Source organism: Falco cherrug, chromosome 2 (assembly GCF_023634085.1).
Source record: "Falco cherrug isolate bFalChe1 chromosome 2, bFalChe1.pri, whole genome shotgun sequence".
NCBI lineage: Eukaryota > Metazoa > Chordata > Aves > Falconiformes > Falconidae > Falco > Falco cherrug.
The window spans coordinates 75,536,031-75,803,900 of NC_073698.1; the positions used below are offsets into that span (position 1 = coordinate 75,536,031).

The 267,870-nt window shown below is 39.7% G+C and overlaps 5 protein-coding genes across 24 annotated transcripts; 2 read left to right on the top strand and 3 right to left on the bottom strand.

The window, feature by feature from the left end:
• The first annotated feature begins 1,936 nt into the window (after positions 1-1,936).
• SON (SON DNA and RNA binding protein) lies at positions 1,937-43,417 on the top strand. Of its 8 annotated transcripts, XM_055701348.1 has the most exons (12): positions 1,958-2,274; positions 3,894-4,060; positions 6,489-17,309; positions 18,803-18,963; positions 21,212-21,352; positions 23,199-23,387; positions 27,663-27,773; positions 28,182-28,298; positions 35,594-35,741; positions 39,957-40,025; positions 40,115-40,230; positions 40,750-43,417. In XM_055701348.1, the coding sequence occupies exons 1-12, from the start codon at positions 2,162-2,164 to the stop codon at positions 40,906-40,908; spliced, it is 12,312 nt and encodes a 4,103-aa protein (XP_055557323.1). In that variant the 5' UTR covers positions 1,958-2,161; the 3' UTR covers positions 40,909-43,417. The 8 variants fall into 8 exon arrangements, 5 of the variants coding, with proteins under 5 accessions (XP_055557327.1, XP_055557324.1, XP_055557325.1 ...); XR_008730777.1 differs by lacking the exon at positions 40,750-43,417 and having other exon boundaries at positions 1,951-2,274; positions 38,547-40,025; positions 40,115-40,196; XR_008730778.1 differs by lacking the exons at positions 35,594-35,741; positions 39,957-40,025; positions 40,115-40,230; positions 40,750-43,417 and adding exons at positions 33,906-34,026; positions 34,789-34,868 and having other exon boundaries at positions 1,948-2,274.
• Positions 43,418-46,020: 2,603 nt separating this feature from the next.
• DONSON (DNA replication fork stabilization factor DONSON) lies at positions 46,021-52,243 on the bottom strand. Its single transcript, XM_055702622.1, has 10 exons — positions 51,819-52,243; positions 51,517-51,597; positions 50,151-50,354; positions 49,639-49,817; positions 48,941-49,119; positions 48,711-48,834; positions 48,486-48,590; positions 47,553-47,751; positions 46,661-46,876; positions 46,021-46,381 (listed from the first exon to the last, which is right to left on the bottom strand). The coding sequence occupies exons 1-10, from the start codon at positions 52,092-52,094 to the stop codon at positions 46,244-46,246; spliced, it is 1,701 nt and encodes a 566-aa protein (XP_055558597.1). The 5' UTR covers positions 52,095-52,243; the 3' UTR covers positions 46,021-46,243.
• A 2,184-nt stretch (positions 52,244-54,427) lies between these two features.
• On the bottom strand, positions 54,428-76,617 carry CRYZL1 (crystallin zeta like 1). 8 transcript variants are annotated; one of them, XM_055702624.1, is made up of 15 exons: positions 76,555-76,617; positions 75,505-75,582; positions 75,084-75,155; positions 72,125-72,202; positions 71,541-71,614; positions 70,859-70,905; positions 66,791-66,859; positions 64,653-64,786; positions 63,726-63,837; positions 59,955-59,978; positions 58,733-58,831; positions 57,849-57,970; positions 57,283-57,388; positions 55,543-55,588; positions 54,428-54,857 (listed from the first exon to the last, which is right to left on the bottom strand). In XM_055702624.1, the coding sequence occupies exons 3-15, from the start codon at positions 75,147-75,149 to the stop codon at positions 54,758-54,760; spliced, it is 1,077 nt and encodes a 358-aa protein (XP_055558599.1). In that variant the 5' UTR covers positions 75,150-75,155; positions 75,505-75,582; positions 76,555-76,617; the 3' UTR covers positions 54,428-54,757. The 8 variants fall into 8 exon arrangements, with proteins under 8 accessions (XP_055558599.1, XP_055558604.1, XP_055558606.1 ...); XM_055702629.1 differs by lacking the exon at positions 76,555-76,617 and adding an exon at positions 76,242-76,315 and having other exon boundaries at positions 59,955-59,975; XM_055702631.1 differs by lacking the exon at positions 76,555-76,617 and adding an exon at positions 76,242-76,315 and having other exon boundaries at positions 55,543-55,589; positions 57,280-57,388.
• Positions 76,601-213,210, top strand: ITSN1 (intersectin 1). Of its 6 annotated transcripts, none has more exons than XM_055702617.1 (39): positions 76,601-76,696; positions 108,326-108,385; positions 113,063-113,155; positions 115,007-115,070; positions 122,647-122,807; positions 124,860-125,039; positions 125,677-125,770; positions 128,530-128,630; positions 129,256-129,319; positions 131,265-131,402; positions 132,357-132,472; positions 135,930-136,192; positions 137,217-137,366; positions 137,542-137,682; positions 143,523-143,610; positions 143,785-143,924; positions 153,464-153,588; positions 157,640-157,869; positions 159,245-159,366; positions 166,303-166,547; positions 168,181-168,340; positions 169,187-169,392; positions 170,096-170,178; positions 172,327-172,493; positions 179,245-179,290; positions 184,045-184,166; positions 186,274-186,391; positions 190,394-190,585; positions 200,316-200,437; positions 201,230-201,336; positions 202,702-202,885; positions 203,339-203,437; positions 204,280-204,447; positions 206,097-206,309; positions 206,846-206,967; positions 209,105-209,187; positions 209,287-209,370; positions 209,812-209,985; positions 210,948-213,210. In XM_055702617.1, the coding sequence occupies exons 2-39, from the start codon at positions 108,358-108,360 to the stop codon at positions 211,094-211,096; spliced, it is 5,142 nt and encodes a 1,713-aa protein (XP_055558592.1). In that variant the 5' UTR covers positions 76,601-76,696; positions 108,326-108,357; the 3' UTR covers positions 211,097-213,210. The 6 variants fall into 6 exon arrangements, with proteins under 6 accessions (XP_055558592.1, XP_055558591.1, XP_055558594.1 ...); XM_055702616.1 differs by lacking the exon at positions 76,601-76,696 and adding an exon at positions 76,905-77,085; XM_055702618.1 differs by lacking the exon at positions 76,601-76,696 and adding an exon at positions 76,928-77,051.
• An 8,277-nt stretch (positions 213,211-221,487) lies between these two features.
• Positions 221,488-224,901, bottom strand: ATP5PO (ATP synthase peripheral stalk subunit OSCP). Its single transcript, XM_055702632.1, has 7 exons — positions 224,772-224,901; positions 224,587-224,637; positions 224,330-224,440; positions 223,861-223,990; positions 223,632-223,744; positions 221,952-222,038; positions 221,488-221,666 (listed from the first exon to the last, which is right to left on the bottom strand). Exons 1-7 carry the CDS (start codon positions 224,799-224,801, stop codon positions 221,553-221,555), a joined length of 636 nt encoding a protein of 211 aa, XP_055558607.1. The 5' UTR covers positions 224,802-224,901; the 3' UTR covers positions 221,488-221,552.
• Positions 224,902-267,870: the final 42,969 nt, after the last annotated feature.

The window sequence follows — 267,870 nt, forward strand, 5'->3', positions numbered from 1 at the left end:
GTTCTGTTTCTGTGCCCTCCCAGGGGGAAATGCTTTTATGGATCTTTAAGTACTGGGTAGAAGCAACTCCTTAGTTTGTACCATATCGCACTTTCTACTTTATGAAACCAAAGAGTACTGGGCAACATGTAGTTCAATTTGGCATTACAGTTGTGCAACAATACTGTTAATAAAACCAGATTTGATCCATGGTTTTGTTATACACACACCACCCCCACCACCCCCAAGAGCTATAATGTGAAAACCTCACTGTTCTTCATAAATTAGCTTATGAAATACAGGCTTAATAATATTGTTTCCATATTTAAGCACACCATTGACTCTTGCTTTAAGAGGGAACAGTCGTGAATATTTACGATTGCAGCAGAACTGCTATTACTAAAGTCCCATAATACTATGTTTACAAATTGAACACTAAATGTATTGGCAACAATCACTGGTCTTGGCAAGGTCAAAGTAAAAGACGTCATTGAATTAATCTGAAAACTATGTAACACCTAACTGAATAAAAATAGTTTGACTAAAGGGGTTTTTATACAGCAAGCAGAGATGGGAAGGGAGAGCAAGAATAGTTATTCTCCTGTCACAGTGGGGCTGTGGATCCTCATTTGTATGAGTGGTGACTTTTGTAGTTACTGTTTTGTGTTCCTTTTTTAAAGACCGGGAGGGAAATATGCAGCACACGCTAAAATCCCTCTCTGGCTTTTTTTGTAGCTTTCCTCATGGATTTCCTTGCATAGATGGAGACCTACACTGGCAGGGATATCTGTGTAGTTAAGTTACTTTGAATGAATTAACTGCAGTTGAAAAGGGTCTCTTTCCTAAGGGTGGGCAGTTTCGTGGTGTGGGTTCCCTGTGGCCCGCATCAAACCTGTGTTCCTAACTGGAACACCTTTTCTGTCTGAAGCCCCTAACACAGGCCAAGTTACACGAGTCAAACCTGCTGTTCTTTTGGTTACAGCTGGTTTTTTTTTTTGTTTGTTTGTTTTTGAAGGGGTGAGTTACCATTATACCGTGCTGAAAGCCTTTGCAGCTTTGTTGTTACACCCAGGCCCCTACTAGCAAACTTATGCCTATGTAGATTATCACTACTTGTTTCTGGGTAAAAGCATGCCTGGTCTAGACAAGGCTGTTTGCATCAGGGGAACCTCAATATGTCTGAAATTGTTGAAGTGAAACGTTTTCATTCTTTGGCTCACTGAACACCAGAAATTACATACAGTATTCTACTAGTAAGATCTAAAATATATCAGTGTTGGCATGGCATGAAAGGTACAGGTTATTTGTGAAAGGGCCTCTTAAATATAACCACTTTCTATTTTAAATGTAATGAATTCACTGTGGTACAAAAGTAAGCAAATTGATCCAAGTATCAGATCCATTATTTTTGCAAAGTTAGTATTTAAGGCAGACTACCTCCCAGCAATACGCAATAAAGACCCATGCTGCTTTTGAAGGGTCTTGAAATTGGTTATTAAACCACACTGAATTTGAGGCTGATGTTGCAGGTTATACCTAGTTTCTGAGGTATTTAAAATTTATTACATGTCAACTCCCCCGCAAGTTACTGCTTCATGACACCAGAAGAAACTGGGGGTGGGGGTGGGCAGAGTCTTCCAGCTGTAGGGTTACCCAGTTTTACAGGACTGAAGGTGGAAAGTCGCATTTGCACATGTATACACCCCCTGAGAATCGGTTTTGGGGCAGCATGAAGGGGATCCCCAGGGTGTCTGCAGCCAGGACAAACTGATTTTAGCGCGTCCCAGCTAAAACACCCGAGAGAAGGCACGGCTTTGCAAGTGGGCTGAGGCCGGGGCCGGCTTTCACTCAGGTGTCATTTATTTATTCACGGCAGCGGCGGCGTTTTCCTCCTCTTCCTTTGTTCCTTTAACTTTCCCCCATCTCGCGGGGCGCCCGCCTGCGCCGCCCGGCCCCGCAGACAGCCCCCGGAGCACATGTGCGTGTCACAGCCGGGCTGCCTGCTCGCACGGCGGAGGGGGAGGGCGCCTTTCGCATGGAGCCGCTCGGCAGCTGAGGGCAGCGCAGCGCCGGGCCTGTGATGCAGCACTCGTGTGCGGGCAGGCCCCCCTGCTAGGCGCTGCCTGCGCTCGGCACACGGGGCGGCGGAGACGCGGGGCTTGGCCCCGCTCCATGGAGACCAATGGCATCGCTCCCACCCACCCCCAGCGGCCCCGAGCCCGCCGCCACGCACAGCCGCACGCTTCAGCCCACCATGGCCCCGCCGCCGCCGCCGCCGCTCCCGCCCGCTGCGAGGTGAGTGCTGGCCGCCGAGCTTCTCCGCGGAGGCCCGGGCGGCTCCGGGCCCTGCTGGCCGCCGGAGACGGCCGCGGTCGCGGCGAGGGAAGCGGGGGGGAAGGGTGCGTGTGTGTGCGTGTGGGGGGCACGGGACGGGCGCAGGGCCCGGCGGCCACCGGCCACCATGGTGCCCTCCACCGACTCCCCCTTCCTGGCCTGGCCTCCCCTCCCCGCGCTCCCGGGGGCTCAGGCGCAGCCCTTCGGCGTACGGGGCGCGAGAGGGGCCGATAATGGCGGGGGGGTTGGGGGTGGGGGCAAAACGGCAGTTAACGTTTGTAACGGGGGGGAGGGGGCGGCGGGGGGTGGGGGGCAGGGCAGCCAGCCGGGGCTTTGCCGGTCGGAGGGGGTGGGGGTGGGGAGGCGCGCGGCCGCCTGCTTGTGGGCGCGCGGCCGGTGGGGTGGGGGTGAGTGCAACAACATGGCGGCGCGGCGCGCTCCTGCGGGGGGAGGGGGGACGGCGAACCTCTCCGAGACACGAGACGTGCCCCCGCCCCCCCCGCCGGAAGCAGCCGAGGCTGGCGGTCCGTAGCTCTTGCTGGGCGCTAGAGCGGCCGTCCGGAGGCCCGGGTTGCCCCCTCCCCCCTCCGCTACGTCACCCGTTAGAGGGCGGCCAATCGCGAGAGGGCTTATAGCGCGGACGTCAGCAGCGGCCCTCGGCCTCTAGTTGCGGCGGTGCCTTGTGGGATATTGGAGGCCTCGCGTCTCGGCAGGAAGGAAAGCGGAGCGCGGGGGGGGGGAGCAGTGCGGCAGGGCTGTCATGGCGACTAATATCGAGCAGATCTTTCGGTCCTTTGCGGTTAGCAGATACCGGGAGATCCAGGAAGAGCAGCAGCACGGCGGGTAACGAGCCTACCCGGGGAGCCGACGCAGTCGCGGCGCGGCCTAGCGCGGGGGGAGAGGAGGGGTGTGCTGGAGGAGGGAGGGGAAGTGCGCGGGCCCCGCCTCAGGACGGAGGGAGACGGGCCGGGGCCTAGGGCTCTTGCGGATCGTTCGGGCGTCAACATGGCGGAGCCCGGGGGCTCGCGCCCTGGCGAGCGCCTTGAGGGAAAATACGGCAGGGGGGTGGGTGGGGGTGGAGTGCGGGGGAGGGGAGGGCGACGGACGCACGCGTCGTCTCCTGGCGAACGAGCACCCGTTTTCACTCATGGGTTTTCTGTGTTGGTATCTTGTGCTGGGGCAAGAGGAGAACGGGTGAGCGTCTCCGCGATTTGTCTTTTTGATCTTACCAGTTTTAAGCTGGCCTAGTTTTTCGCAGCCTTATCTCGGAAAGCAGACAAAACTTATTGGAGAAGAGTGAGTGATGGGTGCTTATTTTGTGAGGGGAGCCTATAAAAGTTCTTGCATAAAGCATGGGGACTGGCACATTCAAGAACCTGTTTTCCTCCTTTGTGCCTCATAGTTCTGTTGTGAATAAGTGAAAGTTAATCAAAAGATAGATGTTTCACTGAAAGCATGGCTTGTTCAGGAGGCTAAAATAATGTTTTGAAGGGTTGAGTATAATAAATGCTTATGAATTTAAAAAAAGGTCAAAAAAGGCTCAAAATTGCTTGTATTATGTTGATATTTTTTTTGGTTAGTGGAAAGGTAGAAGGCCAGCCCAATGGTGACACAGTCCCAGCTGAGCAAGCCAACCCTTCAGATGACACTGTTGCTGGTGCTGGGAGTCGTCAGAATGATCAGATAGTGCAGAAAATAGAGGAAGTGCTCTCTGGAGCCCTTGATACAGAGCTGCAGTGCAAATCAGGTAAATGAAAATACATTTGGCAAATATGTTCTTGTTTAAGAAGGTTGTCATAGTGCTTAAAACTGAATCAGTTTTACAGAGATGGGAAAGTACTTCTCAGTACTGCTCCTCTCACCAAGCTTCATCTGACAAGTTGTATGTTTATTGTAATGTTTAAGGTTTTTTTTTGTCTATTGTGATTTACAACCATAGATGGACAGAGAAATACATAATGTAAAAATTTAAGCTAGTTATTGTATGAAAGCATTACTTAGTGTGCAAAATAGTTAATTTTTCTTTCCATTACAATACTGCTAAAACATATAAATAATAGCTATCTATATATAAAATCGTGCTTTATTTTGTATATACTTACTTCAGGGTCTCAGTGAGCAGTTCTTACAGCTGTTACTGGTGGATAGAAGCATTATTTTTTGTGTTGTCTTGGATTGGTTTGCAAGATGGTTTCCAAAAGTCACTTACTAGAATTCAGAACTGTATGATTTACTGCTCTGTCAGAGTAAGATATATTGTTGTTTTAAAATGAATAATGCACTTATCTTTAAAATGTAGATACTCAAATTGCAGTCTTCCAAAGGTTAAGAAATTTTTATGTAGCCATCTCATAACTTCAATAAATTACTGGATTAATTATGCCAAAAGTTGCATATGAGTATGACTTCTCATGGAACTAGTCTTTTCTGTAAAATTTCTGAAGTGGGACAGTTAGTGAGATGAAGGTGTAATTCCTGTATTTTTCTAATTTTTTGGAGTTGAAACATCTGTGTGCTTGGTAAGTATAGTTCCAGAGTGATTTATTTTTGTTTGTTTTATTTTTTTCTTCAAGAATCAGTGTAGGAAACTATTTCAGAGATTGTTTGCAAGGTTTTGGAATTGCTTTTTCTTTTTTATGCACAGCAGCTTCTTTACATTGAGCATTTTCAACAGTCTTTCATTTATCTGCAGCACTTTGGGCTGGAATCTGGGGCGTGGGGGTGTTGGGTGGGTGTTTTGGTTGGGTTTTGGGGTTTTTTTTAGTTGTATTTTTCTGGTGTGGAAGAATGAGGCAAGCTAACGTAATAAGTAAGACCTATTAACCTGGAAGTTAATAAACTTAACCTATGATAAATGTTCTCACTGTTTATATCTGGAAAGGAGTTAGTGTAGCTGTTGATCAACAGATATTATCTGAAAATGCTGTCATTTGACTCTGCTTTATTGTACTTTTTAATTGCATTCACAACAGTGTTGGTGGAAACACTTTTTTCTTTGTTTATTCAGTAAAAATGTGTGTGTTTAAACCCCCCTTAAGGTACTTGTTTATGAACTTCTAAGTCACGTTCATTTAATAGTATTGCAATTAACTAACATTTTTTTGATCGTTTTGCATTGTTCACTTGAAAGAGTATGCTTTGTAATTGTGGCCAGATTATAATTGGAGAATCCTTATTGCTGCACTGGCCAGTATAAATATAGTCGTTGGAGGTAACATGCAAGTGGATTTGAATACATAGCTCGTCTTTGACAGAATTTAGGACAAGTTGCCTTATAGAAGTGCCTTTCTCATGAAAAGATAGCGCTAGTTCTAGAGAAGGGTAAGAACCTAATACAGGTTAAATTCAAGGGTAAATGAGGTATAGAATTAAAAGAAGGTGATCACTGCAGTCCCCTTGAGAACCTTCACTCTCCTTCAGAACCTCAGTGTTCCTCTTTTCTTGACCCCTCAGTGATTGCTTGTCCTTGCAGTCACCTGAATTTATTAGTTAGTTTCCTGTTTGAAGCAAAAGCTCTATTAGGTACTTTTTTGTGGCAGCTGCAGTCCAGTCTGAGCAGCTGGTTGCCTGTAGTGCCTCAAAACTTGTTTGGGATTGGGAAAGTAGATGCTGTTTCCCTAAATTTGTTTGAAGAACTTGGTGAGGAACTTAATCAGTAAATATGCTTAGATAATGTCAACACAGTAGTAGTATTGGGCTCGTTCACAAGTTAAAGCATAGCAGGGGATAATGGGTTAGCCACTTTTTTATACAGTAAGCATACCACTGCTTAGGTAATTAGTCTGGAAAATGGGAGTTCTTGTTTCACTTCCATGTGCAGCTTGGTGTGGTTTAAAAGCGCATTTCCAGCCTCTTGGAAGAGTGCACTGCCCAGTTGAATGTAGGTAGAAGTATATCCAACTACTTCTTGGAAAGAGTCTTGTTCCCACTGGAGCTGACCAAGATGATTTGGTTAACTTTTTGAAAGCAGAATTAGAGTTTTTTTTACTTAGTGACCCCTGAGGGGGGAGAGTAAGAGGGCTGAGAGGGGAGTGTATGCTATTTGTGTATGGTAGTGAAGAAGGCATGGGTTTCAAGTTTAAATTTTTTGTCCCTGTGTATTTGGTAACTAGCCTAAAATAATTTGTAAAATGTAGCCTTAATAACGTTTACAAGGAAAATATCATTTTTTCTAGATGTAGACAAAAATACTGTGAAAAATAGTACTCAGTCTACAAAAAGAAGCTCTACTGGTGAAGATGAAATTCCAAGGAAAAAATCAAAGAAGAACAAGAAACACAAAAGTAAGAAGAAGAAGAAAAAGAAGAAGAAAAGGAAGAAAGAGAAGAAGCATAAAAAGCAGCCAAAGGAGTCAAAGTTGAGTACGCGTCATGGAGAACATGCAGACTTGCAGCCTGCTTCCCACTTGATGCCAGAGAAACCGAGCTCCACATTGAGTGTACAGCATGGAGGATTTGGAGATGTGAATCTGGCTGTCCACGTGCAGCCAGAACTGTGCTTAAAAGCAAATGAGGAGCTTGATAGACAAGCTTTAGGACTTGTTTCTCATTCAAGAACTGATTCTCAGCAATCTACAGAAAATCTTGGAAGTGAGGGGACTTTGTGTGCAACAAATCCTCCATTTAATTTAGAAGGCAGTCAATCTGATATCCAAGAAAATGCTAGTATAACTCAAATTTGCACTAGAGAAGAACAAATTAAACAGTCTCATGAAAATATTTATCCTACAGCTGTTGATGTGAGTGAAAAGGGTGTTCTTGTTGATACTGGAAATGATACTTTTTCTAGCATCCCATCTGGAGTTGCCAATAGATCTGAAATTCAGAAAGATTCAGCAGCAACTCTAGCTTCAGAGGTAATAGAAGCACTGAAAGATTCAGAAGTTACTTTGAAATCTAAAGACATTGGGGAATTAAAAGCTTTGGATACAGCTCTTGGGTCTGAGACCAGGGAGGTGTTGAAGTATCATGAAGCATCTCTACAATCTGTGGCACAGGAGGGAGCAAAAGAGGTAGAAGCAACTTCAGAATCTGTGTCTTTGGCAAGGGATGTGGCAGCAATTCCTAAAACTGCTAATCAGGCAGATCTGAATACTGTGAAGGTAGCTCACATGCCTATAGCCATGGAAGAAGTGAAAATTCCAGAAGCAATGGAAAAATCTCTGCATGTGGGAAATGTGGAAAGATCTTTGGAGTTAGGGGATGTGAGCAGACCTTTGGAGCCAGCCCTGAAGCCCTCAGTTATATCTGGTAATGTGAGAGTGATGCAGTGCAGCCCCATGGAGGGTTCAGGTGTCTTGAAGGCAGATGTATCTTTGCAGCATTCTTTTAAAATACCTGCAGCAAGTGCTGTGACCCAGGTGGAAATAAGAAGTACTGAAGTACCCCTGGGATCAGGAGCTGTTACAAAAGTGAAGGATATTGAACCAGCTAGAAGCTCTACACATATGGAAAACGTGAAAGCTTTGGAGGAAGCTCTGCAACCAACCGCTGTAGGAAAGCCCAAAGCTTTGGAAACAATCATAGAACCTGTGGGTGTTACAGCAAAAGATGTCAAAGCAGCTCAAGGAGGTCTGCAAGCTGAAGTAGTCAAAGGTGTAGAAGGTACCACTGATGCTGCAACAGTGCCGAGTGCACCAGCAATGTTCCTACAACATAAAGTCTTGATAGAAACAAGGAGTGTGGACAGAACCCAGGAACCTGCACTTCTGGCAGAATTGACAGGTGTTAATGTAGTTGCAGATGCGAAAGGTTTAAAAGCTACTTCAGAACCTGTAGCAGTTGTGCAGACCTTTGTTCCCCAAACAACTCCAGAAATCCAGATGGTAGAGGGTTTTAAAGGTCTACAAGCAACCACAGAAGTTGCAGCACTATCAGGAGTAAAAGATCAAGAAACAAATCGAGCTACTCTGCAACTGGAGAGTACTAATGCATCAAAAATTTCAGAACCTACTCTCAAGCCTGTAGCTGTAACAGAGGCAAAAGATTCAGAAGGTACTTCATTACTTAGACAACCAGAGGAGATAAGAGAATCAAAGTCTGAGACTCAATCAAATGTGAGAGGTTTGGAAGCAACTTCCCTTTCTTTGCAGAAAGATGGTGTGAAAAGTCCAGGAGGAGTCCTAAGACCAATGGTCGTGGTGGAAGCAAAAACTTTGAAAACAGCCTCACTGTCTTGGCAAATGGAAGGTGTGAAAGCTTCAGAAGGAGCTGCGCATTGTGGGACTGTGGCCAGAGCAGCACTAGATTCAACAGTAGTGTCTAAAGGTTCAGAAATAAATCTAGAAGCAGGTTCGGATACCGGTCTCCTAGCGATGAAAGTCGGATCTGTGAGACCAGTGAAAAGTTTGGAAACAACTACAGGACCTGTGGCAGATATAGAAAGGAAAGATTCAGAAGCAGACCGTGACAGGGCTGGGACAGAGATGGAGACATCTGCATCACACCTCTACACCAAAGTTGTGAGAGACTTAGGAGATCCAGCATCTGTAGGTAGGGCAAATGTACAAGCTTTGGAAACAGTCTTGCAGCCTGGAACCTTTGCAGTGGCAAAGGGATTAGGAGAAAATGTGTGTTTTGAAGCCAAAATGGGTAGCAGAGTCTTGGAAGCAAGTCCAGGACTTCTTGCCTCAGAAGAAAGGTCAGAAAGAACTCCTGATTCTGTGGTTGCATGTGTAAGCATGGAACCAGTTATAGAGTCTGAGGCATTAGCGGGGAGGATGCATTTGAAAACCACAGCACAGAGAGAACCAAAACATGCAGAAACAGTTGCAGAACCTCTTGGTGCAAACAAAACAAAGAGTTCCATCATTTCGCAGTCCCAGGTCATGATGCATACAAGAACCTTACAGACTGACGGTGTAGGGGAGATAAAAGATACTGAAGTAGCTACCAGTTCTGCCAGTGTAGAAGCGAGAGGCTTAGACAACTTGTCAGAAGTTGAGGCAGTTGCAGAGATAAAAGATGTGGAAGCGAGATCAGAAACTTCACACTTAACACAGATGAAAAATTTGGAAATGGTTGTGGGATCTGAAACAAGGACGCTAACGCAAGGCTTGGGAAGGATGTTGGCATCTGACGTGGTTAGAGAAGTGGGACATTCTGAAGTTCCTGCAGAAGATCCAAACAAATCAAAGGCAAGGAGCAAAGAAGCAATACTAGAACCTGTGCAAACTTCAGAAACAAGTTCAAAATCTGACCAGGAACAAATAGTAGGTCATTCAGAAGCAGTATTAGAGCCTTTGTCCAGAGTGGAAGAAAAAACTATGGCATCAGAGATAGTGACAGAAGTGAGAAATCTGATTTCAACAGATCCGAGAACTCAGGGACCTACTGTAGAATATATAATTGCAACAAGGAGGACAAGCACAAAAAGAAATGAGCCCTCGCTTATCAATGTAAAAGATTTGGAGGATGCTTCAGAAATGGAGAAAGCAATGGAAGCAAAATATTTGGAGCCAGCATCAGAAGTTAGAGAAGCGAGGTTGTTGGAACATATGAAAGAGTCTGCAACAGTAGAAGTGAGAGATTCTGAAACAGTTGAAGAGCCTGAGGTACGCATGGATATCCAAGGTTTGGAAACTTCCCAGAAGACTGAAAGTGTAGGGATGATGAATGTTTTAGAAGATGCTTCAGAAGCTGTTCCAGAATCTTTGCGCCCTGAAAGGGAAGAACATCTGCAGGCAGTTCTAGAGGCAAAAACTGCTGCAGAATGGAAGAGTACAGAAGGGGCTCCAGAGATCTTGAGTGCTGCTGAAATGAAATTCTCTGAAGCAATTCCAAAACCAGGGGATGTGAAAGATTTGGAAACAACACAGCAACATGAAGTTGCAGCAGAAGTACAATATGCAGAAGGGGTGCAGGGTCAACAAATTGAGGATGTGAGAGTTCCAGGTCAAGCTCAGGAATGGGAGATGCTGCTTGAGAAGAAAGATACAGAGCAAACTGAAGCCAAAGTAATAGCAGAAACAGTTTTCAGTTCTTCACATACAGCAGATGAAAAAGATTCAGCAGCGGCTTCTGAGTGTGAAATAATCGGGGACACAAACCAGTTGGAAGCAGCTCCGGCTGATGTGCCAGAAACAAAAGATTTGAAAATAGTTCCTCTTCCTGAGACTGTTGTAGAGCTGAAAGATGCGGAAGCAGCTGTGGGGTTGGAGGCAGAGGCAAAAGATTTGGAAGCAGCTCCAGTACCCGAGACTGTTACAGAAGGAGTTCCAGTACTTGTGGCAGAGGCAGGCCAGTCAGAAGTCATTCCACAGGCTGAGGCTGTCAAAGAAGCAACTCCAGAACAGGAGTCAGAGAAAAGAGATTCAGAAACATCTGATGTGCAGCCTGATGTGGCAGCACGAATGAGGGAGACTCTGATGAGACTTGAGAAAGTTATTGAGAAAAGTAGCCATAGAAGCAGTGATAAAAAACATGATGCAAAGAAACAAAAAAGGAGTCGCTCCAAGTCTCAGTCCAGGTCTAGGAAGCGGAAGAAAAAATCCAGGTCACGTTCTACTTCCAGGCGTTTGACATCTAAAAGAGCACGTTCTAGGAGCAGAAACTATTCAGTTTCCAGAAAAAAGCATTCCAAATCTAGGTCCCGATCTGTGGAGAAGAGAGAGAGAAGAGTGTCTTCCCGGAGGTCCAGGCGCAGACGTTCCAGGTCATCTGACCGTTACAGGTCTAAATCCAGATCAGCAGAAAAAAGGGGGAGCAGATTGTCCTCTGGGAGGTCCAGACGTAGACGTTCCAGGTCATCTGACCACTACAGGTCTAAATCCAGATCAGTGGAAAAGCGACTGTCTTCCCGAAGGTCCAGACGTAGACGTTCCAGGTCTTCTGATCGCTACAGGTCTAAGTCCAGGTCAGTGGAAAAGCGACTTTCCTCTCGAAGGTCTGGGCGCAGACGTTCCAGGTCTTCTGACCGCTACAGATCTAAGTCCAGGTCAGTGGAAAAGCGACTGTCTTCCCGAAGGTCTGGGCGCAGACGTTCCAGGTCTTCTGACCGCTACAGATCTAAGTCCAGGTCAGTGGAAAAGCGACTGTCTTCCCGAAGGTCTGGGCGCAGACGTTCCAGGTCTTCTGACCGCTACAGATCTAAGTCCAGGTCAGTGGAAAAGCGACTGTCCTCCCGAAGGTCTGGGCGCAGACGTTCCAGGTCTTCTGACCGCTACAGATCTAAGTCCAGGTCAGTGGAAAAGAGGGGGAGCAGGTTGTCCTCCTGGAGATCCCGCCGCAGACGTTCCAGGTCCTCTGACCGTTCTAAATCTAGATCCAGGTCTTCAGAAAAGAGAGGAGGCAAAGAATACTCATGGAGGTTCAGACATAGAGGGTCTGGTTCCTCTGATCGTTCAAAATCTAGGTCAAGATCTGTTGAGAAGAGAGGTCGGAAGGCATCTCTACGGAGGTCTAAACGTCAGCGCTCAAAGTCTTCTGACCGTTACAAGTCTAGGTCCAGATCAGTAGAAAAAAGAGATCGAAAGCAGTCATCACGGAAGTCTAAACGTCAGCGCTCAAAGTCCTCTGACCGTTACAAGTCTAGATCCAAATCAGTGGAAAAAAAGAAGGAGTCCTCACGAAAATCTAAGCGTCGCCGCTCAAAATCTTCTGACCGTTACAAGTCAAGGTCTAGGTCTGTTGAAAAAAAACGCAAGGAGTCTTCAAAAAAATCCAAACGGAAACGTTCCAAGTCGTCTGATAGTATTAAGTCAAGATCCAAATCCACAGAAAAAAGAGAGAGTAAGTTATCCTCAGTAAAGGGCAGTAGCAAGCATATGGAGTCTTCTGAACTTCAGGAGTCAACCATATGTCTTGAAAAAGAAGTTCCTGAACCTTCTTTGGCCAGTGAAGGAAGCTCTTCAAAATCCTCTAATGGTCCCACGTCTATAGCTTTGTCTGCTGAAGGAATAAATGGTCCAGAGCTGCCTCCAGCATCTGAAAGTGGGTTTTCCAAAACTTCTGACAGTCTTGAGGAAAGCTCCTCATCTATTGAAAAAACAACAGGTCTGCAGTCTTCTGTGATGTCTGAATTTGATAGCTCCAAAACCGCAGGTGACCAGGAACTGAGATCCACATCTGTGGGAAAAGCACAGGTTTCAGAGCTTTCTGTGACATCTGAAAACGGATCAGCTGAAAAAGCAGTGGCTCTGGAGTCTTCAACGCTACCTGAAGTTACATACTCCACATCTGAGTCAAGATGCTCATCTGTTGAAAAAAGGGGAGATCCAGAAACTTCTTTGGTAACAGAATTTCAGCTCTCTGCATCCCATGAAGAGTCGAGATCTACTTCCCTCAAAGAAATAGAGGGTCCACAGCCTCTTCTGACACTTGAAAGTGGATGCTCTGCATCTTCTGATGATTACAAGACAACCTCCTCATCCCCTGGAAAAATGGAGGTTCAGGGGTCTTCTCTGATGTCTGAAAATACACCCTCTGACTTGGCAGATGGTCATGAGTTGAGACATATCCCGGTTGAAAAAACAGAGCTTCAGAATTTTTTGCACGTACCTGGAAGTGAATCTTCCAATTTAGCTGACAGCCCTGAGTCAAGGTCACTATCTTTTGAAACACCAGAGGCTCAAAAATCTTTTCTAGCACCTGAAGTTACATGCTCTATGTTCCCTGATGTCTGTGAGTCAGCCTCCTTGGCTGTTGAAAAGGGCCAGATGCAGGAGCCTTGTCTGGCTTCTGACAGCGGATGCTTCAAGTCTCCTGATGGACATGAATCAGGATCCACCTTTGCTGCACAAGTAGAAGAGCTTCCATTGATGTCTGAAGGTGGGTCCTTTAAATCAGCTGATGGAAATGAACAAAGATCTTTATCTGTTGAAAAAGTCAAGGCCCTGGATGTTTCCCTGACGTCTGAATACGGTCCTGTTACAATCTCGGGTGGTGTCATTTCAGCAGCATGTTTTGAAAAAAGGCAGGAAGTTGTACTGACAACTGTAGAACAAAGCTTTAAGTCTTCTGAAGTTCATGAGTCCAGAACACCTGTTGACAAAGACTTGGATGGTCCAGCACTTTCACAAGTACTTGAAATTGACTGCTCTGAATCTTCTGAAATGCATGAATCAAGATACTTGCCTGCTGCAAAAATGGAGGGTACAGGATCTTTTTTGATGTCTAAAAGTGGAATTCCTGTGTGCCATGATGGCCATAAATCAAAACACAATTACTTTGAGAAAACAGAAGGTGCAGAACTGTTGCTGGCGCCTGAACTTAGGCATTCTGTCTTCCCTGAAGGCTATGAAGTGGCATCCACTGCAGTTGAAAAAATGGAGATCCAGAAGCTGCCTCTCCCACTGGAAAGTGGGTTCTCCAACTCTGCTGATGTTTGTGAATCAGTAAGCACATCTGAAAAACTTAAGGCCCCAGTGACTTCTCTGACATCTGAAGGTGGGCTTTTCCTGTTGCCTGATAGTCATGAATTGAGAGGTGTCCCTGCTGAAAAAGCAGAGGTGGAAAAATCATCTGAACTGAAATGCGTTGCATCCCCTGATGGCCACAAGTTGAGATCTGCCTATGATGAAGAAATACAGGTGCAGGAGCCACCTCTGATACTGGAAACCAGAGGTTCTGTTTCTTCTGATGGTCATGAGTTGACACCCACCCCTTTTGAAAAAGCTGAGGTAGAGGAGCCTTGTCAAGTGTCTGAAAATGAATACATAATAGGGCTTGATGGCCCAGAATTGACTTCAACCCCTGCTGAAAAAACGGAGATGAGACATCTTTATCGGATATCTGAAGAAAGATGTTCGGTGTCCGTTGAGAGCCAGGAGTTGCAGTCACCCTCTGTTGATAAGGTAGAAGTGCAAGAGCCTGATCTGGCATCTGAAAATGAATATGCTGTACCTTGGGAGGGCCAGCATTTGACATCTAGCTCTCCTGAAAAGGCAGAGGTGCAGGAGGCTTGTGTGGTACCTGACAATGAATATGCTGTGTCTTCTGAAGATCATGATTTGCCATCTTCCCTTGCTGAAAGAACAGAGGTGCAGGAGTGTTCTCTGCTATCTGAAAATGAATATGCTGTATCTCCTGAGGCCCAGGAGGTGATAGCCAGCCCTGCTGAAAAGGAAGTGCAGGAACCTCCTCTGATGTCTGACAGTGAATATGTCGTCTTTGATGAAGGCCAAGGATTACAATCTACTCTTGCTGAAAAAGCAGTGGTGCAGGAGCCTTTACTAATATCAGACAGCCAACATGATGTGTCCCCTGAAGGGCAGGTGTTGCTTTCTGTTCTTACTGAAAAAACAGAGGTGCAGGAGTGTTCTTTGTTGTCTGAAAATGAGTATGATGTGTCCCCAGAAGGCCGTGATTTGAGATCCAGTCCTGTTGAAAAAGAAGAAATAGAGGAACCTTCTGAAACATCTGAAAGTGAAAGTTCAATGTCCACTGATAGCCAGGAGTTGCAGTCTGCTGTTACTGGAAAAACAGAGGTGCAGGAGTTGTCTTTGATGTCTGAAGGTGAATGTGCCATGTCCCCTGAAGGTCAGGAGCTGCAGTCTAGCCCTGCTGAAAAAGTAGAAGCTAAGGAACCTTCTCTGACATCTGAAAATGAACATGTCCTGTCCCCTGAAGAGTATGAATCAAGATTGACTCATGCTGAGAAAACAGAGGATATGGATTCTTCTTTGACATCTGAAAATGACCATGTTTTTTCTTTTGAGAGCCAGGAGGTAAGATTCACCTCTGTACAAAACACAGATGGACGAGAGCTTTCTCCAGCACCTGAAAATGAACTTGCAGCATCCCCTGATGGCCAGGATTTGAGATTCTCCACTGATGGAAGAGTAGGTAGTGTCGAACCGTTGGTGCTAAATGATGGCGCTTCCATGTCCCCTGATGACAGTGACTTGAAATCCATCCCTGTTGAAAAAATGGATGATGCAATGCCTTCTTTAATGCCTGAAAGTAGGTGTTCTATGTCCCCTGATGGCTACAGTGTGAAATCTGGCCCTGGTGAAGAAACAGGGGATCTCGAGCCCTCTTTGATACCTGAACGTAGACATTCCACATCCTCGTATCAGGAAGGTCATGAGCCAAATTCTCCCATGGAGGAAGAGGGTCTAGAGTGCTGTTTGACTTCTGAACATAGAAGATCTGTGTCCCCTGAGGGCCATGACCAGAAATCTACAGTAGATGAAGAGATCGATGATCTGGAACCCTCTTTGACATCGGAACATAGGCGCTCCACATCCCCTGATGAACATGAGTCAAGATCTAGCATTGGTGAAGAAGCAGAGTATCTGGAGCAGCCTTTGACATCAGAACGTAGATGTTCTGTGTCTTCTGATGAACATGAGTCAAGATCTACTACTGGTGAAGAGGTAGAGGATGCAGAACCGTCCTTGACAGCTGAACGAAGAGACTCCACATCTTCTGATGAGCATGAGTCGAGGTCTACCGCTGGTGAAGATATAGAAGATGGGGAGCCCTCTTTGACAGCTGAACGCAGACACTCCACGTCCTCTGATGACCGTGAGTCAAGGTCTACAACCGGTGAAGAAATAGATGATTTGGAACCCTCTTTGACAGCTGAACATAGACGCTCTGTGTCTCCTGATGGTTGCGAGTCAAGGTCAACCACTGGTGAAGAAGCAGAGGACCAGGAGCCCTCCTTGACAGCTGAACGTAGACACTCCACATCCTCTGATGACCGTGAGTCAAGGTCTACTACTGGTGAAGATGTGGAGGATATGGAACCCTCCTTGACAGCTGAACGAAGAGATTCCACGTCATCAGATGAGCATGAGTCAAGGTCTACCACCGGTGAAGAAGTAGAGGATATGGAACCCTCTTTGACAGCTGAACACAGACGTTCCACATCCCCTGATGGGCGTGAATCGAGGTCTACAACTGGTGAAGAAGTAGATGATGTGGAGCCCTCCTTGACAGCTGAACGAAGAGACTCCACATCATCAGATGAGCATGAGTCAAGGTCTACCACTGGTGAAGAGGGTGAGGATATGGAGCCCTCTTTGGCAGATGAAGATAAACAGGATTCCATGCCTCTTGAGAGGCTGGAGGAACAGGACTCTTCCTTTATACCTGAAAGTAGGCATTCTGAGTCTTCTGATGGTGAAAAATCTAGGTCCAGATCTGTTGATAAAATATCTGACAAAGAGTCTTCACGAAGATCTATAAGTAGACACTCAAAATCTCCTACTCGCCAAAAGAGCCGATCCACATCCGTTGAAAAAACGGCAGACAAAGAATCTTCACGGAGGTCTAGACGTAGACGGTCCAGATCTACAGCTCACCAGAAGAGTAGATCAACATCTGTTGAAAAAATGGCAGACAAAGAATCTTCACGGAGGTCTAGGCGTAGACGCTCCAGGTCCACTGTTCGCCAAAGGAGTCGATCGACTTCTGTTGAAAAAGCAGCAGACAAAGAGTCTTCACGGAGGTCTAGACGAAGACGCTCCAGGTCCGCTGCTCGCCAAAGGAGTCGATCCAAATCTGTTGATAAAACAGCAGACAAAGAATCTTCACGGAGATCTAGAAGCAGACGCTCCAGGTCTTCTCAGCGTAGATCCCAGAGATATGATACAGAGTCTCGCTCTAGACGGAATCGCTCCAGATCAGTAACACGGAGAAGAGCATCAAGATCAAAATCTAATCGTCGCTCTCGATCTAGTTCGTTGTCGCGTTCAAGGCACAGAAGGAGAAGTAGGTCAAGGTCAGCATCAAGAAGGCGGCGTTCTTTATCAAGAGACAGGCGTAAGAGATCTCAGAGAAACAGATCAAGATCTACTGACAGAAGAAGAAAAAGATCAGATTCAAGAGATCGTAGAATATCACTCAGGTTACGGAGCAGGAGTCGAACACCTATTCGTCAAAGGCGATCAAGGTCAAGGGGAAGAAGACGGAGCTCTAGTAGGTCACCAATTCGACTACGGCGATCAAGATCTTCAGGGAGAAGAAGATACAGCAGATCACCTGATCGTCGTAGGTCAAGGTCATCAGAACGATTTTCAAGCAGGTCGCCTAAACGTCTTACAGACTTGGGTAAGTGATAATTTTATTTTCAGTAGTTCCATGGTTAGGTGATACTGTGTTTGTTTATATAGTCTTATTTTAACATGTCTCAATAGTGTTCATAAGGAATTTCTTAGAAGTTGTGTGCATTACTTTTAGTAGAAGTAATGACTTCCACTAGGAGCTTTTATGTTGGAGCTAAATCAGTGCTTATCATTTAGGTGGTGTATTTAGAGGAGGTCGTATCTTGGTTTTGGAGCTTTTATACAAAAGTAGTATGGTGCAGTGTTGATGAACCCTGTCCATTGTAATAGTTGGTAAAGACCAAATACTCTGTAAGAAACTTTAAGAATTTCTAGTTTTCCTGAGAATGAGGGCATGAAAGAACATTTGAAAGTAAGTGCCAGCTGGAGAGTTCTTAGAGCTGTTGTCAGCTGTAATGCTTTTTATTCGTTATTCTGTCTTGCCTGTTCCCCACAGTAAGAACTTAATGGGAAGGAGACTGGTTCATGAAATACTCCTGGACCTAGCTGCTAGGAAAATAAAAGATCCTAGTGAACTGTATCTTGCCTCTGTGAGTGGAGAAAGAGAGGCCTGGTAGTTTTTTTAGTTAGTAAGTTAACATAAGGAGAAATAAGGTTCTAATTTTGAGTGACAAGCTCTTGTGCAGTGTGTGAGGAAGTGTCTTTTTGTGGACCTTGCATTCTGACCTTTTTAGTCTTGTCTCGTAAAGTTACCATGGAATCGCCTCTACCAGAGAAGTATTTTTGTAGAGACCATGAGAATTGATGAGCATCCTTAAATCTGCCTTCATGCTTTGATTATGCAGCAAGTGTGTATTTATACACTTACTGCTTAAGAAGTAAAGGAATGTTGGCCTTACAGGATTTTTGTAAAGCTGTATGCTTACAGAGATAGTAGTAACTAATTATTTGCAGACTGGCAGATCAGTTAATATGTAGTTTATTTTCATTCCCTGTTTCTGTGCTTTTTTCCTTAGTAAGGCAATACTGTTTTAGGAACAGTGTTGTATGTAACTGCATTTTATGCGAATGCACATTTTGTTCAGTGCTTATGTTTTTCTCTTGGTTGGTTGTAAGTAGCTTTCAGGCTATGTACTGGGGGACTTGAGGGGAACTTCCTCAAGAGCTTTGAATGCTTTTCAGAGATGGCTAGGAGTTAGACTTTGGAATTTGTGTTGAAATGACTCGGTATTTCCAAAAGTGGAATGAATTGGTGAAGTAAAATGGGCATCAGAACTTCTGGGATTTGGAGGGTTTCGAGTGCTGTAATTTGGAGTCCCCGTACTTTGTGTTAAATTTGCAATTTCACTCATCTGTTGGGTAGACCAAATTTTAGAAAGTCCAGAGCAATGAAGTACAGTTCTAGTTATTTTCACAGAATAGAAAAAATGGGTAAAATATTGTTTTCTTTTAGTAATTTGTTTAGTCTGCCAGAAATGCATATTTATTATTAAAACAAGAATCTGTAAAAATAATGATTTTTCTTAAAAAACTTTTTAGACAAGGCCCAGCTACTTGAAATAGCCAAAGCTAATGCAGCCGCCATGTGTGCTAAGTCTGGTGTTCCCTTGCCACCGAGCCTGATGCCTTTGTTATCTCAAAAGAAAGATGACAAAGCCAATCAAAAGTCATCAAGAGATACACTGAAGGAGCTCACTGAGGTAAGTGAGAGCAATAGTATAAAGTCTGAAAATAAGCCAGTTGGTCTTTTGTGACTTCTAGGCCAGCTGTCATTCTGTGTTCTTGGTTCATGTCTAAGCTGGCTTGTGGTTTGAGCCCTTACTCTCTGCAATGTTTTAAGTCATGAAAACAGGCTTTTTAATTCAATGGAAGTGCATGAAATCCATTTATTTTTCTTTTTTTTGTTTGTTTTGATTCTGTTCTAATTTTGTACGAATTGGTAGTTCTCCTTGCAGCCCTGTTAATAAAACCCAAAGCTTTCTTGTCACATTTTCGGTTTTGTTGTTGTTAGTTACTTATATACTTAGTTTAGTTAGTGAATTTCACATTGTTGAATGTTACCTCTGCGTTAAAAATCTAGTGCCCACTTGATATAGTTCTGTATATTTTAATACATACTCCCAAGGTACTTTCAGAGGATTATTGTTGCAATTCTGTTGCATTGCAATTCAAGTCTACAAATGGGATGTTTTTTGTTCTGATTTTGGGGAAAAAATTGCGAGTTGTCCTTTTGCTGCAGTAATGTCACCTTGTTCAATTTGCTGATTTCTCTCTAAGTTCCACCCCCACACCCCCCCCTGAAACTAGAGAAAATGTGGAATGGATTAAAAAAAAAGTGCTTTGGGGATTTTTTAATTTTTTTTTTTAAATTGCATCATTAGCGTCACAGTTCTGAAATACCTGTTTATGGCAGTAACATCCTGAAATTAAGCAATGTCAGAATGCTGAAAAGTAATCCTGTAGTTGTGTGTGGGCTAGTGGAAGCAGCAGTACTTGTTAGTGAAAAAGCTGAGATTGTGCAGATACACTGTGCAGACATCTTAAATGGGTTTTTATGTAACCTGACCAAGATCCAGTGTAGCTAGTGCTAATCTGGAAGCCCGAAATCTGCCCCTTTGCTGCCCTTTCTAACTGTGAGAATCTGTTGGATGATGTTCCTGTTCTGTTGAATTAAAATTGGCTACAGAAGCAGCCCAGGCCATAGCGATATGGTAGTGTGCCCCAGTGGAGAACCCTTGCAGAGCCTGTTCAGCTTCTTGCAAAACTGGCTGTATTGTCTTTGCTCTCTGCAGTGTAGCCTGCAAACTGGACAAACTGCTTCCAATTATTTGGGAGCCAGCTAATAAGTATAGATAATACATCTTGTTGAGTAGCTCTCGAAACAGTGCAGCCTTTTCCTGTTGCCTAAAGAATGTGCTTGAGTCACTTTTTAAAGGTGTCAGAGTGTCTTGGTTTTTAGTGATGGAGCTACCTGTTTGCTCCTTACATGCCAAGTCAGGTCATCAAACAGATGTGATTTACAATGCTATGAACTGGAACAAGAACCACATCAGGTGATGGCACTTATGCTAGTATTATTTCCTCAAATAATATGTCCTCAGATGTCTTGTAAGTGTACTTTTCATGAATGGGGACATAATAGAAGCATGATACTAGACTATATTATTCTCAAATGTGTTTTGGACTGACAAGTTATAGTTGCTACTGATAAACAGTCAGTGCAGATAACCATGATTAGTAAAGCATTTTTTCATCATAAAATTCTAGCCTCTCTAGAACGTGTGTTTTGTTTTGTTTTTTCCCTGGAGATTCTCTTTCCATTTGACTAGAGTATCCCCCATAGCACCTATATGTTTTATATTCAGCTTCTGTTGAATACAAAATGGGGGGTGTCTTGTGTACCTGGCCAACATCAAAAATATTTCAGAAGAAATTTGCAATCTTTTGGAGCCATTGCTTCTGACTAGGTCCCTGCACTACCAGTGCACTTAAAATTAGTGACTATTAATTGTTAGATTTTCCTGTGCAGTACTTTAGTGAGTTAGATTGACGTTTCTGTGAGATTGCAATATGCTAGTTACGTTTGATACCAAATAGCCAGTGAGTTCCTGCTCTGGAACATTTGCAGCCTTAGACACACATTCTGCAATGAGCACTGTGTGGCAGGTTTTGCAGCATGCTGCTGAAATCCTGGGTCTCTGAAATTATTCACTGCATGAGTGCCTAGCAAACCTAGGTAGGTCTAGGTAGGTGATTGATAATGTGTGTAAAATGTCAGAAGTACATACATTGATGACATTGCTGAAAGATTTTCGTAGTTTATACATCCTGCTTTAGAAAAGAAAAAATGTAAAAATGTGGTTTTTGTACGTTTTGGTTCAAAGTCCCAAGTTTTTTCATGGCCATCATGTTCTGTTGTGTGCCCCCCCCCCTTTTTTTTTTTTTTAGAAATGTAAGAAGATTGCTCAAAGCACAGATGATGTGATAGTTAACAAACCTCATGTTTCTGATGAAGAGGAGGAAGAACGTCCTTTCTACAATCATCCTTTTAAGCTCAGTGAACCCAAACCTATTTTTTTCAATTTAAGTGTGAGTACTTTAATTTTCAGTATTTTAAATTGTGACAATTTTTAAATAATGCAAGTAATTTTACAGAATTTAAACAGGGATTGATAATCTTGGTGGAATTGCACTGGGATGTTATTAAAAGTGCTCTTGCTGCAATAAGAAGCTCACCTGCAGTCTATGAAATTGTGGTAGTTCCCATAATTGGATTGAAACTTAATTTTATTAATGTCTGTACAGCTTTTAGAGCTTCAGTAACATAAAGAGGATCACATTTTCATTTCAAAAATAACAGTATGAATTTGCAAACAACATTGGAATTGGAAAATGCTTTTGGAATGGCACTGTTTTTCTTTTAAAGCACAAACAAAATACCCCCAGCAAAATTCTAAAATAATTTTGAGGTGTTCTGAATAAGATGATGGCATCAGCTTTGTGCAGACTCCAAGTCTTGTATGTTTGCTTCTTCAGTAGATATTAAGTGCTTGCTAAAGAAAAAAAAAATTGTTAGTTTTGAGATTAACCAATAGAGAAGTAAATGCTGTGTTAAGAATGAGGATCAGTGATGTTGCCTTTTACTAAGAGGATCTAAATGTCCCATTAAACCCCCTCCTTGGGGGACTCTTTTTTTTTCACTCTGTCAGAGCTGGTGTTAACACTTTCTGTTGTGAGCATGTTGGGAGGAATAAAATGAGGGAGTGTTCCTTTAAATGCGTCTGGGTTTCATATGCTTTCAGGTGTGGATTAGAATTTGTCTAGGTTTTCTGTTTGTGGGTTTTTTTGGGGGGTAGCTTTTGGGTTGTTTTTTGTTTTGTAGTTTGGTGGTGGTTTTTTACAGTATCCTGGGATTTCTTTGTGCTCATGAAAGTGCTCTGATTTTGCAGGGTATGAAGTGCTATAGAAGTACTAATATGCTAAGTGAAAATATATAGTGTTTATATTTTTATGGAAAAATATATATAGGTTGTGGCACACACAAAATTAGCAGTAATACATATTTATATAAGATGTAAGGTAGAAGTAGATCTACATTCTATGTTGTACTGTTAGAAAGTGGTAAGAATGAAAATCAGGAGACCCTGGGAGTCTTAAAGGCTCTGAAGAGGAATGTTCTTTAGTGGTTGTGGGCTGCTCTGCCTGTTCTCCACAGCTTTGACTCTTCTAGTATCATTCTTAGCATTCTTCCTGGATTCTAGTCTTACTACTATTCCCATCCATGTTCCTTTGATAGTAGAAGCTTGCCTAACATTGTGAGCTGTCTTGGCTTCGTTTATGTCTTGGAAGAGGTACCTGTTGGAGATTTCTGCACTCTTAATATTTAGTAATGCTGTTCCAAGGAAAACAAGCTCATAGACTTAATCTACTTTGAGATTCATGCTGCTATTTAAAATAATCAAAACCTAGAAAACAAAATGTTGAAAACTTTTTTCTCTATGCATAGTAATATAGAGCTTTTTGTCATGATGTGGATATCACAGCTGATGTTTTTTATTGCCCAGGATTTTTGTTTTGGAGCTTTCCATAGAAAAACAGATGTGTGACAGATTAAGATTGTTCTCTTTATGATGGGGTGGAGGGAAAGCAAGCAGGTTAATTACAAGAGTGAAGTTTTGCATATTTTTGGCTGCTGAAGCTGATTTAAGTGATTTTTTTAGCTTCTAGGTGTTTCACCTTCTGTTATACTGCAGTTTGTTGCTCACTTGGGTGTTTTTAGCACTGTGCTAAAATTATTTGTGATAAGCTTTTGGTTTGATGTTAGTAAGAAGGATAACTTAAATGTAATACTGAGTGTATGCAATAAATTGTTTCTGAAAGACATGTAAGTATTTTTTTTCTTCAAGTTTTAACCCTATAATTTTATTTCTTTAAGACTCCCAGCATAAAACCAGCACCACCACCACAACCAAAAAATCAGGTCAGCCTGTCAAAGGAATTTCCTGTTTCATCTGGGTCTCAACATAGGAAGAAGGAAGCAGATAGTGTCTATGGAGAATGGGTTCCAGTTGAAAAAGGCAAAGAAGATAGCAAGGATGATGTTTTCCCCAAACCATCCATCGAGGTAAGGAAGGGAAGGAAAGCATATCATATAAGAAAACCAAAACCGTTATCTGATCAGTCTGGTATCAAACTGCAGTCTGTGGGGAAAAAAAAAAAAAAAAAGCTTAAATAGATAATATCTAACACTTTAATAAGCTACTTATCTGAACCTCTGGGGTCTTCAAGTTTCATTGCCATGCTCACATGGGCCACGATGAAAGCAATGTACACCCATACTTTTGTCAACTAGTGTCGTCTTTGTCTCAATAGAATTTAAACTGTAGCTTGAAGATGAAAAGCAAATTTCTTGTCCAGTTTCCTGCAGAGGTTAATACCCTAAGTTGAGACTTTCATAATAATGCCTTTAATAATAATGGAAATCATCCTACCAATCTTAGAGCAATAACATCAAATTGAAATGTAATACATTAAAAACAGATATGATTGTAGTTTCTGAAACTGCTATTTCATCTGGTTGTATCTACAGAATTTTTAGCTTTACAGTCACATTTTCTCACGTAGTTGTCTTCCGTGTGGCCTTCCAAAGGAAAAAAAATTAACTGTATGTATAATAAAATGGGAAGGGGGAAAGAAAAAAGCAAGCAACTGTTTTTCCCCTTGAAATGTCTTCAAAAGGATATTTTCGGGGGGGGGGGGGGTTGTAATTACGTAAATTAAGTATTTAAGACAGATGTTAATTTTTTTCAAGTTGTTGTTACCTTACTCTTACCTGAAGGCTTGTTCTCATACCTTTCAAAGCAACTAAACAAAAAACCCTTGGCATCAATTTCTGATGAAACAATCTTTTCACTTGGTGAGTTTTGTCTTTCAAGAACTTTCTGAGATTGTGCAGTTCATTTCCTGAAACACAGAAGGTACTTTCTTCTGGGTCTTCTACAGCACCAAAAGCACAGTGAATATGACTTACTCAACAGACATTTTCTTGGTATACCTCAGTTTGACAGTCAGGCACCCAGTTCATTGTTCTCTCAGTGTAGATGGTAACTGCTGTTTGGTCTTTGTCATGAACCACTAATAAGACAAACATTTGAAAATGTTTGTGCAAAATGTCATTCCCAGCTACTAGTGTATATGTAAAAAGTCCAGAGCATAGAAACATTGTATACTAACATCTGGCCATGTTTTTGCCAGGTGGTAAAAAGTCTTGTCCTTCAAATAATTAATGATAATGCTCATAGTTCATGCAGGCTCTGTAGATGTCTGCATCCAGGTTGCCAATGACACTAGACTTGTGTTTTCACAAATTGGGTTACCTAAGCGCTAATGGTTTGTGTACTGATTTTGTAGAAGAGGCCTTAAAGATGGATATTGGAGTAAATATATTTAACAACTTTCCTTTTTGTCACATGTATCATTATAAATGCTTGTAACAATGTTGTCTGTTTTTATATTTTGTAAATAAATATTTTTATTTGCATTTACCTTAACTTGGTTTGTGTTAAGGGTGATTTCAAGGGTTGTTAGCTGACAGCAGAGCATACCATCCCCTTGGGTTTAGCAATCCTTAATTTTGAAATAAGAAATACTCTTGTAGTAGCAGGATCCCTGTATGTTTCTCCACGGAGTCTGAAAGGCAACAGAGTGCTTCTCTGCTTGTTTTTTTCAAATGGTTATGAGGACTCTTTGTGGATGAAATGGCTTCCTTTGAGCAAAAGAAGTCAGATAAGCTCCCTTGCTGTTGCAGTAGGGTAGAGGGGGAGTGTGCTTGGATCCTCAGGAAGTTTGACATACAATTTGCCTCCATTCATTGTTACTAACTTTGAAATCTGATTGTGACAACTCTGATGCAAGTCTATATTGGCATTAAAAAATACATAATTAGTTTTATTGTTACGTTTTTATTCAAGTCACAGAATTAGCTATGGGAATAAGCAGTCTGAAATGGCCCAGCTAATACATTAGAGATTGTTTTAATAAAACATTATGCTCTTGATACAGTTGTTTGGGGTAGTAGGAGATAGAGGAAAAAGTCTTGAGTAATCTCAAGTATCAGCATGTCTCTAGAAGGCAGAGAAACCTATGAGAAAGAAGCTGTATTTGAAAGTTTGAGTACAGAGTTGAAGTATTGTATTTAAGTTTGGAGTATACACACATGACTGTTTTGCAGAGAAGCCGCCGTGGTCTAAAAATGTGGTAAATGCATTTGGTGTATCAGTGGATCTACCCAGTATGGTCAAAAATGCCTGCTTTCTATTGTTAGTCTCTTCTTGCTTCAATTTTGTGATTTGTGTCTGTGGGGAAATGTTACTAGAAGTCAGGATCGGAAAGGCAGAACTCTTACGGAGAATAGCATGCTGAACTTGGAACTGTTTTACTTGACTTTATAATAACAACTTTTCATACTTCAAGCAGAGATTTTTTTTTTTTTCAAGATCCAAAGCTGCCATCGAGTGTCTTGACATAATACAAAGCCACGATGGTCTCCAAAATGGTGACTGACTATGTGGGGAAAGTGTATGGGAATTCTAACTAACCAGGGTATCTACTAATAGGCCCCAGTCCGGTAAAGCACTAAAGTACACATGTATGTTTAAGTATGTGAGTGGTCCCAATGTGGTTTCAGTGGACTACTTGCATGCCTATGTGTATTGCTGGATTGAAGCTTTTGGTGAGTAGAATAACTTTTATTTATCTCCTGAACCAGTTTTACAAACAAACAGTTAAAATAATTCTTTAATATGTAAGGGAAGCTTAGTAACTCAAGAAAGTATGTATTTTAAACAGGCATTCTTTTACGTATGTGACCATCGCTTTAGGTGATTGTTAGAAAGCCTTTTACTTCTTCTTGTGCCTTGTTTATGATTGTGTTTTTGTCAGCTGGGACAATAAATAAACACTGAACCTCTGTTTCACAGACATACAGGACTTCCTGGATTTTAAGTCTGTCTTGGTCAGTGCCAGATGTTTCAGCAATGATCCTCCTAACAGAAATAATTTTTCTCCTGAACAGTAAAAATACTAAAAAATCCCCCATCTTACGTGAAGATTTAATAGAGCACAAAACCAATTACTCTGTTTCATGCAGTTGCAGATATTCAAGTCTGTCCCTTACTGTTTTCCAGTATTTTCTAAAATCTTGACCTGGTTTTCGATACAGAGGTATTGCGGATTAACTGTATTTTTCTGTTTAGCAGTCAATTTTAAATTCTTTTCAGTTTTTTCTGCTGCCTCTGTAGTATAATGTGAGAGGCTAAGGTTATGAGGTAGCGACTAACAAAAGGTAGAAGTCTTTCGTAAAACAAAAACAGTGAAATGATGAACTTTATGTCTATATGCCGCCTGCTGTTTTGATTATTTGGTTTCTTCCCTACCTCAAACAGTTCCAGCCCTTTGTCTCCTTAACATGCTTATCTCCAAAGAAATGTCACTTGTTTCTGAGCACTGTTCTTTTTGTCCTTTCAAAATAGAATGATCCGTAAAATGTGTATCTTCTGAAGAACAAGGCACAAGTAATTTTACAGAATACCTCTATACTAGCCATAATTTATTACATCTTTATACCCCCAAATGTTTTGGATTTCTCTTTTGATTGCTGTGCACACAGAGTAGAGGTTTGCATGGAGCTTCTTGATTTGCTCTGTATTTTTTTACACAAGTGATTCTGATTAGTATGTGCGAGAGAGTTTCAAATCTCTTTTTCTTTAAACTTCATTATACTTTAGCAGCACAGATCTAAATAATCCTTACCAAATCAGTCAAATTTTTGAGTGTGGTTTTACCTCAGGCTGAAGATTCAGGATTTGAAACACTAAAGCCAAGATCGTGGCATACGTCTGATTCTTGCTGTAATTTTTTTGTACATACAACTTTGAAGCTCAAGTGTGACTTAATGGTAGAGTGCTCATGTGAACAGCTCTCTGAAGGCATTTTTTTTTTTAATAACTAAATTACATTTAATTCTGTTGGTTAATAAGATTCTGTTGGACAATAATGTGCTTCTCTATTTAAGTATTACACACCAGAACTTTTGGTGCCCAAAGCAGTTCTTTGAAAATAATTTTTCTGATATTTTGTCTGTACAGGTGATGCTAAATTATCAGGGTGTTATAATTTAATTTCAGATGTTGTATTTGTTTAGGAAAGCCTATATTGTATATACTTAACAAATAGTCCCAGGATTTTTTTCAGTGTTACCTAATTGTATATCAAACTAACCATTTGATGTGTAAAATAACTTTGTAGCATTTGTAGCATTTATTCTACAACAGCATTTTCCAGATCAAATGAATGTTATTGTGGTCTGATGTATTTTTAAAAATAATCTTTTTCTTCCTAGGGTGTGGACATAACTACAGCTATGAATGATCGAGCCGTGGCTCAGAAAAGGCTTAATGAAAACACATTTGATTTAGAGGCCATGTGCATGTTAAATCGTGCACAGGAACAGGTATGTTGAAAATTTTCATCAGCATTTTGATGAACTTAAGCAAAGTAAATATTTACCATTCATACCAGCTGATTTTTCTTAAGGTATTTTAAGTACAGGTTTTTGGAAGCCCAGTTTATAGGCACTTGTTGAAGAATTCTACCTTTCAGTTTGCACTTCATAACAGTGATTTTGAGGATAAGCAAACCATGAACCATAAACTTGCTAGACTTTCTGCTCAGGCTTTAGGGTTAACTTACAAAGATGCTCTGCTTTCTGGAGCATCTGCTTATAAATGAGTGTTAATGAACACAGCACTAAACATCAGTGGGGCATCGTCATGAAAATTATTGAGAAGCAACAGAGAATTGCAAAGGAAAAATACGGAAAATTTCTATTTTGGTCTTACATTCGATTTTTATTTTGTAGATTGACGCCTGGGCTCAATCAAACTCCATACCTGGCCAGTTCACAGGAAGTACTGGAGCACAGATACTGTCCTCAGATGAGCTGACCAACAGTGGTCCCCAAGCATGGATTAGAAAGGTAGAAGTTACGCAGACATACTTGTCTAACTGTCACATTTTAAATAGCAGTGGAAGTATCGGAAAATGCAAAAAATGTGCCTTAAAAACCTATGGTAATGCATGTGTCAAGTACAACAGGTTGAGTTAAATCATTGTCTTTGATCAATTTAGATACTTGCTCCTGCTGTGTCCATTTTGTTGTGCATTAAGGTGTTGCTCATGGCAGAGTACTTCAATAAGGTGTGCGTCTGGTATTTGAGTCAGATTGGTTCATATATACTGTTACCTTACACTGAAATGGCATTCATGATTCTGGTATGGTTGCAGTGGTAGGTCCATCACTACTTTTATGGTATTGGAACAGATCAGGCAAGGTTTGATCCTGATGTTGTTGAAGTCAGTGATGTTTTGGCATCAACTTCAGTGAACCAAGTCCTGAACTGCCATTTTGTTTGACTTGGTTCTACCTGATCGCTACTTTGCCTCTATTTGTATCACCAGGGTTTTCTGGGAGCCAAAGATTTGGAGTATTGAACCAGGAGTTGCAGTTGGGTTAATAAGTTTAATGTCATCCTACAGTGAAGTAGTTACCTCTTACTCCAGGGTAATACTGGCTTATTTTTGGGGTGTGGTGCGTCATACATACATGCGTTTTATAAGTTTAATAATTCATGATTCATCTTTGAAAATGAATACTGAACTGGTTCTCTTCAAGAAGTAGAACTGAGGAATTCAAGCAATATCCACCTTTCAGACAAAAAGAATAATTAATTATGTTGGTCAGTCTTAACTAGTAATATAGTTGAGTATATGCTGTATCTGCTTATCCTTCCAGAACATAGCGTTAAGACAACCCTCGAAACTGGTAGGTTAGATTTGAGGCTTAGGGTAGAATTTTCCATAAAACTTGGTGTAAACTGAACACAGAAGTCTGGAATTACAACATCCTAAAAATAGAAATATTTTTGCCAAGATTCACTAACTTGTTTTTCCACTTTATATAGCCAGGCAATACAGAGAGCCAGGCAACACAGACATCCAAGTTACTTGCTAGATGGGAATCTTTTGAGCTCTGCTCAGTATTAATACAAAGCATACATGATAAAGTCTTATTTTAACAATTATTAATTTCTGAGATGGTAACAGGATGTTGGCTTTTGATGATTGCAATGATCGTCCCTGGCAGAGGAACTTAGAAATACAAAGCACTCGGCAGGGATGTATTGGTGAGAAAAGGAGAGCTTTTCTACCACGAGGCTTGTGAAAGGGATCAGCAAGCCTACGAGGGTTCTCCCTTCCTTGAGTGAGTTCCCAAGGCAGTGGAAAGGGAGCATCTGTGATTATCTCTTTCCCAAGCCTCTTCACCTCACTTTCATTCTTTGAGGTTCTGTGGTGTTTTTCTGTGCCTTACAGTAACGGGAGTGTCCACTAACAAAAAATAAGTGGAGAAGACAAGTGTGTTTTCCTCGGTCTTTCAACGTCATTCTTTGATCTACTTTAAAAAACAAACAAAACAAAAAAAAAAAATCAACAAAATGCTTTGTATGGGGAAAATGAGAGAAGAGTCTGGTCTTTGGGTTGTGGACATGACTACTGTGAGGAGCAGAAGCATATTGGAACGTTTTGTTGAATCTAGAAATAAGAGTGAGCCAGCAGAAGGAAGCACTTCTGTCCTTCCCATAGCTGTAAAAACGCAGAGGTTTGCAGTAGTAGGCATCCTCCCTAGCAAGCATCATGTGGTTTGTCAGAAAGGAGGCTGCTACTGGAAACAAGAAGAGTTGTTGGGTGAAGAAGATGAGGACACAGTCCTCTTTTTCCTGCTCTGGCATTCCTCAGCTTGACTTCTTTTGCTCTTTCCAGGTTCCATATTTGCACACACATTCCATCAAACTCATGAAATGACAAGTAGTGATAGTCATGCGCCCTCTACAAAATGCATTAGGGGCTACACAAGACTCAACCTGGCTTTTTTAGGATGGTGGGGTCTGTGAAAGCCTTCACAAAACCTAGGTTTGATGAACTTAATGAGTCACTTACTGTGGTTAGAGAGTAATTTCACAGAAAAAAAAGTGAAGTAGGGATAATGGGTTATGAATGCATGTTATCTTTCTCAGTGATACGAATGCAAACTAACCATGAAATGCAAAGCACAGGTTGTATTCTACTTAGGCACTTGAAGTTGTATAACTTCGTTCCTGTTAATTACACAGTGTAGCACTGAAGTCGGATTCGTACCCCCTTTTTTGTCCTAGGAAAATGCATTTTAATGTTTTTTAAAAAAAAATTTTTTTCTTTTTTTTTTTTTTTAATTTTTCATTTGCTAGTAGGGCTGTGGAGTTTCTTGGGCTGTCTTGTATGTGTAAATTAGCGCAGTTTTCTGACTGAAGGTATTTGCCATTAAGGCATTGTGTGTCGGCAATTACCTTAAGTGATTCCCATAAGAGGACTTTTGGTCAAGCACTGTTTAGCAGAAACAGAGCCCGTGTCAGCTAGTTATTTGTGTATCATTAAACAAAGAATTAGAACATGTGCAGACATTGTGATTGGCACAAAACTGGATAGATGTAACAAAAGAGTGCTGTCAGGAGAGGAGGACAACTGAAGTACTTGAGGAACCTGTTTGATAAGCGCTGTCTTCACTTTGCATTTCTTGGATTTCAGCTCTTTTTTTGTACTTTAAAAATTACTCTGGAGAGGTAATATGTACTCAAACCAAAATATGCCTGCAGTTTCAGTTTTATCTCAATGTAATTTTTGAGGGATTTAGTTACTGAAGTGGTTAATGTGGCATTCTTGAATGATCGGCATACCAATTAGAAGTATGGTTTATTTTTCTAAGTAATGTGCTTATTCTTAATGTTTATGCCTAGGGTTCTGAGCAGTATTTATAAAGGCATAATAATGCTGTTAGGTTTCCTGTATCATTAAAACAGACTTATGAACAGTATTATCTTTTTCTTTTGAAAAGTGGTTTCTGTTTCAGTTTATCATCATTGGTGTAATCAGTTCACAAATACTACTTACTTACTCTGGAGGTTGCTTCTTTTGTTTCTTTCCTTGTTTCTTACAAATACACTATGCCGCTGAATAAACGTCAGATCAGAGGAAGTGGTCAATTTTATTTTTTTTTTCTCAAGCAAATTCTGTTGAGGTCTACTTACTCAGACTTTCCCAGACTCACCACTTCTTTTCTGGATTTATCAGCCTAGTTCTATAGCCTAAACTTGCTCTCCAAAACAAGGTTTCTGCAACATTTTATGTGCACAGGGTAATGCCTCAGGATCAGTTTCATTTAGTTGTGCTAAAGCACGACACAGTTGTGCCATGTATGGCACATTAGAATGCTCTGCTTTGTGTAGTAGGTTCTGAGGAGTTAAAGCGTTCCTTCCGTTATTCACAGCCATAGCAGATGAGTAAAACGCATGCTAATAATGGAGGTAAAACTAAGTCTTGTGGTTGCCACTTGGAGAAGGACTGCTGACCTTCTGACAAGGCCACTTGTATTTTCACTGCCTTATACAACACAATGAGCTTTTCTTGGAAATGAAGGCCACATGGCAAGGCAAATCAACTTGATGTGATCTTGGACTGGCTCCCTGTTCAGTACTCAAAATGTTTTTTCCTCCAGCTATCCTCAGTTTAATTTCTGCTGATTGTATGTACAAGCTGTGAACAGAAGCTCTTGAAGCTGATGGTGAGCGTAGGTTTTGTGAGGCATTTGATGGGATTCTTCAGAAAGGTATTCTTCCTCTTATATGGGGGAAGGAATGTGGCTGCTGCTTAAAGTGCCAGTTTATTTTATGGAAAATTCAGTTACTTTGCAGTTTTGCCAAGATAGATGCTTGTTCCTGGTACTTGACTTGGAGAAATTCTTTGGAGTTAGTCTTAAAGTAATCTTTAAGACAGCCCATTCTGCTTTAGCTGAAACTGTCCACCTAGTGCCTTTAAGGCTTTGTTGTCTTTTGCTTAATGAATTATTGCTCAAAAGAAATAAACCTTCCTTCTGACAGAACTTAAGTTTTAGAGCCATGTCAGCATTGTGAGAAGGAATGGGTATTTTCTTTTCAGAGAGCAGAAACTGATGATGTATTTCAAGATCTCTTACATAATTATGGCTTTAATGTTTTGGATGTTGCGGGTGCTGTTAGATTGTTAAGTTTGGGGAAAGGACAGCATACAGCATTGAAGACTGCTGTTGCAGTTAATAGCTGTGAGTGTCCAACTTGTGTTCCAGAAAAAAACCCTGTAAAATAATCTTTGAGGTGTGATTTATTTTTTTTTTTTTTTTAATTACGATTTGCTTGTTTGAACCGTTAAATGCTAATTCAGGCATTCATGTCCTCCCAGATTTGCTGCCCTCACATATGTCTAAAAGAGGAATGGTCTTAATTAAAGTTCATTTAAAACCCTCTTAAGCGATTGGTTTTACTCTGTAGCCTTCTTGTTAAAGAATAAGTGTTGACACAAGAGTGTGGCTTACTTAGTTGTGTCCATCTGCTGGCAGAATGGAAGTGTGCTTTATTTGGCAGACCTTTCATGGATTTTAGAGATCAAAAGATGAGAAAAATTGTATTAAATTCTCATGCAGGCTTACTCAAATTGAGATCAATGAATGAAAGAAAACAATTGTTTTGTGAATAATTAGTTGATTCTGGCAACAGTAACCAAATAACTTAGAAACCTGGGGGTTTATTGTATTACATACTTTTCAATTTTATATCCTCCTTATGGGCCAGATCTGCAAGGGTACATAGCTTGTAAGTAGTTCTGTAAGACTTGGCCTTTTATGATTTTTAAAACTGAAAAGAAACGTATGTCTTCCCTGCTCTTGGTAACGTTTCTACTATTTCTATGTTTTCAAATGGAATTACAAATACAGCACTAGTTCTTACCCATACTGTAGTAAGTCATGGGCTGAGTGAAGTATGTCATTAAATTATAAAAAAGTAGTTAGACAATATAATAGTACATGTGACATTAGAATTTATATTCAGTTTATTATTTAAAAAGACCCCAAACAACCAAAAAACCAAAACCAGGATGGAAAGATGAACTTTTTCCCCTGCGGCTGGTCTTCTCTGCTTCTTCAGTAAACTGAATCGAAGTAGGCTTCTCCTGGCTCCTTTCATGTTGGTACCAGAGTTACTTCAGTTAGCCTTTTAGTGTGATGCACAAGTACAGCTTTTCTGTAAAGAAACAAAACTTACATATCTAATTCCTTGTTGTCTTGGTTCTGCTGTATGTGTTTGAGAGTCAGCATAGTGTAAAAAATTCACACTAAAGTTACCAGATAGGATTCTGAATTCACACATTAGAAGAGGTGTTTTTAGTAAAGTGCACTTCGGAATGTAGAACTCTATTTACAGTATTTGGAATTTGTTCAGGCTCTGGTAATCCCTATACAGGAGCTCAGGGCTTTGATTTTTAACTACAAATAGTAGTATTTTGGTTCCATTCTTCCTACACCAATCCTAACCCCACATCAGTGCATTTCCAGGTGTGGTGAGAAGGCTGTGTAACATTAAAACGACCTCATCAAGAAATTGCACTCTTGTCATTTGTGAACTGAATACACACTGGTGATAATGAAACAGATGTTTATTTTGAAAATTCTATCATTGCAAAGCAGGTACAAAAGAGGAATCGGAACCCAGGGTGACATTGACTGGGGTTTGTATCATTCTCGGCATGGTTGCCCTTTTCTAATGAGAGGTTCCTGGAAAAGAGAGGGGAGGATGAAAATGGAAGTAAGTAAAAGTCATTTTAGGTGTATAGCTCGAGGCAGTTCGTATCAAAGAAACTGATTATCTCTGTGTACACACACACTGCATGGTCTGCACCAGTCAGAAAAAAAGTTGAACTGGAGAGGTGCACTTAGCCTCTACTCTTCCATCAGACCACTTTGTTACTAAGTGCAGCATCCAGTTGCATGATTGATAGGTATTTACTGTTTAATAGATAAATATTTGGAGGAGTCCTACCACAATCTTCAACAACTACTTTTTTTTTTTAGAATTTTTAGAATTTTTTAACACCACGTATGGTGGGGATTACACACATGCACCATAGTGTGTGTCAGTTGCCAATTTGAAATCCCCTTAAAAATACATTATCCTTAGTCTCTGCAAAAGTAAGACTTCTGGTTTTGTTTACGTACAAATCAAAACCAAGGACCTCAGTCCTTTGTCCAAATCTGGGAAATGCTTACTTTTGCAACCACAACTCAAACTAAAGGAGGAAAAAAACAACACTGTTCTATTAATTTGCTTTGATAGTAAGTAAAATTTTCACAAAACTACTAGGCATTGTATCATCTAACCTACTATGCAAAATAACTGATGGACTTATCAGTGCCAGTGTGTAAACTTGTATATTTTAAGGCAAGCAATTTTTTGCTGTGATGGAAATGATTGACTTACTTATTGGGTCAGTGGGGGGGGCAGAAGAGAGATGATAGTTCACAGAATAACCTGTGAACTTTCACCCCTCTATATGGAAACTTGTTTCAGGGTCAAATCCTTGTAGCTGCCTTCTTGCCACGGTCAATGCCAGCCCTACTATTCACAACACTGCGGCCATCGAGGCCTAGGTACGTAAACATTTAAGGAGTTTTTAAAGTTCTTTACATCAAAACAGATTTTTAAAATTTCTGTTTATAAGCTTTCACCATTTAACAACTATTATGTTAATGATGATTTGAAAGAATGTGAAGACTGCTGCTGCTAAACTGTGTGGCTAAGCGCCTTTTTTTCCTTTTTTTAAAAAAAAGAGAAACCTGTATGTTTCATGTGGATTTTCAGAGTAGAACTTGAATGTGCAACTGCTGTGTAATAAAATGGGGAAGGTTTTTTTAATATTTAAAATATGCCTAAACACTATGTGAATGTCATTGCTAAATGTGCTTGTATTTTGTTCAACAACTAGGTACACTTGGCACACGTGTTGCCAGTTAAACAGTTAACACTGCCTCCTTTCACAAGATGAGAAGAGATGCATTGGAACCAAAGTAGCGTGTTTAAAAATGGACGGTTATCATTTTATTAAATACATATGTCTGAAACGGTCACTTGCCACTTTTGGATTGCATTAGAATTTTCTTAAGTTGTTCTTTTTTGAAAACATTGATTTGTCTCGTGTGTCTGCGTGAATTCTGGTTTATACAAAATGTTAATGTATATAAAGCTAAGGTGTATTTTTTTTTTTTAATTGAATCTGTGAAAGGTTGTTAGAAACATTTTTTTGGAAGCTCCCACTTATTTTTTACAATCCCAGTGCTAACTTTAGGACTTGTTTTACTTTTCTTTTTCTGGATAGGATCAGTTCTTAAGAGCAGCCCCTGTAACTGGAGGAATGGGAGCTCAACTGATGAGAAAAATGGGCTGGCGAGAAGGAGAAGGGCTTGGGAAAAACAAAGAAGGCAGCGTTGAGCCGATAATGGTTGATTTTAAGACAGATCGAAAAGGTAAGCCCTTCCTTAAATGTCTTATGGCAGTATAAACTTACCATGTGTGTTTTGGAGGTAGGCAAAATAACTTTGAAATAGTAAGCTTTTTGTGGGTACAGCTTCACTGTAAAAGTTAACAGAATGATGCAGATGATTTTGGTACTAGTTTTTTCAAGCCCTGGATTATATATATAGGCTTTGTCCTTACACCTGTGAACTCTTCCAGACATTCTGTGCCTTTCCTAACTTTCACTTTCCATTTTCAAAAGTGCTTCTCAGTGGTTCTTTAATTAGAGATGTAGTTTAGTTGGATGTATGGAGAATGCACAGACAGGGAAGTGAATTGTGGAAAAGTTGCCATGGTTGTTCTGGAGAAAGTGGCTGAAGCCAGGAGTGGGGCAGTATAGGAGACTGAGTGGTTCAGTCGGTTCTCAACTGGGGTGAAGGACAGAGGTGAGAGCTAGAGCTGAGTTCCTGCTGCCTTTCAGCTGAAGTCCTGACATGAACAGGCTGGCATATCGATGGTTTTAGGTCTTAGAAATGGATTGTTTCCTTTTTTGTCCATCTGATCTCATTGCTGTTCCATCTCCTAGTTTGATCCTGCTGCAGGCAAGCACCTCTGCTCAGCTACAGTGATGTTTCTCTGATTGTTTCCAAAGATTGCTTTAGCAGTTCCCTCCTCTTTTGTTTTTGTTGTGGGTTTGTTGGTTTTTTTCTTTTTTGTATAGTCCATGGCCACAGATGGAGAACTGTTGCACTTGTCTGACTTGATTCAAAAGAACTGTCCTTTTAATTACAGGCAGTGTGCTGCTGCTTAAGCTGGGGCAGCATGGTTTGTATGATTGGCCATCTTGCCAGCATATGTAGCAAGAGTTCTGTTTTCAGAGTGAATGTTTACGAACATTTTCTATCTGAAATACCTATACAAGTTCTAACCATTTTAAATACAAGATGTAGAATTTCAGCAGTCAAGATTTATAATTTAATTGTTCTATTATGCATGTTACCAAAATCAACACTGTTTGCAGGAAAACAAATTCTTACTATTGTCCTCCTAAATATTTTTATAAAACTGGGAATTTATTACTATATTAAATAGGTCACATCTAATATCAGTGCATGAAAATACTTTGAATTATGAGTCTGTGTTAGCTTTTTTCAGTGCTCGTAATTGAGCTCAGAAGAAAACAATGCATGTAAATGCACATGTTCTGAAGTTCATTTGCAGAGATACTGTTGGATTTGAAGGAATCTTTAGCTGTCAAAATGGCTAGATCTTAACACAGAGGTGTAGTTCAGTACTGCTCTGGTGACCAAGCTAGTGGTGAAAGTATAATTTAAACATTTCAATATTAAATGCGAAGAGGTAGAAAATGAGAAAACAAGCCTAGGTTATGAAAATACTCATGGCTTTCTAAATTCTGAAGACCTCCTAGCATGTATAAATGGAGAAGTGCAACAGTCTCAGAGTACAGAACACAATAATACAGACGACTTTGTTTTATATGAACAATGACCAAATTTGCTTTTCAGCTGTTTTTCTTCTGTGTGCAACCTTTCTGTTTAAAGAAAGGAGAGGGAACAAAAAAAAAAAAAGATACTTCATGACAGAATGATTGCCAAGAAAACTTTTGAAAAACATTTTGTTCCTGTTATTTAGTTACTGTGATCTTTGTAGATGTTGTCTTGTAAAGTTCTCACTGCTGGTAAGAGTTCCTTCATTTTAGCTTGATTAATATTAGTCAGAGGGAAGAAATGGAAAACAGTCAATTTCAGTATTGTTTTCTCCAGCAGGATTTTTGTGGTGAGGAGGGAAGAGTTAGCTCTGTTCATTATGTTGCTTGCTTCTTGTCACATCATAGGAAAGAGACCATGTTGCTACACAACCTGTGATTGTTTTGAACATTAAAAACATTTTGGTGATACACACCTGTGTCACAGCTCAGCTTTCCAGTTCTAGAAGTGTGCCCTGGGATTCTCATGTGGTTTCTGATATAAATTTCCTTAACGTCTGCAGAATTTGATACTGAAGTTTCAAGCGTCAAGCCCTAAGGCCTGAGACAGGATCCAGTCCTCAATTTGCTAGGCATTCTGTAACAGAGTTTTCTCTTTCTGCTTCAGAATGCTCGGTCTTCAATAACAATTGAAAATGTTAGATGGAGTTAAAGGATGCCTCCCCTGGCATGTGACAGATTTATCTGAAAATACTGATAACCCTAGTGATGGCCAGGCTTTGCATAATTTCAATAGTTCTCAAATATTACTATCGTATATGCAACCATATCCCATAATTTCCACAAATAATATAGAGGGGTTCTGTGTTGACAAAGAATAATCTTTCATGTTGAGCCAACCAAGTCTATAATATAGGGAGACAGCTTGCATTATGAAGAGGCAGCATGCATGTTTCACGCGTTACAAAGAAGCAACTGAATAGTGACCGTACACGTATGATGGGTAGCTGAAAAGGTTATTCAAACATTAGTGTTTTTTGATACTTAAATATATAAAAAGTCAGTTCTATTTTTTTAAAGTTCTGTGTAGAGGTTTAAGGAAAATGCAGAAATTTATACAAGGAGTCTGTTATTAAGACAGACTGTAAGGAGTATCTGCTATGAAGTAACTGTTACTAAGTCTGTTACTAAGTATTGTTTTGTAAGGGTTTTACACACGTTTTTAGAACTTATCCCCCAAATAAAATACTGTTTCTAGATACAGGAGCCGGCAGTTTGCTGAGGAGTTACTCAACAGGCTGCACTAAGAGGTGAACCGCAAGGTTGTCTGCCTTTGCCATAGCTTTCCCTTAGACTCTGTTTTTTCCAGATGCTGAGTGAGACCTGTAGTTCTCTCACAGGCAGCACTGAAAACAAACCCTCCTTGACCTTTGCTGTCAGCCAGTAAATTGTTGGTTGTCCGTGTTCAAAGAATCTTGGTCCGTCAGCAAAGCTTGTCAGAGTCCATTGCAGCTTTTTTGAAAATACCCTTTTGAGGTACCAGGTACCAGGTGTGGAAGACAAGTGTCAGCAACTTAGAGTGAGTGGGACACAGTATTAATGTGAAGAATGACATGAGAGCTTTTTCTTTGGTGGAAGTCTTGTGTTTATTTTGGATATAAGATTCTGTAAGGAAAAAACCAACAACTTTGTTTCAATGATTGTTGTCTGTGAGGGTTTCATACCACTTGAAAAGTCCCTAATTAGGAGCTGCGTGAATATTAGGATGAAAATCCGGTAAGGAGGGGAGGATTTTCTTGTAAAGCAAAACAAATCAAAATGCCAACCAAAGATGAAGGAACAGGAAGAAACTGGAAAAATTGCAGTATCTCCCTGTCTTTATTCACACCAGGAACAGAAACAAATTGAGGTAAGAAACAAAAGTAATATTGAAGGATTGAAGTCCAAGAAACTCTGAAAAAACGGACAGGTATTTTGTTCGTGTGTATTTAAGATGAAGGCAAAATGAATGGAGAGAAAATTGAGTTGCTTCCTACGCATGGCATGGTTACTGGCATGTGATACGTTTTTGGCAATTACTACATTTTATTTCTTACTCTTGTAAGATTTTAAGAAGAAAAATGTCCAGCTTCCATGTTTCACAGTGACTTCCACTGGAACTTGTGCTCTTTGTACTGACTTGAGGCCCAGTCGGATGCTTTGCTTCTGCTTTGTATTCAGATGTGATTGAGATTACGGTAATTGGGCTGTGAACTTGTACATAAAGGATAAGTATATGAATACCATTAAGTAAAAAGGGAATGTTACAAGAACACTGTATCAGTCGTATCGCAAAAGAACATACTAGGTACGCTTTTTACTGTTCAATGGACATAATGTAAATGCTTAGCATGTTAGAGGCAAACTGTTAAGGTAGTGGATGAATTTTGGGTTGCACAGAACAAATACTGCGAGAGAATTTTTTTTAGGTGTATCTCTTTGTTCAGTGTTTCTCCAAAGAGGGCACTGAAAACTGGGTGTTTCCTGACTTGCATAAGGTCAATTAAAGTTTTCTACTACCTGGTTTGTTAAGAGTCTGACTAGAGCAGTTGAGAAGAATGTTGTGTAGTACGGAGGGGGAAGAAATGCTGGATGAAAGGGAGGTTTGAAAGACTTCTGAAAAGATAGTTGTATGGTGTCTCCAGGTTTCATCTCCACTGATACATGTTAGTGCTTTAGTGATGAGAATACAGAAATCAGGTGTGAATCGTAAATGTAAACTGTATTGTGTTTTGTTTAGGGCTTGTTGCTGTGGGAGAGAAGGCACAAAAGAGATCTGGACATTACGTTGTGATGAAGGATCTTTCAGGTAAGATTCTTACTCATCTAAAATTAAACTCATTTAAAATGACCACTTTGATAGTGGCATTGAAATTTCAAATACATTTTATCTTTAAGGTAAACACCCAGTTTCTGCATTGATGGAGATCTGTAACAAAAGAAGATGGTCACCACCTGAATTTGTGTTGGTGGATGATAGTGGGCCTGATCATCGCAAACATTTTATCTTTAAGGTACGTTTTGAGTTTCCTCGTTTGCTGTTGGCTTCCAAATTTGTGTTTGTATACAAACATGTGAGCCGTCTCGGGGGCGGCTGAGGACTGCTAAGCACTGTCTCGATGCTAAGTCCTGTTTCTGTGCAGGCCAAATCAGTGCTCTCGAGCACATTAACCTGAAAATCTGTCAAGAAACACACCATTTCACTTCTTAATAAAATGATTAACCGATGTGGTGTCATATTCTTGCAGGTGTGATGTTAAGTCTTACTGTTGCAAAGGTAATGAGCAAAATGTAGTTGTTCTTTGTCCTTCAGTTTTATCTTAAGATGCGGGCTTTTTTTTTCACATAGTATCTTGTATTAGCAGTTACTTTTTGGAAACAATTCTGCTTCCAAACCAGGTGTGGATTTTGTCTACCGCTAAAGAGGAATTGCGTAGAGAATGTGCTTAAAGGAGCTGTGCAGGGCTGGCTCAGAACAGAAGTGGAGAGGCACTTGCTGACACTTTCTTCTTTCCTCCCTCTTTCCCAAACAGGTGAGAGTCAATGGAAATGAATATAGGCCTACTTTTGCCAGCCTTAATAAGAAGCATGCTAAAGCCACAGCAGCAACTGCGGCTCTCCAAGCGATGGGACTTGTACCAAAGGAAAGCATGGTTAATACCACCATGTTTAGGAGTGCCTCACACCGCTAGATATTGTTTTTTATATTGACATTATTTCAGATAATTTTACTCTGCACAAAAAATGGTATTTGCCCTTTCATGTTGTAAATACATTGGCAATTCCCACGTTGTAAAAACTGTACAGACACCTTCAGGTTTTTCTTTTGTACCATCAAAATGTATTTAAATCATACTTAGTTTTTGGTATGTTTATATTGTTTACATTAGTGATGTAATTATTTCTTAAATGACTAAATCAGACGACAGACTCTGGAGGCATCAGTAATCTAAACCCTTGTTTTAAAACTCATGCAATTTCTCTTCAATACGGAATGTTAACACTTTCATACTGTTTTGTACTATGCTGCAGTTTTCCCTGGTCTCGGTAAAGCTACTCGTGCGCTTTTGCCTACAGCTGGTAAAAGGTCGTGCGGCTTACCTTAGTCTAGTCGAGGCTGGCGTGTACTGCTGGACAGATACCGGGCCAGTACTGTGACCCCTGCGAGAGCGTGCGGCGCTAGCCCTGTTGTACAGCGTTAACGCTGCGGCTTCTCTTTGAATTTTGCTCGGGGGTTTAACTTGGCGGTGCACTGCAACTGGCCATACAGCCCATACTCTAGGACCTTCGTTATTAGGCAAAAAGACTTGCTTTCAAAGGGATGGCAGAAAGTCCAGCAATGGAACCGATAAGACTTGCAATGTAAAGGTGACTCTCCCTGCATGTTCTAAGAAGGGGGATGATGGAGTTGTCTATTCCAAACAAATTAACACACTGCCTGATGTTGATTGTATGAATTTGTGGTTAATGTGAATTTTAAACTCTAACAGATCTACAACTGGATTTGGGGGGGAGGGAGGGGGTAGAATGACGCTTAAATTGTTGTACCCAACTTGGTCAATAAAGCAGCACAAGTTCATAATCTTAATCACTGGTCAGTAAGCAGTAATTAAAATGTATGCCAAAACAACTTTTTGAAGAGACGCACAGTATAAAAGTACGCTTTATGAAGATCACCAGCAGCTGTTAGGGTTGCAGAATCAGTTTTAGTCATTCTTGGTTGCTTTGGACGATTACCAAATTAACTCCTTGGGCTTAAATTTTGTGTAATGGTACTCTGCCTTCAAGGAGACGGCCTGATCCAGAGTTTTGGCAGTTTGACAAGGGGGAGGATGTCGAGAGCTTTTCCTTCCTTTCCCCCTTCCCTTTTTTTCTTTTTAATTTAAGAAGTATTAGTACTTTAGCTATGTGCACTTTGAATTGGAAAAGGCATTGTACACCTCTTGCCAGATTTGTCTGAGTTACGAGTGTGTTGCCAGGATTTACGGATTCTAGTAGTTCAGGTGCTTATTTCAGAAGTCTTTTTGAGGTCTCCTGTATCACCTACTGACCAGAGCTTCATCTGGGACAGGAACAAAACAGTTTGTCCACAGTCAGGCTGTGCTCAGGCCTAAAGCCAATGATCTTTGCAAGGGTGGTAGGAACATGGAGGTGAAGAACGACTAGTACCTCTTCTTCCACAAAGGTGACTTGTGTGTATTTTGTCAACTGTTACGAACAAGGTGTCTTGTCTTTACCCTGAAGGGACGAGGATCGATGTCTCATGTTGTGTACAGCAGAGAAATGGTATTTGGTTCTCCACACACGCTTCCAAGGAACAAAGCCCCTTACTAGTCTGTCAAAGTGCTCTAGAAATGCTTAAGTTAATCTCAATTTTCATGGAGATAGTTGTCTTGAATTAAACTTTTTTCCCTTTGGCTTCTCGCCTTCAGTCTCTGACTAAATATTTGAAGATCTCCTTGCCTTGCTTGCCGAACTAGTTGGAAGGTGTGTCTAAAAAGCCAAAAGTAAATAGGGTACAGTGATGGGAAGATCTGCTCTGGGGAGAACTGGGGTCATAGCTGAAGTCTGGCTTTTTGATGTACAACTCAAAGTAATTAACTCGGGATGTGGGAGCAGCTCCCAGTTACCCTCGTGCTTAAATGTCTGGTTTGATAGAGCTGCAACACCAGAGATGTTGATCATTCTTTTTAGTCTGTGGCGTCCATGTCAGCGCTGGTCTCATGGCTGTACAATATCAAATCTGGGAACATGCAATCTCTTGTACTTGTTGTTTTGTTCTTTTTTTCTTGGTCTGTATTCCCCATGTATAATGTAAAGATACATGTTATCTCACAGCAGCAAGGAGCAGATATGAATTCAGTCCCATTGAAGACTCCATTTAAAAAATAACTATTTAGGAAAGTTCTGGATTTCATGCCTTAAAGATGTGGTACTGTATGTGGATTTAATCTTTGGTCTTAAGGAAGACTTGTAAAAAAAAAAAAAATAATTAAGGTCTGTAATGCCCTAATTATGACAGTTCTTGATTTTGAGGTTTCTGTTTTAGTTTCATTCCTTGTTGTTTAGAATGATACATGAATCTAAAGCTAGTGCAGCAATGTGTTTCTGTTAAATATGTAAATTTGAATTGGTTTGAGTGTCCTTTGCATGCAGGAATAGATAAGTAGTGATATATTAAAAAGAACAACTAGGAAACACTCTCTTGGAACCTGGTTATTTATGCAGCACTTCAGCTGTCTTAAAGGTGAATAGTCTGTGACTCCCGCTGATGGAAGGTGTGATCTGTTTGGCCGTTTGATTTCCTTTTGCTGCAGAATTATTTTCCTAGAAGTAATCTTGAAAGTGCTTCTGACTTCCCTGTCATGCAGGGGAGGAGCGTTTTGAAACAGGTGCCTGAGAACTTGCAGCCAGCTTCCACCAGAACTATTTTTTTGGCAGTCTTCTAAGTTGTAGGTTTTTCATAGTTAGGACTGGAGGAGCAGGAAGGGGAAGTTCTTCTGTCTTGGAAAATTTGAAATTGCTTCTTGAAGTGCAAAAACCTCTATGAAGTCCCAGTCGGCCCAAACAAATCATAGTTGTGATGAATACTCAGCCATTCAGACAGGTTTAAATAAAACTTAATGCTCTAAGAGCATCTGGAATAATGGTAATATCTACTGCAAATGTAGGTGGAAGAGCAGCAGGCTGGCTAGTGCGGTGCTGTAGCTTTTAGAGGGAAAGTTCACCCACGGGAGCCAAGTATGCTTCAAGGGGAGCACTGAATCCCAGAGCCGTTAGCAGCTGCAGTACGCTGCTGAAATCACAGGTAAAGCTGTGACTTAAACCCAGCGCGCACAGTTTACAGTGCAAGGAGCTGCTACAGCTCAGGTGATGGTGCAGAGCATCTGGTAAAGAACTTGGTGGCGCATTTCTGAAATTACAGTTCTAGACTACAAGAATGTAACTGCAATTCAAATTTGTTTTTTAATGACTGCAAGCTATTCCTTGGTGTTAGTGTCCCTCCGGCACTCTCGCAGGCTAGATGTGAAAATACAAACTGGAAGTGAAATTAATAGAAAAAAGTATTTCCTAGAAACGGGCTTGAGTTCCCAGACCAAAATGGTTATTAACTTGATTAAAATTGCTTTCCTGTTGCTTTCAGTTCACCTGTCCCATGTGCTAACACGCTATGAGCAGGCCTGTTCCTCAGGCGTGCACCTGGGAGGTGGTGCCCGTTTCAGAACCGGGGTGGTGGGCTCCGGGGCTCCAGGGTGGGAGGGTGGGGGGGGCTCACACCTACAACAGCCAGGGAAGCTGCGCTCTGTTCAGTGCAGCAGAACGTGGTTGCTTTGGGAACTGCTCGTGGTGACCCGTAGCGCTGGGCTAACAGTTCGTTTACAGCAGACTGCAGAACCCAGCAGCAGAGGCTGTGACTGACGGAGGCAGACAAGCCAGATAAAAAAGGCATCAAGTTGATGGCTATTGCTTGTAAAAAGTGACTGGAAAGGAGCGTTAACACACCAGCCACTTCAGAAACCTGGTCTTCTGGTGTTCCTCATGATGCCCTTAGCACTGGATTTTCACTCTTGGTGTCTGATACTAATCAAAGGGGAAAAGTTGAGTAATTTCCTTTTTGATTAGTTAGAAGTGTAAAGATTTAATGGATTGCACTACCCTGAACTCCACTGGAAACAAAAGTATTTGACATTATCAAAGTACTTAATATTCTAAGGTACCTTTTTCCATCAAAAGAGAGGGGCTTTCCTTGAGCTTTTCTAGATGTCCTGTTCAGTGTACCACAAGGCGGACAGTGTCATGGTAGTTACTGTCAAGTAAGAGATACTAACATGAAGTATTCCAGTGTAATTGTATACACACTGTATTCTTGGGGTAGGATACTTCAAGTGGTGTCCATACAAAGTAACTGGGAGGCCATGCCTCAATCCACAGTAACTTCTTCACCTGCCCACATTTTAAAGTTTACCAGTTGTTTCTTCAAGACCTGGCTCTCATCTCCTACTGTTTCAGAATCACAGGTGGATTCTGAGAGGGCAGGCAAACGGCCCTGTAGTAACGGTGACCGTGTGGTGTGAACACTGCTTTGTTTCTGTGCAAAATACTGGCCAAACTGAGAATCTTGCTGGAGTACACCAGTGTGACAGTATTCTACATGTTGCTCTTCAGATGCAGCGTTTGCTGCTGCAGGAGTCTGATCCCCTAAAAGGCAGTGTACACACCTCCAAAAGAACAGCTTTGACTACTCAACCTGAAGTGAAACAGACTCGATTAAACCTGTCAATAGGCTTCGCTATTGCTGTGAACACGCAGCGTTGGATGAGCAGACCCCGCTGCCTCTCACATTCCACATCTCCAATCACCTGGTGCAACTATTCTATTTTTCCCAGCTTGGTCTGATTCAGGTCATAGTTTGTACCAATAGCTTTTTGAAAGTTCGGCTCATTTTAGTGTTTGGTATGGGAATGCTAGACAGCTATGCCAAGCTGTTCCGAGGAATCTTAACCTTTTAGTCTGACTTGGCTGCAGCCAGAACTCTGCTTGTGTCCAGCTGACTTTCATCTATCTTTGTGGAGGTCAGAGCCAACTAAACCAAGAGGTGCAACATACCAAGCTGCAGCTATCAAGCTTCTCGCAAGGTGCTGGAAGCAGTTTTGAAAGGGGATGGGTGGAATTCTTGGAGAAACCAATGTAGTTACGAGTTACTGCACAGAGCAGCAGCAGGAATTTTGTACTTCAGAATCAAATTTGCATGTGTGTGAGAAATACAACCTTCTGGACCCAAGTCAGACCAATAAAACAGGTAATTGTGTTTTATCAAGTTTTATTTGAAAAAGGCTTTCTAAAATACAAAAGGAGATTTCCAAGGCCTTTTCCTCCAAAAGTCCTTTGAAGTGTTTTTTGACAGGTGGCATGCAATAGTTGTTGTCTGTGATGTGCAATCCCCCCAGTACCGCGTAGGTGCTGCCCCTGTAGTACAGTGCCTGCACACTAGAGAGTAGTGTTTTCCATTAAATGGAACGAGCATACCTAGGACTTCCAGGTGTAAGCATAATCCTTCATTTCCAAAGACCGGATGGAAGACTTCCCCAGTGTTGGACACTGCCTCAGTTGATCCAAAGTCTTAGGATGCAGTCCATACATAGGAAGATCTTTGTATGCGGTTTCCTGCAGAAATTCACATGAAGAGAGACGGGGAATAGGTATTTCTGTTTGAAGTGCCTCTAGTTCTTAACGCTCATTTGTGTACCTCTGGGGAATTCCTGGATAGATAGTTTTCTGATTTTTCCATTTCCAAGGGAATGACAAGCCATGAGGACTGCCAGGCAGGATCACAGTAACTGGGTGTAAACCCATTAAGGGAAAGTTTTGTGCCACTCAGTGTCCTATGGTCTGTAATAAGATACTCTTCCTAACAGGGGAGACTGCTGCTGCTAGTTCCCTTACCTTATTTAAGGCGGGGCTTGCGCTGTCAAGATTTGTGTTAAACACCGCAGTTGGCTCGTGTGTGTATAGCACAGCTGAGAACGCTCCCCTCTGTGCGGACCCAAGCAGCATGGTCAATGCATGCAGGGAATGAGGCATGACAGGGCCTACAACCTCCAAACTGAACCGGTCCTCGTACACCAAGTGAACTCTGGCTTTGGCATTTATACTTCTAGCCTGAAGACAAGATGACATAGGATTACATTTTGACACACGATGTCAACCCCTAATTCTCACGTACTTTAACACTGCAGTGCCACATCCCATTAAAAATTCAAAATACTTTTCAACATTGTCAACTTACTGGTCAATACATGGTTATTTTGATGGGTTTACCGACTTTGGAACAACTCTAAAATGTACTGACTGCCATACACAGGAATGCTGGGCAGTACTAAGAAAGTTAACTGCAGAAGAACAGTACAAACAACTACTCTGGTGGAAGACTGCCGCGCTACCTGTATTAACAGCATACCCTTGAGCATCCACCACCTCCTTACAGTAACAGCTGGCAAGCCACAGTTCCAAGGTTCCCTCATTGCAAGTAGCTGTGATGGTTTGAGACCCCGTATGATCTCAGGAGAGTCTCTTAAGAACCATTTTAGTATCTGGGAAGTCTGTTTAACCTCTTACGTCTCAGGGTGTGAAGGATGGAAGTACTGGGATTTCAGTTTAGCAGCACAGATTTATGTGGATAGAGATGAGTTGCAGTCAAAACGCTAACTCAGGCTATAGCAACAAAAATGACTCTGCAGTACCCAAGGGAAACTATACCAAGTCAGTGTCTAAATCTACGGGCTGAAGAAACAACTTTCTTTTCCTTATGAGAAAATGGGAGACGGTTGTTACTTACTTTGAGTGTTTGCATTGTACCACCTCGGAAAGCGACAGGGGACAGCAAAGTTGGTGGAAGCCCTGTTTGTGGACCCGCAACAGCCACGAGGCTCTTACAGTTTATCAAGAAGTTCAGCAAGGTGAATGTGTTTGTTCCTTTGACTAATGCAAGGGATTCGGGTTTGTGATCCATCTGCACCTCGTGCTTCTCCTTATGCCTGTATTGACTGGAGTCAAAGGACAACCATGAGGGAAGTGAAAACCATCAATGCATCACAGGAACAACTGGAGCAGTGCAAATCCACAAATCACCCCCTTGCCACTGCCCTGACCAATCAAGTCATTTAAACAAACAAAACCAAATAAACCCTCCAAGCTTTACACTGATCCACATTATTTCTTCAGCTGTTAAGCAGCATCTTAAACCTGACTTCTGATCTCATTATTAAAAACTTCAGGTACTCCAAGTGCAAATGAAAGCACAGGAAGACAGAGTTAATCGGTCCCTCTGAAACATACAGGATCTCAGCAACAGCTGTTCTGGTCTACAGCTGCATCCTCACTGTGCCACACTACTACTTAGTGTGAGCCTAGCCTACATGAACATACACCCTTTTCTTTAAACATATAAAAAAAGTCTAGTGAGTCTTTCCAGTGAGCCTACATGTGAAGTGACACAATCAATTTGTGAGCTAACGGATCTTACAGAATTACATTAACAATTCACAATGGCTTTTCCTTCAAGAAGAGAAGCATCTAGAAATACTTGTCATAAAGAAACCCCAAAAGACATGCAGAGTCTCTTAATACACAGCAGTATGAGGATTATTACTTGGAAGTAAGTTCCCAAAAGCTTTTATAAAACTCCTATATAAAACTATCTATACTGCAAAATGGTAACATCTGCATGGTTTTCCAGTGTCATACATCTTGTCATGCAAAGAAAGGATACAGCTTAATGGAAATAGCATCTGGTTTTTTAACCTTGTCTTGGACTCCCATCTCCTCAAGCCAAGAGAAACTTTCATCATCATCATCATCGCTTGGAGCTGGTTGTCTGGGAAACACAGAATCAGTAATAAGAAGGCAATACTGCATAGGAAGGTTTTCCAAATGGAACATACAGGAGTCTGTAGATGCCCTTGAATTCTAGCATTGTAGAAGACTTATTACATACTCTCCATCTTCCATGCTGTTACCCACTTCAAGGCTGTTGGCAACTTCTGTTTCCAAGTTCACTTCAGAGTTTTTCTGTTTCCTGGTTCTATGTTCTTCTACCAAAGGTAAAGAAAACTCAATGCCTTGAACAAAGGAGGAAAGAAAGCAATGGTTGGTTTTTTAACACCATTGTAAAGCTAATGCACTTTATCAGCTATTCAAATCATAGCTAGACTGGTTTCACCTCACCTTCATTTCTCATGGCTTCTCTTAAACCTCTAGTTGTGGGAGAAATTACAGCTGTGATAACATCACTTCCTGCAAGACCGGCTGCACGGAACAGGACAGTGAACTGGTAGGTACATACATAGAAGTAGGGACACAGTTTGGCTTTGAGCAGATTGTACAGAGAAGTAAAGCTGACAGACCTGCAAATTAGAAAAACACAACTCTATTGACACATCAGACTGGACTTGGCTGGGTGTTAGTGATGCACACTGAATGATTAGCCAGATTTTCACACATGCTCAAGATTTAGGAAGCTGCACTCCTCTGAAATGCAGCCTGTTTGTCAGTGCTGTGCTCTTCCACCATACTTGCTTTGTAAGCACGTGGTTCGAAAGGCATCCTGTTTGCCAATGCTATGCCTTTCCAGTGTTACTTGCTGTCCAGCATGTGGTTTTACACGAAGCAAAGACAATCTGCTGACAGGATTTATAGAATTCTACCCAAAACTAGAATTGGAGACAAGCATTTAACACAAGAAGGTTGCTTCAATCTTGCATTTCCTTAACCTGGTCCTCAAAATAATGAGGATTCTAGCTGAGGAAAAAAACCACCCAAAATCATGTAAAAAGTTTTCTCATAAAACTGCAAAGAGCTTGTGCATTAATAAAATCCCATTGTCTTAATCTTGCTAAAGACGCTAGTTGTTTGCTTCCACTTACCAGTCACTCATCAGCACTTGTTGCAAGGTTTCATCCTGTGACCAAGGACTAGCCTTTCCAACTATTTTTCTATCTGCTCCAATCCGAGGGAACAGCTGCAGCCATGGCAGTGAAGGGTGAAGCCAGTAAACGAGGCTTTGCTGGAAAGCACAACGCAGTTCTGTTGACAGTTTTGGTTCCTAGAAGTCAAAAAAGTATTTTATGAGGACAGTAATGCTTTACTTAAGGCAGCATTGCAAGAGACAGATTAAAAAAATACTAAGTATTAAACACCACTGCTGCCCCCCTGCCCCCAACAGCTAAAGTTGAATGGCCACTTACTTATCACTGTCTGCCATTTCAGGTACAAACCACAGATGGAATTAGGTTAGTAGTCTAAATGAGCCTTATTCTTAATGCAAGACCAAAATAAAAAAAGAATCAATCCTTCACTGCCAGCATGTTTAAGGAAAGGCGCAAAGGTACATTTTCCTTTCTGAAGGCGAGCTTACAGCTACCCTCCAACACATTACCTGCACACTCTGTGGTAAGTTTATTTCTGTAGCTCTACAATGCTGAGCAAATCCTTGAGCCTCCTCTTGTGCTTTTAAATGTTCTGCCCATGTAAAAGGGTGGGAAGACACAAACAGAAGTCGTGTTTTAATACTCCAGTCTGCAGGAAATTCATGTCTTGGTGCAGAGGGAATTTCAGGTACAGCAACAGGTAAATGAAGGTCCTTACAAAACAGAAACAGCACGAGTTAATTCATAGAAAATTAAAAAAAAACCCAACAAAACCAAACCACCAAAACCACCTATGTCGCTACTTATTTATATTTTAGCATGGTTAGCTTTCCTCCCGTATTAATTTAATATGACTTTTGTGGCAGGCAGACCAGATACTGGACTACCACTACTACATATAATGTCTTGAGTTTAGCAGCCTGTAAAAAGACAAGATAAATCTGCTGTCTCCTGCACATTTCTGGCCAGTTCAGTGCAACAGCAAAAATGTCAGTTTTGGATCATAATGCTCATTCGGATCCTAAGGAAGTACTTGCATAAGAGGCATGCTTAAAAAAATAGCTGTGGCAGGGAGATTCCAAGTTACATGAAGTTTGACTGTTCATAGGCTAACCAAAGTCACAGTTTATACTCAACTGATTATTTTAATCAGTAATGGATTCCAACAGAAATATGGCATTATATTGCTTCCAAAACCACAATGAGGGTTTTTGTTCACGGCTGTCTTTCCAGAAGTCATAAACTAAGAATGGGTAAAAGGATGAATGATTAAAAAAACCCGAAAACTCAGCCTGAAGTTTATGAAGACAAGAATTTTCATGCCAAAACAGTTATTTCCTGTCATCCTCTCATGGTGATTGTGATGTCAGGCGTTTCCTAGAGGATGCAAAACAACCCACTGAGGAGCTCTAGGACAGTTTGTTCTCTTTGAGAGATCATTTTTCTATTTTGCTACGTTAGTTTGAACTTAAGTTTCTGAACCTATAACGTTAGATGTTGCCTGCTTGAAACCCTCTTGCAAGGACTGGCCTTCAGGTATTCCCTCTTCCCAGTGTGTCTGGTGAAGTTGTTTGTTCCCCTTCTGTAGCTGAATAAGACTGCAGGAGATTTATTACTTTGAAGAACGTCCTTATCTCAACAAAACATAAAAACTAAGAAAGAAGAATTATAGTAAACATGGTAATAAAACTGGCAGAAGACAACAACCTTTGTCAATTAGAACTACAACAGCAGTAAAGTCAGGCAGAAGGCTGTCACTCAGTAAACGTTAAGGCAATTTAAGAAATTTTCCTGATTATACAGAGATGTGTCATCAAATATTAAGTGTTTTTTTGTGTGAACTGAGAACGGCTAAAAAAGTTTTCAGCAGCTCACACGGGTTAGGGCGAGGATGTCCATTGTTTCCGAGGGCTCTGCTCTCCTGGGGGGCTCAACTTCACCCACGGGCTCTAAAAGCTGAACAGGAACAGGAGTGTGAGATACAGTGCAAAATAAGAACTAGGTCGATAATTTCAAAAACCGTCCCTGGTAGGGAAACGTCGAGTGCGGCACCAAGCGCGTCCCCGCCGTCAGCGTCCACCCTCCGGCCCGGCCGCGGCCTTGCCCCTACCTCCCCGCCGCCATTCACCACAGGGAAGAGAAAACGCGCCCCCCCGCGGGGCCGGGGTCGGTCCTACCTGCCAGAATGGTGCTACCAAGGGGTCTCCTCCAGCCGGCGGCGGCGGCCGGGCCCGCTCCACCGTCTGAGGGGCGCCGCCGGCCCGCGGCGCGTTGTCCAGGCTGGAGAAAGGGTTGCGGCGGGTTGGCGCGGAGGGGGCCCGCGGGGCCGCGCCGCAGCGGGGGTTCGCGGGAGCGGCGGGCTCGCACCTCCGCAGCCGTTTGCGTTTCAGCCGCAGCATCGCCGGCGGCTTCTTGAAGCCGGGAGAGTAGCCGGGTACAGCGGGGGAGGCCATGGCCGGGCGGCGTGGAGCGGAGCGCAGCGGCTGGGCGGGAGCAGCAGTCGCAGCTTGGCGCCAAAAGGGCCGAGCACCGCCCCTGGGCGGAGCTGAGGTAACGCGGCCGCCGCCATTTCTGCCGGCCCCGGGGCGTCTGAAGCGACGTTTCCGTGAGGTGGGGCGGGCTCCTTCGGCAGCTCGCCTGACACCGCTCTCCGCCCCGCGTTGGCTAGTAAGTGAGGGGAGAAAAAAAAAAAAAAAAAAAAAAAAAAAAGCGTTACCGCGAAAACCCACAAATAGATTTCGGAGTCCATTCTGAAACCAGCCTGAATTTCTCAAGACGGGTATTGAGATCGCCGCATGGCTGCACCAGGACAAAAATCACCTGTGGAGATAGTAGAACGCGGTTCCAGTTGTGTGAAACGTGAGACTAAACACACTCCGTGTGTGTTGGGGGTAGAAGACTAGTTCTGACTGCGATTCATGGCACTGGCTAGGGCCCATGCTGCAGGATTTTACTTCAGACAACTGCAGAAAGCCCATCCTCTCACCACCAAAAAACAGGCAGTAGTTTTCAGCCCATCCTAGACAGATTATCCTTGCCAAAACAGCTCTGAAGGCCATTAAATAAAGCAATGATGGATTACAGCACTAATTTAGACACAGTGCTGTTTTTGAAGACGTGTGGCTGCCCTTAATAGCAACCCACATTACCCGCACATTCTGGTTGTGCAGGGCTTGAGCTCACCAGAGCAGAAGCATCCTCAGCAAAACCTGGTCAAAAGCCTCAGCTGGTGCAGCTCCTGGCATGCCTCTCGACATTATTAGCACTATGACAAACCACAGGCAGCCTTCCACTGGGCTCTCACAGCAGTGTACAGGTAACAGCGATGCACATGTGCCTTGTCCAAGCTATGAAGGAACAGGCAAGTAGCTGGCAGCCTTTACCCCCACAGCCGGGAAGCCTTGCTCACATTCAAAACTAGTTTCTGCTTTCTTTCGTCAGGGGATGTAGGAAAGAGGAAGTAATTGCTTAGGCAGCCTCGTGAACCCTTCCTGTTCAAGCACATACAAACCTAAAGCTAGCATCATTGAAGAGCATTACAAAATGCTGAGACATCTCAGGCAGCTAAATGCACCCATAGGCCACTTAACACCCAACCGTGCAGAGACATTTGCTTCATAACTTGAGCCAGCTGAAAGACTTAAACTAAGGCTAGCTATTGCTGAAGTGGTCTATAGTACCACAGGGTTCAAAAGGCATTTATACATGTAGTTAGGAGCAACACAGCTACTGACAAAAGATCTCATAAAATAAAAACTGTACGAGAAAAATCTTACTTTTGCAGTTTTGTCAGTGGTTGTTTCTGTTTTATTAAACCTTATTTTTTAACCTATTTTCTTTGCTCTGATCGACTTCATTTTGCAAACATTTCAGCTAAAATGAACATAATGAGTAAAAAATAAGCAGTTGGGTACAAGGCTTCAGCTAACTAAGAAGATTCACATGCTTCGTATGTGTGTGTACACACATAATAGCACTGCTTATCTTCAAGGCTGCATTACATCACATTAGTAGTAAAGTAAGATTTACTCATGCTTTTATATGCTTCCCTTGTATCATTTATCAAGAACCTACTACAAGTTCTCTGAATAACAGAAGATAGATTAATCATGCTTCTAAATAATCTATTTGCACTCAAATATTCCAACTTCTTACACTGGTTTAAAGTGTTAGTATCTGTTTGAGCCATCCACACAGTGAAAATGAATAGCACAGCTGAATAGAAATATTTTTGCTCTCAAGTAAGAGCAAGTTTGAAGCCACATGCTTTGAAGAAAGAAAAACAGCAGTTCCTTCCCTCCTGCTGATTTGCAGATGTCAGTAATAGAGAATGTTGGATAAACAGATTTGAGCCGTGCTAGGCATAGGACTGAGGTTGGAAAAGGGGAAGTGGAAGTGCAGAGTGTAGGAAGGTCTTACTGGAAAGATTTCAAAGATAACATTACAGTAACAAGATACATAAAGTGCCTCAAACATCTCAATGACATGATCGTATTGGCTTATGGACTCTAGATTTACTAGGTTTACTGCCTGGTTGCTAAAATGAAGAAAATCAGCTTGGGGGCAGAACTCCTACAGTCAGTACCTTATCCTTCCCCTCTAGCATCCTTGCCAATTCTGATGGTTTCGCCTGTCTTTCAATTAAATAACAATTTAAAATGTGGATTAAATACTTTAAGAGTATGGCAGAGAGCACTCAGTTTCAATGCAGTCAAAAACAAAAAGGTAAAGGTGACTATTGGTAGGGGGGCTGGAGAAGGGAGGACTAATAAAAAACACCAGAAAATTATTTTTTTTCCTTTAATTTCTTACAGTTGAAAAACAACAGCAACTGAGTTTGCCTGTAGATGCTACTGACATTTGTAATTGAGGCAGGGCAGACAAAATTTCTAAGTCAAGACTGCTTCTTTAGAAGTTGCTGATGGGAACATTCTGCTCAAGTGGATCAAAAAAACCCCAACCCTGAAGTCACCGGAGCTTCAGAAACCATTTGTGTTGAGGTACAAAGATCTTTAAATTCTGGTTACAGAACTATTTGAAAATGTACACTAATTTAGTTTTCAAATACATTACGTTTCTTTGTCTTCCACAGGCTTAGAAATCAGAAAATTTTGTGTCAGAACTGGATGACTTGTCTTTTTCTTGCTTGATTCTTCTGAACTATTTCCATAGAAACCTTGGCTTCATACAATGGGATCGGTTCATCCAGTTGAGGCCTAAAATGGAACAGTATGTCAGAAGCATCTGGTGAGCATGCTCAGATAAACAGAAATATTGCAGGACTACTGCTATAGACTTTACTTTCAGTATGTAAACTTTACTCTTTAAACAGAATAAAACTTCTACAGCTTTGCTTCGTTCACAGAACAAGGGAAGAGCCCTACAGCAAACAGGAAACAGAAGTTAATTAAAAGATCCCCTTCTTATGGGAGGAAAAAACCACCCAGATGGTGAGGTTTTTGCTCAACAGCAGTACAGCTATCCTGCATTAGAGAAAGGATCTTCCATTCCCACATTATTATGGGAATCTTCGTATCTAGTGAAGCTGTCACTCTTAGCGGAGTATTAGACAGTACCATCTTTTACAGCCAACACCGTTTCTCAGATACACTGCTGAGCAGCCAGATATATGCTCTTCCTCCACCAAGAAAAGAATGTGCTGCCTCTATTAAATTTTGACATACAGCATAATCGTGGAGTTAGCAAATTTCCTTGTGCTTAGCCTGCTATATTAAAACCAGAAATAAACCATAAACAGTTCCACAGAAACTGTGAAACATCTTTTCCTAAGCATCCCAATAGAAATTTGTAGCACAGTGCTCGCAATAATTTTTTTCATTCAACATTAGAAATGTAAATAAACAATAATAATTAAAAAACAATAATAATCACATCTCTCACCTGAAAATGCTACTTGATAATTTCTCCATGACATCTTCTAAGATGGGTATCTAAAAGGATTGTCAAGGTAACAATGTATTTACAGATAAATCCTTCTATAATCACGTTTGCTGGCAATAGCCCTGTACTGATACATTATGCAAAATGAAAATTAACCTTAATTTCAATCTTTAGATCAGATTTATGCACTTTTATATATATCAAAAATGTCCTTTCCTGCATCAGTAAGTAGAAATGAAATATGAAAAATGGAATTTAGAAAAATAAGGCAAAAGGGTTAAGATCAACAAGTGCAGCCCACACTAGTACAACATTAATCAGTGAGAATGGTAATTGTATTTTTTGTACAGAATGATGATGACAGACTTCAGTACCAGTTAACTATCCCTACCATTCAGACAGACATCTCAAGTAAAAATCAAAACAAAGTTGGGAATACAGCTGAGACTGTAAATTCTTGGAGCACTACTGTGCATCTGTAAAGGATCTTTGCGTTACTGACTAGCATTCATGTCAATGCAACAGATGAGGCTGTATTTAGTCTCTTTACATGAAACCTAAAAAATAACATTCCTTCATTTTAAGAGCAATCTGGTTAATATTTGAAGCTCAATTAATTTTGAAAGTGGTCACCCTTGTGATTTCTTCAGATGATATTAATGCCATATGCTCAAGAATTTCACAAGATATACAGATTAAAAAAAAAACAAAAACAAATCAAACCAGATTTTTCCTTTCAACTTTAAAGCCTGTTGTGCTAAAACATGCTGTTGTTATTAGAGATACCCCAGGAGACAACAGAAGAATCTTACTTGTTTAGTCAGCTTACTTTTTATGTGGACAACTACTCAGTAAGCATTCAACCAAAATACCAAACTATACAATGATTCATGATAACCTGCATCCCATAAATATTTCCTTAGTATTCCTGACCTTGCCTAATCTACTTTGCAGTTCAGTGGAGGAGGGGAGGACTTCCTGGCAGCACAGTTAGTCGTTTCACAAGTATAATGACTTAATCCTCACCTGCCTCTGCTGTTCTGTTAAACTGCAAAAGTGATTCAGCAGATCTCGATCTGCAGTGCAGTAGAGAACAGGGAGAGTCCTTAAAGCCATAAACAGACAAACCTTCCATTACCTGAAGTGGTCCACGGAAAACTGTCACACTAGTACAAAGCTCAGAGTCTAGCTGCTAAGACCAAATGTAGGTAATGCAAATAATGAAGGAGGCATTCCTCTTCCCACACCCACATATTTGCTCAATAAATTTTATGTATGTAACATTGCAAATGATGAAGAGGTTATGAAGCCAAAATATTGTAACTTTTATGGTTAAACCAATAGCATTAAGATTTACAGATGATCCATCTACTGCCCAAAAGAACAAAAAATAATTCCCCAGACGTCAAATGCATAATATAAAAACTTAGAAGAATTAAATCTTCAATTAATTGGTTCAGTCTTGAACCAAAACACTGCATTTTCTCCAGAATGTGTTTTTTCTGTTTCAGCACTGCTTTTAACGAAGTATGTAGACATGTATTTAGAAGGCATGTGGAGACTAGCTTAAATAAAACATGAGTGCATGTTACATTTTAGTTATGCTGTATGCTTAACCATGCTGACCTTTGAGCCTGTGGTTACATAACTGAGTAGAAAAGAACAATTTTATTAGTTGGTTTCTCAGTTGCATTTCCATACATTAGCTGTCAGTATTCAAAATGTCCATCGAAAGGATATAGAGATACTTCCCTTGCTGTATATTGGACAAGTTCCATATCTCATCATTCAGAAAGGAGACTGTGGCTCCTTTAAGAAACAAGGAACGGCTATCTGGAGGATCCAGCTTAAACAAATAGAAGAAAAATGTTATTTACATTTTCCTACCCAAAAATAAAGGTTTAATGGTTATTTTATATAGATGGTTAAAACAAACAAAAAACCATCTCCTGTCCATTAAAACTTAGCGAACTTGTAATATTTACAGCTTTAAGTATTTTTCTGTCTTGTCAAACAGGTTAATACCCCAAGCTAGACAAAATAGGTCCTTTAAAATTTGGCAGTACAGCCAGGCTATTAACATAACTTACTATCATCTCAGAGAAGAGAGCCCCAAAACTGTCCAAAAGGAAAATAAAAACATTTAGTATTAATGCTGTATACTTCCCATTTTCTGGATGTGAAATTTTTTATTTAAAACTGATACTGTTTAACAGTGAGGAACCATTTGGCCACAGCAGAAGCTCACAGACACATCCATAAATATACGGTGGTGCAAACTAACCTTACTCACACAAGATCTTTACCTGAAGATTTTTTTCTGTTGTTATCCAGTGTCCCCCAACACCAAGAAGGGTAATGATATCATGCTTATGAGGCAGAAACTGTGATTTTGAAGTTGATTCATCTTCAGCACTATATAATTTCACTGGGGGAAGCAGGGAGAAGAAATTTAATTTGAGCTCAGAAGAAAACTCTATTCAGAATGAAAAATCCATCTCTTCCTGTACTGAAACCCACATTATCTTGGGATTCTTCACAGTCCTATGTCTTCAGATACAAACAAGTTGCAATGTATGCATATGAATACACACAACGAAAGGTGGCTGTTTGGAACAGCACTACAACTAAATTTTGCTGTTGGTCACATGAGAAGATTTAGGAAAGTAGATCTTCAAGTAAATCTTCAAGTAGAAGATTTAGGAAATTCAATATATATTTCTTTTAATTCAGCAGAACTTTAAGAAGTTCCTCAGTTACTTCAGCTAAAAATAGTAACTTCAGAGTTTACGACTATTATGATTGTTTGAGAATACAGGTTGATAGTACTGGCTATTACGGCATAATTTTTATATTAAAATAAGGTACCGTAATTGATGTAACATTGATGTCACAGCTCTACTCTTCAAACACATTGTTTCTTTTCAGTTTTAAACAGGAAAATTTCAGATAAATTTAGCAGATGACTAACAGTATTAGATGCTTCCACTAGAGGGTGACATGAGGAGATCTTAAAAAGATCTTCCTTGAGGAGATCTATTGAACAGATAGATACATAAAATTGCATGCGAACAAGCAACTAAATGTTATCTTTTGAGGTGATGATCCTTCACCTATATTACCTAGAAATAATAATAAACTCCCCCCCCCAATGGTGCTCTGAAGACCAGATTTTCTTCCAATTACATACCTCCAGCATCTAAAACAATATCCACTCCCAGGCCCCCAGTTTCTTCCAAGCAGCTTTCTGCCACATCTATCTTCCCATTTGACACATCTATCACCCGAGCTAGAAAGAGCAGTACATTTGGTTAACCACAATACAAATGTAGAGCTTAGATGCAGAACTGAACAGAGAGTTTCTCGTTTCTGGAAGTATTACATAAGCAAGTTTGCAGCTAAGTCAAAAAACCTAGCCAATAGTCAGGGTTTTTTTAATTTTCCAATGCAGTGCAAGATCAACACCAAAAAATATGTATGAACTTTATACTGATGCAGAACTAAAACTGACAAGTCTGTGTAGGCCAAAAAGGATAAACTATGCCACTGTAAGGATTAGAAATCCTTCTGTAAAGTTCATTCTTTACTATTCTACTTTTCCGAAAGCACCTTCAAAACTAGCAAGTTCTGGAGTGACTAGCCATGTTACTGAAGCAAAAAAAGAGTGGCCAAAACATAAGAAGACACATTATTTCACATCTCCCTACTTTGCAATTACCAATCAAATAACCATAGCAGTCATGTATTGGGAGAGTTTTCCAAGCATAGCTTTCTTCCCTTACTTGACATAGAAATAACCACTTCCTTCCAGTCCCTTGCAGAGCCTTTCTCTTAGTTCCACATCGAGGGAAACAAAAACCTATTCTCCCTGACATGGAGCTCTGTCTCCCAGTGCAAGTCAGAAGTTAACATGTAAAAACACAAATTCAGTGAATTATGAGGCACTGACTTGAATTTTCTTATGATTCCAGCAAGTCAAATCCATTTTTTTCTTTAAAAGAATGCTTAGTAACCTTGTTATTAATCCACAGCCCAGATAAACTTGTATTACTTTCTACATGATGTTTTTAACCTCTAAATGGCTCTCTGCATCATTAAATAGTTAGACAGAAGTATTTACATCTGTTCTTGAAATAGTTCTGAAGTCACTAATACATTTTCTTCTTGTATCTGTGATGATATATTTATAGATGGTTATAAAGATAAATCACAGACTCAGGAATAACTAGGGCAGGGAAGTAGTAGCTACGGGTTTTAGCTTTGTTTCATAATTACGAGGTAGAATAAACATTTAGAAACTAAAGAGGCCAAAGACTTCTCAACAAAACGGTAACTGAAATAATGTCAAATAAATCTGAAGTCATATTTCCAAAGCATAACAGATTAAACTCAAATTTGCAATGTGTACTTACCCACTAAAGGCTGCCGTATACCTTCTTGAGTTCAATCGCAGGGAAAGAAGGAGAGAAGAAAAATTGCAAGAAAATGGTCATTAAGAAGAAATACTCAGTTAATGCTTTGGGGTTGTTTTTTTTTTTTTTTTTCCTTCCAATCAAATCACAAGATGCATTCAGATTCCTAGGTCAACCATTTAATTTTTTCACTGAAGTCAAATTATCTGGCTAAAGAGAACACACACGGTTGCAATTTAATAGAGATGTCACATTAAATTAATAATGATAGTCATATTCCCTATATGCAAATAAAATCCCATAATATCCTTTTCTTATTAGTTTCTTCAGTCAAAAAGTTAAAAGGTTTTTCTTAAGAGGGCAATTTGACATGGTATAAAATTTCTGCAAATAGTTTTACTTTTTGAGAATAATCCTGATTTAATAGACTCAAAGCCTGACTATCAAAAAGAAAGGCAACAGTATAATCAGTTTGACTATCTTCTCTTTAGCAAACATTTCCAGTTTTGCTACTTAATACAATAGTTATTACAGTACTCTTAAAAATCCTCTTCACTTTCTTTCCTAGCAAATTCCTGTAACAATTTCTCTCCACTGTGGAAAAGGCAGAGCATCAAATTATAATTTTATATAACCCTTTGTCATTTATTCAAAATTTCTCACAAAACATTTGTAAATTAGTTCAGTTTCTTCTTCTGTGACTTGCACAACTTCTAAAGTAACATTATTCTGATCGGCAAAAAGGCTTCGGTTTCTCTCTCCTTTCACTCTTGGTGAGAAGTAGAAATACCAGTATTTCCACAGCTACCAGAGTTTACTCTTACGCAGTAAATTCAGCTACAAAATTTTAAAAACTGTCATACAAAAGATCTGCTATTTGGTTTATTGAATATGCTCAAAAGCCATGAGATCACTGATGAGTTCTTACCAGCAATGTATCCACTGAAAGCTCTGCATTGGTTTTGAAGAATAAAAAACCCACAAGAAACCAAAAAACCAAAAAAAACCCAAAACCCCAAACCCCAGAAAACCTCAAACAAAAAAAAATGAGGTAATCTAGAGAACGGGAGAAATATATCTATTTTTTTCTTCTGTTCTCTAACAGAAACTCATCCCATTGTTTATATAATAGTCTGTCTCTAGTTTGAAATGTGGGCATTAAAATTTCAAAATTTGTTATAATCCCCTCCTTCATATTATTATTATATTTACTCCAGAGATTACTGAAGATATGCAAAGACCCCATGCTGTTGGTCTGAATATGAATCCTTAAACATTAACAAGAACTTCTACTTCAGGCACTGGAATCATATTTATTAAAAACCAAAACACAACAAAACACAAAACAACCAAAAAAATCCCACAACTTCCCAACAACAATGAAAAACCCGAAAATGCAAAATCAGTGGCTTTTTGTTTTAACCCTGTTTTCTCTTTTTAGTGCTGTACCCAGGTGATAGCTCTTTATTTGAGGTTGCAATTAAATTTTCCCCCCCCATATAAGCAATGGCCTTTTCAGTGCAAGAGATGGCTATTTCAGCTATTTTATGAAGCAGCTAGTTATGCCATACACTGATAACACAAATTGCTGCTCAGTGACAACTGATAAAAAAACTAAACAAAACCCACTAAACAAGTACAAAATTGAAAAAACCTACACCCATAGACATTAGAAACCAGCTTAGATATAGCTAACTACACTTGGTTTACTTAGTGCATTTATTTGTATTAACATTCATATAACTTCAAAACAGCACCAAAAAGTAAATATAAATATGACTTTGGGTTCCTTGGCATATGTGCTGACAGGAATAACATTAATTGCAAAGTCCTTTCTTAGCTAATAGTTAAGTTTTCATATCCTTTGCAAAATATACCCATAAAACATTACAAAGTGAAGTTTTAGGTCTTTTGTATTTACTCCCTTCACCCTGTAACAGCTGGCATAACAAATCTCTACGCATCAGCCGCATTCACAAAAATGCTTTATGTTCTTATGTCTGTAATGTCTACTTATACGCTAAACAAAGACTTTTGAAATAAGAAAACAGAAAACCAGCTTTTTTTGTGGAGACAATATAAAAATCTAGAGAAATAAGCCTGCCACGTCTTAGAAGTAATGATTACGTTCCCAACACAACACTTTGCAGTTCCCTGTTGAAGATCATTAAGTTCAGGCAGCAGAAGAAACGCCTTTCTCCCTGCTCTTGTGTAATAACCTCTCTGCACGACACTCCACTTCCTGCTGCATTATCAGCACTGCAAAGCCACTACTGAAGAGCTAAATACTCACTTGGTAGGCTGGAAGTGAATCACTCCCCAGCACTGCAGATGTGTGTGAACGTGCAGCCCCAGAATGCACATGCACACTGTGTTGTCTCTGTGCTTCCACTGCCAGTTCTGTTCTTGGGAGCCAGAAAGGAATCAAAATTCACAAGAACTCTGTTCTCTCTGTGTCTAAAGAGCAGCTCTCTGGCTTATTTCATCCCTCTGCTAGTTTACTATTCTTGAGTCAGCCGGGAGAACACAAGGACAATACTATGTGCACCTGCATATCAGCAATGCCTGGTTTTAGTGAGTCACCAAGATCAAGAGAGATTTGAAAACTGCTCTAGTTCTCAATTTGGAAAGCCAAGATTGCTAACAATATTACTATGCAAAATAACAAAGGAGAAAGGAGTCAGAGTCACAGACAGTTAACTTTGACATTATCTTTTTAATCAGATCTCATCTTAATGCATATATATTTTGGCTGATATGACTGTAATATATGTAGATGTGATAACGACTACACAATTATTTCTCCCACAAAGGCAGTCTTACAAGAGACCCAGCTACTCTTACATATACTTCTTTGAATGACAATAAAAAAATAACACACTGAAAAATAAACTTGATGATTATACTGTGACAGTCTTTGCATTTTGAGGAGGAAATATCAGACACTGGTTTTATCCTTTTGTTCACTGTACAGCAAAGTTCACAGACTGCAATAAAACAGGACTTTGCAATGCCATCCTTTATTTTAAAATAATAAAGAAATATTCTACTTTCCTCCACTTTGCAACACTGAAATAAGAAAATGTTTGATTGGGAAAGATGCTAGTAGCTTCAACATAGAGTACTTTGCCACAGTCCAAACAGCATTGTTACTTCCAGGGAAAAATCCCCAAAGACTTAAGTATCAAAGAGATGGAAGAAGTCATAGATAAATGCAAGTATTAAGTCTAATGCAAAGCTCATTTAGGAAATAGAAAAATGAAGAGCATTTGGACATCCAGCTAGTTATGACAGTACTTGAAACTGGGCTGCCACACAGCTTGACAAAATACTATTAGAACTAATTTGAGTCTGATGAATACTGTTATCTCAAGTATGTGATTACACCTGAACTCTTTCTCAGGTACCTAGATCACATACTGTGATATATTGGTGATTTAGTAATGCTTTCTTGTTCACAAGCAACAGTTTTATAAAATGAAGAGACATCTTGAGTAGTTGGGCCAAAAGCCAGTACTCAAGCACTATTGGAAAGTACCAAGAGACAGTCAATTAAATTGCAACAATTTAAATGAAGAATAAAAATGCCATTAAATACACCTAAACCAGAAATTAAATACCTATGGAGTACAGAGCAAGTTTTAAAACTATTTAGACTATTTACAGATTTGTATTTCAGTTTTCAGCTACTGAAATACATCTCTAAAAAGAAAAAAAAATATTTTGAGACACTCCTTAGTGTAAACTTTAGCACTGAAGAATGTAACTTACCCACAGGAGGTCTAAGCCTCTCCAGGTATTGCTTATCTTCAAGACTGTATGCAGTAGAGATTACTTTAGCTCCTCTATGTTGTGCTAATTGAATAGCTATTGTACCAAAAGGCTGCAGAGGAAAAAAGGTAGATGAATTTATTTACAGCAACAACGTGATGCCAATTAAGAAAGATTATATTGCAAGGGACATTCAGGAGAACTCAGGAGAGTATCCAGAAATAAACTTAGTCCTTCAACAAAACACATCTGAACCAAGGATTTGGATATTCACAGATCTGCTTCTGCTCTAAGTAAAGCCAAAAAAAGTCTTTTCATTAACTGGGAAGCTCTGAACAAACTTTTAGTAATTAACTAGTTCTCCTTTTCAACAAAAGAGCTCAGATTCTACTTTCAATAATGCAAGCACCATAACTGCAATTGTAACTTGGAGCTTGGGGGCTTGCTTGTTGAAGGAAGAAGTGCTACCAAGGAAAAAGCCCCAGCCACATTTACATTAACGAATCTTGGCTAGGGCAAGCTCCACATCTTCATTAGCAATAAAGACTGCAGTAATGCAAATGAAATTATTTATATCTAAGAGAAGTTAAAAAGCAGTGGTGGGAAAGGAATAAGAAAATCAAGGCACTTTCCTCCAGTTATACCTGAGGGCTTAAGGTAGAACTATGTCAATGTAAAACACCAGAAAAGAATCACCTCTCTCCACTACCCGCACAACATGTAAAGGACTGTATTCTTGGCTCAGTATCTTACGTGGGAGGGCCCTTCCTATTAATCCATATAAGCATAAGGGTGCTGCCAGGAATAAAATACAAGACTTAAGTGTAGCATGTTGTAAGAAATCCAATTGTTCTGGTGATAAGACAGTTATTTATGGCAGAGGTAATCTTTCTGTTCTGAAATTATTACTGCACAGTTGTTACCTACACTTGCTCCATCCATTACAAGGACAGTTTTTCCAGGAGAGACTTGGGAAAGGTAGTGTAAAGCTGTGTATGCTCGGACACCATCACGAACAGTCCCGGCTGCTTCAACCCAACAAACTTTTTCTGGTTTACGAACTAAGTTTAGGGGAAAAAACAAATAAACAAACAAAACAGATGGGGAAAAAATAGCAGCAAGCCCCTGACATTTCACTATTTTTTAGACTTCACCAATTTCTAAAACGAAAGAAAATTATACAAATCAAATAGTCTACAGGTGTAATTATAATCTAGTTCACACAGGCAATACTCCAATGTTGTGGCTCATGGCAGTGTTAGGTCAGCTACATAGAGTCAAAATGGAAAAAGCAATTATTGCAAGAATAATCAGTTTACTTCTGCACCATTCTTGTGAGCAAGTTCAAATACAAATACAGTATTTAAACTGTATAAAAGTATAAAAAAAGAGACACACACTCCCTACCATAACCTCCTGACAGAAAAGATCTGAAGAGCTCTTCTCCTTTTCACCAAGATAATTCTGACAAGAACACACAACGTGGGTTCCAACCCATGAGTTGCTTATTCTCTTTCTCTATAAATTAGAATCTTCTACTTCATAATCCATTGGTATGAACAGCTTCAGAAGGTTATACAACATTTTAAGAGAGATAAAGATCAAGATAACATTATTTGTCATCCGTTTTCTGTTGTCTCTACATAGAAGACACTTGTTTTCCCATTTGATTCATGGGCTTAAAAGGGAGGTAATGTTAATGAAGTATTCTGTTAACTAGAAATCAGAAGCTCAAACACCATTTTTAATGTAAGCCATTTACATGATTTAGCATAGACCTTGATATTAAGCTAGAAAATCATCACAGCCCAGCTGAAAGTCTAGCACAGAACCACAGTAAGTAAGCGCAATCCTCTTGAGGCACACTAGAAAGGAAAGACTGGAAAAGTTTGGTCTGTCCCTTTAAGCATAAGAATTGGCAGTTTAGCTTGAATCAGGGAAGCTATAAAACAACATAAGCAATGCAATCATTTATCAGTGTGCTGCAAATGAATTCTAGGGGTCATCACTTTGTGTGCCACTTCATACTACTTAGTACGAAGTAAGCTACTGCAGGTAATATAAAGTCAGAGATATTTACTGCCTATAGTTACTGTAACTAGTGATAAGGCAGCAGAGACCTCTAGATTTCATTTTGCTTGATTTGTACTTGTAAGTGTTAGAAAGAATAAGCCTTATTTTTTCTTTCTCCATGAGTCCATGACTTAGTTTGCAAAAACTGTCAGGAAGATTTCACCTTCAAACAAGTCAATATAAATAATACTCGTTTACTTCTCATATATATTAAAAATACACGGAGAGGATATTTTATCATATTTTATGCAATAGAATTAGATATTCAGTTTTGGTATAAACAAATCTGAAGCAGTCACCTCATAACTACACAGGCTGAATTCATGGACAGTCACAGAAACACAATACAAATGAGTTTCATTTGAGCAAAAGAGTAGTTTACTCCAAGTAACACAATGAACTACTGGGAGAGGCACAGAGATTCCAAAATGTAGTATTCTACATATTAAAGCACTCTATGGCCAGAAAGGGCAAACTGGAAACTCCCAATTGAAAAGAATGTTTCAATGCCAGGTTTTCCCTGATTCTCATACCCTGAAAGTTCTTTTCTCCAGCTTCTAGTCTGCTAATTTTATCCCATCTGTTAGTCTGGTCACAACTGATGCTCCTGGATTGAGTCAAAATGAGGAAAAAGTTGCCTTTTTCCTCATTTAGTTTTGTGAGAGATGAAATGAGGAAAAAGTAGAAAGACAATGAAGCAACAACAACGGAAGGGGGTGGTGGTGGTTGTGTGGTGCAGGCAAAACATAACCCATTAAACAGTAACAGCAAAGAAAAAGCCCTTGAGAGTACACAGTATTCAAAGCTTCTATGAACAGGTTAAGTAAACAGAATGTCTGAATATATATGTGTGTATATATATATATATTTTCAGAACAAGCTATAAAGAACAAGTTTGCCCAGAGGTCCAAGTTAATTAGCTGCCTATTAGAAAAGCTGAAGTCTGAAGATATAGTAAATACAAAAATTAGTAAAATATATGAACTACGTACCCAAATAATGCTCATGAACTAGAATAACTTCACAAAGACCTGACTCTTCAGAATCCAGGGGCAAAATTCCTGAAAAAAACAATTGAGCATAGACTTTAATTTCAAAGAAGCATATGCTACAAACAAGCTCCTAATGAAATGGCTATTCCCACTTGGTCTGTGGTTCAGTTGCCCTCTTCTCAGGTTTATGACAAATTAAGAAAACTTGGCAAGGTAACAGCCTGTAATCTCCATGGGCACAGTGCACAAGATAGTTCCAAAGGTGCTCCAAACAGCATTTTGGGGTTGGGGGAAAGAAAGAATGGGGACACTACTGAGTGTTTTTTGCTACTGGCATGCTTAATTTTTGTCAGGTCGTGTCTGAACTCATTTCACACTGCTCTCCCTCTGATGAGTGCTCCTGTTTCTACTCTGGGCCATGATTAACAAAGAATAAAATTGAGCTACCATATTGCAGACGGACACAGACCAAGCTGTGCTGCAGATAACTCCTACTCTTCCATCCTGATGCCTGTACATGTGTTGTTAGTAAAGGCAGCAATAAAGGGACAGAAAGAAGAAGAGGAAGAACAAGGAAGAATGTGTGGGTGTAAGTTTTTAAAAAGTTGGAATAGAGAAGAATCGAAGGGAAAAAAGCCCCACCCATGGGAAACAGAGAAAGTGAACAGAACAGGCAGAAATAAAAAGAAGAAATCCATCCTGTTCATAACAGTGCTTATTTCCTCCACTGGCCAAAGAATGAGATTCATGAACAGCAGGTTCTGGTATTTGATCAATCTTCTGACTATATGTACCCTCTATCCTCAGTAAAACAGCATTTTCTTTCTTCTCCCATCCAAATCTTATACTCCATTTAGACCAAAGCAAAGGCTTTGGCTTAAAATCCTCAGGAAATTTAGCTGTTATTTCCAGTCTTCCATAGTTTCTATAAAAAAATGGTTATCCTACAGTGCTTTTATACATCTGCAGACCTCTCAAGGGTTTATCTATAGTATAACAGTAAAAATTCTAAAGCAGCTATTTACAGCAGCTATTGTGCAATTATGAAATAACGTAAGAAGGGCAAGAATCTCAGAACAGAACACACTTTCTTACTATCTTACTCACTACTAATTCTCTCTTACTTCCATAACTTAAGTCATGCCCTAACCCAGGGGTCCTCAAACTATGGCCGGCGGGCCGGATACAGCCCCTCAGGGTCCTCAATCCGGCCCCCGGTATTTACAGAACCTCCCCACTCCACCTCCCTCCCCCCGGGGGTTGGGGGGGAGGAAACTAAGCAGCCGCAGATGACCGCCTGCCACTTAATCCACACGCTGGCCCCGTTTAAAAAGTTTGAGGACCCCTGCCCTAACCCTTTAACTTAGCATACAAAATACAAGCATGTATGAAAGAATATCCCTAAGAAACACCTCTTCTGTCCTAAAACACCATTCAGATTTTTATGATTAATACACTACTGTATTTCAAATGTTAAGAAAAATTTCCTTATAGTAAACTAAAATAGCCTTGGCACCTAAACCAGTCTGCATTCTAACACCTTACTATATAAAAACGAAAACACAGAATGAGTAATACATGAAGACATTCCTTTTCCTGACAGACATAAAAGTTCAGAAACAAGTCACTTTATCTCTTAACACTCCAGACAGGCTCCAAGGAGTCATTGTACATTGCTGCCAACTCCCACTGATTTCAGGGTCTCTAAACCATTCACAAAACCATGGTCCTTATACTAAGGGAAAGACATGGCATCTTAAAGAACCATGCCTCTTAGTATACCTCATAACGTTTACGGAAGCCGCAGCATGAAGTATAGACTTTTATTTTATACATGCTACACACATCAAGTATTTGACAGAAGTACAAAATCAGATTTTTCATCGTACTTGCCAGATATACTCCACATAATCAAATCCAGGAAAGCACTGGACTATTTACGTATTCAGTAACAGGACATGTGGAAGAACTGACATGCGAATTAGCTAACCACCTAAATCTAAGCAGGTATGTTTATATTTAGGTTCATGTCTCAAAGTATTTGTGGCCAAGTGAACTCTCAGAATATTTTTCCCTGCACTTACTTTAATGAGGAACATGGCATAATTGATTGCTAAAAGATTCTGAGAGCAACAAGTAAAACTGACTATAACTTGAGATACAGTACATTTTGTGACAGTTTGATGTTATTAAGCACACAAGTAACCAAATAATTTGGCAATAGTTCATTTTCTTTTTAAATCCACTCATTAATTAACTGTGGATAAACTTACAGCAATAGTAACTGGGAAGCGTGCTTGTTAGGAAAGATTTAGCATAATAGAAATATTTCACTCCTATCTTCTGTCTTTATAGCATCCATATTGGACACATAAGATTGAACAGCTGTTTGAAAGGGAATGCTATGAGATTTCAGTATTTAAAGAAGTGCGGTTTCTTTCTTTTAGGGCTAAAAATATTTAATGCTGTTTTCTTCATCTTCCTACTTCCATACATGTAATTCTGACTTTTCTGTACCTGCATTTGCAAACATCAGTATTCAAGAATAAAAAACCACAGACAACGTAAGTCTCAAACAAAATGCATCTGTGTCTTTATGACTGAAGTAGAGATTCCGTTCCCTTAATGTCAGATTTACTCTGAGGAAGCTCAGCTGACTCAAACTACTTATTCTGTATTTGAACTAACAAGAATGGAATGAAGTCCTAATGCACAAAAAAATCCAACCCTCCAACAGCCACTTAGAATGTAACTTTGATTTCTCAGGTCTTTTCATATTTTCATGACATATTTTCAAAGCGTTTTTTTTTGCCCTAACTACTTCCCGAAACTGTATTCCTTCAGCTACAACAGAAGGATTGAAACACAAATACTATTTTAAAATATTCAACAGATGCAGCATATGTCAGTAAGATATTTAATGAAATGAGCAATACTGTTCACAGTAATGATACTATTCATAGTTTGAAGTTAATTCATATGCAAGATCAGGAAATGCCTGGCCGTAACTGTTCTACTTTATATAACAAAGCAAGGCCACTTCTGTACCCCATAAAATAGAATATTAATTCCCAACTTAAGGACTACACCTTCTGTGGTGAATAAATAACAATAATCCACACATTCCATTAGATTTAAGCTAATGATATGAAAGGTCTGCCCAAGTTTTACCACGAAAAGAAAACCCCCAAACACTTTCCATGTGATTTTTGACCTGAAAGTCTGTTTTACAAACAAACAGTGATTACCACTTGCCCTTCTGATGGGTTTCTCTGACAATAATGTCATAGCAGAATCACAAAGCACAGACTCCCTGCAGTTAAGTTAGGGGGGAAACAAGTTCCCTTTCAAGAACTCTAATGTGCAGTAAAAATTAAGATTCTGGAAAACTAGCAGCTTGAAACTGTTTCTTTTTCAATGTGGCCTTGTATTTAGCAAAACACCTGAGTACATGCGTTGCTTTTGGCAACTCAGAAAATCAAGCAGAACTGGTGAATCTACTTGCATGTTTAAATTTAGGACACTTGAGTTCTTTACTCAAACAGGAATTGAGATGACTTAAAAGAAACTAAACAGTCTTCAGTATGCTTGAAGAAGAGATTCATCACTAGCAGTTAAAAACATATTTTTATATCATCCTCAAGAAGGCAGGAAGTAAGCCTAGATTTTGTATCATCCACAGAAATCAAAAGATACTTATCAATTACATTAAGATATGTTATAAATACAAATAATTGTGTATGTACTCAGATGGTTGCCTTTAGAACACTCACTCCAATGGCTAATTGGACCCAGGGATATATTCATAAGGATTTGGTGAATGAATAAGGAATATGACAGATTACATTAGCTGGGGACCTGAACTTCCACTCTTATACCAAAAAGCTTCCTTACGAAAACACTTCTAGAATAGAACTCTCATTTGTAAGAGTTTATTCATGTGACACTAATTGAATCTTTGAAAATATATGTCAAACTGTAGCTTTAGCGATGATTATAACTTCAGCCATTCATTATAAAGATATTGCTAATTGTGCTAGTTGATAAGGCAAACAAGTATTAACTTACCCACCACTTCATCACCCGGCTGAAAGAAGGTCACCTTTCTTCCAACTCATGAAGAATATATAAAAAGGAGAAGTTATGAAGATAAGTCTTTAAATTTGAAAGCACTGTTTATTACTAGCTCACAAACCTAAAAATATACCCTGCTACTGAAAAAAAAAGTTTTTTCCTATTAAATGTGCACATACCAAACCCAAATGTTTGATTCACTAAACTCTGGCATCCCATCCACAACCACTTACATGCAAGTACACACATGTATGTGTGTTTGAAAGATCCAGGCTTTAAACTACACATCAAAGGTGCAGATGCCAGTGAATCATTGCCGAGATTCCTGAGTGTTATTTTGTCTTTACTATTCCAACAAATGATTTTTACAAATAAATTAAAAATGGTTATAGCATGTGCAGGATGCAGGTAATATCTTAAGATCTCAGTATATTTTATTTAGAAAGCTGCCATGCATTTTTAATTTTTTTTTAAACTCTGAACAGATATGCAGCAATTACAGTCCAGTTCCTTTTTTTACTTTCATTTCAGCATTTTACTGACTTGGGGAAGCCTCATTAAGAAAGCAAATAGTTCCTACTATTAAAGGTGTAGCATACAAAGAGTATTTATTTGTTCTGGATTACTAGACCTTGATTCTTGCTTCATACCCTCACAAGACAATTACATTAACTTACCTTCCAATACAACTCCAGAAATTTCTCGACCAACAGGTAGAAGCTCCTTCTCCAGTTTAATTTCTGACAGAAGCTAAACAAAAATAATGGTTACAACATTCTTACTAAGGTTCAAAATTTGCATATTTATTATCATCTTACAGTGTTTGATATTCACAGTAAGAAAGTTGGGCCATTACCAAAATGTTACCCAGGGAAAAAAAGTACACATGTTCCTTATTTAATATTAAAACCTTTGCACTGATTTTCCCTATTTAAATTTAGAAGCATATAAAAAAATAGAGTTAGTAACAGGCAAGCCAAACTGTGACTTCAAGTCAGTATGCAAAGGAAGATAAAAGGGATTTACTGTAAGAAAATTCACAAATGACAACTGATCCTTCTCTGTAAGTTAGGAACTGAATTACAGGTGCTTTTTATTTAAAGAGATATGCAAGAATACCACATCAATCCTGTGCCCTCTTTCTCAGCAGTAAAGCTATATCCTCAGATGGCATAAATGGAATTGTGCCAATGCCCTGGCTTAGATCTTCAACAAAAACTGTAAACACCTGTAGGTTTTATAAAAACAATAAGCAAATACCTTTGTATCTATCCAGCTCAGTGCACAGGCTCTAACTTGTACTTTCACATCATTGTCTCTCGTAGGAGGAAGGTCTTCCTAGGACAAATGTGCAGATGTTACATTATATAATGCAACATGAATGTGCTAGTAGGATCCCCTCAAACTCTTGAAAGCACTTTTCCACAGAGTCTTTGTTTTAGATTGTGTTGTAGTCAGAACAAAAATTTTTTTTTCAATGAAAAGGGAACTGATACTCCAATGGATTTACAACACCATTCTGAGTGCATGTATGTTACTATTACAAACCGACTGCTAGACCTTACTAAACCTCAACAGACACTGACGTTATTTTTCTGTTGTTTTTTTTTCTGCAACTTAAATATCACACCTTTATTTGAAACAACTTTAGTATGTAATTATCCCTAATGTCTGTCTAACAGATCTTCAATATTAAAACTATATTGCAAGGATGACAGAGAATATTAAGAGAATTTTGACATAAATGTCAGACATACTGTACTGACAAACTTACTGAGGTAAATAATCAAGTAGTCCAGATGTCAAAGAAACAGCACAGATAAGAATTGGTGTTAACTCCTACAAAGTATGGCTACCTCACATACCATAGTGTTCTGCTAATGAAGCTTCCCCTTACTATTTCAACTTTTGGTTTTGGGATTGATATCTGAAATGAAGTAGTTGAGTACTGCTACTTTAAAGTATCTAATTAGCCAAATTGAGTGCTGGACTGCTGACGTTACACAGCTCTTGAAGAGCTCCCTCAGGTACTGGAGGCAAAAATGTATTTCCATGTTATACTGTAGTCTGCAGTGTAGACGTCTATTGGAACTGTAAGTGAAACACCTATCAGAGAGTCATAACAGCACTTTGTTTCTACTTCTGAAGTTAAGATTCGTAAGAATGTAAGCTTTCTTTGATTTTTTTTTTAAACTCTTCCCAAGAAACAGTTGTTACTTTTCTCCTAGGCTTAGCAACATGAACAGTAACCTCCGTCCAAGGAATATTAAGCTGAACTTTTTCTCACCCCAGCTGAGTTAAATACATGCTGTTCCTTTAAAACTGCAAGGCATTTTGCCAGTTAGACTGACCTCCTGCTCCTCAAACAAACCAAAGTGGGTTCTGGCTCTTTGTTCCACAAAACAGAAGAGCCATTAAACTGTTGAACTATACAAATACCACATCTCTGGTTTAAAAAAAAAAAAGTTAGAATCTAAGGAACTTACATAATTTATGTCAGTTTAAGATTATATTGTCTTTTAGAACTATCCTTTTGGTACGCATAGCTCAATGAACCTAAGTACTGCTACAATACACATAATAAAATTGCTTTTCTTTATAAAAGAATACAAGTCTTAAGAACAAAAAGAGACAATGAAATGTTTGTGCTATTAACTGGTTCCTGCCTTCACAGTTAAAATATGTCATTGTTAGGAATTGACCAAGCATCATATAAGGAAGGTTTGCTATGGAAATTCTTCATCTAAGCTGCTGACTTTTCGTTATTCACCTTCTGTTCTATTAAGGTCTCCTCAGCCAACTGGCTTTCTTTTCCCTCAGTTTTTTCAATATTTATTTCTATTTAAGATGAGGATTCCATAGTGCTGGTCATTACACTGACACCTGCAGTGTAACTAACACCTTTAGTTTCTGTCTAAAGAGATTTAAATAGGCAAGTCTATGCACAGGAGTGCAGTTTCAAGATTGGCTTTACCTTACCTAAGACTGTACCACAACTGCCTGGCTTACTTGTTGCCAACATCTACACATTCCCATCCTCTCCTTTGTGTTGGAGCTAGCACTCCTGGAGTCATCACAATGATGTGAACCAACCTGCAAGAAATTACTAGTTTTCACCTGGATAAATAAGCTGATCCATCTCACCTAATAGCTGCATGACTCCCAAAACCATTACAACGAAGAGAACAAAAATGTGCCACTGAAAGGTGAACAAACCTTTTCAGCAAAAGCACAATTTCACAATCAGTTTAAGTAGATCTAAGACTGCTCCATGAATATGCACCTTGGTTGTATCAAAATCACCCATGTCTTTGCATCCTTCTCTTCAGGCGGTTCAATAGATGTGCTTCGCTACTGGGATTTTGCAGCTGCTCAAGCAAGATTGATTCTCACTAGCACTATATTGTTTCATTTTGATAAGTGACTCATAGGTATATTTATGTATCTATATTACATAGGTAATATGCATAGGTATATCCAGGTATCTATATTACACAGGTATATATAGGTATTGATAGTAATTTATTTTGTACTTATAAAAGATTTAAGAATACAGGTTTGCATCTACTGTTCAGACACCCATACTGCATCGATGTATAGTCACTGATAGCCTGCTTTATGCCACGAACTCATGTGTACACACTTATCCAATTAATGTTTAGATCAAACTGACAAAGACTCTTTAGCACAATAGTTTCAGCTAAATTTGACAGAAAAATAGTTGTCATCTTGTTGTTCCTTTAAACTGTAGGAAAATAGGTAGCTAGAGACTTATTAGTGCCTCTGAAAAAAATGTTGCACTGTGATCTCAGTCCTCGCTAAGAGCAAAGAACATGTAAGAGGAAAGAAAATAACAGTAGGAGTACTCCAAACGATAAATTTCTTAAGCTACATTTCTACTTTTTCTGTGACCAGGAAAGCCAACCAGGAGATTTTATCTATATGAAGCCAGGTTTCATTTGCTATGCCTGCAAAACTTGTTTTTAAAATATGGACACCAAAACAGCACAGGGAAATCTAGTACCGGTCTTGCCAAGTGCTGCATGATGATGGTAAAATACACCTCCCCTACTTTCATTTACCTGCCTGTATGTGCAAGGATTACACCAGTTCTTTTTCAAGTCTACAGAACAGTTAGGTGTTTCAGTTATCTTGTGGAATTCAGCCAACACTCTTTTCCCACTAAATGACTAACAGTGCTATTACAATCAGAACTCACTCTTTCCTGGAAGACAAATGTCATTTCCTCTCCAGGTGAATTCTGCTGACAATACAAGGCCTTCATAGTGATCTGGAAAAAGACACAGCAATCAAACTGTAACACATGCAGTATGTATAGAGCAAACATTTGCAAACAACACAGGGCCTACAAGTCCTTCCAACACATAAGTTCTAAACCAGATCAACAGAAAAGGCAAGATATGGTGCTACCTGCAAAGGTTACATCAGTATTGTTGACCATAACATAGCAAATCCTAGGGACTGAGGATGTACAGCAAAAGGCAATGAATGATACGCAGGATTTACCAGTTGGTGGCCCAATGCAGTAAATGGGTTGCTTGCCACCCAGGCTGGAAGGCACACAATTTGACTAGCTCAAAGAAAGGCAGCGCAAAGGGCGATATAGGAACCTTACATACCACTTCACTAAAAATCACCACTTGGGTTTTTGGTCTCCTCTCACAACTTGGTGTATGTTGTCATCAACAAACAAGAGCCTTTTGGAGAGAACAGAAATAAGAAAAGAGGTCTTTCCAAGTCGCAGGAAAAAGAAAAGCACAGAGCAGGGAGGCAGAAACCCATGCAGCCATTGTTTCTCGCAGCCGGCACTAACACCTCAGGGGCCACCCGGGGTTGAAGGGGCCGCCCTGAGGCACTCCGCCCCTTCAGACGGGTGGAGCAGCCGCAGCCGGGGCCGGGCCCCGGCGCCACCCCGGGCAGCCCCGCAGGTACCGGCCGCCCCGGCCGGCACTCGGCGCGCCCCGGCCCCAGCACCCGCCCGTTCCCCGAGGGCAGCTGCCAACCAGCGCCCGCTTCCGTTAGTGCCACCGCCACCCCACTGCTATTATTCCGGTGGTTTATTACACCGGAGAGCAGCTCGGCGCGGGAGGAGAAGCCAGTGCCTCACAGCGCCCGCCTCTGCCTCCGCACCGTGACACGGCGGCGCCGCAGCAGCTCCTCAGTGCCTGCCGAGGGCCAGGCGCGGAGGAACCTGCGCGGAGACGACGCCAAACTGAGGGGCTCCGACCCCACCCGAGACATCCAGCCTCCTTCGCCTCAGGGCCGCCAGCAGGAAGAGCCCCCCGGAGCCGAGACGACGCACCGGCGACCCCCACGCAGCGCCGCCACGCCGCAACCGGCAGTTGCCATGACAAACCGTTACTTCCGCCGCGCTCCCACCTCAGCGCCCTGCAGACAGGGCGGGCACCGCCCCCACGCCGCACTCCTAGCTCGGACGTCCAGAGCGGCCCCGCTTGAGCTCGTGATTGGCCACCGAGGCCGCCACTCAGAAGGAAAGCGGAGCGGGATTGGCTAGGGCGGCTGCCGCTCGGTACACGTGAGGAGGCGGGAGCAGGCGCCCCCGGCAGCGTGTTAGACTACGCGGCCCAGCAGGCTGCGCGGCGGCGCCGCTGGGCGGACTACAGCGTCAGGGACGCAGCGCCTGGCAGCTGCCGCCCTGTTTGACCTACCGAGAGCGGGGCCGGCAGCCGAGACATCGATGGGGGTTGGGGGGTCGGTGGGGTGAGGGAAGGAAGAGACACCGCCTTGAGTTACCCTTATGCACAATAAAGGGGCCACCCGCCCGCCCCTCGCAGGCGCGTCCCGCTGGAGGTGAGGAGGGAGCCCGGCCGCCCCCTCCCCGCGGCCCCGCTCCGTGCGCGCTGACCGCCTCGGTGCGAGAGCGGGCTCGGCGGCGCCCGGGCTGGCCGGGGGAGGCCGGGTCTCTGCGGCGCTCCTGGCCTCTGATTGGCGGCACACGTCTGCCCGTCGCGCGGGGGGCGGGAGGGGGGCCGCGGCCGCGCGCGTCAGTACGGCGGCTGTGAGGGCAAGCGCGAGCCAGGGCTCCTCCCCCCCCGCCGCCCGCCAGACGGTGGCTGAGGAGGCAGCGGGAGGGGATGGTGCGTCTGGGGGAGGCGGTGGCGGACGCCGCTCCGGCTCCTCCATCCCCGCCGCCGTCGCCATGGGTGTGAGTAGGGCCCCCCGGCCCGCGCAGATATGAGGTACAGCCCGCCGGCGGCGGGAGCGGGCGGGAGGGAGGCGGGGGACCCTCACTGGGAGGGGCGACGGTTCACCCCAGGCCAGCGGCGCCCGGCGGGCATCTGCGGTGGAGCGGCGGCGCCTCTGCCCCGCGCTCCCTCGGCCGCCCCCCGCCTCCGCGCGGTACCGGGGGCCGGGCGTGTCCCGGTACCCGGGCCCGCTGACAGGCGCCGGGTGCCCAGCACGGAGCGAGGCGCCCGGCTCATCCTCGTCTGCCCCAGCAGCCGTGGTCGTCGCCGGTGTGGGCGGCCCGGGGGTGGGCGCGGAGCCGTGAGGCGGGCGCCCACGGGATGCGCCCCCTGTGCGGGTCCGGCCCCGGCCGGCTGTGTGTGCACGCCGGCTGCTGCGCGCCGGGGCGGGCGCCGCTGCTTGCCTTCCTCGGGCTGGGCTTTTTTTACACTATTATTCTTTTTAATGTTTATTGGCACCTCACCAGGGTGGTTTTGGCCGATGCCGTTTTCGCAGCTACGGTTTTGTGGGTAGAGGAAAGCGGGGCAATGCGGCGGGGGGAGCGCCCCGCTTCGTGTGCGCTGGCTCGGCGATGGCACAGCCCCCGCCGTCACAAGACAGCCATCGCTCCCGGGGGGAGCCGTGTCCCGGCCGCCCGTGTCCTCCGGGGGATCTCGGACGTGGAATGCAGGGGGTGGGTTGTGCGGCTGCGGGTAGCGGGTTTCTCTTTACTGTGTTAAATAACGATTATTCCTGCCGCCTCCGTCCTCTGTGCTCCCTGCCCCTTCGACGCGTACGGTCCGCCCTAGTGCGAAGGGAAGTAGGAATGCTATCCCTGACGGCTTGGAAAGGGCACACGACCAATTGAACGAGGGAATGTTGTCAGGGCGTCAGGGAAAGGAAACCGGTATATGGTCAGTTTTTTGTCCCTTCGTTTCTGTTTGCCTCGGATTAGCAGACAACTTTGTGGATAATATTTCCTGTGGACATCTTTTGTTCTGGTTCGATCCAGCTGCTTCATTATTTTGAAAAAAATGTGGGTTTTGCTTTTAGAAAACAGTATTTTCTGTCAGCTCTACCTTTCTGTGGGGCATGGATGTCATGATAGGGAAAGCACTTGCATAGTACATTAAAGGATATTGTTAGTAAATAATTTTTGTTAGGAAAATAACTAGCATTCCCGATGTGATGGTGTGGTACTCAGTAAAGCAAGAAACACTGTTTTCCTCCACCCCTTCCCACCGCCCAGTTCTAAAGTATGCTTTTTGTTTTGAGCTTGTATGGCAGTAATTATTTAAGGTAATAACCTATGTATTTTAACAAAATATTTGAAGTCAGTTATTTTTTTCCTAAATCAAAAAGCAAAATTATATTTTAGATACTGATGACTCTGGAGAGTGTAGACTGCAGTGTTACTTCATGCTGTCTTTGACAACCTTTCTTTCTTTTGCCTTTTTGTTCTAGTAACCAGTAACTTCCCTCAATGAATACAACCTGGTGATATTTTTATACAGTACACTTGATAACATACCAATTAATTGATTACTGAATTATGTCTGTTTAAAATGCTCACATTGCATCTCCAAAGCCCTGCTTGAGCGAGTGAGGTATGGAAGGAGGAGTCTTGTATGTCAGCTGTATTCAGATTTCCAAGTACAGGAGTAGGGGGTGTACTTCCTTGTGGATGATGATGAGGTGTATTGATTACATACAGAAGTACAGGTAAAGAAAACAGATGCATTCTTTTTGTTAACTTATAATTTAGGATATGTAGTCATCTAGGCATTAGGCGTACATGTAAGTCAAAGCAGCTTGAGCCATTTTAGCTTGCGTGATTAGTACTTGTATGCTCTCAGTGATTTTGGCAGCTTTACAGGGGTCATGTTTCGTACAGATGAACTGTTTCTGAACAGTTTCTTCAGTGTATTAAGCTCGAACTTCATTTGAGCTGAGCAGGCTTCTCTTTGCACTTGCTGCTTGACAAACCATGCTTAATTCTTCGAGTTCTGGTGTTCTCTCTATAATATCCTTCTGTCTTTCGTTCCAGATAAGATCCTTTTCAGGGTAGCTGTGTTTTCTTGATAATTTTCGTTCATATCCTGGTTCAGTGAAATAACTACTTAGAGCAAAATAAGAATTGGTATCTCAAAATAAGCTAATGACCTGAAGTGCCTGCTCTGTTTCTTGCTGCTGTTAGCTGTTTGGTGGAAAGTCTATGTGCCCTTTCCTTAATACCTCTAATCATGCAATTAGGATAGATTTGGATTCAGGAAAGAATGTGAATCTAGCAATTAAATAATTCTAAATTATGATGTTGTATAGCCTTTTCAGGTCCATCTTTATACTGTAATCATGGATTGTAATTTTAGTTTTCAGTACGATAGCACCAGGGAAAATAGGAATATAAGCTATTTGTAGAATAAAAGGGAAAATAAAAAAGTTAAGGAAAATGTGAACAATGGCTTGAGGAGTGGGGAGAAGGTGGTCATGGGGAGTTACCAGCTATGAACATTTCTTTGTACTGTCTTTAGTAATAGAGTAGAATAAAACATAGCCAGACTGATTTGTATGTAGTACATGTTTCAGGTGGGGATGGCTCGGTAGTTAACAAGCATGGAGCCAAAGAGGTCAGATCTTTATTTTTATTTTTTACTGTAAAAATAAACAAAGATTGCTTCTGCTACTGTTATCTGCTAGAAACTTTGAATGCTTGTTGCTATTGTATTTAATACAGCTGCTGAACTTGAAATGCCCCCTACACAGTAAGTTGGTTTTGTTTTTACTTGCATAGCATGAAATTGGGTGGTGTGGTAGACAATTAGAAATTTGGTCCAGTCTGAGATCTAATGATAGATTACTTGTGAACACAAAACCTTACTGTGAGGTGCTAACATTTCTGTATGATATATGGCAAAAGTATTTACCCTGTCTTTAAGAGTACACTTTCTAAAATTGAAAAAAAAATGTAACGGGTTCCACTGATTATTTTTGGGTGTCATTTTGTTGTAGGTATGTCTTGGTATTTTAATTGCAGATTGCAGTATTCATAACTGTATTTGCCAATCCTTCATACAACAAAACAAAAATTGTATAGTTTTGGAGTGTACGTTTAGATGTCTAGTTAATCCACGTGTCTAGAACAAATCCCTAGCACTGTATGTGAGCAAGCGATAGAGGTGGTCAAGTTCTTGATAGTCCATGCATCATTTGTATAGGAGAGGTTAGTTTCTAATTACTTATCTTTAATGCTTTTCTACAACTGAAACTGGAATTTGTCTACTTCAGTTTCAGAGGATTAATAGAAAATGTAAGGACATTAAATAATTTTGTGTGGGGAGAAGTCAAGAGAGGTATCCTCTGTCTTCCCCAGGAAGAAAGTTTTGGGTTTTTTTAAATTTCTGATGCAAAAGATGCATTTTTACAACACTCCCTTCAGTGCAATCAGTCAAAACGCAGAAAAACTAAATGACGTAGTACATACTTGGTTTGGTTTTCTCTTATTAAATGTATTAATTTACATATGTTGGATATTATCTTTTTCATGCGCTGTTTCTAAGGTAATTGGCTTAATGCTAGGATTGCTTCAGGGGTCATCTTTCCTTTTCTCTGTAGGGTCAGCTTTTCACAAGTGTTGTGTTTGTAAAATGCGTGTCTAGAGTTTTGAAATACAATTCATTTCCTGAAACCTAAATCTCTGCTGTATATTTATCTTTCGCAGCAGTTCTCGATCTCCCCCCATTCTGTCTCACATAGTTGGTTGTGCCCACAGGATATCTGTGGTAACCACAGTTTTGACAGTTGAAGTCTAAATATTACGAACTTCCAAGAGTTAAGTTTTTGCGTGATGGCAATCCTTGAAAATCATGGGCTTGATGGTATGTTCTAGTATTATAGATAAATATACCAGTGCTAATATTATAGCAAGCCCTAGTAATACTATTAAAATATTTAATTATTAAATTATTAAAATAATTTCAGTGAAGACCTGTTGTCTCAAGAGTTCAGGTTTTCCTTTGCATTTTGATGGGTAGATCCTAATTTCCATGGGGTTTCTTTACCTAAATATCTTTTAAGGATCTAGACCTGAGGATGACTGATCTACTGTAAGTGACTGGACAGTGGTTTATCTTCGCATCATTTCAAGATACATTTTACATTGCTTCACATAAATGCACGGTTTGTAGTAATAGTTGTTAATATACTTCCAAAATGCACATAACACGTGGGTTTAAATACATGGTTTCTGAGAGGGGGTTCCTGGTGAGCCACCCGAAGCGATTGGGACTTCTTTGGAGGACTCATAGCGAAACTCCTTTGTGTAGTACATTGCTTTCTGTACTTCCATACTTAACTGTAAATAATATTTACAACAATTAAATATACCCATGGCCCGTGACCTTGAGGTATATGTGAGGACTTGTTTACAGCATTTAGAATATTTCTAACTCAAACCACACACAATAAATCTAAAATAGTATCTTTGGACCAGTTTACTGGTCTGCTTATCTTTTAGCCATACTTTCTAAAGATGATTCTAAAGATTACAAAAGTAATTCCCACATTTTACAACTGAGAATAAAACAGTGGGAAGTCAAGTTTTTGATGGAATATATACTTCATAGTAGAAACTTACAGCTGGAATCGCATGTGCTGTGACCAGGTAGTCTGGATTTCCCAACATACTTGATAGTTAACCACAGTTTTTATCTTTTTGTTCTGGTCCTACACTTTTTAGAGGATGAAGCAGTCAATTTCTGACTGTTTAGTGTTGTGATTTAGTTTTATTTAAGTTTTTACTCAACAGTGTGTTAGGCATAACAAAATTACCTTCACTGTATTAACTACCCACAGATAACTTCAACATAATTTTTAAGACTTAAAGGACTAAAATAAACATCTCTGCATTAAAATTAAAGCTGTATTTGTGAGCACTTACTGAAGATACTGAGTGGCAAGTAACATAGAAAACAGTTTTCCAGTTTCTCAAATCTGACAGCCAGAGTTTCTGTGCTGATAGTTTTATTAGGATTTGAGGACCACCACTGTAATAGCTTATCGGCAGGCAGTTTTCCTTGTCTCTGATCACAAAGCAAGGGCAAAACCATGTGTAGAACCTTGTTAAGATTTTGAGGTAAAGACCGCATGCTAAGTCTTAAATGATACATTAAATGTATCAAAACCTGTAAATCAGTTACAGTTTTACAACATGTTACAAAGGTTTGTCAATGGTAGCAGATATGCTAATTGAATTGTTGCATTCCTTCTGTGATTCTGAAAGCCTGCTAAGATCCAAAGGTACCCATGTTAGAGTTGCATTGGAGAAAAAAGAACTTTTATTAATTTCTGATAGTACTTTTAAGTCTGTCAGTGAATACCTAGAAACAGTATATGAGAAAAATAATAAAATTATGTCTAGTTGTAAGTTTAAGAAAGAGCAACCACCCATCTTGGGGCTAAAAGAAACAAAGGTATCTATTGTTTTCTAAATAATGCTTATCCTGGGAAGTATACATTAACTTTTTGTTAGTTGCCCTGTCAGTTGAACTGTAAAGGAGAAATTCAGTATTGACTGCTATGAAGGTAATTCAACTGTATGTCCATACAGAATAGAACAGTCTTGGATGCCCATTTAGCTGAAGAAACTGTGTAAAGTCAGCTGAATGCTTAACTTTCAAAGGTCAAGGTGAATTTATACAAGGACACTTGGATGCTTATCAGTGATGGCTGTCTTCATATTATGGTATAACTTAACACTTATAGTTGGGTTTTGGAAACTTAGTGCTTGTATGTTAGCTGTTCATATGCTTGATCTGAAAACTGAAGATACGATTGAGCTAATTTAGTGTTTTGAGGTGTTTAAATAAAAAAAGTCTCTTATTAGTAACTGTAAAAATATATTTTCATGTTTCCTAGCTATGTATTACAATTTCAAATTCACAAGCACAGGAATATGGACTGCCCTGTAAACTGTGAGGTATAATATTGTAAGTTTTTTAAAGTAAGTTTTTTGATAGGTCATGGCAGGATTGGTCAAAACTTCAGTGTTATCTTTTCTGCCAGTCTTGCAGCCAAAGATGAGAAAGGCTGAACAGATCCTAGTTGCAGTTATGTTACACAATATTTAGATATTAGCTTCACATTGTTAAGCCCTCATCCTGCAAGCTATTCTGTATGAACATGAGCTTGTGCTCATACAAAGCTGGCAGTTGAAGAGAATCTGTTGCAATATATAGATGCACCTGTGAAGAGTTCCCTGCAAGCATGCGGCCTTCAGCTGTGTACAGATGGATTCCTGTGTTTGTGGTGAGGAGATTGACAGAAGCTCAATTACCCAGTCTAAGGTTCTAATAGCTTCCATAAATCTTCAGGATATTTTTGGGAAGTAAGATTTCTTTCTTTCTTACAGAGAATCATAAACGAAAGCTGACAACTTCAGAGTTCTGTTTTGTAATAAAATGTCAGTAGTTTGGCCATTACCAAAGGGGATGGCGTAATAGTTTGATTTCTTGAACAAAATACTGACTTTTTTTTTCTTTGAATCACGTGTGAGTCCCAGTTGGATAAACTTGGCGCTCTGGTTTTCTCAGGCAGACAGGTAGACTCCTGTGATATTCAAATTTGGGGTTTTTATTTGTTTTTGCATGGGCATCCAGTGTAATTGGTTTTTTTTAGGTAACAGTTCTCTGGTCTGGTCCTTCTGTGCACCTGCTATACCTGTGCTGCTGCGATGTTTGCTTTCCTAGCTCCTTGCTTTCACCAGTCAACATTCTTCTTATCTATTCTTTTTTTCTTCTTTTTTCTCTCTTATATCTGGGTTGGTTTTTTTCACTTTAATGGGCCTATATATGTCAGTAGTATCTGAAGGGTGGCAGGTGTTCTTTCCTACTTAAGCTTTGTTTTTTGATATTAATTGATTTTGTTCCATTGATGTTTGTAAGAACCAATCCCAGCAAGGAAAGACTGTAAAATAAACTACTGGAAAGAGTTTGTAGAGCTGCCTGAAATACTTTTAAAATTTTCTCACAAAGCAGCATTCCATTTTAATACCTCTGTTCTTCAGTGTATGCTCAAATTGCAGAATAGCATAATAAACAATGAGAAGGAAGACTTTTTTGGTACAATGAAGTTGTGTGGATTTCAGTTGCTGTAGGTGTTTGGGCAAATACTAACTTTAAAAACCAGACACGTAACAAGGTTCTCCCCCATTCTTTTCCAACTATTCCTTATAGTTGTCTCTTTTTAATTCTGGTTTGTAAAACTCTAAAGTCAGAGGAAGACGTCAAAACATAGAAGTGTTAAAATAGTAAGCAATCTAATAAGCTTGTAAAAGAACAAATACCAACCTACTGTTGAACATAATATGCTAATTTTAAGAAATATGATAGAAATTAAGTTTGTCTTGTAGATCATGTCTGCTGAAAAGTGATACTGCTTCAAGGAAATATTGCCAAACTGTGCTGAGTGGCCAGAGGAAAAAGGCAAATGCATTTCATTTTTTTGTGTGGTGTAGCACTTGCCTAGCTGTAACATTGGCATTACTGATAAGCTCTAACTGGCTGAGGTCAGGAGACATTGGCTTATCAGTATGTCTGTCTTAATGTTCAAAATTCCTGTTTGCCAAGAGTCCTTCAGATGGCATTAGTTGTACAAAGAGGCTGATATTGGACTTCTTCTGAAGAGATCTTTAGTTGATGTGGAACTAAAATAGTTGTATCCTCCCACTCTAATAGTGGGTTCCTCCCACTATTGGGCCATTATGGTCTCTGAACCAGGCTTGCTGATAGGAAGCTGCTGAGGGTGTTATCCCTGCTCAGAACATGCTTCATTATCAAGTTCTTATCAGATTAATCTGAATGTTGTTGAGGCTTGTATAGCATTTTCATTTTAACAGTTCCATGCTTTTTTGATTAATTAGTCATCATTTTTGCAAAATCAGAAGTTATAGATGAACTGTTAAGTCCCATAGCTCTGCACAATAACTGGAATCCACTATTGTGAAACAAATATGAAATACTCCAGATACAGTGCTGATTTTAACATGTCAAATGCAGCAATGGATTGATTCCTTAAATGTGTTGCAAATGTACATTTGGTGCTACTATTTAAACTCAACATCTAAATCTGAAGGGATTGCTTAAAATGTGTGTTCTCTATAGATGATGCAAACAAAATAATTTTGGTTTGTGGTTGGTTTTTTTTTTTTTGGAAGGAGCAAAGAAGATGCATCCTTTTGAGTCAAGTACTCAATGCTATTCTGAACTGCTGACATGCTATTGTATGACTTTTAAAAAATTAGCTTATTTGTATTAACTAGTTGGGTGAGTTTAACCTGAATGGTTTAACCTGCTGTTATTTTAGAACTTACAAACAAACCCATCAGTATTTACATAATAACCCAGAAATGTCCCTAAGTAAAACTGTCTTCTAACTAAAAAACCCACAACCAAAGCCTCTCCAAACTTACCGGATGTGTTCTACAGACTTATGTAAGATCTTGATGGTTTGGTGCCCATTACTATTCTTCCTCTCTCTTAGGAAATCTGGCAAAGTTTTATTTTAATTTCTTTGTGTTACCTAAGACTTTTCATGTGATGTTATTGGGAAGATCCTGGTGAAGACTGTGGACTAGTTAGTGATAGCATTTGTACGGGCAGTTAAATGGAATTTGAAACCTAAATTTGCATTGGAAGCCTGTTGTCCAGAACCAAGTGGTAGTATTTGACATGCTGTGTGAGTAAGAAAGAAATAAAGGAATATTGGTTTAACAAAAGCAGCATAGTATTTTTTTGGGGGTGTGTGCATCTGAGACTAGCTGTTTTAGTATCAGAACATCTTAATGCCCCCAGATTAGAGCTACTGGTGTTGTGGGAGAAAAATAGAAAAGTTTGAAAATACTTGAAAGGCCTTTCTTCAAAAGAAAGAAGGCAAGCCTTTCCGATTTGAACATCACATGATCCTATGGAGTCTAACTCTTAATTTGGGTAAGGTCTTTGGACAGCAAAGACTAATTTTGATGTGTTATGGTATCTCTGGGTATTTAGGCACCATTGTTTACGTTGTTGCTTGCTTCTTTGTCAAACTACAGCATAAAACTTTAGGTTTCAATATGAGATTTCAGAATTTTATGGGCAGGTGACAAACTGGTAGGATCTATGCTGGTTTCACTCTGCTCCTGCTTGTTTCTTGATACAGACCTTGGAGTCCTTACTGGGAAAGGAGAATTGTGGGACTAAAAAGGGTAGGAATATGTAGAATCATTTTTCTTTTTTCCTTCCTGGTCTCACCACTTGCTTGGAGGCAAGGATAAGAGAAATGGAGCTGTGACCTTTCTGCATCTTGGCTCTTACTAGTTGTTGGCTTGAGGAATTGAACGTATTCCAGGGATGACATGTTAGCTGAAATTTCAGCAGACTGAAAGACTGTAGTCTTTTCAGCTGGTAGTTGTTTCTGGATACTCGGTAGGCTCCATTGATAGCGGAATAATAAACCTTCTGCCTATTGTGTGTTGTGGAATTTTAAGGACTTTTGTATAAGAGGGAGGATTCTTCCTTTGGTGGTTTTGATAGATGATACAGTTTCTGTAACCAGCAAGCATATGAAGCTTCAGAAATAATTTTGCATTTTTTTTTCCTGCTTTACATGCTTCAAGCAGGAAAATGTTACACTGTAGCTCCAAGGAAAAGGGGATTCCCTGCTGGAGCTGCTTAATTCCTAGTTTCTGGAATTTGTTATGGCAATGCCAAGTTCCTGCTTTTCTTGGCTTACCTTGATGCAGTCCTGAATTAAACCACCTGGGTTTAGTTAGGAAAAGCAAAGTACAGGCTAGCTGGGGCAGGGCAACAACTAGATTAAAATAGCTTTCCGGAGTGTATGTAGGGAATATAGTCATGCTGAATCTCTTAAATGGTCATCTTCAAAATCAAAATTAGGCATTCTGCTTGGGAAGTTCAAAACAGTGACAGAAATGTAGTCTTTTTTTTTTTTTTAAAAAAAAAAAACCAACAAAAACAACAAACAACACAAACTGTCAAAAACCTGCAAGAACAAATCAAGAACGTTGACTTTACTAAACTTTGTGCTCTGAAATGAAACCTAGGAAGACCACATATTGAAATTATTGTGAAATTTCATTTCCTTTTATATGCTTTATTATTCTTTCCCAGCTTCAAAAAGGAAAAAAAAAAAAGGGGAGGGGGAAAAATAATAAACTAAACAACAACAAAACCAGTTAATTGAATCCTCCAAAGAGAACAATGCTTGCAATTGCTCTCCACCTGAGATACTTTTTAGCTAGAAAGGTTTAAAAAGACAGTGAAAATAAAGGGCAAGAAAAGGGCAGAGGGCTAGAAATAGCCAGGGTACACCAGTATGCAGATTTCCAAACTTAGTTTGGTTCGATTCTCATTTTTAGGGTGGTAGCATCAATTTCCAGTTCTGTACAAGGCCATGAACAATAGGAAACCCTTGGCTTTTCTGGTAGTCCTCAGGTACTTTTCTGAAGTAAGCAGACATGCTCTACAGCTGGGAAAGAGAGATGGAAAAACACTAGGTTAACAAAATTAGCCGAAGAGGAAAAATGGGATCCTGTCTTAACTAAGGTATTGTATCTGCCTGCTGAGTTCATTTGTTATCCCTGTACTATGTTATGGAACCAGATGCATATAATTACCAATAATTCCATCTTGTATTAGCTTGGCTTTGTCTCTCATTAAAGATTAAAGACTTTGTTCTATGAAGATTTAGGTAGAAACAAAGCCCTATTGCGATGAAAAGAAACAGACAGGTTATCTAGTTAGGTGGCTTCCACCTTTCTTTTGGTTTGTAGACCTCTAAAATAAGTCTTCTGGAGTATACGCACTTTGGGACAATGTATATAAACTTAATATTAGGCTAGATCTTTCTTAGTTATTTTTGCAGATTACCTAGACGTTTCCTGTGTCTTGTATATGGGATAAGGGAAACAATGCTTTTGAATTCTCGTGGTCTCTCATTCTTGTTTTGCTAATAAAAATGCTTTAGCTGATGTGCTTATAGGCATACACTAGGGAGATTGAACCTTGTTATAGATAGGCACATCAGGAAACTTACAGCAGGAGTGTTTGCATCTAAACAAAGACACAACCAAATTACTGCTTTCTTTTGAGAGCTTACAGAATCCAGATTACTTATATGCGCAACTACCACTGTGGAGCTGACATGTTCATGTGACTTTTGAATCTCCAGAAGATTTCTTAATAGACTCTTACAGGGGACATAGAAGTATTAATAAAGTTGGTCTGATAGTCATGTGGTGATGGGAGTAACCAGTGTGGAAAAAAGTCTCACAGAAGTGCTACTTCAGAGGAGATGCTTTTTAAAGAGTGATGGTAACAGCAACTTACATACCTACAATTTGTGTGTGTGTGTCTATTTACCTGTTCTTGGTTATCTGATTTGTTTTAAATTGTCCTAGTTTTGTTATGACCTCAGACTTGCACTGTGTCTTGAATCACAGCAGTGAACATACATTTCTCCTCCCACTAGGAACAGGTTAAATTTGTTGGGAAAGTATCTGGCAGTTGTATTCAGTTCATTCTGTTTGAAAAATATCTCAGCAGCTGGTTGCTATAGAATCATTATCTCTTCCAGATTTTAATGTTTAGGGGGTTGGATACAGTGCGGAGGTTATTGGCAAGGTAACTGAAAAAATGTGTTCTTTCTCTTGGGATGATGCTGGCTTAGTGCCTCTTTGTAGGACTACTTTATTACTGTTTTTCAATGGTTTGCATGAACAGTGCTGTTGGTGGATGCTGTGACCTCTGGCACTGTGTATCAGGTTACTCATATTCTTGGCCAGGCTGTAGCATTTTAATGCTATGGCTCATTTTTTTTCCCCCTTGTATCTTTGTGCATCAGTTCAGTTGGTACACCAAGCTAGACATAAGCATTTAAAAATGAGGTTTAACTGAGTCTGTTATAGGTCTGCAACACTTTGCACTAAACCAGTAACAAAATTGGATCTCTCTTGCAACCGTTAGATACCACTTGGAACAGCTAGGATCCCCCACCCTTTGGGTTTTTGGGTTTTGGCTTTTTTTCTTCATAGTGCATAATTCACAAATGATTTAGGCATGTCGCTGGGACTTGATGCTCTGATACTGCTGTTTTCCAAAGCAGATGAATTCTCCTGTTACAGAGAGAACCTTTTCCAGGGTTCAATTGAATTGCCATATGTAGTCCTCTAGAAGATGAAATCTTAAGGATTTGCCTATATAATAAAATCTTTTTTATTATTCAGAAATAAATAATCCTGAAACATAGGCTATGATCAGGGTGGTTCATGCACTTCGTCTATTATCCCTTTCGAATTTTTTTAAGAATGGCCTTCTCTCAAGGATGTAAGCCATGTGTATGGTTCTAATGCCTGTATATTGTTTGTGTGGCCAGGCAGGTATGTTTAGTTCTGTCTTAGTATTCTAAATGTTTTAGTTCAGGAAGTGGTCTGATAGCTTTCTTGTCAGAAAGGAAATTAATTTCATGGAAAGACCCATGGAAGACTACCCAAAATTTGAAGTATGTTAGTATAGGGGAACAGAAAACTTACTACTCTGTTTGTGTAGCCTGATGTCAGCCACTAGCTGTCATTTCTAGCTTTAGTTCTGACATACCAGTCTGTGTTTCAAGAAAGTTTTCCTCCCTCTTCCATTGCTGTTAGATGGTAGGTTTCTTCATAGTATTTCCTGACAAGTAAATAGTACCCATTGTCCTGAGGTATTACATTTTCTTGTTAGTCTTCAATGTTTGCACTGTTACCCAGTTTCTTTGCCTTAACTTCAACTTTATTCTTCCAACTGGTACCTTCAGTTCTCTTGGGGATTTTAACACTGCATGCTTTGACAATGTACCGGCTGCTGGCAATCAGATTTCTTGAGGCCTCTGTTAAGACTTCATTTTTGGGCTGTTAAACCAAGAGGAACTTTTCAAAAGGTGAAAGTAATGATTGCAGGGTTGGAAGATGCTGATTTTTCTGCTGGGCCTAATTCAAAATTCTTTCTTTTTTTTTTTAGCATCTCAAAGGAACTGGAGGTGCTGGTTTGTTTGTTTTGTTTTTTTTTCTTTCTCCCTACTTCTCAAGCATTCCAATTTTCAGCTGTAAAAGCAGTGATTAAATGAGCCATAGACAAATGTGTGTTGCAGGTACTTGTGTTATTCTCTCAATTGTCATCATGTATTTGGCATTTAAGAACCAGTAGTCAAAATAATTAGTGAGATTTTTCAGCAGGTCTTGACGTAAGAACATGAACTGTTGCTATATGGTAGAACTCCTGTAGCTTGAAACAGTTCTTGTGGACATTGCTGGAGAATTAAAAATATAAAGGAAAAAGAAAAGTGTGTGAGTAAATGGCTTGTTCAGTCTAGAATGTCAGTGCATCTCTTGGCAATGCTTGCTGGCGGGCTTTATTGAGGATTACTTGCTGCTTTTTTCTCCTTTAAGCATATGAACTGGCATTTTTTTACTGGAATTTTTTCTTGCATAATTTGGGATTTCCTGCTTAGAAGTTGCACTAAAACAGCTGTACACTGAAAGAGTACTTTGAGTACTTGGGTTCTGGAACTGTCAGCAGCAGTATTTAAACAGATGAGAACTGAGGCATGTTCATGTAATCCTATCTCTAATGGGTACTTTATTGCTTATTGATGTGAGAAAGTAAAGTTGAATTGACTTACATATCAGATTTATGCTAGTGGTGCTCTGTAAGCTTTAAAAGTGATGGAAAAGAGTACTGTAGCTTTAGGAAAATTAGTTATTGTCACTGGGTTTTCAGAGGAAATTAATTTAACAATCTTACTCTTGCTGTGTCCCACACTTATTATAATTTACTGCTTCACAGTACCTCTTAAGACTGTTTACAACTTCGGAACTGAACATGCCTAATAGAAAATGCTGTATATCATACTTGGCATATTTAGTGCCTCCACTGGTTCTTGATTAGACATGTATTCATTGTTCTGATGCCAAATAATAGTTGAGTATTACTACCTTTATCTTTCCCCAAGGGGGACAAGCTAATATTGAGGCAAAAGTTCAGATTCTTTCCCCTGCAGGTAACCAAATCTTCTTTCCAATAAATTCATTTTGTCTTTTGCCTTTCATTTCAAGTGCCAGTAAATGCCATGTATATTTTTCAGAAAACTAGACTGTTGAATTTTTGAGAAAGGTGCTTTTTTTTTTGTCTGATGGTTTCATTGTAAGTGCTTTAGTATTAGGTTTTTGAGTAGCTGAAATATTGACAACTTAATTTTTAATGTAAAACACCTTTAGCCTACACTTTTCCTACAGACAAGTGACTACAAGAAAATCTTGCTTGCCGTTTTAGAAGGTAACTTATTAGCTGTAATGATTGGTGAAGTAGATGCTTCATTATACTGGCAATTTTCTTTTTCAGGTCTTAACTTAGAAGGTAAATAATCAGAAATGTATTTTTAGAATCCAAAGTTTATTTTTAAAATCTTGTTAGTTGCCAACTCATAAGAGTATGCTGTGCTGTACTGCAGCCAGCCAGTGTGAGCTGAAAAATTACTGCTGAATGTACTGCCAATTATGCTAGCCTCTGCTCTTTCAAGCTTCCTTCACAGCTGTCCCCAAGCCTCTTCTGATGATATCTCTGCTGCAGAAAATGGCCCTCAAGCTATCTTCTGTTGGAGTCATAAGACTCAGTTTTCAAGGTAAACTTGCCCCTATTTTTAACAAGCCAGATGGAGAAATAAAGTATTCCTGATTCAAGAGTGAAAGCACCCTAAAAGTTGCTGTAGCTTCTGGAGCAGGTTGAATGAATGGAGACTGTAATCATTTTAGCTGTCAGGTTTTAATCCTGTACTGCAAGTGTGAGCTATAAACTGTGCAAGCTTGTGTTTCTCCTGTGCTATAAATTCTACAAACTTTTCATATCTATCATACTTGCATGAAGGTATGTTAATGTATTTGTAATGAAAAATAAATCTCATTTGTAATTTTAAACTACAGATTTCTGCTATTTCTTCCCATATGTGTGTGTGTATATATATATACACAGACATGTAAACCTGATTCACGACCTGCAGATGTGGTCCTGTTAGTGAGGTGGGTTCCTGTTCTTACAATACAAAGAGGTTCCCCTTTCTCTAAGCTGTTTTTGGTACCTAGCAATATTGTTTTAGAATAGATGAATACTAAGTGCCTGTTTGAATGACCAAAAAGTAGAGAATCTTGAAAAACTAATGTTACTTAATATATTTTTTAGAAGAAATGTTATTAGGGTACTGTTTTCAATTTGTGAGAAGTGATAACTGGATTAGGTATGACATATGTTTGCCATGGATACTGTATTCTCTGGGCTGGAAACCAAGTGACTTATGAGAACTGCTTAGTCAAATTAGATTAGTAGATTACAGTCACCTAAACAGCTAGAAAAAACTAGAATCCTCTATGCAAAGTCCCATTTTAAAATGGGAGGACTCCTATTTTAAAAACAGGACTTGAAAACTGGTCAGCCAGAGTATAAAAAACGTACCATTTTAAAAGGCAGAAGAATTTCTTAAATCTACTTTTTAAAATTTGAGAAAGATTAAAACTGTTGCAAGTAAGAAATGTCCCTTTGCATCAGGAGAACTAATTCACTAAAATATTTCCAGTATGCATGGTAGCATATGTAGAACGTCCCTTCTGTTATATATAATAAAATGTTTTTTCAACCTTACTGCATGTGTGCACACGTATATTTTATGTGAGCTGTTTATTTGAGAATCTTTCTGAGCTTCAGCTGCATGCTTTATCCTGAACTTGAAATCAGCGTAGAAAGGAAGGAGCTGTCTTGTGGTTGAGCTCAAGGACTAGTGTTTTTGGGTGGGTTTTTTTTTTTTTGTTTGTTTGGGAGACATACCAGTATATTGGTTGCTATCAGTGTGTGTCTTTCATATTATCAATCTTGAAACCATAAGAGAGAATAATATGCTGAAGATGCACAAGTTAAATCAGTTTTTCAGGAGCTTGAGCTGTAGTTGTTAACAAAGCATGGGAAATAACATTCTGTAATTTCTTTTATGGTGTTACTGATGACAAGATTAAAAATTGAGAGAAAGTAGACAGCTTCATAGCCTTTGTAATTATGTAACAAACACTACAGATTACATTTTTTAGTGTGGTTATTTCCTCTTTATAGACTTAGATTTTAGGCATGGGATTCTAATTTTAGTGAGGATGATACAAATTTCTTGACTTAGTCCCAGGATTTCACTCGTTAACTGTTTAAATTGATATTAGAGGTGGCATTTCTGCCTGATGCCCTGCAAATCGTGGTGTTGTCTTAACAGACGCTAACTTTCACTGAACCAAAGTAAGTTCATGGCAACAAACATACCAAGAGAAAACTGTCTGGGTGAGATTTAGTGCTGATGACTTTTGTAGGAATTTAAAGTTCATGCATTTAACAAAATGGCTGGAGTCTTGTTCAGCATCGGTGTCCTAACAAGAATCTTGTTCAGGGCTTGTATTGTGATGGAAGATGAAAAAGAAGGGGTCTTGCAATCCTGTTGACTACTTTCAAAAAAGAAATACACTAATCTCTAGGCAAGTCAGATCCTGAAACAAAGTTCTGTGTTCAGATCATAATTTTGTGTCATCAGTGGGTGATGGGTGTAACATAATCTTCTAAGCATATTTGATCTCTTCTCCGAAGTGTGAAACTTGGAAAGCTTAATCTTTGTGAGATTCTACATGAGTGCTGTAAGAGCTGTGGGAGTTTGGTGGAGGAGGGGGATGAGTGGTGTTTGAGGTGGATGAACCGTGAAGTCCACTGTAGCATCATGTCCTTCCTACGCTTTTATCAGGCTTGTCTTGCTTCATTCTTTGTTGGCCCTCCTCTCTGTGACCTTTCTTTATTACTCTCTGTATGTTTCATCTCTTCACTTACTTTTTTCTGTGCCTGCCTTTGCTAAGGAAGTAAATCTCTTGAGGATGCAGAGTTCAGGGTATCTCTTCATAGTAATCAACCTGCTGCCACTATGCAACTTCAGTGAATTAAGGTTCATATTGTTACATACCAGCAGAACTGTACTTATGTGTGTAGTTGGGTGCTGATTAATAGTTAGCATGTTAAAAACTTAAAAATGTGAGGATTTGTAAGGAGTTTGGTAGGTCTGGTTTCATAGCTGTCTTCACTTTCTGCTGGAATCAAACTTGAAAGGTTTTCTAGTTCTATTATGTTGGAAAATCAGAGCATTGTATTAAAATTGTGCATTTTTTTCCTAGTCGAAGGCAGCCCCACAACCATAATGTGACTTATAACAAATTGTACTGATTACTAGGTACTGAAAAACAGATGACTTCTGAAGTACCCACAGGGGAGAAATTTGTAAGCTACAGTAAATAAACTTTCCCATGCTGCAGATTTGTGACTTACAGTAAGTAAACCATTAGCACTAACAATAACGTTAATGTTCTTATCCTCTTTAAGGAAAGGAATTTTTATCCAGGAAACAGGTATTAAAGCATTTCACTACAGCAAAATTACTCTTTTAGTATTATACAGACTTTTTTGGTCGTTTACAGAAGGACCATAACAAAGCAGCCTGCTTTGCAGATCAAGCATGAGAGATGTTTGTGCGTATGGTGCTCTCCCCCTGTAACCTGCATTCTTCGGAGAAGCCATCTCATTAGCTAGAAATATTTATATAGTGAGAATGAGCACCTCTTTTCTATCTGCTTGATATATGTATCTTATTAAAAGAATGTCCTGTCTTCTGTATCTAGTTTTTTTCCTGGAGTTGGTTCTTTATGTGCATGTCCTGGTTCTCTCTTGCATAGGCTTTAAATAATTCCCAACCCTTGGCAGAAATGCAGTGTTTGTAGCTTGGAACCTGGTGACACTTTGAGTGATCCCATTGCTTCCTCAACTGCTCAGCAGTTAAAAAGTGCTGCTGTGGGTTAGTGTTTGCAACACTGTTTGTTATGACTGAAGCTGAAATCTGTCTATTCCAATAACCTCTTGCTTCTACCTGACTTTTTGTAGTGAGGAAAACCTTAACCTCAATGAATGTGTGCTTTGAAGGAGCCTGTGTTGGATAAATACTTGCACCTCAACTCTAGCGGAAAGCCTTTCTGTGTGTGTCTGTGTCTGTTTTTCTCATTTCTTTGCTGCCTCTGAACTCATCATTACCACTGGTAATATATTCAGCAGGATTATTGCTGTCCTTGTGTCTTAACATTTGAAGAATCTTTTATCCCAGCCAAGGATTGAAACTTTTCTGATTGTTGAGATGCTGGGGGCTGATTTACGTGGAACTGATAGAAAGCACACTTGTCATCTGCAAAGGAAACTTGTTACATGACCTTACACAATTTTTTTGTGCCACTCAACTGCACTTGCAGTCAATTGATAATTCTGTTTAATATAGAAATAGGATTTATAAGTTGGAATATGCTTTTTAATATTTTTATGTATGTATTTACCTTTTGCTATTTCGTCTTGCAAAACACTTTTCTTTCCCTTATCCCATTGCATATATCAGTTGCCTAGCCTGGTGGACACACCTGAAATGGTTTTGCTCTTTCGTGAAAATTGCTTCTGGGCATTTTGGAGGGGAATCAGAAAAGGGAACCTTACTTCGGGATATACCCTGCCTTATGCAGTTAAGCCATTGTTACTTCAGTAGTATATTCTTAAGCATATAAATAGGAGACATTACCTCTAGCAATTGAACTTTAACATTTAATTCCTTGTTTAAGCTTCACCCAACTTTTGCATTCTTGACAATGTAAGAGAATCCTTTATCCTCCATATGCACTGTTATCTGATAAGCAACCTTTCTAGTGTAAGGAAGTACCTTAATTTTACAAATGCCCAAGGGTCTGTCCTTATCACTATGTGGAAAATAGCACAGGAAGCTTCACTTTCTGTTGGTCCAACATTTGCATTTCTTTCCAATAAAGCTGCTATTTAAAAGTGCTGTTTTGTCTTTTCATGGTCTGCTGGAAGCATATTTGTGTTAAATGGTATACTACTATTCTTAGGTAACATTAGGTGAATCTTTGGAATATTTTTTTTTTCAAAGGTATCTTTTCCTTTGTCAAGCTACGTACCATTGCTTTAATTGGGTTGGTTTTAAAAGAAATATTTCAGTTTTCTGTAAAGCTGAGAACTGGTGATCCTACTCATGGAAAAGAGTTTCAGATCTTGGCACAAGTAAAGCTTTAAATAAATGAATCTGTCTGCTTCATAAAAGAAATGAAACTTTAGTAACTAACTCCTTGCAATATGTCAGCTGCTTTAGACTAAAATGTTCTCTATATTCACCTGGGAACTATTATTTATATTGCTTTATTACTGAAGTTCTGTAAATATTCTGCTAAAAGTGCCTGCCTTCAGGTGCTCTCCTAAAGAAGATTATTAAATTGTGTCCTGTAGAGCAGGTACTGCTTATTGTATATGTTTCTTCTTTGAAGTAGAAAAGAAACTGTGTCCTCTTCTTTAATCTCTTTTTAAACCCAATTTATCACAATTTCCTTGACTAAAATGTAGCATTGGTAATTCATTCACTGTGTTACTGTTTTTAGAGAACTTTGTTGGAGTCATCTTAAAGCCTGTTGTGTGCCAAATTGGTAGAAGCCAAAACCTGGTAATCTTTGTATGAGTCAGTCTGCATGTACTTTTATTATTTATATATATTTATATTATATAAAAATAATTTTGTGAGTCAGAACAGTTTTGTCTGTTCATGCTTTTTCTAATTCTGTGACATTTCCTATGCCATCCCCAATATTTCCTGAGGGGTTGGGATCATCTATAGATGGAATACTGTTTTCTTCAAATAACTTAGTATTTTATCATGAATTGACCTTGTCTGGCTACCAGTTGCCCACTCAGCTGCTCACTCACTCCCCTCCTCAATGGGATAGGGGAGAAGATGAGATGAAAAAGCTCATGGCTTGTGATAAAGACAGGGAAATCACATAACAGTTACTGTCATGGACAAAACAGACTTGACTTGGGGAAAATCAATTTATCACCAGTTAAAGCAGGTTTGGATAGTGAGAAACAAAGACAAACTGGAACATCACCTTTATCCCAGACTCAACTTCACTTCTTCATTTCTGACTCTTCTGCCTCCCTCAAGCCCCAAGCAGCACAGGTGGATGGGAAGTAGGGGCTGTAGTCAGTCTGTAACAGCGCCTCTCTGCTGCTTCTTCCTCTGTATGCTTTTGCCTTCTCCAGCATGGGTCCTCTCCACAGGCTGCAGTCCTTCAGGGTAAACCTTCTCTGGCCTGGGGGCCTCCATGGGCTGCAGTGTGGGTATCTGCTCCATTGCGCTTTCCATGAGCTGCAGGGCAATACCTGCTTCAACATGGTCTCTCCATGGGCTGCAGGGGATCCCTGCTGGGGCACCTGGAGTACGTCCTTCTCTCATGTGGGTGCTGGCAGGGCTGTTCCTCAAGCTTTTGCCCTCACTGCCAGGCAGCGTTTTGCCTTTTCTTACCCATGCTTTCCCTGAGGTGCCACCATCTTGACTGAGGGGCTCAGCTGTGCCCTGTGGTGGGTCTTTGGAGTACTGGAGGGCCTGCCTCTGCATTCCCCCACTGCTGGCACCTGCACTCTGAATAACTGTTTGAACTCATCCTTGTAACAAACAGGGTTTAACCTTACTGTTTGATGCCAAGTTATGTGGCACTAGGTAGATACCCATACATATGAAGCTTGTGCTACATATATCTTATTTTTATAGCTATATACTTTTTACTACATATCTTGCTTGTGATGAAATCAAAAGGGTCAGGTAACGGGTGAATAGAGTGCTTAGATCACTACATTCTACACAAATATATTTAGTCACCTTACAGCGCTGGGGTCAGGACTGTACCTGTGTCTTAGTCCCACAGAACGGAAAATTTCCTGCTGTGTGCTGCATTGGTGACTTCATAGGTCAGTAAGATGTTTTTAGCTCAATATGAGAAGCCTCATGATTAAATCTTGACAATTTTGTTAAGTGTTTGCTTAGTTTAACCCCAACAACTGGAATAACTTTTTTGTGGAGCATTTATGTGACCACTTTCCCTCAGAAGCTCTGTTGTTGAAGAAGAAAGTAACTTCCAAAAAAAGTTTGGAAAGCATCCTCATTTTCTGGATTTGTTTTAATGCCTGTTTTGTTCTTGCCTCAAAGAACAAGCTTCTGTCACAACATGCTGATCAGTGATGTTGGGCAATTCACTGATAAGTGATTTCTTTCTGAAATTATTTTTTTTTCTTTTTGAAAACAAAACAAATAAATGAGTCTTTGCCATTAATCTTCATTGTTTTGGGGTCTTTTTTTCTTTCAGTGAAGTGCTGGGAAGTTAGTCATTCCTTAGGGATGTCACTTATGTTCACAGCAGGTTCAAGGAACACTTACATATTTTTATGAGGTCGTCTTCAGAGAGTTTTGCCCTGAGATCAAAGTTCTTGAATTGATGTTCTCGAGGAAATCAATATGACTAATTACAAGATGAAAATAGAGGAGTAAGCCACAGAGAATGACAACTATCAACCTGTGTTTGAACAACAGTGTTAAGTTTGACGAGAATGAAGGTGAATGGCAAGAATACTTGTCTAAGTGTCATAATATATGTCTGTTCTTGGATCTGAAAGTGCTCCTAGTGTGATGCAGAGGAGTTAGGAAGACAGAGGTTTGAAGAAATTCAGAGCAGAAGGTACATGGGTAGCAGATGTTGGCTACTTCAGTCAATAGTGATGTTGTCTGACATAAGTACTGAGATGCTGATAAGGCTTGGTAGATTCTGAGTACTTCCTCCTATTAAAGCACTGTTTTGAAAATCTGCTTGATGAATCTGCTGTAGGAAACTACTTTTGCCTTACCTCTGCATTTGTGTAACTGATGATCCCCTTTCGTCTGGGAGTTCAGAAGAGTAGATGCTTATGACTGACAAACTGACCTATGCTGGATTCGTTCAAGGGACAGAGCCATCTGTACCTTCTCTTATATCGCCAACTTTCTCCTGTCTCTGTCCCACTAGACGTTTTTATCTTATGGCTTTGCCTAGGAGGAGGGGAAAGGGCATGGACACACAGATCCTGAACTGTCTTGACTTACACTTGTGCTGACTCTGGGCTTTTTCTTCCTTCTTATCCTCTATTCAGCATAACTGTTACTTTGGGGTAGAGATGGAGAATGTGAAGTGAAAGAACTCAGGACATCTGATAATTTTCTTTTCCTCTTTTCTTTGTTCCCATTTCAAATGGTCATCCATCAAGTTAAGACAAGAATGTGGATTTGGATTTGCACAGCATTGCTACATGGGATTAGGTTAGGCCTACAAGTAATGAAATCTTGGAGTAGAAGATTGTCACTGCTGTCCAGGAAAGACTTGATGCCTCTGACCTATTCCTTTGGCTGTCCTCATTCCTCTAAGAACATCAGACAGCTGGGTTATGAGTCTTTTGAGTCTGATTTGTCTGATGTTAGAGACTGTTATATTGGCCTGTGCAGAAAGGGGGAGCACAGATCTAAACTGTGTCCACAATTTCTTTGGTTTTTCAGTCCTGTGACTGAAAACACAGCTCACAAGTCCATCGTCTCCAGCCCCATATCACTTCTGAGCTTATGCAGGGGTATGGAAAAGGGATCCTTGTGGTTAGGGTGGCTTCAGCTGCAGTGGAGGTAAGTAGCAAGGATAGATTCAAATAATGCATTGAGAAGGCAGGAACACTGGAGTAGTGCTGGACCAGTATGGTAAGACATGGGAGAGTTCATGCAGAGTTGTGTAGTGAGAATCTGTAGGAAAGTGAGGTAAGAAATTTATCAACTACCCTCTAGTATATTTACATTATCTTCTTGACTTACAAGCAATATAGCAGTGTTCACCTTACTGTAAGAGGTGGTCCGAGGGTGCATGGAAGCAGTTGTGCTGTGATAGTTGATGTAGGAATAAGGAAAGGGTTAATATGGGAGAAAAAAAAAAGGGAAAGAAAAAAGCGCCTAATCATATTATTCTGTAGTTGGGCTATTTCTTGCCGAGGCTGTAAAGGAAGAAACAAGGTTACGTATTATGTGAACTGGAGAGATTAGAAATTTGATGAGGGGAAAACGTGGAGAGAAATAGAAATGATCCAGTACTGCATAGGGCTTTCAGATCAACTGTAGTCTACACTCTGACAAGCTAGAGTTGAAAAGTTAAGGGTGGCTAAGTTAAAGGTGTGATGTGACTATCAAGCTCTTCTTAGAATAAAAGAATAATACACAAAGAACATAAAACTAGCACTTAGGTATTGCAGAGCACTCAGACTTTGCTTTCCTTTGTCTAAGGCTGGACTCCACACTGTGGCCACTTTTCTCTTTTGTTCTGCAGTGTATCTTCTAAGCGCCATTGCATAGCGATCCATGGAGACAGCCAGATTAACAGTTCCAAAATAAAGCATGACTGTCTTCGTTTTATGTAATGTAAATAGCAGAACCAATCTACTTTATCTGATTCTATTAGCATTCTGTAGAACTATAAACCATTACTTACTGGCAGTTGAGATCAGTGCTCAAGTTCATGTTTGCGAAACAAAATAGACTTTGGGGGTCTAAGGGAACTTGATGCTTTTATATCTAGCAACAATACAATGCATTTACTTGTTCTCCTTACTGAACCATCCCTGAAGTTAGTGGTGGGTTACTGTTAAGGCTATCTTGTAGGTGTGGTGCACATTCCTAACTCTGTAATGCTTGTGTTTCAGATTTTTAGTTTTAGAACTTGTATTGAAGGGGGAGGCGTCAGAAGTTGCCAACTTGTGTTAATGTAGCTTTTTAACAAAACAAAACCAAACAAAAAAAAGAAAGCAGCTTACTACTTCATCTCTGTAAGTAAAGACAACTAAAAAGAAAAAAAAATGAAAGTTGTGAGTGCTAAGAAAGTACTAAAAGTTTTGTTTTGAAATATAAGAAAAGAATTCATATTTTACACAATCTGGTGGTTCAGAATGAAATCAACAAATATTCAACTGAAAATAAAACAATGTATTTATTTTATTTCTTCGTAAGGGTTTTAGAAACACTTCAGTGATGCAGTGGATTTTCCATCATGTTAAATCTTTTTAAATGAAAGCCAGTCATCTCTTTAAAAAAAGTACTGCGTGAACTGTGACTGAAATATTAGAATTACTGGGTGAAATGCTGTCAAGATTAAAAACAGCCCATGTGTATACAAGATTAGAAACAGCCATTCAAATTGTGCTAGCTAGACTATACAACAAAATGATCTTATCATTGCAGCCTTTGCTTGCTTTCTTCGTGATGTTAATTCCACTCAATTAAACTGGGAACTCCTTAAGGACTTTTCCTTTCATTATATAGCCTGCACTGTCCTAAAATATTTTAACTATAGTGCTTGAGAACTGTTTGAGTATTGCTGGTAATATGTAGTCATCGGCAACTTTTCTTATGTGGATGAATATAATGATACTGGAAGATCTCCAGTTCTTTAATTTCTCATTTCCAACCTTATCACTTAGTTTCTCTGCTGCTTGTGATACCTATGTGCAAAATATGTTCTTGTGGTTGATGATCAGACTGAATTAGATTTCTGTTCCAGGTTACAGTTGGATCAAGTTAACTTTTACAATGAATTAGAATACTTCCCTGTCAGTTTTCCTAGCTTTGAAATGGGAATTGTCATTCTCATCTGCTTCAGAGGGGTAATCCTGATGCCAATAAGCATTCTCATTTATTGGGAGAAGAAAAGGACTAAATTTTCAAGGAGTTAATCTCTGAACTCTCTCTGAAGAAATAATCTTGTATGTCTGTTAAAGACAAATTCTAAGCACCTTGTTCATGTTAAATTAACAATTATTAATATTTAGATGTCAGTTAAAAAAATTAGAAATACCTTCACCCAGAAGTGTATGAGTTAATATAGTCTGGAAAACTCAGTACTGTTTTGATGAAAGACCAGCTGTGGAAAACAGCAAGCCAGCTGTTAATCTGAATGGCAAATAAGGCTGTTGCCTAGATCTTAAACTTGTCTGGGAATTTTTGAGCGGTATAGGTCTGATTGCACCAAAACTGTTCCTCATAACCATCCTCTTGAACTTTGATCCTAAGGTCTTGAAGTAGTAAAATGTATTTTGGACAGTGCATCTCTTCTGTAGTATTTCAGCAAGAACAGACAACAACCTGGTAGTTATTGTGGAAGCAGTTGTGGAGGGCTTTCCTGCAGAAACACTTAAAGCTTAAGGGACAGAACAAGAGAGTGACAGTGCCATGGCAAGAAAATAAACAGTACTTAACTGCTTTCAGATTTGTTGTATGCAGAAGCACCATTTTTATTGTTAGTCTGGGGCTTCCACCACAGTTCTTGATAAATGTTAACATCAGGTTGATAAATCTCTCAATTTTTCCCGTTTTTAGAAAGTAAGGAATTCTTTCTTTGTTAGACTCTTGAGATGTCTTCTGAGTTAGAGCGGAGAAAAGAGTGCCATGTTACTACACCTACTGTCTGCTTGGTGGGTTTATAGTGATTTTTCTTCCTTTGAGATAGGTTATATCCTTTCCTCATAGAAGAGAGGGGAATTGTGAATACAGGAGTGATCTTAGAAGTTTAATCATTGCTACGGGTATTGAAAAGCATTTGCAGTGGTGAGCTTTGTCAGCCCCATTTGGGTGCTTAGCAAAAACCACAAGAAACAGTAGAACTTAACATTTGTGAAGGTTTTTACAGTTCAAAGTCATTCCTGTAAAGAGCAGAAACTCTGAAAAGTTTGACTGGAATTGGTAACAGTATTAATGATCTGATCTCTAAAAAGCAAGAATCAAAATTACATGAATGGCTCAAACTGTTTTTGTTTTCCAGCATCTATTTAAAATTACCAGGCTTTGCTGAAACTATCAGAGTCCTTTTTTTAATACTAGTTCTCATGTAATATGGGAAAACAACAAAACCTGCTGTTAGTCTACAGTACTCTCACATGACATCCTGCTTGGGGGTGTTTTGTCATAATTTGGAATTCTTGAGAAGGATGTGGGGTTTTATCTGGTTGATTTTGTTTCTTTTTTTATTGTAGGAGGAGGAAGGTGACTGATAAGTTGCCTCAGGAATTACTTCTTGAATTGTATGCCCAAATTATCTTGTGAATGATTGTTTAAGAATAGAAATGCTGTGCTGCATATTGAGGCAAACAAAAAATGATCTTTTTCATGTCAAACTTGTCCATATAAAGACACATAGCACCAAAATAGCTAAATTGCTCTTAATTAATACTTCCTGTGGCTTTATTGCAGTTTTCTTTGTAAACAGGTCCTTAGAAGAGCACAGAAAACTTTAGAAACTGTAATAAATTTTTGAGCCACATTGTTTAAGTCCATATATAATAGTGGAAAGAGTTTTCATACACCTGACTTTTATGCATAAGTGTTGTTAGTGTAGTTGTTTTCAACCTGATCATTTTTTCAAGGTAAAAACTTAGATAAGACATCAGTACTTAGATTTAGATTTGATCTGGGCTTTTATATGTATGGGGTTAGTTAACGTATATGTTTCAGTTTTACCTTTATATGAATAACTTCTTGTCTAGAAAGCCCTCCTTTAAGGAGCAGAATGGTAAGAGTACTTGTGTATCTATAAAAGAGAGTACTACTTGTAGATAGAATTTTGGTTTATGAGAAGAAATTATTTGCAGTGAGGAATGGGAAATGAAATATTTCTGGACTTATCTACAATAGCATAAGATGGAATAGAGAGTGCTAACAGCTGAGACAGGTGTTTTCTTGTTTCCCTTGCTCAGAGCTGGGTCTAAGCAAATTTTTCTCATAAACTAACTTACGTATTTTAAATGTGTGTTTTAACACAGTCTGTGTATATAAAAATAATTGTGTAGATTATGAAAGTTCTAACTGAACAGAATGTAAAAGTTTTGTCTGTCACAATGTCTTGGTCCTGATGTTTGTTCTACACTTCATGTCCATGTGCCAGTATCCCCCATGCTCAGCCATGGGGGAAGCCTCATGCTCTGAAGTCCATGTGAGATCATGGATGGGAGGACTGTATTTATTCCAGTAGGACTGCCACATTGGAAGACAATCAGGGCTGAGAACCTACCTCCAAGTGTTGTCTGTCTCCTTCCCTTTGTGAAATAGCATTATTCCTTAGGCTGAAAAATGTAGGCTCGTGGGGTCTTATCAGCCCCATAATTTTTGAGGGAGAACGCTCTCCTCTTTCCTCACTTTCCTTGCCTGAAATGTTCACTCCCAGACTTTGTGGGCTTTCCACCTCCCAAGTGACAGAGAGGTAAAACCCCTGAACACAGTAGATGTTGAGTGAAACTGGAACAGTGTTTACAACCAGCATCCTTTCTACCTGCTCATAACAACAGAGCATAATAATTCTGAGCAGAAAAAAATTACACAGAGCAGATGTGTATAATGGGTCTTGTGTGCATTTGCAATTTATTGATCTACTGGAACATCATTTGTTCGTTATGCTACTTTCACTGACCTAGGAACACAAACACTCTGGTGCTGCACAGATCTTTGTGGGGAGAGAGGGCTCAGTATGATTGATGTGGGTACCCCACTGAATTTGAAAGTTGGTGGTTATGCCTTTTCTGGAGAGTTGGGAAGTATGGAACTTGTGAATGATCATAGTGTTGGGTAGTTTATATTGTGTGTGGATTAGACATGTATCTCTCTGTTACTTATAGATTAAGTGATGTATGTTGAAAGGAAATGTTTGATGTTGGATGTTTGCAAATCTCAGTGTGGCCTTGGCTTAAGCTTTTTTGTGGACAGGTAAAGTCAAGTAGCTTAATGTTTTTTACTGCTCTTTCTCAAAGCAGTATAAAATATCCATTATATCTTCTGGTTCTTGCAGAAAAGATATTTGATGGACTGTTAATTACTAGTATAATTTTGCTTATGGTAAGAGTTTTGGGCTGGCTTTCTAAGGAAAGAGTGCATACAATTGACTGACAGTGCAGCTGTGGTTCCTCTTATTGTCTCTTCCTCTTCCTGCTTGAATAATTTCTGAACTCATTGGTCAATGTCAATCAAATTTGTTAAGAGTTCGAAAAATTGCTATCTTAAGTTCCTACAAATACAAATATCAGTAGTTAGAAATTACTGCTTTCCTAAAGGGAATGGCACAGAGCTCGGTTTACTCATTCTGTTTTTCTCTCAGCTTTCTGGTCAGTTGGCTCCTACAAAATTTTTGTTTTCCCACTATGCATTCTTTCTTGTTGGAGGTTGTCGGGAGGATCAAGGAAGGCAAAGGAGTTAACGCTGTGGTGGAACCCGTAGAGATTAGGGTACAAGGAACGCAGATCTAGAACAACTTGTTACTATTTCAAAATAACATTGCAAATGGAAATGTCAATGCTTGTATTTCCATTACAATAATTTACAAATGTATGATGCATTTGTAATATAATGACAATGCCAGATGCCTTTTGGATAAATAATACCAGGTCTGCATCCCAGAGATCTTCAACCCAAAAAGAAAAATCACAGAACAGCCTGGGTGAGAACAGACCTTCAAAAGATTGTCTGGTCCAGCTTTTCATGGGAGAGGAAGGAGCCTAGATGAGGTTAGCTAGCACCCTGTTCAAGTGCACATTGAAAACCTCCAGTGATGGGGACCCTACCAAATACTTGGGGAGGTTGTTGCAATGATTGATTGTTCTCACTGTAAGAAATGTTTTTTTTATATTGAGAGGAAAGTTCTCCCAGTGTAACTTGTACCCATTGCTTCTTAGATTCTCCATGTCTCCTTACGACAAGAAAGCCTCTGTTCTCTTTGTAGCTGCCCTTTAAGTACTGGACTACAGTCATGAGGTCCCTGCTGAGCCTTCTCTTCTCCAGGGAAAAAAGACCTAACTCCTTCAGTCTTTCCTTACAGGGCAGGTTCTCCAGCTCTTTGATATGTAAATAAAAAAATGTGAAGTCAGTATTGGAATGCTGTGAAGTTCCTGCTCTTTTCTAACCTTCATTTTCATATATAACAAACTCTGAGCTGTTGGAATCAACTGTCCACATCCTGCAGAGTTAGAGCCCCTGGTGTCACCACAGGCATGTAAAATGAAACCTCTGGTTATAGAAGTTGGATGTCACATTGGCAATAAACAGCAAATTTAAATTACTCTCTTACTGGAGTATGTTGATCTTTCTCTCCCTATATTTGCTTCTTATTGTATGTCTGTCTGCAATCTATTTTATGTTGTTTTTCAGTCTCTCAAGTTTAAACATAGCTTTGTGTTCCTTTTCTCTGTTTTACCCATCACTATTTAATCTGTTTACTGCCAGGTCCTCCCCCCTCCCCCCTCTCTCCAGAAACTCTTTAGCTGGTTTTATGCTTTCTTTGGCATCCAGTGCAGGGCTAGTCTTGAGACTTCCCACTCCCTCCCCTCTTTCTGATGTGTTAAGGTAGAGGAGGAATAAACTACCAATTCCTTTGCAGAGGAGTATATTCTCTTAAGTGGCTAAACACTTTCAATCCTCTTACGCACTCTTCTGTCCCGGTATTTACAATATTAAAGTTTTCTTAGCTTGCACCCCCCCCCCCCCCCAAAAAACAAAACAAATACCACTGCCCTTACCTAACTCACCCTCTAGTTCTCCTCAAGCCTCGTCCTCCCGTTGCTGCCCCGAGTGCTTTTCCTGTCCTGTATACTCTGGGAAACTGTAATAGTAAGAGAATCTGTGCTCTGCTGGTCTCTCTCATGTTACCTCTTTAACACTTGTGTGTAAAAACTGCCTGTGCTGTAAGATTCAACAGTATGCGCATGGAAGTTCAGAGAACTCTTCCCCCTGCCCCTCCCTGGGTTTACTTGCAGTTTTAAAAATCAGAAGCATAATAGAGGTATTGCATGCAACAGAGCATGATAACAAAACATAAGCAAAGATTCTAGCACTTAAATGCTTTTGGAAGAGCCATGCTACTAAGATAGCTTATTCTGAAAATGTTGTGTCAGTATGCATGTGATTTTAAACTTTTGAGATAATGCATGCTGTGCATGAAATTAGTATGGGCTGTATTACCTGGCATTTGGAAGAAGTTTTCTGAGTCATGTACCATGCTTGGTTGCTGTGCCAAATTATGAGAAAAAAAAAAAAAAAAAAGTGTTTTTTTCATGGTTCTCTAAATCAAAACTGATGGGAAGACTGGTTTACAAAAGTGCTGTGGGTTTCTCTGCAGTGACATATGTGGAGTGTATACATAGTAAGTTCCCAAGTTGGAAGCCAGAAGAGTATGTGGGAAGTGTGAAAGGGGGATGGGCAGGGGAGCAAACAAGAAATTCAGACAAAAAGAAATTGTTGATGCAAGTTAATGCCTTTTCTTAGTGATATTGATAAATTTCTGCTGCTGTTCAAGCACTCTAAATTATTCTTCTCCTGATTCTGTTTCCTTTTGCTTTTCTTCTGTTGCCTGGAAAACATGAGTGGAATCTAGTAGGAGAAGAGGCAGCTTTTTCATTGTTTTGTGGGTCTGTTGCTAGCTATTGTCCTCTTGGCTGAGGCAGTTCATGTCAGTCTTTGTGTGGAGTAAGAAAAATGTTTTTCCTTTTTTCTTTAAAGATTAAATTTCTAGACTGTGTAGATTGCTTGTATTTGAAAAGCAAGCAGTGCTGACTTCAGAGTATCTCCTACCAGCTAACATATTTTTCCTTGCGATGTCACCTTTAGCGCTTTGTCAATTCGGATGTACTTATTAAATTTGTGGGGTGGTTTGGGGGTAAAGCAGTCTTGAAATTTAGTTTCCTTTTTTAAAGTACTTTGTTTAAAACAAAGGAACTCTAAGCAAGACAGTGCGTTTAATGAATTTTTCTGTCAGGAACAAAAAGCAGATCGCTGCCAGTGTTGTATGTTTTCAGCAGCTGGAAATAGGGCCGACTGCTGTTAAGTAGGGGCAGAGCTCTAACACCCAGTAAAGTAATGCAGCCTTGGGCAGTGTCGCTGAGATCTTGTGTGTTGTGGCTGGTTCAACTCTGTTCTTTACTACATCACTGATTATTTATAAATAAAGATTGTTTTTGAGGACATAATTGAAGCAGAACTATAATGTGGCTGTGTGCTAGTATGAAAACACACTCCTGGATGCATAGGGTAGTACAAAAAATGAGACAATTCTCTTTTAAGTACCAGTTCTTGCAGTATGATCCTACTTCTTCATTGTCTTTATTTTTGCTTGACTAATTAATTTTAGGGGGGACAGAATATATATTGAAAATAGAAGATCCTGTAAATGTTTGATTGTTGAGGTTTTTTCTCCTTTTTCAGGCATCTATTAAGAAGCTAAAAGTGACAGAACCATGGCTCAGTTTCCAACACCTTTTGCGGGTAAGTTGTTTATAGTGTATTCTGAACTATTCTTACATGCAAACACTCTGCATAAACGTTGCTTTCCAAGTTGTATGGAAGTGTTTATGGATAGTGTGGGTTTCTGAGATGATGGTTTATCTGATTTGCAATGTTTTTGAAGACCCATAGAACATAGACCCAACATCTCAGAAGAGTCAAACAGAAAAGCTGTGCTGTATCCCTTTTTTGTACATTGATCCATTACAGTCATATAGTATGTAACTGTTAGGCAGATCCAGGCCACTCAACCACTGGCAGTAAAGCATAGCCTCATTTTGCACTAATTGTGGCTAAGAAGTGGATATGCTTTTTCTTTGAGGGTTCTTGGACGTTTTTATTGTTAAAAAGTACAGCAGATGCCTTTGGATGCTATCACTTCAAATTTCTTGTCCCGTAGCCCATATTTTGATTAGAACAAAGGTGCTGCATTTTTTAGCTCTCCATTTATAACAGAGGAAGGTATAGCATCTTGAACTTCAGTCTTTTTGAAAGATCCAGGAAGGGCCCTGGTGGTGCAATAGAGACATTACTCTTTGCTATTCATGTAAAATAGATTTTTTAGGCCAGCTTTGCAACAAACCTAAAGAAAAATTTCAGTGCTGAGACCTAGTAACTAGTTTAGTTCCACTTAAATGTTGTATCTGTTGAGGGCTTATCTCTGGAGATGCAGGTATAATTCTTGTGTGTATATGTGTGTTTGTGTGTGTATATACATATATATATATATATACTTACATATGCATACACATATAGACAGAAAAAAAGTGTGTGTCTGTATATAAATATATACGGAAGTCTAGTTTTTTGGATTGGATATAGCTAGGAACTAAATTTATGTCTAGTGTTATTGTTTCCATGGGAGACTTCAGGAAACATGTGTGCTATTCAGAGTATGTTGTTAGAGATACCCAGTTCTTGCTAAACACAATTGACTGGATGCAGACTCTGCCAGTCTGAAAAAGTCCATGCAGCGCAACAGAAGAAACATCCCTTTACACACGGTAGCTAGCACAAACATATAATTGGAGGCTGCCATGCATTGTCTCAGTTATCTTTAAGTCCAGCCCTCTAAGAATTAAACCTTGTTTGGTGTCAGACTTCGTCAGTTTGGGAGTGAAACTGGCTACTAGGTGCTTTGATCAAATAAACTCACTGGACAATTTTGTGTAGAATACTCTTTCAGGTCACGTAAAAAGTTGTGAATAGCTTCACTGATTTTCACAATGTAAGGAAGTCATGATGTGAAAGAAATCTCATTCAGACAAGTATTTCCTTTTGTTTAGAGTCAGGGCTGTGCTTTGCATGTGCCAATATTTAAACATGTACATACATTCTTAATGGAAATATTGTCTTCAAAGCATTCTCCTCTGCTGTCTTCAGAGAGTTCTCATTGCCTTACAGATGGATAGCAGCTTTCTTTTTTCAGTTTTATATATTACCATTCGATCTTGCATCTGTTGTCCAGGATCCTGTTAACTCCAGTACATGGCTTTAAGAAGGAGGGAATTGATTATTTCTTCTCAAACAACTTTTTTCATCCGACTGCTCTACAAAGAGGAAGTTGGAATAAGTATGTGGCTAATGTAGTTTCTGGAGTATCTTTAATTTGTAATGCAGTGTGAGGGAAGTTTCTTAGGGTATTCATACCTGAACCAAGTCTGCCAGTCCCTCCTCTTAGAAGATGACAGCAAAAGGCTAAGATTGTTGTAAGAGGAAACAAATGGTGTAAAGAAAATTCTAATTTTTATGGGGACATTTAGCATCCTTTTGAGAATGCAACATTTTCTGCTGCCTGTAGTTACCAATAAGAAGATTTATGCAGTCTCCATCTTCGGAAAGTCCTCACTCCAAATGTGCAGTATCTGGTATCACTGTGCTTGTGAATGCCAATAATGATAGTTTTGTTTTTATTTCACTTTCTTTCTTTTTAAAGGATCTTTCAAGCCAGCTTGGACAGTGGGTATGGAAAGAGCACAGCATCCAATATTATATTTGGGGTAACTCACTGATATTCCAGAACACTGCTTATTTTAAGGATGACTAAAAAAAAATTAGGCATGGTAGGATATTGATAATTGTTGGAAGAATGTGTTATGCTTGATGTTGTGTCATTTTGTCCGGAGAAGAAAATGCCTGTTCCATATATGAGGGCTCACTGCTTCACTTTTACAGATGAGGTTACTGCTAAGCCCTGCAAAAGAAAAGATGGTTAGAGGGCTTGCTGTTGCACTCAGGAATAGCTTGCTTATGAGTCGATTTTGTGGTTTGTTGACTGCCTCCTTTGTATCAAAATACATTGAAAAGCTCCACAACCTCTATATTGCCATCCAGGATCTGAAGCCATGAATGATGTCATAGTGTTGAGTAAGGTCCTGTTTCATGCTCTTGCATAGGTCTTATTGTTTCCTCAAACAACAAAAGAAGGAAATAAGTCAATGCCACAGATGCCGTTCATACTTTTCTGACTGAAGAGGCTACTGGGGTTGCTTGGTTTAACATTGGCTCTTTTGATGTTAATAATCAAGGAGACCTACTGTTCCAATACCAACCAAATCTCCATCTGGAAGATTAAATATTGACAATAATTTGTTCTAGTTACAGGGACTCCAGAGAATAAATCAACAAATTTTGTTTTGAAATAGTTACTATAATACATTTTTAGCTACCTCATGCCATGAGAGTTTTTAGTTCTGGGTTTTGCTGCTTTTTTTGCAGAGGATAGGGAGAGCTAGGTTTTGTTGTTGTGTTTTTTGGGGTTTGTTATTTATTTATTTTTTATTTTATTTTTTTTTTGGTACTGAGTCATGCATACCTCAAATTGAGAGAGAGCAAGCCAGTGAATCATTGCAAATTTCATGTTGGTTTGTTGGTGGTTTTTTTCTTCCCCCATTACGTTCAAGAAATTCTCCCCCTTTGTGTAAGCTATCCCATCCAGCCTTAGGATCTCAGGCTGCAGTAGTCGTGTTTCCAATACAGGGAGATGTTCCTCTACTCCTAGTTGGCCTAGACTAGTCAGCCTAGTTTGCATATTGGTCATAAAGTCTTAACACTATTCCTTTCCTCCTATCAGGGGTTCACGAGACGATTAAGAGATAACTGGTTACTTGAACTATTGTGTTTTGGGATGTTCATATCCAAGGAAGAGTCCTGTTCCATCCCCACAGGGAGCACAGCTATGAAATCTGTTTACAGTGCTTCTGTGAGCTTATCACTAAAATTCTGGGATTTCTGGACTAATCTTAAAATGTCCTTTCCTTGAATTAGATATTATTAGTCTGCTTCTAGAAATCCATGGTTTACCTGAAATTGAGATGATATTTTTTTACTAAGAATGTGGCTTTTCTTTCATTAGTGAAATCTGCTATTTAAAGGAATGTTTTTCTTCCCTTTGTCCATTTTCTTTTCTCTCCAAAGTACATTTTGCCACATGAAAGTAGATTTTAAATAGCAGAAATTCAGGAGGCAGGAAATTCTCATGTTCTTCATAACTGCTGAGTCTGATTCTGCCTCAGTGTGCAAGCAGTTTGAAATATTTGTTGAAAATATTTGTAGACCTTGTTACCTGAAATTTAATCTGAGAATGTAGTACTGAGACAGAGTGAATGCTAGATCTCTTTATTTTTTCTGCAAGTCTACATTTTATCTTTTAATACTGCTTCAATGAAACAGTGTTTCCATTAACTTAGGTGCCTTCATGTTGTTATGTTCCCATAGGAAGGTGCACCAGTGCAGTGTACTTCTACAGATGTTGAAATAATGATTTTACTGGTTAGAAATTGTTGAAACAAACCTGAAATGCAGTGTTAGAGAGCTTATTGGAGGTCTCAGGTGGAAGTTGAGATATGTTTACTCTGAGTACAGATAATCTGAAGGATGAAAGTGAAATGTCTGCAAGAGGAGAGAGAGGAGAGGAACTGGCACAAAAATGGAGCTAGAACTGGAAAACGTGTTGTAGAAGCATGGCACTGTGGAAGGGTAATAAAACTCAGTGTAAACTAAATATTTATCTCCAATTTATGAATGTGGTGTGACGGATCTGGTCTGTGTAACATTCTTATTCAGATTTCTCATTCTCAGAAGAATGAGGAGCATGCTTTCCTGTGGTATTGTTGCCCATGAAAAATGTTTACTATCTGGTTGAATCACGCTTTTCCTAGACAAGTAAGGAGAGTTCTTCTCTTATAATAGTACAAGAACACAGAGTACACAACTGATTGTTCAAGGTACCTTTTCAATTAAAAGACCTTGCATTTCAGCTGTATGTATTGTGGGAGGCAAATGGCCTCCCGCCTCCTAAATATCTAGTCTTACGAACCTTCTGCATTATATCCTCTGGTATGCTGATGTTGTCTTTTATTTGATTGCACTTTGAGCAGCCTGGTTGTAACTTCAATTTCTGTATGAGCCAGATAAGTGGATCAGTGCTCAGTAGTCATCTTAATTCAGTAACACTTAGTTCTGGTAAGTTCATTAAGTCCTAACTGGCTGTTTAAGGATTCATGGAGATACCAACTATAGACTTCAGATGAATGGCTTCTCTGTGTATGTTGTTTTCAGAGGTCCGGTATGATATGATATAATTACACTCAGAAACAAAAATAATGTACTTTTTAAATAATGTTTCTGAATTTTATTTCTCCATTTCTTTTGGGCTAGGCAACCTGGATATCTGGGCTATTACTGTGGAGGAGAGAGCTAAACATGATCAACAGTTCCATAGTCTGAAACCAACATCTGGATTTATCACAGGTAATGAAATAATTTTCACTTCTGACTTCATCTAATTAAATCTTGACTAACAAGCCTAAATATGTACAGAGTTGCCTGGGAAATATTTGAGTGTAGAGAATTTAAAAAATTGAGCAGATCTTACTCATTTTAAATCCCATTTTTCATATGCCTTGCCACATCAACCCCATCTTTTCTGATATTTTCTGTTATTTACGAGCTGTAGAGCTGGTTTATGCCACTTGATTGTTCTGTAAGCAGAAATAAAATTATTTATAATTGTGGCTCTACAAAGCAGTTCTATTGTAAAAACTGAAGGGTTAGAATTCAGGACACGGAGTCACCTTGATGCCTTATCATGTTTATCATGCTTTAATGTGCTTAGTGAATTAACTCACTGTACTGAGGCTGGCTGAGATGGAGTTAACTTTCTTCATAGCAGCCTGTATGGTGCTGTTTTGGATGTTTTTGCCATGGCTGATCAGTGCTTGCAAAGCCTAAAGGCTTTTACTGTTTCTTACTCTGTACAGACCCACACCCACACCTCCTAGTGAGTGGGCTGGAGATGGGCAGAAAGTTGGGAAGGGGGCACAGCAGGGACAGCTGAGCTGACCCAAGCTGGCTGAAGGGTTATCCAATACCACCATGCTCAAAAAAAAAAAAAAAAAAAATGGGGTGGCTGTTGTCTTCCAAGCTATTGCTTAGTGAGTGACTGGGTGCTTTGTCTCTGCCTGGGGTCAACCCACCATGCTAAAATACTAATAGATTTAGAAGTCTGTTTAAATGAAATATATCAATTTAACTGAAATCTGTTTCAGAAACTGTTTAAACTGGTGAAATCAGCATGGATGACCTCTTTAAAAAATCTGAATGGCAAAATTGATTAAAGCTGTGGAAAGCAAAGCTGCAAGTAAAGGAATTGCAGTGATTCTACTAAATTTTCATTGAACACCACTGATTTGCTTTGATTTTAGAGGCAGTAGGATGCCTAGTTTTTTGTTATTTTTTGTTGCATTTAATTTTCTAAAGTGCTATCTAAACTGTGATGGTGAATTGAAATGAAAGGTAGAGAAGTGTTTTACCTTTCTTACTGTCTGATCCATCAAGAGGATTTCCAGAGTGTGAAATCAGAATCAGATTCTTAGCACAGAATTCATCACAGCCATACATGGCTCCAAGTATACAATTTGATTGTTTGTGCTCCTGTTACATGACAGATTTGGTACAAAATACTGTTTTTTTGACCTCATTTGATGTTTAGTGCTCTTTGTAGTCCATTTGCAACTTTCCTTTACAGGCCACAATCTTTGAAGTACTTAATGGTTTTGTAATGGTTTTGCTATGCTTACTTTTAACTGATAGTTGAAAAATGACACTGAAATATACCATTGCTTGCTTTAGTGGTTGATTATCAGGTTCACATCAGGGTAAAGACCATTTTATTTAATTTGTGGTAGCTGACGGGCATTGCACTTTGGGAAAAAAACTAAAACAGAGTTTATATTGGTACATACTTTACTAGAAGAAAACAATTTCTTGTTCTCGCAAGGCATAGAATCCTGAAAAGAGAGCTGTTAACACAGATTAGGGACTGTGAACCATGAATTCCCAATTGCACTAAAAGTTAATGTCCACTTGACTTCATGTGGTGCCGACTGTTGCAGAGTTAAAGAGTATGTGCTTGTTGGAAATACCTGGTAAGTTTACAAGTGACAAAATTGGTTTAAATCTCATACTCTGTTATGTATGCATAGAATTAAGTATTTATGATTTTACTATTGCTTCTGGTTTAGATATTTTTGACTCCTGATTTCCTCTTTCCTCTTACAGGTATTCTTATCATTTTCTGAAATTGTCCTATTTATTTTATAGGTGATCAAGCTAGAAACTTTTTTTTTCAATCTGGGTTACCTCAACCAGTACTAGCACAGATATGGTGAGTAAGTGGGAGGGGATGGGAGAGTTGCAGTTACGTCACAAAGTGAAGTTTATTGGCACAGATTTGGACACTAATTATATTTCAGAGTCTGGGGTTTAAAATCACTGATTTAGTGTGCTTTCCAGAAGTCTACAAGGCAAATACTCTTTGTAGTGTGTTTTAGCTGAGTTACGATACTTGTACAGTTACTAGAAATAGGTAACTTTCTACAAATGGTACTTTTGAAGTTTGTGATTTACAACCCTCATTTTAAATTACTAAATGCTTTCAACTTTATTAAAAATGTACTAATGCAATTGCTAAGCACAGTAATTAGTATTAAAAATCTTCTAATGGGAAAGCCTATGTAAGACTTGGAAAAATTGTTATAAAAATTAAGGCTGGCATAACTGTTTCCGTTGTCAGCAATACAGTTTGAAAGCTTGAAATTTTTACCATTCCTTTTTAAGTTTAGACAGATCAGTGTCTCCACTGCTATATATTACACATCACAAACATTTCTACAATCTGCAGTTTCTTCATGCAGGATTGCAGTTGTTTCTGCTCCAAATTATATGACCCTGCCAGACTTGGACATGCTAACTTGCATAGATTATTAATAATTTACATTATATTACTACTAAAACTTTTTTTGATGCTGGACAGAGTGAATAATACTGTTTTTCATTCTAGATTGCAAAAAAGCAGCAGAAGAATGGATAACTTGTGACAGATCTGTAACTGTTTGAAAGAGCTTATTGCAGTTATAAAAAATTTTTGTCGTAGTAAGGACTTCTAAAACCAGAATCTTGGTCTGACTGGAGAAAGAATAGAGTTATTTTCCACAAGAAAAACAGTTGCTCTGGAAATATGGATGCCTAAAAGAGGGGTTGGATTTACATGGCTTTTAAATAAATAGTTTATTTTCTTTTCAGACTATCTTCATCTTACAAATATCAAATTTGTTCTGGTTATCTTATTTGCTGAAGACTCAGCAAAAGTTCAGATGGCCCTTTGGAACTTCTCTTGCCTCTTAATTAAACAGGGAAAGACATTGTGTCTTAAACAAGACATCCTTTCTCCAAAAATGTTCCGTAGGCATTAGCTTTAAATAGGTGTTAACAAAACTAAACAGTTGTAAATAGTCTGACTAAAAATCTCTTCCTCTCTGAATTACTCAGTTTTTCAAGCCTCTTGAGAGGGAGAGAATCATTCCACTAGTTCTGTAGTTGTCATAGAGACAAGACCTGAACTTGCACATTTTTTTAAATAAAGCTGAGCTAAAACTTATTCATGCTGCCTTTATAAATCATAAAAAAAGCATGCAGACATCCCTTTCTTACTGTCTTCTTTTTTTTGATTGTCTGAATTAAGAGAAGTAAATATTTAAGTAAAAATCTAGATCACTTGTATATATTGGAATTAGAATAACCAAGTAGGAAAATAGTTGCATTGTATTAGTAAGACCCCTTAAAAGGCCGGGGGTGGGGGGGAGGGGGGGGGCGGGGAAGGAAAACACCGTTCTTTTCCCACAACTCAAATGATTTAACTCTTTTGGTCTATCAGTGAATGTTTGTAACCTACCACAGATTACTGCTGTCCCACAGAAACAATAGAAGTTAGACTGTTTAGTGGCAAGAAGTCCTTTGCAGCATGCAAAGGACGTCACAATACGCTCAAGACTTCATTGAAAAATGTGAATCATTGTTTGTCTTAGCTCCCAGGGTTAAGATCTCATGGCCGACTTGCTTTGTGGATTAATAGCAATATTCTAATGTTGTCTATCTAAATCTCTATTAACATTGATACAGATCTGGGAGTACTTTAATAGAGGGGGGAGTTTGGGAGTAATAAACCTAGAATATCTGAGAGAGATGGGAGCTGCATAAAACTTCTTTTCTGTCAGTATTCTTTATTTCTTGAATAGATTGAATTATTGTTGTTTTTTTTAGATAGCATTTGATTATTAGAGAGAGAAGGGGAGGTACAACATTCTTTAAGGAAAGAAAGTTGTTTTTCTGAGAGCAACTTTTAAAACTTTTCAAATTCACTTTCTGATCCTAGTAATATGGAAGTGTATGTGCATTGTATTTTAGAAGTGTTTTCCTATTCTTAATGAGTCTGCTTTGAACACAGTTGATTGTATAAATCTCTCTGCAAGACAGGAGCCTAGCATTTGTTTCATAAAGGATTACCTACAGCTGTATGTAGACAAGCTTATGCTAATACAAAGTTTCATCTGTTTTGTGGAGGTTCTTGTTTAGAAAAACACAACTGGGAAAGGAACTGCAGGGGGGATCGGCCTAATGAGTGATTGGCCATACTGCTTTCAGAGCTCTTTACAGTGAAAGCAAGCACTCTATGAGTTTCCAAATGTGTTCTCATGAGTGAGAGAATTTTGTTTGCATAAGTGAGCAGTATAAGGATTTTCACTGACTTAGAGTTTAATTAAAGTTCAACTGCTGGTTTTGTATCATGAAAAAATAATTTTCTCTAGAACTTCAAGAAGTGCTAGCTACCTAGCTGAAGTACCAGTTAAATGTCTTCTGCCTCAAGAGCTGGTTTGAGAATATTCTGCAGTTGGTGTAATTCTGCAGTTTTTTAAGATGAGACTTAAGGATTAATTGTAATTTCTGCTATTAATCAAAGTTTGTTATTAATCAAATAATTAATATTTCTTAAAAATAGTAGCTCCATAGTTTTTAGCATTGACAATTCCTGTGTCCCTTCTACTCATCATTCATTTAAGAAAAAAGAAATTTCTGGGACATAAGTGGAGCAAATTAGTGGAATTATTATGGTCTGTCATGACAACTTCTTTGCTATTCTACCCTTTGCAAGCTTTGGAGTTTGCCAAGCTGGTAATCTATTAAGAAGCCTCTAAGTAGGCTTTGAATTGAGACTGCAGTGGCTTGGAAGATAACTGTTTTTAAGTAGGCAATAATCTGGCTTTCTTCTATAGCCCTTATGAATGGTGGCCTCAAAAAGCATCTTCTGTGTAGCCTGTCTCTCTGGAATTAAATGAGAACTAAAATAATCAATGCCATCTGTTTTTCGTGCATTTAGAGTTACTTATTTTTCAGGACAGACTAAAGCCATTAGTTGATTTACGTATTTCTGACATATGTTTCCCTCACACCCTTCTTAAATCTCTGTCCTAGTGTGGGAGTGAAAGATTATAGGTGGCAATTCTGAGTTGTAACTCTTACTATGCATGCATTGATAAAGTGACTGATGCTAAAGACCTAATTTCTCCTCTCTGATTATGGCTGAGTTTTGTAATGCAGTATGGAATTGTATAATATGAGATTTTTTGAACTGCAAGGAATTTCCTTGTTTTAACACTCTGTGTTATTCTCATGGAGATAGATGTTTTGTAGGGTAATCATAAGCATATTTGACAGAAAAAAATGTGCATGCTCAGTTTCTGTGCCTCATAAATGCAAAAATAATCCAGTTGTCTTTGTATTCTGCAGGAAAGAGGAGAGAAAGGAGGAGGAAAAGATCTGTAGGGGAAAAATTTTGTCAGCACCTGAAACCTAGCATTGTGATGAAGCTCACTGCAGCTATTTTCATTAGAAAACCCCTGTTATAAACACAGGCCTGTTCTATAAAATATGATAAATATTTAGTCAATGTTTAGTCCATTTACTGCTCTGCACTGGTTTGAGCCAGACCTTAAATGAAACAAATTTAAGGACACTACATTCTTCCAAATTTCATTGGAAGCCAAACAGTGAAATTAGGTAGTGTTTACTGTCAGCCATTCACTGCATTTAAGGTGTTGTTTATTCAAAAGTAGCCCTGTAATCTAGCAGCATGGCACTAGATTCAGTAATTAGAAATGAAAATTTGTCCTATTTTTGCACTAAAGATTTTGTCAGACAAAAGCTGATTTGTGTTAGCATGCTGTAAAAATGTATGTAGATTCTGTAGTGTGTACCTGATTTTTCTCACTGAAATGTTTGCTGTTAATTTAAATAACAAAGCCATTGACATAGAGTAAATGAGCTGAACAGAAGGTCAGACATTAAATTTAAAGCTACTGATGATTATGTGAATAGGATTTCAATTAAAGCAATGAGACGGGTCCATATCAAAGTTTCTTATTACTGGACAAGTAATATTTTCTCATGTAGAATGCAAAGATCTACTGTGATCTGGCTGTACACTCTGTAAATACGCCTGGAGAATCAAGGTCATCTGCAGTGTTATATTTACTCTTACTGTATTTTCATGGCCATGCATATAACAGGTTGAGGGACTCTGCCTGTGCTTTAGTAATGCAAAGGCTTAAATTTTATAAATCTAAGTATTTGCAGGTGTAGGAGCCACTTAGATTGAACAAATGAGACTATTAAACACAATATGTTTGATTGCTTAAATGCAAAGATGTAAGGAACATTGTGACTATTTATTTGAGCTGTTGGTGCCAGCTGGTCACTACGGAGCTGAGTGGCTTCTCCTTATGTTGAGGAACGAGTTGTCTTTGGGAGGACTGTTGACTGCTTGGAGTGCAGTCAAAAATCTCCTAGAATAGGTTTATCTAGATCAGTTTCTCTAGCTTTGTTCCTATAGAGGTCCTCAGCTTGCTGGCTATATAAGCCTGTGTTTTACTGCCCTTTCCACTGGGCATCTGACAGAAGGATGGCTAAGCAAGTGTTGAACTAAACTTTGGTTAAAAAGCCCACACATTTTCCTTGTTGAAAATTTTTGAATTTTCTTTAGTTGCCCTCAAAAAGATGTGGTATCTGCTTGTAAGCATCAGTTAAGTGAAGCTTATTATCTGCTCCTGGTTTCTGTTTTCTTAATATTCTAATTTTCTGATGAGGCTTTCTTGGTATTCATTCACTGTATGTTGATTTACTTTCTAGTGCAAAACCCACAAAAGGGAGCACTTCAGAAAATACGTTTAGCCATTAAGTTTCTGACATTCTAATATTCCAGACACCTTTTGCCTCTTGAATGTTTTGGGTTTGTAAGACTTGCATGTATTTCTCCCAAGTGAGACTTTTAGAAATCTAGCATCACTGTTTATAGGTTTGACTAATGGATATTATAGGAAGTGTTTTGGTTGTGAAAAGTAAAAGCTGTATAAAAAAGAAAATTAAAATCTACTGAGTAATGCTGTCCCTTGTAAGCCTAAGTGATGATTTTGGGCAGCAAAAATCCTACAGCGTGTTGTGGAACACTTCCATGCTATTGTTGAAAACTAGACAGAGTGGATATTCTTGATTGTCATAGTTTATGAATTAGTTGAAAATTAATCTGGGCTTTTAACAGGAATTTTAAGTTGATATAAACATTTCTGACGTAGAGAAAATTTTAGAGAGATGCAAACAAGTTTTTGAGGTTTATACCTGTTTCATTGTGTAAGAGGAAAAGCACTATGTACTGCATACATGCAGTCTGTTTGCAGGTTAGCACATAGTGGCTTGTGGTATGCATACCCCACTGGACAGAAAGATATGATGGAAGCTAATAACCTCAGTACTTTCATGTCTGAGAAAGCGTTTGTACTTCAGAGTTAACATAACCTCAGTAACAGTATGTGGGAAGCCTACTTTGTATTTTTAACTTCTTGCTAGAAGTAAGCATACCTTTTATTTTGTAATACATGTCAACAGCTATTGCAGTCTGTCCTTGCTATTGCTTAACATTCATAGGAGAGAGGCTCCTCTACCTTCATGAGGGTTCTCCCACTTGTCTCCACAAATTGCGTGAAGACAAAAACATTACATCTTCCACTTTGGCTTGGCCTGCCAGTACATCAAGAGGTACCAGTGTGTTGCTTGCTCTTTGTGGAAGAGTGATCAGAAGCTGAACCTCTAGAGCAGTAGTGTTCTGCAAGGAAGAGGAGATACCCATTCCAAATTCGTAATTCTCTTGGTCCAGGTTTGCCATGCTGGCCTTCCCTCTTCCTTCTGCTAGTTGGACTACCATATATCAAATCCAACTGCTACAGTACAATCTTTTAAAGTGATTATTTGTCAAGTGAACCACATACTGAGCAATCATGATTGAAACTTGAATCCAAATCACATTTTGCTATGTGGGACCCAGAATTAGCTTTGACTAAATTTAGGCTTCCAAAGACTTGCTGGTAGTGGGATTTGAGGAAGGTTTAAAGTTAGTGAAGAACAGACAGATTTTATGTGTAAATCAAACTTCCCTGTGATACTGTGCTTCCGGAAACAACATCTAGAAATTCACACAGCTAAAACTTGTTCTTCAATGAAATATTTGTAGTAATTCAGCATCTTTCAGGGAGTGGTGTAATGTGTACTTTTCTTTTTAACTGTAAGCATCAGAGTCTACAGTTTTCTCACCAGACTTTCTTCTTTAAATACTGCTGCCAGATTTTCAGTAATAGTATTTAGCCTTGTGATGTCAAAGTTGGTGGATTTTTCAGTGGTGTAGCTATCTTCTGCTGTCTTACAAATACTGGGAAGGGTTGTATTATCACCATTTTGGGGGAAGTGCTACTGATGATCTAAACCAGGGGAAACAAGATGTGTGGTTGACCTGTGACAGCCTCTGCTGGGATCTGCCTCTTCGTTGAGTTTTTCTAGTGTTTTTTAAGTTGTGGTGAGAGGGTATTTTGTGAATTCTTTGCCACTGCATTTGCCTGGCTGTCTACTTATTTAAGTATCAATTATAAATAACTGTCAATTTATTGCAGTGTTTTTTTTATAACTTTTCACATACTGGCATGAAAGCTTTCCTTGATAGGGATTTGGTCAGAAATAAAGCCCTAGTTTATCTAGACTGCCTGGGTCCTTTGTGTTGTCACATTCATGACATGTAAATGTACACATGAACTTAAAAAAATATTCCATTTCTGAAATGTGTACTTAATTCTTCAAATGAATGCTAAGAAATAAGCATAATGTTTTCAACTAAATTTACAATAATTACATTATTAATGTGCATTTGTTTTTTTTGGTTTGAAATTGCAGGAGCTAACATTCTCCTTCCTGCTTCTCTCCTCCCAACCTCCCAACCCTATTCCCTGCTGAGTATGGTTTTCTTAACCGTCAAATGAAGAAACAAAAAGAAGACTGTTTAAGTCAGACTGATTTACATGAAAGCCTATTCAAGGTCTAGGCTCAGTGTTTTATCTCGAGTACTATTGTTTAACTGAAAACAAATTTGTATACTTGCAGATGTAATGGTGTATGGTGTTTAGTAAAGAGCACAGATTTAAAGAACATTTTAAATGGAGCTAAAGTACAGGTTTGCAGACTAAGTCATTTGATTCTTTGTGGTGCTCTTTGTAGTACCATGTAGTTTCAGTTGTGTGATTTTGCAAAGTTTTTGTAGAACTACATTAATCCTTGTTCTCTAGATGCTTCACTGGAATTCCTCTAAGAGTTGAAAAGCTACTTTAAAAATATTTATTAATCACTGCAAGAGAAAGATCAAGAAGCTCTCAGTTTAAACAGTGTCTTGTTTCATGACCATTTTTAGCCTGGCATAATTATTTTGAGTGGAAATTAATTAGTCTTGAATATACATACTTGTGTGTGTACTCCTAGGTCAGTTTTTGAAGTTCATGCTTTCAGAATCTAACTGAAAATGGTGTATTTTGTAGGGCTCTAGCTGACATGAACAATGATGGGAGGATGGATCAGTTGGAGTTTTCAATAGCTATGAAACTTATCAAATTAAAACTACAAGGTTATCAGCTCCCATCTGCACTGCCTCCTGTCATGAAGCAGCCACCTATTGCTCTGCCTGCTGCACCAGGATTTGGTAAGTTCTTTGTTTTCCTCCTTTTTAGCTTGTATTGTAGCAACCTGAGCTGAATTTGATTGTGGTTTTTAATTTTCTAAAAGAAACTTTTAGGAAAAAGTACTTCTAAAAGTACATAGACTCAACCCCCATATGCATGCACATATTAAAAACAAAAAAAATAATCTCAATGAGTTTTTAGTATCCAACCATACTGAATAATGTAAGTTGAGGTTCTGTTTGCTTCAGGTCTTATACTGCTCCCTGTACATTTGAAACAAAAGTGTTTGCAGGAAAAAAAAGATGGATCAGGTAGCAGGGCTAGTGCATTCTAAAGTGATGGAGTTTTTATTTAAACTTTTGTCATCAAAGGATCTCCAGCTTTGACAAGATTAGCTATGTTTTTCTTGACTTTTTACAAGTCATGGTAGTAATGCATCCCTCCGCTTTTTTATGAACGGTGCCACACTGGCATTAGCTAGAACAGGGACTGATTCAGTTTCATGATTTAAGTACTGCCAAGGTCGCCATCATTTCAAGGAAAAAATAGGGAAAATGGGTTGGTGAGAGGAAAATAACTAAATAAAGCTGAACCTCATTGTTGTGGTTTAACCCCAGCCAGCTGGTCGCTCACTCCCCCCTCATTCAGAGGGGTGGGGAGGAGAATCAGAAAGGAATATAAAACTCCAGGGTAGAAATGAGAACAGTTTAATAATTGAGATAAAAGAAAAGAAAAAGAACAAGAATAACAACAGTTATAATGAAAAGGAGGTAGAAGGGGAAAGCAATGAAATCCAAAGGGAAGGAAGAAAAGAAAACTAGTGATGCACAATACAGCTGTTCACCACCCACTGACCAATGTCCAGCCAGCCCCACAGCAATGATCTTCAGGCCCTGGCCATCGCCCTCAGTTTATATACTGAGCATGACGTCCCATGGCATGGAATACCTTTTTGGCTAGTTCAGGTCAGCTGTCCTGGCTGTGTCCCCTCTTATTTATCTGTGCCTTTTTAGCTCTGCTGCCGGCAAGGCCTGAGAAACTAAAAAGTCCCCAACCCCGTACAAACACTATCCAGCAATAACCAAAACCATCAGTGTGCTATCAACACTGTTCTCACACCAAATCCAAAACACAGCACTGCACTAGCCACCAAGAAGAAAATTAACTCTATCCCAGCCAAAACCAGGACATTCGTCTGACACCTCAATGTCCTGCTGTATTCTGTAGTGAGAGGTTCTTTACTGTTCTGTTTTAGTTGTTGCTGTGACTCAAGTTGATAGGTGCCTGTCCTTAAGAAAAGAGAATAGTGCATTTGATAAACTGCGTGCAACCATGTTGTTTGATCAGTTGTCACTTCCACAAGTTCTACAATGTTATTTCTGACTGTAAGAAATCAGTGACTTGAACAGACGAAATACTGGTTTAATTGAGAAACAGCATAATAAAGTCAAACCTACAAGAAAACGAGAACAATATGTGATTTTCTTTTTTTCTCATTCCCTATAGACTTCATCTCAGTTATTTGCACACACCCTTATTCTTCCCATTGGCATGACTGGACCTCCTTAACCTCCCTGTTATCCATGCAACTGTGCTTACACCTAAAATACCTCATTACTGTGCTTTACCCTATTAGCTTTGCACTGTTTCATCTTGACAATAGGCTGCAAGCATTTCTCCTGAAACTTGTTCTTTTCAGCTGTGGCTAAATGTAGACTTTGGGTTCATTACTCACTGGAAGTTGACAGTGCTGCTCTTCATTTAGTTCAAGGCAAACAATTCTTTTCTTCAGCAAATGCTAATAGACTTTTTTGGTCAGTGTTGCATCCAGTGTGCTCTTATATGCATACATTATAAAGTGTTATGTTGTGTTCTCTGCATTGTTTTATGTTCCCCAATATGCTAATGGTGCAGCAGACTGTAAGAGTTCTTTCAAGGGGTCTGTAGAAGTTTCCATTTCAATTTGCTCTTCAATTCTGCATTTACTGCTGGGTTGCAGGCTGCAGTTAAATGGTTGTATCATATTAGAAGTCTCTAATTTAGAAAAAATAATCTCATTTTCTTACCCATAGGTATTGGGGGCATTGCCAGCATGCCATCTCTTACAACTGTTGCCCCAGTGCCAATGGCATCTATTCCAGTAGTAGGAATGTCTCCACCATTAGTATCTTCTGTTCCTGCAGCAGCAGTACCTCCCCTGGCTAATGGAGCTCCTGCTGTTATACAGCCTCTGCCTGCTTTTGCTCATCCTGGTATGCTACATACTGAGACTGTTTACTCTTTTGCTATTAACAAATTATTTTGCCACTTTTTTTGGATCTACAGAATAGTAGACAGGAAATCAGCCATTCTAACTTGCTTTAAAGAATGACTTTGGACAAGGACTGTACTTCAGTTTAGCCCAATGCAATTGGTTAGCAAACTTTTATAAAAGTTAAAAGAGGAAACATGGATATACTGTATTGTAACAGTCAGTCATGTTGAGCAAAGTATTAACCCTGTTATACAGCAGCGTGATAAATCCAGCTTGCCAGTAAACTGTTGCCTAGAAATTGGTCCTCTCCTATTTATAACCATTGAAGTACTGCTGTTTGTTTGGGATTACTTTAAAATACTGGACTACATATGATTTCTAACATTAATCACAATATAATTTGGTATAATCAGGGTTTCCATAAAACTGCAAAAGTAAAAAAAGGCATGAGAGAGGTGCCTGTGTGTTTTCACCTATTTTGTTAGACGCTGTTACCTTACCTTAATATTTTTAAAAGGGATACCATCAGAAGAACCATACTACTTCTGTTTGATGTTAGGAACTAAATGAATGTAATGAAATTCTGTGGTTTAAAATGCTGATACTAGTAAACACGTGTATTCTTTTATTTACAGCCACATTGCCAAAGAGTTCTTCCTTTAGTAGATCTGGTCCAGGATCACAGCTAAACACAAAACTGCAAAAGGCACAATCATTTGATGTGGCTAGGTAAGTTGGTGTGGAATTGGTGTGGAATTAGTGTATCTGTGTATCTGGTTCCCCTGAGTTAGAAAAACTACTTCTCTTTTTCAAAGTTGTTTTCTGAAATAATATTTACTTGCAGAAATTAGTTCCTGCTGAGATATTACTTCAGGATTTCATAGGATGCTGTGGTTTTACAAGGAGTGGTCCATGAGTAGTGTATCATTGAGATATCTTGATTTTCAGAAAAGCATTTTCTTCTGTAAATACAATCTGCATTGTGTAAGAACTGCACAGGCACTTTTAGTGTGAAAACTTAAAAAGCGATGTTCTTTAAAATTAGCAACTCCAGGATTATTTTGAAAAGTGAAATATTTAATAGTTCTTTTATTTTAAATGCACTTCACAGAATTGTTTCTTACAATTTCTTACATATTCTTCAAGCCCTGCATGAAAAATCAACTAAAATTATTTCAAGGCCTAGAAAAACATATGGTTAGGCAAAATGTATTTTACTATGGTCTTAAGTAATGTATCTAACAAAATAAAACTTTGAGGAGGTAAGATAGTAATTTCCCAAAGTCTTTGTAAATCAAACTTTTTCACAGGTCTACACTGCAGCTTTTTTTGCAAAAAGAAAATGGTTTGGGACATTATTTAATTATCTATTTTAAATTTTCTTCTGCAGGTTTTTCTTGTGCCCTGTTATTAGATAAGCAACACTACTGATTCTTGACAAATAGGATTAAAAATCTTTCAAAACAAATCTTTTTCTCTTTGAAATCTAATACTGTCAGGAACATAGTGATGCTCTGATACAAATTCCAGAGGTACAAGACATTATCTGCTTTGTCTGTAACAATACTTTGTATTAATAATTAATGAAGTTCAAGAAACTTAGCTGAAATGGCTTCTAGATATTCCATGAGAGGGCTGTCATAGCTTTGGGGTTAATGATATCTCAGTCTTGCTGGTCACTTTTATTGCCAACAGATGCCTGAACCTCAGGTGAAATGACGACTTTTCTAAGGTGAAAATGCATGGTTCTCTAAATCTGTTTGGGCCAGGGTTGGAGCTTCCTTAGCTCAATTGATGTTACTTCAGTAACTCTGAAATGTCTGCCACCAGTGAAGGGGGTATTCCTTCTACAGACTGCTGCTAATGCTGAGTGATGAACTAGCGTGTGTCTTCAGGTTTTACTTTGGAGAAAATAGATAGCAAAGTAATTGATTTGCAGAGTTTATGGAAAGGAAGCAACAAGAGCTAAGTCCATTAAACCAAAATATGAAGTTGAAGTTGTTTTTTGGTTTTGGGTTCTTTTTTATAGCTTAGAATTATTTTAAATTTTGAGAAGGGTGAAAATCAGTATGCCATTTGGAGTGCTTTTATCACTCTGCTGAGCCATGAGTAGTGAACTTTGGGCAGTCGTGGTGTTTGGCATACAAGTCAACTGTTTTGTCCTCCAGCATTTTTTCTTCCAAAACTACCATTTGAGTATCAGTGATGGAGAATTTCGTTACTTAATGTACCTTACTTCACATATCAAGTTACATATGTATGTAAGACAAAGGTAGACCTAATTTGTGGAAGCTCCAAATCTAGCAAAACTGATGAGGAAGGAATTCACATCTTTTTTGCAAAAAGAAAATGGTTTGGGACATTATTTAATTATCTATTTTAAATTTTCTTCTGCAGGTTTTTCTTGTGCCCTGTTATTTAGATAAGCAACAGATAAAACTTAAATAGTCAGCTTTTTCCTTTCTTCTTCTTCTTTTTTTTTTTTCTTTTAGTTTCAATTCTCTTTTCCTTATGTAAGATACATCTTGTTTTTAGCTTTGCTCCTGTAAAAGAGTATTATTAAAGCACAGTGTTTTGGTAATAGAAATAGAGGTATTTGCTGTTTTGGGTCTTGTCATGTGAGAATAGGGTATGAGGTCAAATAGCAGAGTATTTCTTTGCAGTTCAACTTTGAAAGATCTTACTCTGCTCAGTGGACCCAGGAAAAGGGATTTGGTAGTTTTGGTTCATTTTTTTAACTCTAGTTTGGTATGCTGTTACAAATACTTATTTAATCTGGCTGCTTTTTTTTTTCCCCTCATCTTTTTTGAACCGTAACAAAAAAGACAAAGTTTGAATGTGCCTAAAGACTGAGAAACTGCTCATTTTCAGCATGAAGGCTTGTCAGCCTTCAAGCATGGGAAATTATAGGTACAAGTAACAGCACACACTTAGTATGTTAATGTATTAGAACTGGGAATATTACATTTGTCAGTTGAGTTCCATTATGAGAAACTGATTGCTTTCACGTGTAGCTCTTTCACACTTTTTCTGTGTTTTCATTGTATTTTACATTTGTTTTCCTGAATCAGCTTATGAATTGTTTGGTTAAGACAAAAAGTTAAAGACAGGGTAAAATGAGACATTACTTCTGCTGACTGTGGTAAGGCATTTCCTATTATATGTTTAGGTAAAAGCTTTCAGCTCCTTTACACTGTTCAGGTAACTTAATTCTCTGTTAGTAAAGAAAAAAGCAAAACTCTTAGACCTATCACATTAAACTTTACCAAAAAACCATCTTCTAAGACACTGCATTATGGTGAATGTTTTCAAACAGGAAGTCAAAGCTGTTGTGGTTTCAGGGATAGAAGGAAATATTTGTGAAAAGTACCATTTCAGTCATAAAATTTGATCTCTGTGCAGCACCTCACACTGTTGTACCTGTTAGCTTCATGTGATTAAATTTAATATTATATTTCCCTTTCCCCTTACCCTCTTTCTAATTCTAGTGTTCCTCCTGTGGCAGAATGGGCTGTACCTCAGTCATCAAGACTGAAGTACAGGCAGCTGTTCAATAGTCATGATAAAACAATGAGTGGACACTTAACAGGTACTGAAGCAGTTTTTGTTGTCTCCTTTTTTTGAACCATAAAAGGCCAATTAGAATAGCATTTAGAATGCTGTTCAGATAGTAAGAGACTCATCTCTCTCCTCAATGTGTTTTTGTTTGAATCTTCCAACTGCTTTATGATCTTGTTTTGAAGCAAGTATTCATCATAGCTTGGATCATTTTATCACCTTTATTCCTTTATTTTCTGTGAAATAAGTTGGCGCTGGGGAAGGGTACAGTGGGTTATGTAAAAACTTGTGCAGACATTTACTCACTGTTCATTGCTTACGTTTGATTTTTACAGTTCACTCACTGATGAGGGTGCCTACCCAGTTTCAAAAAGAAACTAGAAGAGTACACTGGCTTGGTTTTACTAGTTCTGGGAGGATCTCTTTGCTTTTCATAGCTTTTTTTTTTTTTTTAAATTAATATTGCTGTAGAGAAGGGAAGGGTTATGTATTTTTTTAGCTTTTTCTTTTGGGGAGGGAGCCTAGGTTCATGCTGGTAACATCTCTTCAGTGTTACCTATTCAGAACTAAGCTTGGCTTGTGTATTAGCTACTTGGTAATGCAAGAAAAGGAGAAAGTTGCTTATTTGTTTGTTAATTCTTATTTCACTTTGTTAGGTCCGCAAGCAAGAACTATTCTTATGCAGTCAAGTTTACCCCAGGCTCAGCTGGCTACAATATGGTAAAAATAAATCTATGAATTTCCATCAAACTGGAAAATGTACTTAAACCTCTATACTTTATACTGGGCTTTTACTTCCTTTTCAGTCCCCCTCCACTGATAAATTATTATACGTTGCTTTTTTTAATGTATAACTTTATAAAAAAAAAAAACCCTGCACTGCTACAGTTATATTAATATTACTTCATAAAAGTAAAAAAAAAAAGCATCTTTTATGCTAAGCATATAGATGTTTTGTAAGCTGGGTTTCAATTATAGGATTTTTAGGCAGACCAGCTGTTCAGTCTTCTACATCCCTAGCCATATGTGATATCAGCACCAGTGAAACTTACACATTTGCACAGGTAGTACAAAAGGAAGCTTGATTCAGAACCATACTTTCTTCGGGACTTGTCTGCCTTCTATGTGAGTTTCCAAGGGCTTATTTCCAAGAGGCTGGAGTTACATATGTTTAAAATAATGGATTTTAAAAGGATTTGTCTCAGCTTCTCTTTTTCCTTTCAACTTCTGTTTGATTAAGTTTATTATGTTCTTATTGTCACATGGAAAGTTACTTCTAATTAACTTCTATACTTTATAAGTCTTTACTTGAAAACCATTTTCAACTCACTAACCTGTCTGACTTCTGTGTGGGGATGTCTGTTGTGTTGTTGCTTTAATAGCACTCTCTCCTCTGTTTCCTAACAAAGCTACTGTAAGGAAAAAAAAAATCAACCCAATCAGCTAGCAAATGACTAAACAAAATACACTCTGCCTGTTGCCAGTGTTGAGTGGGCATGGAAGTGTTGTCAGCGTACACTAGGAGTTCTAAACATAACTTTTAATTTTTGACATTAAAAACTGCCAAGTCTAATGAGATAAGGAATCGATTTTACATCTTTTATTGTCCTAAGTATTGCTCCCTTTCCTGATACTTACTGTCTGGCAGTGGAACTGCTGTTGCTGTTCTCTGGGGCAAGATTTGTCAGTCTGTATTGGGACTGGATTCACTGATTTATAGGCATACGAAGTGAAGTACTGATATGCAGCCTATCGGCTATTCTGTAGCAGCTGTTTCGATATTTCTGTAACAAAGATGTGGATCCAGAGTATTAGGTTAGCTGATCAATTATATCCTTGCATGCTAGATTTTTATTTTAGGGCTTGTTCTTGTGCCCCAGCCTGAGTAGTTCAATAACATAAGCATGGATCAAATGAAATTAATATTTTTCCTCCAAATTTAAATCGCATAAACAAAGTCCTGTACCTTGTTTCAGTTGCTTACCTTTGATTTTCACAGTATCATGGGAGATTTTTCTGCGTGATTGGAGTGCAGCACACTAGAGAAACAAAGCTGATGTTCAGGCTGTTAAATTTTGTCCAATACCACCTTAACATGAGTAAAAGCATTTTTTGCATCTGTTGGAATACTGATTTTAGGACATCCAGGGATGTTACTCCATAATTTTCAGTATGTGCATAATGCTAAAATGTTTTTGTGCTTATCAGGACTAGAATGGCTTTGATTTTTAATGCAAATATGTGCTCTGGAATGTGAGATAGGAGCCTTCATGGAAGAAGGAGACCAAACCATAAAGTTCTACCAAGCATCTTAAGCTGATTTTTTTCTAAATAATACTGTGAAGTGGATGTTCACAAGGTGTTCAAGAAAACTGCATTGGTTAATATTACTACTATCGCATATGGTACAGGCAGCACTCAAAAAGCAAGTGAAGTAGAAGCCATGGCTATAAGGATAGTTCCAAGGCAGATATGCATCAGAAATGTGGGAAATAGTGAAGCATTTGATTTTTGGTTTTTGCTTTCTGTTTCAAAGAAGTAAAGTAGTGTGAAAAAATAGTGAAAAGTTGAATTAATTTGGAACTGAATACATTAAAACTATGCTTTTTAACAGTGACTTTTAATATTTAAGGATTTACTTACTTTGTACCTTCCCTTTAAAAAGGAATCTTTCCGATATTGATCAAGATGGAAAGCTTACAGCTGAAGAGTTTATTCTGGCTATGCACTTAATTGATGTAGCTATGTCTGGTCAGCCGCTGCCACCTGTACTGCCTCCAGAGTATATTCCACCTTCATTTAGGTAACTGGTTATAGTTCTGGAATCTTGCTCCTAAATTTTTATTTCATTTGGGAAAGCTGTCCTGTGAGCGTAAAGTACAAGAAATTGAAAAGTAACTGCTCTCTTTTTTTGTACTGCATCTATGGCACAGAGTGCTTTCTCATTGGGAAATGCTTGACTATCTTTTTGGTTTTATTACAAATACTGGATGCTGGAAGTAGCAAGAATTCCTTGTAAGAATATAGTTTTGTTCAATGTTTTATGCCAACATACTTTCCAAAAACCTTAATCTGGCCATAGAAGTATGAAGTGTTACAGTTCAAGTTTATACTTTTGTAGAGCAAATTGGATGTATTGAAACTCAAAACATGCTGTGAATTTGCACTCTACCGAATTAGGATGTCTTTTGATACATTTTTATCTGTGAATAGTAGTGGTGAGTCATTACTTCTGTTTCTCTGTTTTATTTTTTTGTGGAGAAATGGGTGGGAAGACTGTAACAGCAATGGAAAGAAATGTTTGCATACAATCATAGCTTCATGTTCTTTAAGTATCGTCCTGAAGATTACATGGTTTTTTTTTGTTTTCTGTGAGGTCCTGCTTTTAGCTTGACTGTGAGCTCTTCCTTTGTCTTTGCAACTTTTGCTATAGTTTAAGTTGGCATTTCCCCAACTTCAGAGTGGTCACAAGTGAAAGACCCTGGAAACAGGGTTGAACACATTGGTAAATTGCATGGGACTGTGAACTTAGAATTAGATTTCTCAGGTCACCAGTGTGTGCTGTTGGGACTCTGGAGGATACTGTTGTCTTAATGACAATGGCTGAGTAAAATCCTCTGGGCATCACTGAGGGAACATTAAATATCATTAAACATTAAACTGTTGCATTTAATTCATGATTTCATTGTTAAATCATAAACAAATTTGGCAGGCATAGGCTTTTTAAAGCAACTTAGAATTGTCATTTTATTGACAGAAGAGTGCGCTCTGGTAGTGGCATATCTGCTCTAAGTTCAGTGTCTGTAGACCAAAGGTTACCAGAAGAACCAGCATTAGAAGAGGAACAGCAGCAACTGGAAAAGAAATTACCAGGTGAGCAAGCAAAAATAGATTTGTATTGTGTGCTGTTACCAGATGTTATAATCAGGTCATATGCTGTGGAGTTATAAGGGCTTACTAAGAAATGTTTTGTTTCCAGATCAGTTTGTGACATGTCAGAGACATAACCAAGACATTGCTTGGTCCAGCTAATTGCTGACTGTTGTGTGATCCTTTGTGTTAGTGATAACAGAGGTATGAACAACATTCAGGCTGCCTATCTTAAGCACTCTCAACAGAGGCAGCATTTTGCAGTCCTATAATGGGGCTGCAGTGAACCTTTTTACTACTTCCATCTTTTGACTTGGATGGAGTGTAGTTTGGCGTATGTACTCTATAAAAGATCACAGTATACATACAGAGACCTTTCATTGCAGTCTGTATAACAATGTTTCTTTTATACAAGCTTTAGAAGCCCTGCTTTTGGGAAAAGGAAAAAAGGGGAGGAGTGGGAGGGGGGAGAGTAGAAAGCCTCCTAGATGCTAAATGTTAGGAAACATCTTAACACATCTGATCATCCCCTTGTTCTTTCTACTTTCTTTATTTTGCTCTGTTTTATTCTAAGATGACCAGAATGTCACACAGTTGAAGATGTAGCAATATGACAGATTTATACAGTGCCATAATAATGCTTTTCTGTTTTATTCTAAATTATTTTTCAATTTTTAAAATTGATTCCTAACACTGTGTGGCCTCTTCGATCACAGCTTAGATCTGAGTTGATATTTTAGAAGTCTTTCTGCAGTAATGCCAGCATCCTTCCCCAAATCTATTAACCATTTCAGAGCTCATGACTCTGTGTGTTTAGTTAGGATTATTTTTATTCCCCATGTCACTGCTCCGTATTAGTCAATATTTGAATTTTCTGTGCTTCTTCATTGCCAGATCACTCAGTTTTGTGAAACTCAGTTTCTAAAGCTTTTCACAGTCAGGTTTTTATTTTAATATTGTGACTACCTGGCATAATCTCCAGAAGCTGTCTTGTTACTTTGTAGTCTCTTCCAGATCATTGTTGCACACTGAGTAGCACAATTGCTAGTAGAGATCTTTGAAGGAGGCTACTGAGAATGTTTCTGTCATTGTGAAAGTTGGTAATTTATTTCACCCTTCAGTTCTAATCTGTTAACTGTTAGTTCCCAAGGAGCTTCTGTCTCTTTCTATAACAGGTTAGTTCCAGGGATCTGCATGTGAGCTATTCAGATACAACTCTTGTCTTTGGTTTTTATTTTATAACTAACTGCTGCTGACAGTCTGCTGGGTAATAATGATAGGTTGAAGGGAGATAGCAGGGTCTGCTGAAGGGTCACAATTGAACATTTGGCCACAGGTGAGATATGACTCTCCTGCACTGGCTGTTTTGAGGCCCGAGTCTTGTGTCTCTGCAATCAGAGGATTTTGGTATGCAGTTTGTAGTGTCAGGAAGGTCAACCACTGCATTGGCTTAGTTTCTTTATTGGATTTTGACTGATCTTCTTTTTTGCTTTTTCATTGATACAGTTGGGTCTATTAGACTTGAGAGGTAGCTCTCCTGCACCGATTCTTCCATGATATCATGTTTAGTCACGTCTACTAACTAACTCTGTCTGGCACAGCCTCTGCTACTTTGCCCAGTGTGAGAGTAGACTGACTTTGTAGCTTTTAAGATCATTGTGTCATCTTTTCTTAAAGACTGGTGCTGCACTTGTCATCTTGTAGTCTTACAGCACTACGTTGATTAAAGGATAGATTGTACAGCACAGCTCGTAATTGATTAATGTTGTATTAGAACCATGGATTAGCATTGTCTGGGTTTGGCAAACTGTTAATCTTAATTTTTTGGTTTTATTTTTGTTTTAAAGCCATTTCTGCTTTCAGTTAAAGAGGAACTAGAGTGTATAAGACTTTTACTGTATTTGGTGTATAAATTTTCCATTATAAAGATCACTTATAGTGAATGTCATCTTGATTCTTCATTGGCTTTGCTAATCTGGCTCGGTATGGTTTTTTTCCTTTTGAGACATTTGAAAGAGTTTTTATTGTTGGCTTTTATAAGCTTTTAGAAGCTTTCCCTTAATCGTAGTAACACAAGCCAATAGCTAGTTATTTAATTTGCTAGAAGTCATTCTCTTCTATTTTTGTACTTTGGATATGCTTTGTTTTGTTATCTCTGGTAGCTACCATGATTTTGCTCAGTGACCATACTAGCTTGTTGGGCAGCCATCTAAGAACCTGTTTTTTCTTCTTAGTGGTACATGTTTTCTGAGCCTTAAATGTGTTATCTTAATGTCCATACTACTTGCGACTGTTTTGTCTTTCTACCTATTCCTTGTTATTGACTTTCTTGACAAATATTTTTTTCTTTTTTTTTTTTTTCCTCTTTTTGCTTGGTTTTCTAAGTCAGTAGGGATTTTAGTCACATTGTCCATCAGTGTCTCTGATACAGATCAGCTCTGGATCTTAATATTCTTTGAACCCAGTGGCTAATTTTAAACAAACTTGACAGACAACAGAGTGGTTACATTTTTTCAAGTTTTATTTTTATGAAAATTGGTGATAGGCAATAGGAAAGGGTGGGGCAGACTTAGAAAAAGACAAGAATTCGATTGGTTCAGCAGACATCAAGCCAACGTGTTAAACAGTGTCTGCACACTTTGAAGTAAATATGCGCTATCTCTTAACTTGACTTGCATGCCAAAAATGTACATGTTGGACATGCAGGGAGAGCAATATCGAATGTGGGATATGGCAATGGGACATACAGGGTATGAAAAGAATTACAAGGTGAAATGGAAAAAATAATTTTGAGATCTGTGAGAGAGGGCCCTAGGAATGTGAAGCAAGGGAAGGACAGTCTCTGATATTGTAGAAGGATGTCAGGGAACCTGTGCTGGAACTGAGGTCAATTTTTTAGGACAGTAAGTGATAAGGATGCAAATCTGCAGAAATCTAGTCTTCCTACTGCTCAGTTCAGCTGCTCAAGAACTTAAACAAGCCATTTCTTTTCCTGACAGTAACTGAGTAATTTTCGTCATTTGCATAATGGCTTTTTAATAATATAATCAGCTGAATTTGTTGCCTTATAGTAATTGAAGTGTTGGTTCTTTTACTGCTACTACTGTCAAATGTATAGAGGAACTGCAGATCCTGTGTCCTCACAGAGGATTAGCTGGCAAGTGGTTTGTCGAAGTTATACCCACCTGTTGGGCTTTGTGGAGAAACCTAAAAGCCTGAGGAATAGGAACTGAAATTCACACCTTGGTTTCCTAAGGATGTGGGTTTAAGGGGATCTACAATATGATCATGATAAAACCTAGAATTACCTGTAGAGCTATATGATCAGTAGTTGAGACCTACATCTACTATTGTTGAAAGGTTGTTTCACTTAGATTCAGCATATATGGATTTTAAGGGTTTTTTTTAAGTCAGTAGCAAAGTTTAATTCTCCTTTGCTCCATGTTATCACACATTAAAGTTACGTTTGAAGATAAAAAACGGGAGAACTTTGAACGTGGCAACCTAGAACTTGAAAAACGGAGGCAGGCTCTCCTGGAGCAGCAACGCAAAGAACAAGAGCGTCTAGCACAGCTGGAACGGGCAGAGCAAGAAAGGAAAGAACGTGAGCGGCAGGAGCAAGAACGTAAAAGACAACTGGAGCTAGAGAAACAGCTGGAAAAACAACGGGAATTGGAACGGCAGAGGGAAGAGGAAAGGAGGAAAGAAATAGAAAGGAGAGAGGTAACCAACTGGATAAAAGGAAGGTGGTTATGTCACTGGCAGCTGTGTTTGATTAGAACAAAATGTAATGTGTACACTAAATATTTTGTTGTCATTTTTTAGTAAGTAAACATTTAAAGAAGGAACTTAAATTTTTGGGTTCTTGAAAGTAAGGAAAGGGTCGGCTATCTCTTTATTTTTCATGTGAAATGGATGGATGAGACATTTAGATCTAGGACAGCGTGCTCCTAACCACTGACTTGTTTAAAAATAATAATTATTTTTTTCTTTGATACAAAGATATACTTGAATGAATGATGATAAACTCATGGGTATTGCTGACATTCATGTCCTGTGATAACTTAACCAGCACGCGTTTTCTTTAACAAATTAACAGCTTTTTTAAATAATTGCTTTTTATTTTGTCACATTGCCAAATAATGATGCATTCAGTGCAGTAGCATTTGACTATTCTTTGCAAAGCTGCAGAATGTCTAATATTGAAGGTTTGAAAGATTTTTGATGCCATCTTGGTGAGTTCTTGAAGTCTTAACATGGAACAACTTGTTAAATCAGAAAACTGGATCTTGGGAAACTGGTTAAAATGGAGTGATAAACTGTTTAGTCACCTAAAGCGTTGGAACAGGCTGCCCAGGGAAGTGGTTGAGTCGCCATCCCTGGAGGTATGTAAAAAAAGAAGTGTAAATGTGGCACTTAGGGACTTGGTTTAATGATGGACTTGGGCAGTCGTGGGTTAATTGTTGGAGTCAATGGTCTTAAAGGTCTTTCTCAACCTAAATGATTCTGTGATTCTGTCTGCTGTATGGTGAAGCCCCGTTTCACCAGTGTTCTCATGTGAGGGTTTCAATTGAGCAATTTCTATGCTTAGAGGCACATACTTAGTCCACAGTTTAGTGAAGTTTTTATATTGTTTTAATTGCACATTAGAATGACTATTAGCAATTAGAATAGTTTCTCAAAATAGATCTTTCATATTTTTTAAAATAAAAAAATTAAATAAAAATATTTATTTCATATGCTGCAGGCTGCAAAACGGGAACTTGAGAGGCAACGGCAACTCGAGTGGGAGCGTAATCGTCGGCAAGAACTGCTAAATCAAAGAAACAAAGAACAAGAGGACATAGTTGTTCTGAAGGCAAAGAAGAAGACCTTAGAATTTGAGCTGGAAGCTCTAGTAAGTGATCGTGTTGCAGATAAAATACACAAGCACAGTAGTGACTGTTATATGGCCATGTTTATTTTCTATAATTTCAATTTTTAAATATGGAATATAAGTGCTTTTTAGATCCTTACTTGCATGACAAACCATTCTGCTAAAAAAAGAGAGATATTTTTCTTTTTTTCTGAAGAATGATAAAAAAAATCAATTGGAGGGAAAGCTTCAGGATATCAGATGTCGGCTGTCTACCCAAAGACAAGAAATTGAAAGTACAAATAAATCTAGAGAACTGAGAATTGCTGAAATCACCCATTTGCAACAGCAGCTACAGGTGAGAAAATGTTCTTAGCCTTACATTTTGACTTTCTCAGCTGGATCAATATCCTAAGCAAACTTGCTACAATATATGATGTGTTGTTCCTTGTACATAAGGAATTGTTGTAGATAATTTGTCATTCTTTTAAATGAATCTTCTTCAGACGTGTCTAGGAATTGCTTCCTACACTTGCAGGTGTGTCTGTGATTATCACTTCATCTTCATGAAATCCTGTTGTGGGGAGCAGTAAGTAAATTGTTTGGCTGAAGATGTTAAAGGGTTTGGGGGGGATGAGGGGGAAGAAATTTTATGGCATTTATTTTTGTTGGCAGTGATTGCTGTTTGTGTGCTGAAAGAAAGAATTGACTTCAATGAAGTAGCTTGTTGATGATGCGTATTTTTTTTTTTTTTTTAATTTATGAAATAATGAACTCTCAAAATTGAAGTTACCAGTTAAACCAGTTAGTTCTTAGTCTGACTCTGGCATTAGTCTTTCCTACTTCTCTAAAATTCTCTGTCAAATTAAAGATGGAATTGAGTAGATGTCTGCTTTTAGTGAAAGAATGTTCTTCGCAATTAGTAAAAGTTTCTAGATGAGTATTTGATTTAGGGATTTTTTTTCTTTATTAAATATTTTATATTGCTTGAAATTAATCCTTGGTCAGTAGTGGGGCTCTCAGTGCTTTTCTACCACTTACATTATGAGGGCTTAGGTGTAAAACCTTTCTTAGAACCTAATCCTACTGTTCCATTTCAACTTTCTAGGCATATAGTACATTCATTTGAACAAAACCAGAACTTGAAAGTTCAGATTTTTTTTGTTTTACGTATGAGGGTTTTTGACTGTTTTTTTCTTATTTCTTAAAACATCTTACATTTCTATTGAAGTTTTGTATAACAGCATTACACAGTTTACAAGACTTCTTTCTTTTGGCAGCAGCTTATTATAAAAGGTATAATTTAGGGGTCATATTCTTGCACAGTGTTTCTGTCCACTTGATGCATACAATAGCAAACAAGAAATGCTACTAGGCAACACTTGTGACATAAACAACTGCCATAGCTAGGCTTGAAACCACTCTTCTCTCTTTCATGAAATGCTTCTGTATTGACAACTGAATATGAAGTCAAACAGAGTTGAATCAAGCGTAGGAAATTAAGTTACACATAGCAGTACTGGCTCAAAGAGACAAAAAACTGACTGCTTGATAAAATGCATGAAACCCCCCCCATTTACCTGAGTAAGTTAAAGACTGCTGATCTTGTGTGCACAGCTGATCTCCATGTAAAAGCAACGACTACCTCAATTTCTCTGTAACCCTTCTATTCCAAAAGCTTTTCATTGAAATGGTCTAAGGTACTGTAACTCACTTCAGAAGAAGATAAGCAGCTACATAGCATTGATAGATAAATGCTATTTCAACAAATTGAATGGAATTAATTTCCTACTTTCGTATGTAATTTCTGTTAACTTGGTAACTTTTTGTCAGTTAGCCTCTGTAGTCAGAAAAGATAAAGTATGTCTTTGCTTTTGTCATAATATAAAAAAATGAAGAAGGAAAAAATTATATGTTACAGTAAAAAGCTGTAAACCATTTATATTATAGTAAATACCAATGTGCTACTGTTGGGATAGAGTCCCTTATAACAGACATCCTAAAAAACCATGAGAAATTACTATGATCAAAAGCTTGAATTAGCTTCCACATCTGGTTAAGTAAATGGAAGGTGCAGAGGGAAGAAAAAAAAGTGAAACCAACACCAATGGGAAACAAGTAATGAGAAAGGTAATCCGTCTACAACTAGGTGTTAAGTAGCTTATTAGAAAGTGCTAAATAAACAAGGAGCAGTGTTCTCTGTAGCTGCATTAAACAATTTTTTGAATTTAGTCATGTCTTTGTAGATGTGCTTTTTCCCTACCTACAGCTTTTATGCATTGTGATTTATTTATTGCATGGTGATGCAACTACATCACCATGAAAGAGAAATTTCAAGGAGGGCAGGGGGATTCTTCACCTTCCTAACATTTGGTTTGTGCTACTTACTACCCAACCACAATGGTCAAAAAGCAGATGGTTTTTTAACACCACTCTCTGAAATTTAATTGAAACATCTGGCAAAGTACACAGATTTTGTAGTTATCTACATTTTACTCTTGTTTTGGAATCACCACTGTATTTGTAGTGATTTTTAACCATGTCTGGTCATTGTAATTGGTAGTAAGTGTTATGTGTCCAGCAGCTCCGTTAATGTCTGTGCACTTTCTAAATTGCTTTGTTCACAATAACTGTCAGAGCACTTCTGTAACGAAAACCATGCTTGTGTTTCTTCGTGGTTATTTTGTTGGATTTTTGGTTTTGAGGTGGTTTTTTACGTTGAAAGCATTGGCTGTGACTTTGTGGTATTATCTTCTCTCAGGTGGTTTTTAATCCCAACCACTAATATTTCAGTTAATGTCTCTTGAGGGTTTTATCACAATTGTGATCCTAAAAAGAAGTGTCGCTACTTAGTAGAAAAGGCCAAACATTATCTGGGAAGAACCTAAATGAGTGGATAGCTTTTTCCTGAAAAAAAGATGTTTCTCAAATATCCTGTAAATTTTACTGTCTAATTTGTAGAGGAAAGACTCAAGCAGTAAGTGACTTTTTAAAGGAAGATTTTGATCCTCTGAACTCTCCAGTAGATTAGAAAGTCAGTTGTGCTCTAATCCTGGCCAGCAACTGAGCACCACGCAGCTGCCCACTCACTCTCCCCCACTGTGGGATGGAGGAGAGGATCGGAAGAGTGAAAGTAAGAAAACTTATGGGTTGAGATAAAGACAGTTTAATAGGTGAAGCAAAAACTGCGCATGCAAGCAAAGCAAAATAAGGAATTCATTTACTATTTCCCAAGGGCAGGCAGGTGTTTGGCCATCCCCAGGAAAGCTGGGCTCCATGACGCATAACGGTTACTTGGGAAGACAAACGCCATAAGGCCAGATGTTCCCCCCTTCCTCCTTCTTCCCCCAGCTTATATACTCAGCATGATGTCATATGGAATATCCCTTTGGCTGGTTTGGGTCACCTGTCCTGTGTCCCCTCCCAGTTTCTTGTGCCCCTCCAGCCCTCTCGCTGGCAGGGCCTGAGAAATGAAAAGTCCTTGATTTAATATAGACATCACCCAGTAACAACCAAAAACATCCGTGTGCTATCAACATTGTTCTCACACCAAATCCCAAACACAGCACTGCACCAGCTACTGAGAAGAAAATCAACTCTGTCCCAGCTGAAACGAGGACATCAGTATTGTCCATTATCTTTGTAGGACGATATATCTTCACTTAGAAATATCTTACTTTAATACATCTGACACTTGCTATGAAAAGATGAGTTAATTCAAAGGAGTAATTATTCTTCAACTTGTTAATTGGTTTCAGGATGGAGTTTGATTAAAATTGTGGAAGAAATTTATATAACAATTAATCCTGAGTGAAGAAAATTTGTGCTAGCTATATGAATCCGTGATATCTAGTAGAGTGGTATTTCCAGGGATGTTTGGAAACATCCTGCCTTCCAAACACCTGAACTGTATTATAATGTCTACAGGGCTTCTGCTAGTTACCAGCACATTATTTGCCTCCTTGATGAACACTTTGGCTCCCTAGTAATTTGGCTTTCCTCTGAAGCACTGAAAGCAGGGTATGTGGCAGAGGCTTAAGACATATAGTGGTATCTCAGTTTCTCATATGCCCTCTTGCTCACAGCATAGGATCAGAAGATAACTTTCCCTTGTTAGATTGACAGGAACTGCTTTTTGATTGCTTTGTTTGCCTTCTACTGCTATATGGGACATTATTCAGTTCTTGGAAATTTCTTGTTGCATGCAGTGTTAGTGATGCCATTAATTTCTTCCATCTGTTTCTTCAGTACAACTAAAGGATGTGGAAAAGCATGTTGTGGATGCTCTGGAATAGATGCTTATTACTTGGCTGCCTGTGCTTTCAGGAAACAGAACTTGACCATCACGATCCCTTGTCATTCTCTGTCCTTAAATACTCTCCAAACTATTCTGTCTATTAAGATTGCGTTATCTGGAGCTTAGAAGTATTCTGACCTTCAAAAATAAACAACTAAGGTTAGGATTACATTCCATGCTGAAATGTCCTATGTTACACAATTTTGATATCCTTGTGTCTTGAAAGGTGATTTCCTTTCCTCTTTCTCTAGAAGTTTATCTATCAATACATTTAGTCTACTAGATGCCACCTTTCTTGGGTTGTACTACTTGAAAACTTTATTTCCACAATGCCCATGTGCTATACTAATTTAATAATACTGTTTATATTTTTCATCGCAAACTATGGCATGTGGGGCATGCAGGTATTTGGGTGGAAGCATGTGGTGGAAGCGAAAGTGTTTTGCACTTAGCTGAAGCACATGGTAATGGTGGTTGTTGTTAAGGAGGCAAGCCCCCTCAAGCAGATGATTTGGAAAATGGTGCATTATATATCGCTGTTTCTCATTTGGTTCTAGTGGGGAATATAGTCCCATGGTAGGAGTATCTGGCCTTCACGATATGCTTGAAGGGCTGGAAGAGATCTGCTGATGCTATAGGCAATGCATCTGAACAGTGAGGGACACGTGCGTTTGAGTATTAGGAGTTACGTAGTTTATCTTATACTTTGTGAAATCATAAAGTCATTGACTCTGCTTTGCTATCTAAGTATGTTTTCCGGACCATAATGAGATTACAGTAGTTTCCGGTGATTGATAAGATGACTGCATAAGATCTGAGCTGTCCACCGCAGAGGCCCAATCAAAAGCTGCCATGAGTAAAGTGGGACAGCTATGAAGTCACATCAGTATGGTCAACCATGTGTTCTTGTAACAAAAATTTAAAAATTTTCATGGCACTTACTCTGAAATTAAGTGATTAGGTGATATTTATTCTTAGGCTTATATTATGTCATTTGCAGTCCTTCATGACAAGTGGAAATTGTCAGGTGGTTGGTTCCTCAAAAGCCTGCAATTCAAGACAACTGCCGAAATAAATTACTTAGTTTGTCTGAAAGACAGGATGTTGACACTTAGGTGGCTTTTATAAAATAAGCTGTTTCTCCTCATGCCTCTATATTATGTTTTGACAACTTCAAGCTGGAGGTCAAGGCTTCTGAAAAGGTGTATGAAGTAGCACTCCTCCAGAATGAGCAAGGATTATGTTAGATAGATAGATAGATAGATAGATAGATAAAATCCACCCAAGGAGGAATTTGTCATCTGCAGGGTCTCCTGCAATATATCAGTATACAATCTTATGACTGTGTTGAAACTGAGAGAGATCATAATCCTCTTTCAAGAGTGCTAAATCAAGAGATCATGTATTTTCATCTAGCAGAGCTTGTGTTGCATAGCATTTGTCCATAATATATTCCTTCACAGTGAAAGCCTTTATTTTCTTTTATTTATATAAACTTCAAATATTTGTCTTTCTATTCCTGATCAAAGATAATATTCATTTATTAAAATAAGATTTAAACAGATAATAAGTGCTTTTTTAATGTTTCCTGAAATCTATCCTTGTCTTTTTGCCCTGAATTTCAAGTAATTCCAAGCCAAGTTACGTATTCAATGAGGATCAATTCTTAAGTAATATGCTTAAATTTTATATGCTGTTTTTTTTGTACTGGCAGAGAACGATGTCTGAGTGGTAGTATCACACAGATAATGCTTGAATAATAGCAATAATACATAATTCAGTGGGAGAAAAAGTAAAGACTCATTTCAGAAGAAATGACAATGAGAGGTCTTATAGCTAAAGTCATTCCTCACCTTTCTGTCTGTTTCTTGTTTTCTCTCTCCTCCATGTCCTCTGTTCAGGAATCTCAGCAGATGCTTGGGAGGTTGATTCCAGAAAAGCAATTGCTTAATGATCAGCTAAAGCAAGTTCAACAGAACAGTTTGCACAGTAAGTCTGTTTTTGTATATGTCTGAGTTTGTATAGGACATGATACTGCATTGCACAGTGTACCGTGTAATTTCTTTTTTTGTTTTGCAAGATGCACGTTGAAAAATGTTGCTTTCTCTGACCTGAAATTCTCTGTGTATAGCAATACTTATTTGACAATATGTTTTAAAACAGGAGACTCTCTTCTTACCATCAAAAGAGCCTTAGAAGCCAAGGAACTAGCACGTCAACAACTTCGAGACCAGCTAGATGAAGTAGAAAAAGAAACCAGAGCTAAACTTCAGGAAATTGATATTTTCAATAATCAACTGAAGGTAATCCTAGACTTTTTAACCATTTCTTCTAAATGTTCAGTTAATTATTTTTTAATTTGATTATGAGGAAAAAACCAGAATGATTGATTTAGAATGTCAGTTTTGGGAATGTTCTCAAATCTCTTTCTTGGGAGGTGGTTTGGGGTTTTTTGTTGGGTTTTTTTAATATTTTTTTTAAGAAGGTACTACTTGGCATCCGAACTCAGAGTTTGAATCAACTTCATCTGCAGAATCTATGCAAGAATAGATTTGAGCTCTGATTCCGGATCCGTGATATGAAATTGCCAGTTTCTGCCCTTTTGCATCAAGGAAGTGCAAGCCTATAGCAGGTCAACAAATCTGCTGGAATCAGTACTTCAGATTGAAATCTTTGTTAGAGAGACTTGATTTTCTGCTGACACACAGAATTTTTATCTGCTTTTTGTAAGCTTATACTTGTTCCTGAATGTAGTTGTCTGTTGTTTGTGGTTTCATGCTTTATTGATCAGTCTTTTGTTAAAACAATGTGATTTGTTGTTTATTTCTGGACAAGAAAATGACAGAAATTGCACAAGTGAGTAGAGGAAGTGTTCTTTAGAGAGAAGTTATAAATCAGTCTTCAGTTAACAAACTTCTAATAGCGTTCATTTTTTCATAAAATATTCTAATGTTAAGGTACTTCATCTGATGATTCAACTGATGGTTTCTCCTGAAAGCTGACGAGAAAAATACTCCATTTCCCACAACGTATAATAAAATGAACTACAAGTATTTAGAAGGAAAAGAACTATGATAGATACGTTAATATTTCTGTAGTTGTTTTGAAATTAGATAAACTATTTTCTGCTTTAGAATAGAAGGTGTGTTTGAAGTTAACTAATGAATAGCTTGTTTTAATATCAAAGTTAATAATAATTATAGGAAGACTGAAAAGTTGTAGACCATACTACCTGTTTCAGTGCCAATTCAAAGATGACTCTCAGTATCTTAGGCAGGGAAGTAGGAAGGGGAGAACCTCTGCAGAGTTATAAGAGACACAAGACAAACAAAATGTGCACAATTTAATGTAAAAGAAAACAGAATGGTTTACCTTTTTTTTTAATATATATATATACACACACTTTTTGGACACATTAACAAATCGTGCTTTTTGGGTGCTTTTTTTTGTATTTGTCTTTTTTTTGTTTTTAAAATTGAGTCTTTTTGAAGTGTTTTGCAGATAAATATGAATAAAGGTTATTTAATTCTAAAATTGTCAGCATTCAGTTTGATCATAAATGACCTAAACAGTTTATAAGTGGGCAGAGGGATGAATAATCTTAGTACTGTCACAGTCACAAAAAAAGCAACCCCAAACCAAAAAAAATCCAGTATTTTAAATATTGAAGGACTTGACTTAACAAATAAGCTAATGATAATTAAAAATTGAAGATCCATATTAAACAAAGACATCAATTTATCAAATGTCTGCTATCTGTCCAAGAATACCTTGGCTAATTATAAACTGTTTTGCAGTTTAATGGGAAAATTGATTTCTGTTTTCAAATCTTAAGTGTTTAGACTTACCACTTTAAATGCTGACAAGTAGTTATGTAGACAGTTCTTTGGGAAGACTTCAGCAAGCTTCGTTTGGCTTTTGGATATTGTGCACTTCATTTCATAATGTGTACGAGTGGTGCTTAATAGGAAGACCACTTTTTGTTGGTGTATGTTGGTGTTTTTGCCTTGCTGCAGTTTTCTTGCAAGAGATGAGTTTAAGAGGGGCAGTGCAGTTGTGCTACTGAAATTGAGAGGTGGGAGCTTAATTCAAAGAGAGTTATATTTTCTCCCTTTTGTAGTTTCACTAGATGTGAAAGATGTATTTTGAGGGGCCTGGATGGTTTTAATACTAGATTTAAATATCTATGAAAGCCTATATACCTTTTTGTGGACTCAGCATGAAATGATTGTAGTACTCCCAAGTGCCAGAGAAACTTCTTAGAAGGTGCTGTGTGTGCAGCAGTGATTTAATGACTTATTCTTTTGGAGAAAGCTCTTAGAATATTTTGCATATGAGACTATGCACAAAGCTAGTGAAAGCTTTCCTGAGACTCATGGTTTTCTTAGGGTTTGTGTGAAGTGGAAGTTCTGTTCTTAAACCAAGGCAGAACACACCTATCTCTTAGGTAATAATGCTCAAAACAAAATCATCTAGGAACTTGCGTAACTCTAAGGTACTTTTACCTAAAAAATAAAAAATCTGAGACAACTTTGAGGAACTGCCACTGGAAAGATGACTGTCATGTTTGCGATAGGTAGAAAATGGCTTATAAATACTTGCTAAATTAATAGCTTCCCCAATTAACAGAAGAACTTTTTGTTTACTTATTAGTAACTGGGTGCATAAATACAGCAGGCTCATTTGGTGCTACAGTACCTTGCAATTTGTGTAATTATCAGTCAACTGTATAATGCTCACATTTAAGTGTGATACTTTTCAAATAATGCATCAAAAATTCCACCACATCTGTGCTCTAAATATGTTAAAGGCTTCTTATCTTGTAAAGTAAGAGAAAATATGTAAAGATGGGAAATACAGAAATATTTATATTTAAAATGTATTTTTATTAAATAGATACATTAAAACCTCCATTTTTAATCAGGGCTGTTTCAAAATTATCCTTTCATTTTAACTGCTTTTTTTTTTTAACTGCTTATCAGTTTAAAACTGATAGGTAGTATTTTTATGGTGGTCTGCTGTTACTTGGTGCTTCAGTCTACTGAGAGATGGACATTTGGTGAGGTGGCTGCTAGGATGGCAGCACCATAATTGACACTGTCTTGTGCAGCTTTTGTTCTCTGACGAGTGATGGAGCAGCACTGGTGCTTGCCTCATCTTCTGCAGTACAACTAGCTTCTGAACAAGAAGCAGAATGATGTGTTACTGTTTGTGAACTCCCAAGGGGGGGAAAAAAAGCATATCTAAATACTCTTTAGATATATATGATCTTACAACATTTTGCATTTATTTCCTGTGGAGAGAGGGACTAATACATGTCTTTACTTAGTCAAAATGCTTAATTTAACAGAAAAAATAACCAAAACTTTAAATATGTAAGATACTGCTCTCTCGAGTATAAGGTATATGCCAAAGTAGTTCTGATGAAATGTTTAAGAGACCGTGAAGTTAACGGCAACATTAAATTATAACCTTTTGTTATCATTGCTGAGATTTATTCCTTATTGGCTATGAATGTTGATTAGATTATTTCTTATGTGAGTATATCCTTAAATTTTGCAAAACTCTGTTGCAAAACTATATTTCTGATTCATTCTCTTGAAATAGGCTACACTTGATCTACTGATACTGAATACAGAAATATGCTGTGATAGTACAAGATAAAATGAACAATTTCACTATTATCTAGTGTGCCTTTTCTTTGATGAGACCATAAGGTTTACCTAATATTCCAATATGGTTTAGGTTACAGGTCAGCTTGTTAACAGTGTAGTAGTATCCAGTGGATTGCACTGCATTTGCCTACATATTATATTTTTATGTTCTGCAGTGAGTACTTAAAATAAGTGTTAAATTTCCTCATCTTTGCTTTGTGTCTTAATAGCATATATGAGTGATTAGAGAGATAAATGAATTTTTTTTCCCCCCTGAATCTTTTGTTATCCCTCCAAAACAACTGATTTAAAATTCTTCTGATTAGTCCATTGGAGCTCAAGTACTTCAGTTACTTTTGTTTGAAGTTAACATTTCAAGAGTTGGAAATGTTCTTAGAATTGGATTCCTTTCGAAAACTTTTTGGAGTACAAAATGTTATTAATTTTTCAAAACGGGTAGTTTCAGGAAACTTTTTAATACTTGTTAGTCAGAGAAATAGGCACCTTAGCCTGCAGCTGGTCAGATATCCTTTTAAATCAGAATTGAGGCATTTTATCAGAGAAGATAATAGTCTTGTGGGTTGTGCTGTATTTGGCTGTACAGTAAGTGACTGAGTTTGTAACAAGGTTGAAAGGTAAGCCACATTTTTGTGTCCTGAATTAGGTTGAAAGAGTCTTAACTTCCATTACTCTTTAAAAATTCTAGCCTAGAAATCTAATAGTTAAAATTGATACAGATATTTGTAAAATGTAACTGGGCACTTTTTTCTTTTTCTCTATTTCATAGAATAATTCTGTAGAATAGAAGGCTTTATATTAGGTTTCCTGTTTGTATACCTATAGTCCTACTATAATTTACCTTTACAAATTCTTTTTATATTCAGTGTGAATTTATATTTAAATGTTACAAAGGTCAGTCATCACACACTGTCAAATAAAACAATAGTAATTTTTAATACAGTTTTTTTCTCCAAAAAGCAAATAATAATTTCATATATCATAGAAAAATTAAATATTTAGAGCTTATCTGTGTTATTGCACAGGAAAAGAGAATGAATAATACTGTTTCTGAAATCCATTAGTCTTGCTGAGACGCTATTCTCAGTGCTTGGAAAAAGTGATGAACAAGGAGAATCAAGTTCTTAAAAATGTTTTACATTTTGTGTCATGTTCCAGTTGTTGTCAGTCCCTGTCTAGTCAGTGTGCACTGGACAAGTCTTGCATATGAATGCCTGTTTACATTTGAGCGTTTCTTTCTTCCAGTCAGTGGCAATGGAAGATGCAATGCTGCAGTGCCTGGCAGTTCTCCTGGGCTGCGTCAACTACTTAGACTCCTTTCTAAAGGTCTCCATGCCATACTCAGGCAGTACACAACTGTCTCAATCTGAGTGATGAACCTCCTCCAGTTATGTGCTTCACTTTACCATAAACAGATGAGTGTGCAGTGTTTAACTAAGCTAGTAATTAATAAGAGGTGCTAGCACTAAAACAGAATTAAAGGGAAGAGCTTATAATTTGATTCTTTATCTAATCCTTACTGCCTAGATGAGGAGTGTGCCTTGAATTGCAACTTGGACAAGGTACTAGTTAGTTATTTTTGTCTTTTGCTTATCTGAAACCTCAAGATTTTAAGTTAATTGCTTATTTTGGTCATGGTGTTCTGAATTTTTAAAAAGAAAACACTTTCACGTTAAGTGTTCCTACACAGCACTGTAATTTGTGATTCCAGGTATGAGAGAGATGACAATATATTCCCTTTATCAAAGCCCCCATAGCTATAATACAGGGTGAAAGGAGAAACTGTCAAGGACAAAGCAGGTGCTTTGGGAGTTGGGGAATGACATAGGAGAGTATTGCTGTGGGAAAGCCTCAGTGAGCACAGAACTGTAGGGTTCTTCCCTCTGGGATCAAGTGCTCTAGTTTGTCTCAAGGGAAGAAGATTTAATGGAAACCTTGTATTGTAATCCCTCAAGTATCCTAAGTTCTATTGTCTTTCTGTCAAAAGGCAAAATTTGGGCTGAAACAACTACATTTCTAGTGTTAAGGTTTTCATAGCGATATGACTTGTCTGTATATAGTGAATATTACTCTGCTGTATGAAACTCCTATTTTAATTCGTATTCAATATTATGTGGGTACCTAAATGTGGCTATTGTAACATCTCAAAATTATACTTGTTAGTCTGTTTGTGAATTAAGTGGAAAGGTAACAATTTCTCTCTAGTGTTAAGGTAAGAAGTCATGCTTTGTCCTGCACACCAGAAACAAGAAAAGCATTGTTATGTCTTTGGAGTTATAATATATGATTTGTACAGCTCTTAAGTTGCTTGTGTCTGTAAAGGATGAGTGTAGGACTGTGCTGAATATTCAGCTGGCGAACGTTTCTTTCTGTTGACTGTTGAAGTGTTACTATAATTTTGTACAACTGGTGTCCTGTAGTGCTGTGGGACATGCTGATTCTTTCTCCCCCATCCACCCACTGGTACTTGGCAAAGCAACAGAGCATCTCCCTTTTGCATGAGACACAGATCAAATCTTTATTTCCTCCTAGCTAATGCAAAGAAGGATATATATTGCATTTTTTAATCTCCAAAAATATTCCACCTAATGCTGGGATTATAAACTAGGTTGGATTTTCTTAACTGTTACAGAATGTATGTCACAGAAAAAAATCTTTTCACAAAATACTGAACTAGCACATTGGCTTAGCTGGGAGGGGATAATGTGTTAAAATGTCTATGGAAAACTTAAATAATTATTAAAATGTTCCTTGAGATACTAGTGTAGCTGAGCAACTATATAAATGGCAAAATAAGCAAACAAAATTTTATTATTTGGACTAAAGTTGGCAGCAGCACTTAACTGCTGTGATGCAGCAGTTGATGGTCCTGCTATATGTACTCAGAATAAGAAACTACTTGCTTCAGACAGACATGGAGGCACGGCTCATAGCTGCACCTTCCCCAGTTACCTATTGGCCATAAAAGCGGCATGTATCGTACATTTAGCAGTGAGATAAACTTAAATGGCTAAACTACAATTAAAATACAAAGTTGGAGCTAGCCTTGTAGCTGGACTTCTAGTGGAAGTAAATGTTTGCTGCACAGATGTCTTGCAAGTTGTAATTTGTTTTTCTGTATTTGCAAATTCAGGAAGTTTTGCTGAAGGGGGCGGCGTAGCAATATTGTGAATTAGGTGTAGATTCCTCCTGATTCTGCGTATATAGATGAACGGAATCACTCTTTCTAGTTTACAAATTTCTTGTTAAAAAGTAAACTGAGCTCAGATACTTGCGTCTGGGTTGTCTCACTTTAAAGCTTTGAGATTTATTGGGGAGGGGGGTGGTTGTTTAACTATGATAAGCTTCGTACTCTTAAAAGGTTTTGGTTCCTCTTTCTTTGCCTATTGATTTTTTCTGTTTAACTGCTCGAACAACAGGGTTTGGGATAAATATGCAAAGGGGAAGAAGAAACAAACCTGAAAAGCACTGTTGTCTAAATAGCTTAAGATTTTGCAAGTAATAACAGGTTATCTTCAGTGTTGCCTTATTAAAAATGCTTGACTATCCCAGGTGTCTCTGTTCAATAGCAAGAGTTTTTATTGGCCAGGACTCAGAATCTGAGCTTCTTGGCATACAAAGTAAAGTGACAGGAGGGGACATAAATGTGAATGACAGCTAAAGCAAGTAGAACAACTAAGGATTTCTAGATGGAAGCCTGTGCTAAAGCTGAACTAAACATAGGAGTCAGAAACCTGTGTTTTGGATAGCAGTCCTTTTAGCCAGAAAAGAGAAACTGCTTGTTAAAAATCATTAATGCTAGTCAAGATACTTGATATTTCACAGAAGCAGTATTTTGAGCTTCCAAAACTTTGTAGATACTTAGTTTTATGGATTTCTGCAATCTAAAAAGATTTGTAATACTGTTGGCCAGGGGGAAAACTGCTTTCAACTGTGCCATTCTATAACCTATGTCCTTTCAGATGAGTGCTTGTTAATCACTCCACTGCTAATGTTCTTATGGTTGTATATTTGTCCTTTGCACTTCTATGTATTTTTTGATATAAATAAGGGTTCAGGTGATCGTGTAGAAAAGATGGGGACTGTGGTTCCCCCATAGAAGTCAATTTGGAACGAGGGTCAAATCCTTTGTACCTTAATATATTACAAATGTAACAACATTAAAGAAGCTGAATTAACAACATACATTTATTGGAAATGACTGTTCACTCTAGTTAGCACTTCAGAAATTTATAGTCATGTCAGAGGTCACCTCTAGCTCCAGGTGCAGTTAACCAACTGTGTGTTCACTGCAATCTTCTGATACCTTTATTTTCGTTGTTCTTTATGGGCCAGCTGCTAAAACCCCATTATGTTTGATATTGCTAATATATTTCCTTTATAGTAGCCCTTTTCATTACACCAAAATAAGGCTATGTATGAATGTTTACAACCATGGGCATCAGGGTTTAAAAATTTTCCCAAAGGCAATATCCTGCCTGAATAATTCTGGTAATTATGCAAGAGTAGTTTATTTTACATTCTCTAATATCCATTCTAGATCCTAACTATCTGCTAAGCTTTAATGTGACTATGGAAATATGGTCTTGCTCAAATTATCTCTGTATTTCAGTGACTTTCATGGCCTTAGCAGAGTTTTAATTAAAACTTGTATAAGAACTGATTATCTCTTTTAATTATGTTGAATTTGGTTTTCATTGAATTTAAAATTGATGATCATTTATTAAATGAGAATGAGAGCTAGGACACAATTTAAGTTTTTTCCCAACTTTCATCCATATATCAGAAATGTTTTTAATACCTTGCAAGGCCACGTGCTACTCCTCTTCATAATGTAGTTATTTTGATGTCTTGAAATTTGATATTGCACAGTGTGCAGTTGTTCAGCACTAATGCATGTATTTCTTCCACTAACTAAAATTTTTAGACACAGTGCAAGTACAGTCTGTAAATAAACAAGTATTAACTTTCAACTTTTACGAAACTATAGCTAAGAAGTTGCTAATAATGTTGTGAAATTAACTTACTGAAACTTTTCTCATTTTGGCCATTTGAATCACTTGATATTTAGGTTTTTTCTTTTTCTTTTGTGCAATTTTGTATGTTTCTGTCAGTGTATGAAGATAGTTACATGAAATCGTCATCTGGCTAATTTATAGATGTGAATTTCTGAAAAACTATTCAAATACTTTCAGGATTAATTGTTTCAATCCCTGAACAAATTAAGATAAAGTTTTTAAGGATACCAAGATAAACAAATGTGCATGATATGTCACAACATAGTTCAGTAAAAGTAGACATTATTAAGATGTGGATTTAGAAAGAGTTTCCTGCTGCAAGCTTTTTCTACATGTTTTTGTACTATATTTGCATTAAAATGTATTGATTTTTTTTTTTTGAAGTGAACTATTTTCAATGAAAAATTTCAGTTGGCATAGGTGAAGCTGTACTTTTTTCCCCCTTGTAAATCTGAGGAGTTCAGACACACAACTCTAGGTCATGCAAATAGATTCTGGATAAAATTTGTATTTTTTTAATAGATGCTAAGCAGAAAACAAATCTTGAGTAAAAGATCATGGTTTTATTGTATTCTAAATGTTTCAGGCAATGCCCTTCCAGTTAGAGGAAAATTATTTGTATATGGATGAATACTCTCTGTGCCACGATTCATCCCAAAGACATTGCATAAGTAATTCAGTCTCTTGGGTATATAAAACAATGCTGAAGATTCTTTCGTAGATCTCCATTAATTGCGAAATAAAACCCATTAACTGAAACAGTTGCTATTACAAGCAGCTCAGAAAGCAGATTTTTGTATGGAATTCAATAAATGAATTTTACAAACCAGCAAACAACTTAAATATAAGGGACTTTCCAGATTAAGCTTTCTCAAACTCTTGTCAATTTTTTAGAGTCCCATTTAAAAAAGGCTTTCTTGTTTCTTAACCCTTTAACATGTCAGGTTATATGAATAAAAATAGGAAAACATTAAGTGCTTTGTAGCCCTTTGAAATCTACCTTAAAGGTCTGCCAGTGCATTTGGCAATACTGTAAGTTTGAACAGAGATGCCTAACCATTTGCAAGTTTTGTTACTTCACAATGAAACATCTGGGACCATTAGTTATGATTCACATATAAATGTTTACACATATTTTACTCTTTTCTGTAGGAGTTGAGAGAAATACATAACAAACAGCAGCTACAGAAGCAAAAGAACTTGGAAGCTGAGAGGCTGAAACAGAAGGAACAAGAAAGGAAGACAGTAGAACTGGAAAAGCAAAAAGAAGCTCAAAGGTAACAAACTGCTTTAATTTAAGCCCTTTCTGTAGATGTGTTAGAGTGCAGAGCATTTTGCAAACAGGTAAAATAAACTTTGCATTCCTAGGAGCATAATCTCATCTCAAACAGTATATCACTAAATGGGAAGAATACCCAAGACCTAGACCAAGTTTCATTTCAGTGCAGGTGATCTCTTTTAAAGCTCAGGGAATCTCTTGACTTATCCTTGAATGAGAAGTGTGCTCTGGAAATGAGCTTCTGTATCCATCCGTCACTGTTACTTGTCAGTGATACATACAGATTTCAGCAGTTACGTAAATGTGTAGTGTGATGCTACAGCTCGAGAGGGTCTTGAACTCTGCAATTAACTATCTCTTTTATATTAACATAAAATACAGAGCTAATGTTTTCCTGCTACACACTTGGAAATTTGTTTTCTATGTATATTTATAATATATTTATGTAAAATGAGTGGCATATAGGCTAGCGACCAGTTCTGTTCTGACATCTGAAAATCAGTAGCTGTTTGATTTTATTTTTAGTAACTGTGGGGGTTTTAAACTCTTAATGTAGACAGATGTGGGTCAAGAGATGAAAACAAAGGCCTGAGAACAAGAGGTTTTAAATTATTGGTTATAACATTACATGGACTGTGACCTGAAGTAAATAGATAGCCTGTGTTACTGTTTGGTGAGTTAAGTTAATTTTTACATTTCAGGCAAAACCAAAACAAGGTCTCAGTGAAAACTGTGTCTTCAAACAGAAATCTTATACATAGAAAGCAATTACATTTAGATAAGTCTTAAATAATTGACGTAAAACCTATGCCTTTAAAAATCTTAAAGATCGACTTCTTAAATAGCAAGCTTTCTAAGAAAACAGCTTCCTGCCGCAAAGAAATAATGACACTAAATATGGTAATTATGTTGGGACTTTTCCTTGAAAACAAGAAGGCTGCTGAGGTACTGGAAGTATAGAAATAGTAAATAATAAAATACTCCACTTCCTTACAGAAAAGTGGAAATTTAAAAAACAAACTTAAAAAAGGAAAAACTTCTGCCATGGAAAACTTCATGTCTGACTTTTCATGCTAGTTGAGCATTCAGACTTTATTGGTAATGCAAAACTTTGTGCTGTGCAGCTATTCAAGCTTCTAAATAATTGTAATTGGTATAACTCGTAACAAGCAGTCTACCAAGTCTTACTGATTTCCAACAGACACCAAAATGAATAAGGTAAATGATTAATACTCATAACCTGGATACTACACCATAATGGTTACAGACGTATGCTGCCATGTAGTAGTAGCTCTAATGAAAGCAAAGAAAGAACGAATAATCTAAGATCATAATTCTGTGCACTTAAATCTTTGGCTTAATGGATATCCACAGTCGCTTTATACTGAGAACAATCTTAGCAATTTTTTATTGGTAATTATGCACTGAATTGTGCACATACTTCATTGAGCAAACAGATATACAGACATACATATTTGGGGATGGTAGAGGTCTTTAAGACCTTTTATGGCTAATTAGTCTTTATTAACTTAACGCTAATTCCATGCAGATTTGTATGATTGTGGGAGTAATATACAGGTCAGAGGGAAAAAAACCCTACATTTGAGTAAAATGAATAGAGCTTACTCTTGGTGTTTGGGACAAGAACTGCATGAGTGGTATAATGCAGCTGGTGAGAGAAAAAAAAATTGAAAGAGTAAAAAGCAAGTGCAGGTAAATCCTAGCTTAGAGGCCATATCCACAATAATTAAAACATCGAGAGTCTTGAAGTAAGGAAAAGAGCAGAATGTCAAGTTTTCTGTTCGTAACCTTAAGTTCTGGTACTTGGGCCTGGGCTTCTCAGTCTCTTCTTACTACCTTTTTTGTCTTCAACTTGTGATAATTAGCTTTCATAACAATCAAACAAGAAAATTCTGCAGGTTCTATGGAAGGAAAAAGGAAATCAAACATACGCCTCCCCCCCCCCTGCCCCACTAGATTGTTGCCTGCTTGCTCCAGCAGTTAGAGCAAACGTGGTTTTTAAGTATAGGAAGATTTAATCACTTCTATTAGAAACATAATTAAAAACTCAGTTTCCCATTTAAAGCCCATCTGACTAAACTCACCAGGTAAGACAACATTCAAGTCAAAAGAAAACTGAGCTTTGTATGCCTGTGTGGTACAGCTTCAGTGTTACAACAAAACTGCTGAGTAATTGGCTCTGAATGCTTTGCAGGTGAATATACAAAGGACAAATGCAGCAATTAAAATAAGAAGTTGTCAGAACAGCGAATTTATTAACTTGTTAGATGACTTGCATTTAAGGCAGAAAAGTGTAACAGTATTTCGTAAAGGAGGAAGTGATATTCTTCACTCTGGTATCTTAACTTCTACTCGTGGTGTACTGATCTAAAATATTGAAACAATATCAGCGGTTTAATTGACAACCAAAGATTTTTTTGAGCTTGTAAGTTAGTAGCTGCCATCTTAAACAGCTTGCTGTGATGCATTTGTCACTAATTTTGTAAGTATGAAGAAAGTATGAAAGTGGAATGGGTTGTGGAACAAAATAAAGCACACTGTGCATCTGTTATAGCCCTTTAGAGTTATATTTAATGGTGCAAATTGTTTCTAGCAGAGATGACTTACTCTTGTCTTGTCCTCTGTCAGAGGGGAAGGACTTGTTAGTTTTCACAGTTGGGAATGTGAAATTTTCTGAATAGTTCTACAGGAGTGCTGTATGAAGCTTGCAGATGATTTTACTCCTTGCAGCTCAACAGGAGGATCAGGACTACCATATTTTCTGATTACTACTTTTTTCTTCTTCTTCTTTTTTTTTTTTTTTTTTTTTTTCCCCTGATTTGGCTGGTTTGAATCTTACCTAGGGACGTTTGTGGCTTTGAGAAAATAAGCAGAACCATTTTGTTTGGTGTTCTTGACTTCTTCCTGTATTTTTTGAGCTGAAGTCCATGCTGAACAGATAAAAATTGAAGTGTGTAATTTGCTGCTTATTGGGTTTCAGGGAAAACAATGGTAAGAATTCATTATTGAAAATGTCTGGCAATAGCTGTAGTTGATATCTACAGGCCTAGATTAAATAAAACGAATTGTGGAGCAAATGAAAAAGGTAACTTGCAATGCTGATATAATGGAATACACAGATTGCTTACATTGGACCACGTGGGAAGAGATTTTCGAAAGCAGCCTTATGTGGAACTGAAGGGCTTATGTCTGGATTCTTGGATGCCAAGAAGTTTTGTTTCTTCACACAAGGGAGAATTTTTTTCTTCCTCTTTTTCTTACTCCTTTCTCCATATGGTTCATCACTAAAACCAACTGCATAGGATTTATGAATGCCATGGAAAACAGTGAAAAGACAATACATAAAAGTATTGAATCCCCAAGCTGAGACTCAGACGTTGTTGAGTTGAAGAGGTGGGACTGAAAGTGTAAGATACTGAATGTTATCAAGCTTATGATTTGCAGAGTAAGAGTAAGACCAAAGTAAGACACTGTTCCAAGATACCTGTGTGAGGTTTCATACAATAAATAGAAAAACACAGGTATATATTTATTCTCATGTTATTGTAGAGAAGATATTACAGCCTCAATAAAGTAAGTAAAGCATTTACAAATCTCTGAAGAACTCAGACAAGAAAAAATAGTGTTGAATAATATTTTTTTCCATCTTACATTTAGCTCCAAAAGGTAAGTAGTTTATAACTTCTGTATGCTCAGGTTGCTCAATACCTCTTCTAGAGTTCTGTGGAATTGTATTGTAAAGGTACAGAATTGATATGTGAGTTAAAATAAAATTTTAAAAAAGATATTTATTTAAATGCAAAGAAAAAAGCAGCTCAACGCAATGGAGGCCTGCGCTTAGTATTAGGTTACATTAACTAGTATTCTCTTGATTGTCTGAGAGTCACAGCTCTTTCTTTATGAATACATATGGAGTCATGCAAAAGTCATAGAGTGCACTTTATACTATAGATCACACACAAAGACAACTAATGTTTATGATCTTTTGTTTGACTGCCTTAAAAACACCCACCTTAACTGTCCAACAGGCGAATCCAGGAACGGGATAAACAGCGGCTTGATCGAGTACAACCAGAAGAAGAACTTCAGTGGCAAAAAAAAGTTCAGGAAGATGAAAAGCAAAAAAGGGAAGAAATATCTAAGAAGAAGGAAAGTGAGGATAAGGGGAAACAGGAAATGCAAGAGAAACTGAGTAAACTTTTCCAACCACATCAAGAGCCCGTCAAGCCAGCTGTCCAGGCTCCTTGGTCAAATGCAGGTAGGGTAAAAAAAAAATAATCAAGAACAGCTGTTGCATGTGCTTCTTGAACAATTCTGTCTTCCATTTAATACAGAAGAATATTATGTTTCAAGGTTGGTTTGTTAGTCTAGATAAAGTAAATCATGCATGGATGGAGCTCTAGAATCCAAAAAAAGTTTTTCTTTTAGGCTTCACTATTTTTCCTAAAAGTATGGTGTTTAGCAGAGTGTAAAGCACAGTTAATGAGACTCACAGTGCCAGCTGAAGAATCTTAACTGTAAGTTGTGAGATCGTGATGCAAGATGTCAAAAATTATTTCTTTGTTTTTCTTTACATTTTTTATTTTGATGTGGAATATATGCCTTGGGATTTTTTATAGTAGCAGTATCTAATTTAGTTATCCTTCTTTCTCTTCACCCTTCCCCGTGCATGTTGTTTACCAAACAAATGATCTGAAGTCTAAGATTCAATCCCCTTTTTTCTGCTATGCACATGATCACTTTCAGCTGAGAGCTTTTTCTCTGCATTATAACCTGATTTTTGCCCCTATTGGGAATCATGGTTCCCCCTTAAGTGGCTTTGATACATACACAAGAGAACTGATTGGGAATGTGATACTTGTTTGAAAATTTGATCAAAGGATTGCATAAAAGGGAAATTACCTTCTGTCTTTTAGCCCAAATCTAGAATTGACTTGATCTAATATGTCCTCTTGCTAGGTTTTGTTTGTGCAGAGTAGCAGAGGGAACTTTTATGACTGAATAGACAAAATAGGAAGTGCATTATACAAAAGCAATTTAGCTTATACCTTTGGGGCTTTTCTGTATTCTTTTTCTAATAATACATCTTTAGCATGTAATTTTTTTAATACATCATCTGTAAGTGACCTCTTTTCAGCCAATCTATATGTACTAGAACATTTTGAAACATCTTTCCTGGAAGTATAGTCAGGCTGCAAATGAAGCTGCCACACAAGCAGGCTCCAAAAGTATTCGGGATACCATTGATATATGCCAGAACATCACTGTTTGAACCTGTGGCTGATAAGATTTAACCTAAAAAATCATTGAAGCATTTGAAGAGTCATATATGTTGCATCATAAGTACATGAATCTTACTACAAAAATAGTTGTATATATCATAAAAGTTAAAATATAGTAATATTTTACCTGGTATTTATAAAATAGTAAGAAAATTGTATTTTAAATAATTCATTTTGATATTTTCCCTTGTGTAAAGAGAGGACAATATACTTCCTACAGACAATGTATGGTTTGTTAATTTTTGTTGCCACTTTCACCTTGTTTTTCAAATATCTAAAAAATAATGTGTTGTGATATTTTATTTTTTCCTTAACCTTTATATCTGTGTGGGGTTTTTTTCCTTTGCTCAGAAAAAGCTCCTCTAACCATTTCTGCTCAGGAGGATGTAAAAATAGTGTACTATAGAGCACTGTATCCTTTTGAATCAAGAAGCCACGACGAAATCACTATTCAGCCAGGCGACATAGTCATGGTAAGAATTGTGATATTACTTGAAAAAATTACAGAAGTGTTTGTGTGATTGAAATTATATATGGCAAGATTTTTTTATAGACATGAGAAAAATATTTCGGTGAATACCAAAATTATGTGATATGACATAGTAACCCTATTATAATAATGGATAATTTCTAACAGTTCATTCTGAGTGTAAAGTTTAAATATAATCTGAGTAAATAGTTATCACTTTTAGTATACTGAGGCAGGTGTGTCTGTCAATGTGTTTAAAAAGGTTCCTGTACAGAAGTTATCTCAGTGAGAGGTGTCTGTCCTCCAGGGTACCTAGGGAGTAAAGTTCCTGTTATTGAGACAGTGGCTATTATGTGTGGAACCAAAAACTAGCTTTGATGAAATATGTTTTTATTAAGAAATTTACCTTTTTATAAGAATAGTAAAAGAGCGGTGTAAAGTTTTTAATTTGGAAAATTGCCTTTATTAAGAGAATGTGATGTCCAGTGTAATACTATGTGAAACTATTACAATAAACTACAAGATGACTATACTTCCATCATGATCACATATAGTCTTTGTATGGTGCTGACACTTCTTCAGTAATATTGGAAATTTTTATACAGCTCTTCTGGTGGCAGTTCTTGACATTATGATCTAGAGCAGGGGTCCTCAAACTTTTTAACCAGGGGGCCGGCGTGCAGATAAAGTGGCAGGCAGTCATCTGCGGCTGCTTGGCTTCCCCCCCCAGCCCCCGGTGGTGGGGGGGACGGACGGGACGGGACGGGTTCTGTAAATAGTGGGGGCCAGATTGAGGACCCTGGGGGGCCGTACCCAGCCCGTGGGCCGTAGTTTGAGGACCCCTGATCTAGTGTAATTGTAACTTGAAATTTTTTGTATGACTTACTGTTTTTGTTTTTAATCTACTTAAGTCTTTTTTTGAGATACTTTTACATTTAAAGAGGATACACAGTAGGTAAAACGTCATTTCTAAAAGTGGAAACTTCAAAGGTTAAACATTTGGTTGCAGGTGTGTTCGTACAGAATTATTTCCTTTCTTTTGTGTGTTTTGTTTTTTGGTTTGTGGGTTTTTTTGGTTTTTTTTTTAAGTAGATGATGAGATACAGGGATGTGGTCAGCCTATAACTGTCAGGTTAAACTCTAAAGCAATATTCTGCTTTTGTCTTTAGTTATTTCTAAAATTATAGTTCTATTGTTAATGACTGCAGTTATTAAATGTATATGTTAATATTAATAAATTACTAGTGTGATCTTAACAAGCATATGTCTATTCATAATGAAAATTCCTAGTGTTACTATTAAATGAAACCTTGTTCACTGTGGGAAGGTGTATTCATTATAGTGTTCTACCCAGCAAAACAGACTTTAAGAGCTATTGCATTTTGGCACAATTTAGTAAGAATTGTTTTTTGAAAAAATACTCTTTGTAGACTCTCATAAGTTGTAATGATAACTATTTTTAAAAAAGCTTGTTTTCTGGCGAGATGAGCCTTCCTGTCTCAGCCTTTTTTTTGGTTTCGTTTTGGTTTTGTTTTTTTCATCGATTCAGCTGTGTTTCACTGATGTGTTTGTGAGGCATTAGAAGCGCTTTTGGAAACAAAAGGCAAATCCTGGATTAGTAGCACTACTGAATGACTCGGAGGCCCGATGCCATTCTGTATAACAGTGCAACGTAGTGTTATTATGTGTCAGGAAAATAGTATTGGTCAGTCAGCAGTTAAATGAGAGAGGATACAGGTGCATGGGTCTCCTTAGGCTATTGAAAAATGCTGTGTTGTCTGGCTTTCTTGGGAAATAGATTGTAGCCTAGGCATGGAAACTGTTTTCATCCTTGAGAAAAAGCGATCACTATTAGGTAGACTTGCAGGGAAATAACATTTTTTGCCAGAAAAAGTATATTTTTAAAGAGCACTTCACACATTTCAAATAGAGACTTTGAGGTTATCTGAATCTTTCTATATGTTAATTTTGTACTTCTATTTTAACTTACCCTACAAAAGTAGGGTAACTACTCTCAATTTTCATTAACTAACTTCTGACTCTAATTAAACCTGATGACTAATTCTTGTGGGATTTATCTCCTGCTCTTAGTAATTGCTTAAATGGGCTACTCTTAGAAAAGTTAATATAAGTAAGACACTTCTGTGAAATATGTTATAATTTTACCTTGCTTTAAATCATTGCTTTCCTGATGGAGGTTAAAAGGGAATGGGTAAGTGTGCTATATGACTGTTAGGAAGTCTATGCAATTTATTCATTTTCATAAATACAGATTTTGTTAACATTTAGTTTACTTGTTTTTAAATTCACCTTGGGTAAAATTAACAAGCAAGCTCACATTGTCAAAAGTAATTTAACTGCAATGGACCAGAACTTACTTTTGATAATGGGCATTTGGACTCCTAGACTCTTCTCTGTCTTTAAGTGTTTGTTGTGTCCTGTGGGTCTAAAAGGTTTGAGTTGATGTTTTTTGGAAATTAATAATTTACAAGCTTACATGTTAAAGTGTGTCTAATTTATGACATAAATGCAACTCTGTAGTTAAGCTGACCTATACAGTTAGGAGTTTGTGTGCAACAGAATAAGTATTGCTTAGAATAACTGTGTTCTAACTTAGGCAAATCTAACACTTCACCATTTTAACACTTATAAATGGCTTTGTGTGTGCTTGTGCAATCATGTCCTATAATCGTATAGCTGTATAGAAGGTACCACCCAAACTGTAACTGCCGTGAGCAAAGAATTCAGCTGAAGCTCAAATCCATTGACTGCGCACATGGAAACCAGGCCTGAATCCTGGATGTAAATAGGACTGCAGAATTCATTATGTCAGAATGACTTGTGGCTTTAATAGATGTATAGCTTGTAAATAGTTTTTATGACAGTGTAATGCACTTTTACACTGTGCATGAATCTTAAAACCTGTCTTGGTGGAAATGAGGGAGAAGGATGAGGGTTTATTCTGAAATAAGTATTTGCAAATTTGAGGAGGGCTTTCTTCTCTCTGACTTTCCAGTACACATTAGTTATCTGTAGCACTGGTGTGTCTTGTGTAATGGTTTAGCAAGTGCATGGGGTGTGGGCTGTATTTTTTTAATTCTTCTACTTTTTAATTACAGGATTTTTATATTTTCTCTTAATGTGGATTTCTGCTTTCTCAGCTTCTTACCTTACTATGTACTTGAAATTTATTTCGCTGTAAGATAGATTGATTTATAATCCTAACTATAATTTAACCAAGCTTTTGTCTGGGAACAAATATTCCGAGCCCAGAAGGCCGTGCTTCTTTCAGGGCTCTGTCTGTTCAAGAGCTTAAGTTTCTATGATGTGTATGAATATATGTACACAATGTATGGAATTCTTTTCCTTTGGATAGCTCTTCTACAAAGCAAGTCCTGCTGGCATTTGCTGCTCTTAGGGTCCAGCTTGAAGTAAATGAATGGATTCTGTTGTTGCTGATAATATTTTGTGTAATAAAGCTTATTTAAATAAACTTAAGCGTAATTTGGTGAAATACAGGTGGGTTACTGAATTACTGAACTGTAGTGGCTCTGATAGCAAGAGGACATAAGCTAAACAGGAGATTCATGAAGAAGCTTCCATGGAAAGTCTAAAATTAATGATAGTTTCTTATGAGTTTGATGGTGAGAATTAGAATGAATGTTCTTTGTATTAGACACATAGACAGCCTCGTTGTGTTAGATCCTGTGTAGGCGTAATCAGCATATGGCCTCTGGCCCACGGTTGATATTCAGCATTGTAACAGGAATTCCAGTAGTCTCAAAATATCTATATCAAAAGCCTACAAGTAGATTAGAATTAAAATTGTCATTGAATGGATAGATAGTTGAACAAAACAGATAATGGTACTCTGTTTAGCTTTGATTAAATACTTTTTGTTAGAATATTAGGGTGTTGCTTCATAAAAGAGGGCTTCTCTTACTGTGTGCATGCACTGCATACACAAGCCAAGTCAAAGTGGAGTAGACCACTGCAAAGCCAGTCCTTCTGTTGACAGAGCTGCTAACTGGATGTGTTGCTTTTGCTGCTAAGGTTTGGGTTGCTGTTACTCCTGTCACTTGTGTTCAGTTGCTGGAACTAAGTAGTTGTAAGCTGTGGCTCTAAAGCATATTTGAATAAATAAAACATAAAACAACACATGCTATAATTCTCTGTACAGGTGTACATTTAACATGTAGTTGTATTTTGGAAAAAAATCTGGGATAGTTTGTTGTAGGGGCTTGGGGATGGTAGGTGTAAAAATATAAGGAAATTAGAACAAATTCATTTAAAAAAAATTCAAAGGAATTTATTTAAAGTTCCACTACTGCACTACAAAACCAGATGCAAATTATATTTTATATGAATAACTAAGAAGCCAGATTTTTTGAGTTACAGAGTTAAAATTATCCTTCAAAGTGCCTTTTCGGAAGTATACCTAGAAAACATAATTGAACAAACATAAATTTGACTATCCTAATAGGCTGGTTTATGAATTATTATAACTTAAAACTGTCTTCTAAAGAGACATTAAATTGCTTGGTTTTGACACCCTTTGGGAAGTGGTTGGTTTTTTTCTCTGCTTGTACAAAGCATTTCTTTCTGAAAAAATCACAGTGGTTTTTGTATGACTGATTCATTTCAAAGATGCCCTCTTTAGAATATCACCTAACAGATTTTTTAGCTTTTCAGTCCCTATTCTTTGTATGTCAGTGTTTCTAGTTACTACTTGACTAATTGAATGAGGGTAGAAACTATGTGACTATTCTTAGGTTTTTAGGATATTCAACTTGACATCAGGTGCTGACAATCCATTTCTCCCTCCCCCTTCCAAGAGTCACCCTGTGCTGTGACCTTCCATCACTCATACTGCTGCTTTAACTGCAGTGGAAATTTTGCTCTGCACTGCAGTAAAACCACATTGAACCGGTCAAGCATGTAGTCCATATCTCTGGCTTTGCTTTGAGTTAATAGGGACTGAGACAGAAGATGGACCCAACAAAAAGCAGAAGTAATGTATTGTTTTGCCTCAAAAGAGGGTTGTGGGATACAAATTACAACAGGAGGCAGTCAAAGAGTCAACAACTGGCCTAAGGCGCATTAGTCTATCAGCAACTCAAGTGAGTGGTCCATCAGCTTCGTAGGTATCAAACAAGTAATCAGAGGCAGAAGCTTTGCTGCTTCCATTTCAGTCACTTCTAGGCAAAAGAATGGTCCCACTTTTAGTCTAGAGCGACTAGTTTGCACCATTACCACAAATAATTTTTCTTGCCACTAATTTCCTTTCTTTCTCCAAACAGGCATCTGATGGTGTTCTATTTTGTTAAAATTGATAGAGTGAATTCATAGGTGTGTTTCAAACCACAGAAGCATCTAGCTCAAGACCCCCTACTATATGCTGGTTTTCCTGGTGTCATATACTGAAAACCCCTTTGAGAAAAGGATACTATTTCTTATTCCTTAGCTCATAAAGCATTATCAACAAATCCCTTACATTGATAATGGATTTTTAGGGAATGGTGTCAGGTGATTTACAAGTACAGATTTAAGGATCCTTGCCTGCCCTACTGTTATCTGCTACAGACAACTCTTGAATTACACTGTTGTTTGAAACCCTTGCATATTTTGAAATACTGATTGCTACTGGGCTAAACAGATGAGAGAAGTTCTTGCCAAAGACCAGCCACAGCATAAGGTTGGTCATCTGACTTTTCATTACTGGCCTGATTTTACTTCTGACTTGACCATTGCTGGGGAATCTGCAGCTACCACAGCAGGTTGTTGTACAAAGTAGGTGTTATTTACATATCAAAGGTGCAAACCCTATTCATATGTAAGGATTTGCTTGAAAACTGAGATTCTTTTGACCTACCAAAGAGATCAGATAGCTAGAACACCAAATTTGCCAAAATTATTACTGAACACAATTACTGCCTTTTTTTCTTCTAAAAAATTTCTGCAACTGACATGGCCTTGGAGGTATTTAGCCACCGTATCAGTTCACCAGGGGTAGCATAGTGAATTATTTGTCTTCTCTGCAATTCTTGCTGAATGTAGTAAGCTGCAGCTCACAGAAATTAAACTAATCATTTTTGTTGAAATAACACACTAAGACAGTAGTCTGTCAGTAGAGCTTGGAGAACAGACGTGTGAAATGTTTAAGAAGAGTTCACAGGAAAGTGTGAAATTTGCAAAACCATAGCTTAATAAGATTATAATAATCAATAAGTAGGAATTGAAATGCAGTTGCAAAAATGGCCCTGTTTCAACCTGTCCTTTATGGCTTGGCAAAGATGTTGGAGTGAGGTGAAAGAACAGAGGCCTGCAAATTTATGTATGAAATCTTGCCACAGAATTGTTCTGTATAAATACATCAGCAAATCTGTGGCTATGCCTTGTTGGATGGGTGTTTTTTGTAATATGCTGTGGGGTTTTGTTGTATTTTCTGTAAGAGAGAATCTAGGAATATTGTTTTAAACTGTGTTTTCTGTTAGTTAAAACAGAAATATCAATATTTAAGGGATTTCTGTAGAACTCACTTCTCCCAAATCTGCTGTACTATGACAGACTTTCAAGCAGCTGTTTAAAAAGCCTTGCCTGGTTTATGCATTAGAACTGAAACAAAACCTCTCTACCTCACCACCAATAAATCCTTTTAATTTTGGCTTGAGGGGAAAGAAGGAAAAGAAAAAAAAGAATTGCAAAGCAGTAGTACGTTGCAAAATATTCCTTTATCTATTAATATGCCATAGAAGGAATAGCTGTCAACTTTCAAAGGTAAATTACAAAATTCTGCCTAGGTGGAACTTGTATTTGTAATGAAGGTGTCACGTCTCTGTAACTAGAGAAAGTTAATTACTGTGAATGAGGTGGATTGTTTTAAGTAAAAATTCCATTTGTATGTTATGTTTCTTAACTTTCTACCTTAATGTGTCTACAGGTGGATGAAAGCCAGACTGGAGAACCAGGGTGGCTTGGTGGAGAATTGAAGGGGAAAACTGGATGGTTCCCTGCAAACTATGCAGAGAAAATACCTGAAAATGAAGTTCCAGCTTCTGTAAAGCCAGCAGTTGAGGCGGCTGCTGCACCTAAAGTTTCTGTGCATGAAACCACTACATCGCTAGGAACTCCTGCTCCTACAGAGTGTACTACAACTGCCAATAACTGGGCAGACTTCAGTTCAACGTATGTTTGGTAGTGGTCATTACCTTAAATATGGTGGAGTCCTTTTTAATCGATATGACTGTGGTGGCAGTTAAAACAGAGTATCAGGATTGCAAAATGAAACCAGCTTGTTTGAAGTGAAGCATTTTTTCCATAACAAATAGCTAAAATCGCAGCCTTGTGAAACTTTAACCATGTTTCCATCATATCTGCCTGAGCAATGCAGAAGGACATATCACAAATAGGAGACATTCCTAAGAGGATGGTGACATGGTGGAAATCCCAAAGTGGTCACCTTCCTCCTTTTAAATTAATTAACACCAGTCCTCATTGAAGGTTTCCAACTTGGATTATGTAAAATATGATAATAATAGTTAACATGAAAAGATGATTTATTAATTCCTTATCACAGCATTAATAAGACTGATGCAAGTAGAACATGTGCCCTTCTCTATATGTCTTGTTAACTCAGTGTAATGCTCTGTGCAGTATTATCAACCCTATGTAAATGGGGTTGGGTATGTAATTGTCTTATCTTTGGATCATATAATACATATTTATAAATCGAAATCTAAATTATCTTAGCACAATATTATAGTACATGATATGTTCTATTTAAAAATTTTCATCAAATAGGTCACAGGAGCATTTCCAGTTATTTAAACTTTTTCTGTTTTACTACAGTCATTTTTCTGAAGGGGGGGGGGAGGGTAAGACTAAGTCTTGAGCTTTCTGGAGATGTCTGGCATGTACTGGATTTTATTGTTTTGAATAAACTATACTTTTGGCAAAGCTGTTTGTACCCTAGGTGCATTAATATATGCTTTTATGCTTTTCATAAAATTAATGTTCAGTTTCAATACAAAGTAAGTCCAAGAGCATTTATAGTAATAATACTGTCCTTGATGTGATAGAGGGGTTAGGGATGGTTGTGGCCTTTGGACAATATTACAGTCTGGTGGACAACAACTGATTACTCCAACTAATAGCACAAGCAACAGGCAAAGGAAACTTATGTTTAAGATAGATGCTTTGTTTACACTCCTAGAGTTCAGGGGATTATGTTCATATAAGTGAGTATTTGGAGGCAGAAGTGTGGATTATGAGATTTAGTAGGCATTTTAAAGGACAAGAGATAACATGAAAAGATAAGAGGTTGCATAAAACTAAATGAAGTCAGTAGGAAACAATTTTAAGTAAAAGAAAAAAGATAAGGATTTGAATGAGAAACAGTGAAATGATATATAAGGGAAATGAATGTGAGAGGTCAGTGACATTCAGGTGTGAAAACTTCAAACTAGTTTTGAAGACAATAATGATTTTTTCTTTCCTTTTGAGTTACTTCTTTCCACTGTGTATTATATAGACTTCTGTTGTATTGGGACATAGCTAAGAAATGAAATTAAATTATAAGAACAGCTGGCCTTAAGTAGCAAGGACAAGTAACTGTGTTTAGAGATTGCCTTTTTAATATTATTGTTAGCCTATGTTTGATTGCACTACTTACACCTGAGAGTTATGATGCTCATGGAATATGCAATTAAAAGAAGTTAACCTAGAATGTAGAAATTTTTTTCTGCACAATCTTACTGCGTGAGTGTGTTTATTCAGTTGAAAATGGTAGGAATTAATGTCATTCTCATTTTTTTTCCAGATGGCCAACAAACACTAGTGATAAACAGGAGACTGATAACTGGGATGCCTGGGCAGCTCAGCCATCTTTGACTGTTCCGAGTGCAGGGCAACTGCGGCAGCGATCAGCCTTCACTCCTGCCACTGTTACAGGATCATCTCCCTCTCCTGTCTTGGGTCAGGTGAGCACTTATATTTGTTAAAACTGTTCTGACCCAGCATAAATGTTTGGAAAGCAAAGTATGAACATTGACCATGCATTAAAACAGTCCCCTGAGACAGGTAAGCTCTTTCAGTTCGGAGTGATGAACAGGTAGTGTACATCTACTTGCAACATTCATGACAGAATTTAACATGAATCAGTTTCTGTTCTGGTATTCTGTGCTGGCTTTTTGTAGGCTTTGGTGGTCCAGTCTTAACGTTTTGGCAGGATGCCTGTTTTGGGTCATTTCTGTGGGGCTTTCCTGAATCACATGAAAATAACCTTCACTCCAAAGTGGATTATGTAGTTAAGTGGAATAGCAATGGACAAAGCTTCACATCAGATGAATTCTGTCCATCTGTTAAGGCATTTCCTCCTTCTTAACTGAACAACATAACTGTTCTTGTAAGCTAAAGTGTTCAAAAAATGCTAAATATCTTAGTATCTTAAAGAAAAAAAGAAGTTGGAATGTACAGTGAATAACTTGCAGCAAAGCATCATTTTCCATAAAGTTTTCTTTAAATCCTGCCAAAATAGCCTCATGAAGGTTTATTACATGTGCATCTTGTCAAATTTTATTTAACTTGTTAAGCAAAATCTCTGCTAATCTTGCATTATATTGATTATGTGTTAACAGATAGAAATGTAGGACCGTAAGCATTTCTGGTATTTCTTTGTTTAATTGACTTTGCTTTAAACAATTGAGGGAGAATCTGTGTATTTTGTTGTTATATAAGTAGCATAAGAATATAATTCCTTAAGCAGCTTGCTTTATGAAAGGTGGTGCATGACTGACTTCTCTCTCATTTTTTTACAATTGTATTAGGGCGAAAAAGTGGAGGGGCTTCAAGCACAGGCCTTGTATCCTTGGAGAGCGAAAAAAGACAACCACCTTAATTTCAACAAAAATGATATCATCACAGTTTTGGAACAGCAAGATATGTGGTGGTTTGGAGAGGTTCAAGGACAAAAGGGGTGGTTTCCAAAATCGTATGTGAAGCTTATTTCAGGCCCCATTAGGAAGTCAACAAGGTATTTTATTTGCTTTTACTATACTTCTATACTGAAATAGTTACATAAATATGAAGAGTTGCCCGCTAATTTTAAAGTTTAGAATCTAGTCTGTAAAAAAAAAAAAAAAAAAAAAAAAATTCTTTGTATGGCTTTCTTCTGGGGAGTTTTGACTTCCAACCCTGGAAATTTGTATGAAAAATAAGAAAACTGACCTCTGTTCTCTGAGTCATACATCACCTACAGAAGATCTAAAGCTTAATGAACAGTCTTAATTTTACGTGACTTGCAACTCAAAAATTAGTGTATTAGATTTTATGAATTACAGCAATGTAAATCATAGCTTATCTTTCCCCAAAATAAAAAGGTATGCCTCAAAACTTAATGACTTATCATTACTCTTGGATAATGAAACAATCAAAAACTGGTTCTGTGTAATATGAAAGCAACATTAACATTAGTAATACAAATGAGAATGATTTTAGATATTTTTTTTCGAAGAGAGAAGAGGAGGTGCAAAAACTTATGTATTTAAGGCAGTTACCGAAGTATAACCATGACTGGCCATTGTACTTAAAAGCTTTAATTTGCACATATACTATCTCTTCTTTTAAAATACAGCTAATTGCTTGTGGATGCATATGCATTGGTTTAGTTTTTAAATATGATAAAAAGATTTCTGAAGAGATTTAATTTCTTAAATAACGGTTATTTTCTTCTAAAGCATGGATTCTGGTTCCTCAGAAAGTCCTGCTAGTCTGAAAAGAGTAGCATCACCAGCAACAAAAGCAACTATGTCAGGTGAAGGTAAGCATTTCAAACTGAATGGCACTAATAGTATATTACTATGTAATTAAATAGAATAATTCTGCTTATTACCAGAAACAAGAGAGCTTAGTGTTTTAAGGTCAGGCCTGTTAACATGGAAGTACAAATAAGTTTGCCTCTAGAATGATGTAAATTTATTGTAGTAAAAATTTATATATGTTGTGTATATAGAAGAAATAATTTCACATGCCATTACAGTATCTCCTGTAGTTTGTACTGTTTCTTGTATAAATATTTTAGTAACGATTCCCTGTCTGGATTGGGCTTTTGCAGGAGGCCAAATAAGCACATATGAACGTGTACTTCATGACATCAGGAATTTATTAATAAATGTCTCAGTTTCACCCAAAGCTCATTTCCAATGTTTCATTAAAGCTCTTAATTAAAGAAATTACAATTATATTTATGGAATGTTGTGATCGTTAATGTCAAGGCTACCCCTCACTTACTTTTAAAGATGGAGCATGGGGCACAGACAGATAATTGTCCAACCTCTGAAGGGTTTTAAAAGATGTGCGTTCCTGGTTGTTACCACCCTACAGCTGGAGGTTAATGCCTCCACATGAGCTGTGTTAACAGACTGTGTGGGCACTCTTAATCCACTTCAGTGCAGGGTCAGCTAGGTTAATTTAAATCACAGTCAGGGTAAATCAGTGGATCTAAATATAGGTTACAGATGAGCATTTGTATATAATCTCTGCAGCACCTCTTAAGTTTTTTAACTACAATCCTACATAGAATTTTAAGTGAAAGTCTCTTTGGTTAGTGATGTATTTAATTTGCCACTGGCATGAGCAGTACAGAAAGTAGAAGAAGGGAATAGTAAAGAACCATGTAACAAGGAAAGTGAGATAATCACAGTTATTTCAAAATACAGCTAGCCTTGCTTACTACATATTTGAGGGACAGCAACTGTAGAAATGCTAAATCTTTTTTGTGAAGTATGGGATATGTCAGGTCATATGTTTGTATTAAAAAGGAACACAACTTTTATTAAAACATTTCAAAAAAGCTGTATTTTTAAGAAATAATAAAGCATGGATTTAGCACTTTATTACATTTAAAGGATTTAAGAAATATTGCATGTGTATAGCATACATATGATATTTAGTGTGTGTGTGTACATGCATACAAACAGACGTGTGTATTTTTCAGCTGCAGTTGTTAGACAAACTATGCCTTAGCTTTCATTAAGGATAGTCATTGTGGTTTGAGTTCTTGGTGAACTTTCCTGAGCTAAGATTTTAGATCAGACTTAGTGTTCAAGCAAATAGAACAATTGCCAGCTGCAGTGGAATACTTGAACATTTTCCATAAGCATGGAAGTCTTCTTGAAATATTGCTTGTAGGTCCAGAGCTGGTCTTAGAAGCAGAGTATGATATAATCTTCAGAAACCTGTTTTTGCCTGTATTAAGTGTGATAATGCTCAGTTAAATAAGAATGTATCAGGTCATATAGAAAATGTTACTGGATTGTCTGAAATTCTTCTTTGTAATCATTTATGTAAACATTTTTTCATGTAGTCCTGTGATTGAATTATGCATTGCATTTCTCAACATCAGACTACTTCAGTGTTTTTGCACTTGAATACTAAGTGGTTGACCGTGTTGTAACAAAACAGAACAAATTCAGGCTTTGTCTTAATAGTTCCCAGCCACCTGTTGCATAAGATGCAATGAGATGTGCACCCTTCATGCAAAGCTTCAATTAATGAAAGAATTCATTGTATACAGGAGCCAAACAGTATATGTAAAATGAAGGCTGTATGTACAGATATTTGGATACTGAGACTTCCCATCCCCAAGACTGAAAATTCTAGTCATCTGCACAGAACAGAAACCATTGAGAAACATGTTTCAAGAGTGTTTTCTAACATAAATAAATAGTTTATGTATATTTTAATTATACTATAAAATTATTTTTTAAAAAGTCCCCTTGAAGTAGCCTTTAGATTGTATTTAGTTCTGATAGACATAATTTAATGCAGTAAATATTGAGGTTTCTAGGAATAGCAATTCTCATCTAGGTAGCCCATGGATAGACTACATTATGTTATGTTTTGCAAATGATAATTGAGCAGTTTATCAAGTGTTTTCCCATGTTCTGTATTTATTTCCCTCTTACAGAATATATTGCTATGTATACTTATGAGAGTTCTGAACAAGGAGACCTAACTTTTCAACAAGGTGATATGATTCTTGTGACAAAGAAAGATGGCGACTGGTGGACAGGAACACTGGGTGATAAATCAGGAGTTTTCCCATCTAATTATGTGAGACTCAAAGATTCTGAGGTAGAGACATATAAAAATGTTATAACACTGAGCTGGGGGAGGTATATTTTATTTGGTGGTGTAGCAATAGCTGCAAGTCAGTGGATCATAAGGGAAGAAAAAGTATTTTGCAGTTTTACTGAATGTGAGATTGCAAAGGGAAGACAATAATAGTTGCATTTTACAACATAATGTTGTAAATAACTCTCTGGATTGTATATTAAAATGAATCTTACATATGTTAACTTGGCAGTTCTATAGAGACAGATCAGAATAGCTATGACTACTTTGCTCCCCAGGTAAAGTAATGACCAAATTGTGTCTTACTGCTATTATATTCTTTTATAAAAAATAAACAGTAATATTTCAGTCTGTTATCTGCCCCCTGCCCCCCTTGTTGTTTTCTTGCAATCAAGGGGAACAAATTTTGCTAACTACCATATTTATTTGAAAGTTCTTGACTGAATAATAAAAGTTCTGTTTCATCTGATTTTTATCCTGGAGTAATCTGATAGAACATGTCTGTATTACATTTTTTTTTTCTTTTAAGCATTCTAAAGAAAGATGTTTTCTCATTTATATTCCTTACCTGTTTGAGAGGATAATTCATCTCCTAGTAGGAGTTAGCTTAGACTCATGTTTGAATTCAATACTAATCTCTTGATGAGAAGGTTTTCTTGTTTATGTCTCTAAATGTAATAGGATTTTTAAAAGTAAATTAAGTAAAAATTACTGGATTTTTGGAAATCTGTGTGGTAACACTTTTTCAACAAGTCTTGAATTCTTATGTGTACATACATATGTGACACAACTCAATGAGAGACTATCTGCAACGTAGAGCTTGAGCAAAATCACTCTTTAAAATTATTTCTGTTGGTGGGAAAGCCAAAGAATAAAACTTGCAGTGAAATAGCTGTAAAAAGCCTCTATACAATAAATTTCTAGATAGTAGAGGAATAATAATAATATTCTTTGAGACAGGATTATATAAAAAAAAGAGATATTTAGTAGTGCAATCCTTGGGAGAAATAGTGTTGTGATCCTGCTTTCAGAAATATTTTAGAAACTTTTCTCATCTATATTGCGCATCATGTAACAATTTTCTTCAATCCCTCCCACTACTAGTTCAAGAACTAATCAGTCTTATACTGGAGAAGTCCTGTCCCAGTCTTGATCAGTTGTTCCTTTGTGTTGTGAAGTACTCTTCTCCGTGCACATTAAGAGTGTAGTTTCATAGACTAGAATCATGGAATCATAGAATTATTTAGGTTGGAAAAGACCTTTGAGATAGAGTCCAACCGTTAACTCAGGGCTGCCGAGTCCACCACTGAACCATGTCCCTAAGCACCGCATCTACATGTCTTTTAAATACCTCCAGGAATGGTGACTCAACCACTTCCCTGGGCAGCCTGGTCCAACGCTTGACCACACTTGCAGTGAAGAAAGTTTTCCTAATATCCAATCTAAACCTTCCCTGGCACAACTTGAGGCTGTTTCCTCTTGTTCCATCACTTGTTGGGAGAAGCTACCAACACCCACCTTGCTACAGCCTTCTGCCAGGCAGTTGTAGGGAGCGGTAAGGTCCCCCCTGAGCCTCCTTGTCTCCAGGCTAAACAACCCCAGTTCCCTCAGCCGCTCCTCATAAGCCTTGTGCTCCAGACCCTCCACCAGCCCCGTTGCCCATCTCTGGACACGCTCCAGCACCTCAATGCCTTTCCTGCAGTGAGGGGCCCAACACTGAACACGCCATGCCAGGTGCGGCCTCACCAGTGCTGAGTGCAGGGGCACGATCCCTTCCTTAGTCCTGATGGCCACAGCATTTCCGATACAGAATGATCACATGTAGTCCTTTGTAAGTGAGCACAGGTCTGGTCCTACCTGCCACATTTTTCCTGCCACTGTCTTTCATCTGACCTGTTAGTAAGCAAGGTCAGGACACCAAGCAGAGCAAAAAGCTAGTCTAGCAGAAGTAACATGTGCTTCTAAGATGGTACTCTGAATCAGGTCAGCAACGGTTACAAAAACGTCAGCACCAGAATTGGTATGGGTCGAGAGTAGTGAAGGAGGCAGGATTGCCTCAGCATCAGCTTAGATTAGCTTGAGCTGATTTTTGAACTGCATTCTTAGCTGGCTTTTGTGTTAAATACTTTATTTTAGAAGCAAAACATCATACCTTACCTTTAGTATGAGGTTTTGGATATTCCTGTGCTCATTCCTACCTTTCAGTTGTGTCAAATCTAGTGACTATGGAGCAGCAGATAAAGTTAGATCAGGTCCCAGACTGGAAAAGGAGTAGTTAATGGTTCAGTTAGTGGAAGCACTGTAGCTGTAGCACTGTGGAGCCCATTACAGCAGGCTAGCTTGTCTTTTTGACAATTAGAATAAATTTTGTACAGTAGTAAGTTGTAGTGTTAGGCAGGGTATAGGTTTACCCTGACAGCTGAGCTCGGTGAGAGTCCAGACAAATTCTGAGCTCTGAGTCCCCAAATCTAGCAGCTTGAATCTCCTCTGAGTGGTGCCAGCTGTAGCAGCGGAGATGTTTGTGGGTCTGTATCAGAGAATTTACCTGGTTAAGAAAAACACTCCTTTTTGCACTCCAGGAAGTGGATTATAGTTCAGCCCTGCCAGTAATTCTTCACACACAAAAGATGGTGATTTGCCCCACGGTGGTATAGGAGCAAATGTACTGATAATTGCCTGGCCCAGTGGAATATTTTGTGATCATGAAACTGTGCCCTGAGTCTCTTTATATTACCTGTAAGTTTGTATTGTAGTTGATGAGTTGGAGCTTGCACTGTCAGCCTCCTAAAATCCTGTGAGGCCTGTTTCATAGGTAGGTAGTAATAGCTGGTAATTAGTTACTTAACCTCAGCTACATTCTTGTTAGTTAATGTTAAGTTTCCTTTGAACTTTTGTGAAGGAACTGTTTTTGTTTCCCCTTAATATCTTCTCAACAGAGTTTAGTCTTAAAACCTGGAAATTTATGTTCACATGTGCAGAGCTACGTTTTGTGTGCCTTTAAGGACTGGATGCATGCCCTGTCTGGTAAGAAGACAGGTATACATATTGGCAAATCTTCTTGGTAGAGCACTCTGAAGTAGATATGTAATACTGAAAACTGTTTTTATTAGAGAGGTCAGTTTGTTGTTTCCTCTGATCTCAGTTTGGGGCTGAAACGGCTAAGGGCAATTCATCAAAAAGTGCTCCAACTGCCCTTTTTGCTGGTGAAAATCACACCTTCAGATAAAACCTTGAAGAGAGGGAGGAAAAAGCACAGAGCTCATGGAGATCTTGATATTCAGGATGATTATTTTCATAGTGATTCATATGCCCTGTAGGACATATTTCTTGTTCCAAGTGGATAATTGCCATTACATGTACAGCGTTTTGCTATTCAGCTTGTTCACAGAGCCAGTTTTTACAAAGGTTTTCACAACAGCAGCTGTCTGTTAGCTTTCAGATGTGCTGCTGTGCTTGGACAGCTGGGCCGATTGTGGAAAATGTTAATGAAAGAGTAAATCAATTTAATGTGTTCTGCACTATTGGCTTAGACCTGTAGAAGTCAGGCAGTGCTGAACTTTCAACAGCAAGCGTAGAGTTTGTAGGAATGGTTATAAGCCTCAAAGCATCAATGGTTTATACATCAGAAGATTTTTTGGATCTGTTCTTCTGTTCCTAGTCCAAGGCTACCCATTCACCTCAAGTTGCTAAATTAAACTAAAGTTTCAACTTATTAATAGAATGAAAGTCTGTTCTTCAAACGATGACACTGGTTCGTGGTCCATTCTCAAGAGTTTTCATTAGGTTGAGGTAGATGAATACAGGTCTGTAATAGGTTTTTATTCTACTCTGCATCTTTTAAGACTGGTAATAATTACCTCTGCATAAGGTATGGAGCTCATATGGTGGACTTGGAAACACAAAAATTTAGACATCTCTAATGATGTCTCTTATGAAACTTTGCATAAATGTTCTAAAAATAATAATAGTCTGGACGTATTTAATCTGGATTCTAAGGATCTTACTGTACAAGACAATTGGCAAGTCTGCTGTGTCTTACTGAATTAACAAAGCAAGTTCTGCTCTACTGTTTCAAGAGACTTTATCACTTGTCACAAAATACCCTCAAATGCAGTTGGTGTCTCAGGTGTGCAAAAGGGAAATAGAATGGGCTATGTCCTCTCCACTGTGTTTCTTTCAACACAGAGAATAGAAAATACTTCTCCATCTACTGAGTGGTCCAGAAGTTGGGTCCATCTTAAACGCATTGTTTATTAATTTAGTTATTTATTGAAGTACTGCAGGACTTCTCTATGTATTTCTTCTGCTTTTTTACCAAGGATTCAGAGAATTCTCAAACAGAATTCAGACTCAGTCTGGTCAAGGTGATTTTGAATCTTCTTTCAAAATAATCTCTATATGTTTACTGGTTAACTGTAAAGATACAGTGTTACAACCTGTTTTATCTGTCCCTATGGTCCTAATCTGGCAACACAGTTATTGACTAAGATGTCTTGAAGGAGCGTTTTCTCTGAAGGATGTTTCTTTGCCAGAAACACTTTCCAAAGCAGAATTAATTCCTGATATTGCCATACGAGTGCCAGTTGTCACCTTTGGTTCCACACCTTTTAATCTTCCATACTTGGGACTGCTGATGGATACAGTCACTTTGTCTGGATCATCTTCTGCTTCTCCCCAGACCTAAACTTTGTGTATCTGACCTCTGCATGATGCTTTCCAATTTCACTTTTTTGTTAATATAGGTCACTGTCATTGTTGGGAAAGGTGGAGAACTGAAGAGAAAGGAACATAGGGATGAAAGGAAGATTTGCTGGTCTTGTAGAAAGTAATTATAATCAGTCTTTTACAATGATAAGAAAGTAGCGCTGAGGCAGCAATATCCAAGTATCATTTAAGTATCCACTTACCACAGTCCTTCCCAAAATTTAAGTTGGAAAATATCAAGGAGAAGTATGGTTTACTAGGTGTGTATAAGGTGCTTTGGTCCCAAATTAAAAAATAAATAAATAAATTCTTCCCATCCCCACTCTTCAATACCAGTTACAGCTTGTGAGGTAGGCAATGCCATCTGCTGGGTTTTCTGCTGTTACTGGGTGGGGCTGGCTTGGCTAATACAGTATTGTGAGGTGCTATAGTTCAGTCTGAAAGATCAGGCTTCTTGAATATCTTTCAGGAAAGCTACTAAAAACATGGATGTCTTAAAGCAGCTGTATAGTCTTCAAGACAGACTTAAGATCTATCTAATCTATTGGTATAGAGGCATCCAAAACTAATACATGTGTTTAAAATGGCTCTGTTCTCTCAGTTATTTAACTAGTTTTTTAGTTAATCCTTATATTAGTTTCTGCCAGAATCCCCAAGTTTTCAAAGCGTTAAGTTAATGTGGAGAATACAGAGGATGAAATTGTTCTTTTCCATAGAGGAATTAGGATTCTATGGAAACCTTCGGGTCGTTTGATGTAGGCTCCAAGTTTGTGTGGAGGATCCTAAAGAAGTTATGGGGAGGTGGAAGTGTTGTGACCCTTGCTTGAACACAAGAGGATATTTATGGTGGCTTAACATTTCTGACCAAAATACAGTTTAGAGTTGTTATGTTGCTGTTATCCATATTAGACCTTTTTATTACAGAAGATAAGACTGGCAATGTATCGGGAAGAAACTGAAGTAATTATTTAGAGGGCAGGGGGAAGCAGTCTTGTACAGGGGTGGTGGGTAAAAGGGTTGGAAGATGACTGAGAAAGGGAGGTGTGCAAGGGGCAGAGCTGAGACCACACACTGTTTTGAATACTGTAATTGCATGTGTGTCAGTAGACCTGTGAGTACATTAAAATAAAGAGATAAAGATAGTTCTTTTCAAATAACCAGTGGCATCAAGGGAAAAGTGTTTTGGGTTTTTTTGGGTTTTTTTTTTTTGTTAGGAAGAGAACTTTGAGTTTGTAAATTATGAAAGATTTTCATGTTAAATTTTGTCTTTCAGTATTGCTCTTTTCCCATACATAACTGAACTGAACTAATTTCACTGCTTACTGGTTTTCTTGTGTCTATTCAAAGGTTTTTCTTGAAAATCTCTTGGGCTGGATGATGATGATGTCCCTCATCTCACCCCATCTAGGTTCAGAGGAAATAGCTACAGATGATGATAACACCTTGCTATTCAGTGTCCGATGCTTCTCTCACTCGGGCACAAAAGTGGTGGTGGGGTTTTTACTCTACTGCAATACACACCACCTAGTTTAGATGACTCATCTTAAAGATGCAGTCACTCCACCGACTATGCTAGTATGCCATATGAGAAATTTTAGAACCATAGTATGGACAGTGTTGAAATAATTACATGCAGTTAGTTTTTTAGGCATATTTGCAATCCAACTATTTGCAGAGTTGAAAACTACTATTGTTTTAACTCAACTTGACAGAATTCACATTCTGTAGATAAGCAGATTTACAATTCAAATGCTGTGTAATTCAGAGTTACATTGGTTTTAGTAGTCCATGAAAGGAAGAAAAGTTCAAGAAAGAAGTCTATGCATTTAGATAGTTATTCATCCACTTCCATACACTGCTTGGTATTTATTCCTACCTATTAATTGCCATCTAAAATATGAAGGGTTTCTGTAAGAACAGAATCTTCTTGTGGGAGTTTTTTTAACTTAACATGCTTGTTTAGTTTGTGAAAGTAAAGCATAGCAAATCGTTTTCATATACTGGAGAAATAAATAAGAGTGCTAAACTTACATCTTTCTATTTCAAGGCCCCTGGAGCAGCTGGAAAAACGGGAAGCTTAGGGAAGAAACCTGGTGAGTCATATTGTGACACCACCTTAGATCTGTTCTTTAAGTACTTAAGTTGAATGGCAACAAAATATTTTCTGTGAAAATAAATTATGTTTACTCTTGGTCACTTTATAATTTGCACTGGTGAAAACTGTTGTCTGTAATAAAATAATGCATAATCTGTCCATCATTCTACCTAGTAAGTATCAATCACTAAATAGCATGTAGGTGGTGCTCAAAAGTAAATGTAAACTTCATGATAGATTGCTAAACAGAACAGTGGAAGCCTACAAAAAGCCCAAGTTTGCCAGTGCCTCTGAAAATGAAGTACACATTCTTACACTGGTTTTACAGAATTTTGCCCAGAATGCTACACAACATGGTATATATAGATTCTGTGAGCTCTTGTGCCTCAAGAGCACATACCTTATATCCATGCTATGTAGTTTACTGCCTGGTCACAGTGCAGAAAATCATGTTGCAGGTTACTTTTTGGCTAGAAAGAGGTCCCCTGGCTCTTGGGGTAGTGGGGGCTGTCCTTCCAAACAGCCATTGTATTTCCAAAGATCATTAGTAGAAAAGCACCTTCTCTGCCACTGGGAGACATTTGTAAACTGTCCAGGAGACACCTCTTTTTTTCTCTCAGTTTTTGCTCAGTTTTTTTTCTCTCAGTATTTATTTGCTTTTGTAAAGAGATGTCTTTGCATTGAGCTGAACCAAACTAAATACGGGGTGCTCCGTGCTTCTGTACTGTCCCTTTCTCTGAGCCTTGCTCAGTTGCATAGCGAGTTGGTTCAAGGATGTGATCTGCCAAATGTTGCCTTATTTCCACACTCACGTGCATATGCATGTTCAGGGTTGTTTTTGTGGTGGTTTGTGGGTTTTTTTGTGGGGGGTGGGGGGTGGGTGGGGAGGAGGTTTTGCTTTGTCTCCCTGAACTGGCTCACTGTGTGAGATGGGAGGACAGTAGATTGCAGCAGCCCCAACTTCATTTGGCTTATTTTACCTTGACATGTGAGCAAGGTTGCTCTTGTCAAATTTTACTGATCCATCTGCGGAAAGAAGATCTTGGCAGTAAACTATGCCTGCCCTTTCTAAGTTTCATTTGCATGATTAAAAATAGTTATGTTAACAGATACAAAGCTCAAGAGGCAGACAAGAATAGAAATATGGAAAACCTCTAGAAGCGATACCTGGTAGAAATAGGGAGAAGATACCGACAGGACTGGCTGCTTCTTCCATGAGTGGGAGAATGGTGGATGGCAAGACTTCAGCCTAGAGTACCAGCCTTGTAATTGCTGGTCTCCTGGATTTGAGCTTTCAGTGGAGACTGGGGCGATGTTGACAAAAGCTGTGTTAACAATCTTTTGGAGTTTAAGAACAGCTTGGGAACAGTCCTGCCTATTTTTCAGCAAGAGATTCATGGATATTTGTGCTATAAATGAGCTGATAGTACTCAGCCAATGTAAGTGAAATGGTAATGAACGAGGTGAAATATTCCTGTTTGTTCTACAAGCAGCAGGATGAGTGGGTGGGAGTTGGTAACAGTGTGTGTTGAAGGGCAAGGGAAAAGAAACTCCTCTCTACAAATCATTTAAGCAGCAATATGAGGACAATTATATCTGTGAGAAGACTTTCCTCCCCTCAAATGTACCTGTGTTAGTAGAGGCCACATATTTTGGCCTAGACTGTAATTGAATTGGATCTCTTCTCAGTGTTTTAGTATTTAAATAAATAAAAATTAAAAGGTTCTTCCTGGAAGGAAAGCTATTTCTGTTTTTTTAACTTTTTTGCTGAGTTGTTTTCTCTAACTTTCTGCTTCTCAGACATGCAAGAGCTGAATGTTAACCTGTAACTTATTTAACATGCAGTCCACAGTAAAAATTCTTTATGCTGCTGGTTGGTGAAAGAGGATGTCAGATACCTGGAACTTTGTAAATCCCACTTTTGTAGATAAAAGTGAGAAATTTCTTGTTCTGAGAGAGATGCAAGGTACAGGATTTTTGCTCTTTTAGTATGATATCCTGAATATTATAATTGCCGAGGTAGTGAGAGAGGTTTTGCCTGACTTAAAAAAAAAAAAAAAAAAAAAAAAAGTAAAAAGTAATTGATTTTGACAAACTCCTACAGTTAATTTGTTTGCTTGTGTTCGTTTTGCCTCCCGAGTGGCTCTAGGGTGGCGGAATCAATGTGGAAAAACCTGCAAATGCAGAGAGCTTACAGATTTTCTAGCAGTATAGACATGTTTCCTGCCAAATAGCTTGGTTGCTTTGCCTTCATACAGACAGACTGCTGCTGCTGGCTTTTCTCTGTGTAAACCTTTCTGCTCTCCTACTATATTTTACTTGGGAATTCTTTCGTCTGTCTTCTGCTTTTGCACCTTGTGTGCCAAGTTCCAGATCCATGTTTAAAGCATCTTTTTAACTTTCAGCTACTGGCCTTTTCATCACCTGTTTGGTTCCACCTCTGTGTGCCTGCCTCTCCCCTCTTTGATTTACCATGAGAGAGATTCTGCTGTAGTTAATTCTGCGTGTGTTGTTTGCAGTGACCTCAGGTTGCTTGTCATCTCTATGCTTCTTCATCCTCCTTATGCTGTTCATTTAAAACTTGTATGCTTCTCTGACCATTTTTAATTTTAGTAGTTGCACTTTTCTTCTAAATTTTAAGTAAACCATCTGATCATTTTCCTGGCAGTCTTCAAATCACTTTGTTGTTTCTTCCTGCAACAAAACTTCCCCTCTATTCCAAGGGAGTTGGCTTTGTGGTTTCCTCCGCCTACAACTGCCTTTTCAGTGATTGCTCCCTTTCTCTGCTTTACCAGCAGACTCCTCCTCTCCTTTCTCAGTCTGTGGGTGGTGTTTTGTTACTGAGCGCCTTTGCTGTTTCTCTTGGCCATGGGAAGTTTGGCGCTTGTTGACAGAGGGCAAAGCAGGATGGTACCCAGCACTGTTACTTTTTTAGTACAGCTGTCCGTGAGAAAGCTAGAGGCCACTTCTGCACACTTGCTCCCTTCAGCCTTAGTCCCTTTTGCTGTTGTTGCTGTGTTGACTGCTAGTTCACCTCACACTCACGATCATGTTGCTTTCTGCTGCTGTGTAAAGGGACAAACTGACAGCAGGTGTGACCTTCTTCTGCTTAGATTTCCAGTGGCAGTTTTTTAGGATAGACTAGGTTGAAAATATATATACAGTCAGTAATCATAAATGAAAATAAGTGATGCAGTTTTTTTAATCAAGATTTTCAAATAAAATCTAAAATCTCAAGCAGTGTACTGATCTGTGGTCAGATAATTGCAGAGGTTTTAAATTAAGCTATCTGTCTTTGCACTGAAGCAGTTGAGGCACATTTATGCAGTCTCATACTAGCTCTGCTGTGGGCTTGTTCTAGGATAGTCTTAGACCACAAGCATAACCAATCAAACTCAGTGCCTGTATTGGCTGTTTGATGGTCCCCAGTTTTATTCGATGCGTTGCCGAATAAAATCCTCCTTTCTCTTAAACACAGGGTCAGAATGTACTATTCCAGGAAGAGTTTTTTCATAAAAACAAAAAAACAAATCCCCCGCGCCCCCCCCCCCCCCCCCCCCGAAAAAAACCAAACCAAAACCAAAAAAACCAACAAAAAAACCCCAAACCAAACCCCAAACTAAATCAAAAACAAAACCTTGGATTATTCTGTTAAGGAGGATGCTTAAGTGATGAATGACTGTGTGCTGGGATCCTAAAGTCCTAAAGTGGAGTTTTCAGCAGTAACAATACTACTGTTGTGCTGCTGTGGGTGTCTGAGACCCTTTACAATTAATTGAAGGCTAAAAAAAATTCCCCATAGATTCCCCTTAACTCGTGAGTAAAAAGGGACTGTGTAAATGTAGCAGCCTGAAAGGTTTAGCTTACCAAAAGCTAGCTGCCATCTTCTGTTTACAAAATGTTCCCAGTTATCATAGTATTAAACATGTTCTTCACAATGCTAAACATGGTTTCATGACATGCTAAACCTGACTTAAAAGCTATCAGTAGGACATCAAAATACCTACAGTGGCTTATAAGCTCCTGTCAGTTCAAATTTGTTCCAAAAAATGGGTTAACCCTGCCAGACTTTGTGGTGACTAAGTTATCTCTTTCCACAACTGCTGTAAAATGGAGTAAACTGCATTGTTTGCTTAGGCTAATTTAATGGAAAGATAATTGTGAGCTCACGGTAGGTTACTCTGCATCAGATTCATGCAGGTAGGTGATATAAGGCACCAGTTTTCTATTCATGTTCATGGAATAAAGATTTCAAAATAAATGTTGTTTGCTACATTTTGAAAACATCCTTTCTTTTTTTCTAGTCTGGTGGCGAAAAGTTGTCTGCAGGCCTTTATTAGTTTGCAACTCTGTTACTGCAGCTTCTTCATGATATTGTCTCCTCTGTTTAGGGAGTTCAGTCTAAACTGATGCTGCAGAAATTTATTTATTGCAAAACAGTATTATGATACTTAATTTTAGGAGCCATATAGCTTTAATGATGGTCATAACTCTTCTCTGTTTCAAATATTATTTTTTTTTTATATATCCTACCCATAGAGCTGCTGCGCCTCTGTTTTATTGCTGGAGTGCTATGAACTTCTGATCTGTTCTATAATTACCGTATGTTTTCATGGAGCTACATAAATACATAACAATTTTATGGAAAAAAATTCAAAATGTGCCAGTCATAACAGCAGAGTTAATGTTGTATAGAATGTGTTCAGGTTTTTCCAATTTAACTTTTTTTTTTTTTTTCCCCTGCTTCAACAGAAATTGCCCAAGTTATTGCCTCTTACACAGCAACGGGTCCAGAACAGCTTACTCTTGCTCCTGGTCAGTTGATTCTTATCAGAAAGAAGAATCCAGGTGGCTGGTGGGAAGGAGAGCTCCAAGTTAGTTACTGGGTTTTTTTAAAATAAAATTCCATGTAAAAAGATTTGTAATTTTTAATGCATCAGTGATAAATGAAGATGTTCTGCAAGTAAGCATTTACAAATGAAATGTCTTTACAAAAATACATGTACATTCCAGTTCCTTGAACTTGGAAATAACTTTGGAGGACAGCAGGAGGAAGCCATTGTACCTCACTGTAAGTCAAGGATACCCATCTTTTGAATCAGACCCAGTGTGCATTCCACTCCTTTGTACATTTTCCTGGAGGCACTTCAGATATGAAAAATGAGTAGATTTTAGGGTGTATCATTTTGGCTGCTTTTGAATCCTCCAAGTCTTGTGTCCAGTAGTCTTCTTCATGTGAGCATAAAGGCAGTTGTCATGTCAGGTGGTGGGGAAAGCCAGCAATGCAACTGGAGTGTAAAGGACTGTTGGGTTAAGTGGCCAGGTCTACTTGTGTGCCCTGTTCCAAGAGTGACCATGCAGATCACGTGCATTTGGATCAGCTGATACCTGTCCGCAATGTGAAAGCGGGTGCACAGTCCTGAATGTCTTCCTAAGAAGCTTTCTAAATGGCTTCAGCCAAAAGTTTGGTTATCCCTTTTGTTGAAAGATTGAGAAGTATTTTACAGCAGTAGTGTTTTTGTAAAATGGCCGCCACTTTTTCAGGTTGCTTAATGAATGTGACGGGGTAGAATACCAGGCCCCATCTCAGCAACAGCTTGATTTAATGTAGAAGAGTGAAAAGAATGGTGTCTGTTGTGAGCATTGGGTAGGAGAGAGCTTTGGTGTTGTATTAGAAGATAATAGATAATAAAATATTTTAACCGGTTGGTTGTTTTTTGTTTTGTTTTTTTTTTTAAGAGTAGAAGTTGACAGTTTGGAAGCTTTGATTCTCAATGACTTTGTGGCAAATCTGCTTCCCTCCCACCTCTTCTCTTCTCCACTACCACCGAATGTGGTTTTGTTTGGTTTTGTTTTTTTAACAGGGAATGTTAAATGAAAGAATAGAATTTGTTTGTTTTTGCAGTGTAGGTGCTCACACTAACTCAGATATTTTTTTTCCCACATTACTACCTGCCCTTTTTGCCTCTCCTGGTGATTTTTTTTTTTTCATCCTTTGTGGAGAAACACAAAAGAAACAAGCTTTGGCATGCTGGATTGGACCTGCAGTTTGTCTGTCCCAGTATCCTGTCTCTGACAGTGACTCACTGCAGCTGCATTACAAACTGAGAGCGCTGCTGTAGGCCACGTGCAGTAACCCGCTGCTCGCAGCGCACACACTTGTGGACCACACGCGAACTAATACATGTGTGCACCGTGTTTTTGTACTGATATCCTCTGATTAGATAAGCATGAGAACATGTAGTGTACTTTGCAAAACCTTAACATCTGTTGATTAGGATCATTTGGACAGTGTCTGACCGTATGTATTTGTAGTTGTCAAAGCTTAGTTTTTGTTTGATGGGAATCTGGCTTTGGGATTTTGTATCTGAATCCAAACTTTGCCCATTTTTTCTCACCATAAGGTTTTGCTGTTCTTCTAGCACTTAGTTAATGTGACATATGTTTATACTCTGTTTTTTGGGCAGGAGAGACTATTAAAAAGTTTAGATACTGTTTCTTTAAAAGAGAAGAGGTAATTTGGATTCTTAATCCCTACTTAAACTATCACAATCTAGGTTTCTGTTTAAATGCAGTTCTTTGCATAATGAAAAAGCATTTAAATGCTGCCACTTATTAACGGAATAGCTAGCTTAATATTCTAGAGTTATGGTTTAAACAGAATCAGGAGAAATCTTTCAGAAGAATCAGGATTGTAGTATTGATTATAAAGCACACAAAGTAGCAGCACTGTTAAGTGAAAAATCACTCAAATTAGTAGTTTATAATATTGGAACAGTAGTTATTTACTCTATATATTATGAAAGTTTACTTCTCTTAATAGCAATATCATAATATTAAACTATTGCCACAGTAATAGCTGACTTTTTTGTTATAAAATGCATTTTTCTATTCTAAAATAGTCAGTGTGACTACAAGTAGTTAAATATGAGGATCTATTGATAATTGTCTTAAAAGAATTGTGGTTTTTTTGTTTACTAGGCACGAGGTAAAAAACGGCAGATAGGATGGTTCCCTGCTAATTATGTAAAACTTCTGAGCCCTGGTACCAGTAAAACTACACCAACTGAGCTACCTAAATCAACAGCATTACCTTCAGGTAAGCAATGCAGTTGCATTAATAAGTTACTTTTGTAATGTGTGTCATTTTCAATAGGACTTGAAAAATAATTATGGACATTCAGTAGAATATTTAGCATCTGTTATCCTAACTGCTTTGTTAAACTCTAATACTATTTTTTTTCTTCTAAATGAGAAAACCTAACAGTTGGTCTGTGTATTTACAGTAGTGGTTCCTCAAGTATGAACTGTTGAATGCTAAAAAGCCATCTGTGACATTACATCTTATAGTATAAGCATTCAAATTACCAGTCCTATTTCTTTGCACTAATTGTAGTAAAGGAGTTTTTAAAGGTTCAGGATGATCTGTGGGCTTAGCAGTTGAGGCACCTCTCATTCAGAACCTTTGATTTTTCAAAGGTGAGATGTGAGAAAACAACTCAAATGAAGATGTAGCTTTTTGTCCTGTATAGGTACTTACTTTAAGGTTTATGAACGGATGCAAGAGTAGTAGACCTTTATATTTTTAAAGGTATTTGTTACAGCTCCACCGCAGGCAATATCAAACAATCCTGTCAGTCTGCTGTGAGGTATGAAGGCAGACAGAAGACGGAGAACAAGAAGTTCATTCCTTGTGACTCAATCTCGAACCATTTTGGGCTTGTGAGCTGGTTTAGTACTAAGTAAAGAGGATTCTTGTTAATCAAAATAATGCAGAATGGATGTATCTTCTCCTATAAGCCACCCAGAAGACTTGATGTGGTTGTCTATCATCAGTTTGGATTTGGTTGTGAGTGGCAAGGGATAAAACCCTACCGCTTCCCCAGGCCAATTTTTTACTACCTATCATTAAAATGAAGTGAGTGTTTCTAGATGAAAAATGGTAGTGAGCATAATTTTCTCCTTTAAATATGTATGAAGGATTATCAAGCTGTTTAGGGAACTAGAGTAAAATACTGAGGTATTAGTTTCATGTGCTATTGGTGTAAATAAAAGATATTATCTTAGAAGGCAATTTTATATTATATTAAGAAGGGAAATGTTACAAATGGTGCTATTTGGCTCCTTTGATGGTAGTCATAACGATGCAGAAAATCAGACTTCTACAAAGACTCACAAGTTTGTGTCCTGCAGTTAAAGTGGTAACTCAGCATTGAGACACATACTTTTACAAATCAATATGATGGGATTTTAAAAATTTTATTCATGTTTTTAAATGATTTCAAATTTGACAGTCTGGGACTTTTCACACATGCTAATAAAACTTTACAAAATGAAATTATTAGCACTTTTTTGTTGCATACAAACCAACAAAATCTTAATGACTTTCATTTTTATCAAGTTCAGCTTTGTTATAGACCTTTCATTTTGAAGGATGAGAAAAAGAATCTTGTCTTTCCATTAGGCTAGATGGCCTCACTAGCTGTGTGGTTGATGTGAAAGGTTAAGAGGTTAATGCTTGAGAAGCATCTTCATAGTGGAAGCACGTTTGTGGGGAGGCTTACTATAGCAAAAGACATGGGAAGCCTGAAGAAAAACCATCTGCAAGGGTTGAGTAATGCCCAAGGTGGTGCATTGTGAAGGCTTTGAGAGTGCCATGACTGTCTGGGTTTTGGAGGAAGGGTATCTATCAGAAACTAGTATCATCAAAACCTCTGCTTCTTTTGTCATTTTGTTTTGATGTATATGCTCTCCATCTGCCATAATGTAATGCAAACTGCATGACTTAACAACTTCTTTTTTTTGCCCCTTTTAAATTGTGTTGCATGGACACTTTTGCTTTATACTTTGAGGTTTTCTTAAACTTTGACTGCTTTGCGTGTGTCCCCTTCTAAACTTTCATCATGAACATGCCCTTCCTGGTGTTGAGGACTGATAAGAACTGTTACTGTGACTTGAAGCTAGTCAGGCAGAAGGAAGTTTACAATATAGGAATAGTGGGAAATGTGTTTCAACTGTTCTGCTTGTTTAAAGAGAGACAACATTATTGATGGTACTGATTGTGAGTGTTGTATGGGGACCTGGATTCCCTCTGCTGTTGCAGTAGGACTAGTATTAATCAACAGACAGTCCTTCTAAAAAGGAAGCAAATGGATGAGAAGCACTGGAGCTCAGAGAAGATAAGCTATAGGTTGCTTCTCTAGCTAGCAGTGGCTTTTGGAGTTTAAAATAAGTGAAGAACTTCCTTGCTGGGACTACTATAAGAGCTTTGTACATAGGACTAAGGTGTATTCTAAGCTTTGTGACTAAGTGTAAGATCAAGATGGGGTCACTGCTTCAGGTTCAATTCAGGAGTCCTATCTCTTCAAGAATGCTCTTAAGATTATTTCCCCGAGCTTAAAGTGATTTTCAGGATCCCATTGGACTATTTAGATATTTTGATGATACTACTGGACAGCACCAAATTTCATAAAATTCTTTGAAGTAGGAGAGAATGAGCTCAATGAAAAATTCTTGAAAGAAATTAACTCTAGAATTGGTTACAGATCTGTTGGTGTATGTATTGTATTCAGGTGTGGTCTAGCTTAAAATTTGTTACCATTCTTGATGTTAGTAATAACCTGTAAACCTCTAACAGGAATGCCGTAAAACAGATTCACATGTCTTCAAAGGGAAATGTGAACATCAGTGGTGTTCACACATTGGAACTTATGTTGGCATAAAACTACCTAAGACAGGAGCACACCATAATATACATTCCTTTAGAAATGCTGGTTTATCTCCAGAATGCCAGAGAAACGTACACTTTGGTTAGTTGATGTGTTAGGTGTTACAAATGACAGTGAGTGCCCCTTTTAATTTTTTTCTTTTTTTCCCCCTTTTGCAAGTAACAAAGCTAAATATTGAGACATATGCAGATTCCTGTTAAATGTGGAGTTTATTTATGAACTTTGTGAACAGACATAAAGTTTTAGCTAAAAGTGGTTGAATAATTTCTGAAATATAAATTGTAAAAAAAAGAGAGGAACTATTTGATGAATTTAAGTAAGTTGCTGGTTGAGTACAAGAATGAAAATAGAAGAAAATTTTAGGATTAATATAATGGCTGATTAGATAGTCTTACGTCTCAAAGCAAAATACCAGAAGCCCTGTGACTTGGCATAGAGAAAACTGAGAAGTAAAGGAAGGTATGTATTTAAATAAACAGTTGTGCTGCTTTAGAGTATTAAACTGCTCTATTATAATTGAACAGAAAGGGCTTTTTTCTGAGAACCAGTCAGATTTGATGAGCTTCACAGTAAGGAAATAGGACAGATTCCAGCAGCCTATTTTCTGTGGTGCCAGAAAGGCAGCCTAATGGCCTAGGATGCTTTTTATTTATCCCATCCTTTCCAAGATCTTTGTGTTCCTAACACCTCAGTGTTATTTTAAGTATATCACCATTGGCTTTCTCTTGAATTATGGAGGTGTGTTGAGTGTGTCTGCTGCTAAATTAGAAAAGAATGCCTTTTTCAGGCTTCAGGTAGTGGAACTTAAAATGTTTCCCAGACAGAAAAGTCCATTGACCTGTTCTGGTGGAAAGGATATTTTTCAGAACAGGATGGTGAGGATGCAATATGCAATTTTTATAGATGTACAACAAATTTGGTGCTTTTGTGGGCAAAATATATAAAAAGCAAAAGAGCAGTGCCAATAGAAAGCTAACATTCTTGAAGAGTTTGACTCTTTACTAGAATTCTAAATTTTTCCAATCTTCTCCTACTGTTAAGCACTTCCAAGCAAAAGTAGCTTGGGGACAGTTCCAGGCAGGTTACACCGTTGTCAGTTTGTACTGCTGTGCTCTGCCCTCTCTAGTGTGATCCTGACCCTTCAGTAAGCTGGGAAACTCTTTGGTGGTTTTTAAACTACCTTGAGCAAATTTGTCGAAGGCTTGGCTAAGCACCAGTACAGGGGCACAGGAGAGAGCGGCAGGACTACAGCAGGTCAGCGTAGTGTCTTGGAAACATACTGTGACATCTGTAGCGTTTGTAGTGGGTTTACGCATAGCTTATGTTTTGCTGAAATGTTACCAGTGCGATAGACCTCTTCCTTTATCTTACAGTGTGCCAAGTAATTGGTATGTATGACTACACTGCACAGAATGACGATGAGCTAGCATTCAATAAAGGCCAGATTATAAACGTCCTTAACAAGGAAGACCCAGACTGGTGGAAAGGGGAGGTGAATGGACAAGTGGGTCTCTTTCCATCCAACTATGTGAAGCTGACAACAGACATGGACCCAAGCCAGCAATGTAAGTGACCCTCTCTGCTGCCATGCTGTGATTATTTGTGTAGTACTTTAAGATGAAACATGCAGCATTGCTGTGATTCTGCTGTGGTTTGCAGAACTCAAAGCTTCACCACTGCTGCACTTGTCAAAGTCTCTTTGAAGACCTTCTGTAATGCAAACCTTATTTTACATTTGTTTTATTTTTAGTTCCCATCCCCTTTTTGTAGCATGTTACCCTTTATCATTTTTGCACCATGCCGTTTACATGCCTGACTCATTTTCCTAGCTTGAATTTGCTCATTGTTTTGTTTTGCTTATGTGTTGTTTTCCTCCTTTTTCTAGGAATCATATGTTGTCCATCCCCCACTCAGGCTTGAAAGTCCTCAAAGAGACCCACTATCCCATATCACTGCCCAGAGGGATGATGGGAGATGCAGCCTTGATCATGTGGCTTCCAGCATGATCATCTACTGCCTTCTGAGTAGAAGAACACACTGCAGAGCAGTTTACCTCATTTTACATTAGTTGCATGTAATCGCAATGTTTGAGTTAATTACCTACAGATATAGACACAAAATTAAAATGAAACAAACAAACAACAAAAAAACACACAAAAAAATCAGAGGATAGTGGGTCCTTTTGTGGCTTTCAGAGTTACCAAACTAATTTTTCCACCTTTGCACAGGTGCTTTCAGTAGTTTTGAAATTATTTTTAAATATATATTTTAGCCTTTTAAAGGAAAAGTATAAATGAAATTTCTTCATTGCAATTTTGTTTGTGCAAAAAGACCCACTATCAAGGAATGCTGCATGTGCTATTAAAATTGTTCCAAATGTCCATAAATTTGAGACTTTATGTATCTTTCTTTTTTATTGTTCACTTGTCCAGTGTTGTCAATATGTCTTCTTTTTTTATTTTTTTCTTTTTTTTAAATTACAAAAGAGCAGAAGGAGTTAAATCAATTTAAGGAACTTTAAATGTGCCCAATTACAGATAAGGTATTTTGTTGTAGTTATTGTACTGTATGTATCAGGTGTTCCTTGTTGAGTGTGTAATACATTGTGGAGAGAAGAAAGTAACTTCCTTCCAATGCAAGAGATATTAACCTTGCATAATGTTGTTATCCGAGTTATGTTAATTTTATTTTGCACATTACTTGTAGCTGCATACAGTTAGAAAACACCCTGGTTTGTGTTTGTCTCAGATATTATATTTTTTTGCATTTTCTTATCAGAACTCAATAGAATGCTACGTTCATGTGGGATTTGAGAATTAACTTCTTTATTTTCATCTTGGTTACATGAAGTTTGATTTCTCATTTTTACTTTCTTATGACTATGGAACAACACATTTTGAACAAGTAATTTTCCTGACAAGAAAGAATGTATAGAAATATCTCCCTGCAATTAATTTCCAATGTTTACATTTTTTTAAACTAGACTGTGGAATTTATACAGATTAATATTAAATGGAGCTTACAGTCAAATTTATGTAGTAGATGTGCTGTAGCTAAGCCATGTTTGTCTTTCCAGCATTAGTTACGAGCCTTTGATGAAATGCCTGGTGCTGTCAGTGCAGAAACCCTCCCTTCCCAATGCCTCAAGCACAATATAGCCATTCTACTAATTACTTTACCATTTAGTTATGTTCTGGTTTATGTATTTCATTTATTTCTAAATTTCATGCTGGCAGTGTTGTAGCGTTTTAACCCTACCCCATCTCCCACCTTCTGACCCGTCGTGCAGTGCAAAGAACAAGTGAAGCTCCTTATTCAATTGCACTTCAGTATTTCATCAATATGAATGTAAATTATATAAATATATAAAAAACTGCAGCTTTAACAACTGTAATACAGCCTTTAAAATTAGTTACATGTATAGATAATTAAATTCTTCATATAAAAGATAGACTAAAATGTGTTTGTTGTCTTGTTGCTGTGTACACACAGAATTCAGCAAGTGGCAATAGTGCATGTAATGAATATGCCACCAGAATAGCCTGAAGCCCGCCTGTTTAATTACAGAATGACACTTGTCTTGTTTCTTTGAATATTATTTCAATATAATAACTCAGATTGATCATGACTATCTGAAACTTTTTGCACCTTTCTTGCTTTATTCAGTGGTTTCTACGTGTTACAAAGCAGTTGATATTTTTTGACACTATACTGGTAGATGAATTAAGTATTCATTGTTGTTTTACCATGGGTTTACATTGACAGAGGCTCTGTGTTTTATGCCAGAAGCTCTAGTCTTAAAACATGCACAATTGCACAGATTTTCTTTCTTTTTAGGATAGTATTTAACATCCACAATTTTTTCCTTTACTGCTCTGTCATTAAAAAAAAAATTCTTCTCCATCATCACCACTTGCTGAAAAATATGCTGCCTAGTATGACAGGAAATGAACAGAACGTAATACTTGTAATTTTCAGTGCCCATTGTTTTGCTTACTGAGGGTGATGTAGCCAGATTTTACTCCACTATTCCAATATTTTGTGCATTAAAATGTTATTTTAATGAAAGGATATCTCTATTTTCCCTTAATGAGCTGTTGTGTTGAAAGATTTATAATTTGACTAAAAGCCTTTGTCCTGAGGGGCATTGTTTTTTGTGACTTAAGGCCAGAAACATACTTTCTCTATATATTGAAATATTGGCAATACTTTGGGTATAGGGATTCAGATGCTCCTTCCCACCCCCCCCCCTTACTTCAAGTGAGAAGAAAAATAAAGCTGTTAATTATAATAATCTGCAGGCTACATGTTTTTGAACATGCTTCTTTAAAAATGCTGAGAGTGATGTCTCATCAAGGATTTTCAGAGTCACAGTGCCCTAAAAGTTCCTGGGATCAATTTTCCACCGAAGTGAAAACGACAGCCTGAAGTTGTCCCTCCTGTAGATGCACGCACGCACGCAGTGGTGTGTGTTGTGCCAGGACTCCTCAGGCAGAGGAGTACTGTGTACTGCTCAACAGAGCAACGGCTTTATCAATCAATTATTGAGAATAGTTAACTCACGAAAAACACATTTAAGATGTCCTAGACAAAGATATTCAAACCGTTGTGGCTTATATCGACGGACATTGTTGAAATACCTATAATGTTTATTTACTCAATTATTAAAGTTTTTAAGTGTACTGCTATAGCTTGGCATGGTAGTGTTTAATCTTCCTCATAATAAGTGATTTCTTGAGCAGCAGGGAACAAGATAATTGCACTTACTCTTTTTTACCTGTCTGCACTTTTGTTATATTTTTATATATATGTTTATGAGAAAGTGAGCATGAAAGCAGTTCTTTATTAAAGAAAATTGATGATTTTCATCAAAAAGAATAGTTTTTCAGGGTTGTGTCTCAATCCAGTTTTGACCCTCTCTCCTTCTGCCTGGTTCATCTGAAAAGATCTTTAACCTCCTAAAGCACAGGGTCCCCCTCCCACAGCCACAGATCCAGACTGCAGCAAGCAAACCTGTTCCCGAGAGTACGCCTGCCTCCTGCGATGGAAATGTGCCCGCACGCTTGTTTCTTTGGGCCTTGAATTTGTGGCTGCAAAGCCAACAGTAATGCCAGTCAAGGCTGAAACAAGACTTGCGTAGACAAAAATAAGAAACCATTAGATGACTTTTGATTTTATTTGTCTCTTAAGTTAATATTAAGGAAAAAATAGTCTCACTGCTGCCTAGTCAACTGAATGCGTTCTGTTGACGTTAACTTTCGTGTGCCAAGTACCTTTTTCCTTTGCACAGGAGGTCTCACTTAAGGGATGTAGAGGAGACGGGATTTAGAGACTGCCGCTCCAAGTGGTAGTGGGACCTTTTGTTCACAGTTTTTCTGTTTACCTTGAGAAGAATTCCCTGTGTATTCAGCTGCCAAGGAAGAATTTCCATGAATGTTCTTTCAGGGAATTTGTTAATATCAATTCAAATACTTTAAATCTGTCCAAGACAACTTAAGAGTCTGAAATGCAGGTTTATCAAGAACACTTTGCTTTATATTCAGAGTCAGTTTTATTTAAATCTCAACTCTTTCGGATCTTCAGTCCCTGTGAGCTCACTGAACACATTTTAAAATGGCCTATTACCATAACCTTCCCTCAAGACAGCAAAGTAACTGCATGTTCTGGGTTTGTTCTCTGGTTTTAAAGCAGTTCTTTTTAGTTCTTCATGATTATTGACTCCAGCTATTTAATTTCTTGTTAAATAGCTCCTTCTATGCAGTCCTCTTCTGATTACAATATTTGGTTTATTTAAAACTTTTTTTTAGACAACTTCAATAAATCCAGGGACAATATATCTCAAGTACTACTTAATCAGTTGAATTGCAAGATAAGTACATGTACACAGACAACTGGGTAGTTGGCTGCTGTTTAGCCAAACAGAGAGCGCTGAGGTGACCTTATGCTTCCAAACCCTTAGAGAATGTTTTCAGAAGGTTGACCTGGATGCAGTTAAAAATGTAAATTATTTTCACAAAGACTTCATTTCCCACATGTAGACTTTATGGGCTTTTATACTTGTTTGATAGCTTGCAAAGGGGTACTTTACCATGAATAAGGATTCATTTTGAGTTACTGTTCATGTGAGGAGAAATTGTGAGAGTTATCTGAACTATCTGGTGTAACCTAGTAATGCTAACAGTGTGCGTAAACCTACTTCCGATACACGCAACAGAAACTTGTTACAGCAAGTTTCATAGCTGTTTTGTTCCCCTCCCCTTTCCATAAACCTTAATTTGGAAACATCATTAAAAAAGCTCTAAAACGCAAGAAGTAGCCTGGTGTAGTGCTCCTCCTCAGCACAAAAATTCAGATTACAATGTCTGCATAGAGCCAGATCAAACCTGTAACTCTTCTTCTGTAACTTACTAGTCTTGTGGAGCAACACAGAGTAAGTCAGATTTTTTAGAACAAATTTAATCTTGTGGAATAGTTTTAATTAAGCATCTCATAGAGAAGGTAGCTGTTGGTGTCTAAAGGTAGAAAGATGTTTATACCCAAGGTAGCTGTCCTACAGCAAGTGGGTGTAGGGCTTTTAGAAGGTGTAGGATTCCCTGTGGCCTTGTGGAGGTCCTTGGCTCCATTTTCTAGCACAAGTTTCTAATTTGTTTCTTCGTCCCCTCCCTACCTTTTTGAGCCTGACCCCTCGGCAGCAGCTGGCCCTAGCAACAAGAAGGAAGCTCTGTGCCTACACGCCGTTTGGTTCCCGACTTCTATGTTTGATCTGTGCCGGTACCAGCTTTCACCCACAGAGTGCTGCTCTGACACTGCTGCCTCAGCTGAACACCCACCAGTGGACAGGTGTGAACTGGTGCCAGTGCTGGCAGACGCTAGCCTGAACTGGGCTCAAACTGGTGTCGCAGATAAAGGTTTTCTGTGCCCTGGTCAAGGTGGCTGAAATGGGATTCGTATTTTTTCTATTGTACTCATCTCTGCTAAGAGCAGTTTTCTCTGCTGAATTGTTTTGTATGTTGGGGTAAATCTGGATCCGGATGAGTGCTACAATCAATCTCGTTTGATTCCTTTGCTTTCTTTTTTCTTTTTCTTTTTTTCTTTCTTTCTTTTTTTGTTTTTGTGTGTGTGTGTAACCTGAAGCCAGGAAAGACGACATTGGGAGGTCTGCCCGATAAAGTGAAAAAGTAATAAAATGTTGTTTGTTAAAAAGTTTGGACTTTTGGTCACCACATTCCTGATTCCAAGTGAAGTACCTGTTCAGCATCTTTATTTTTGGGGAAGACAATGTAAAATTGGACTGTGCGGTTCTTTCTGCTTGGATCTGTGGCTGATGCTCTTGACTGGTTTGCTGTTACTGTACAGTAAGTGGTCAGGGGCTCAAGATAGGTCCTGGTTCATAAATCAGAGGTGAGATTTAAATTACGTGATGTGGTATAAACCAGTCCAGGAGTTGGTTAACTCTGCCGATTTATATTTTTAGATGCATCCATGCCCTCACATGTGTAGGATTTTATTCTCTCTAGACAGATTCTGAAAAGGGAGTGGTAGACATGTTCTGTTTTTTCCAGATTTAGTAGGTTTCCTTCCCAACTGTCTCGCCTGTTGCCTTCCCCTCCTTCCTTTGATTGAATACTAAAACTTTTCTTTTTTCCGTAGAAAATAAGGTGTTAATCTAAAATACTGCAGAAAATTTTGCTACTGCAAAATCAAGATCGTGGTAATGTATCACAAGTCTATGTGTTGAGGACTACACTCAGGCATGTTCTAGAATTAAAAAAAAAAAAAGGGAAAATCGAAATTGTTATGAAAGATGCTTGGCCTCCTGTGTGGATTAGCAGTGGCAACCACCTGATGATAGCTGAGTGATGTGAACAGGAGAAGGTGGCACATGTGTTAGTGGTGACTGGTCTTGGCAAAAACAAAGTAATCATAATATTTTGTAAGTGGGACTTTCCAGACTTGTTTCTAGATCCTATTTCCATCCATCTCAGAGGGAAATACTTTGCTCTAACAATAAACGGACATACTAGTCCATCTGAGAAATTCTAAACATGCTGAAGTCATTGAAAATAGGTGTGAAACGGGATTTTGCATCACAGAAGCTTGAGATGGAGAGATCTGTTTGGTACCAGACTCTGCTGTACTCAGCTAAAGCTTGAGAGTCTCTCAGTGGAGGGCCCGTCCCACAAGATATTTATGGGAAATTGGTTGCATCTGAAGCTAGTTGATAAGAAGGCTGAATGGTGAAACGTTAGTTTGTCTGAGTAAAGGAATGCAATCATGGTGTGCTATTCCCTTCTGCTTAAGGATTTGGAGGGAAACTGTGACACAGTTTTTTACTGCTTCTGGTTCCCTACAATAGAACAGATTCCTCTCTACTGTGATCTTGTCATTACGGACTAGACCAGTGTGAGGTTTACAGAGAAATCTGGAGTTGTTTAGAAAATCTCCCTGAATTAGAAGAAATCAGAAATTGTGCCCATATATGTAGATCAGTGAGTTCCACAGCAGAACCATCCTTCTGAAAAAGCAGCATCTCTTGTGCATTGCTTTCAAGCTTAGTTTCAGGGCTGACATTGAAAGGAAAAGAAACATGTTTACTACTTAGAATGATATTTGAAATAATTTTTTTACATTTTTAGAATCCCTTAGTTCTGCAGAAACCAGGACAGTCCTATGGTGATAGGAGGCCAAAGCACGGATTTATAGTTACAGCATTTGTATGTTGGTTCTGTAAGTCCAGACAGAGTAACGAGTCTGGTGAGTTGTGGGCAAATGCCTTTGCTTGGGGTCGTACTGGTTATCCAGTTAAAAGGCAGAAATCCATTTATTCACAGTGCTGTGAATATTTCACGTTAGCTATTGTAATTTCCCCATTCTTTTCTGAGTTTACTAGATCATAGCTAAGGATTCAAATTCGGCACCTTCCAGGTGGGATCCAGCACTGCTTTTCAGAGCAGGAGAGAAAATCGGAAAGAATAGGGCACTCAATAGCTGAAAAGACAAATGCCAGTGTCTCATTTTAAGTACCTGGGTGGCTGTATGCATGAGGAGCTATCTGTGCTTTAGGTTAGGAACGTTAACCAATTCCACGCTGAGGTCAGAGCCCCGTACTTAACCACAGCAGAGCTTTCCCATCTGTCAGTGGAAATGTCTTGTATCAAGGGTGTTTTCTAGCCCCTAGCAGGAGCCTCTTAGTAAATTGAATTAATGAATGATATTATTACAGCTGCAAGTGGAATTTAGATGTTCATCAAAGTACTTTGGCATCCATGAAAAACTAGCCAGAGCCCTGTGGCCTGACATTTCCACTTGGAAGGGGACTCAGTTCTTCTTTGGTGTTTTTAATACAAAGATGAGAAAAATCTTTGTGCTTGTGCACCTCATGAAGAAAATCCTTTCTCAGAAAAGTGTCTCCTGCATGTTCTGCTCAGATTGAAGCAGGCTATTTTCCCAAATATTTCATGTTCAAAAGTAGACCATTTGTTGAAATTCAGAGTAACCCATTTACAGCCCAGTTGGCTGGATGTCAAGCTAACCTCTAAAATATATTATGATTAAAAATGTTAAATGCTTCCTCTGAAAGGTTGGTGGTTGGAAACCACACTTCAAACCAAGGTCATCAGCATCTTTGAACAGTAAACTTCCCCAGCCTCTAGAGAAAAATAATTAAGCACTTCGTTTGCCTTTGATGAAGCTGACAGTGCGTGGGGAGAACTTGTTCTGTTTATTTGACCTCTGATTTACATGATAACTAAGAAAATGCTCTGAAAGCAGCCATTTATTAAACAAATGAAAGTTTTGGCTTTTGAAATGTGCCTAATGCTTTGATTATTTTGTCATAAAATTGATAATTTTCAAAACCTATATTTCAAGCAAAGTTTCAGTTGCATCTTCTAAAGGCCTGCAGTGTACTGTATCTCAGTGGAACAACATGCTTCTGCTTCCAATCTGTTCTGTTATCGGCTTCTTAATCATAGAGGAAACTAGCTTGACTGTATCTACTTTTCTTCTTGGTTTTGGTTGGTTTTTTTTTTTATTATTATTATTTTTAAGTCAAATCTATCACTACCTTTTCAGGAGCACAGATCAGTTAAAACAACAGTTGAAGGTAGTCCGCGATAAACTTACTTGTGATACATGGGGACCTTGCTAGCAGCATAGTACAGAATCAGCTCCTCGGTTATGTTCAGGAAGCTAAAAATGCAGTAAATACTATACAAGTATTAACTTTATATGCACAGAACTGGAAGAGTTGTGCAGGTTGTGATGGGATTAGGACCACTAGTGGTTTACTTTGAGCATTTAATTAAGCTCAACTGAAAAATACTGGCTTACAGAAAAAATTCTAATTATATGTAATGTCTAATTCAGAATAGGAAATAAAATTTGAGATTCTAGAATTTATACAAAAATTCTAGCGTCTACACAGGATGAACACAAGGGAGGTGGTTTGCAAAAATTAAAGGATGAAACTGATGGAAGATGAGTTCTTAGTTACACACTTACCCCATGCTTTTAAACATAAATGATAACAACAATCAGCCCTTTGGTTTGGCCTGTAAATTACTGAAATATGTGGAGTGATCTCCACTGACCTTCATGTGTTCTGGCTCAAGTCCTTCAAACACTTAGAAGCAATGTTTAATTGAAGTGTGAAGAAGTAAATAAGCTCTGCAGTACCTTCTTGGTCAGGATGCCTACTTTGACTAGAAGGATAAAGGTGAACCTTGAATTTAGAGTATCAATAAGTTGAGGGCTTATATAGAATTCTAAAGTGCCCATCAGACCATTAAGGTCACTATAGTGCTCTTGCCCTAATTCTGTTCCATTTTAGGGTATCTCTACATTTTCATTGGCAGTAATACCAGATGAAGTCTTTGCCTTTTTTTTTATTAGTAGCCATCCATTTGAGGTTTTGTTTTACAGCATGGCTCCAGTTGAATGACACAACTGAAGGGGACAGTGAACCTCAGAGTGAGGTTGGAAATGGGCAAGTGGTGGTGAGAGGGATTTTTAAGCTTTGCTGCCAGAGAGAAGATAGCATTTCAAGATGGGCTTGAGTTACCAATTAAAAAAAAAAAAAAAAAAAAAAAAAAAAAAGGCAAGCTGTTAAATAAAATGTTTTGAGTCACTGAGGGATGAAGTGTTGTTAGTGTTGTGCCATTACGTGTGGATAATGATTAAGTGAGCTGAACAGGCAGTAGTTACAGGTCATTAAGTGTTACTTGAACTGCTACAGATCTGAATCAATTTGCGAATGACCGTAACTAAAATCTAGGATCCTTTTGTGTTTTCCAGGGTGCGCAGACTTGCATCTTCTGGATATGTTGACGCCTACTGAAAGAAAAAGGCAGGGATACATCCACGAGCTAATTGTCACAGAAGAAAACTATGTAAATGATCTGCAGTTGGTCACAGAGGTAAGACAGCACAGCAGCTTAAGTAGCAGGTTTTAATCACTCATCTTTATACATATATGTATGTAGACACATATGCATGTGTGTATGGGTGTGCATGAAATTAATGTTAAGCCCTTGTGTTACTGGCACCAAAGCACTGTCTAAAGTATCATTCTACTAAACCCTTTTTACTCCTGATTTTGAACGTTTATTTCTCATGTAGAAGTTCTTGAAGCTTGATGCACATTTTCCACATTCATGGTGGCACTCGGTTATCACTGTGATTTTCTTTAAATGTTAAAAGGTGCATCTCTTATGTGGAAGAAAGGGAATTAGCACAGGCAACTGACTTAGACAATTCTTTTGACAGAGAAGGAAAGCCTTTTTTTTTTTTTAAAAAAAAAAAAGAGGTCAAGATATGCAAACCTGAGACACTGTGAGATAAATGAGAACTTCCATAAGAGTCCAAAGTAAAATGTATTTTCAGTAGTATTATCACAGCAATCGTGGGATATTTTGCAGGAGACCTCAGACCAGACTAAAATTCCGAAGTTTCAAACAGATTATCCAGGTCAAAACCAACACAAATTGAAATTGTTCTCTTAAAGCCATGCACTGCTCACATATTGTTAGGGAACACCATGGATCCCTAGGGCACAGTGCATGTCTGAAGTCTCTTCCACTGAGTGTCAGGTGCTACACTGATGTAAAATTTTCTCACCTTCAGGCTAAGGAAATGAGCATCATCAGTCTTAGTCACTTTGATTATACTACTATATACTTTCTAATTTGCTTAATTTTCTGAATCTCTAGATCTTCCAGAAACCACTAATGGAATCTGAGCTGCTAACAGAAAAAGAAGTTGCTATGATTTTTGTTAATTGGAAGGAGCTGATTATGTGCAATATAAAACTACTGAAGTAAGTGGTTTTTTCCCCATACTTAGCAATAACAAAATCATGGGCCTCTCCCCCTGCTTCTACTTTTAGCTGCATGAAAATATTTGCCACTTATGCAAATAGTAACCAAAAGGACCATGCATTTTTCCGTGTTGGAAAAAGCAAAGTATTAACAACGTTTCCTATGACTTGTTGTTGTTGAGAAAAATCCAGCAGTTTTTTGCTGAGTAACTATTTGCATTTACTTTGCTCTGAGCATACATGTGCTTGAGAAGGCAAGATCAACTTCTCCTGCAGCATAGTGCCTGCCAAGGCTACCCACAGTCCTGTTGTAGGCTTTTACTTCCTCTGTCACAGCTCATACCTAGTTCCAGTCCTGTTACCCCTGAATGCAGAACAAGGGACAATAACCTCTGCCTCCCTTATCCTGAGTTAGCTAATGCATTCCTTTAATTATTGTAAGCTTATAGCACCTGAATGAGCTGTTTTGTGAGAAGTGACGCCCACAAAGCCTGGTTTCCTATGGATTTGTGCCTAGTGTACCGTGCACCCTTCCTTTCAAAGTCTCCAGCTACTGCAACCCCAACTGTCTACCATGAAACTCCATGCAGTGCAAGTACCCTTATTTCTCCCTTAATTTTCTGTGGCCTCTGATGGATCCAGTTCCTACTTGCATCCTTCTCACCCGTCCCTATTGCTTTGGCAAGACATAGTAAACGCTGTGGCTGATTCAGAGGAGGCACATGCACACAGGTTGCTCATCTGGTCATTGCCAGAGCCAGGATTGAGTTAAACCTGCATCATCATAACCAAGAGGACTAACAAAGTTCCTTTCTTCCCTTCTGCTGACTTTTGTTGAACTTACAGGAATTTTACAACTTTGAGGTATCTTCTTTTTTGTAACATGTATTTGAAAAGGGCCCGCCCACAAGTTGAAAACAGTGGCAGTGATGGGACAGATATCCAAGGCAGCTCAATGTCAATAAACCCCCTTTCCTTAGGAAACCAGGCTAAAAGTAGAAGTTGCTTTGAGCTTAAAGTAGTGAGAAGGTTTTTATCTCTCATTCACTAGCACATTAGTTAGTCTTTTTCTAAACTAATAGGAAAGGAAATTATATTCTTTTTTATATTGTATCTGATCTGGCACTGCATTAAGTGATGTCAGATAAAAGTTTGGTTACCACAAGAAGGAAAAAATGTTGGCTGAGGTTGCAATCTTGATTATTGAATTCTTACAATATGCAATAAATCTTGTGGCTGATCTACTTGTTATTCAGGGGTCTATTTGTTTCAATAATAAATAAGGATCTTGCCATTTATTTCAGAAATGAGGAATCATTCTTTAGTGGTCTACTTATACAACACACATGACCTTTTCGTGTTTAGGGCTTTGCGTGTGCGTAAGAAGATGTCTGGAGAGAAGATGCCAGTGAAAATGATTGGTGACATACTGACAGCTCAGCTGCCACACATGCAGCCTTACATTCGGTTCTGTAGCTGCCAGCTCAATGGGGCAGCGCTCATCCAGCAGAAGACAGATGAAGTCCCTGAGTTCAAGGAGTTTGTTAAAGTAAGAGAAGAAGCAATCACCGTTAATTTTGTACGCTAAATTTAGCTCATCATTTTGCTAATTTGCAGAACACAGTCTCAAATAGTGCTCAATGTTAGGCTAGAATGAAGAGTCTTCAGACTTAAGCACTCACTCAAGGAGTACGTTTTTTTCATTGAAGGAGTACATGTTTTCAAAGAGCTCTGGAGCTCTAAAATAGTTTGTTTAATCATGGTTTTGCTGTAAAGTGCTGGGACAGTAAGAAGAGGCCCTTCTCTGGTACAGGCAAGGCAGGTGAAGAATACGTTGTAAAAAAATACTAGAAATTCTACTGCACTGACTGTGATCTAAGAACAGATTTAGCTGAGGCATGGTGTTCATTTATTGCCTTACCTTTTTCCTTTCTTGGAGGGGCTCATTTTCCAGGGTTTTAAACAAACTGACTAACAACATTTTACCTCTCTAATGTTTCAGAGGTTAGCAATGGATCCTCGCTGTAAAGGAATGCCACTATCAAGTTTTCTACTAAAGCCTATGCAACGGGTAACAAGATACCCACTAATAATTAAAAATGTACGTTCTTTTGCAAAGATGATGTTTTTGATGCTGCTTTGCTTATAGCTTGATTAGAGGGTAGTTTTCCTATTTGTGCCAAGCTTTGTCACTGTTAGATATCTGATGTGCCAGGGAACATGGGAAAGCCTTTTATGTTTGACCACACTAGAGAAGATGCAGTAACTCATTTGGCTTCAGCAAAATGACTCAATATTTCCATTAGAAACAGAGGTGAAACTTGTGCACAGAGAACCAGAAGGCAGTAAATTCTGAATGAAAACTTTGAAATTCAGGTAACAGGAGTAACAGGTCAATCTTAAGCTCATCTTTGCCTTTTTCCACAGTATCATTCCCTCCCTGTAGTCTGGTAAATGACATTCAGTGTGCAAGCCTGAATGCCAGATTGTTGCAAGTTACCTTACTGTGCAGCTTACATCACTGGATAACTTACAACCCTTTCCTAACTTTCATTTGTTGCCTAACACTTACCATCCTGAATAATGCTATTGAACTTGGCCCAAGACTTTTGCAGGAAATAATTATAAATTGGATGTTGACATTTAAGAGATTCCTTAGAACAGTCATTGCTATATTTCTGTGTATGGCTGGAATTTGTGTACTTATGTCAGAAGAGTGAGCAGTGTACTGATGCAAAGGCTCTGCAGGCAGGCGTTCATTTCAGCTGTTCGCAAACAGACTGTGAGATTGTCTCCTATTTTTCATGTTTGTCAAAGAGGAAAAGGAATGTGGAACATTCTGGCTCTGATGAAAATGAAAAAATAAAAATTATAGAGCTGACAATATGAATACATTTTAACTGCAGATAACGGAAAAGGCTAATGTATTTTATTTATCTATAGATTATAGAAAACACTCCTGAAAACCACCCTGACCACAGTCACTTGAAGCATGCTCTTGAGAAAGCAGAAGAATTATGTTCTCAAGTAAACGAAGGTGTGCGGGAGAAGGAAAACTCAGATAGGCTGGAGTGGATCCAGGCTCACGTTCAGTGTGAAGGCCTGTCAGAGGTAAACAAAGTGCTGTCTAGAGTAATGTAAATACAGGCACACTTCTCCACCAGTTGGGAAGATACCATGGCTCACTTGCAGCACTGCATCAGGGGACAAACAGTGTAATTAATCAAGTCATACAATCTCCAATCCTTTGTTTTCATCTTTGTTTGGCTCCCTTTCACTCCTGCACGTGATCCTTTTTGCTGATCGTGTTACGGCCTTCAATATGGTAAATGCTGCTTTTGTTGCCTGGCTCTGGGCTAGTACCAGGTTCAATGCCGCAATTTTCAACCACTATTTTCCAGTTTCACAGCTCTTTATAATACAGTGGTTATTGGACTGCTGTATGCCATCCTGAAGCTATACCTGACCATTCTGGACTGGAGTGCTTTAAAACTCGTAACAGAAAATATTTTTTGTGATAAAACTTTGTAGACATTTTGAAAATTCAAGAATACTGATCAAGTCTCTCTCAAGACTTTACAGAGAGAACTACTGCCTCCCATTACATACTGCTTTTTAAAGTAACGTGCTGAGTTTCTCTACAGAAGCTATAATGAAAATATTGTGTCAGAGTATCTTGCAAAAGAATGGAGGGTATTTTGATGGCCTCCCTATTACTGGTGAAGATAATAGAGGCAGACAGATCACAGCTTAATTTTCAAAGTATGCACTGAATTTTCAGTTCTAGAAGATAAAAAATAATAATTACTGGTTGGTTTATAAACTGGAAAAAATTGCATTTCATCTTACGAAATCTGTTTCAGAATAAAGACATGTATGACAATGTCAGAAGGGTCAAAGACACATTCAGCTGTCTTACAACTACTGCCTGAAGGAAGATGGCCTCTTTTATCTTTTGTACATGATGTCTGGCCCTAGAACACCAAAAATATTACCTGGAAGACCAACTGGCTGCTTCAGTAATGCCAGTAGCAGCAGCCTTGAGTCCTGGGCAAGGGGCAATCCAGTTTTCCCCTGGTTTTCTGTTTTGAGATGTTTCTAATCTGTGAAGGGAGCCACCCCAGATCTAGCTGCCCAGCCAACTAGGGTGGTGAGAACTGTACCATCACCTAGCAAAAATAAACCTGACAATGACACTTTAGGAAAGGGCAAGCCTCTAACCACCTGGTAATAACCTCCAGATGTCTTAAATTCTGCCAGTTCCAGCCAGCGGTCAGCAGCCGTCCTCTAACCCCAGGTATCTTGTGTACACAAAGACAGGCTATCTGGAATTCCTTTGGTATGTTTTATTGGGTGAAACTCAAAGACAGTTCAGAAACCCAGGCCTTGTTAAGAAAGCTTAGCATTTGGAGAGGCCATTCGCATAGCTACTGCTAATCCAGGACAAGTCAGCATCAGCTCAGTTCCACTTGCAGAGATGCATGCGCATGGCAGAGAAACTCAAAAGGAATTTTTGGCTTCTCTCCGACTGTCCAGGCAATGCCACATGCAACTGATAGGCTGCCTTGAAGTTAATTTTCACGTGGCCTTTCTATGACTTGCACTGCTTATCATGCGCAAGGCAGAGACATTGCTCATCATCCCTGTGACACCAATTGAAACCAATGTCAGGACTCAAAACTGTATTTGATCTCTTTCAGGGGAACCTCGATTGTTTTACTTTATACAGTGCGTTGTTGTTCTTCTTCTACTTTTCGCAGCAACTCGTATTTAATTCTGTTACAAACTGCTTGGGACCACGCAAGTTTCTGCACAGTGGGAAACTCTATAAAGCCAAGAGTAACAAGGAGCTGTATGGCTTTCTGTTCAATGATTTCCTTCTCCTGACTCAGATCATAAAACCTCTTGGCTCTTCTGGCACAGACAAGGTCTTCAGCCCCAAGTCTAATCTGCAATACAAAATGTACAAAACTGTAAGTACCCCTCTTAAGTGGGGGCTGAGATGGTTATGCGCTAACAGTGCATATAGCGGGCAGCAGCTCCCATACCGGGGGTGTGGGCAATAGCCTTGATATAGAAAAGGTTTGAAAGCTTTGGCGTACGCTGGAGATTCCAGCAACTGATTGTGAGAAAGCTGGTTGTTTGCCTTAGTGAGGTAAGAAAGATGCTTTTGGAGTTTTGCTAAAACAACCTCTTCAACAAGAGGCCACGTGTGTCAGGGAGTAACGGGGAGAGTAGCGTTTGCTACTCTTTGTGGGAAAGGGGAGACTGCTATGCTTCGTGAGGCTGCTTGTTTACTTCAGGGGAAGTGTTCCCAGACTCTGGAGGCAGCTGTATCTTTGATAAGAAGAAAGTTTTTGAAAATGACATATCTGAAGAAAGGTGGGAGGCAGGCAGAAGGGGAAAGATACTGCAAGCACAAGATAAATCTGTTATAAATTGCTCTGTGTTGAATGCATCTGTTCAGATACTGTGCAGTAGAACTCTAGCTTTGCCTAATGTTTTACAGCCCATTTTTCTAAATGAGGTACTAGTAAAATTACCCACAGACCCTTCTGGAGATGAGCCCATCTTCCATATCTCCCACATTGATAGAGTCTATACGCTCCGGGCTGAAAGCATTAATGAAAGGTAAGTACCTGTATAGGCCGTGTTAGTACTGAAAAGTCTGGTGCAAATGTATATGATGTACATACACATGCATAGCAGTCTCCAGGCATTTTATCTTACAAGACTGGAGAATTGTAAGATAAACTTTTGCTTGAGAATACGGTGGTACTCAGCATTTGAAGAGGAGGGAGAAATAATGACGTTTCCTGAATTCTGGTAAGACCAACAGTGAAATAGCTAGTAGGGCTGAAATACAGGCCGTATTTCCTAACATTTATGTTAGCATAAGGAAGCCAAAAGATGCAATGCTATCTTCTTCGGTTACCATCTGTTTGTGCCAGTGCAGGCATTCTTATGGCTGTAAGTTGAACTAGATTGAGGAAAAGGACAGAATTAGAACTTGAAGCAAAAACCTATCAAACTAAACCCAGTTAGTTTTAATCTGGTTCAGTCCAGACTGAAACAGTCAAAGGAACAGCAACCTCAAAATGTCGGCTCGTGATTTTTATCTCTGGCAAGCTTACAGAGAGAGGACTACACTGACTTATACTGAAAACATTTCTGTATGCAAATGTAAGGTCCTGAAAGGTAACTTTTGTTAAAAAATGAAAGTTGGAAGTGCAGCAAACCTCCCCCCTCCCTTAGTATAGACATTGTATTATGTCGGCTTCAAATGTATGGCTCCTAAAAATTCTGATACATAAAAATATATAAAACATCTTTGCTCCCTGCCTGCCTGACAGTGTTATTCATTATTATTTATACACACAGTTTTTCCTTGCAAAAGATTGTACTTTTGTGGGTCCCATTTGTCCTTTGGGATGCTGTCTGTCCATCTGTGCCACAGAATGAACGAGCATCATGGTTAGACCCTTGGTGATGAAAACTGGCACAGCCTTTTCACCTTAAGATCTGTTGTGCGAATCAGACTCTAGCAATAATCATCCGTTCTGTGTCAGAGCACTCAGAGCAGCAGTCAGAAAGATTTAAACTCTGCACTGCCTTCATCCTACCTAGCTCGAGGAACATCAGTGAGATGCTTAGGCACACTACGCTGGACCATCAGTGGAAGGAGCCAGATCTTCACATCCTGAATGGCCTCTGGAGGTGCCTGTCTCTCTTCATTCACTGCAGAGAGAACCCGTGAAAACTGTTATCTGAATTTGGCCGCTCTAGTCAAATGCCTTTGACTTTCTTTTATGCCAGAATTGCTTACTAAATAAATGCAGCATTTTAAGTGAGATACTTTCAGGTTTTCAACATAAGAGCAAATAAAACATTAGCATCAATGGGTGATTCATTTACCCATTTAATCTTAAAAGAACCTTTATGATCAAAGGCTTGGTATACTTCTGAAGTTGCCATTTAGGGCTGAGCTGGAAGGCAGAATTGTCCTGAAGTGTTTAGTTTCTTGAACAGCTTTCTGTGCAGCAGAATGTGAGTGTTCAGACCCAAATCCCAGCCAGTATCAGAGCAGCAGCTCTTCATTTTTGGATCAGAAATGGATCCACAACTCCTAGGTTCTCTCATTTTTCCTTGACTCAGGTTTCAGGCTCCCTTGTATGTCACATCAACTCTTCTAAACCCCTGAAGTCCCTTGATACCCCTTCTTCTGTACTTCTTTGTCAATCTTTCCACTCAGTCTCTGAAGTATGAAATGGTTTCCCAGGAGACCTCATAGGGAGCCATGATCTTTTGTCATCCATATAGTCCTTGAGTTGTGGTTCATGTGTCCCGAGGCTCAGAAAGATTTTTGGTATGAAACCTCAGGGGTAAAGAAAAGGGGACAGCTCTGCAACATAGCTGTCTTGTATCTACTAGCTACAAGAAGTTTGTTTATTACAATAAAGCAGAAGGATTGGTGAAAGCAAGCCTGTTGTCTGTACCTTTTGGTTTCTCATCCAGTCCCCCTTGCTTGTGATTCTCTTGAGCTTTCTTTGTGTGGTGGGATCTCCTGGCTTAGGATGGTTACATTTCTGCAGGTGCTACACATTCCAGTAAGATCTCTTCCAGGCAGACAGCTTCAGGGTAGCAGAGCCTGTGATGGGGCCAGAGCCTTGGTTGGGAAGGAGGGACAGCTTTACTTTTGTCTGCTGTGCTCCGGGGAAGGAAAATGGAAATGGTATTTTGCAACTTTTTTTTCCCATTCCTTCTGAAGGACTGCCTGGGTTCAGAAGATCAAAGCTGCTTCAGAACTATACATAGAGACTGAAAAGAAGAAGAGGGAAAAGGCCTACTTAGGTACAGCATGGGATGTGGGCGTCTTATCTTCTGTGGAAAAGCCCAAGGGCAGGCAAATACGTTAATGACTTTTCTCTCTCCTCTTCTGTTTCGCCACAGTTCGCTCACAAAGAGCAACAGGCATTGGGAGATTGATGGTGAATATTGTCGAAGGCATTGAACTAAAACCTTGCAGGTCCCATGGTAAGTGCCTTTGCCTTGGATTTTTCATAATATGCTCTATGAAGAAGACATTCCTATTTGTCTGACTGACTTTGAAGGAGGTTCTGTCCAAAACATGGTTTTGTTTAATGAAGCAGTTTTAGTGAACTTAAAATATGCAGAAGTGATTTCATGCAGTTCAGTAGCCGTCATGCAGTTGTCCTGCATTAACCCATTTATTTCAGGCAAACTTAGTTTCCGCCACATAAGCCACAGCATAAGAGATCACAAGTCACCAAGTCCCAAAATGAAGAGTGGAAGGTGCTCAACACCTTGCAGAACTGTGTCCCTGTTCATTATAACGGCAGTGAGGCCACAGTCTTTTCCCCATTATATTTGCTATAGGACTAAAAGGATATTTAGGAGGAAGATCACACCCCTAAAAATGTGATTACTCTCTTCCCTTTGTTTCCATCTTCCCAGGAAAGAGTAACCCGTACTGTGAGGTGACAATGGGCTCTCAGTGCCACATTACCAAGACAATACAGGACACCCTCAACCCGAAGTGGAACTCCAACTGCCAGTTCTTTATCAAAGACCTCGAGCAGGATGTGCTCTGCATTACAGTGTTCGAGAGGGACCAGTTCTCCCCAGATGGTACGTAGGGGGCTGCCACCCTTCCAAGGGTGTTTTCAATCTCCTGTCTTGAAGAGATGCACGCCTGCTGAGGTCGATCATAGAAGCAGAGAATGGTTTGGGTTGGAAGGGACCTTTAAAGATCATCTAGTTCCACCCCCAATATTGAACCCCTTTGGATATCGGGAGCCTACTCATCCTTGCGCCCTAGTGGAGTAATGCTAGTATCTGCAAAAAGAATCAAGCTCTTTTTCTTTTTTTTCTTTTTTTTTTTTTTTTTTTTTTTGTTGGGTGGGGGTTCCTTCTTGTGCAACTTGACAACAACTAAAGTGTAGTTCACAGTTCTGCCAAGTCTTTAAAAAACTCTGGATGCTGTTTGGAAATGGATAGGTTCATGCAGGAGGGAGAGAAATGTCAAGTTCCTAGAACATGCAATAACATTGGCAGAAATGAACCCAGGATTCCTAACCCAGTCTTAACCTGGGATAAATATATGGAGCACTGAAGAGTGTATTTTGGAGTCATAATCTCTCAGGAAGTATTTGGATAGGACTGTCATTCATGTGGCCAGCGCCAGTTGGCCCGTTAACCTCGTCACTCATGTGATGCACTGCTTGGCTCTGTCATCTCCAGAGGGCTTCGCACTCGGTTTGAACTGTGCAGCAGCCTTTGGCCCCTTCTCTAACGTTTCAGAAAAGAAATAAGCTACTGAAGCAAGGCAGCTGTGAATTACATAGTGGATTTTTCTGCTTATGGGACCATTGTAATGCTGCTGCTGTCTCATATGGTCTAGCTAAAATCCTCTTCTATGCAGACTGGCAGCCTTTGGCTGCCTTCAGCTGCAGAAATGTAGTTGGACTGAAGACTTGTTGTCTCCTTTGGTTGTGCGTAGATGGAAGCTTAGTTCCTTCTGCAAATGAGCATTTTATTGCAACGTAAAACAGTTGTGTCATTTCTGAGCATGCTGTCTTTTTGCATTTCAGACTTTTTGGGCAGAACAGAGATCCGTGTGGCAGACATTAAGAAGGATCAGGGTTCAAAGGGACCAGTTACAAAGTGTCTCCTTCTGCATGAAGTCCCAACAGGAGAGATAGTCGTCCGACTAGACCTGCAATTGTTCGATGAGCCTTAGAAGGAAAGGGACAAATGTTTTATTTCAGTCTGAGTTCACTGCAATAGGCGCCTGCAGAAGCTGTCACAAAATCCTTACTGGTGTGGTATGAAACTGCTGCTTGCCCTTCACATGTAAGAGGGTTATCAAAGCAAACAGGAGCATCTTTGTGCCTTGATAATTCTCACTGAAAAATGAATCCCAATTTAGTGAGGAGATCTCCCTCGATTTCTCTATGTGGAACTTGATGTTAGTTTCCTGGGTTTATGAAATAACCTCGTTGTTTATTGTGCTCCGGTCTGAAAGGCTGGCAAACCACATAGGTTGCTGTGCTTGCTCCAGTTACCCTACTCTTTAATTTACATGAAGAAGGCAACGTTGGTATGTTTTGGAGGCTTTCGGCAGAGTTTTCCCCCTTAAGGAATTTTGTGCCTATTGCTCAGCAAAGTGGTTTGTAAATGTTATGTGAATGGAAGGAGCAGTTACACAGTAAGAAGATCTTTGAAGATCTTCATGATGGTACTGAAAAGACTTAGAAAATAAATAGTCTATATCTATAAACAGAGAAGATTCTATTAACATACCACTTCATGGCTCATGTTGCCCCTGAAAACAAATTATGTACAGGCCTTCTGCACAGAGATGCGTTGCACTTCAGAAGAGTCCACCCACTCAGTACCTTTGGAAGTTGCTGTTTTCTATAGCACAGTAAATGTTCGCACAGTAAGTGAAGGATTAAACATAGAGCCCTGCTGTATGTTGTGCTATACCACTTCAATACTTCTTTACTTCTGCTGCTTGATTGTGTGACTGCAGATGGATGATCGGTCCCCTGCAGCAGGGAAGAGAAAACCCCATGGCTCTAGCTGAGGAAGCTAATTCCTACCCTGCAGAATCTAGTTTGCAAAGCAATCGTTGGTGACCGGTTATTAACTTGTACCGTGCCTAACTGTGTTCTTCGACATCATGTTACTGAGTTCAGGGCAGCGGCGTCCTGTACTCGCAAAGGTGTTTGTGGCGAGCCAGGGTGATCGCAGGTCTGGTGGCAGCGATACTGGACGCGGCCAGAAACAGAGTGCTTGTGATGGTGCTGAGTGGGTAACCCCAAAGCAAAAGCCTTGTCATCTGGGGGAACGGCAGGGTTTATATATCCATTTGACTCTACGAATACACACGTATAGGCCCACATCCAGCAAACTCCCCGTTTGGAAAGCACCCAGCTTTAAGCGTGCACTTACGTCTCGTTTCCCCCTAAGCACATGCGTAAGTGCTTTGCTGAATCTGGACTCGAGAGAGAATAGACCCGTAAGAGTAAAATTCCTCTTTGTTCTGCTTGGATTCATTTTGTTCATGACTTATCATGCATACACTGGTATTTTTGTAAGGATTTTATTTCCGAATGGGAGGTGTCAGCCTGTTTCATTAGCATGTGGACGTTCTTGTGGAGCCTGTTGTTAGGTTTTGGTGTTCCTTGCATGTCCTTTCAGTACTGGTTTCCACCTTTCCTGTATAGGCGGTGTTCTCTAGCACTCCAAGTCTTATTGATTTCCATTAGGAAATTAGGATATATTCATAACAGATAGGTAGATACAGTATGGTAATAAGTGTAAACTGTGCTGGGAAGTGTCTGTGTATTATAATTTCCTAAAAGACCACTGTAATGTTTCAAGCAATGGGGAAAAAAAATGTATGTTGGAGGGACAACAAAGTTTACATTTCATACTTTTCAGAATCGCTTTATTATTTATTTATTGAAGATAGTGTAGAATTTTGTATCAGAAATGACAGACATACTTATGTATTTTTTGAAACAAAACAGAGATACACACTTTAGTTAGAAACTTTCAACTGACCACATTTTAGAGGGAGTGTAACTTCCTAGGCATGCATTTGTTTACCACTAACTGGCTGAAAACACGATTAAGAGAACTTTAAGTTTCTATTTTTCAATGTTGTTAAGAAAATTGTTTCAATTAAAATATGTAAATAGTACTAAACCCATGCTTTCCTAATTCCATATCAATACATTTTATTAAATATAATGTATATGAAAATACACATTGTTGTGGTAGGATAAAAAAAAGTGATAAAATCTATTAATGGAGTAACATTAAATGTCATTGTCTAACCTTTTATCGCTGTCCTAATTTTACTCAGTAGCTGTAAATACAACGAACATTCATTTCAGTGTTTAAAAAGTACCATCACTTTTTAATGGTATCATTTCACCAGCATGAATTATGGTAACGACTAAATAGATAAACAGGACAAAAAAGGCCGTGGGTGTAACACAGAGATCCTGGCCAGGTTTTCAAATGGAGCCTCAAGGAGCTGCATCTTCCTCTGAGACTCAACCGGTGTTGGAAGCGGGGGACCCATAGCTGCAGGGGCTCCTCTCAGATTGTGACCCTTGTCGTGGGCATGTACGATTGTAGCAGAACTGAGCACCTTCCCAAGCACCTTCCCAATCACCATCGCTTCTGATTTCCCGCTTACCCTCAATGCACAGCCGCGTTAAGCTCCTGTTAATGTCAATAGGAGTTACGCGAACATGAAGAGGATGAAAGGCTGGGGTTTGGCTCATGGATATCTAATGAATCCCTTGTAATCAGTCTAATCCTAAAGAGGAAGCTCGTCCTAACCCCTGTGCATCAAGGACAGAATGTATGTATACCCTTAGAGCCAGCCAACTGTGCATAGGGGTGTCGCTGTTTGCTCGCCCGCTTGCCCTCAGTGCTCTGTAGCATATCGGCACTGTTGGCTTCCCAGACTGAGCCGCTTTTCACCAGGGTTAACCAAAGGTTCTTAGAAACACGCTGCCTCCTGCCTGGTTTTCCCTGTTCAGGAATGCTGCAGTCTTGCACATCACTTTCCATTAACTCCACAGCTGCACAGGCTACAGGTTTCTGCTTTTCTTAGCCACCGTAGCTGCACAGGCCTCCTTCTCATCCAGGACTTCGTGCTGTAAAAGCGCAGGCCTTTGACTGAAAAGAGACTCATTATCTGCCTTCCTACTAATGCTTTCATAGAGAAAACTGTGAGCTCTCAGAGGCTTGTTTAAATACTGCCTGTGTTCTGAAGGGGCTGGGAAGGGAGAGGCACGCAGCGATACCTAGGCAGTTCGGCATCTCCGTGTGTGTTTACAAAGCCAGCTGACTTTCCCGCTACGTATGAAGGTTGAGCCATCTTCTTAGGAGCGCCGCGTGGTGGCTGTCAGGCCAAACGCTGCTAGTCTGTGCTACCACTACGAAATACCTGTATTGATGTAGACCCTGTCTTTCAGATCCTGGTTATTGATCTCTGAATATCTTTGTAAAGTAGCACGCCTAGGCTCACAGCTCCCTTTCCAGCCCCATCTAGATGTGTGTAAACATTTCCTAATGTTATGCAAAACAACCACAAGAACAAAATTGAAGGGCAGATAATACTTGGTCCCATTTTGGATTTGAGCGCAAATTTATGCAGATAAGCATCCCCACTAAAACACAGAGGTTGTAAACCCATACATATTCCGGGACTGGCTGGCTGCATTTGCTTTGGTAAAATTTATCCCTGTAGAGGGGCCGAGTACAAGGTCTCTCCATTACTCGTCCTTAAAATGAGGCACTGGCGAGACTGAATTGGTATATGGGCCACTGGGACTGGCTCTAAGATGGGGTTTCTACTTTTAGGAGGCTCCACTTCTTTGGAGAAGATGTTTTGCTTTGAAGTAATTCTTCAGCATCAAACTTCTTGGCTGGCAATCAAGCCTTTCTAAAAATAATACTGTGACTTTTTAATGCATTCACTGCCTTCATGGAAACAGTGGTCTTGCTGTAGATAAATCGGGAGAAAAAAGCCCTGGGAGAAGAGCGAGCAAAACCTGCAGCTGTGAGAAAACATGCAATGGAAAAAGTTGAACTGCTAGTTTAGTTTTCAACCTGTAATTCTGGGAATTGCATTTTCCCCTTAGGCACATTAATTTTAACAAGGAGAATGAGAATATTGTTTCTCCCTAGTGTTTCCTTGGTTTTAAGTCTTGTAGTAGAACTGAGCTAATGGGTCAGAACCTGAAAGGGAACACCACTTTTAGAAATTACTAAAATGACTTTTGAAAGATGCTGGTAGCTGGGAACGGGCAGAACATCAATATTGTTGTGGCTGCAGACAGGACAGGATACTGAGGAGAAAGGAAAGGAATCTTTTTTAATTTTCTTTTTTTGGGGGGGGGATGGTGATGGTGTTTAGTTTAAAATCAGATCTGCAGTCTCACAGCAGAACTTCAATTTTCCAGGACCCCAAGCATCCATAATATAACAGCAGTGATTAATAAACCACGTGTTTCTCCTCAGCCTGGGAGAGCCACGCTGGATTTAGTGCAGCTCTGTATTTATGCGGGAGTTTGCATGCACTTTTTTATAGAAGTGGAGCTTTTTGGTGTTTGTGACAGCCCTCATACTCCTCTTTCCAGGAATTACCTTCTGAGATATACCTCTGAGGTGCTTAGGCACCGTGTTGTTTCAAGATGCTTTCACAGGGACTTTATAGGCTTGTAAACATTGCTGTCAGGCTCTTTGCTTTCCTGGTGCCATCCAGGTAGCTCTCGTGACTGACCATCCATGAGGTACACGGTTACGTGCCCTTTCCGTACAGGGAACCGGCTGCACCAGCATCAATGTGCCAGTTTTCTGTCTCTCGAAGGACTTGTTCCCCCAGCCTACAGTCCCATGAGGTATTTGCCAGCAATGCCGTTACATGTCGGCAGGGTGGATGTCTGTGCTTTCACCTGCATCCCTCCCCCTTTAGGATCCCCCCATCATTGCTCTGATTGCAGTAAGAATCAGCCTGGTCTTGTTGCTCTGCCTGGAGAGTGTTTTCTCCCTGTGGACAGGAGTCAGCCCTTCCAAGATGCCTCTGAGGGAAACCACCCGAGCTCATTGTCCTCTGCGCTTAGCCAGGTGTAGGTGGAAGCCACGCCTGGGGCAGGTTCAGCTCTCCCCCTTTCAGGGGTCCAGCCTGCCACCTGGGCATGTATCTGTGCTGTCCTCCCAGCAGCGCCAGGCTGTGAGCTCCCGCTGCCCACGTTGCGAGCCCATAAGCCTCCAGCTTGTTGCCGTTAGGTTTGAGGCTTATGTTGGAGATCACCCAGGTCCTCTCCCAGCCATGATTTTCCCCACCTGCTGAGCCTGTTGGCTCCCTCCAAGCCAAACACTGGCTGCATTGCACAAATCGATGCAGTGGGTGACTGGAAAACACATCTCGCCTCATCTCACTGCCTTGCTCTGTTGCGGTCGCACTAGGTTTTCCTTGTGCACATCTTGTGAGTAAACGGGTGCTTCTGGTTCTGTAACTAATTAAGTCCTTTGGAAAATATCACTCTTTCCCGCCCTTTAACCCCAACTCCCAAAGCTCGGTTACGTGGAACAGCGCTGTTTTAGGGACTCCTTGCCAGGCTTCTCCCTGACAGCTCATCTGGCAGCTGCCACCTCTGCCACAGCTCCTGGCTCAACAAAGCACTTCAGCAGATGCTTAACTTTAATTCGTGCCCAAATTCAGTGCAAAGGCATATGTAAAGCCAGCGGGGTGCCTGTGTGCTTTGCTGGGATGCATGGAGGAATTCAGGCGGCTTCGATAATGTAGAGCCTACATTATGAAGTCGGTTCAAGCTCTGTAAGGATTTGGAAGATTGCAATAGAGCATCAAACAAAAAGTCAAGACTAAGATGAAATACAGAAGTAGTCAATAGTCTTTTCAGCTGGATCTGTTTTCTTCCTTATCTTCCCAAAAGTGGTTTTGGCTACTGAACTCACCAGAATTGTATTTACCAGGCAAATCATAATTCTTATACTTACAGATTTGCAACACATTTGGAAGGACTGTAAAATAAAAAACCCACTAGGCTGACCTTGGCCTCGGAAATACCAAGTACCTTGCCAAGTACAGTGCTGGTAGAAAGCCAGCCTGTAAAGCCCTAAGAGGCTGCACACAGCTGGTGCGTTGACTTGGGCACCTTGAAAGACGGAGCATGTCGCTGAGCTGACACTAAGCCAAATAACTGATCAATTACAGAACTTTTTTCTAGATGCAATTAATTATTATATATTTTCTCAGCATGAGTTTTTATGAGGGAACTTTTTAAATGTTCATTTTACAATTTTTTTACCCTTTAAGAAGAAATAAACCACTTTTTGTTACATATGAGTAGGGTTGGGGGGGAAACGTGGATAATGCAGTTTTTGTAATATTATCGAATACATTTTCAAAACTAAGATGTGCCAAGTTCAGTCTTCTACTGCAACAGTGGTGTCTAGTTTCATATTGCTCTGCTTGCCACTGGGATATTTCAGTTTATTCAAATCCAGCAGTCAAAACCTTTGAAACACAGAAAAGCTGGGAATCAGGTTACATCACCTTAACTTTGAGGGGTTTGCTCTGTACGTACATTCCACATGTATCCTGGCATTTGTTTAGCCCCAATACTCTTGTCCTACATGCATATCAATGTATCTATAGTTAAATACATGCTTATATATATATATATTTGTGTGATTATTTGTATATATAAAAACACAGCTGTTGTCATTGTCAAATACTGAGTAAATCTAACAGAAAAGCATTTATAGGCACCCTTTTGTTTGTTCATTTAAATATTTTAAAATAAGACTGTCCTTGGGAAATTATTTTTCTGTACATAGAAGGATATATTTAGGACCTAATTTAAAAGAATAAAGAACTGCAGTAAGAATATATTAAACTAGCCTAGTTACTTGATATAGTTGTCAAAGGCTCTGCTGCGACCATAGGTGAATTCCTTGTGTTGCTTGTAAAGCTGCAAAAGTGTCACTAACCCTGGATTTAGTGGTTGGTTCTGGGATCTTAAAGCATCATGCAAACAAAGGGAGTTGGTGCTTCCTCTGAGACCCCGGCAGCAGCTCCTGCTTGCCATGGTGAGCACAGGTGAAAGGGGAGGGATGGCATGCAGGGGAGTAGGAGAAAAAGTGAAAAAATAGGGACAGAGCTAAAAAGTAAGAGCTTGGTGAGCAGCAGGATCTCTGCTCCCCCCAAAATCGTGGGTGGGCATCCATCAGGTGATGGATTGGAAGGGAAATCTCCCCCAGCTGTGGTGGCTGCACTGTGGGAAGGGCCTCATGGTGTAACCTGTTCTTGCCAGGAGGAAGAGGGAAGGTTGGGTGCAGGACTCTAGTGCTGGACTGGGTGCTTGGCCAGCTCGCTGCCCCTGTTCTCGCTTCCTCTCGCCCCGTCTCACCATGTCTTTTAGGCTCTCCCAGGTTTGCCACCACCACGCTCACCCCAGGATGGGCTGCTTTTTGGGGTGACTGGGCAGCACCGCCTGAAAGGTCACACCAGTGCAGAGGGATCTGCACCGACCCTCCTGCACCGCAGGCATCCATCCCACCTCGGCGAGGCCCACAGCAAGCTGCCAGCGCAGGTACGGGCTCCCCCCATGGCGAGACAATCCCGAACCCACAGGGAAAAGGCAAAGCTGCCCCCAGCCCCATGAGGCAGGTTTTCCTGGGAGGCTTCGGCTTGTGCAGAATTACTCTATTCCAGTCCTCAAGTTGCTGAAAAGGAATTTAGATTCTGGCAGCCTTTGTGGCTGTGTAATGGGTAGTTTCTACTTTGTGTTGGTAAATTGTTGAAAAAAAAAAGAAAAAGATAGCCATAGTATTTTTTTCAATGTTAATACTTAGAATTGGGGAATCCCCCTCGCCGCTGGTGGTGATGTTACTTTTTAGTGCACTTTTTGCTGCCAAACAAATGGTATCAATTAGTTCCTTTCTTTTTCTTCCCCCCCCCCCTTAAAAAAGGAGGTATTGTACTGTCTCTAGTATTCATATGATCCTAAAAATTACAAAGGCATTATAAAACAAGACCTGACCAAATAGGAGAAAAAGTTGTTTGGGTTTTTTTTTCCAGAGAAAATGGTATAAATTTGTATTGTTCATTTACATCACATCTAACTATTCTACAAGTGGAACATTCATAAAGTGAAGTTGGTTTCTTTTGGTTTTTTAAATCATTTGTAATAGGTATAATGAATAATTATGAATTGGACACCACTGTTTCTCATAAGAAAGTTTCGACTGTACTTTGGTTGCTGTGAATGTCTGGTTTCCTCAGCTATACTTGGTTAAATAATTCTATTTACAGACATGGTCCAATTAAGCAGAAGTCCTTAAAATGTGTTCACCTGTTTGAGGAATTGTGCCACTTCCCAGGCTGCAGTCACTGAGGTGGAAACTGCCAATACGGTTTTGGGCTGTGCAGTGTGTTTGACACAGATAAGACTGTAGTTGTGCAAGTGAAATTATGCAAGAATAAATCCAGATTTTTTTAAAGTTTAACTGTGTACTGTTACATTCTTGAGAAGGACTGAAAAAGAGTGATACGGTGTCAGACCCATTAAGTAAACTGCCAGATGAGTATTTTTGATAAAAGACTACATAGGTATAAGCGAAGTGATAGGGAGGGAAATCACTTACCAGCATTTAATGTCTGACAGACGCCACCTTTAATCCCTGTAACGCATTATTTGCATTTTTTTCAAGAGTGGAAAATTGAGTTGAACAAATCTGTAGTAAGACAGAAAGAACAAATTTTCAAAAATAGTAAGACCCCATCCTCCAAAGAAACCCCAACCAAAGGCACTTGCTTAATAGGCCAGGTGCCATTACTTTGTGCGTATTATGACTTTACGTCAGCAGCAGTTCATGCAGCTTGTCAGCAACCGCCTGTGCCATTGCTGCGTGAGAATATAGCAAGTCTCACGCTGATCTCTCCCCTAATTTTTGTGAATAATTACTGAACTTGGCCAGCTGCCCTGAGGGCAATACCCTCCGTATCCTGTTAAGCAAGTGGGTCCCTTTGTCCAGCTCAGAGGATGCATTTATTTTCACTTCTTCACAGCTGTTTTGGCACTGGGTTGGCACAGCGGGACTAGCCGAAGTGCTGGCTTGTAGATCACAGCTGCTGTAGAAGTAGGTGAGACGGGACTGTCAGGAAGCTCGCCAGCTGCGTGGGACTGCTTTGTCGAGGCCACATTTATCCAGTGGGCAGGGGCCGGCATCTCTGCTGCACAGCACCGACCTCTGGAAAGCTGCCTTGCCTCTGGAACAGCTTGAAGCACCTCACCGCTGCTACGGTGTGACACCAGGAGCAGAAAGCAGGGTGCAAGAGGCCCCTTTGGGCCCACGGCTGCCCCACTGTCCGCAGGCCTCTAGCAGACCCTCTGCTCCGCCTCTGGGCCTCCTGGGGGTCTCAAGTGCCACCCACCCTCATCACTGCCCCCTCAAGCTTCAGCGCTCCCTCCCCTGTCCCAGCACACACCCACCCTGCTGCTCCCACTGCCCCCAGGACAAGCACTTCATCCTGCCGCAGGGCACTTCCACCCCCAGCCCTTCCCCAGCCCTGGGGGGCTGCTGGGAGGCTGAGCACAGCCTTTACTTCTGCACCTCCGCCCCCCCAGGCAGGACGCGTGACCCACAGCCCTGGGCTGGCCCTGGTGGGGAAAGTACTTCCAGCCTGAAGCACCAGAGAAAGCACAGGACTAAACAGTCTCCCCTGCTGGCGCTGCTGCTTGTTATTAAAAACGTTCAAAAAAACTAGGTGGCTGGTTAACAGGTTTCAGTAAGGCAACTGCAATGAGCTAGCACTACCAATTCCACACCCCACCCCTGCAAGAACAGTATCCATCCAAAATTAAGTCAAACTCAGTTCTTGGCCAAGGACCAACAGGGAGAAAGAGGCAGTTCACACCCCTTCACAAGCCTGGTGAGGATTATCTAAACAGAAGACAGAGGCACAGAACTTTAAGAAAAAAAAAATCCATGTTCAAATGTTAACCAGGAAGCATATCCAGCTGGCCATGCCTAGGTGTGAACTCCTGTCCTGTTACAAACGTTTTTGTATGCAGTTGGAAGTTAACAACACCTTAGCCTCTCACTAACAAGCTTTTCCAGGGAAATTTTAGTTTCTCTCTCCAGCAATACTGATGTGGAAGTCAACTGGGCCTGACATGGCGTTTGCTGCTGAGACACACTGATGACACAACTGTCTTAACAGCCGTTGTACTTCTAAAAGCATCTACCAGCTACAGTTCCAGTGTCAACACCTTCCACACACAGAAACAGCACAGGCAGCAGCAGGACTGTTGCTCCACTATCCTGACAGTACAGAGTGTTAAGATTTCTCTGGAGACTTACAGAACCTCAGCAGCAGTGACCCCATTTATCAGCTTCTAGAGCATTTTTCTCCATTTCCTTCAGAGCAACGTTCACCTGCCTTCAGGATGAGTTAAGAGTTTTCAAGCTGTCATGAAGTGTTCGGTGAGAACTAAGTGGAACTCGCCGCAGCTTCATCACCTTCCTCCCTCAGTGCTGTGCTTCCCAAATCAAAATACTTTACACCATCTATTCAAGAAGAAGTATTTTATTGTTTCCATCTGACAGGTTTCACTGTGAGTGACTAGGACAGCTTGCTAGATAGTCTCTTTCATGATTTTGGTGAGTTTCTGGATCTTTGACCTTGTTGACATGTCCACGTACTTCTCCCCAATATTGACAATCATGCCACCAAGGATCGACGGATCAATCTAAAGAAGAAACATTGAACAGAAATTCTATTAGCAAAAATTTGGTAGCCTAGCATACAATTTTTACACTAGTGAAAAAAGAAAAAAAGCTTTCAAAAGAGCCTTTTTTATGGTAACTTTGCAGTCCCTGTATTCCAAAGTTAAGATTTTATTAATTGAAGCAGCACCAGGTCTACAAGAAAGCACAGAACTATGTAATATAGCAACTGGATTCAGTAAAATAAGTTAAAAAGCGCAGCTTAACAGGAACTTGATAAAATTTGTTTACGAATCAAAAATCCAGACCTTGGCTTCCAGCTTCAAGACCTCGCCCTTAGCCAAGAATCCATTCAGAGCACTTTTTAGCTCAGTAAGGCTGGCGTCATCCAAGGGCTGAAAAATATGAACAGAAGACAAGGAAAATTAAAGGACTTGAAAATAATCAAATGATATAATGAAAACCCAGATTTTTTACTCAGATTCTTCTAAAGACAGACACTTCCACCAGCAAGGCAGTTTAAGCTGCCTTCTTGAACAGGAATAATCAAAGGACAGCACAGAAACAGCACTCGCTTTGTGCCCTCCTAATTTCATGAAACACTGTGTTATTTGTGCACATATTCCCAGCAAAAGCTTGATGCTGACATCTTCAGATGGCAAGCGTCAGGAATCCATACTTGCCAAAGTAAGCAAGCACTTGATGGAAAACCTTGAGATCTGCCTTACAGCAGTGTTCAGGCTATACAAGGAAAGTTTAATTTTGCTGCTCCTAACAATTGAGATAATCAGCTTGAGAAGAAGCATGGTTTCATGTAAAGCCCTGGGCGGTGACTGAGGATGCTGGCAGTGAGCTCCCAGCCCTGCTGCAGGCTTGCAGAATGCTCCTGGCTAAGTACATGTCTCCATCACCATGGAAGAACTCTGCATCCCTGTGGGAGAGACACTGTGAATCTGTCCTTGCCACCCCTACAAGTCGCTCAGATACCACTGAGACAGAAACAAACAGGACTTCACTGAAAAGTACTGGCTTTGTGTTACTGGCAATTTACATAGTTTCTATTTAATAGCTAACAGTTTGAGCGCCAAAAGAAACTAACAACAACAAAAAAGCAGCAGGAAAGTAACTTTACATATGAAATATTTAGGATAGCTTGTGGAAAGGTTTGCACTGGCCTGTGAGTCCACATGTCCCTGAAGGCTACCGCTTAGACTGACAACCTGTGCTTATGGCCTGAAGGGAGCCCGTTAATCTGAAGTGGATCAGTCTCTCTATTTCATCCAGGTAGGTAGCTCACTGTATCCCTACCCAAGAGCTATAGATTTACATCACACACCTAGCTGCCCAGCTTCCCACCCTAGCAGACCTGGGCATGGATCCGTTAACGAAGATGTTACTGAAGTGTCAGAACCACTGTGCCTCCAGCCTGTTATTTACAACTAAGAGATACCATCTTCCCTCTCGCTCTCCTGAGCAGCACCAGCCAGACTTGCCTTGCCTGCTACTTTTGAAAAAGTATTCCTACAGTTTCAGAGTTAGCTGCTTGTCCTGATCACTGCAGGTGGTGAATCAGGTAGCTGCTCCCTGTGAAGCACAGCACCAAGCACCACAGGCATTCTCAGTCCTATCAGATATCTGCCTTGCTCGAAATAATAGCTGATCTGTTAATTCTGACCTAATCTGTATGATCCTGATGACAGAAATAAGAATGCGGGCAGCTCAATCTGCAGACGAAGCTGACTTTTATCAGCCACTGGGTTCACACATAGGAAGGAAAGATGTAAGCTGTTAAGACTTAAATTGGAGGAACAGGTTTAATTTTTGACCAGTAATTGCTGGATATCAAAAAGCTATCTGCAGGAAAATGTAAATCTCGGTAGAGAGGAGATATTTCCTCACTATTAAACTAGAGAGAGCAAAATTAAGCTAAAGAAGTTTGCCTTTTATACTGCTACCCATTAAGCTCAATCGAGAGGTTCCTAACTCACCTGTGCAGTGGTGACTGTGCACAGCACTTCTCCACGGTATGCGCTCATGATCTTTCCAAACGCAGAAACAATCTCTGGCGTGTAACGCAAGCGACCGTTTTCAGCAAGCAAATCTGGAAGATGCAGATACATTGAAAGGGTTTAAAGCTCCCACCCCGAGCAGATTTGGTTAGCTAACAGTAGTAAAGAGTAGCTTTAGGTGTTTTTCTGAAGTCAAATGGTTACTCACTCATCAGGTTGACAATAATAGGGGACATCTTCTCTTTCGCTATGGCATCGTTCACAGCTTTTTGTTTAACTGTGCTCTTGGTGTGAGGGTTCATAACAACACTGGATAGCTTGGGGTCCTTCAAGAGGGTCTAAGAGGATACACAAACGCGATAAAGGCCAGGAGTTTTCCAGGCATTACAAGGTCTAACGGGACTACCCAAAGCAGGCGACACGGTCGTCCCGTGAGTAAGAACGAGGCCTGAAGCTGATGGGAAGTGAAACGGCAGCTCCAGGTGTAGCTCATTCACAGTGTATTTCCTTTAGAGCTCGCACTCCTCCCCAACAGTTCCCAAGCAGCTTAAGGCTGTAAGTGGGAGTCACGGCCCCCGGGAGCCGAGCCCACCCCCTCCCGACAAGCGGCAGCAGGGAACCCCGCTGCTCCCACCGCCGGGCGAGCCGGGAGGGCCGCAGGCCGCACACCGCCTTACCCACACTCGGCTCAGCTCCTTCTCCACCTGCTCCAGCTTCTTCTGCTTGCTGGCGGCCGAGTACAGCGCGGTGGCGTAGCGCCCCTCCAGCCCGTACACCTGGATCGGGGGCTGGGGGCGAGAAAGCGGGGGGGGAACTGAGCGCGGCCCCCAGCTGGGCAGCCGGCGGCAGCCCCCCCCCCGCTGCCGGCGGCTGCCCCCCGCCAACCCCCCCCCCGCCGCCGGCGGCCCCGCCGGCGCCCCCCGCCCCCCCTCACCTTGACCAGTTTGGAGAGCGGCCTCGCCGCCGACGTGCTGAGCTGCCGCACCTGCGGGGCGCATAACGGCCGCCGTCGGCGCGCGCCTCGGGGACAGGGGCGCGCGCCGGCGGGGGGAGGTTCGAGACACCGACGCCCCCGTGCCCCGCGCGGGCCCCGAAGCCGCCGCCCCCCCGCAACTTCACCTTCAGGGAGAGCCCCGCCGCCGCCGCCATCTTCCCCGGCCGCCGCTCGAGGTCACCGCCGAGCCCGCTGCCGAGGCGCGGCAGTGCGCAGGCGCGCCCGCCCCCTGCCCGCCGGGCCGCCCCGCCGCGGGGCACGCTGGGAAGGGCCGGCCTCCGCCAGCCCCGCCGCCTGCCGGGGGCTGTAGTTCTGGAGCGCGGCCCGGGCGGCCCCCGCCTCCCCCTGCCCGAGCAGCCTCGCCGGGCGCTGCCGCTAGTTGGGGCGATAACCGGAGCGCCGAGGCGCCCCAGCCGCCCGGCCAGACCGAGAGAGGAGGCCGGGCCCCGTCGGCGGGCGGTTGTGCCGCCCGTGCTGCTCCCGTGGGCGCGGGCGGGCGGGCAGCCCTCGGTGGAGGGAAAGGGAGGGGCCCCTGTGGCGCCCCTGCCCCGCAGGGGCCGAAGTTCCAGTTGCCGGGCCTCCCCTCCTTGCCCCTTCGCACATCATGGTGTTGCAGGTGGCTCCGCCAGGCGCTCCGGAGAGGCGCAGAGTGCCCGGGGCCATGGCTCCCTTGGGTTCATGGCGGCCCCGGCCGCCCTGCACACACGCAGCGTTGCACCCGGCGCCTCAGCTCGCCGCGCCCGTGTCTGTGTCTCTGAAGGTGGAGGGCTCAGGGCACGGAAGCGAGCTCTGGGTGACAGGCCGCTTGGCAGCCATGCAGCTCCTGTAGCAGGGTGCAGCGACCCTCCACCCCTTCTCACGTTCTTTAAGGGCCTGTAACTCGCACACCCCCGCACATCCCCCTGTTCAGATGCACCAGAAAAGCAAGTGACACATGAGCTCAACAGAGAAAACGTCAGCTGTGCTTTCCTCTGAGACATTTCTGCTGCCCTCTTAACACAGTGAAACTACTTCTGAAACACAATGAGCTATTTCCTCCTCTTAGGTAAACTAGATCCAAATGTCTCCTGGGGCAAAGACACCATCTTCCAGGTAAAGCGTAGGGTAGGCAGCTTCGACTTTGTCAGTCTTTGCTTGACCTTGAGCAATTCACTCAGGTCCTGCCTACTACTGAACTATCTTGAATGGTTAAACTCTTTCTCTCCCTAATCCTTCCGTCTGTTCTGTAAGAGAAGGCAAAGTGCCTGCCTGCTTTGCAGAGATGTTACCAAGTCTGAGCAGCTCAGGTGAGCGTTGCTATTAAAACACAAAGCACGGTGTCAGTAAAAAGCGTGCTGCATGAGGTCTGCAGGGCAGACTTCAAACACTAGATGCTGCTGTTGCTACAAGTGAGAGCTTCATAACGTCAAAACCAGAGCATCAGAATAACGCTTTTTGGGGAATACTGTTTAGCGTCCCACCAGGAACAAGGCAGTGTCCCCAACAGGTCTAATTCCGGATGTCGTAATTCAGTTTCGTCCTCTATCCCTGGCTGCGTTTGCTGTTGTGGCATTCAAAAGTATAGTCCACGACAGATTTAAGCCTGACATAACACTATGTTTCTCGAGAATTTTAATAACTACAGTACTTAGAAAAGCATATCTAAAATGTAAAAAAAATTTCGGTTTTATTTTTAGCAAAAATAAAATTTACCTTTTTTATGATAACAGTCATGCAGGGAAGTTTTGGAATGGTGCAAAAAAATGATCTATCTGGAATGAAGCTCTGTATCCCAAGTTTTGTTAGTATAACTCTGAAACACTCCATGATCTTGTAGCATTTTAATAGACAGAAAATCTGGCTTATTGAGGCCAGTCAAATCACTGAGAGCTGAGGGTACTTAAATGAACTAGGGACTGGACCAAATCCTGATAGTTCTTTCAAGAATTAAAATTGGAACACCTGTCACAGGTCAATTTTAGACAAGTAAAACCTCACAGGTGATAAACAGTTTGTTCCTTTATACCTTATACTGGAAGGAAAATGTAAATCCTCACGAAGCTGCTCTTGTATTTGGATATCCATTACCATAATTGATTCCTCAATGATCACTATATGGGAGGTTTTAGGATTTTTTTTCTCCTACAAAGCAATTAAACTCCCCATACAGCCAGTCACTCATCATTTGACATTTACCTCTGTCCTTGGTTTCAATTTGATCACTTAGGGAGCATTGGAACATTTACAAGCTCTTCTGTGAGAAACACCTGGAAGAACATTCAGTTGTGGGTCTGCCACTTTGGTGCTTGTAGGATTGTAACATTAAAGTACTCATTCTTACTAAATGCGGTGATATTATAAACATCACATTTTTCTCCTCTTGAGACAGACTAGAACTGAAATAATTCAAAATATGTGTTTTTTCCTTTTATTGAGAAATCTTGAAAAAAGTTGGTCTGAGTTTAGTTAAATTTAGACACACCCTTGCACTTTTATTGAAGGCACATGGATTTCACACAGGTGTAACAGCCACGGAGTTTACTGTAATCAGCACTCACATGTCTTCAGAAAGAACGTGATGATGCTTGAACTGTGGTAGTGGTGGGCATGCAGTAAAATCAGGGCCCAGCTGCATAAGGTGTCATAAAACTTGTAGCAAGGCTCAGAGCATTCCACAAAGAACTTGCAACATGCAGAGGTAAAAAGGAGATGAGGTTTGTAATAATGCATCTGGGTCCTCACAGTGCTGAGAGCCTATCAGGTCAGTGCCACAAAATGTCCCAAACTTACCCTCCACCAGACTATGGCCAGCTCTTCCATAAGCACCACTCATAAAGAACTCTAGTAATTATAGCAGTGACTCAAATCTGTTAAGCAATGCTGAAAACACTGAATACTTGTCTCCCTCACCTTGCAACTCGCCTGAAATGTGAGCTTTTTGGCCTGTTTTGAATGCTGTTCTGCACCTGCTGGTCAGTAATTGCACCCGCCTGTTTCCCTTTGGCTGAGCCTGGGATTCAGCATGGGGGAGTCCCAGAGGAGCCAGAGTATAGCTGCAAACAAGTTCCTGACAAGTTTCTCTGTAAAATGTTTATGTTATTTACAAGAAATGGAGTTTTTCTCTCATGGTGCTCAAGTTAAGCTCAGAGAATGCTGTGCAGAAAAGCTATGACCCAACTCACTTCCCTGTTGCTACTATGTTTTTGTTCCTCCAGCTGCTGAAGGAAGGGTTTTGTTTGTTGTTTTCTTTTTTTCTCTCTCCCAGGGGCTGCCCTTTATCTTCTGCAGGAACAGTTGGTACTCTCGCTGAATCTAATTCACCTGGTTGTTTTCCATACCCATGCTCCATAAGCGGTTCCGCTCGGGCAGGTAAGTTCAAGTGCTCTGTCATGCTGACTCCTTAGGGACTAAGCCTTTACAGGCAGAGCGACCCACCCACTAAAATCTTGCTGCCTGGGGAAGACCTGATTCATTTTTCCGTTCAGAAAAGGTTTTTTTCACTCAGTGGCAGGGGACAGAAAACATTTTTTTTTCTCTCCAAACTGGAAAAAATGGTTGCAAAACCACAAAAATGGTTAGGGGAATTCAGATTAGGAGCAAGAACAATGATAATTGAATCAGGCGACTGAATTCACTGACCTTAGCATCAGAACAGTCTACTGAAAGCTCTTCATAGGGGTATTTGCAAAACCAAGCACCTATGCTTACATTTTCCTGCCCTCCAAGGGAGGTTTCCATCTAGCATTGTTATATGATAAAATGATTAATCATTAGGATTTTATTGTGCACATGATGCTTCTGGGATGCTCATGGTGTTAGAGTTCTATTTTCCATGCTACCATAGTAATCTGTTGTAAAAAAAGGAAGAGAACCGTAACAAGGTGCTTGTAGCTTCCTTGGCAAAATATTTACACTTCTTAATTGTAGACTTTAAAAAAACCTACACTCTTTTAAGATACCCTAGAAAGCATGAAAAATTAATTTAAGGGTGACTTGTGATATGATTATTATAGGTTGGTGAAATAAGGCTGATCTGCAAGGCTTTGTACTAGAAAAGGTGATGTGGGCTCACTTGGACATTTGCCTGTTTTAGAGGTTGCCTGTGAAATATCAGTGGAAAAAAGAACTGGTTTGGGAAAATATGTGAATAATAGACATGCTTTGGTGTAGGTAGTACTAATTGAGGAGCTTTATCATTTCACACATTGGCAGAGGAGCAGTTAGAACATTGCACTGAGACTCGGGTGATTTGGGATCTAATTTCAGCTCTGCATTGGGTCTTCTGATTGGCTTCTAATTATTCTGCACCTCAGTTCCCCCATCTGTAAAAAAGCAAGAATAAGACCAACATCCTTTATAAACAGCTTTAAACTCTGTTGTTGAAACACACTTTATTAAGAGCAATGATACCTTCTTACACATGCTGCTGTTAAAAAAAAATAATTGTAAATTCACAAATGTCAGTCAAATTCTGGTAATGTGTAAGTGGCTACAGAGAAAATAAAGAAAAGGAAGACCATCATGCCAGCAGCATCACTGCCATGGAAAATGAGATGTTAATATAAACTCACCTCTGGAATCAGAATGGTGACATATACAGTGAGTTAGAGGTCTTGGTCCATATTGTTGAGGTCTGTCACAGAATTGCTCACTAAAGTGGCAGAATCAGCAGAGTTCATTGACTGAACAGATCTAAAACGTGAACCATCCTCTACCCTCAAGTGGAAGACCACTCTTCAGTTTAAGCTTGGGCCAGATACTGGCCTGAGTCATAATGGGATAGATCTCAAAAATACTGAAGTTCGAGGTATTTCTGCAGAGCTGAGACCCCAGCCTGCCATCCACTCGCCACATGTAGATCTTTGCCTTGAACTGTCTTGTGCATAGATGCAAGTATTTTGCCCGATGAGCATATTGCAGCATTTTGTGCTAGACAGATACCTCAGCAGATTTTAGTTACATATTAGGGCTACAGCTTACTCATTACCACAAGAGGGAAGCCAATACTAATATACCTTTATTTGTATAATAACTGTGGTTATTGTGGCAAGGTTTTTATCCATTTCAAGGCTGTTGCCTGTCTCTTTCTCTTTCCTTGTAGCAAACTTGCATTTGATCATATGTCAGAAACTAAAGAACATTATTCCACATTCCATTTGCTCAATGTCCTGTGAAATGAATTTCATGGATTTGCCTGTCTCATTTGAATGGCAAATATATAAACCTGAAACAGAAAGTCAGGACGAAACTAAGCTGGTCGCTTTCTTTGCAAATTTAAACAGTCCACATGCAAGTAAGGGGAATTTTGGTGGGCATGGCACTTGAAAAAAATAAAGATGGTGTTTTCCCTCATTTGGGTGAAGATAAGAAATTAAAGAGTATTCTAGGAGTTATGGACTTAACTATTTCTAGTAGCTCTTACCCCATAGTAATGACAAATTAATTTGGCAAGGCTTCTGGCTCTTGTTAGCATGTTTTGCAATGTATGTGAGCACCTTCTTTACGGATTCATTGCAGCAAACCTGATCTCATTTACTCTGCTGCAAACCAGAGTAATTCTGCTGATTATGACAACTTCATTGAATCACTTATCTTGTGGTACGGTATCTGCAAAAGTCACCCTTGTTGACATCACATGTTGAAGGCTTAAACCTGATAGGTCAAGGTTTCTCATTACATTTCATTTTGCAGCCAGACATTATAATATGCGTGCAGAATTTTGAAAAAGATCTATGTAAAGTGGTGAAAGCAAAATGGCAATTTTTAAACTAGTCTGGGTGTAATGCAGAAACTGAATGGGGATTCATCAACCAAAGAAATTTGGTTGATGTTTTCCTGATTTGTCTTCTAGATTGCTCCAAGATATAAATATATGAGATGAAAGTTGCTGTTCAGAAGATTTCTGTAGACAATTGCTGACATATGACACTGGTGAGACATCATAATTCTTGGTGTTAGGAAGTAATGATTTTGAAGGAACAGCAAGCAGAAGTGGGAAACCAGAAGCAATGCAGAAAAACACGTATGTTGAGGCTTCCTATGAAGACCCCTAGGGTGTTCCCTGCAAGTGCAGGGAAGGGAATCAGGGCAAGGTTGTGAAAGTCACAGACGTAGATTGCAGTCCCCAAAGGACATTTGCATAACTAGCTTCTTTGTTAATTTTTTTTTTTTAATACTTTAGGAGCATTTTGGGTATTTTGGTCTCCTCACCACTGACCCCCCCCACCCCCCCCACCTTTACAGCATTCGTACTGTAAAATGCTCTCCTAAAGATACTGCTGGTCTCAGAGAAATTGTTAAGCTTAAAAGGGGAAACATAGCAGGAAATATTACTGTTGCCCAAGGGGGCAGACACCTTGTACAGACCCTCACGGTATGTTGTTGTTCAGGTATTCCAATACCACTTTTCTTTGTTCTTTCCCTCCAATGCTGTTTTAGGCCCCAGTCCCATGTGTATATATGCATGTGTTCAACTCTAAGTACATGAGCAGTCACACTGCCTCCGGTGAGGATATTCACATGACTGAAATCATGCACTTGCATAGGGATTTCCTGAATGAAGGGCATAAAAGGAAATGGCCAGGTTAAAAATAATAGATTGGTTTTGTCCCTGATGTAATGCCTTTGACACTAGTGGAATTACACAGGGCTGAAAGGGATCCAATATGTCCAAACAAAGAACTATCTCCAGCTCCCTCACCTGCCAGTTTCCGTATCTATGTTTATGCCGTAATCAAAAGTCAGTCCTCCTCTCCCCATGTTTCGATGGCTGAGGCTGGATAGAGTTCAGATTGCTTTGCACCAGCAGGAGATGTTTCCTTCAGGACGGTATGTTTGCCTCATAGAGCTGTTATGCCCATAGAGCTTCACCAGAGCCTGTATTCCCTGTGTCTCCGTTGCCTGGTCACTGCCACAGGGGGTGGCCAGGGTGGCTAACAACAGAGCAGGACTTGTCTGTCCTGCCACTTATCTGCTCCTATCGAATGCTGAGCCATTCTGTGGCCTTAGCAGGAGCTGCTGATTTTGGGGTGAGAGCTCCTCTTGTCTCCCTTGATGTCTACGTTGCTTCTTTGTCTCCTGCACCAGCACTGCTTTGTTCTGTGTGACTATTAAATGCTCCAGATGAATGCTCACACTTGAAAACAGCTGGTATGTAAACATAAAAAATCCCAACCACCAAACCCCCAAAGATTGCTTGGTTTAGAAGAAACTCCTCTTAAAAGTGTTTCTCCCTCCTTTCTGTGTCTGTCCTGCCCCACACCCACGCAGTGTTTGGGAGTCCCCAGCCCATGCCGCTCTGAAGCTCTGATCTAGGACCTGTGTGAGGCTGAACACACACCAGCAGCTAGACTTCTGTGCAGCCCATCTATGGTTTCCTCCAGATTGCCAAAAGTCTGTGCCATACCTGCCTGCTCACCCAAATATGCACTAACATGGGATAGATCTCTGAATGTCAAAAGTTAGGGAGGAGAGGAACACCCCCCCCCCCCCCCAAAACACTGAGCTGAATAACCAACCTCTAGCATCCAGGGCTCATGACTGCTTTTGACAAGATCTATCTTTAGTTATAATAGTGAGTCACATCATTGTGATCTGACTTTACGATTAGTTTGAGGCATGAGCCAGGCCATGGGATTGAGAGCAAGAACGAGTGAGAGCATCATGGGATGTAGCTGTAAAATTCCACTACTCGCTACTCCCTAAATCAGGTTTGAAGAGCATTAAGAAACAGGAAGCGTGGGGGGTGGGGTGGGGGGAGGTATTTTTTCAGTGGAAAATTATTGCAGCATGGTGCATCGTGATGTAGTTTGTTAGTGTGGGGAGAATAATAGGGGAGACATGTTAGCAATCAGAGATGGCTGTAATAGTCTTGAGCAAAGCACACCTCTCTCCGCTCTGTGTGCAAAGTGTCATGTCTAACCCACCCCACCAGCCACTACAAGCTAATGCAGGATTTTCTTGGATGGTGCTGCGTTGCTTAGCAACATCACTAGGCAGCATGCTATACATCACGCACAGCACTGGCTACTACGGTGTAGCAGGGCTGCTTCCAGTTATTTTTCTCTGCTATAAAATATTAATTTTCTGCTCACCAGCAGAGGTGGCACCAGGAGGTTGAGGTACACTGCCTCCCAGGTGGACGTGCGCAGCTCCTGTTGACTATAATGGGAATCACAAGCAGCCCCAGGCTGAGCTGAGCTCTGGGTATGTAAAATGTGGGCGTGATTCCTGAGATATAAACACTTGCCATGCCTGAGATGGAATACAGGTTGGCTTTAACATAAATAAGTAAATAACAAGGCAGTGAAAGTGATGTGACAGACAGAATAACACATGTAAGATATAACCCCCTACACTGGTTTTCTTTGGCATAAGCAAATCCTGTTGTGAGGACTGTATGTTTGTGTACACAAAGAGAGGGAGAGGGACATTTACTCGACATTCTGGGATATTTTTGAGGCTCCTCCACACCAGAGCATTGTTGGATGAGAGCTCATATCACAAACACCAGTGGCATTTTTTTAGACTGAGTGTGATTTCAGTGGAGTCTGCCTGCCAAGCCCCCTCCCCAAAATGATTGCATAACCAGCTGTTGCATGCACACACACACAAGAGAGAAAACCAATCCCATTCCATAAGAAGCCGAGGTGTTATTACAGAAGGCAAACAACAGACAGCCTGGTCTCCAGAGCTACAGAGAAGATGGCATCTGCAGCTAGCTTCAGGTATGCGGACCCAGAACTAGAAGCTGTCTTGTCCGAGGGCAAAAGAGGCCTCTGCAAAGGCTCTACACAGGACAGGGTCTGAATAGTTCTGAAATCTCTGCACCTAAAATGTTAATTTTCTGAACATTTACTGCAGGTGTCAAGAAGGGAGGAATGCAAAAGAACTGAAAAAAGGCAGCAGATAGTTTCTGGCATCTGAACACCGTGTTTTTCTTCTGCACATCAGCGGACAGACTCATTGTTTGAGCCAAGCAAAGAGGGAAGCAAGAGGGGAAAACCACACTGTCAAAATACACAACGGTTTGTGAGATGAACAGCTGCATTACCCTTCATTTACTGCAGATATGGCAGCACTGATGGAGTCAGCAAAATTGTGGTTTGTCCGAGAATTATTTTTGAAGAAAGCAGGAATTTAGTTGTAGCTTAACCCGTCCTATTGTAGGCACACCTCACTGCATCTTGGGGTGTATGGTAGAACCAGATAAATCAAGACTTTTCTACAATAGAGTGATATGTCTTTGCACTACAGAACCCAGAGAAGCACAGTGACTGCAGTTTGATACAGAAACCGTTCTCGTGGAGCTCAATGGCATTTGTCCAACAGCAGAACAAAGACAGCGACAGAACTTCCATTTCGCGTTTTCTACCAAATTGCGGCATAGTGAAGTGAATTCAGTGCCTGAGGCTCAGCTCCTCCATCAGGGTCCTCAGTCTTTGTTTGTACATAAGGCCAATTTAATCCTAGGAGAAGACATTCAGAATTTGCACTGAGAGAGTATATGTATCTAACACTTTGGAGTGAAAACTACTGCTACAGCCAAGAGAAATATCATCCCTCTTGTACTTTCAGGCACATGTCATCTACAAGCCTGTCCTAGTTTGCAGCCATTTTGGTCAGGTGAGATAAAAAAGAATATTCATAATCAGTCTTTTTTTTAACCTGAAGGACTGTAATTGGAATGATTGCCCTGTTTTATCGCTACATTTTTAGCAAGGTATTTCTTTTGCTTCAACAAATATTGACAGCAGTGACAGTAAAAATTAAGGTGTACGAAAAATTTGCAGAATTTCACCATACATTAATAAATCTTTCTGTCACTTCACAAAGCCTCTCAGCACTGATCACTTGACAATGGACAGAGCTGCTGTACTTTTGGTGAATGAAGACCAAGGGAGTAACTGTGTGCGTTCACTGTTGTCTCAAGGAATGGCTTCCCCTTGTTACTCAAGCAGAGGTGTGAATTGCTTCAGGACACCTGTGAGCGGTAAAGAAAAGCCAGACCCAGCGCATGTCTAGCACAGCCAGGGCACCATGCCTGGTTCCTGCCAACGTGAGGGCTTCAGCAGCAGAAAGGTACTTTGCTATCATTTATACCTGCTGCAAGACCTTGGTAGAGTCTTAATACAAATGATGATCTGTCTCAGCCCTTCCTGAGGGCTGAGTGTCATCAGCAAAATTTAAAAGATAAATTACACCTTACCACAAAATAATGCCAAATGCAGCACATGCAAGCGTCTAAGTCTGTATAGAAAGCAGAGTAGTGTTATGTTGGGCAGGAGTAAAAAAAAGAAACAAGATAATCTCTAATGAAATTGGAAAAGAAAAATAGCCGAAGGACTTTTTCTCTCTGGGAGTTTCATGGTAAATACCACTCAGTTTTCAGTATCATTAATATCTTATTATTATGACTACTATTAAGCAGTAGCCCCACCTACTTTTGTCTGTGTTTTATGGGCACACCTCAGCATTTTACAAGTTGGACGTTGTGCTAAGAGCTGGAAATATTGTGTCATCATTTCATTACCACCTGGCTTGAAGAGAGGATCCATTAATTGTAGGCATTTGCTGTGAGAAAGTAAGGGAGGAGGCTGCTACAAACTATCCTATAGTTAACTGGAAAACTGCGATTATTTCTTTTTTGAAGAAAAGGCAATATTTCTCTTCTACTTCCTTAAACTTATCATCATAGCTTCATTTGCCCCCCTTCCATTTATTTGCAAGAACTAAGGTTTGTTTATTTCATGCTATAAGATGTCAGAGTCTTCTTTCTCTCGAAATGGCTCAGGGTCAACATAATCTGAAAAACAACTCTAACAGAACAAACTTTTCACAGATAAACTCACAAGAACTGAATCCAGTGCTAGTCTCCCCCAAAAACTATTTGCATGTTTCCCTTTCCTTTATACCTATCTAGTATGTGTGGATAAGGGAGAACACACTGTTATGTTCAGAAGCAGAAGAACTCTTCTATAAAGATGTGATCAAATATATGTTATGTCAAAGAGGTTACATGTCTCTACCTGGAAGAACTCTTGAAATGAACATAATTGGGGAAAAAAGTGAAACCCAGCAATTAATAAAAATTAAGTGCAATCTGATAGGATGGGTATGTGTTTGTGGTGGTATTGGTCTCCTTGACTCTCTCTGATACTTTAAAAAACAGTATTAAAGTTATGAGCCAAACCCCTGAGAACAGATAAATGAAAGAAAGAGACTAGCCTGATCATTTGACCTCTCTGCACCTGTGTTTTAGGACGAGCTTTTAATTAAATTGTCACCTGCTATTTGTTCATAGAATACTCACCTCATCCACTCGAAGCAGGTGGCGACCACTGAATGTTGTTTCCAGACCCGTGTCTGTCAGGGTGAAAGCAAGACAGAAATGCCTTTAAAAAACCTCCCAGTGAAGGGCTGGAAGCATACATGGAGAGTATGACGCAGAAGTCACAAGCTAACTAGTGAAGATGAAAAGAAAAAAGTCAACTTCTTTAGCTCAGTGCTGTTGGTCCTAAGCACTGAATGTGGTAGTTGTTCTTAAATGAAAAAAGTATCTGGTCTTGTAATAGCAGTGTATAATAATCCAAATGCAGTAAAAGGCTAATTAAACCTTTTTGGACCATCATGTTCATCTCGGGCTTCTTGCAAAATGCAGGCCATTGATCCCCAAACTGCAGTTCCTCCCTCCACCCTCTGGCGACTCTTTGAGTGGTAATATATGTGACTTTGCTGTGATGGTATTCTTTTGATGCTTATTTAAAATGTGTTGCTTGCATTTTGCCTTGCACTTTTGATTTGATGTTGCAGAGTAGCCAGCCCAGGTTTGCTTACATACGCACAAAGGCTTTGTATGCAAAGTTTATTTTAAATGTTGCTAGAAGCAGTCACACATTTACGATGTTTTGGGGGTTTATATTTACTTTCATTTAGATTTACTTTTAATTTTCCTTAAACATTTATTTATGTTTATATTTCAAATTGCAACACATTGAAAAATAATTAAAAAATTATGGGTTCTTTGTTTTGTGGGGTTTTTTTTGTTTGTTTGTTTGAAGGAACATTCCTAAGCAAAGAAGAAAAAGAAATCGGGATTTTTGTAGATGTAGATATTTCAAGACATTTTTCCTTTTTTAAATGAGGGGAGAATTCAATTAAAAATAGTATAACTCCTTTCTTTATTCAGTCATTTTTAACACCAGCATCCTAAAAGCTGGTTTGGAAGTTGAACACGCATTACAAAAATATCTAAGCATGCATTTTTTTGCCCTGGTCCTGGATCAGTGAGAGTAACACCCTCCTGGATATTTTTATATACAATACACGGGAGGCTGCTGATTGCTGGTTTATAAATGCTGGGACCATTTTGTTTGTTCCTAGAATTTGTGTTAATGTTGTTGCCATCTCACAGTATAAAACCATGCTGTTGCTATGAACTAAGAATTCACTGAAAAATTCAGTTATTGAACAACAGTTACAGCAATCTTTCTGATTCATGAACGTATCTGTACTGATTAGGGGTAATAGCAGCACTACCATAGCCAGCTTACTGTCTGTCAATAAATCTGTTGTTTCAGTCTGGGTGAGTAATGTGATCTAGCTTTTGATATTACACTGTTGTTCTGCGTAGTAACGTTTGTGCTCCGGTGTAAAGTGAACCCGTTGTTGACAGCATGTCAATGAAAGTGATGCCAACCTATGCTTTAATCAGCATGTCATTGTGCTCCTTTACTCCAGCAAATTGTACGCCCTTGTAATGTATGTTATGTAGTCAATGCGCTTTTTGCTTTTTAGTTTAGAGAGTTTGAGTCTGATCTCAAGGGGCACATGGAACTCATGGAGCTAAGATGCCCCATGAAGATCACAGGTAATTTAGTTAGAACCATGGGAGCTGCATTGCTCTAAAAGTGGAGAAGGGCTTGATAAATTAACCCATAGTTTAATTTACATAGCATTCCCTTGCAACTCTGTTCACTTTGTTGGTGTTAGGAGGACAGAAGGAAGACAGACAGGAGGACAGAAGTCCTCCTCTTTACCCAGGCTCCCTGTTGTATAGGCAGCTTAAAAATTGTTTCTGCCTTCTTGTCACACTGACTTCCCCTTGATGACCTTTGTGGTCCTGTTTCCAGCCTTGATACTCCAGTAAAAGTCAGGTTAAATTCTGCCTACAGGTTGGAGGGGCTCCTGTTCAAGTTTCAAGAGCTGTTTATTGCATCTAACTGTCACATAGCCACTCAGTCCTTCCTCCCAGATGTTTTCATCTTCTGTAGTTTCAGTTTGTATTTGATCAACAGTGACCTCTTCACAGGAATCTCATTTAATTTATCTTTAAAATGTCTTTCAAACCACTGCGGTGGTATAAACAAAAGATAAAAATTAATATTTATGAGTTGCATATTGTAATCCACTAAACAGTTCTGAAGAGCCAGTCACAGGAAACAGGGTAGGGAAAATCTATTTGCTCACCAGCCCCTGTCAGTGCTTAGCTGCTTCTCCACAGGATATTATCAAGTGCTTTTTCCATCTGATGTTTCACTGGCCTGTTCTGACTGGCAGATGAAACATTCCCATGTGGGTTCCTGTTGAATAGGGGTGTCTAGTGCAATAAATGCTGTGACTACCCTTGAGCTCAGCTAGCCTTCTGTGGCCTTTGCTGCCTTGTTGGAAGGTGCCAGCGAAGGAAAATCAATACAGAACATGATTGCTGACCAGAGGTTTGGAATAACTTGTAATGCAAAGAGGGAAGATAAAGACCCCATTTCTGGGAGAAATTTTTCCAGTATTTGCATTTAAACAAGGTTCATTTGGGGACAGAAAGTTCTAGAATGGACCTATCTGTTTCCAGGGAAAAAAAAAAAAAAAAAAAAAAAAAAGCATGTATTTCTCAATCAGCTAAAATGTCCCTGGCCATATGTATTGGCATTCTGACACCTCTTTCCACACAAAACTAACCCTGGATTTAAGAACGCAAGTAATTATTTGCTGAAAGTTAAGTCTAGAAATAAATATTTTCAGGATCCAAATCTTGTTAAATACTTTGTGGTGCTGGTGTTTGATGGACTGGACAGAAGAAAGCTTGCAAATTTCAGATTTGTAGTTATAATTAACTATTAAGAGGGAGAAAATATTCCCCGATTTTCCTTCTTTTTCTTTCATTGTTCAAAGGCTTTGTATGGACAAATTCTACAGCTGCAGAATTGTAGAAAATATCGAAACAGTGAAGATGGTTAACAACTGGAATGGTTCAAGTGCTCATTATATGTAAAGTGATATAAAGGACTGAACAATGGCTGCTAACATAACGGTCGAAACAATGAAATATAGGTTGGATTTTTAAAAAATTAAACAGGATTTTAAGACAATCTGTTTATTTTCAACAGAAACATAACAGTTAAAATCTGCCACTGATTTCTGCATGCGCAACAGCTCATCCAAGAGCAGGACCGTCACACATCCAGATATACCTTCTTCCACCCAGAAACCTTGTGCTGTCACAAAAGGAAGAAGGTAAGCATCTGCCTTGAACTTCCAGCTGCGGGGCAGATGTTCCAAGTCCCATAGAGATGGCCACTGTGCCTGTGTAGAATAACTGTGCAAAGAATGTGTGACGAGTCCAGAATGTCAGGGCTGTGCTGAGCACTCTGCTTTTAGTCTACAGTGTTGATCTGTGTGCCCACACTAAGTCCACAGCTGTTCCAGCACTGCATGATCTCTTTGTGGTGAGATTTCCCAGGTGAAAGGATGGGAGCCTGAGGTAGATGTGCAAGTAGAATAAAGGTTGTCTGGGTCTTCTCACAAGCCTGAGTGACATACAGGTGAAAAAATCACCACTGAATAGCCATATATGCACACAGCAACCGTCAACCTGCAGTTTGTGAGCTTCTTGGTCTGTGACTGTTCCATTGCAGTAACTGAAAGGTGTTTACAGAAAGTGAGCCCACTGGAGTGGGAACTGAATCACTACAGAGGCATCTGCCCCTCCACTGGAAATTTTCTAGGGTTGCAAACTGGAAAACCTTGAAAATGTAAGTTAGGTAGAATTGGGTTTAAGTGTAAAATGCTGGGGCAAACCAAGACGGTAGACTTTGCAGTGCCTGTTTGTAGAATTTGGACTTTGGCACAATTTGATGTTGTTTGATGCAGCTTTCTGAAGAGAGTTACATGATGCTCTTAAGTACCTACCTCTTGGCTGCAGTACTTAATGCCTTCTTTGCCTCAGTCTTTAATAGCCAGATCAGTTATCCTCAGGGTACCCAACACCCTGAGCTAGAGGACAGGGATGAGGAGCAGAATAAAGTCCCCATAGTCCAGGAAGAAACGGTTAGTGACCTGCTGCTCCACTTAGATGTACACAAGTTTATGTGGCTGAACGATATCCACCCAAGGGTGCTGGGGGAGATGGTGGAAGAGCTCATCACACCACTCTTCATCATTTATCAGGACTTTTGGCTAACTGAGGACAACCCAGAAGACTGGAGGTTAGCCTATGTGACATCCATCTACAAGAAGGACAGGAAGGAGGATCTGGGAAACTATGGACCTCGATGCTGGGGAAGGTTATGGAATAGATCATCTTGAGTGCCATCACACAGCATGTGCAGAACAGGCAGGTGATCAGGCCCGACTATCAATGGATTTATGAAAGGCAGGTCCTGCTTGACTAATCTGATTTCCTTCTATGATAAGGTGACATGCCTAGTAGGTGAGGGAAAGGCTGTGGATGATGTCTGCCTGGACCTGAGTAAAGCCTTTGACACTGTCTCCCACAGCATTCTCCTGGAGAAAGTGGTGGCTCATGGGTTGGACGGGTGTACTCCATGCTAGGTAAAACACTGGCTGGGTGGCTTAGCGCAAAGGGTGCTGGTGAATGGAGTTCAATCCAGTTGGCAGCTGGTTGCAAGTGTTGTTCCCCAGGGCTCAGCACAGGGGCCATTCCTGTTTAATGTCTTTATCAGCAATCTGGACAAAGGGATCAAGTGCACCCTCGGTAAGTTTGTAGACGACACCAAGTTGGGTGGGAGTGTTGATCTGCTTAAGGTTAGGAAGGCTTTACAGAGGGATCCAGACAGGCTGGACTATGGGCCAAGGCCAATTGTATGAGGTTCAAGAAGGAGAAGTGCCAGGTCCTTCAGCTGAGTCACAACTCCGTGCAATGCTGCTACAGGCTTGGGGCAGAGTGGCCGGGAAGCTGCCTGGGGGAAAAGGACCTGGTAGTGCTGGTTGACAGCCAGCTGAACACGAGCCAGCAGCGTGCCCAGGTGGCCCAGAAGGCCAACAGCATCCTGGCTTGTATCAGAAACAGCGTGGCCATCAGGACTAAGGAAGGGATCGTGCCCCTGCACTCAGCACTGGTGAGGCCGCACCTGGCATGGCGTGTTCAGTGTTGGGCCCCTCACTGCAGGAAAGGCATTGAGGTGCTGGAGTGTGTCCAGAGATGGGCAACGGGGCTGGTGGAGGGTCTGGAGCACAAGGCTTATGAGGAGCGGCTGAGGGAACTGGGGTTGTTTAGCCTGGAGACAAGGAGGCTCAGGGGGGACCTTACCGCTCCCTACAACTGCCTGGCAGGAGGCTGTAGCAAGGTGGGCGTTGGTAGCTTCTCCCAACAAGTGATGGAACAAGAGGAAACAGCCTCAAGTTGTGCCAGGGAAGGTTTAGATTGGATATTAGGAAAACTTTCTTCACTGCAAGTGTGGTCAAGCGTTGGACCAGGCTGCCCAGGGAAGTGGTTGAGTCACCATTCCTGGAGGTATTTAAAAGACATGTAGATGCGGTGCTTAGGGACATGGTTCAGTGGTGGACTCGGCAGCCCTGAGTTAAGTTTGGACTTGATGATCTTAAAAGTCTTTTCTAACCTAATGATTTCATGATTCTATGATATATGAATGTATGTCACTGATACTTATTATACGTACATATATAGATAGATATACTTTGAAGTATGTATATGCACACACATATATGTACATTTACACATATATATACATAGCTATACTTATATCTATATTATTTATTTATATATTTATATCTATATATATACACACACACATATCTCAATATGCACCTCTGATACTTTCCTGCCCATGTAATTTTTATGAGACATGGAAAGAACAGTGAGAACTGGTTCAAGGGATTCATATGGTTACTGGTCACTGCTTGTCAAGAGATGGCTCCGTAAGCACCAGCTGAAGTGGCATCACCTCAAAAGCCATACCCTATCTTTTTTGTTTGTTTATTGGTTTATTCTTCTCACTTTCAGACTGAAATAGCAATAGCAGCCTCTGTGTAGTGAATTTTCTCTAAGTAACGGTTAACAAGGGTTGATGGATTTCCACTGTTTTTCATGTCATCTGCTCCTCCCATCTGGTCCCTAAACCCCCAAATGCCTTGCACCTCAACTGTTCCCTTGTTTCCTGGAAGATGCTGCAACAGACCTTTGGTGTTTCAAAATGGATGAGCCACTTTGAATCACACCGAAATCAGCTATCCAATTTTAGCCTAGTCAACCTTTCATCATGACATGAGTGCTTCACTTTCTTTCATTCCCTCCCTCTCTTATATATGGTAACATGTCTTTCATAAATGCCAAGAGAAACAGGATAATCACTTTTAGTTCTTCTTCCAAGGTTAGCAAATCATAGCTGACTCAAGTGTATCTGGTTCTTGTCCTCTCTGAAAGCAGCTACGATTGGGTGAGAACATAGCTGTTTAAATTATTCAGATTGCTACTTGCCTGAGACAGTTCTTATATCAAGGCTTTCTTTTGTAGCTCTCAAAGCACTTGTTAGGGGAGGTTTTACAGAAGGTGAGGACTAAGATAAAGATCTTGACTGAAGTCCACAGTACAGCTGGGAACTTGATCTCAGGAGCAGACTGCAATGTCCCAGTCATTGCTCCACTCTGCCTTACAGTAGGTAGGATGGCAGAGAAGCAGAAAAAGGTTTCTGAGGAGGCTGACAGTGTAGCTTCTGACACTGGTGTATGCTCCAGGAGAGTTGTGAGTAGCATTTACACATCCACTATTGAATGAATATCAGCGTGTATCTTTACAGGTAGGGATTTACTGCTCTCTGACATTTCTGCTGGTGTAAGTACAGGACAATTTCACTGCAACCACTGTAAAATTGGTGAGAGGCAGCACAATCCAGCCCACACTGCTTTTCCGGTGAAAATAAGGAAATGTTTTGTTGAGAAGCACCAAAGATAAAAGTGGCCGTTTGTATCATTGAACTACAAAAATGAAATAGGAAAGAATTTGTTGGTTTAATTAGCATTCATATTGTTATTAGTCATGCTGGCTGTTCCAAGCAAATGGCAGGTCTTTACTCTGCCTTCACTGGGAGCAGGAAAGAGGCCAGTTTCACTCTCTGCTTTTTTGTTTTGTTTATTATCTTAGTAGTACATTGATCAGAGTATGTTGGCAAGTATGTAGCACAGATCACAGGCATTCCTGGTGTTGTTTTATTGAAATGAGTAAAATGACATCAGGGGGAAAGTTGACCCAACATGTTTTGGTTTGGTTTTAATCACAAAATCTTGCTGGGCACTGATCAATTCTTTTTTAAACAAGATTGTTCCAGATTAAACAAGAATAGTACAAACCAAACGGTGCAGGGTTTGCTTGTTTTGGATGCTGTTATTGAAGAGGTGTAGCTTATAAGCATCCTGCCAGTTTGATCAGTATAACAGTGCACAGAAGAAAACATACAGCAAGTTAACTATTTATTATGCCAGCTGCCTATGCAATTATTTGAAGCTCCTTAGTTCATCTGACCTTTAAAACACCATCACTTTTGATAAAGTGGAGCATTGAGGTTAGTTCTTCTTCTCAGCAAAGTAAAGCCTGTCACTGTTGTGCAAGCAGAACGGGCCCTTTTAAAAGATCTAATTGTTTTACAACTGCAAGAGAAGATTACTTAAAAAATTAAAGGCTAAAGGTGATGTGAATTTAAACTATATTTTAGATCCCAACAAACAATGCCAAAATAGATCCAAATATAAAATGCTGTCATTTGGCCAGATCATCCTACGTCTCTTAAACTTGATCCTGGTTGTTTTGGGATACTCCTGAGTGAAATTAAACATGTAGAAAAACATGTGCAGAATTTGGCAGAATCTTCTGTGCTCACAGAAGTGGACTGCTCTTAAGAAGAGGATATTTCAGCCTTATAGACCACCTGAAGTGCTTTTCAGTCATATAATAAGACTGAAATAAGATCTACATGGCCAGGGGGTAAATGTTTCCCTTGTTCTGCTCCCCGCTTCACTTTTCAGATTAAACTCCCGCTGACTTCATTGACAGTTTGTCTTAATGGAGTAATAAAGGAATAAATCTCAAGGTCTGACTCGTACAATAGCTGTGTGATCCACCCGGATACAGTGGCTTCTTAGTCTATTTAAAAAAAAACAGTCGGTCTGCTTTGGGTGACGTTATCTTTAAGTAGGAAGACTTTGCTATTTGGCAGCTGTTGTTGTGAGAACATTCACCTCTTGTGGATATTGTGATCTCAGATCAGGGCCTCGTGATGCCCTTCATTTGGAGATGTGGAAGCTCAAAGTTTAGCAGAGTGGCATGGCATGTGCCTTTATCTTGGCTTTCAGCTGTCTGATGCCAGCAGAGATGGGCCTTGGCCCTGTTGGTTTTGACCAGAGAGGAAGTCTACAATCTGCGCTGTGTTTCTTGCTAGGTCCTTGGTGAACTTTGAAGGTTGGACCAAATCTCACAAATCATCCTTACTCAATTGACAGAGTCAAGAACAAATTGTCAAGGGAGTAAAATGCTTTCCACTTGTTTCCACTCCATGTCCTATGGTATCATTAACACCTTGGCTTAAGTCTTCTATCTCATTTTCAGCACAGAGGCTCCTTCTTTTTCACTCCTGTATAGTGTTCAAGCCTCCCGCACCTGGTACCACACAAACATGTCCCTCCAGAGCAGCAATATACTTGTGTTACGGTTACAGTGTAGTTTTTCAGGGTCATGTGTTAGATGCAGCACATATTAGAGGTACCAGACTTTAGTCAGACTCTTATAGGGCCTAATTTTTACTTTGATAGCACAAATACACTGACCTACTAACCCTCTCACCTGCCAAATAAAGCATAAAATGCTGTATATTTTCCCTGCCTCAGTTTTCTGAGGGAGCTTTTTATTTGTGGGTGCCTATGATTCTTCTGCTGCAGCTTTTTGCTTCTCCTCAGTCCTGTCAGCTCATCTTGGTCAGCTTTTTCTGACTTTGGACAGTCTGAAGTAGCCTGGACCCCACCCAACTGTGAGAGCATCGACTGACTGTTTCTGTCTTCTTTCAGTGGACTTGGGAGTCTCCCCGTTTACATTCCTGTGGATATCTGAAGGCTACTCAGTATCTTGCTTCCTTTGCCATGCCTTAGAGAATTTGCCAGTCTAAAACTGGAGAAAATTTGCTTCACATAGCCTTTGTCTGAGTAGACAAAGACTGAGGCTTGCAAACTGGCTGAAGGCTGGGCCCAGAGGATGGTGATCAGTGGTACAAAGTCCACTTGGAGGCCAATGACTAGTGGTGTACACCCGGGGTCAATACCAGGTCCAGTCTTGTTCAACATCTTCATTAATGATACGGATGATGGGCCAGATAGCAGATGACACAAAACTAGCAGGAGTGACTGATATGCCAGAGAAGCCTGCTACCATCCAGAGGGGCCTCTGGATGGTAGCAGGCTGGAGAAAGAGTCTGACAAGAACCTCTTGCAGTTCAAAAGGGGAAGTGCAAAGTCTTGCACCTGGAAAGGAATATCCTCATGTACCAGCATGGGCTGGGGAATGACTGGCTGGAAAGCAGCTTGGCAGAAAAGGACCTGGGGGTCCTAGTGGGCACCAAGTTGAGTGTGAGCCAGTGATGTGCGCTCGTAGCAAAGAGGGTGAATGGTAGCCTGGGCTGCATTAAGAGGAGTGTGGCCAGCAGGTTGAGGAAGGCAATCCTTCCCCTCTACTCAGTGCTGGAGAGGCCACACCTGGAGCACCGTGTCCAGTTCTGGGCTTTGCAGTACAAGAAAGACATGGACATACTGGAGAGAGCCCAGTGAAGGGACACAAAGATGATGAAGGGACTGGAGCATCTCTCCTGTGAGGAAAGGCTGAAGAGAGCTGGGACTGTTCGACCTGGAAAAGAGAAGGCTCAGGCGAGATCTTATCAATGGAAGGTGCAAAGAGGACGCAGCCAGGTTCTTTTCAGTGGTGCCCAGTGGCAGGACCAGAGCCAATGGGCACAAAGTGAAACACAGGAGGTTCCCTCTGAACATCAGGAAACACTTTTTTACTGTGGGGGTGACCGAGCACTGGCACAGGCTGCCCAGGGAGGTTGTGGAGTTGCTGTAATCGGAGATATTGAAAAGTCGTCTGGACACGGTCCTGGGCTACCTGCCATAAGTGGCCCTGCTTGAGCAGGGGGGTTGGACCACATGCCCTGCCAAGAAGTCTTCAAACTTCAATCCTTCTGTAATACTGTGACAAACCATTAGGATTTATTTACTGGTCTTGCTCCTGTGTCTTGCAATAAGTGATATAGTCCTTGTCAGCAAATGGTGAATTCTAGAGCCACAGAATGGTATCTCACAACAGCTTGGTATTTCACAAATTGCATATAGATAAATGTCACAGGTTATCTCATTTCTATAATATTAATACATGTGTGTGGTAGAAGAGGGGTATAGATACAATGAAATGCTGTATGTGAGTGAATTTATACCTCATAATGAATGAGGAGGGGTTACTCAATGAACTAATCTGTAATGAGTCATAACATTTTGAGTAATTGCTCACTGTTTTGTGTAATGAAAGTGATAACCAAAGATTTATGGATACCTGAAGATTTACTGTTTGATAGCAGAGAGCAACCTAATGCCATTGGATGATACAGTTTGAATATGCTGGGGAAGATAAGCTCTTACCTAACAAGGCAGCCAGTGCAGATACATGGCAATGTCACACGCCAAGGAGACAAAGGACTGTGCTAGGAAGAGAAAGGTGAGGGTAAAGACCCTTTGCCCCACTCTGGTTAAGCCAATGCCTGTATGAGTCAGAAGTGACACTGATCCTCATTAGCTGTAACTTGCTTCCTTAAGGAATTGAGGTTTGTGTAATCACGGCCAGTCTCCTCTTCCCTCCCTACCACTTTGGACCCTTTTGGCTGATTGCAGCTATGAGATAGAGGGTCTGGGTTTTCACAGATACTATATTCTTACCAGTTTCATGAAAATCAGAATCTGGAGAGAGAGAAGGCCAACTCAACATCACCATGGAGGGGCAGGCAGGAAGAATTCAGGCATTACTCACTCTGTTTGATAGCGAGCATTTTGCAGGATGATCAGCCTGTACGTAGCCCTGGACTAGCTGCATTGTGTGCTGTTTCTTGCTTTATAGGAATCTCATAGAGAAAGGTGCAGGGAATTGGTTTGGGTAGGGGATAAAGGGCAACAAGTAACAGAAAACCTGGCTTTATTCATACCACTGGTTGCACAATAACACATGGAGTTGTCCCCTGTGATGTTTTCCTTCTCTGTGTTTAATTTTTCTAATAAAGTGATTTAATTAAGGTCTCTAAGAAGACGAACTTAACGTAGTTTCCTGAATCTGTATTCAATCTTTTCTGATATATAAGGGAGTACAGTAGAGGGACTTGTAACTAGAATCTGGAGTCTTTTGAGAAGGGCTCCAAATGACTGCTTTGGAGATGTGTCCTATTTGTCTCAAAATCTGAGTGTTTTCAGATCCAGAATTCTGGTTCTGACCTCTCTTGGACGTAATATTTTCCTACTGTACCAATAGGGAATGTTTTCCTGGCAGGCTGGGTGTTGGAGCTTGATGGACAAACTGCCTCATCTGTTATGGCAGAGCCTATGTTTCTGTTAGCATCTTCTCACATAAATATTCCATGCATCAAATATGTATGACATGCAACATAATTGCGTAAAAAGGATGACGTATGAAGAAAAATACACAGTGCCCGTGGGTAAGAATGTCTTAATCAGATGTTCAAAATGCACATCTACGCGCCAAGGAAATATTTTGAAGTATATTATCTAAGCCTGCTATGAATAAAGATTTTTTTCATGTTAAACATAATAGCTATCATCGGAGGACAAATCATTGGGATGTATTTGCAGTCCTCTTTTTCTGGGGCAGTGGAAAATTTCTGTCTTTTTTCTGTGTACTAATTCAGACAAATCTGCTTTTTGGTCTTTCCAGACAGATTACTTCAGTAGTTGCCCTCAGGACAGCTTGTTTAAGCATAAACTTATGTAGAGCTCATGCTTTTTCTTAATTCCAAGGGCTTTTATGCTGGTTTCTCCATTAAAACTGAAGGAGAGGATGACTTTGTCATTGTGACCGTTCCCAGTGAAGATGAGATGTTGTTTGATCCCAAGCTGTGGAATTCCCTCACTTTAAGATCTGTAATTTGATAATATGGGTAACTTGTAGTACTTGAGTTTAAGAAGTGCAGGATACCATGAGAACCAGCTGGAGACAGAGAGATTTTGGTGCTTAAGTGCAGCATGGACTTGCAGGACCAAGGATCAAAAATCCAAGTAGGGTAGCTGGGAAAGAGAGAAGAGACTATGGTGTTGTATTGTTGTCATGTATCCTTAGTGAAGTGTGGTGGTGAATTTATGACTCTCACTAAGGACAAGTTGCTTTTGCCATAGCCTGTTAATTTCTAACAGGAATGAATGAATAGCTGAGTGGGTGAAAGCAGCAAAGAACAACAAACAAATAATATAAACTTAAAGGAAGCAATATTAAATAAATGAGATGTTACAGTATGTGACTACGCAAGAGAACCTGGGGGAACTGCAAAAAAAAAGGACTGAAAGGGAATGGGAGTTTGTAATAGAATAAAAACAAATTAATGCTAAGCTACAGTGAAATTCCCAAGGAATTATATTTTGCATCCACATGAATACTAGGGTAATTCATCATGATTAATGATGTTACAATGAATCCTGGTATGTGTTGAAATACTTTCCTGTTCTGAAAGTAGGAGAAAAATGTTTACTATGAATAGCTAAATATGGACATTAATCATTACATCTTTAATGCCAGGTCAAAACTATTTTCCTGCTGCGAATATTCTGCTCATTATTATAATATTTAGAGTTAATAGACTGACTGAGACAAGTGTAAAATGCCTAAAGAAATTGTGCAATTGAAGCTAGAATTGCATAGAAAGTCTCAGACCCTCAAAATGTTTGGGTAGTCTCCATTGCTACTTGCTTTTCACGAGGCATGGGTGCAAAATGGCTGGAGGAATAACAAATGTAACATGAGGTGTGTTGACACTGATTTCACAATATCCTTTGTAGTCGAGGCATGGGATTAAATTCACAGAGTTATACTTGCTCTGTGAAGGACAACATGGACTCTGGGTGAATGGTAATCCTCGTGACTGCAGTGACATGCCCTTCAGTAAGTGTTTGGTTGCTACACTGACTAGGAGCCCAGGCATCTGGCTTTTCTGCCTGGGGCTCCTAGGTGCTGTGCGTGTTCTTGGACAACTTCCTCTGAAGCCCATCCCGCTGCTCTTGCAGTCAGTGCCACAACCACTGGTCTCACTGGAAGCAGGATCAAACTCCTAATTTCCCTCTGTCTCTGTACCCTATCTGGAGGACACGCTTTGAGCCCAGTTGTAGAAACCTTTTCCCACCCTCAGCCTCCTGACTTCTGCTCTCCTTGCATCTGAGAGGACAATGCCACTACCTGACCCTGGCCAGTTTGCGCTGCCCTTCCCCATGCAGGCACCAGTATTTGTGTGACAAGGGGTTGTCTCAGCTGCTTGGCAGGGCTAATTTTCAGGCATTTCAGCTCCCTGATTTGCCTCTTGCTTGGCCTCTGTGAAAGCTAGACTTGGATCAGAGGAAACAGCAGGACATACTACAACATCCTCTAGCAGCAGCCTGCACTTTGGGGCTGTACTATTGGCTGCTCTTCCAGCTTGGAGGGAATTGTAAACTACAGCCTGATCCTGGTATTCCCTTTACATTCACTCTCTCCCTGTCTGGCGCATCTGAACTGGCCTCCTCTGATGGAACAACTCATAAGTTCCCCTCCTTTTTGGTTACCTTATGATAACTTGGAGCCAAGCCAGCCCATCTGCTGAGCTTCCCCTCTGCTTAGCTCAAGGCTGTGCTGATGTTCAGTGAAAGAATTGCTCAGTGGCAACAGCCAGGAGGAAGGTTACGCAGGAGCTAAGGCTGCTGCCTGCATCCAGGTGGTACATACCTCCTGGAGAGCCAGACCCCTCTTGGAGAGGGCATGACAGCTCCAGCAGCATAGGGGAGCACAGGCCATGGCATCCTTGAGTGCCAATGTCCCTGTTCAGAGCTGAGGGACCCAGGCTCTCTGGTAATCTTCTGTTACTGAGATGTGGCAGGCTGGCATGCTCTTTTTCCCCAAGCTTGCCTCCTAAAATCATGCATTTGAGCAACTCTTCTTATGCTGGAGTGGTTTTATTTAGGGGAAATTACACTGGCAGGCACATACCTGTATCTGTTTACATTTTGAAGCTTCTGGGTCTGTGTTCAAAGTCCACTGAAATCAGTGGGAGTCCTTCCACTTATCCCAATGAACTCTGATCAGGCTGTGTACCAACACAGAAATAAGACTTACACACACTTCGCCACCACCCACCCCCTTCCTCCCAGCTTCCCCTGCCCTGGCTTCTCATCTCCCTTGTCCTCTCCTTGGTGACACCATCACCACATAAACCAGAAAGGTTTAACAAAGATTTGTGATATCAGTGACATTTAAAGCTTCCAGAAATCAGAAGTCTTTGTAATCATGGTCACAGGCTTTGTAATCCTCCTGTGCCAGTACTGATTATACAGGTAACTGGGTGCTGTAGCAAATGTTATCACTGCCTATTCAGAGTCCTAATCCAGTGACTAGAAAATTAATGATCACATTACATTTACATGTATTTCTGTCTGTCTAAGGTATTGGAATATTGTGCTTTCTTTATTGGATTTACTTTTCTTGGTTTATATTCTCTTTCCCCAGAGGAAACGCAACCAGCTCCCTTCTATTGCCACACACAGTGAAAACGAAGTGGGCAAGGCAATGTGGGCCGTCTGTGGCAGAACAGGGAATTGAACATGCATTTCCAAGCACCAAGCTAGAGCAGGGAGTGTAGATCCCATGATTTCAAACAAAAACCCAATTTATTTATTTTTTAAAGGCCAAACTGGTGACTTTGCAACAGAAATGGCTGAAGTAATCATTACCAAGCAAACAAATAGAGGTAGGAAAAGGGCAGGGAGAAGAAAGTATGTATTTCAACATTTTTTAATGCTTCAAGTTCTTTGAGAGAACAAGGCTTCTAGCTTAAACCAAGCTATACTTGGAGGCGATGCTGGAGCAGCTGAGTGGCTTATGTATGGGGAGCAGTGAGACCAACAGCACTTCTCTTATCTCACCCTGGCGATTCCTGCGCTATATTAGCCCTGGAAATAATTTTGCTGTACTGTGTGTCCTGTTTATAAGTGCTGTTAAGGGATGGTGATGTTTTATATGATGGAAACAGGACTTTCATCTGCCTCGGATGAGTATTTGGAGGAAAATTTCCCTGGAAAACAAGGCTTACCACCTTGTTCTGTCCCTTCCACTTCCCAGCTATGCAGAGCTCACAGCCTTTGATAGGAGCTTGCCCCTCTGCCTCATGCCAGTGAGTTGAGAAGCAGGGATTGTAGCTGCTGTCAGCCTTCAGGGTGTGGGCACCAGCAGGGACGGCTCCTGGGCTGGTGAAGTGATTCGCTGCCACCCCCTGCTGCAGCCCCTGGCACAGGAGCAGAGCCAAGGGGAGCTGGCGGGGAGGGACCCGAATGTGTTGCAACTGGTTACTCTTGCTGACATCAGGGCCCCCGGGGGGCTGCCTGCAAGCCAGCGCAGCGTAAGCAGGCCTGGCACGGGTTATGAGACACGAAAGTGGCTTGAAGCCACCTTTGTTCCTCCCCTTGTAGCCCCTCTGCTGTGTCCAGGAGTGGAGGATCTCAGGGAATTGGGATGGAAGCAGTGACTGACCAAGAACACATGGGGAAGAGAGAAACATTTTAGACAGTGATAATTTTGATCAGCTCTTCATTGTTTTAATTGCATACTCCTTACAAGGAATTGCAAACACTAATGGCCTATGTGGTATGATACTGAGAAGAGGATTTTGTTTAACATAGTGGGGAGTGTATAAAGTAGCAGTCGACAGCTTTGGAAAGACTGGATTAAATTCAACAGATCTGGAGGAACTCTGTGTATGTATATGTGTAAATCCTGGGTCCTTAGCTTTGTCTTGGGCTGAGCACAGACCGACTTGGGGCTGCAAAGTCTACATAAACTGTAGATTATCCTGATCTTATACTGTCAGTTTTTATCCTAAGTGTAGCTTAGGTTGCTAATAATTTCTAAATATTATCTAAAAGGCTAGTACACATATATTCAAATGGGTTTACTATGCAATAATCTTCACACTGTGGTTTCAGTGCTGGAAACAGCAGTGGCTTTCTGGAGTTAGTAACCTGAGCCATGTGAACACTCCTGTGTCATCTTTGGAGTTTATTTGCTCACACCAAGATTAGCAGGTATGCAGGAACGGGTCTAGTGGAGCTTATATTAAGGGTTAATTAGATTCTCCCTATCATCAGGATATAAAAACATAATAAATAAGCTTTAGAATGAAAGAGAAAATAGGTTTTCCTAATTTAAAGCAAGAGGTAGTGACTTACCACAGCTTATTGCTTAAAAAAGACTTGGTAAGCTAACTCAGTCAATGAAATGGTGACATTTCTCAACAGTGTATAGCATTGCCTCAAACAAACATTTATGTTTTTCATAAGCAGCTATGTTAAATTTTTAATCAATGTTTGGCATGTACTTTTATGTTTCTAAGCATTTCATTAACGTTTCGGGAAATGTGTCATATCTTCTAAAGCAAAGCCTTTACGGAAGACAGGAATAATAGTTGAGAGTAAGCCCATGGCCTTGCATGGTCTTGAATGCCCTGGTGGGAATATGACATGGTGTGAGGAATGTGGAGACTCAGGGAGAGCCACCTTTGGGCAACCTGAAGGAGATGAAGCATCTGTGGGCTACTGAACCACAGGCAGTATGGGCTGAGGCATTGTTCCTTGATGGAGGGTGAAAATGAAAGGAGTTTGCTGGGAGAACATGCATTGGTGATATTTGTGAAGAGCATGCAGGCAGCAAGAGCACAGATGAGAGAGCAGTGGGGACTTGATGAGAAGGCCCTGGATGTGATGGGAAGTGGAGGAGCAGCAGGGTTGAACAGCAAATACACAATCTCCCAAGAACTGAAGGGTATTGGAAGACTTAACTGTGGTCTAAGATAGAGCAGTTCAGGCATGGCCATGAGTGACTGAGATAATCAAGTGGGAGTGAGTGATGAAGGATTATATTCAGCAGGAGGGAAGCAGTTTGATTCTTTCATTGCTCATTCCAAAGCACTCTAATGTTTGGGTGGTATTTCAGTGGCAGGGTTTTTATAAGGGAAGTGTGATGTTGTTTTATGGGGTGCTAGCCAGATCCCACTGAGCCATACTCTCAATCTTCAGTCTTCTTAGTCACAGTTTTTTCAACAGAGCATTCATCTGTTCATAAAGTTGCCAGTGTTTCAACATTATCTTTGCTAAGGACTGGCCTACATTTCCTTTTTTTTGCCAATGTAACTGTCTCAGAAGTGTGTGGGTTTTATGGTTTGGTATTGTTGTAATAAAGGTATAGTCATTAGTAGGAGTGCAGTTATGCCAGGCCAAAAATCACTTGTTGTGGTGAAAGTATCCCACTTAGTGTGTGGGAATAGCTGCATTACCAGCTACCATTAGCATGGAGTGCTAGCGAGGTGCATTGGTCTGCCGTCCCAGTGGGGGTAGGGGATGGAGATCCATGTGGCAGCAAAGACACAAGGATTATTGGTGTGTTAGAAACAGCAGAAGCACCTGAGAATGGTCATGTAGGAATTAAGGCTTCTCCCAACAAAAAGGTGGCAGGATCAATAGTCCAATTGAAGTGCATCTACACCAATGCACACAGCACGGGCAACACACAGGAAGAGCTGGAAGCCATTGTGCAGCAGGAGAACTATGATCTAGTTGCCATCATGGAAACATGGTGGGATGACTCACGCAACTGGAGCGCTGCAATGAATAAACTCTTCAGAAGGGATAGTCAAGGAAGGAGAGGTGGTGGGGTATTCCTGTATGTTAGGGTGTGTTTTGGTTGTCTAGAGCTTAATGATGGTGACAGTAGGGTTGAGTGTTTATAGGTAAGAATCAGGGGGAGGTAAGGGGTGGGGGGAGGGCCAACAAGGCAGATATGGTAGGAGTCTTGTTATAGACCACCCAACCCGAACGAAGAAGCAGACGAAATATTCTATAAGCAGCCGGGAGAAATCTCACAATCCCTAGCCCTTGTTCTTGCAGGGGACTTCAACTTACCAGATGTCTTCTGGAAATGCAACACAGCAGAAAGGAAACAGTCTAGGAGGTTCCTGGAGTGTGTGGCAGGTGACTCCCTGACACAGCCGGTCAGTGAGCCAACTAGGGAAGGTGCCCAACTAGACCTGTTGTTTGCGAACAGAGAAGGATTTGTGGGTGATGTGATGGCTGGAGGCTGTCTTGGGTATAGCCATCATTAAATGATCAAGTTTTTGATTCTTGGAGAAGTAAGGAGGGGGTCAGCAGAACGGGTACCTTGGACTTCCAGAGGGCAGACTTTGGCCTGTTGTCTGGTTGACAGAGTCCATTGGGAGGCAGTCAGGAAGGGCCACAGGGTACAGAAGGACTGGACATTCTTCAAGAAAGAAATCTTAAAGGCACAGGATCAGGCTGTCCCCATGTGCCAAAAGACAAGCCAGCATAGAAGGTAACCAGCCTCGCTGAACAGAGAGCTTTGGCTGGAAGTCAGGGAGAAAAGAAGGTGTTATGAACTTTAGAAGAAGGGGCAGGCAACTCAGGAGAACTACAAGGATGTTGTGAGGTTATGCAGGGACAAAATTAGAAGGGCCATTAATCTGCTACTGCCATAAAAGACAATTAAAAATGTATCAATAAATGCATTAGCAGCAAAAGGAGGGCTAATGAGAATCTCCATTCTTTATTGGATGGGGGGGGCGGAAACATAGTGACAAAGGATGAGTAAAAGACTGAGGTACTTCATGCCTTCCTTGCCTCAGCCCCCCGTACTCAGCACTGGTGAGGCCGCACCTGGCATGGCGTGTTCAGTGCTGGGGCCCTCACTGCAGGAAAGGCATTGAGGTGCTGGGGCGTGTCCAGAGATGGGCAACGGGGCTGGTGGAGGGTCTGGAGCACAAGGCTTATGAGGAACGGCTGAGGGAACTGGGGTTGTTTAGCCTGGAGACAAGGAGGCTCAGGGGGGACCTTACCGCTCCCTACAACTGCCTGGCAGGAGGCTGTAGCAAGGTGGGTGTTGGTAGCTTCTCCCAACAAGTGATGGAACAAGAGGAAACAGCCTCAAGTTGTGCCAGGGAAGGTTTAGATTGGATATTAGGAAAACTTTCTTCACTGAAGTGTGGTCAAGCGTTGGACCAGGCTGCCCAGGGAAGTGGTTGAGTCACCATTCCTGGAGGTATTTAAAAGACATGTAGATATGGTGCTTAGGGACATGGTTCAGTGGTGGACTCGGCAGCCCTGAGTTAAGTTTGGACTTGATGATCTTAAAAGTCTTTTCCAACCTAAACAATTCTATGATTCTATGTTTCTCTAAACAGATCTCCACACAGTTTTGTAAAAGATGTATTAGCATGAAGGTTAACAGTATTGGAATGATAATGCACTACAGAGCTGTAATATAGAAAACAACTTGAAAAACAATGTTGGAAAGGTTCTGCTGAGCCTTCAGAATGTTTTTTCTTGCCTTTGAGTTTGAAGGAACTTTCTGATGCTCTAGAGCTTTTTTCTTTTTCAAAAAGACACCAATTTTCTAAATAGTCCATGTATTTCATCTAGATTCATTCCTGAGCACTTAGTTTCAGTTATTTTCATGACACATGAACAAGGCATTTAGAAAACTTTTCATATTATTTTCTTCGATGGTGCAATGAGTTGAATTTGAAACAAACACATTGTTTTCCTCTTTCCTGTGATACCAGTCTACCAGCTCAAGATAGAATTATATTGTTGAGTAAGATGTCTGTAAGGTCTTCTGGCTGTTGCTTCCCCTTGAGCAAAAATAGTTCCAAATCCTCAGAAACAGCTTTTCCTTAGTGGCCTAGCTTTTAATCTGTGATTTTGGGCTCCAGTGGTTGACATAAGCCATCGTAAAAAACACTTGGAAACAAGATTGGCAACTACTGAAATTGAACCTATATGATTTAAAGCCAAAGTATCTGTTCAGGGCAGAGGGCTTTAAAGCAGCAATAATGCACACATGAGCAGGAAAAGAGCTTAAGGCAAAGGACATGTCAACCTCTGCAGCAGCATTTTGGCTGGCATACTGTGACAAGGGTGCTTTAAGGCTTCTAAGCATGTGCCATACTAGCTTTGCAGATGCCCAGTGTGACACAATGATCCTTAATCCAGGAAGGTGCAGTGACAGTGATATTTGCATGGGCAGCTGGAGGCTCATCACCACAGTTGCATAAATAGAGGTGCTTGTTGCAAAACGTGCACATGCTGGAAATGAGCTATAGATATTAGTGGAGCAGTGCTGACTTGCTCTGGTTGAAGGTCTTGAATATAGGTTGCTTAGGCAGTTTACCTTTTCTCATTTTGAATGTTTCGTCCCCTGCTCAGGGGGTTTTGGGTTGTACTCTGTATCATGACCTTAGCTGTAGTGGTCAGTCAGGAATAGTGATCTCTCTTAGGACCATCGATATCCAAGGAGTTAGTTTACATTCATTGCTCTTCCTGACTGCAGAAAAGAAGTAGGTTGGATTTTATACCTGGAGACAGCGCTTCTGTTAGAGTAAATGTTAGGGTTGCTAGAGTAATTAGACACGTGCAACTTACCTATATCAACACTCTGGCCTTGCCCAGATTTCTTTCAGTAGCTACAGTCATATTCTGCATTGGCAAGATCCAAAAATAGTTCAGATTTCAAATAGTTCATTTTCATTAATCCATAAAAGGGCACAGTGTGTTGTATCCTTGCACCAGTCAAGTTCTAAGCAGACTTGTCTGGGGATGAATTTGGAAAGTTTGGAAAGGTCTTTGCCAGCATTCTGGAGGCTCAATACATAACGATTCTTCTGATTTGCTCTGTAGCTAAATTTGAAGCCAAAGAATTCAACAGTTTCTATTACTTTGGGACTAAATTGCAAGGATCAAGTTAATAGAGTAGTTGCTTGTCAGGATCAAAGTGGCTTTGCATTCCCTCTAACTGTAGTCATTGCTTGAAGAATGATCATGTAATCTCGTTAATAAAATGAGGGCTGGGGGTGAGCAGTAAGGCTGGGAGGAGGAGGAGGAGGGAGAGGTTGGATAGCAATGCAAGTCATCCAGTGAGTCAATGGCAGGAAGGAGGGGACCAGGGCCCCCAGAAATTTATTGCCAGCTCTAAATGCAGGAGAAAAATACAAAACCAGTATAAAACCCCCTAGTTCTCTAGACAGACCTAGTCAGATGGAAATGTGGTCTCTGTAGCAGGCCTTGTTATATTCCGGACCTATGTTACATACTGAAATAAAAGTGACTCAGTGCCAGCTTTTATTTTAGAAATGCAATTAAAATGCTTTTTAAAAGCAAAATAAAACCAAGAGACACATGATCAGTATGAAGCAATTATTAGTAAAATTACACCGATACAGGATTAAAATACTTTATTAAATAAAAAGCAAATCAATCTTAATACTGAGTAAGAATTAAGTCACCAAAAGAATACCAGCTCTAAGCAATCCTAAGCTCAACTCCAGAAGGTAGAATATAAAGTTTTGCTATAAATCTCATGTACATTATTGTATTGAACACTTAAATTGATGATCCGGATCTGTTGGTTGTTTCATAGTTTGTTCAAAGGGTTATTTTGGGTGCCCCTTTGATGAAGATTGTATTTTTAAAATCTGTGTTACAGTTGTACACAGGACAACCACAGTGCTACATTTGTACTTTTGCACCTTACAAATTAAGAAAGAGATTAGGTTGCCCACACAACCGGTTAAAACAACAGATGAGAGTTGTTCCACAAGGAAGAAGCTTTGCTTCCTGTGGGTTTGTGCCCTCTCTCTCTCTCTTTCTCTCTCAATCATCAGTTTCCTAAATTCTCTTCCTCTTCTGCTGAGCAAGCAGCTGGCTGTAGGTGGGCTGACTGCCCCATCTGCTTCCCACATGTTGGCCAGCCAGCCAGCACTGCGTGGTGTACACAAGGTGCTGGCTTCTGCCTGCTTGCTCCCATGGGGGCACTGGTCCCACACCTCTCCCTTGCCAGATTAAAAGGAAGACATAAAACCCTCACCTCTCACCTCTTTGAATCCTCCCCTTCTCAGGCAGTTTTAGCAGAAATAGACCACTGGCTTGCAATATTATTGTGGGAACGAATAGTTGGGCGAACAATGGAATCGCTGTAGGTTTGTGCCCTTGGGAAACCAGACTAAGGAACAGAAAAGTAAAAGAAGATACTAAAAATACAAGGGCAGTGCAAGCTCTTCACTTCTCAGAGTCTCCTGCACACTTGTGTAGTAGGGGCTAGAAGTGCAGAGCAGATATGGCACTGTTTTGCTGGCACACTGCTTTCCACTAGGAAGGGTTTTTTTAGTCTGGAGAAGGAAGATGATTGATTAGTCAGCTACTGAAGGAGCTTTTAAAATGTTAATGCAATTACTTGCTTTTCCCCAAATGGTAGCTGTTGATATTCTGAAACAGCAATATTCCCTCAGGTTGCTTGCTGACCCATAAGACAAGACTTTTCTGCCTCACCCTTGAATTTTGTGGGTTGCCTTGCACTATTTTCCTTAGGGCCAGGCATCTTTGTCCAATCAAGCTTGAATTAGGTCACTGTTAACTAGTGTCAGCTTGGAGGAGTCTTGCTGAAGCTGGCAGTCTAAAAAAAAATTAAATATTTTCCATGCCACAGAGACTATTGGTCTGTGACCCACCAAAATATCAAAAATCCAGATGCATAAGACCAATTCTGATGAAGTTGGCATAGTCTTATCTGGGTCAATTGTCTTAACAAGACATTATGTCACCAGTTAGGGAAAAATACAATCTAAAACCCCTAAAAATAACTAATGGGAAAAACCTTGCACAACAAAGCCAGTGGCACAGCATTTGATCATCAGAAAAATAAAAATAAATTCAGACTCATGATATATTTAATCATCTGTATTTATTCCTCTGCTAATCTAAAAACAGGCAAATGTTCTTTTTCTTCTTGGAAACAAGGCAATTCTGGGCAACTTCATATTTTAGACAGCTCTTCATACAGCTTTTCTCCTAAAACTTATATTTCCTTATTTTTTAGGAGGAAAGCCATTGGAATGAAAAAAATTTGAATTGTATATAAGCTTCTTTACCATACCAGCTATGCTGAGGAGAACTGTTGTCTAGGCTCTCAGAATAGGCACCAGAGGAATATACTTTTTTTGTTTTGTCACAGGAAGAGAACCTGGATTTCATGACAGTCACTGTGACCTGGTCTGAAGAAGACAGAACTGAAGACACCTGAAGGAAGCTAGACCAAGTGTCAGATGGGAACACATACTTAAGCCACATTAGATGCCATTTTTTCCCAGAAAAGGAGTGGCAGCTCCATAACAGCAATATCAAAAAAAGCCCAAGGAAGAAAGGGAAAGGCAGAGGAATCTTCAGATATGTTATGTGTATGCAGGGAGCATCCTGCACATGAAAATATTTTGCGGTGCTGATGTCTGGAGCCTTCAAAAGCACTGCTCCATTAGGACAGAAGTTATCTAGGCATTCTCAGCCACCAACTTCTAGGTCTTTTGTATGAAAAAGCCATGGAGGGAAAAAATTGAGGCAAGAGTACTCCAAAATAAGGTGTTGAATCCAACTACTGATGGAGTTTTTCAAGACTAGTGTGGATTTGAGAGGGAAATTAAAAAGCAGTGCAGTGAAAGGGCTGCAAAGAGGGTCTCTTAGTCTGTGATGCTGTGAAAACATGAAAAGGTCCTCTGGTCCTTCACCACCGCAGTATCCAGATAACCCAATAAGTTCTCATTGAGGGGATACCTTTGAGCAAGGAGATGAAGTAAAGCATTTCAGATGCCTTGGAGTTCTCGAGAATCTTGAAAATGGTTGTTTGAAGCTTTTTTCTTTTGCTAAATGGATTAGAGATTTGGTTGGATTAGGGCCTTAATAAATACCTACAGTGTTTGTCTTTCATCTGTGAAATGTTTGCCTGCTTTTAAATAGACTATTCTTGTTTGCTCCAGTGTTGTCATGTTGATGTGAAACTTTGGAAACAGGAATTCTGCCCTTAATTCAATAAAAGGATTTGGAAACCTGAGGCTAAAACTCGCCTCAAATATAACTGGTATAAATCCAGGGTAGCAGGACTTTATTTCAGTGCTGGAGAAGCAGCAGGAGACTAGCTCCTTGACAATTTCTGATGTCTGGATGACTTGTTTATTTGCCTCATGACAGTTTGCGGTAGTGTAGCTATTATTTTTAAAGCTCAGCCCTGGCCAGAGGGCAGCTCTTCTGTTCCATGCAATGGGGAAACCCAGTGGTGCATGCTTCCCTGGGCAGGAGACGCTTCCTTCGTATGGAGAGCAGAAGACCACTGGCTATGGCAGGGGTGAATGGAGAGGCGAAGCCTGGCCATCCTCATTAGTCCAGCAGCTGTGCGATCATAAAACGAGAGCAGGTCTTGTGAAACAAGAGAGGATTTAATGAAATCTGTAGGTTGTACTGAGTCAATGGGGTACAAGGAAAGGTGCAGTCCAGCCATGCTTTTTTGCTGTCCTGCGCAGCACTGCTGCTGGTCTTCCCACTGGCTGTCCTTTTCGGAGTAGCTTGGGTGGCCTGGTGTGCAGATATGCCTGTGTGTGCATGGAGGAGATGCTGCCTGCTCTGTAGCCATAAACAGAGGATTCATAAAACCTGCTCCCTGTCACTCTGGCTATCCTTTGGATGCTGTTAACTGATGAACAATTCAAAGGTGATAACTTGATGATGACAATTTATTGCAGCAATTTATAACTTCAGTCATGTACAATTAACAACCTACAGGCAATAGGAGGGCAATGACGAAAATTTACTGCAGCTATTTGTCATTTATATTGGTGGCCAGAACAAAGTATGTCAAGGCACAAAGACAAGCCACAGACCAGGCAGTGGGAGCCAGCTGCAAGCCTTGCATATGAGGAGGGCCCCAGCTCCAAGTGTTGACCCATGGCACACCAAATCCGTTTCACGCCCTCTCCCACGAGTGCACAGCCACCTAGGTTTTATAGGCCTGGTTGTATCCTGGCATAATAGGGAGGGTTTCTAACTGCCTATGAGGCCAAGGTGGAAGCTGCCAGTGGGACTGTCAGGACTTGCTATTGCAAGGCGGGGTGCAAGGTGGGGCAAGAGGATGGGGAGATGTGAGAGGTGCATTTGTATGAAGGGGTTGTCATGGCAGGCCTGATTGAAGGTCTGAAGGTGATGTTCATCAAGGTGGGCTGAGCTGTCTGACTCCCAGCAGGCTGGTACGGCACTTGTGCCTGCCCCTTCCCTCTGCCCTGCTCCCACTGCCCAGTCTGCAGGTCAGGGCTGCTCACCTGTCCTCACCAAGAGGTGGTAGTGAGTCACAAACCCAGCAAAGGTTTTTCTGATGGTGTAGTGAGCCACACTGGTTTGTCAAGGGCTCAGGTGAATGCTAAGGCAGAGTTTGGAGAACAGAAGGAAGTAATGGAGAAGAGGGAGCAAGACCCTTGCTCCTCTTGGTGGCAGTGAATAGGGGACCATCTGCAGTGACCGGAGGTGACAGTCCCAAGCCTGCTTCCCAGCCACCTAGGGAAGGGGCAGGGTTGTGCCTGCTCTGCAGGCAGAGGTCTGTTTACAAGGGCATTATTGACAATCTCTTTGCAGAGCAGAGATTAACTCAATAATGAATGCCTCAGAATAAATCAATGGCGGGACAGCTTCTGGACCTGGTGATTTTCCACCCTCTGCAGCTTCTAGGCAGCAGACTAGCACAGGCTGCAGCCCAGCAGGGACAGCAGGGCATACTTCAGCTCCACCTTGCAAAGTGGTTAAGAGGCTCACTTGCTTTTGCTTCAGTTGAGGAATGTGGCCTTTTTTCTTCAAGGTACCTCTTGGCAGCATTTTACATATCATCTAGGCTGGTGTTTTTGCTGCAAGGAGCTGTAAAGGTAACTAACTGATGGGACTGTTCAGATGCCATTACTCTCTCTTCAACAGTACTCTGTCCTTTGCCATCTGATCTTTCAGTATTTGTGATGATGGGACTGGTTTTCATTCGGCCTGATTAAGACAGCTGGTAGCTTGCAGTGTTTATTTCTGCTCTCATAAAATCTTTTAAAAGAACTGTATTGATCTTTAAAAAAGAGAATTACAAGGTCGTAAGACCATTACAGCGTGCTGAATTGTGTGGTCCACATCAGTACTGGAGAGAGGTCAAATCCTATGAGTGAAGGTGAATCTTAGATCTGGAGTATAATGGTAATTGGCCTACAAGTAACATCTTATAGGGTGATATAAATTCGATTTATTGCTTGCATTTTAAGAATCCTGTTTCTCTGGTCACCACAGCCACAAATAACAAAGAGAGTCCTCTTTGCAAAGACCTTATCGTGGGCATCTACTCATATGACAAAAAAGCAGATGGGAAAAAGCAGTAAGAAAGGAGGCAGGCAAAGGATGTGAAAGGACACTGATCAACCGCATGATCACAAATGTTGGTGTACTTTCTACCTGCCCCTTGTCAGATGATTTGTGGATATAAGCAGTTGTTCAGCCACCTGTCTTTTCAAAGAAATCTCTTTTGATACGGCCTTTAGCTGTCTTTTTTTCCTTCATATTTTTCCACCAGAGCAGGACAGCAGTAGACAAGTTGGTATTAGACACACACAGAAAGGAAGGAACAAAGAAGGAACCAGAAGGTCCATGCCAGAGTGGAGAGTAAACAGGGAAACTGTTTTGTGATCATGAGAGAAAGATGTCAAATGACAAGCTGAACAGTTTGGGCAAATGGAGGTGTTATTCTCCATGTCATTTTAACAGCTGATGATTAAATAAGAAGAAAGAGAGGGCAGGCAAGAGTACTTTACTATTAAAAGGGATAAGAAGGAAAAATTGTGTGATCTCCTAGGACGGATCACACACCCAGAGCTAAACTTGTCACAACAGAATCAGGTTGATTCATGAGTCTGTGTGCTGTGTGTAATTATACCTTACTTAAAAATAAAAACAAAAAAGAAGAAAAAAATTTTTAAAAGAATGGTCTTAAGGTTGAGCTGTGCTGCTCTTGCAGAGCTAAATCCTGCCTGAATTAGGGAGGAGGAAACACTGCTGAAAGGCCCTGAGTTGCAGGGCTCCTCCTGGCCAAACCAAGATTCTTTGGGATGGTTGAGGCAGTACATTCTGAAACAAAAACACACCCGGGCCTTCCTCCAAAGGCAGCTGTCGTGCTAGCAAGCCTAATAAACTGGCCACCCCCCCCAACCCAAAACCACACGCCGTGGTAAACTCTTGCGTGAGCTTGCCCACATGGTGAGCTGGTCCTCTGTGCTAGTGCTTTCTTGAGCGTGGAGAACCTGATCAGCTACATAGGCCAGAAAAAGAGGCCCCCTACATCTGCTGAACAGCACATGATAGGATTTAGCCAAGAGATGACTTAATTTCTGTGGAAATAGCCTGATTTTTTCCAAAGTGGCTGAGTACCACGCACATCCTACTGAGATGAGGGGAGGGGGAAGATGCAAGCACTCAGCCTTGCTGAAGACCGCTGCGAAGGGCTTTGCTCCTCATTGTGATGAGGAGATGGGAAAGGCTGTCGGGTCCTGCAAGTCTTGCAGATGTATTTTTTATTCTTGCAAAATTCAGCCGTGGCTGAAAGGATTCAGCGAAATCTTCTCTGACGAGGAGACAAAGCGAGGAAACTTCAGTCTGAGCAGAGAATTGCTCAGAAATGTAGGAATGGGTGATAATGGGATTCAAAAAAACAGTGTTGCAGCTGGAAGTGAAACCATTGCTACCCCAGAGACTTGCGTATTCTGATCAAGAGTGGGAGGCAAATTAGGCTGGCAGTACCTCTGTCTAGTCACCCCACCTGCAGAGTTTCCGAGCATGGTATTTCCAAGCTTTCTCTATTAAACAGCTGAAGTTCAGCCCCTTCCACACTGCTAAAACCATTTCTCTCTCCCTCTCTCTCACGTCCTTAAGTGATGGCTACTGATAATGTTAATCCTTCTCTGCCAGATCCCCTTCATCTAAAATGCTACTCTTAGTGAGGTCTTCCAGTCCAGCTGGCTGACTTACTGTCTTCAAAGCTTCTGTTTTTTCTGACTCCCCCTGTCCAAGAGCATAGTGGGGAAAGGAAGGCAGCACTGCACGGAGGGCACCAACCAGGAAGGGACACAGACAGCCTGGGCTGCCAGGAGGCAGGCGCCAGGAAGTGTTGGGAAACACCCCGATCCTTCTTCATGCTCACAGATGCTGGCATCCGACAGGCTTGCCATACCCCACCAATGGCACTGTCGAGACTCTGGGGTCAGGTCAGTTAAAAATGTGCTAGCTAGAGCTACCCTCTGCCACGCGCCCCCCCCCCCCCCCCCCCCCCCCAAGTTAATTGCACCAGTAAATGTTAAACAGTTTTTGTTACCATTTTCTGCCAACTGAGTGCCTGGTCTGAAAGTGTGTTTTGCCTACCTGCTCCATAAATTCTCACCATTTCCATCTTCCACAATGATTTCTCATTATCTCTTGCCTGACTTGTTTGCCTTTGCTGGTGTCATGGTTACAGCCCTGGAAGCTCCTCAGTCTGGGGCACGTGTATTTCTGAGGTGTGATTCGTTTTGCACAGACATTGTTCTCCCACACCCTGTTGACTTAGTCGGGGTGGCACCTCTACACTGAATAGCAGAACATTGGTCTGAATGTGAAACATGCTCATAAATAGTAACTTCATTGACCAAATGCCAGCTGATTTTGTAAGCCTAGAACGGATAAACCAGCAATAGGGTGGTATTCACTTGTCTGGTATGAGCTTCTCCATTTTGCAAGCCCAGTGTGGCATAGGCATGGAGAAGTAAACATTGGGCTCTTCTTTAACTCCATCTTTAGGGCTGGTTTGGTAAATCAAAACACTCAGGATACTGCCCTATGGACAGTTTTATGCTGATCTCAGTCCATGCAACCACCTTCCTCCATGCATGTTCCTTGTTGACGTTCCTCTCCACCTTGATATCCTCGTGCTTGCCCTAGTGACCATGATTATTCATGTGGGGAAAGAAGAGGAGGCAGGAATGTGCACCAGAAGGAAAAGATCGACTCAAGGGTGATCACAGAACCACTTTGATATACAGCTGATGGCGTGTGAGTCCACACGTCTTCTTCGAAATCACAAAAGCCAAGGGGCCCTGGCCCAGCCACCTCTACCTCTTGCCATGTCACGGTTTTGGAGGTGGAGTAAAGTTGCCCTGGAGGTTTAGTATCGGGGACAAGAGGTTTGTGAACACGACAGGGTTCTTCTGCCAGGTGGCTAAGATGGTTTTTCAGTCACTTTGCATCACGTGCATGGGGTACCTGGATTGAGCCTAGGTTGTATGTGCATGCTCAGGATGTCTGGCACTTTGGAGCATTGATGTTTAAACACCAAAAGAAATGTTGAATTCGGTCATGCTTTCTCCTTAGCACAGTATTGATCTTTAAATAGGAAAAGACCAAACCGTAAACCGTAAACTCTATATCCATGGAAACATGGAGCTAAGCTCCTACGACTCAACAAGCAGAACAGTAATTATTTTGCTGTCATTTCTACAACTTCATAGTTTAATGGTATTAAGAGACCCTCAGCTCCTCCAGTTGATTATTATCTGTCATTTGTGGTTAAATAATACTGTCAAAAGATTATCACTGACTGAATTTTTATGTTCCCATTTAAAAAATAACACCTACCACATGCTGCTGTATTAAGTAATATTTGAGGTTTTAAAATTAGATAGATAGGCAGATAGATATTTTGTCTCTTTTTTCCCTCTCATTCATTTTTTAAATGGAGATACAAACATGTTCTGTAGTTTTATTATAAACCTGATAGAGTCAGTCAGCTAAATTTCTTCTTTGCCTGCTTGTCAGATTGGTCTTTCACTCAGTGGTGAAGGAAGCTTTTTGTAAATTGGAAACAAAAGCACTGTTTCAAAGCTGAAAAGGCAACCGGAATACCTCTGGCAGGACCAATTTATGCATAAAGACTATTTTTTTACTGCAGCGTCAGTACTGATGGAACTGGTTTTAACGGAGAGCAGAATAGCTCCTGTTAATAATTGCTTTTTTGGCTTATGTCAGAGCTTTGGGGAACAAATGGGGGACCATATAAACAGGATGGGGCTGGGGTAAGTGGTTCCCAGCTGAACACGGTCAAGCTTTGCGTGACAGGAAGTTTCATATTGTAAATAAAAGGTGTTTTACTGTATTGGAGCCCATGGTATTGTTTACTTCATAAATATGCACTTATTCATATTGAGGAATACTGTTTCATATCATGGGTGGAACAAACTATCTTTAGATAGAGTATTTTTCACTAGCTTTGCAATAAGTTGATGGCAGGCTAATGACAGTGTTGGAAAACCCATACTGAATCCTGGGGAGAAGGAATGAGAAGGTCTGATTTCCTTACCAGAGCCTGCAGGATGCTCCCTAAGTGTAACAAGTGGTACTGCAACTTGCAATACAAAGGGCTCATAAACAAGGGAACCTTTATTGCAGAAAAGTTTCCACTGCAGCGCGTTCTCAAATGGTCCATAAAAGGGCATAAATTGGCTCTTTCATTTCAGAAAAATGAAATGCCTTCCCACTTGATAGCACAAATAGTAGAACCCAAAACCAGCTCTCGTTTAAGGTGTTTACAGGATTAGGCATATACCAGAGAAGAGGAGTGGAGTAGGGCAAGGGAGGAGCCCATGCCTCCTGGATTGCTGCATAAGGTACCTGGACCCAGAAGATCCATTCAAGTTTTATGTTAAAAAAGCAAACAAACAGCACCTTAATGGTTTAAAAAGCATTGGCAAAAGAGAAGCACCAGGAAATATGCTGGTTTTGTTGCAGCCTGACAAAAGGAGAGAAGGCCTTTAATTTTAAGAGTTCCAGGTTTTGGGTTTTTTTCCTTTTTTTTCCTTTTTTTTTTTTTTTTTTCAGTTATTCGCATGAGAAAATAACTAGGCATTCCAACGACATCATTTGGCAGAAATGAAATCTAAGTGCTCCAATTTGAGTTTCAATAAATCAGTACTAGAATTGGCTCTGTCACTGTATAAACTCTTGGGCATTAGCTTTTATACCCTTTTGGAACTGGCTGGCTGCACTCTTAAGCACGCTGATCATGACGCAGTGATGGTTTCATCATGACACACTCTAATCCAAAAAAAAAAAGCAAGAGAATATTTGTATCACCACCACCCCCCAAAAAAACCCCAAAAAGATAAGTAGGTTTTTAATGATTTTGCTACAGCCTAATGAAAATAGAATAGTTTGTTTAACATTTCCAGGATATCCTTTCTTTTCTTTCTTTTTTTTTGTTGTTAATTATTTGGAAAAATAAAAAGGCAATATGATACCATGCAGCAGCCACTGCTGTTAACATGATCTTTCTGTAATGGTGTATGGAAAGAATGCACAACAAAGGAACTAGAAAAGCTTTGTAAATATACATTGCCCATTTTGGCAGAGAATAAACCTGTCTGATTATCTTTCTGCTACTGCTGTAAATGATATTGCCTTTGTATTGAACAGATGCAAGCCCTTCTGAATCCAATTAAAGGCTTCTCAGGTGTGCCCATATGAGCAAATTTTGGATGCATGTGCACTGGTGCAGCAGGTATTTCTGTGGCAAATGCTATGAAGGCTTGGGTATAAGTGTGTGTACATTGCGGGGACTATCTGTTTTTCCAGCATAGACACTGTCAGAGGCTCTTGGTATATGAAAAGAATTGTTGTTTCTCTAAATGTTATGGCAAAAGCATGAATGGAATTACAGCATTTCTAAATATTTTGTCTAATTAGTCTGTTGGGAAGAATTTGAACTCCACTTGTCCTGGATGTGAATACTAAGTATTGACTAAACCCAAA

What these genes read in the sequence shown, in the direction of transcription:
- SON (XM_055701348.1), top strand. Translation starts at nt 2,162, where the DNA reads ATGGCATCGCTCCCACCCACCCCCAGCGGCCCCGAGCCCGCCGCCACG. An exon ending in TAAATCGTGCACAGGAACAG is followed by an intron (nt 27,774 to 28,181) that starts GTATGTTGAAAA and finishes TTTATTTTGTAG; the next exon opens with ATTGACGCCTGGGCTCAATC. An exon ending in CCCAAGCATGGATTAGAAAG is followed by an intron (nt 28,299 to 35,593) that starts GTAGAAGTTACG and finishes TTTTCTGGATAG; the next exon opens with GATCAGTTCTTAAGAGCAGC.
- DONSON (XM_055702622.1), bottom strand. Translation starts at nt 52,094, where the DNA reads ATGGCCTCCCCCGCTGTACCCGGCTACTCTCCCGGCTTCAAGAAGCCG. An exon ending in ACATCCTCGCCCTAACCCGT is followed by an intron (nt 50,355 to 51,516) that starts GTGAGCTGCTGA and finishes CTGTTTTGTAAG; the next exon opens with GACCTTCATTTACCTGTTGC. An exon ending in CAAGCCCCGCCTTAAATAAG is followed by an intron (nt 46,382 to 46,660) that starts GTAAGGGAACTA and finishes GAATTTCTGCAG; the next exon opens with GAAACCGCATACAAAGATCT.
- CRYZL1 (XM_055702624.1), bottom strand. Translation starts at nt 75,149, where the DNA reads ATGAAGGCCTTGTATTGTCAGCAGAATTCACCTGGAGAGGAAATGACA. An exon ending in GCCGGGTGATGAAGTGGTGG is followed by an intron (nt 66,860 to 70,858) that starts GTAAGTTAATAC and finishes TGTTTTTTTCAG; the next exon opens with GAATTTTGCCCCTGGATTCT. An exon ending in AGTTCATGAGCATTATTTGG is followed by an intron (nt 64,787 to 66,790) that starts GTACGTAGTTCA and finishes CCCTAAACTTAG; the next exon opens with TTCGTAAACCAGAAAAAGTT.
- ITSN1 (XM_055702617.1), top strand. Translation starts at nt 108,358, where the DNA reads ATGGCTCAGTTTCCAACACCTTTTGCGG. An exon ending in GTTTCCAACACCTTTTGCGG is followed by an intron (nt 108,386 to 113,062) that starts GTAAGTTGTTTA and finishes CTTTTGGGCTAG; the next exon opens with GCAACCTGGATATCTGGGCT. An exon ending in AGTTCAAGGAGTTTGTTAAA is followed by an intron (nt 202,886 to 203,338) that starts GTAAGAGAAGAA and finishes CTAATGTTTCAG; the next exon opens with AGGTTAGCAATGGATCCTCG.
- ATP5PO (XM_055702632.1), bottom strand. Translation starts at nt 224,801, where the DNA reads ATGGCGGCGGCGGCGGGGCTCTCCCTGAAG. An exon ending in CGGCGGGGCTCTCCCTGAAG is followed by an intron (nt 224,638 to 224,771) that starts GTGAAGTTGCGG and finishes TGCGCCCCGCAG; the next exon opens with GTGCGGCAGCTCAGCACGTC. An exon ending in TATTATTGTCAACCTGATGA is followed by an intron (nt 223,745 to 223,860) that starts GTGAGTAACCAT and finishes TGCATCTTCCAG; the next exon opens with ATTTGCTTGCTGAAAACGGT.